Source organism: Rhododendron vialii, chromosome 7a (assembly GCF_030253575.1).
Source record: "Rhododendron vialii isolate Sample 1 chromosome 7a, ASM3025357v1".
Taxonomy (NCBI): Eukaryota; Viridiplantae; Streptophyta; class Magnoliopsida; order Ericales; family Ericaceae; genus Rhododendron; species Rhododendron vialii.
In genome coordinates, this window is record NC_080563.1 from 30,955,497 (window position 1) to 31,215,969 (window position 260,473).

Genomic DNA, 260,473 nt, shown 5'->3' on the forward strand with positions numbered 1-260,473 from the left:
GATCTCGAATAAATCTAGAAAAATATTCATAAATTTTTGAATATTATTTTATGGGGCCCTGTAAAAAATCAGCTCCAGCGGATATCGGTAAGTATTACTTTTGTATTCGTAGGGGCGAACTGATATCCGCTGGAGCTGATTTTTTACAGGGCCCCATAAAATAATATTCAAAAATTTATGGATATTTTTCTAGATTTTTTCGGGATCCAAATGAGACTAAACGCGTTTGTCTCTGCGGATTGTCCCTGCTCATAGCAGGGCCCGAAAGAAAACGGGTGGAGAAATGGATTTTGGAATGTGAGAGGTCATTGTTCAGGGAGTAGATCATACCCCAAAGTCAATCTCAGCCCTGGGTGCCGAGTAAAAAAACAATCACAGTGTAACACCCTTCATATTTGAGGTGCTATAATGTTACACTTTAATAACTTAAAGGGCCAAAGTGTGAATTTCTCAAATGTGCATGTGTGCCGTTTGTGCTTCATACGTTCATATAAAACAAAATAGGATTTAGCGGAGATGTCCACACTGGATAATTCCTAGGTAACTCTTGTACGTTCCACGTTAGTTTCCTGATGTTCATATCATCACTGTACTGTTTGAGAGAGAGAGAAAGAGAGAGAGAGAGAGAAAACGATAGAGATAGAGGAGGAGAGAGAGAGAGAGAGAGAGAGAGAGAGAGCAGCGGCAGGAAGGGAGAGGGGGATTGGAACATTAATCTTGGTAACTCCATATCTCTTTTTACGGTAATCAATTTACAAGTTCATGAATTGATTTATTTTGGGGTTTTGGAATCAGTTGGGTTTTAGCACCCTAATTAGGGCTTTTCTTTGTTGCTTTTTCCTATTGGAACTGAAAGTTGTGATTAGAAGCAATAGAATTTAATAGTAATAGTTGATTTTGGTAACTTAGTCATTATAATTGAGTGTTCAAGTGCTGTTACATGTTGAACCTGAGAACTAAGCACTGAAAAGTGTAGCTTAGGTGCAGGATATATGTGTAGACTGTGATCTCTATGTGCTGGAACTGTATTTAAGTGCAGTATTTTGATGGTTATATGCTGGAAATTGACTTTGATTTGCTGAAACTAAGCTCTAAGTGCTGGAAATTGGCCCTAATTGCTGGAATTGGACCCTGAGATGCTGAAACTGAGTTCCAAGCGCAAAAGAAAACTGGTTTTATTTGCTGCATGTAGGACCATAAGTGTGTATTTTTTTAAAGAAAAGCATTGAGAGGATTGTTTTGATTGATGGATGAAACGCTAACATGAAAACAAATTTCAGGTGCAGATACGGGCACATTGGAGGTGCCGAAACCATAGTTGTACATTCCTTTTTGGAAACCACTGTGAGTGTTGGTTACATAGATGTTCTTTATTTGGAACCGTTGTGTCGTTGAACTGTGGTTTATATGCCGTTCATATTGAATTGTGGCAATTGTGGCCATGTGTGATGTTTAACAGTAAATGGTCGGGCAGTGTGGCCAAAGTCACTAGCAATGATAACGGTGGATGACCGGTAGGTCTGAAGGAGTTTTGTCTCCTGACCGGTAGCTAGTGTTTGTACAGTTTGGTGTATATCGCAGTTGTTCATATTCAGTTTTAACTTGTTCAGACCTCCGCTGTGCTATGTTGTAGTTGGTGTAGATCCTTGAAATATTAAAGGGAAAATGATGTGGTTTAGATCTCAGTTTAGGGTATTTGTTGGACTATAATTGTGGATGTCAGGTTGCTCGTCACGCATCGTACCACGATGGACCACTCAGGTGCTATCCGGGACGGGGCGTGACACACAGCATATGGGAAAGTCAGGGAAACCAAAGTTTACTATAGTATAGATATGGATTTAGAATCTATATGAGGTATGTTGCTGTATTAAAGGTATGTTGTTGTATACCTTTAGATAAAAGTCAGTGGAAGATTTGTACCCTCATTTAGGTTTCCTTTTATGCTTCTCCCAAATATTTATTCTTTCCAAATATATCATTAGCTTATCTACCCGTAGATCTCAGCTGTAGAAAAAATATATGTACCGATCCTAGGGTCCAAAATATACGGATTCAAAAACAGCTCTCCCATATTATGTAGATGGAAAAAAGTTTTGGAGGATCCTCTAAAATTGTTTTTTGAATATACAATGCAAACAATATTAAATTTTGAGTGAGTTGAAAAAATGATGGGAGGAAGAGTGAGAAAGTATTTCAAATAGAGTTTGAATATAGAGATATAGAGGATTTTTTTTTTTGGTCAAGCGGAAAGTGAGATATAGAGGATTGTGATTGGAATTTATATGGATAGTAAAATCCTCTATATTCTCTGTTCTAAATGGCGGCCGCCGAGGCCGCCTAGGCGCCGCCTAGGCGCTTGGAGGTACCCTGCCACCACGCCAATACCCCTTGGCGTTTGATTTGGAGCCCAGGGAGGTTTGGCGGTGTTTGGCGGCCGCCTAGGCGGCCTTGGCGGTCTTGGCGGTCTCGGCGATTTGGCGCCCAGGGAGGTTTGGCGGCCGCCTAGGCGGTCTTGGCGGGCCTTGGCGGGGCTTGGCGGCATCATCAACGTCTTTGGAGGCCTTTGGCGGCCTAAAATGTATAGTATTAAACTAATGTAGATCAAGTTTTGGAAGGGTATGGAGGAGAAGAGTTAAAGAAAGGAGATGAACTTTTAACTTGGTATTAGGGATCTCCGATCTCGTTTATTTCTACTTATTGTCTTATTCAACTTATTTGCTAGTTGCTACTACTTAATTTCATTTGGGTTTGTACATTAAACTTTGCATTATGGTTATGTAGAACTTTGATCTTGTATTATGGATACATAGAATATAGTTTGATTGGATAATGGTTTGTTAAAAAAAAAAAAAAACGCCGAATTGCTTGGCGGCGCCTAGGCGGCTTGGCGCTTGGAGGTGGGTCTCCGCCCTACTAGCGCCAAGCGCCATTTAGAACATTGTCTATATTCACTTTTTAATTATGCAAATATTAATTTGATCATCTAAAATGGAAAAAATAGAGGATGTTTAATTGGAGATGCTCTTATAGAATTGTAGTCAAGGTATTTGTGCAAAAGTGTTACATACACAATAATTCAAACAAAATACCAAATACAACATCTCACGTACATGTGGGATCCTTTTCTAGCATTTTTTATTTGGATGGAAGGATATGCAAAAATCACTCCCCTCTGCTCATTCTCTTGCTGAAGATGGCTTCTCGTTGGGGAGTGCATCATGCAGTCAGCCACTTTCTGGGCACATGTTGGATTCATTTTAAAAATCAAAACTGTTAACCATGCCAAAAATTATAAAAATCGGATGCACATTAATGCTAGTTTCGCATGAATTTACCTGTTGTAAGAAAATGTATGATGTATTTGATTTGGTGTGGCCGAACCCATTTTATAAAACACGTATTCATTCTAAACAGGTGTTGATCGGCATCCGATTTCCATGATTGTTAAAGCGGAAACAATTCTTGACAAGCACTACAAAATAAACAGTTCCAATCATTACAATAAACTCAACCTGTGCCTTGAAAATGGCAACTACGCGGTGCAGTCGCCGACATTAAAGTGAACCCAGCTTGTGCACAGGTAATTATTGAGTACTTCCGGTGTATACTCCCTCCCCTCACATAATATGTGGAGCCTACATATGGATTCTGCGTGGACCTCACATGTTATGTGAGATGAGGAAGTATACACCACGAGTATTGAATAATTTTCCCTTCGCGCACAGAAAGTGGCAATTGCACGGTGCAGTCCAACCATTTTCTTCCTGATTCTTGGTCTCTGTGTGTGTGTGTGAGTGTGCTGCTGCTTGACATCAACTTTTAATTGTTGCCTTTCCCTGTCTTTCTCTCTCTCTCTAGATCTGCTTGCTTTTATTGGGTCTCCGATCCGATGGAACCAGTTACGGAAGGAGGTGATGAGGACCAACGACCACAACTTTCACCATCATTACAATCGGGAGGAGGAGAGAGTACCACAGTGCAAGATGCAGCAGCAGCAGCAATTACCGTTAGGGCTGCTGCTATTCCAAAAGAAACAGCAAGTCCCAGTTTCATGGGGAAACATCGAATGGTAGCTGCAGTTGCCCAACTTCATCAGCAAATCCAAATCATTCAGGAAGAGCTGGAGGAGCTTGAAACATTGGGGGAATCATCTATTGTTTGCAAAGAGTAAGGTTTTTTTTTTGTGTGTGTGGTAATTTATCATCTTATTAGGGCAAAACAAACCAAGATCACTAAGTTATACAGTACTTAATTACTTTGTCTGCTTGTAGGGCCGATAAACAAACCACTCGAGTTCGAGCTCGTTTTCATTCACTAAAAGCTTGTTTGAGATCGGTTTGTAACATGACAAATAAAAGCTTGTACATCTTTTTGAAGCTCGTTAAGCTTAAACCAATATCGATCATATTACCGCTTGGCTCATTCGACTTATGTCCTGTGCTGTTTAAAAAATTCAAACTACATGAGTTCAGTTGGTGATTGGCTCGATTAAAGCTCGTTTAAAATTGGTTCGTCTCATAAGCAAGCCAAACTCGAACATATTTTAAAGCTCGTTAAGTTTTCAAACCAAGCTTGAACAATCAACTCTTTCAGTTCGTTTATCAGCCCTGTCTTGCTTGGCCTTTTTTTTTTTTCAATTTTCATCATCAGTTGTAGTGCTCATTTATAATTAACCCCTCTCTCTCATCACTCCAGACTTGTGTCAGCAGTTGAGTCCGTCCCCGATGCTCTGCTTCCTGTGTAAGAATACTTACTACTCACTCAAGAAAATAATTTGTTTTAGGTTTATATTTTCGTAGAAAACTTATGGTGGTGGTGTTAATTTTTGAAATTGTGAATAACTAAGGTTTTTGTTTTAATTATTTAGGTTTTTGTTTTAATTAGAAATGAAAGAACAACAAAAGCCACAATCCACATCATCGCGCATTGGATCTATATAAAGAAATTCTCTATCAACACCAACTGTTGTACTATTAATTGGTTGTTGCGACAAACTTATTGCTAGAGAGATTGTGTATTTCTCGTGGAATAATCATGTAGATTATGTTGGGCTAAGCTTATCTCGGTGGATTGGACCGTGCAAATGGATATGTTGCTCACCATGAGTCCTATGTTGATCACATGATTTGTTCATTTAGTAAGGTTCCTGTGTAAATTCGTTGTGAACACAATGAAAACCTGATATCATATCTTGGTGGATTGGACCGTGCAAATCGATATGTTGCTCACCATGAGTCCCATGTTGATAATATGATTTGTTCATTTAGTAAGGTTCCTATGTAAATTTGGTGTGAACACAATGAAAACATGATATCATACTCATTACCCCATGATTTTATCTCACTTGGTTTCAAAATTCATGATTAAGTACAACAGTTGTACATATCTATCTTCAGAAACATAAAAACTTCATTGACAACAAAGCACAGTAGAATAAGTAACATATTAACATACCCGGAAGAAATACTAACCACGTAAACTAAAGCAACGAAATTCGAATTAGAACAAATAACAAAACATACAGATACTATGCTGAAAATTACTTGAAAGAGCTTGTCTAAACTCTACACCATGCCGAAATTGAATCAAAATGACAGCAGCGGCTTCAATGCTTGGGTTTGATCTCTACTTCAAGACTTATCCGGTATCAGAAGGAAAAGAGAAGTGAGGTTTGGGATGAGTTTGTGAGAAAGCTGCAGCAAAAGTTTCCGTAGAAATAGCTCTCTTCACAACTCCATCCTGAACTAAAGAAAAATTACAACGGTGATTGGAGTCAGCCAAGAAACGAAAATCAAACTACCAAGGAGAAGCCATAGCCGTAAGATCTTTAGAGCCTTCCATCTATTGGAAAAGTGAAGGATCCCCTCTACATCTCCTAGAAGACAAACGATCTCCTAAGTCCTCAGGAGAAGAAGTTGCTGCACACTTGTCAGAGAGAGAACAAGCAGTTATGAGGTAATTTAAGTTTCCAAAGGTCCACATGGAAGAAGACCGATCATGGCTAATGGAGGGTGAAAGCGAGGGACTATGCATGAGAGAGCAAGGGAACATAAAAGAGTTCGCAATTCCCTGATTAAGAGCTGGTATGCAGAAACTAAAGTGAAATGCTCATTCCAGTATCACTCCAAATGAGTCTATCTGGAAAGCCAAATAGTGATATAAGTAAGGATGGCTTCTAGAAGGGAAGTACTTCTCTCACCAGATTTTCATTCCAAAGATTAAGATTTCAGAGGAAAAGACAATTCACTAGAGCATTTAAGTGCCAAATCCAGAAGATTGAAGATTTATATCATCACTGCTAGATCGGCTAAGATGGACGATGGAAACCAGGTGTCTGACCAGAGGAGATTGTTATAACCGTTGTTCACTTGCCATCTAAGACCCAATTTTAAAGCTTACCCACGGGCCCCACCAAATAGGATGTTTCTCGAATTCCATGAACAATTAGCAGCACTGCAGCAGGGGTAACTTGCGGGAAAGTAGAGTTGGAATCTACCCTGAAAAACTGAGAGAAGAAAAAGAGAATCACTATGAAAAATAATTCTCCAGCCCTGGTTAACCAGAAGAGCTTGTTTTAGAAACTCAGATATCTCATGCCCAGGCCCCAAGTTTTAAAAAGGACATAAGCGATCCCAAGATTACCGAATGGATGGATTTTTTATTACGGTTCCATGGCCAAACGAAAGTGGAGAACATGGAGGAAAGTTTACCTATGATGCACCAACAACTCTAAAGGTCGTTGTATCGCCGTGTCGGACACAGGAACACGCCAGGGGCACTGCTAGAAACGTGTCCGACACGCCACGTGGCGTGTCCAATAATTAAGTTAATTTTTTGTGGGGGACACTTGGGGGACATGAGAGGACACTTCTGGGACACATTAGGGGACACAGTGAGGGTGTAAATGTATTTTTTTATTTTTTTGGGGTAATTATGTTATTACTCAAAAAGAGTGGTTTAAATGTAATTAATCCTTAACAGGAGAAACCCTAACATCATACTGTCAACAATTGACCTCTCTCTCTCTCTCTCTCTCGTGGTAGGTAGGTAGGTATGTATAAACATGTTACATGTATAATTGATGTATCAATTACCACAGCGACAGTTTATATAACTTTATATGCCTATACAAAAAAAAGTATCAGTTTATATGTTATGTATAATATTGATAGTCTTATGGTAGTAATGTATATGTACTGGTAGTTTCTATAGCTTGTATATCTTATATTTTGTGGTATAGCTTGTATGTGTCAATTTAAATATATCACTCATATAGGACATGTCTTCCTTTTGTTTGAATGGTATTGGCATTTGGTCCTATCCATTTCATTTTGTTTACATTTTGCAATTTAAACTTGGAAAAAATAAATAAATGTGTATATATACACACACACACCCACGTGGCATATTCCCGTTGTGTCCGTATCCCCATTTTTTTTATAATTCTCGTGTCCTGTGTCCGTGTCCCCATTTTTTTAGAATTCTCGTGTCCTGTGTCCATGTCCGTGTCTGTGCTACATAGTTTATTACCCACGTGTCTTAGGAATTCGTAAATGGAGATATAGAAAATGAGCGAAGAGGAGAGAATTTAATTGATAAGAGTGAACATACCAGCTTTATTCAAAAAACAAGCCATCCAACCTTGCCACCTTTTTTGGAACTCCCAACTGACTGGTGTCAAAGATCTCTTTTTTGTTGCTCACAATGCCTTGATTCACCCGCAAATATATACCAATCTCATTGGGGACAGGAATGAGGAAGTAAGAGAAGTGACCAAAGAAGAATGCAGTTCAAAAAAAAGTGACGAAAGAAGGCGGATTTTTGGTGCTGATGAAGAGACTTGACTTTTTAAGGTTAAGGAATCAACTTGATCAAAAGAAAGCTATCATTAGGTAATCAAAAGATGCATATGATTGGGAGAGCTTCTCTAGACGTTTTAATGCCTTTAAGAGAACCATGCCTGTGAAAGAGAATCAAATGACTAAGGATAAAGAGGATCACCCTGCCTAATCTAGTTGGGAGGAAACCATAACGCTGAAGCACCTTCTCCAATAAAACCCGATGAATTCTGTCAAAGGTCTTGCTAATATCCAATTGAAAGAGGCATAAAAAGTATTGGAGAAAGTTTTTGATCGAATGAAGTGAGTTGAATCCTGGAAAATTGAAATGTTATCGATGATTAATCTAGCAGGAATGAAACCATTTTTTTTAAGACAAAAACAAGACAATCTATAAGCTATATACAAATTTTAAGGTAAATATTTTGAGAATTTTTGAATAGGTAAGAATTCCACTTGTAATTTACAGAATAGAACTTTCAAATCATCAAAGAAGTGCATGGTGAGCCCATGGTTTAGACTACATTGTTGAGTAAACTTCCTTAATTTGCAAGAAGATTTATTGCTGAACAATACATGATGTATTATTAGGGGCCCCGAGGCATTGTCTTTCTCATTCACAAGAGGGGCTGAGGTGGACAAAAGTGTGCGAGAGGACCAATGTCCCTAGGGCATTCAATAATTATTCGCAACAATGCGGTCCAGTTTTCTAAGAATTAAGTACATGTTATTTCTATAAGTTACAAACATTTCTGTTTTGTTTTGTATTACTAGCTTGCGTTTGTTTACACAGGACAAAAGGTCCAGCAGTGGTTGGTTGGGACCGGTGGTTCCAAGGTGCCCATGGCTCACGTGGTCGCAAACGGTGGATATGAAGCTTCCGAACTTCAAGAAATGCTTCTGTTGGATTTAACAATTTTTTCAGGGTATTATATTGAAAACAATTACTAGCGTAATGTCTATTCCAATTTGATTTTGATTATTTGTGGAACCACTACTAACTAGTATCAAAAGACCTTCGATTGTGTCAACCAAAAGCAGAGCTCGAACAGCTTGGTATGTCATTGGCAAGTGCAAGCCAATGCAAAAATTGTACTGAGAATTTCTAATATATGCTTGGTATAGTAACCAACCGATTTTAGATGAATTTCTTATCTAGATAAACATGAGTTAAATTCAATGGGATTGTTTGTACTACAGTTTACCCGTGAATAAGAATTCTGGAAACTACTTTGCTTCTTGTGTGCCAATGGGCCGAAATTTTATAGAGAAAAGCGAGCCGAAGTGCATTTGTGGTCCAGTTATTCTAAATATTTGACGTGTCTCAAATTGAGTACTGCTGCCAAAGGAATTGCATCGGCAATTTTCATTTTAACTTGACACAGTTATTCTAAATATTTGACATGTCTCAAATTGAATACGAATAAGGTCTGTAGTTGCTCTGATTCATACTTTTCCTTGTTTTAGATTTTTGGTTTGTAAGGCTCGTGGCCCTGGTTTTTATTCATATATAACTACATCTGTTTGTCCTAAAAAACAAAAGGTTTGCAGTCACAAAATGAATCAGATAGCTGAAAAGTAGAAACCGACACAATGTATTTGATATTTGTCAAAGAGGATGGCTAGTTCTTATCTACATTCTCTCTAAAATGATAGATACAGCAATTTGGAAATCAGAGCCAAAGAGCAGTACAACAGCCAGTACCAATGCTATTGTAAGGATTCAAAATGCACCACTGACAGTTCTTTCCCAAGTCAACCGAGCAGTCCATACGAACAAAGTTGCTAGCAAATTTGGTGTTCCATAGATTAAACAGCAATACCATAAAAAGCATCCAATTAATAGCACAACATAGAACTAACCACTACCTAGCGCATTCCAACTGATGGCACATTTTAGCACGCGCTTGAATGACAACATTTCAATTGGTCGGAAGGAATTCTAATTCTTTCATCAAAAATTGACGCTTTAAAGTTGGGTTTCCTAGTGTCGTATGGAAAAGCAGCCCAGAACAAGTTCATAACGGCCATTACCCAATGTTGGTTTGACAACTTGTGCTGTGACGGGCAGCACCCTTGGACAAAGGGATTCACCGATTCAGTGTGCCAAGATAGAACAAGGCTCCATTGAAACATCGAATGCCTCTAGTTGATCAAGTGAAAACAGTAATCATTTCCTTCTTGAGGCCCTTGTAAACATGTCTCTGATATTTCTTGAATCTGTCTCCACTTTTGCCTTTTTAATTTGCCTAGCATTCCTGGTAGTTTTCTTGTCGCTCCCATTCTTTTCCTGGCGAAGAGCGAAAAGCAGAGGAAATTATAAATCTCAAACATGAAAATTAACAACTTTAGAGCAACCCCCTCCCCCAAAAAAACTCAATCAATAAGCAAAACATCATTCTACAAAACCCCGAATTAAAACCTCATCTGAAACTGCATAGCACTTCCAAGGGCACAAAGCAAAGGAATAGGAAAAGATGGAAAACAAATAAGACACTTCACAAGAACAGGTAACTTAGGGTTTTGACATTGCAAGTCGGAGATGAGCTTTTGTTTACATAGCGGAGCAGTTAATACTTATTATTTACACCTGTCCAGGCTCAAAAGACGCAGGACCGTTTTCCATTGCAATTGGGAGCACTTCAATATCTGCTGTCTTAGCTGCTTGTAAATCTAACCTGGACATGACAATTTAAAGATGTCATTGGATCTGCAATGCATTATATTCCAAGCCTGTAAAAATAATATTAATCTTCTGTTTATAACTTCTTTTTTTAAACTAACAAGCAGCCTTCTGTTTATAAATGGAACATAATCCAATATGGAAATTAATTGTAAATAAAACAGTTAATGACAACAAATTACTTTAGATTGCTGCATAGGAGCTCCAACCATGGCTCTTCCTTCAAATACTCGCCCAATACTGAAACTGCATCAGTTACTGCACCATCGAAAGATGTTTGTTACTCATAGTCAAGAGACTCCTCATCTGATGACGATCGTTGCAAAAATTGCGCAAGACAGCAAAAGAGTTCTCTTCACAAGCCATTGCAAGCTCAGCAGAAAAGTGATTTATGATATGTGCAATATTGCCACCATTTGCTGAAAATTCCTTCCACTTCAGTTCAGTACCCTTCGTTCATAAAATATTTATACTTTGGCAGTTCCAGACCAAAGTCAGAAATTTAGCCTTCACATATTTTTCCCTATTTCTCTGTCCCACCAGCCTCACCCTCTCTCACTGTATAACGCTTCTATATGTAGGTCCACGCATGTGTGTGAGGATGAGGAATCATATGCTTTACTAAGTTTCATATATTGAGAGAGGGAATTATAGCAAATTGAAATATGTTGGCCTGTTGGTACAGATCATCACACATTCACACTTTCATAAAAGGGGATACAGTCGCAATGATGTTAGGCCTGGTTGGTAGACTAATGTGTTCATACTTTGGCAGAACTCCCATATAATGGCCACAATTATACACGTTCCTTACTTCACAAGTTTAAACTCAAGCTAGTCAAAAGGGATCAGAGTCAAGCACATGGGGTCTAATAATAGCTTTCGTTTGAGGTTTCAGAGCTCCTGCCTTCTTAATTAGATGGAATCTCTCAACCAGAGTATGATTTCTTGCGCTTTAGTCAACCTTCTCAACATTTTCCAGTATGAGGCCAATGCACCAAACCTTATGCAGCATGTTTAAAAGTACATAGTATTACAAGTAAAGTACAAAGAGTCAAAGATACACGCTGTGTGCACACCGCTGTCCTCAATTCCATCTTCCTAGCCTAACCAAAAGAGTCATATAACCCCCTAACCAAATCTGTTCCAAATTTTCGTAGTCTCATGAATTCACAAACAAAAACTGATAGCTAACATGTGGAAAAGAAAAGGTTCAAGAAATATATTTTCATCTAAAACCATACATGTGTCCTTTTCATCCTGTGCAGCATAGTTTTTATCCAATGTGAGTAGAGTCCGCTTTAGTTGGTCTACCTGCAAAGACAGGTTCCAAAACATGAGAGAGGCCTTTTACTAGAAAATGAGATGTTCCATGATTTTGTTCATAAGAAAATAACTAGATATTCGAAGTGCGAGATAAACAGAAAGAAGAAAAAGAACGAGCAAGCACACATAACATTACACTAGAGATGTTTATGGCCACATTACTAGAAGCTACAAAACGAAAGGAAGTCATCTGGTCAATAGCAAGTAAAAACTACAGAGATACTACAAGGATTTGCAAGCATTATTTTCTCCAATTGCCCACTTGATAACTGAGAGGGGTTCCATCGTCTTTCTCTATTTTCACTCTTACAGTAGGTAGATGCAAATGGATGAGATCTGGGTTGGATCATCTTTCTTCACTCTCACCATGAGGGGTAAGTGAACTACAAGTATATACGAGGATAAGTCCCCTCTCTGCCTAGGACTAAATAAATGGTTTTAGCCATCTTCCACCAGAGTATAATAGGCTCGACATAAAGCTTTAAGGTTGCACCATAATCAAGCCACCTAGTATTAGAAGGAACTTCAGTTAGGTTTGATTTGAAACATACAGAAATAAAATTCGTACTTTTATTTTCAAACCATGCCCTACATTTATGACAGTCCTTCTGATAGTGTCCCGTCTTTTTATGAAAGTGACACCTATCGCTGTATTTTCCCTTCTTGCGAGTCCCAGAACTGCTAGTAGACTCATTAGCCTTAAATGGTCCTCTATGTGTGCCTTTTTTGAGCTTCTTTCCATCCTTTCAGGCTTCATGACTTATGAAATGAAGTGAATGATGTTTCTTTCCACTCTTTCTCTCTAGTATGCTCCTGAACAAGCATACTAGCCAACTTATTCATATTCCACTTGACTTTCATAGTGTTCTAGTTACTAAAAAATGGCTCGAATTCAGTAGACAAGGATAAATAATTCAAGACAATTTTGATGAAAGAACTCATCCACATTCATTTCCAATAGTTGAGCAACCAAATTAGTCATTTCAAGGACATGTTCATGCATCTCACGCATACCATGGTACTTCATGGTAGTAAGCTTTGCCATAAGTCTCCCTCCGAGGGACTAGACTGCAATTTTGAAACGTTCTTCCACATTTTTCAGGAATTCCCTTGCATTTTCAGTTTTAGGAAAGGCTAATTTGATGTTGTTCGCAATGGTCATGCAGATAAACATGACAAAGTATGTTCAACCTTTTTTATGCTTCATGCACAAGGTTTGTTTCTGTACAGTTGAAACCAGTAATAGTAGGGGTTGCACAGCTAGGATTAGTAATAGCAGTGACCTTACTGTTCGAGTCAATCATACCAACAGGTGCCAAATTAAGATCTAACAACACTCCACGGTAAAATTCCATCCATTCTTTCCAATCTGAAAATTTCCATTTCCGTCAAGAGCGAAACAGATGAAGCATGCTAATGTAGCGAAGTAGGAAGTGAAGCTCCAATACATAATTCATGCCCATATAAGTGGTTACTAAATCGGAACAGGATAATTAGTGGGTATTCACAGTTAAGATTGGACTTAATTCCAAAGGTGAGTCTTACTTGATTACGGATATTCATCAGTTATTCCTATTGGCTATAGAGAATCACTATAATGGTTGATAGTATGCCATTAGATTATTCCCAAAGGTAGATCACAGTAGTCCTATTATTTATTGTGTTTCGCATGTTTTTTATAATTCAAAGCACTAATGTACTGAGCATGAATTATGTATTGCAGCTTCAGTTCCCGTTTCGCCACATTCGCATGCTTCATCTGTTCTGCTCTTGACTGGATTGAATTTTCCGGATTGGAAAGAACGTGTGGAATTTCACATTTGAGAGTTAAGCAGTAAGGGTCGACGCTATTACTTATCCAAGCAGTGCGACCCCTACCATTACTGTTTCCAGCGGTACATAAACAAACTATGTTAAGAGCATGGAAAAGTTCGAACAGACTTATTTTTTTGATTGGCAAGTTCAAACAGACATTGCCTTGCATGTATGTGAATGACCATAGCGAACAACATCTAACCAAACCTTTCTCAAACTGAAAATGTGAGGGAATTCCCCAAAAATGTGGAAGAACGTTCAAAACTGCAGACAAGTCCCTTGGACTGACAGCCGCGTGGGATGCATTAGCATGTCCTTGAAATGACTAATTTAATTGCTCAAAGAAAGAATTTGAGAAGGAACGTGGATCAGTTCTCTCCTCTAACTTGTCCTGAATTTTTTATTTGTCTCCTCAATTTGAGCCATTTAATTTTAAGTACTATGACACTATGATGTAGGGGTGAGCACGAGTCAGGGCGGATTGGGTTTGATCTCGGCCCGCCACCCGACCCGGTAACGTCGGGTTGAAGATTAGGAAACCTGATTTCGACCAGATGGTTGGGTAAACTCTTTTTTTCCCCTCCGGCTAAAGTCTTTCACCCTTTGGGGTGCAACCAAACCAAAAATAGGAAATTAAATCACAACAAACCTTCCCAGATAGGGAAAGATTAACTGAAGCAGTAAAAGATGGGGGAGAGAAGAATCGATGAAGGAGAGGAAAGAGGAGTCGACGGACATGCAGCACTCTTTGGAGATTGGAGGGGCTACAGTGGGGTGAGAATGTGAATCGCATAAAATCAGTGGCAGGGATTTGGGTTTGGGCGGGGGGTGGGGGGTGGTGGAGTAAAGTGGGCTTTTTTCTTTTTGCTTACAGACTTACAAGAGCTTTATTACTGTGTAGGGAGGAGAAAATGAGAAATACACTATATTGGGAGTAGATTTGAATGGATACACATTGCAAGAGGATAAAGGGGTTATCCCCAAAACAAATGGAATTGAGACAAGTGTAAAGTTAAAGGGGAAAGACTGAATCAAAGTAACATGTTCTCTGTCAAAACCCAAGGGAATATGGCCACATAGCATAACATGTTGGTCAGATCAGGTTTCCATGGGTAGATGCATAAAAAACCAACTGACAGAAATTAAATCGGGTAGCACTTTTTTTCGCCCGCAGCCGACCGATGCACCTGTCCAACTCGACCGATGGGCTTTGGATAGGTTTGGAGTGGGGGGGGGGGGGGGGGGGGGGGGGGGTGTTCCGTCTGGTCCGTGGGTTTTTTGCTCTCCCTTACTATGAAGTACAAGTGGATTAGGAATGAGATGGCAAGATTGAAGCAAATGAAACATCATATCACGTCATTTCATAAGTCATTAAGTCCAAAAGAATGGAAAGAAGCTCAAAAGGGCACAAAGAGAACACCATTTAAGGCTAATGAGTTGCTAACAATTCTGGGATTCCCAAGAAGGGAAAAGGCAGTGATAGGTGTCACTTCTGTAAAAAGACGGGACACTATCAGAAGAACTGTCATAAACGCAAGGCATGGTTCAAAAAGAAAGGTATGCATCTTACTTCTGCATGTTTCAAATCAAACCTCAATTAAGTTCCTTCTAATACTCGGTGGCTTGATTCTGGTGCAACTGCTCATGTTTCGATACGATTGCACGGATAACTCGTAATCCAGAACATAAATCCAAATGAAAACTTTCTGTTCCGGGATAATGAATGTTTATTTTATTGGTTATCATGAAAAATTCAAATGGTATAGGTTTTACTGGCCCAATAATAGTACAAGAACTGTAGAAACTGGAAATGCCAAATTCATTGAGAATGGTGAAATTAGAGGGAGTAACGAACCACAGGAGGTGATTATCCTAATCCACAAAAGTTAGGGTACAAGTTCTCTCGCCCATAACTTTGAAAGAAATTATTGTTCCTATAGTTGTTGAACAACAAATGAATGATGAGCCACTCCATACTGAGATGGTCACCAACAAAGAAGTTGTAGTGATGTCCTAATCCACAAAAGCTACAGCCTATGAGCCTACCTATAGGGTTTTTTTTTTCAACCTACTTGCTTCTAACATCCTATTGCTTTGGTGCTAGGGTGGCCATACCCATCCTTGGAAGACATTTGAAAGATCAAGAAAAAGTGAACAAAAAAAATAGAATAAAAACCTAGCACCATATATGTAGGAGGGGAGATTAAAAAAGAAAAGAAAAAGTGATTACAAAATATCACAAAGCATCATATGACAAATGTTTGAAAGCTTAAATCGATAAGACAGACCTTGTAGTTCAACCAAGCTAACACTTTAGAATCATTAAGCCGAAAAAACTTTATCGATCCAATTTCTGCACATACAAGGACAAAAAAAGAAAATTAAGAGTCATTTGATTTCCACTTTGTTTAGTTGGGAGTCGAGGGAGAGCAACTGCAACCCAGCATTGAATCGATTCTTTGACATCTACCCAATAAAACACAAAGGTGTGGGGACCATACAAACACAAGTTGAAAGGAGGACTGAGATTCATTTGATCCAATGGCTGATATGTGCTCTCTTAAAAAAACACCCCCACTCTTACAAATATATTACAAAAATGCCATCAGTTCTTTTTACCCAAATCAGATTTTGTCGGAAGCATATAAAAAAAAACCCTGCTTCTATTGGCGTTTGGGTCTCTCTCTCTCTCTCTCTCTCTCTCTCTCTCTCTCTCTCTCTCTCTCAAATCTGTCAAGTTTCGTGGACGGTGGGAGCTAGGCCAAGAAAGCTTCGTGAAAGCAAATGTATTTGGAAATTTTTGGAGTTTATTGGGATTTTTTTTGGATTTTTGGTCTCTGTTTTTTTTAAAGTTTTGGTGGCAGCAAAGGGTGTCTAACAAAGAAACCATATCCATTTGGAAGAAAGCCTATGAGCTGCGTGGACGGTGGGTAAAGAAAGCTCCCTAAAAGCAAAGGTATTTGGAAATTTTTGGAGTTTATAGGGATTGGGATTTTTTTGGATTTTTTGTCTCTGTTCTTTTTTTTTTGGAGTTTTGGTGTCTAAAAGCAAAGGCAATGCTCTATTGGGATCATCGTTGGCAGTTTTTGGTGTTAGAAATGTTCTTTGTAGCTAGCTTAAAAATTTAGTTTGGAGAGTGCCGTAAGCACGGGTAATTCTCTTTCGTGCCACTAAGAAGAATATCACATACTACATACTAATGAATCGATTTAGTGTTTGAGCCACTTGCTAGCAAGTGCCGTAGGCACGGGCAAACACTAGTGTTAGATATTTTTGGAGTTCAAAGGGGTGTATAGGTCCCTTTATAATTTGGCATTTTCTTTTAGTTCCTCTCTTTCTTTTGTACATGGGTGGCATCCCTTGATGCCTTTTCAATAAAAAAAATTTCAATAAAATTGTCACTTATAAAAAAGGAGGGAGTGTTATTCATGAAATTTTACCAAGTCAAAAAGTACGAATTATGAGCTTCCAACTCTATCGTCATCTACTTTCTAGGACAACCATACAGTGATTAAAGATAATTACAGGACATCATAAAAGCAAATGACTTCACTTCTTAGGTTCATATGAGAACTGTAATAAGCAGTCTAAGTATTCTTCAACATGAGAAAAAACCCACATAAGCTGCCTAAGGTAAAAGTCAGAAATGGCTCTAAAGACAATCTTTCGCTTCGGAGAGATCGGATGACTTGTAATTTTGATTTTTCAACCTATAGCAGATAATCTTCCCAGTCCCAGGAGTCAAAGATTTAGTAGGAACCTCAAAATGGCATTCCCATATTGCAAATAGGCAATCCCAAGTCGATCCCTCTTATGGAAACACAATCAGCTTGGCCAATGTTGTACCTGGTTTTACTGAAGCTTCCCCAAGGACAATATCAACAAAAACTTCATATATCCACAGATGAAAATGTCACCAGACACTTAATTTCAGAAACACAATATAGCATATCAGCATCAGAACCTTACAGGCAGTGAAGTACCTTTAACATCACAAACTACTTGCATAGATGTCTCCGCAATGGAAAGTAAATATTGATATCCTGGATAGCCGTTGACAAAAATCATCTCATCTAGTTGCCTGAACTTCCCTGGGTCATCTCCCTTCTGCATTCATATCAAAGGTTACACAAATAATGCACAATCCCGCACGTAAGTAGGATATAAGCTACTAAAAAGCTGGGTATACCTTCATTCGTGCTTCCTCAAAAATGGGCAACAGGATGAACACGGGATCAACTGGAGTTGCAGTATATAGGCGGCCATCTGTCACAAACATAGATAAATAACCAAGTAAAAAAACATATTGTCGATGAGATTCAGAATAGCTGTCAAAGGCTTACACAAGTGACATACAAAGCTCCTCCACTAACGTGATATAGGGACAGCTATTGTAACACGAAGTTCCCATTTTTCTTCTCCAATGATGAGGCAAAACACATTTACCTATAGCAATACCTTCCGCCAAATATGGCATAAGGTCAAGTTATCGCTAAAATCTAGCAAGCCTTTTAATTTCTAACTCACTCATGATGGGACCCGCATGGCAAATCTATTTGGCAGTTTGCGAGAAAAATAGAAGAAAAAACATTTGTACCGTAGGAGCAACATTCCTAACAGTTTGACATTATTCATTACTATAATATAGCAATAGCTAGTCATTTAGATATTGAACCACCGGAGGTGCTCATAACTTACAAATCCAGCGAAAAGTCATGCACTGTTTGGTACCATATCTTCAAAGTACTTAAATGTAAATCCTTGTTTTTCTGATTAAAGCTGATGTAGAAAACCTAGGAAATTATGATAAATTGACTAAACTGGCACATCGTTAAGTATTCATCAAGGCAAAACACCAATGACTTTTTTTGTTTTTTATTCTTATCTTGACGAGACTATACATCGGCATACACCTATGTACATGGAATGAATTACGTTTGTTTTAAAATGATCAAAAAAAAAAATAATGATGCATGCTTACATTCATGTACATAGAAACAGTTAGGTGCATATGCAGTATGCACCTAGAGATGAATACAGACAAGCGTTACTATAATGGAATGGGAACAGCATGCACAAAAGCTAGTTTTTGAAGTGTAGGTTCCGTCACACTTACATATTGCCCATACCTTTTTTACTTGCCAGCCAAGGAACCCTACTATATAGGTTAACGCCCTTTCCTCTCCCTCGCTAGTCTCCTTCACCGTGCTGCCATCCATTCACTCAACTATCCCGCTCGCATACTCGACTAGCCCAGTCCCCTCATCTACTGGTCCATACCATTTGTATATAACATTCGGACACTAGACTAGACATGGGACAAAACTCGCCTGTTCGCCTATGAATGATGATCTACCTCACTCGACTTGCACTGTGCGTCTTGTCCTACACCTCCAAAATCTGCAGACGGAGCAAGAGTATGTCGAAGACCAGATCATTCTGGTTTATCCGTAGCACTCGACCATCATCCATGGCCATACCTACTCTTCTGGCCTTCCACTTAATCTGCCGCTTCCATTTCTTGTATTTCGACTTGCCTCTGTAACTTTGCGTTCTCAAGCCGTAGATTCTCAAGCTCGTCAGACATCTTGGAGAATAACTTCTTGTAGTCCTCTCACTCAGCCTCCTGAGGAGTAGGAGGAGCTTGAGGTCTTTCTACTTACTACGAACGAGGCTGCTGTAAAAATCGAGGCGGGTGTAGTGTTACCAGCTCCGGACCAGGATTTTCCAATGATTGCTTATTATTTAGATGGGTCACCAGTTTCTTAAGACAGGATTTTCCAATGATTGCTTATTATTTAGATGGGTCACCAGTTTCTTAAGAATGATTTATGCCAATGGCTCTTGCTCCTTTCTTCGAGAAATTGCACCACGGGATTGTCCAGGTTTTTAGTTTTCATGGGATGGAAGCGGCATGTGGGACATTGTTCCACACCTGTCCTCTCGCACACCATGCTCACTTGGCAGCACCTACCCAAAGTCACACCCTATCTATCCTTGATACCTTGCTATGATACCGTGTTATACAGTATTCAATAGAACTGAAGCCATCGAACTAGCCCTTCAAGTGAGGGGTCCCTCACGCTTATGCATTGCACATGAATCGTAAGTGGTAAGGTAACTAGACAATGTGGAACTTCGTTTCACACATGCATATTTGGGCAAAAAAAGCTACAAACATATTTTCCATCGGTCAAGTGTTTGAGAAAAACACCAAAGGATGCAATGCCTATAATTGGAGTACAAGAAGTCAAGACTAAATGCAATCAACAAGAGTAACCTTCATTATCAAACCAACAAAGGAGAAGGATAAAGGGCAAAAGCTAAAGACAACCCACAGGGCTGTCATTACTGAGCTGCACGGCCCTTTTTGGCAACCAATTTAGTATAGGATTCAAAGTCATGTGAGCCTGTGTTGACAAGATTCAAATTGTTAAGTGCCTTGTTCCGTTGTGGATTTGAAAAAATTTTGGGTTTGATTTTTAGGTAATGAGTGAGGAGAGAAAATAGGATAATAATTGGAGATAGGGTTAATGAGTGGAGAGAAATAGAGAGAGAAATGAGATTAATGATTGGATATAGGGGTAATGAGTGGAGAGAGAAATGAAAGTAATGATTGGAAATATAGGTAATGAGTGGATTTGGGTTCGGAAAATTTTTTCCAAACCCACAACCAAACAAGGGCTAAACAAACCCCACTATTTTGTTACTTTATTCACTTTGCTGATTCATAGCCTTCACTCTTAGATCATCGTATTACTATCATCGGCCGACTAAATCTCTCTATGTCTATCCTATATCCACCTCCGGCCAGGACACAGAAACCAAAACATGACCTCAGCTTGGTTTTTTTTCCCTAATCGACAGCAACATTGTTACCAGACAAAAGAGGTAAAGAGCACACTTGGAATAAAACGAAACCTATTTCGTTTGGATGTGACTCTAAAATAAAACCTAGCTTTTAAAGGGGCAAATAAGTTCAGTTATAATGTTTGGCAATTTCAGCATGGGGACCCCACCTCAACCACTCCAAATGATGTTAGCTTCACCACAACCATGTCACTAATTAATGCCTTGTTTGGAACATTTTTTGAAAAGTATTTTTCAAAAGATTCCCCCTACTTCCAATCATTTCTCTCTCTATCTCTCCCCGCTTATTACCCCTACTACTTTTTCAAAACAAATTTCAAAAAGTGTTCCAAATGCAGCATAAGACATTGTGTTGCCTATTTAGCGTTGTTTCCCAGATTTCTCCATCGTACCCAGAAATCACAGGGTTCATCCACGTTCAGCATTGCTGCCAAGTGCCTACCTCCGCATGCACTGCATTAAATATAGAGGAGCCAATATCCACACTTCTTCACCCTCTCTCAGCATAGCATAATATCTAAGCTCCTGAAGCACCTCACAATGAAGAGGTGAACCATACAAACTTCCCTGCCTTCAGAACATCACACTCAAGTGCACAAGGAAAGACCCCAAGTTTCCATCAATTAAGTCTAAAGCTGACCTCTCAACAATGAAAGATATTTTGGTGGGAACTCCCAACTTCCAAATAGGCTTCACGGGAATGAGTCATTGTACCTCCCTAAAGAAGCTAGTGCAAAGATCCAATTGAGAATCTACCACTGCCACTTCCCCACTTTATCAAATCATCCCTGCATGTTACAGGCTCCATCCCATTTAATTAGTCGAAAACCTCACACACCGCCTCCACGGATAGGAATAACATGCATTTGCTGAAACTGAGCACAACTTGATCAAGCGGAAAGACATGAACAATGTTTGCTAATTATCCTAGAAAAATAGTGTATTTTGCTTCTTTTCTTACTTATCCTGCAAAAAACCACGCTATCCAACAGTTTATATGCCCTATGAAAGGGAACATGAAAAAGGGAAGGTTCTTCGATCTGCCAAACAGTTTGGACAAGACATGATAGTGAAAAGGTATATAAATTGAGCACCACCATTGTCAATCTTTATTCCATCTTTCAAGGCAACCAAGGAAAAATACCTAAATTGTGTTGTCAAAAAAGTAAAGAAACTTTCTGGTGGCTCGAAGAGATAGTAAGAAAAAGTAGTTAGCAAGGACATTAGATACCTTCTTTCCTTAGTCAATAAAAAATCCCTTTAGATTTGACTGTAAGTCCCACACATTTCAATTAGTTGAGGTTTTCCTAGCTCTCTTTTTCTTTAGTTTGCATGGAGAAGTGAAGAGCCTAATTATTTGGACTATATGCATATACCACGTTCATGCATTATGCATGGGAACTCTCTTATTCCAGGAGACACCAACATACATTGTTTATGTCAATGCAAGGGAGCAATACTTATAACTCATGAGACCACGTAAATGTGAGACCTTCGCAAACGTAATCTCCCACAAACCAAGATCCGTAGGATTGCTTAAACCAGTGAATTTCTTGAAGACCACCATTGATCAAGAGGAAGCATGTACTGTTACCTGTCACATATATCATATATGAAGAATTATCAAAGCTTGCAGAACAAAAAATTAAACAACTGCTTTTTACTGCTGAAAATTTGAAGTATTAAGCAATTATATTTGATAAACATCCGTGTGAAAGTAAATGACAAGTCAAATCTCTCTCTCTCTCTCTCTCTCTCTCTCTCTCTCTCTCTCTCTCTCTCTCTCTCTCTCTCTCTCTCTCTCTCTCTCTCTCTCTCTCTCTCTCTCTCTCTCTCTCTCTCTCTCTCTCTATTTGATAAACATCCGTGTGAAAGTAAAACTATCTTCCACCATGAAAGTATTAGGTGACAAGTCAAATCTCTCTCTCTCTCTCTCTCTCTCTCTCTCTCTCTCTCCACCTTAAAATTTGAAACCCATTTTCAGTCAACTTTAAGATTAAGCGATAGGTGCTAATGCATTATTGCAGCCACCTAATGGTTTGAGCCCCTAATTACATTATTAAACAGGTCCAATTCATTACGAAACAAATCAACAGCAATAACCCAATCTAATCACATTGTACCAAATTTTAACAGACAAAAGACGATGTTTGACATTATTATTGACAACAAAGCATAATGGAATTTGTTGTAAACTGATAGGTATGAACAACAAATGCTCACATTCTTCCAAATAAAAAGTAAAAGATGTTATTTGGAAATTGGTTGATGAATTGACTCAGGGCAATGAATGGAAATGTAAATCATAATTGCAATATAAAAAATATAGAAGGTATGCACAACATTAAAATTTAACTAACTGATAATCGGAGGAATTATGAGATCATAAAAATGGGAACCTAGTTGTTGGACATTACCAGATTTTGGATGCCGAAGCGACAGCAATTGTCCCCCACATTTTCCAGTCGCACTAGGTTCTGCAACATTGAGGTCAGTAGCTTAGATATAATCTAACTGGAAAACCAAAAAATTCAGACAATTAAATTAGATTGAGCAAACAAACCGAAAAACAAAGAAAATTGTGTTCAACGTAGAAAATATATTACCATGTATCATAAAGAACAACTCAAACAAAGGGTAAGCAAAACAAGGAATGAAGGAAATATGAAGCATTCATTTGTTTGTTGCATAAATTACATGAAACTTCTTTTAGCTATTCTATCAGGTGCACATGTTACCCAGGTGTTTGACCTGCTACTTGCCTCTAGAGTTTGAATTTACAACGGCACAGCCAGAACCACATTAAAAGAGTACATATTCACGTTGCAACAAATACAGGAAACATCTTCAATGCTTCCAGTCACCTACAAGTAAATTCCTACCAAACTAGAGTCATGTAACTCACTAAAGTGTCCATGTTGTGAACACTTCAATCGAGGACTTCATACTTAAGTGATTCCCGACAGTAGAAACTCTTCTCGTTGAAAAGATACAGTGCTCATTGACAATTCTCTCCATAACAGAAAAAGAGAAAGCATGTTTTGTCAAATGTAGAATATGTGGGACGCTGGAAATAAGATATGAGCACAACAAAAACCCTCAAAAAGAAGATAAATAACAGGCTGTAAACTTGCTTTTGCAGCTTCCATGCACCACTTATGGAGAGAGGAACTGCAAATTTTGCACAGGAACGACATGGATATTGCTAGATTGACTAAGGTCCAAGAGGATTATGGAGGGAGTAGCCTATGCTCTTCAAAGAATGTTGAGCCATCCATGCATGAGTCATGACAAGCTGATTTGTGACATGTGGGATCCAAGTTCTAACTAAAAGCTTCCTCAAAAGCTGACGCAGTGTTTTCTCTGCTTTGGCAACATTTTGTTTGCCTTGGGGCCTTTTTGGTTAGTTCTTTGCTCTGTTGTGGTGTTTGTGGGATTTCAAGGCCATTCACTTTGATTCCTTATGGTTGCTTAACATAATCTAACTTCCAAAGAAAAAGATAACCCGTAACTAGTAAGACAAGGATGGGGAAGACGAAATTCCAAGCATGACCACTGTGTTAGGGGAGACAATTTTGAAGATGCAATGCAGATACTTGCATAGCATTATTTACAGCATTTCCCAGTCATAATAAACTCATATATTTGTAGTTCAAAAGTTTCCCCAGCAAATGCAACTTAAGGAAAGGAAGACGCTCTTCAATTTTTCATGTCTCATTATGCGGATACGTCATACAAGTAGTCCGTGCAACATATATAGATAAGAGTTTGGTATAGTCTGATGACTCTGATTTCCAATAATATTTCGTTTCCTGCCTCATCAATTTTTTAGAACATTTCTGCTCTCTGATACTGAAAAATACAGAGAATTTCCAACGTCATGAGGTGTACAAAATCCAAGGTCAAAGAATAAACAATACTATCAAAAAGGTTCAGACTTCACACTTACCTGGTGCAACAAGAAGACGAGTTTCATCGACACCTTCCCACCAAGACATGGAATCCTTCAGCAAATAACAAGAATCAATAAGCATTTTAGCTCCAGTATTCAGTGAAAAAATTCACATGACTCAGATAATACATGCCAAACGTGAAGGTTTCTACTTCCGTTGCAACAGAGCAATTGCTAAACCTAGGGTTGCAAACGAACCGAGCTCCTTGAGGCTATGCATGACTCATTGGGTAATTGAGCCGAGCTCGAGTTCGGATTCTAGGCTTGTGTAGTAAACAAACCGAGCTCAACGCTCTAAAGCTCGGCTCGGTAAAACTTGTCTCGTTTTTATAGACACTCGGCTTGTTTATAGAGGCTCGTTTAGTAAATGAGTCAGGTTGGGCTCGTTTTTGTAGAGGCTTGTCCAGTGAATGAATCCGGCCGGGCTCATTTACATACGAGCCGAGCTTGAGCCCAAGTTTTAGGCACGTTTAATAAACGAGCCGAGCTCGAACACTACAAAGCTCGGCTCGGCTCGGCTCGTTTGCAACCCTAGCTAAACCCCGATAGGCCATAACCGTCACACCAGTGTTGGTACTTTAAACCCCATACAACAAGCTAATAGAAGCAAACGGGAGCAGGAGAGATCGTGACTCCCAATGCATTATACGCAGCCAAATACGCTACGATCCCAGTAGCGCCGGCCCCGGGCAGAAGCCTAGGAAGCCACTGCTTCGGGCCACCAAATAACAAAATGCTAAAACAGAAGGGCCCCATAATAAAATATATACTCCGTATATGTATGGAACTCCGGCATCCCTCCTGGCGCGTGTGGATCGGAGAGAGAGAGAGAGAGAGAGAGAAGGACGTACCTGCTCGATTTAAGATTTTGGGCGGGTTCTGAATCTCTGATTCTGGAGTGTAGAAATTAATACTACTACAAAAACCCTAGAATTTGATCCTTGTTAGTACTGTAGTAGTAGTTACTGCCCGTAATTGTATTTTTTTCCAGTTCAAATCCCTTTAAGCATTAATAATAATTTAACATTAATGTCGAGGTCCAGGTACATAAAACGAGGACTCAGAAAATATTTACTACTCCAGTATTTTATTTTTGTGAAACAATAATAACCTTCCCAAATGGAGTAGGAAGACATGTTTTTTACTGTGCACAAAACTTATTATTTCTTTTTCAATCGGTTGGCTTTATTTATTGCATAACTGACGAAACATTCAACGAACCTTCCGACTAAGCTCAGATGGTAAAATCCCCCTCCCAAGTCATTGGAGCGCAAAGAGCCTTATACTTGGCTATTCAATGAGTCATTCACATGTACAAAACTTAAATATACTCTGTGTATTATCTTTCATCTTTCATTCCAAACTGAACATGTTAATATCTAGAAATATTCCAGGAGATGAAGGCTTTATTTATAGAAACTTAAGAAAAAGAAAAGGAAAGAGAGCAAACTTTAAAAAATTTCTCTTCCATGGATTGGTTTGGAGAAAAAGATGAGAGATATAATAGTAATATATTTAAAGTTTTGTGCACAGTAAAAATTTCCACCAATTTTTCTTCTCTCATTTTTCATCAGTTCCAAACACAAAAAAAAGTGCATGAGTAATTGAAAAAAAGGGGGAGAATAATTTTCCACTTTTACACTTTTGTAAGGGTTAAGGTCCACTCCATTTAAATTAGTGGACAAAGGTACCCCTAAAACACACTTATGCACTCTGCACAAAACTAAAAGCCATGGATGCTAGTAACCACTCTGACCACCACCAAACCCTCCCTCTCTCTCTCTCTCTCTCTCTCTCTCTCTCTCTCTCTCTCTGTTTTGAAAGCCATGGATGCCAGTATCCACTCCCCATCCGACCACCACCAAACACCACCCCTCTCTCTCTCTCTCTCTCTCTCTCTCTCTCTAGAACATGGACTGTTGGAGGAGGTTGTCGGCGTAGTCGAGGTAGGTAGCGATGGGCTTGTTGTCGAAGGCAGGAGTCCAGGTTTGGACGAGGGAGAGGAGGTCATCAGCGACGTCGAGGAAGGCAGCGACAACTACAGAGTTAGAGCAAATCGGGCTTTAATGTAAATGCATTCCGTTGAATGATACCATGGATTTAATGTAGGAGGACTATTTTGGAAAGTACTATATGTTGGAAATTTACGGAATTTCGGGTGAATGGAACCGGGATTTTGGAGAGTCTTCCGAGGCAACCGGTCCCGGGTTCGTTGAATCTGGACGCACCACAATCAATAGACGTATTGATGTGTGTAATCGTAACTCCCGTTACCCCTCCACCTTGATGGCAGCATTACTCCTCCCTCTTGATGGCAGAAATCAATTCAGAATTCAATGGGCAGAATTCATTGCAGGAGTTATTCAGCCCTCCTCCACCCTATAAATTGAGGCTCCACGTTTTGGAGGAGCACAAGCAAACTCACAACTTTCCAGCAAATTCTGAAATTCGTTCTTGAGAGAGAGAGGCAGGCGGTAGTCAGTTCGCCAAGGCGGTCGACGTCGGTGTTCCGACGGCTTGCGGTTTAGCCGAGCCAACCCTGGGAAGAAGACGTCGAACACGAACCTACAACACCGACGGTAGGCGGCGAATCTTTCTTAAGGAGACTGTGGTATCACACAGGACTCGGTTTGTTTTCTTGGAAAAATCGTTTCATATCTCGACTGTTCCATTCTGTTTTGTTATTGTATTATGCTTCGATTATGTAATTGTTAAAGTATCAATGAAATTGTTCTCTAGAATTTTCTGTTATTGCCGAAATTTTCCCAACAATATATTTATTGATGACACATAGTTGGAATGGTACCCCATCTTCTAGGAGAATGACAATAGCGAGTCTGAAGGAATAAGGGGATTATAGTCAGATGATCGCGGGTAACGTCACGCCGATTATTCAAAATTAGGGGAATGACTTGTAATTCACTGGTGGCCGTTGCACATTGAATATATAGTTATTGATGGATTCTTATGTAATTGATACTATAAGATTCCTTGAAACAGGCCTAGATGAGCCATTATTTGACAACAGAAAATTTATAACTTCAACATAAATTAATCCTAAAATGCTGGATAGCATTGTTATGTCTTGAGAAGTATTTTTTTAAATTTTTCTGAAATGGAACTGATGGCTCGATATTTCATGAAAATTAGTAGTAAATTTGGCATATTTTGACTCACATTTGCCTACTGCTAATTAGGACATTGTGTAAAGGGAATGATTACGGTGTCCCCGGTCATTTTGAGGACACCGTAACTTTTAGCATAACAAAATCTTATGAGTATAACCAAAACCCATTACAAACATAACAGAACCATAGTAAGGCATAACCAAAACCATAGCAAGGCATAGCTTATTTGTTATGCCTTGATTGGGTTTAGTTACACCTTGGTTGGTTTTTTGGATTTTCCTTGGTTATGCCCCGTTTGGGTTATGTTATGCTTGTAATTGATTTTAGTTATGCTCCTAATAGTAAAGTTATGCCAAAAATTTTGGTGTCCCCGAAATGACCGGATACACCATAGCATCATCCGTGTCTAAATACTATAACATTTCAGGTGAACAAGACTATATATGGGGTATGATCGTACAGTTAGCTAGGGAGTGGCATTGCTATGGATCACTAATTTTGTTGTGATCTAGTAAAATCTTATGTACTACAGTATAATTGTGCGTCGTTAAATTGATTGACAGTTGAGCCAGGTTATGTCAGGTAAAAATCATGCTCTAGTAAGTCTATATTCGTTGGATTGCTGTAATATCTTTAATTATAATGTTACACATAGCTCTGGGGATATCATATTCATGCTTCAGCTATATATATTTAAATGTTAATTTACCCATGAGTAGGCTGTAGTGAGTTAGACTCGTTGACCGGTCACGGCGCACGTGTTTTAAGCTAGCAATCAAGGCATATGGTGCGTGTGGCTCAACTTAGTATAAAACAAAACGGTTTTTGGTTTACACATACAAATATGAGCACTTTTACAGTCGTTGATCGCCTTCAAGCTAAGATCGTACCCGTCTGATGAATGTTTCCTTAAGTTATACTTTGACCTGCTGTTCTAGTAATATATACACTTTCCTTTCTAATTTATTACCTTTTGGTTTTTCCATTTTAAATTGATTTTTTTTTTGTGGCTCAACTTAGTATAAAACAAAACGGTTTTTGGTTTATACATACAAACATGAGCACTTTTACAGTCGTTGATCGCCTTCAAGCTAAGATCGTACCCGTCTGATGAATGTTTCCTTAAGTTATACTTTGACCTGCTGTTCTAGTAATATATACACTTTCCTTTCTAATTTATTACCTTTTGGTTTTTCCATTTTAAATTGATTTTTTTTTTGCTCGGCCATTTTAAATTGATATTATTTCAAGAGGGTTAATAATTAACCTGTAAATTATTATCTTTTTTCATTTATTCTCTCTACCTTGGCATGAGCTTGTTTAAATGAGGCAGAGAGTGAGGAAGTTATATTGGACGGGTAGAGTAGATAACTTATTTAAGTCGAAACTGTATTTCATTTGGACGGGACTTTAGACACGGGAATTCGCTAATTTGAGAGAAGGTGAGATAGATAGAAAATTTAAAAGGGGTCAAATGGCAAATTTTGATAAAAACATAATAGTATAATACGGATAATGAGTAGAAAAAGATAGAAAGAGAAATGTTAGAAGTAGAGAGAATCTTTTGAAAAATTCTTTTTGAAAACTAAAAAGAACACAGCAGCATGTGCCTTCACCTCTGGCTGTAACACCGTACTTTGTGGCCAAATCATTAAAATCTTTTGTTTGCGGAGTTCAAATTCTTGAAGCATTAATGAATTGAAAAACTTATTCGAATGTCAGTTTTTTTATTATCATTGCCAGGGATGACTCAACTTTTTTTTTTGGTATCGAAAGAATAGACCTACAGCCAAACCACTAAATAGACTTGATTGTGCATTCCAAACTTTCGGAAGAGCTAGCGCGACCACACTAGTCACAGTCCCCTACTTACTGCAAAGTACTCACCCTGTAGGAAATCGAACCCAAGACCTTAAGGAGTTTGCTCAAGCTTGGGTATCTGTTTGAACCACTGGGACAACTCCTGGATGTGTGGGATGACTCAACTTTGAAAATACAATGATCAAAATTGTAAAGATAAATGACAACCAAACACCGGGAAAAACAAAGGGAAAAAGATTTCTTCCAACATCGAAGCAAACGATCGCTTATATTATAAGAGCATGCAAGTGCATGTCAGTATGTCACCGTGAGAAGAGGGATCCTGATCAATAATTCTATTCATTTAATAAGAGTAAACCTTTTCTTGATAATAAATAAATAAGAGTAAACCTTTTCGAACTTCCTTTCTTTATTTACTTATCCGAAAATTACCAAGAAGCGATGTTGACTAGCATTATTTATTACTTCAATTGTCCTTTAGTAGCAAAATTACCAATATTATGACATTCCCAAAAAGTATTTACCAGCACATGGTGAGCTCATGTTAGATTACGATTTTGTCCTTTTAATACACCTTAGAAGCCTTAGCTTCCGAACCAAGTCAATTAGTTATAGTGCAAGTCACTTATCATTTTGGACCAAGTCATGTACACTTGTGGACCAAGTGCACTGTAAGTAAAATATTGTATACATCATTTTAGTACTTGGTTGAAATATATACATGATTTGCACTGTGAATTTAATTGACTTGGTTCGAAAAGATACATGACTTGCACTGTTAACTTCATTTGATTTGGTTACTTGGTTCAAAATGATACATCATTTTAGCACTTGGCCTGAAATTATACATGACTTGCATCGTAAACCTTAATTGACTTAGTCTATAATGATAAGTGACTTGGTCCGAAACGCAAAGTGTGTAAGATACAAGGGCAAAATGGTTAGCCCATAGATACTATGTGATGGTCATTATAATAGTTGTTACCATGTTTTGGTGATTCCCAAACTTGGCACTATCTTGTGAATATTGCTAGTCAACACCACTTTTGGTAATTTTTCCCCGAAAAAAGAAACTTCCTTTCTTTCTTTATTAGTTATTACTATGACCAGTTAGTACTGCCAAAATAACGTAAAACGGCAATTGTGCTATTGGTTGCTATGCAAAGACCAATTAAGTTGACTTCCTGCTCTCTCTCTCTCTCTCTCCTCGCTCTGTCTCTCTCCCTCCCGCCCTCCCCCTTCCTCTCTTTCTTTGTTCCTTTCTTCTTTCACTGTTAAATACAAGGGATAACAGAAAAGTAAGATTAGTTGGGAAGTCCGTATGTGAATACATATAGATTTTCATATATACCCAGGAAATCATGGAAGCCGGTGGCGGTGCGCCTGAGCCCGAAGGCCATAAGCCGGACAACGTCCAGAAGAGCAACCAAAATCACCACCACCGCCATTTCTTCGGGCAGGCTACCCGGGTTGCGATGTTTCTGGGGGTTGTTTTGGTGATGCTCGTCGTTCTTTATCGTTCCGCCTATCCTTTCGAAGTTTTCCCACGGTGGTCTTCTTCTTCGTTTTTTAACTTCTCCTCCTCTTCGACGGTAAGTTAACTCGTATCTCTTTTCTCTACATGAATGTCATCGGTTGATACTCCCGTAGAAGGGCGTAACTATCTTGATTTCTCACTATGATCTTTTAAAATTTGCACATAGATTTTGTAATTTTGACCTCACAAAATTTTGGTTCCTCCCCCGTTACCGCTAAAATAAATAAATACTTATTTTCAAATAAGTGTTTATTTTTTGAATTAAAGATGACGAATGATCTGTTTCGTAAAACGAAAAATAAATTTTTCAAAAATTAGAACCTTAACAGAATGGAATCTAATAATCAAAAGATAAGTTGCAAATAGTTCAAGATCGATCTTGATTTCTGACTCCACCAATTGAGCATCCTAGTTCCGTCCCTGCTGTCATATGAGCAAATGTCTAGGCTTACATATAAGCCCTCACTGAATCCCTCGCATTAGATTTTCCAGTATCCGCCAATCCTAACCCAACTCATACACGCCAAATTATTAGTGGATCCAACATGGACATTTTAGTGGACTAGAAGACACTGCCAGTTGGAGACGAGAAGGGATGGCAATTTGGATGAATGGCTTTAGGAAATTACAACGTCGCGTCAAGGCAGGCCCCTTGAAACTTAAAAGCAATGGTGTAATAATAATATGGGTCCTTATGCTTTTTTTTTTCTTTGGGTCCTTATACTTGTCTTATCATCAGATAGAATCCGAACCAAGTAGTACATACTCTCTCCTTTTTTTTTTTAAATAATTCAGGTGTTCGTGTCAGTTTACGCGCATCTCGAATAATTTTGAGAACGTGATTCTGTCAAACTCCGTATGAACTGACTCCGAAGGAATTGATAATGGCTGAGAATTTTCGAACCGCTAGCATGTGCGCTTTCTTCTAGCAGCCTAGTAGTAGTAGTTGTATGCCATGCATTTATTTAGACTTAAATAGAGACGAATATTATTACTAGGCGTCAAAGAAAGTGTGAGGTATCTCTGAAAAGCCAAACAGTCATTCAACCCTTTTGAAATAAACTCCGTCGATTCTGAAGAATTCCTAAGTAGTAATAGAAATACAAGTCATTAATAATAATTAATGTACTAAAAATTCTGATTCTAGAAATATGGTTGGAGACGTGCCTATCCAAAATGGGTTTTTACCCAAAATTTGGCTCACATTTGGAAAAAAAATGGGTGAAAACTAGAGATGCTCTAAGCCTTTGCTTTAAGAACGACACATTGCACCTAATTAAAATTAAGATTTCATACTTAAAATTCACTATACACCCAGCAAATATTAGTATTCTTTCAATAATAAAGAAAATTCTATTAGTTTTGGAAAATACCCACTGAGATTTGTTGTGCATATCATTTTTCCTTGCGACTTGAAAAATACTTATTTTCGTTAACACATCCCATGAATTTTGGGATCGTGAGAATTTCAAAGGACACAATAAAAAAGAATCCTATCAGTTTATTGGAGATTTAAGACAAAAAGGAAAAGAAAAGGAAATCCAAATCAATTTAGGAAACCACCCATAATTTAGGACCCCTTTATCAACTTATTTTGATCATTTTGTTTTTCTTTCTTCGGAAAGATTAATTTTCAGTGACTCAACAACGCGTTCCATAATTTTAACCTAATGTTTCGTGTTTTTGGTATGTATGGGTTGCGGATTCCAACTTTTTTTATATGTTCGAGTTGATGCAGATCAGTGGCGTCTTTGAATTCGAACTCCCAACTTCCTAGGCCAACTAAGCTAGGTCCAACCGGTTTAATTTGCTATTTAAATGGTAGGAGTATTTAAATAGTAGAAGTTTCGTAGTCAATAGCAGTTGATGTGTCAATAAGAAATTTCTTAAAATAATAATGCCTGCACACGTCAGGATATGGAACTTTTCTTTAGAAGTTTTCTAGATAGATGCTTCTGCCCCCATGTGTTTTGACTTTGATGGATCATCCTACATAGTACTACAGTACTACTAGTAATATGACAAATTAACGCATGAGAGATATTTAGCCAGCAGCCAATGTTTAGCTGACTTTTCAAAAAATCTTTGGCTGACGCTTCAGTCGAACATGAAGATCGTCACCGGTTTTGGATCACTAAGTTAAAGTGACTTACGGAGTAATTAATTTGTCTTTATTTACTATATTTTTTTTATTTAACCGTTTTGCATCAAACTTTTTGCTATTATAGATTTGTCTTTATTCAAAATTATGATCGAACCTCATAATTTTTTGAATAAAGAAAAAAATAAGTCAAAAAGTTTATTTAAAAAATTAATATTTGATCATAATTTTTGACTTTAGCGATTCCTCTAGCCGAAAAAATCAATATCCACAAATATTTGACGCAACACTAACAAATGCAAAAAAAAATTTGAATAAAGACAAACCATTGGTCCACAACTACATTTCATTCGGATGATTATTTTCTACTTACCCTCTTTTTATTTTAGGAAGAGGACCGTTTAAAAAAATATTTTATGTGAAAATATTTCTGAAAAATAACTTTGATTTTCTGAAGTATTTCCACTAAATTCTATATATAAATATATATATATACAGGTTAATGTGGTACTTTTTCCTAAAGGGAATGATTTCCTGAGCGATATGCAATTTGATTACTAACACAATATAAAAAAATACTATGCGCACAACCGTTGTGTTTGATACAATATAGATATAATTTTGATAATGTTTTAGGGATTAGGAATGATTCTCATCCATGTATATATCTTCCATCAAAATTTTGATTGAAAAGGAATGGCTTATTAGTTTTTTGGTTCCCAAAGTATTCATAAAATCCCAATTTGACGGTATGCTGTAACAGCGTTCAACTGAGGACTACATTGAAACGCTAGGGAAGAAATCACTCCAACTATTACATTGGGTACTAAATTGGGTTTTTATGAATACTTTGGGGACCAAAAGGCTAATAAGCCGAAAAGGAATTATTTGGGTGATTGCAAGCGATTGCTTACAAAATACAAATCCTAACATGAATGAATTGCTTCCTATCCTCTCCCACTCAAGAACTCTAAAATGTTAAATGCACAATTAATTTGCAAAAAATAGTTAAACCATGTATGATGTATTTTCTGAATAAAAGTAATTCAATGTAGTGGTTTCGAAGAGTTTGGTCAACATATATTTTATCTGGGACATTTTATTTGGGTCCGCTACTACTTGAAAGTGTGGAAAAAAGTGTTATAACTTCTTCAAACAAGTACCACGAGATAAAGAAAAAGAAATAGAGAAAGGTTTAGATAAGCAGTGACGGTTTGTCATCGAGTTCATATCTAACTATGTTAATCATTACGGTAGAATCGAAGGGTTTATGGGTTATGATATTTAATTGTAGTTAATGATCATATCGTTTTAGAAAATTGAGAGTTAAATAGTTGATAGTCAGCACGAAAACCTAGTTAGATTTTTATAAAGATTCATGTAGCCGATCTCAATTAATTAGAACACAAGGCTCAATTTAGTTTAATTTTAGTTAAGTGAAGTTAATCTATTTTTCTAGACTCACGCGAAGTTCTGAATTTTGTTGCGTTTTCAGGACAAGGGAGAACGGTCCAAGTTGAATGGTGTTTTAAAGAAGGCAGCCATGGGAGACAAGACAGTGATACTAACAACTCTGAATGAGGCATGGGCAGCTCCAAATTCAGTATTTGATGTGTTTCTCGAGAGCTTCAAAATAGGGAATGGAACCGAAAGGCTTCTGAATCATTTGGTGGTGGTAGCGTTGGACCAAAAGGCCTACAACCGTTGCTTGGGCCTGCACCCTCATTGCTATTTCCTCAGAACCAGCGGCAAGAACTTCTCTGCTGTGGCAGTCTTCATGTCTGCCGAGTACTTGGATATGATGTGGAGAAGGATTCTCTTCCTCCAATCTGTTCTTGAGTTGGGTTACAACTTTGTTTTCACGGTACTCTCTCTCTCTCTCTCTCTCTCTCTCTCTCTCTCTCTCTCTCTTTTATGATTAGATGTTTCAGTTAGTTTGCGCGCACTTCAACTAATTTCAAATTTTGAAGTTAACGACCGGACAAACCCTCCGGTAATCCTAAGATTCAGAATGTTTGGCCTCACAGATTCAAACATGCGATATCATTGAGGACACTCAGTTACCGGAGGCCAGGAAAAATTGTCCGTTGGAATTACTTTTGTTGTCGCTCTTAGTAAACTCTTTAAAGTTTTTGGTCATAAATTTTTAATATTTTATTCCTGGGACAAATAAACAATTCAAAAAAATAGGAAAGAGAGTACGGAAAAAAATAATGCAAAAAAACTATGCCAAACCACCCCAAAGAGGGATTTGATAAGATAGTCAAAACTAAATTAGACAACAAAAAACCGTCATACAAAAATATGTCTGGTTGACGATGGCATGTCCTACTTGAAGAAGTTAACGAAATGAAAAATAAAGTACCTTGGATAATTGGATTAATTATAATCTTTTAATTTAATTTTTTTGTCATACGGTAGGATGTTAGAAATTAGTTGTTAGTAATTACAACTGGAGTTAAGTACCTCTTCCATGAGGTTTGAACTCAAGACCTCTCTCTTGCGAGAGAGAGAGAGAGAGAGAGAGAGGAACTAACCACATGGTGTAGTAAAAAACCATAATTTCAAAATAGTTAAAAAAATGCTGTTAATTTTGCCACTTTTTTTTTTGTGAATGTCACTCTCCTGCAAGTGTATTTTTTGTGCAAAAATATACTTACAAGAGAGTGGCGTTAACAAAAAATGAGTGACAAATCATTTCAAAAAAATGCAAGATAAGAATGCAGAATACCTGAGCCCACCTTCTACCGACACTGAGCAGACAGCAACTGACACTGAGCAAACGGCACCGACTGGATTAACAGGCACTTTCGGGCATTATTTGTATGGACAATGATATACCCACCACCCACCGCTCCGTCCACTGCACGTTCGCCGGGCCCACTCCGGTCACCGGACGGCCGATCCGAACCGTCCAAAAATTCTAAAAAAAAAAACCGAGTGGGCACTTGCAAGAATAAATGGCATCCGACGTGTGTAAGTGCCCGATCCAAACTTTCAAAAATTAGATGATCCGAGCCATTAAAAAATGAAAGATTGGTTCGAGCACTTACGCACTTTGGATGCCGTTGATTCTTGCATAGACCCACTCGGTTTTTTTTTTAGAATTTTTGAACGGTTTGGATCGGCCGTCCGGTGGCCGGAATAGGCTTAGCGAGCGTACGGTGGACGGAGTGGTGGTTGGTGTGCGGTGGGTGTATCATTTTGGTATTTGTATTTAGAGGGGAGAAATTTGTGACGTCATCTATTTCTGTGAAGTAAGGGGTAATCAAGAGAATATTTTCAAAAGTAAGGGAGCATTTTCAAAAATCAAAAGGGAGGTTTCTACATTTGTCAAAAACCTTAGGAGAAGGTCTGTGAAATTTACCCTTGTAGACATGGTTTGCATATGCGGAAAAGTTATAAGTACATATGAACATGTACAGCCCATCTCGAGTCCCACGAAGATGATTTGAACCGTCTTTTATTTTTAAGAGAAATTCTTGGCCGATCCCATTTTTTGTCTGCTATCTCATCCAAACCATTTTTTGTAGTGTTATTCCATCCATACTCTTTTTAAAGATATTCTTACTATTTTGCCCCTGTAACTATTTATACCCTCAGAATTTGCATTTCTTTTCAGAATTCACACCCCCAAAATTCACATCTCATTGCATAATTCACATCCAATTTAAGAATTCACATCCCTTTGCAGATATTCACACTTATTTACAAGAATTCACACCCCACAAATCGACAATAAATTTTTAGAGATGTGAATTCTTGGTATGAATCACATAAAATTCACACTCCCAAATTAACAATTCATTAATATCTTCGTTCATCCGTTCAATGTCATATTTCTTGATCGGTTAATCTCTCAAAATTCCTAATCAATTGTGGTAATTAAAATAAATAGTATACAATAATAGGCAGCCAAATTGGAGCTAAATTCTTACATACCTAACCATCTTCGTATACAAATCAGTACATTAATCTAACACGTTGTGCGCATCAAGATCAAGACTCTGTCCTTCAACCTCAACCACATAATGAATGGCCCTCTTTACTTCCCCTCAGTCTTGTAATTCCTCAAAAACCTCAATCACATTTTTGCGGCGGAATTGGGGTGGCGTCCCTGGTGACGGAGGACTGGTCGTGTCGACCCCGGCGGATGCCGGGAGAGGAGAACGTCGTGCCGATTGGACTCGAGATCGAGTCGTCCAGAGAGGAAGGCAACACTGTCCCCGCCGAGCAATCTCTCGCTGTTAGCAACCTGTTCGGAACGACAACATAGAAGCGGAAGCTGGTGATGTACTTGTGTCCGCCATCGGCTAATATTGCGGCCTCGCTCAGGCAAACACTCTAGCTGCTGAAATTGGGATCGAGAACTACGATCACTTCGAAGTCTCCTCAGGGCTGAACCACGACGATGACGGGCAGTACTCGCGGTTGCCGGAGATCAATGAGAAGTGCTTTGTTGTTTTGGGGACATCAGCGAGTTCGTTGAGAGGAACTGGGGTGAAGATGAGAGTAGGGGTATTTTGGAAAGATCACTTAAAACAGGGCTTATGTAGGTAGGGTTTGACACAAGGTGGGTCTGAATAGCTGGAGGAAGACAAAATTGGGCCGACTTGGAAGAACCCAAGTAGAAACAAAACTACTTAACTGCTCAATTTCGTCAATACGAATTTGCATGGTATGTACATTACCATTTTTACCCATAGCAATGCTCTTTTTCCAAATACATGTAAACTGTACAAAAACTTCAAAAAACTTCAAAGTACTTAAGTGTCCTATAATTGCTCCAACTCACCGCCACTAATCTCGTCCTGTGCGTGTAACCACAAATTACGTGAGAAGTATACAATACGAAGAACAATGGCTCAAAATAAATAAAAACAAATTAAGGAATTAGCTTAATTAACGACATAACAGATTAATCATATGGGACCTCGTTTTCGAATCATCTCGGTACAATGCCAAACCCCACCCAGGATCTAATCATACAACTAGCCACATAAAAATATACTGTACTAATTAAGTTCAGTTCATAATTATTCAGTGAGCTCGGGTAAGCTTATATATAGAACAATCAAATCCTCGTAATCATATTCAACGATTAATATCAACAATTAACTTTTATAGAGTCAAATAATAGAACATGAATTCAATAAAAAGCAGGATATCAAAAAGAGTACAAGATGACAATAATGAATGAAATGCTCCGGAGATTAGGAAAGCATTGTATACTTATGACCTCACTCGGTGAGCTCAGGTGAACTTGTACATAGACCAATCAAATCCGCGACATTCAGCCTTGTTATCATATTCAACAAGTAATTTCAACGATTAACTTTTATGTAGTCAAGTAATATGACTCAAACCCATAAAAAGCAGGGTATCAAAAAGAGTAGACGAGAATAATAAAGGAAATGCTTCGGAGATTGGAAAATCATTGTATACTTCTCGCATAATTTGTGGTTACAGGCAAATGACGATATTGGTGGCGACCGAGTTGGAGCAATTAGAGAAGATTTATGTAATTTGAAGATATTTAAGACATTAGTACATTTTGCATTTATTATTTTTAGAAATCAAGGCCCACCGTTTGTAATATTGTGATGCATTATTTACTTTGAAGTCAAAGGGTCATCCTTTAGCCCGAAGCCCGTCTGGCTTTTATCCGGCCCGAGCCCGTTCAAGGGCGGGCTAGTCCAGTCCGTAGTTTTCAATGAGCGGGCTTGGACCTAAGTATTTTTGCTTGACTCGCCCTTGAGGCCCGCCCGACAACCCGCCCATTATACTAATTTATTATGCTCCACTAAGCGAATAAAGAAAAGAAGAAGTTCACTTATTGAGAAAAAGAAACAAAAGTCTTCTTAAAAGACTAGAGAGGTGAGGTGCGTGGGGTGCTCTATGCATTTGTGGTTGGCTGTAGAAGCCTTGTGGGCCGAAGGAGTTCTTTTTATGCTCCTAATGCTATAGGGTAGTGATAATGCCAAAACCGTTTTTGTTGGTGCCAAAACTCCAGTGCATAAAAGTCTTATACATTGCAAATAGTACAAACCTTTGTTCACTAGAGTTTTGGAACCAACAAAAACGATTTTGGCATTATCATTTCCCATGCTATAATATATAATATATACATACAATATATAATGTGTATGACTGTATTGAGTCTGGGGTGCTAACATTATATACATTTTTTTATCGTACTAATATAATGTACATTTTTTTGTGAGGCCCAGCCTGTGAGCCCATCCGAACTTTGGCCCGCTAGCCCGACAATTGAGCTAGCCCGTGGGCGAGCTTGGGCTTCAACTTAAGAAACACAGTCTAGCCCGACTGGCCCGCAAAAAGAAAAAAACCTGCTCAACCGATCCTCCAGGCGAGCTTGAGTAGTGACTTGGCAGGCTGGGCCGCCCCAGCCCGGCTCGATGATGACCCTTTAAGGCAATGCAAAAAATTGTGTCGTCACAAGTGCTCCCCATGAGTCCTTTCAAACTACTCCCTTGATCTCACAAAGACTGCCATTTTCACTACTCACACATTTCAAAAAATTAAAAAATTATATATTTATAATATATAATATATTTTACGATTTTATTTGATAAAATTAAAAAAGATCTATCTAACAAGATCCATATTGCACATAAAAGATATTACACATTGATAAATATGGACAAATTTATGAAAGATATAAATAGTGAAAGTGGAAATTCTTTATGGGACGGATGGAGTATAATATTTTACTTTGTACGTCCCACAGAAATTGTCCATCTTCAATACTCACATCTCTTAAAAAATGGCAATATTTTGCAATTCGTAGTCTTTTTATGATTATAAAAACAATTCTAGTAGAGTTAAGTAAAATCTACCAAACAATATTTATATTGGATATGAAATATACTACAAATTAAAAAATCTAGAAAATTTTATGAGAGATGTGAATAATAGAAAAGACTATATTTAATGGGACAAAGGGAGTTATGACATTTGATATGTTTCTAGTTTTATTGGTCTTAACGTAAAAATGATACGCCTTTGAGACGAAAATACATTTTTGTTGCAAAACGTACAAGTGAAAAATGCATGTACATATATATTTTTAGAAAAATTGGATAAAATAAATAATGAAGCACTTTTTTATATATTAGTTGGTACAACATTTTAAAAGAAAGTAATAAAATAATCATCTTTTGAGATTTGAGGGGTGTGGGACATTCACAAAATTTGAAAAGAGAGAGAAAATTTGAGGGGTGTATTCAAATTTGGATCTGACTTATTTCATGCCTGATCCCTTAAATTTTCTGACATTTGAGGGGTTTGAGGAATCCATTGGACATGTTAAGATTGTTTCCCTTTAACTATTTCTTTTTCTTGTTCTTCCAGGATACTGACATAATGTGGTTTCGCGATCCATTTCCACGATTTTATCCAGACGCTGATTTCCAAATCGCATGCGACTATTTTTTTGGAGATCCTTCACATATGATGAATAACCCCAACGGGGGTTTTAACTATGTAAAATCAAACAACCATACAATCAAGTTTTACGAATTTTGGTACAGCTCAAGATTGACCTATCCACAACTTCATGATCAAGATGTGCTTAATAGGATTAAAATGGATCCAATCTTGGGCGAGATTGGAGTCACAATCAAGTTCTTGGATACACAATACTTTGGTGGATTTTGTCAGCCAAGCCATGATTTCAACAAAGTTTGTACAATGCATGCCAATTGTTGTGTTGGTTTGCATAAAAAAATCCATGATCTTAAGGCTATGCTTGAGGATTGGAGGAAATTCTTGGCCTTGCCAGATAATGTAAAGGCATCACAACCAACATCTTGGACAGTTCCAGACAAATGCAGGTATTATTGCATAATTAAATTATACTTTCTCATAATGTTTGCGATTAGTTAATTAAGAAGCATGTATAGACTTCCAAGAATTTATGCTAGACAGTACCAAGAATCAAAATAAAAATAAAAACTCGGGAGAAAAAATAACCTGACGTAGGGTTATATAAGAAGATTTTTTTTTGATCTGCAAAGAAATTTTTATTAAGAAAACCCGATAGGGTACATCGAGGAGGAGAAAACAAGCATCAATGAGATGACATTAGATTTTTTTACCTCTTAATTATCCTTTCCATCTTTTGATTTTTCAGTTTACTGATCAAAATCACATTCGACATATTAAATTTTGATACTAGTTATTGTAAATAATATTTTAAAGCAAAAAGAAAGTAACAGGAGATAACAAACACGAATAATAAACTAACAAGGAGATATGAATAACAGAACCTACAAAATATTGTGATATAATATTTCCTAATATCACGTTAACAATTTTCGTGCAAATACTATATACCTAGTGTTCTAAAACAAGAAATTAATCGGCAATTAATCGCTTGTAAGCCTACCCAATTAGGTCCAACTAACGATTAATCATTGATTACTAATTAATATGCACCGATTAATTCTCAGATTAATCCCTCAAAGATGGCCGACCTCCTGACTAGCGCTTAGCGACTTTTAGAACATTTGCCTGCCATGTCGTATATTTGTATAATTGTATAATTGTTCCATGTTTGCAATCTATACTTCGTAGTCATTGACTATATAACTCATTAGTTCTGTCAATGAGATAAAAGTGAATAATTCTAAGGAAATTGATTTTAGCACTCCAAAAATTGATGGAGGGGTCCAAAACGATGTCGTTTTGTGTATCAACACAATTCAGTTTTGGAGCCCCTCCATCAATTTTTGGAGTGCCAAAATCACAATCACAATCACAATCCTAATTGTAATTTGTTTATTTAATACTATGTGAAAAGTGACTATATTATGACATGTTAGATTACTGTACTTTTGTCCAGCCTTAAAAATGATGATATACCTTAGAAGATTCAACAAGGAAGCAACAATTTTGGAAGTGTCTGCACTTATTGATGGAGTACAAAACACTTACAATGAACTACATGGAGTTAGCTCATTTGGCTAGGACTCTTTTATTTCACAAGAAGATTAAGAGATTGAATCTCTTCACATGTGTGAGAGTGTTATTCCCTTAGAGAAGTTTTTCCTTTCGTTCTTTGTTTCTTTCCTATGCTGAGCTTATTTCTTGCATTGGCTTATTTGTTGGGTTTGATTATCTCGTGAGTTCTCACAAGTGATGTAATGTCTCGGATTTGTACTTTGTAATTCATACATGACCTTGTGCAGATTTTTTCCTTTTTCCTTCTCCACGGTGTACAAAACACTTACAATGAACTTTATGGGGGTTTAGCCCAGTTGATTAGGACTCTTATGTCTCAGATGGAGGTCAAGAGTTCGAATCTCTTCATCTGCGTGAAAGTATTCTTCCTTTAGAGAGGTTTTTCCTTTCATTCTTTGTTTCTTCCCTATGCTGCGCTTATTTCTTGTAATGGCTTAACTGTTGGATTTGATTATCTCATAAACTCTCACAATTGATGTTGTATCTTGAATTTGTACTTTGTAATTCATTCATACAACACCATCCAGTCATCCTTTGATATGGGTCTTTTGGCGTAATAAGCCAAATGGCTTTTCTTTTTCTTTTTTTTGTCCTTGTTTATTATTATTATTATTTTTGCATTTGTTTGTTTTTCATCGATTTTTTGAAAATTATTGCTTCTTTATGATGAGAGGAATCTAAAAAGTAAAAAGTTACGATCGAAATCTAATTTTTTTAAATAAAGACAAAAAAAATGACTAATCTTCCAAACAAAACTGCAGACAATCAAATGGAGCAAAAAAATTTTATGTTAATAAAGAAACTTCTCAACACATACAGATTTCTACCACTATATACATTTACATAGGGTGGTGCTAATGCCACGATGCTTTTTTTTTTAGGGCCACAACAATTTTTATTTCCTGACAATTTGACCCCCGAGTCAAAGCAATTGAGAACTCATCTCTCTCCTTCTCTCACTTGTCCACTTTGCAACCCCTTTGCCTCTCTCCCTCTTTCTCCCATCGGGTGGCTCACCGCTCCAACCATTAATAATTTAATACCGTCCCACAACGACCAGCCGAATGGATTCCTGTCCTCTCTTTCCCTCTCCTCTTCGGCCCCCACAAGAAACCCACCTCTGCTTCTCCTCTGTCCACTCTCACTACAAACCAGGCACAAGCGCCCATACCAAATTCGTATTCAATGCATCCCCCTAACCTACTGCTCTCTCTCTCTCTCTAACCTAGCCTCCAGCGCCGCCAGTTCTAGGGTTTAGGGGGGAGGCCTCCGCCGCCGTTCCCCCTCCCTTCTCCTCCATCTCTCCCGCCCCTCTCTCGCTCTTCTCCTCTAGTCCTCTGCTTTCTGTTTCGCCCCTCAGTCTTGAGTTCTTTGTTGTGTGGCCGGCGGGAGGGACCTTGGCCGGTGGCCTCCGTTTCTCTCTCGACCTTGGGTCCCTCTGGGTTTCCAGATCTGTTGGATTGCGTTCGGCAGTGGAGGTGCTTGGTCTCAGGAAGTGGTGCGGCGGGGGGTGGGTGCAATAACAGTGGTGTAGGTGTGGGGGTGCGGGTTGCGGTTTTTTTTTTCTTTTTTTATGTTTTCTTTTCCTCTGGCGAGTTCCAGTTGTGTTACCGGTCTGGGTTTCCCCCAGATCCGGTGGGTGGCCGGTCTGGGCCTCCCCCAAGATCCGACGAGTGGTGGGTAATAACGGTGGTTCTATTCTGGTTAAATCCAGTTTTTTCGTGGCTGATTTAGTTTGGTTGCTACCTCTGATCAGTGGTCTGCCCACCGTGGCTTCAGAGCTGCGTTGGACTGTCAACCGTTGCCCTTCCGTGGCCAGAACTCCGCGTGCCAGCGGGAGTTTGCTCTTTGGAGTGGCGTCCTCACCGGCAAAGGTAAACTCTGAGTTTTGCTTTGCGGTCTCGCCGGCGATTAGGCTTTTGGATTACTGTATTGGGGAAGACAGATTTCTCTGTGCTGCATTGATCACTTCGATTGGGGTTTTGATTCTCGAAGGGAATTGTTTGTCTAGATGCATACTCCACGTGTCCCGACCCTGCCTTTGAGTATGTGGCGGTGTGAAGAGGTCTTTGCTCTTAGACTTGAATTAGTCCTTCCGGTTATTCCTATTGTACCCTTTTGTGGTTTTGATTGAAATCTGTAGATGCCGTATGGCGTTTTTTATTATGAATGACTTTCGAGCGGATCAAAAAAAAAAAATGCATCCCCCTTGTGGGAAACCCATTCAAGTAAATTAGTACTTCCAACCTTAAATCAATACAGAATTGCAGATAACATATCTTTCTATGAAAAGAAATGGAGAACCTGTTCCTAAAAAATGATGAATAGAATAGAAAATTGAAAATATCAGGAAATCCAATTGTTCCATTATTGATCTTCTCTCTCCACGCTTTGTTCGAAAGTGTAGATTGTCCCTTTTCATTGATAGAAACTGAGGAGTGGATAGAGATGTGAAGGTCAACGGCAATGATCGCCAAGTGAATCCAGAACGGTGACCTCGAATCTTTCACCTCTGTTGTAGTCTCCTCCTCCAGTCATCAATTGTGATTACAAAAATACAGTACTAAGCGTGCAGTTTAGAGGGGGGGGAAGTAAAAGTAAGTCAAACGAAAAGGATTAATGGGCACAATTGTCAGGAAACAAAAACTGTCATGGCCCTAAAGAAAAGCATCGTGGCATTACCGCCACCCTTGATGTTTTTTGGATTAGTTAATTAAGAAGCGTATGAACTTCCAGTATTTGTGGGGTCGAAACCCGAAATGCCAACCCTTTTCGAACGGTCTTCAATACTTGTCGAAGTGATTCATCTAACTACCTGAATGATTATATACCAAACATCCTTTTTTTTTTTTTTTCAATCGACAGCCATATTATTGATAATTGCAAAGAAGGAAAGTCTAACAGAGCATCTCAACAAGTCCAGTTCGGAAAACTATTCTCGATCTCAGGTTGCGGAGAGCTCCACCGATAGGGCCTAGCTATTTGGCAATATCATGCGCCACCCTATTACAATTTCAAGGAATAAAAGCAAAAGAAGTATTTAGAAGAAACAAAATTATATAGTTGATGATGACGGCCAGGTTAGACTTGGCCACAAGAACTCCTGTAGCATCTTCACAATACTCTTGGCCTCGTTTGATTAGCAGTTTAACTGCCTGGGATAGGACTAATTGAACCTAATCCTGAGTTATCCTACTTTTGATTCCCGAAATGACTGTCGGGATTGTTAATCCCAAGATTAATTTTATCCCTAGGATTAACAAAGAAGGGAATGTTATAAAAAAAAATTCGATGACATGGAGATTGATTTCAAAAAGTATTTTCAGAATTATTTTCTTTAATATTAATTTCAGAAAATGTTTTAAAAATTTTTTTAAAATATATTTTTTCAAAACTTTCTTATTTTTCAAATTGTTCTACAAAAAGTTAAAAAAAAAAAACTATTTTCAAAACTTTCTTGTTTTTCAAATATGTTTTCAAAATTTTTTTTTGCTAAAAAAAATACAAAAAAATGTTTTTTAAAACTTTCTTTTCTCAAAAAATGATTTCAAAAACTATTTTGTTTGAAAATTTCAAAAAACCTTTTTCAAACTAGTTTTTTTTATTTCAATAACTATTTTGTTTGAAAAATGATATCAAAAAACTTTCAAACTAGTTTTTTTTTCCTTTCCAAAAAACGATTTTCAAATTTTTTGAGGAAATTGTTTTTTTTTTCAAAAATTAGTTCAAAAAAAAAACTTTTCCCAAATTGTTTTGTAATAAAAATATTTCCCAAAATTATTATTTTTTAAATGTTTCTTTTTCAAAAAATGTTTTTCAATTATTTAAAAAAAATACTATTCCTTATCCCATAATCTCACGCGAATCGAACATGGGATTTGATGAAATTATGGATGAAATTAATCTAGGACAAATAGTCCAGGGACTATTAATCCCAGGACTGTTACTCCCATCATTTTCAGTCCGTGAATCAAACAAGGCCGAGCACATATCTCCCTCAATAACAAAGTTGTCCCCTTCAAATCAAATTCTTCCCTATATTTGATGCATTTATGAACCTAAGGGTCATCATTTAGCCCGAAGACCTGTGACCCGCCCTAAGCCCGCCTCGCCCATCGGGCTTTTGCCCAGTTTGAGCCCGTGAAACGGGCGGGCTAGCCTAGCCCGTAGTTTGTAATGGGCCGGCTTGGGCCTATGAATTTTTACTCAGCCCGCCCATAGGCCCGTGAGCTCGCCCACAAGCTCGCCTGTGGTACCCGCCCACGGGCCCGCCCATTAGCCCGAAATTCCACAAAACCCTTTCTTTTTTCCTTTGGTTTAGTTTATGCCCAACTTTCTAGATATTGTCCAGTAGTAGCCCAAGGAAATTTAAGCCCAACAAAATTTTATTGCTCAGCAGTAGCCCAAGGAAAGTAGTATTCCAGCCCACCCGTTGGCCTGCTAGTCCGTCAATTGGGCTAGCCCGTGGGCTGGGCCTGTGCTTCAATTTATGGTAGGTATTCCGACCTGCAAAAAAGAAAAAGTTCGCTCGACCCAGCCCGTGGACGGACTTGAATAGTGACTTGGTGGACTGAGCCGGGCTGGCCCAGCCCGATGATGACCCTTATCTGAACCACAAGGCTTCAACTTTCTCAGCTGTTGTTACATTTGGAACTGGAATGGCCTCCATCCTTAGAATTCGACCCGCCTGATCCTTTATCACACGGCCCACACCCCCTTTACACCTAGCCACATCTAAAGCCCCCGTCCACGTTGATCTTGAAACATGGATCCCTGACTTTTAGGCTCCTATCGGTGGTGGACTAAGAAATTTGATAAAATGGGGCATCAATTTTCTTTGTAATCGTAATATATGAGTTATAGTTAAGTACATTTATACCAAAATAATTTTAGCATTCATAATAAAGTAACAACTTTAAAGTATATATGTATTTTAATAACCAGCTATTTGGATAAACTTGAACACATCGACTATATGTGTTAAAACAAAATTATCACATGTTTATCATCTATTTTTCTATTATTAACTCTACGAGTACAAGTTTCGAGGACCAAAAGTGTACAAATGCAATGTGCTAGTTCATATTGAGTACTACACAAATGATCGGAGACGTTAGGAGAGTGGGGGAAAACCTTGTTCTGGCTATGGGAGGATAGATTTCAATTTTTTTGTTTTTCCTCCAAGGTGGGCACTTTTCTAGTGCCAGGATTTTGAAAAAAACAAATAAAAAAACTTAAGCGGGTAGGGGGAGAATTGAACACACGCAAAGCGAGCACTTTATCACTGCACCAAACATTGCATTCTTGCACATATTCGACATAGATAATATATATACAAAATCAAAAAAAAAAATTTAAAAGGGCATGGGGGCACGTGACCTCACATGCCCCAAGGTAGGTCCGCCCCCGCTCCAAACTGGTTACACTAGGATCAGGGACCTGTAAGATTGGCTCCATAATTTTAGTTCAGTGATGACAAATCTCTCAAGAAAATTTTTGTATGCATAACTCTATGTAAAATGAATATATTTACATTTGTTTCAAATTAAATTTGGCCAAGTTTATTTTATTTTGTTGGGCTATACTACCTACTTAATCAAAAACTTAAGTGAACTTTCACTTACTTTGACTATGTCTGATCAATCCAATGCTGACAATATTTAAAAAAATTAAAATGTTCTTAAAAAAATTACAAAATTTTAGTACATCTTTTTTGAATCCAACGAATTCGCTTGAACCCCCATAAAAACATAGTAGAGCTGCCCTTGGGGACCTGCCTTGCGCCCCTGCTTTCACTTGCTGTACGTTAACTGACAGAACTCTTTTAACGCGGTAGCCACTATCACAGTTTCGCAAATCCACTCACGTTTGAAAACCAATGCATTCCGAGCTTGTCCTTATGTGCCAACAGATAGTTGCGAAGAGACCCAACAATTTTCAGCAACCCTCGTAGCCATGTTTTCCGGACGAAATCGGAAGGGGGACGGCAGCCGAACTCTAGTCGCCAGGATCTCAATTCAGGATTGTATGGGATGCGGTTTCTGGCTCCAATCCATAAATTGGGCATATATTACTATCCACCGGAACTTTTCGATAGGCCAAGGCACCATATTAACTGGAAGAATGTCCTATAAGCATCTTCTTTTCTTTTTTATCAGAACCCTATAAGCATCTTCCATAAGAAAAATCTGATCTTCATTGGGGTCTTAAATTAGCATGCCAAATCCTTTCCACTTCCCCTCATCAGCAGCACTTCCACTTGACTGTCTTTGCTCCGCATTTGAACCTCCATTACAATGTACCAACCTTTTTCGCAAAAGTGTAAGCAGAGTCAGTCCTGACTTTTCAGGAGCCTAAAGCAAAAATAAAAAATGAGGCCCTTTTATTGGACTATTGTGAGAGGTAAAAAGAAAAGGAGCGGCCCTTCAAATTCAAAATTTTTTGGAGGCCTAAAGCGATCGCAATGCTAGTTTTAGCTCAGCGCTAGCTCTGAGTGTAATTAAGCAGTCTTCACTGAGAATCTACCATTCGGATTGGCCTTTCAAATTCGCTTATCTGATTGTCCCGTTGTACTCAACTGCATCTTAAGAATTTGATCCACATCACGCCCAATAAAAGTTTCTCGAATCAGTGTCGGCCCCGATGTTTGGGTTGCCCAAACCCGACCCCAAGCTTGGGTTGCCCAAACCCGACCCCAAGCTTGGTTGCCCACATACTATTAAGTCATAAAAAATAGAATGACATACAAATCAAAAACTAAAAATCAACATTACATTGTGCTTTTAGCTTGAATTAAAAATCAAAATGTAACTCCGGTTATATTACTTTATGATTTTCACGATCCAATTCAAATAAAACGACTTCTCCTTGCTTTTCTTAAAGTAAAATTTTCAATTAAGTTATCGTACTTTAGCTTATCCATGTACTCATTTTCAATTAAGATCATAGTCAATTCACTTAATCTCTCATGTGATATAGTAATCCGAAGGTAAATTTTTTATGCGACTTCAACTAAGAAAAACTACTCTCCACCGAAGTAACTGTTTTTACTTTTTACAAATTCGTTTTAGCAAAAAAACCTACTATATAACGTTAAAATTAAGTGAGTAATATTTACCACTAGAGACAATTTAACGTCTATCAATTATTGCAATCAAAAGAACTATGAAAGTAAAATAGTTTGACCAAAACAAAAATAAAGATATATTACAACAAAGTATATTTACTAAACAAACTCTTAGGGTGGATTCAACAAAGTACTTATTTTTTGAATTAAAGGTGATGTATTGTAAGAGAATGACATGTCTCATAAAACATAAAATACGTACTTAAAAAATAAGAACCTTAACAAAATGAGGCCTAACTTTTAATAGTAGAGGTCACATAAAAAAATAAAATACGAAAAAGTAATAGTATGAGGCTTAAACGGAAAAAAAAAAGAGAAGATATTCTAGAGAGGAAAAAAAACAAAGCCCGCCCCCCCCCTCTTGGAGGAGATAAAAAGGACAAAGGGGAATCGAGGAATTGTGCCATGAGAAGCACTTGAACCTGCGCAAATGCTACGGAACGAAATAACTTTTCCATTAGGCTAAAGAAACCAACTGTGCGCTAACTTAATATTTATTACTTGCTCGGTGGTTAATTTTTTTTTTGGGTTGCCATGTGGTGCAGGATTGCCTGAGTCCAGGGACTTATTAGGCTTACCTCGAGGCTGGCCCTGTCTTGAATTAAAGACTCTTTCCATGCCCACGTGTTTCCCATCAATTAAAATCACTAACCTTTGTGCAATTGTCAGTCTGTGGGTTAGGGGTTAGGATTTGGACCCTCAAATCACAAATAATCAGATTCGTTAATAAATTTTTAAATATTTTTCTAAGTAACCCCGTAAAAAATCAAAATCAATCTTCTAAATTTTCATTCAGAAGTTAGGTCTACGTTCTAAATGAAAAGTTAGAAGATTGGATCAAGTATTTACATAGACTTAATTGAGCTGATTTTTTAAGGGTCACTTTAAAAAATATTTTAAAATTTATCAACAAATCAGATCATTTGTTTAAGACTCGTAGTGGGCCGCACATGGCGTATGTACATCGTATGTATCAAAATTAGTCGATACCCACATCATTAAGATAGTCAAAATACACAAATTCACACAATAAAAATCTATTTTCTTACATGCGTATAGTGAGCCAATCACAAGCTGCAAACACAATGGTGGTTTGAGGTGGTGGCAGTGAGGGGGTGGCGGTGGTTGAAGCGGCACATATTAGGGTTAGGTTTGGGTTCTTAGGCTGGGCATGGCCCATCTGTGCATGGCCTGAGCCTTTTTAGGTGTTTGGACTTGGCCCATGGGGTGCTGTGGGCTTTGTCCCAACTATTTTTGTTTTTTATTTTCATGGGACTTGGCCCATGGGGTGCTGTGGGCTTTGTCCCAACTATTTTTGTTTTTTATTTTCATTCAAATTTCGGTTGGATTGTCACCCCCTTCTCCCAACTTGGTGTATTCTTTATCAAGTTTCTTAATAAAATGTTACTTTTGCAGATTTTTAAAAAAAACCTTCTTCGTGGAAACTTCTTCGGTGTCCCTAGGCCTCATGTTGGCCTTTTATCTTTTGGTGATAGCATAGGTGTTGTGTATTTTGTGGAAGTACGCTGTGTTTTGCTTCTTAGGCTCTAGTTTTGGTCTTCTCTCGTTGTCGGGGAGTCTTCTTTATTGTAACAGCGACAGTATAGTTGTACTTTTTATCCCTTTTATTATTAGTGCATTTCTTATTCTTCCACCAAAAAACATGAAATGATGAGAAGACGCCACTTTCACTTTTTGCGTATTATAATTACGGATGATGTTATGGTGTCCCCGGTCATTTTGAAAACACCGTAAGTTTTGACATAATTTCACCATTATGAGTATAACTAAAACTCATTATAAGCATAACAGAATCCAAACAAGGCATAACTTAGTTCAAATACTAACTCTGCAATGACCGTATTATCACGTAGTTAATAACTTAAGAAAAAGTTCTCTCTCTCTCTCTCTCAGACTTGTTTCAGCAGCCTAGGGTTTTCTCGGGGGGGGGGGGGGGGGGCACCACCGCCCTCTCCTCTCTTCTCTCTGCTCATGCCTCTTCCCTCTTCGCTTCCTGCTTCAACAATTTGGTCTTTGGCTTTCCACCCTTCGCCGGGCGGCTTGCCTTTCGGATCTGGTTTTGGACTTCGCCCTCCGCCGTGTAGGAGGGTGTGGCGATGGTGACCTGCGTCCCTTTGCCCCCGGCCGGAGGTTTCTTGGTTCCTCCAGTGTGCCTAGCGGCTTCAGGTACTTCAGGCGTTGTGCTAGCAGTTGGCGGTTGTGGTGTGGGGTGCATGATCTGGTGTGAAGTTTGGAGGAGAGTTTTGTTTTTTTGTTGTTTTCTAATTTTTTTGCAGGTCTTTCAAATCTGGTTGGCAAACTGGATTTCGTTGAGGCTCTCCTTCATTTCAAAATCGATCGGTGAAGATGGCAGTTTCGATCTGTGATGTTTCCAGTCCGGTGGTGGTGAGGTGGATGTGGCTCCCGTGGTTGTATTGCTTTGGTCGTCTTTTGTGTGCCAAAGTTCGGTCGACGACCTTTTGAGCTCTCAGTCAGGCGTGGGGCTGGCATTTCGTCGTCCTAGGATGGTGATCTCGCTGATGAAGACTGTTTTTTGCAGGGGATTGTTCGGAGTTTTGGTTGCTGGTGGTGGTGGTGGTGGCCCTCAAGCCTTGACTGCCTCGTCTTTCACTCTCGTAGGCTAGTTCTCGCCGCCGGTCTCTACATCTAGGAGAGACCGGCTTGGCTTAACGGCGAGGCTGGGGTTTGGTGGTTTGTACAACAGTGGCTGCTGGTGTAGTTAGGGTTTTGTGGGATGGTTTGGGTGGGCCAGTTGAGGCTTCGGCCGGATTTAGGTGTTTGGGCTTTCTTTAATTTATTTGGATGCTGGGTTGAGTTTTATTGTATTATTTGACGTGGACCTTGGTAAACCTATGAGTGTTTTGGGCTTTGCTTTGTGGTGTATTACTGTTTGTTATATTCCCTTCCCCTTTCCCCATATTTTTTTTTTAAATAAAATTCATCTATTGCCGGTCAAAAAAAATAAAATAAAACAAGGCATAACTAAGGAATATCTAAAAAACCACCCAAGACATAACCAAATCCAACCGAGGCATAACAAACAAGTTATGCCTTGTTATGGTTCTATTATGCTTGTAATGAGTTTTGGTTATGCTCATAATAGCGAAATTATGTCAAAAGTTATAATGACCGAAAACACCGAAGTCATTCCCTATAATTACCAGTATGATTTGCAAATAAACAATGCGAATCAAATAACTTGAGGCATTCTCCCTAGAAGATGTGTCACAAACTCGAGACTTAGGTGTTTACTTCCTCTTAAGATTTTAGATTCGATTCTTATTAGCAATCATGGGGCCACTTCACCCACGCGCGTAAGCGTGTGAAGCGGTTATGGGAGGGGCTGTAAAGATTATTCTGAAGTGCGCGCAAGCTGACCCGAGACACTTTGCCTTATCAAAAAATAAAAAAATAAAGAAATAAAAAAAATGTGTCACGAGAATTTTGTGTGAGTTATCGGGATGAGGAGTTGTATCCGCTTGGCCTAGGTAGGACTGGATAATTTATGTGGAAGCATTAACATAGCTTTGGCCTTTGCGTCCTCCGTAAAGACATTTTATGAGTTGCGTCGCATCTACAGTTGGGTCGGCCAAGTCTCCCATAAAGGTGGCAATAAATCTGTCCACACATATTATGCACAGATTTTATTGTGGAATCTATCATGGATTTCACACAAATAATTCAAACTGTTCATTAAATGTAAAATATTTTTATAAGGGTTCACGCAAAAATTTAGCTCAATTCGATACCTATAAGTGCTTGATCTAATCATTTAACTTTTCATTATTCAAAAATATAAACAAAAAACTTAATGATTGGATCGAGCACCTTTAGCTATTGGATTGAGCTGATTTTTAGCGAGAAAAAAATATTTATGTTCAGATCGTTTGTATGAGATTCGTGATAAATCCCTAACAAAATTTGTGCACAATCTTTGCGCGATTTGTATGTGTGGATAGCAGCGTTGTAAACATGGAGTGCCACCTCCCATTATTAAATTAATCGATGAAAAGCGAAGTGATGGCATTCAAAGCTTTAGGTGAGGGAAAAGTTGTATTGATTGGTTGGGGACTCATGGTTTTGGGGTGCAATTACAGCCATATAAAAATCTCTGCAATTTATTATTACTTCTATGTGTGAGATGTGGGTCCTTCATTTGACGACGACTATGAGAAAAAAAAATTAAATTAAATTCCTTTCTCGAGCGGTGGAAATTGAGTTTTCTACCACCATCATTTTGTACTCCGATCTGGGGAAAAAAATGAGATTAAATTCCTTCATTTGACGACAACTGTGGGGACCTGCCTTAGAGCATCTCCAGCAAGGTCGCCATTTCCTCCGGCGAGACAGATTCCCGAGCGAAACCATCAAAATCGAGTTCCCAGCAACCTCGCAACGAACTCGCCAGTTGCTCCCCTCGCTCCAGCCCCTCGCTCGTCTGAGCGAGTACGGAGGCTCGCTTGGCCAGACAGATCGGAGACGGTGGCTACTCTCCGTTTTCCGGCAACAGCAGCTTCAATGGAGACTTAATCCTAAAATCGTTTTGAGCCCAGAGGATTGTAGATACCGTCGAGACGATTCCAACGCCACCGATCCCGTCGGCAACTGAGGTCACTGGAGCTCTCACGCGCCGATCAAAGGCCGCGCGTGAGAGAGAGTGAGATCTACTCTCGTGCGTGTCTAACACGCGCCCATCTGAATTATTATTTTTTTTTTCACTTTGTTGAGGTTCTTATTGAGGCTGTTGGGTGGTGGACATGTTTTGTGGCTAGCCAAGAGAGAAATCCTATGGTAAATGGCTAGAATTATGCTTATATTGCTGGAGATGCTCTTATGCCCCTGGTTTCACTTGCTGTACGTTAACTAACAGAACTCTTCTAACGCGGTAGCCAGTAGCCACTATCACAGTTTCGCAAATCCACTCACCTTTGAAAACCAATGCATTCCGAGCTTGTCCTTACGTGCCAACAGATAGTTGCGAAGAGACCCAACAATTTTCAGCAACCCTATATTAGACCACATCTCACCAAACTGAATCGTAGCCATGTTTTCCGGATGAAATCGGAAGGGGGACGGCAGCCGAACTCTAGTCGCCAGGATCGCAATTCAGGATTGTATGGGATGCGGTTTCTGGCTCCAATCCATAAATTGGGGATATATTACTATCCACCGGAACTTTTCCATAGGCCAAGGCACCATATTAACTGGAAGAATGTCCTATAAGCATCTCCATAAGAAAAATCTGATCTTCATTGGGGTCTTAAATTAGCATGCCAAATCCTTTTCCACTTCCCTTCATCATTACGATTTACAAACCCTTTTTCGCAAAAGTGTAAGCAGAGTTGTTCCTGACTTTTTAGGGGCCTAAAACGAAAATTAAAAATGAGGCCCTTTTATTGGACTATTGTGAGGGGTAAAATGAAAAGGAGCGGCCCTTCAAATTCAAAATTTTTGAGAGGTCTAAAGCGGCTGCAACGCTAGTTTTAACTCAACGCTAGCTCTGAGTGTAATTGACTAGTCTTCACCGAGAATCTACCATTCGGATTGGCCTTCCAAATTAGCTTATCTCATTGTCCCGTTGTACTCAACTGCATCTTAAGAATTTGATCCACATCACGCCCAATAAAAGTTTCTCGAATTAAAGACTCTTTCCATGCCTTAAGGTTCCCATCAATTTTTTTTTTATTTTTAAAAAGAGGTTTCCATCAATTCTCCGTTCCGGAAACCAAAATAAGGCCCCGTTTCAGAACACCTTCTTAAAAAATAAGTACTTATTTCATATTTTCAAACTCAAAAATAATATAAATGAAAAATAATTTTTTAATTTTTTTTGCACCGTATTAAAGATATTAATGAGATCTATCAAACAAGATCCATAGTGGTAGGAAAATTATTTATGTAAGCACATAATTTTTTAGCTTGAAATTGCCTTCTTAAAAAATAAGTACTTATTTCTAGTTTTGGAACGGGGCCTAAGTCTTTATTTTTTAAAAAAGCAATTTCAAGCTCAAAACTTATGGTCTTATTGAAATCTAAAAATGTGCAATATGGATCTTATTTGGAAGATCTCGATGAGATCTTTTGTACGATGCAAAAAAAATTTAAAAATTATTTTTCATTTACTTTATTTTTGAATTTGAAAGTATGAAATAAGCTGTTTATTTTTTTAAAAAATTTCTGAAACGGGGCCAAACTACTACTAACCTTTGTGCAATTGTCAGACTGTGGCTGTGGATTAGGGGTTAGGATTTTCAGATATATGTAGGATCCTCAAATCACAAATGATTGGAATCGTGATCAATTTCAAAATAATTTTTTAAATAGTCTCGTAAAAAGTCAATCTTCTAATTTTTCATTCAGAAGTTAGAGCATTTCATTCATAAGTTTGACCTACCTTCTGAATAAAAAGTTAGAAGATTGGATCAAGTACTTATACATATTTATTTAAGTTGATTTTTATGAGGCCACTTAAAAAAGTATTTTAAAAAAGTGCGAATCAAATAACATGTACGTGCCATTCTCCCTAGAAGATGTGTCAACCCGAAAGGATTGGCCTGATAGTCTTGATTTGGGAACTTAGGTATTTGCTCCAACTTAAAGTCCTAGGTTCGATTCTTTTTGCCAGCAACTCTCAGGACTACCTCACCCAAAAGCGTAAGTATGTAAACAGGAAGCGGGCCACCTGAGAGGATAGGCAAGAGAAGCATGGGCTTCGAGCCTCCCAAAAAAGGCTAAAAATGAGGTCTTCCAAAATTCTAAGCCCCCTATAGATATGTATGTATTTGTGGCCCAATTTTTTTTTGCACCAAGTCTCCTTTACACAAAAAGTGCGAGGAGACTAATGTTGGTGAAGCAGCTTAACTATAGAGACTTAACTAGTATGTTTGCAGAAAAAAATGCAATTAAGACTAATGTTCAAATGATGGATTTTGAGGTATTGTAATAGTATTTTTTGGACAACTATATGCTTATATTTGTAATGGTAAATCTTTGGTAATGAATTTTTTTATTATGAAACTTTGTGTAGACCAACTTTTGTATGAAAAATATAGGGATGCTCATTCAAGAGATTCGCTTCCGGCCTCTAAAACTTATAAGCTGGCCTCGTCTGGAAATAGGGATTAGACCGAGGTGCACATAAGCTGGTCACCCACAAGCGTAAGCGTGTGAATAAGGATTAGTCTGAAACAAAAAACGCGCGTCCGGTGTTTCTCGGGGGGGGGGGGGGAGATGGAGAGACCGGTCACCACCAGCGTTGACGACCACCCGCTGCCGACCCCAATCACCACCTCCGACCACCACGTCAGCTACTAAATCTCCAGCGACCATCTTAACCGCCAAGGTCTCTCTTCCTCCTCTCTCTCTCTCTCTGAATTTGCCCAATACAGTATTAAGCCATAATGTGTACTAAAGATCTTCTTGGTTTTGTCATGTTTTTCCTTTTATGTTTCTCCGATTCATATTCTAAGCCACGGCTGAGAAATTTTTCAAAATCAGTTTATCCTAGATTTTTAAAATTCCCAAATTTCATAGTAGGGCTTTAAAACATTAACATTTCTTGTTTGATTAGATTCCTGAGTGATTCTTGTTTGATTAGATTCCTAAGTGAAATCACTATCTCAGTTATTAAGGGTTTAATTTGTTTTAACCAAATTTACACGTATTCCTTTTTGTTGCTACGATTATTCTGCATTCACTGTTTACATTATAGTAGTTGATTTTGTGCTAATTGGTTTTTCTAGTTGATTTTGTTCTTCGAACATAGATTTCAAGATTCCCAATTCACCCAACTAAGAACAACTTTTTAGTATTTAGAGATAGAAGAATTGTGAAGTATTTATTTGTTTATTTTTGGTCGGCTGGAACTATTAATGAACATTCCTTATGTGAGTTCTGATGCCATCTTGAACATGTAGGAGATGTCGTCGGATTTTGTTTTGTCGACACTGCCTCCTCAATCGAGTGGAGACAGTGAACAAGAAGAAGAAGAGGTATCGAGTGGTTCTTCAGAACAAGAGTGTGATGAGATAGGTATTAATGTGGAGGTGCTTCGTAGCTCCACAGTATAATGGAATAGCACCCAAAGCGTAGGGTTTAATACGTTGAGATAAGCATAATAATCCGAAAGACTGAGTATCGTACCGAAGGGAATATTTGTTACGGCTTGAATGGATTTGTAGATGTAAGCAAGGTTTTCGGCCTTTAGACAGCCAACTTTGTTTTACTTTAAGTGGTAGAAAAATAAATGGTTAAATTCAACTTAGATTAAACTATGATAAAACGGATGGCTAGGTCTAGGAGATCCTAACACTCATAACTCACGTCAAATCACTTTTCTCATTCATTTACTCGGGTTAAGATACACAACTAAGGTTCTTAATCTGGAAGATATATGGTTTGATTACCAAGCGAGCTCTATAGTTCATTTGGCAAACACCTCATGCGATAGAGCTCCAAGCATTATGTGTAGCAAGTAGACTCGCTCTTGCCTATACATGATCAAGGAGGCTAACACCTTAGCAATTTGACAAACAAACCCGAACTAAACATTGATTTTCGAACCAAATATTCAAACTTTATGATGAGAAAAATAATGTCAACTCAAGCCATAAGAGCATCCGCAATGGAGATAATCAAAATCAATAACCAAAATGTGTCACGTCAGCATTTGATTATCCATTTAGTTCATAATAAAACTTAACAAACTTTACCTCCACATTGATTATTTTTGCATCCCTATAAAAAAAATTCCCATAATACACAATACACCTATATCTAATTACATACGAGTTCTAATCATGCACCCGACCACACCAAATTGTTCTTCTCGATGAGACGATTCTAATGTGTGGTGTTTTTTAGTTTTTTAGTTTTGAATTTGGTTATTGGGTTTGATTATTGAGTTTTGGTTATTGGTAAAAGTTGTTAAGTTTGGTTATGGAATGGGTGGAATTTGGTTATTTGCTAAAAGACTTGTAACTTTGCTTATTACAATGTGAGGTATTTTTTTAGTATTGTTGTTAAGTTTGCTTATCCATACTAATTTGCTTATTACAATGTGGATGCTCTAAGGTGCTAGTCATCCTATGACAAGCCCTAAAAGACTACTACTCATATCTAGAGAGATAAAAACAAGCAAAAATCTGGCTAACATATTGAAATAGTAAAACTTGAAATAAACTAGAGATTATGATAGATCGAAAGAGTAGCTACAACTTTAATGAAGGCGATAATAGCAAAACTAAATTACTTAAAGCAGAAAATTAAAATTTAAGTGCTGAAAAAATGAAGAGCACCAAGAATAATTCAAAAAGTAATTCAATTCCTATCCTAGATCTAGAAATGCAATAAAATCTACTTGTTTGGATTTGGTGACATCACAGCAATTTATACAAGTCTCATTCTCGTACAGAATATTCTCAAAGATGCCCTAAAAATTCTACTCCGAAGGCCTTCGGTATCGATACCTTCACTGAGTTGGTATCGATACAGAGCTCAACAAGCTGGCTCCTCTAACCCTCTCAGTATTGATACCTCTGTTGACATGATATCGGTACCGAGACCTTTAACTTCAGCTCCCAGCAGCTTTCACAGCATCTTAATTCATTCTTTAAGCTTAAGTAAATATTACATTTTAAACCTTTCTTTTACCTTTTCTTTACTTTAATTTATTTAATGAAAATGAGGAAGTACCTCCCATTTTAGAAACAATGGCATTACCAGAAATTTGAGATTTCAATCCAATTAAAATATTGACCCCCAACTTTTAGTGTAAAACAGAAAACAACACGCTTTTCTATAAATGTAATGTCCCATAATAGGCGGTGATGAAATCAACTTGATCGGAAGTCGATAGATATATCAAAATTTAAATTTTGGTTTTATAAAATGGATGATTTGATTTCTGTCAATAATAATAAAGATAAACTATTCATTTTACAAAACAAATTTCAATTTTTGATACTCTTATCAATGTCCGATCAAGTTTATTTTTTGCATGAATACACTATTATGTGGAATCTACAAAATGAACAGTTCTAATCAATAATAAATACATGATAGGACTAATAAAGATGGTGGTGGTGGTGGAAAAGTGAGATTTTCCACCGCTGGTAGAAAGAATTTATACCTTGGTCACTTTATAACTTTACTCAAAAAATATTTCTCAACTCAATCATTACTCTTATTTCTTTCTTTAATTTTTTAATCATTACTATCATTTCTCACTCTATCTTTCTCCATTTTTCACCTCTCTCTCTCTAATTATTACTCTCATTTTTTTCTCCATTTATTATCTAAAAATACTACTCAAATCACAAACCAAACTAAACGAAACATTAATCTCATAGCGGAGAAGTCGCAGCATCGACAGTCGGTGGGCCAAGTCTCCCATAACGGTGGAGTGCCAGTGCCACCACCCATTATTAAAAATTAAAATTAATGAAAGTCTAGGTGTTGGCATTCAAAGCCTTTTAGGTGAGGGGAAAGTTGTATTGATTGGTTGGGGACTCATGGCTTTGGGGTGCAATTACAACCATATAATTACTTCTATGTATTAGGTATGGATCCTTCATTTGACGGCGGCCGTGAGAAAAAAAGAAATCTACTCCTACTAGAACAACACATACTTTTATTAAATTTTTCGTACTCTTCGATAGTACATTTTAATACGTTTTTATAGAATTTTCACATATTTCAATACACTTTTTGAACCTTAACAATAACTCATTAAGCTCAAACTAGGAAAAGAAGTCTCCCCGATTCGCTGATGGAACTGAAGGGTTATGTCCAAGGTATTCGTAGAACCTTTCCGAGCTTAATTAATTTGATAAAAAGAACTATCTAATTTTTACAACTCGTCAAAAATATCAACCGTGTTAAAAATGTCAATTGATATGTTTTTGAAATACATTTATTCGTCACAATGGGTTCAAATTCATTGTTCCTACCATTTTTTTTCCCTATTTTTTCAACATAAAAATGTACCAATCATATATCGCGCGATAGATATTGTTCATTTTGAGGTCTCAATATCCCTATGCACGGTTTTCATTAATTTTTTTTTTTCTATGTATCTCCCTTGAATTAATTTTTTTTTTAAATTCTTTCAAAATTTAAACCAACCAGGATAGATGTTTGTTATTTTAGGCGTAATTAATATCTTTGAAGAGTTTGAAAAATGAATGATTTGATTTGATCGTTGCAGATTTGCAATGAAGTAAAAAAGAACCACCAATTAATGCCTCGAACAATACCAATTTGGACCACGGGATAAGGGTACCCTTTCGGAAAGGCAAGGGCCTTTTGAACAGATGTCCCAGTTGTTCCCATAATTTCGAAAAGTTGGGTGGTGTCCCCATCCTTTATTGCCTACATTCATCTGTCCTTGCCCATTTATCTCTTGTACTAAAACGAACCTTTCTTTTTTTTTGGACAATCAGATGTGTTCGGATTGGTTTACGCATATATCAACCAATCTCCTCTCCGATTGAGTCAAAGACAATCTATTTACGTTGAGACTACAGAATTCGGCCAGACCTCAAACATCGAGCCCCTTCTTTTATCCACACAAGTGATTTTACAGAGGACCTTGAATTCTCATCAAGTTTTTCTTAGCATGACTCAATATGGACAGTCCAGATTCACTTTATGTATCGTACCAAACCTAAAAAAAGTTGTGGCCTTTGTTTGTTTGCTTATGTCCTAAAAGATAATGGTTGCCTTTTTAGACTTGACATTGGGTGGCCTCTCATCACCAGCTTGTGCCCGACCAAAAGAGATCCGAAAAAAATCTCAACATGTGTCACTTATTATCCTCCCAGTTGACATCATTTCCTAGCCAATAAAGAAACAATTGAAACTAAAGAAAGCTGCTAGATAAAAGTGCATAGATTATGCAATGATTTTTTTCAAGAGTCTCCATGAAAAATTAACTCAATTCGATGCTTATAAGTGCTCGATTCAATCATTTAACTTTTCATTATTCTGAAATCTCAATGAAAAGTTAGTTGATTGGATCGAAAACTTATAGGTATCGGATTGAGCTGATTTTTCACAAGAACCCTTGAAAAAGTGTTTTACATTTAATGAACGACTTGGATTATTCGTGCGGAACCCGTGTTGGGCTCTGGTGGGTCCCGCAAAAAAAAAACCTATGCAAAATCTGTGCATAAAATGTATGTGTGGACAGACTTTCTGTTAACTACACAGACATAATCAACATAAAAAAAGGGGAAAATGACGGCCCAGAACGTGTTTTGATAATTAATACCCGCCAAAGACATGCTGAGAACATTTGTTAATGCAGAAAATGTCATTGACAGGTATTAATTATCAAAACACGTCATTGACCGTCATTTTCCCAAAAATAAAAAAACTACACACTCAGAAAAAGATAAGGGGCCTTCATGCCTCAATCCACCATACTCCACCATGTTCTCTTTTTTATTTTCGGGCCCATTTAGGACCCAAATAAATACTAATCCTAATCGCTAATCTCGAACATTTCCTAGATGAGAGGAATCCCCATTAAAAATCAGTTTGATTGAAGCTCAATAGATACATGAACCACTTGTATAAAATCGACGACCAAAAACAATTTTAATTTATTCTGTTCATTTTATACGAGTTCTTTGCACATCTATCGGTATCAAATCCAACTTATTTTTTACACAAATGTTTTTTCTCTGCAGAATGTTCAAGATCAACGGTTTGGACTCTTAACACGGGTAAGGAAAGGAGGCCCACAGAAAGAGAGTATGGAGCGGTATGGTGGATTGAGGTACGAGGGGAAGCTAACCCCAAGACAACGAAAATGGTAAGGTACACGAAACTCATCCATGAAAGTATACATAAAATTACAATGGACGGTTCAGAATCGAAGCATTGTGAAGATGAGCCATCCATTCTCTTTTTATGTACATCTTTATGGATGAGTTTCATGTACGCTTTCAAACCTCCCAATATAAGATAACGCCACACAACCCTTTCCATTTTTAACAACTCTCCTCCTCTTAAAGGAACTCCTAAAAAGCCTACATCTCTCTCCATTTCCCTCCCAATGGAAGAGATGGCCCAAGCCCCCATTCCAAGCACAGCAATTACAGTTTCTTCCACACCCACGACGAAGCGCCATAAAACAACAGACCGATGTGAGCCTGACCACCAGCCGTTGTTACCGGGCCTTCCCGACCACATAGCCCAACTCATCCTGTCTCTAGTCCACCGCCCCGCCACTCTCTACTCCGTCTGCCGCTCGTGGCGCCGCCTCCTCTACTCCCCTTCTTTCCTTCCCTTCCTCTCTCTCTACGCTCTCGTGTTGCCCGACCAATCCCAATCCCACCGCCCGCTTGAAATATACACCCTCGATCCCGTCTCATCGTCGGATAATTGGCAAGCCCTGCCCCCACCTCCCCACCCGCCTCTCCGCCCGGTGCTTCGCCACCCTTCCTTCTTGTCCCGAAACTTGCCCATCCAATCCGTGTCGGTTTCGGGCAACTTGGTCCTCCTCGCCGCCACCGCCGACAACCTCGTTCCGGCACTCCCCCGCCCGCTCGTGTTCGACCCGGTTTCGCGGAGTTGGGGGTTCGGTCCCCCTATTGATACGCCGCGCCGGTGGTGCGCCGCCGGCACATCGCGCAGCACGGTGTTCGTGGCGAGTGGGATCGGGTCCCACTACGCTCCGGATGTTGCTCGATCCGTTGAGAAGTGGGACCTTGGAAGTAACAATTCCGTCCGCCACAGAAGTAACGGTGCGTATTTCTGCGAAACAGGATCCTCTCGTTTTATTAGTGTTTTTTTTTTTTCCCTTGCCCCAGGGAAGGGCTCTTGCCGGGTATTGGGCAGGGTTCGACTCCTCAACAGGGTTGGAACCACGAATTACCTGGTGGCTCGAGGCGATGATTTGCTTCGGATCGCTCAGAGGTTTACGTTCTATGGATGGTCTAGTTAGTGGGATGATTCCTTCGTCATAAAAGAATAAAGCATCAAACAAATTAATTTTTCAATAAGTTTTGAACCACACCAACTCTTGCACTTATTTACACACCCACAGGAACTGATTGTGTAGTGTGGTTTCAGAATTTTTGTTAATTTATTTCAATAGCATAGGTATGAGCTGTGCTACGTGCACAGCATGCGTAGCTTAGGTATCGTGTCCAGCTTACACGCAGCTCAACCAATCCTGAATCAGTCTCGTTGTCTACCGGTTAAAGCCCAATTAAAACCAAAGCAAATACCCTTGTATGGTATTGCCCAAAATACTAGATAATCTAGGAAGAACAATCCTTAATCTACAATTTTCTTTTTTGTTTCTGAAAAAAAAAAAAAACGTTTTACGGGAATTATTTTTCTAATTTTTATTTTTGATGAAACAGGAAGAAATTGGAAATGGGAGAAACTGGAACCAATGAGGGACGCGAAATTCAGTCGAGAAGCAATCGACGCTGTCGGCTGGAGAGGCAAGCTCTGTATGGTGAACGTGAAAGGCGGTTCGGCCAAACAAGGTGTAATTTACGACGTGGCGGCCGACGACTGGTCCGAGATGCCAGACGGGATGATATCCGGGTGGCGGGGTCCGGCGGCGGCGATGGACGAGGAAACGCTGTACGCGGTGGACGAGACCAAGGGGGTGCTGAGGAAGTACGACGCGGGCGCGGATGGGTGGGAGGAGATACTAGCGGAGGAGAGGCTGGTTGGGGCGGAGCAGATGGCGGCAGGCGGCGGCAGGGTGTGCGTCGTCGAAAGCGGCGGCGGGATTGTGGTGGTGGATGTGGTTGCGTCGCCGGCAAGAGTGTGTGGAGTTTTGGATGTGCCGGTTGGGTTTCAGGCGGTGGCGGTTCATGTCTTGCCGAGGATGAGCCGGCCGGATTGAGATGGAACCGGTTCGAGATTCGAACTTTTCTCCAGTGTTTTATTCTATTCTTTCCGCATCAAATGGGACCTCACCTTTAATGTGATTTTTCTTTGTTGGAGTAGTATTTTTTTGTCTTTTGGGGTGTTGACCAGAACGTTGATTGTAACTCACGGCATTTTTCGTTTCTTTCGTTAACCAAAAATTGTCACATTATTTTTTGTTAACATAATATTAAAAAAAATTATGTTGACATATTTTCTAAGTTTTATTATTATGTTTCGTAGTTAGTCTAAGTTTTCTTATTATGCGTCTTGTAGCCTATATAAAGGCGTGCTGGGTTATGGTTTGAATACAATCAATAAAACATCTATATTGTTTTTTCTTCACATGGTATTAGAGCTATAAGATCTAGGCCTTGTAGAATTTTCGCTTTCAGCGGGCAGGCTATACTTCATTGCAGTCCGCCGGGCACACGTAGTAATATGTAATTGGCTCTTGCACTCGGATTTTACTTCAAATCTCTACTATCATGGCTGTTTTTGGCTCTTCTGGCCGTTTCTCTTCCCTGGCTGCTTCTTATTTCTCTTGGCTTGGCTGCTCCTGGTTTCTTTTGGCTTTGTCAAATTCAAGTTGGTAGATCTACTTGAGTTTGAGGTGGGATGTTAACATAATATTAAAAAATATTATTTTCTAAGCTTTATTATTATGTCTCCTAGTTAGTATAAGTTTCCTTATTATGCGTATTTTCTTTTTATGCGTCTTGTAGTCTATGTAAAGGCGTGCTAGGTTATGATTTGAATACAATAAATAATACATCTTTCGTTTTTCTTCACAACATAATATTGGAAAATATTATGTTAACAATTTTTTTGTTCTTTGTAAGGGATTGCTAAGGTTAAGCAATATAGAGATTTATAGTGACATAATCAAAGTTAAATAATCAAAATTTGCTACATTACCTTTTCAAACTACAAAAAAACTAAAAATTTTGAACATAGAAAATAGTTTTTTTAAACATAGTTTTCAAACTAGTAAAAACGATTTATTTGAAATAGAAAAAGTTTTTGAATTTTTTTTAAAGTTTTAAAAGGAAAACGGTTTCTGAAAAAACAGTTCTTTAAAAAAGAACAGTTTTTTGAAAAAACAATTTTAAAAATAGAATAAAATTTGAAAAAAAAGAAGCTGTTTTTTGTAAAAACATTTAAAAAAACAGTTTTGTGTATATATAGTTTTTTCAAAAAGTGTTTTTGTAAATAGCCTTCTTTTTTCTTCTTAAAACTGTTTTTTCTTTTCAATGAAAACAGTTTTTTAAAATTTTGAAAACCTTGTTGAAAAGAGAGAAGGTTTTTCTGTAATGATGGATGTACTTGATTGAAAATATGTGGGGTTCACTAAATGATTATTGACAAAAAATTGCTAATTTTGGTTATCTAATGGTCAAAAAATGGTTCATTGCTAGGAGCTTGTTAAGTTTAGTTATTCCAATATGAGTATTTATTTGAGCAAACACTCATATCCTTAGCAACTGTTTGATTTTGATTAGGCCATTGATGATGCTCTTAATATTTGTTGATTTTGCCAATTTTCAATTGCTTACATCTTCTCATACGAATCTCCAACATATGTAATATGAATCTCGTTTAATAGTTATTGATTAATTCTACTATGCAAAGTTTTCAACATCCTAAACGCCATTATAGATTGGAATATAATATAATAGACAAACAAATTTGGATGGAGAGAGTTTATATGAAAGGATTCTTCTATTGACTGCTTGTTGAGTTATCTATAAGCTAAGAAAGTGACATTTCTTTACACTTTTAAGTACATTTTTACACAATCCAAATTAGTAACTTTTCATAAACATTTCCACATACTTTTCCAACATTAACAAAAGCCAAGTAGGCTAGTTTTGGCATTTTCCTATCCTATATTAAAAAGAAAATAGTAAGTAAAACTTCTTGTGTAGCATTTTCCTAGGGATGAGCCGCCCGAAATGTAACGACCCGCTCCATCTTTGTACAATATTATCCGGCTTTGGATGTCCAAAGTTCATAGACTTCCCAGTAAGTCACCCATCCCTGAACTACCCCAGGATGAGTACGCTTAACTGTAAAGTTTTTATGCGCTTTGGCTCATCCTCACGATTTTAAAACACCTTCTACAAGTAAGAGGAATCTTTTCTTATAAACCAGGACTTGCCCCCTCCCGTCCGGACGGAGCCTGCCATCTTGCAGTACCGTCGGCCATCGGAAAGCGGAGTGTCACACGGAATAGGAAGAAACCGATGCACTTTTCATAGAGCATGTACACAGAGAATAGCAAAAATACCTACTCAAAAAGTACAAATTTATGTTTTACCTACCTACCTACTTTTTCCTCTCACCCTTCACCAGTCTCTCTATCATCTTCCCTCAATCCACCTAAAACTCGTAAAATATTATACAAGCATACATACATACGTATATACACACACACACACCCTATCGATAGATACATATACTTCTACACACACACCCCTATGGCTATGGATATGCTTCGTTCAGCCTGTCTATACTGCCGTCGTCGCGGTGGAGGTCGCCGGAGCAAGCCAGGTGAGATTGAGGTCGCCGGACCTTGCCGGTGAAGATCGACACCGATCATCACTTCAAACCCAAATCCCAAACTTTTCTTCATCGTCGATCGTTGGCATACTGTGTGGTAGAGAGAAAGAACGAGAGAGTGGTAGGGAGGAGAGAAAAAAAAAATACTTTAGTGGATACCTTGTGAACAGTCTCCGGTAAACCTGGAGAGCTACAGTGCACAAAGGGAAAATACCTCCCTGTTTGCCAAAGCTGCTGTATCCTTGTTCTCGTGTCTGTCTTCGGTAAAATAGCTACAAAAGGTGATTTTGCTAGGCTGGTGTACTTGCTCTTAGTCTTCTTCCATATTTTATTCTAGTCTTTCCAACATCAATGGGACCTCAACTTTAACATGATTTTTCATTGTCTTCTGTTTCTTTAATCGGCCCCTCTATAACTCATTGAGTTGACAATAAAAAATACAAATGTTTATTACTTTATAATATAAAATCCACATGTCACATTCTTATTCCCTTACTAAACTTTTGTGTTTTTACATGTCAGATGTACTTTCTACTTTTCTTAAATGCCTGCGTTGCCCGTCGTTGTTCACCTCTACTTTTTGTTGTTTGCAAGTTCATGGCTACTTCTTATCTTTTTTTAAAAATATTCATGGCTACTTTTTGTCCCTTTTTTTAATAACTCAAGTGTCTATGTTACCTTATGCGCATTTCAATTAATTCTGGGAGCCTAATCTCACCGCCTCAGAAAAATTGATAGCACTTGTGAAGATTCGAACTCGAGACCTTTGGAGGTAACAAACCGTCTTAGACTTTACCCACTATGCCAACCCCTCGGGGTTTACTTTTATCCTTTTCTCTTTGTATTTATCGGCTGCTTTTTGCCCTTAAGAGTGATTCTTTCAAAACTAAATCAAAAAATGCATAAAATATGAACAACCACCAAATCTTATACTAATCAAAGGTTTTAAATCCATACAAAAATCTCATGTTTCCGACATCAGCAGCAAGGCACATACAAATATAAAAAGAAAAATATAATCAAATTCAACTTACAATTGGATATCCAAAACAACCCTCAATATGCATAAACAGTTTACCTTAATTCCTTTATAAAATTACTTCTCAACTACCCATATTATTACTATTTTTGCAAAAATCTACAACTTAATTGAGTTGTGATCTTTGAAAACAAAATAAAGTTAATCCCCAACTAGCCATTCCTGCCATCATTTTGTGCAAAAGTCTTTCAAATTGAACTCAGATCCTTCAAAAACAAAATATAGGGGTGTTTCAAGTAGTAAAAAATTTGTAGTAGATTTTTATTTATAGTTGAGAAGTTGGTAGGTGCTTCCAGTAGTAAATAAATTGTTGATGAGTTTACGAGTAAAGTTACTGTAGCAAAAAAAAAATTGACAATATTTTTTGTTGGTAAAAACGAGATGGTAAAATCCTGAAACTTTTTTGTTAGTAAAAATAAAATGGTAAAATGCTTTAAATTTATACCCTTTTTTTATTAGTGGAAACACCCCTTAGGGCCCGTTTGGATGCAGGTAAAAAATTAAGGGTAAAAAATATGAAGGGGGGATAAAATAGTAGGGAATATTAATTTTGATGGTTTATGAAGGGAGGATAAAATAGTATGTGGTTTGGATGGAGTATTAAATAGGGGGATAAAATTTGACTTTGTTTGGATGGTTTATAGAATGGGGGGGATAAGAAGGGTGGATGGTGGGAAAAGCTATCAAATGACTATTTTGTCCATGTGCAGTGTTAAGTTTGATTACGTATTAAAATAAGTATATAAATTCAATTTTCAATATTAAAAAATGTCTATTCTAAAAATTTTATAATAAAAAACATTTTTACACCATTTATATATTAAAAAATATAGTTAAAAAATTAAGTGTTCCGATTTTCAATCCGTTTGAACCAGTGCGAATATCTTATTTTTCTGATAATTTTATCTTAGATGGTCATTATGAATTTTTGGTTCTAAGCCTTTCAATGAGCACCCTAAGAGAGCTTTGAAACTAAATAAGGAGTTTTTGGGTGCTCGTTGAAAGGCCTTAGAGCCCAAAATCCATTATGACTATTTAAGATAAAATGATTAAAAAATATGATTTTCGCACCTGCTCAAACGGATTGAAAATTGAAACACTTAATTTTTTTAACTATATTTTTTAATATATAAATAGTGTAAAAAAAATAGGTGTTCTAATTTTCAATCCATTTGAACCGGTGCGAAGATCTTATTTTTCTGATCATTTTATCTTAAATGGTCATAATGGATTTTTTGTTCTAAGACCTTTTAATGAGCACCCTAAGAGAGTCCTGAAATTAAATAAGGAGTTTTTCGGGTTGGAGAAAGGGGATAAGCAAGGGTAATTTCGTCCAAATTCCTCCCTCTAAAGCCGGATTAAATTTGGGGAGGTCAAAGGGTGCCCAAAAATTATACCCGAGAATCCCTGAAATGAGTGAAAAAGAAGAAGGGGTGAAAACTAAGACCCCTGCAATTTTCGTTTCCAAACACCGGCTTAACGGTGAGCCCCACCCCATTCACCCCCTCTTATTTTTACCCCCCTGTTTTCACTCCGTCCAAACAGGCCCTTAAATATAAATCCTAGCAACTTCGGAGGAAAATGAGGGAAGGTAAATGACTGAAAGGAGGGTTGTTTCCGTCATTTAAAAAGGAGACCGTTTACCTGCCAAAATGCTTTCAGAAACGTACAAAAGTAGTAAAAAGGTAAGGACCCACTTACAGGGAGGTAGATTTCTCCTTCTTTAATTTGTACGTTTGTGACTCATGAACCAAGGGTTGACATGGTTTTAACTTGAAATTTAGGTGTTTGTTGAATTTTAAAATTTCAGGTTTGATTTTTTTTTTGTCAATGATTACTGAGATCACTTCAATTCATGCAAAAAAACATGTGAAATGACTGTGGAAGAGGGTGTAAAAATTAGTCTGAGATGCGTATAAATTGGCTAGACACACCATGCATTACCAAAAAAAAATGAGCCAGACTACGACCACCGCATGTGTGGTGCGGTGACCGTCCACCGCACAGCTATTGGAGCCCATTCCAGACCTCACAAATATACAGAAAAATATTCATAAATTTTAAAATAATACTATTTTATAGGGCTTTGTAAAAAATCAATTTCAACAGATATCGGTAGATATGTTTTTTAAATTTGTAGGAACGAAACTGTTCAGTTTCGCAGTTTTCACCCTTATAAATTCAAAAAGTATATCTACCGATATCCGTTGAAGTTGATTTTTTACAGGGTCCCATAAAATATTATCTTAAAATTTATAAATATTTTTTTATATTTTTATAGAACCCGAAATGAACCCCAATAGCCGTGCTGTGGACCGGTCACCACATTCCATGCGGTGTACCTAGTCTTTCTGAAAAAAAGAGCATAAATTTTTTTTTTTTTGATCCGCAAAGAGCATAGTTTGTAACACACGGCATTACTCCTAATCCCTCGTTTCTTGTGGTTCTACTCCTACTTTTAGAAAGTTGAACCTGTAATGGATGGCAGAAAAAAAATGAGCCAGACTACGACCACCGCATGTGTGGTGCGGTGACCGTCCACCGCACAGCTATTGGAGCCCATTCCAGACCTCACAAATATACAGAAAAATATTCATAAATTTTAAAATAATACTATTTTATAGGGCTTTGTAAAAAATCAATTTCAACAGATATCGGTAGATATGTTTTTTAAATTTGTAGGAACGAAACTGTTCAGTTTCGCAGTTTTCACCCTTATAAATTCAAAAAGTATATCTACCGATATCCGTTGAAGTTGATTTTTTACAGGGTCCTATAAAATATTATCTTAAAATTTATAAATATTTTTTTATATTTTTATAGAACCCGAAATGAACCCCAATAGCCGTGCTGTGGACCGGTCACCACATTCCATGCGGTGTACCTAGTCTTTCTGAAAAAAAGAGCATAAATTTTTTTTTTTTTATCCGCAAAGAGCATAGTTTGTAACACACGGCATTACTCCTAATCCCTCGTTTCTTGTGGTTCTACTCCTACTTTTAGAAAGTTGAACCTGTAATGGATGGCAGAATGGCGGCCGCATTTAATGCTCCATTGAAATTTATACTTTTCCTATGCAGAGATACTACACCTACTATAGTACTCCTGTCTTAGAAAGTGAATAAAGAGTTTGCATGTGAGTATTTTATGCTTCAAAGGAAAGTAAACCATGGTCCCAAATGTTTTTTTTTTTTTGATCCGAATGGTCCCAAATGTTTGGTTACCAACTTTTTTCCTTTTCATTTTCTGTTTTTCAAATTTCAATTTGATTCCCCATTTCAAAATCCATTCACAGTTAGGAAAGTGATATGTGATCCTCACACTCTCCTCTTCTATATCTGCACTTTTTTTTATTATATTTATTCATATCAATTTACCATGTTACCTTTTTTTTAACAAATATCATCCTTTCCTTAGTTCAAATTTTCACACTCAGAAGGCAATATTGTAAATTCAAATGAATTTAAAAAGGGGAATGATTTTGCCACTCTCATTTTTGTTAATGTCACTCTCCTTTGTGTCTTATTAGATGAATTGTTTTGTGAGAGAAGGGAGTGACATTAACAAAAAGGGAGTGAAAAAATCAATTCCCTTTAAAAAATAGATTACAAAAATCAATTTTATCACTTTTTAAATAAGAGTCCAACAAAAACCACACAGGCCATGCAGCGCTGTTCTGACCAAAGTGTGGCTTTCGCCTTCGCCCGGAAATGATGCAACCATGCTCTATAGTAAAATCATTTCATTTGAAAAAATAAAAAACTAGTAACAATTAAGAAGCTATATAAATACAGACAAGCAACAAAAATATTCTCCAAACCACAATAGCAAAGTTTGGTACATTCAACCAGCTAAGGGTTTTTTTTTTCTTCTTTTCTTTGAAGGTTATGTGTGATTCATAATTTGTGGAGAGATATGGTTAAGGGGCAAAAAAAATGAACAAGGAATATAAAAAGGAATACAATGATAACCAGATAAGGAAAACGATAAGAATCATTCTTCACTTTGCCCGTTATTTTTTCTTTTGCTCTGTAAATTCTTCCAGATATCCATAAATATGATTTACGGCCTGTTTGGAAATTAAGGAAAAGAAGGGAAAAGAAACGAAAGGAATGGAAAAGGAAACTTCGAAGATACTGTGAAGGAAAAATTCACTGTGCCTGATTCTTAAAGTTCTAATTTTATTTTTTATATTTTAATTTTCTCCTTTGTTTCCTCTCAATTTTTTTTCCCTAAGTTCCAAACAAACCTCAAGCACCACTAGGAACCATACAATGACTTGCGCCCCCGCCCCACCCCCCACCCACCCCCCTCATGGCACCTTTAGGCTGTGCCATCCTGGATTTGTAGAGAATCTTCTTATTCATTAACATTTTACTCTTTTTTATCCTCCATAAATCTCTCGTTCAACCCATGATCAAACAGACCCACTGTACAGAATCAATGATCCATCCAGACCCATGAAATTTGACTCTGGATAACACAAGGGAGAACATGTTAATGACATAGCACCATAGCAAAAGTTGACATTTGATTCTGCATCGCAGGGGACAATCCATGCGGAATGCAAACCTTCCTCTTGCGAAATCGACTTAAATTGTGCTTGGATCATGTACTTTTAGAGAGTTTTATGGAGGGAATGGAAAAGGTGAAGGAACCGAGAAGAAGATAATGACGTGAAGGAGCTAAATTTATTTCTTTCGTTTTCATTTAAACTTCCTTCACTTGGTAAATCCTCAAAGAAGTCCGGGATTCAAAAGCAGACAGAATTTGCATGAACAAGTACTCTACGAAGGCCATGCCATCACAATCCCTTGAAAGGAGTCAAAGCAAGAATCTATTCTTCGGGAAGAGATTCTCTGGTGATCTAGGTACAGATATATGACCTTTCATTATACATTATGACACACAGAGAAACACATGGAAGCAGCTTTACCAGTGAACTGAAAGGTCATTGTGAACTGCTAGCAGGAGGATTCTCTCTTGGATGCTTGGAGGCATAGTGATCAACAAGCTGATTTTGATTAGCTAGCTGTGCCTGAAAACCATTACATTTCCAGAGCTTACTCATAGTTTTATGCAACTAACAAGAGCAGCAAATGAAGGCAGGAGCATGCGAAAGCTCTAAAAAATGATAGAACACACGAGAATATAGAATTATTGTGCGGCATCAATGAAGGAAAACTTGCAGCATAACTGGCTGATTACAATAGTGAGCGTGTTTTATAAAAAGCAGAAAAGGAGAAGTAATGGAACAAAAGCGTTGACCAGAAAACATTGCATCTCCAACACTAGCCAAGACCCTTTATAAGGTTTCAACGAAACACACCTGACTTCTTCAATGAGTATTAATCTCCAATAAGTCTATCTAAATAGCACCAAAAAAACAGAGCCCCTTTTTGGGGAACTTTAACTTTATAAGGAGATACAGTAATTGCAATTCCAAAAAACTCAAATTCAAGGGGTGCCCCTCAAAATTACGATATCATCCTTAATTTTTTATTACTTAATTACCATGTTTACTTATGTTTTTTTTGTTTCTTTATTGTCTCTTTTTGCTTTGAATTCAATATGACTTTGATGGTGGCAAGAAGCATCATACAATAATAGTTGCATAGAGTTAACACATTTCAGATATAAAAAAATTAAAAAACGTTACACATTTCACTCCATCTGCACTATACAAAATGCAAACGCTTGTGAGGCTGCAAACAGCCAGGACGAGCCATGTATAGTGCTTTACACACGTAGCTCCACAAGGTTGGATCCTACTTAATTTACTTAATTTGAGCATTGCACGAGCTAACATTAAGCTCAAACATTCATGTCTAACCACTTGACAAGCTAGGTTGGACCAGTGTGCTTATGAAAGGTCCTTCCCAAATAGAACAGTACTTTTTTTGGGACGAGTCTAGAAAGGTACAGTAACGCTTCTAAACCCAATCAGACTCCAATTCTTTAATTCCAAGAGTGTTTTCAACTTGGGTTCTATGAACATACATTCTAACTGGCTATGTCCAATATGTTGTCAATTGAAGACAATTTGCAGTTATTGAAAATTTGGAAGTAAGATCACAGAAGCATTAACCTGAACAGGATGGACCAAGTAGGTCGTCCCTTAAAAACAGATCCAACATGGAGATATTACTGGTCAATCCAGACATCATATCCTTTTAATCTAAGACGCAAGATCTCTCAAAAGAATGTAGGTGTCCGTGTCCAACCTCGACACTCCTCAAACACTCTCGGAAACGTGTTCGATACTATCTTTTGTCCATACCTCGACAATAACAATCTTCATTCGAATTCATTGGTTTCATTGACTGAGAACCATAGTTATCAAATGTGCACCTAGGTGCGTGACTGGTGCTTCAAGAAGGTTGGGCGGGGCAACAATGCATAGGTGCAGCTAAGGCTCAGAGGCTCACGCATCAATTGAAGGCAAAAGGCACAAGAAAGGCGCGCCTCTTTACCAGCTAAGAGAAGTACAATAAAATAGGGGTAAAAACATGAAAACCCTAATCGAGTAACCTCCCTAATCGACATTTCTGGAGTGCACAGAACCAGCTGACTTTGACCTAACCTGAATCGACATCTCTCTCTCTCTCTCTCTCTCTCTAGAATGATATATTGGGGCGAAAATATAACAATTAGCATTACTCACTAGTAGTTAAGAAAGCGGTATGAATTATTTGTATTCCACTTACATATATGGATTCTATATACGAGACGTATTGCCAGATTTGTATTCATGTTTTAATGATTATATATGAATCTCTTATCTTAAAATCTCTCCTATAACATGGTAACATAAAGTTCACCAAACTGCCATATTGTTTTTTATTCAAAGTACTTGTTTTAGTTATTTATACTATTTTCCCTATTCTTTTCTCATCAAGGTGTGTCTCACCTTGCGCCTCACACCTAGACCCCAACAGACTTTTGCACCTAGGTGCGTTCTAGCCTTAAATAATTATTCTAAGAAAAAAATATGTGATCAACACTTCTTGGATACATGCTGACATGTGTTTATTAAAAAATTTAGAATTGACATAAACCCAATGATATACAAAGTTGGAAAAATAATAATTTGTAAGGATTTATTGGGGATTCCAAACCATACTCATGCCCTATTTATTCAGAATTTCTAGAGCGGCTGGGCCACATATCAGTTTAGATTCTTCATATCCTACGGTATCTTATCTACGATATAATATGGGACGTAGACTTGTGGTGGTATACATGTGTAACAATATAAGGATGCATGTAATTGAACGTATGTCCAACATGCGCGTGTCCTGCGTATTCGCGTTTCTGTATCGTGTCATTTTTGTGTCCGTATCCGTAATTGTGCTTCTTAGCTTTTAGGGATGTTGAAACGAATTTTAAAGTACCTTAGGGCTCATAATGAGTATGGAAGATATGGATTTTAGAGCCAAGTACCAGCCACAATTGCAAGGAGATGCGTCCTTGCAGAACTCACGGCACACGAATACGTAATGCACACTGGAAGTCGGGGCATAGGCGATGCGAGGGCAAAATTTATAGCAGTAATGCTTGGTTCTGACAAATGGAAACAACAGTATCCAAATCACATATATAAATAAATCGATATCCTGATGCAAAGATAATTTGCATATGGCATAACATTTACTATCAGATGAGATCAAGTCTTACGGAAGACACTTAGTAGAAGACAATGAATTATGAATGTCCATGATAACCTGCAAAAATGAATACTTCCATCACGGAAGAGTGCAAGCAAATTGTACTTTCTTGTTCTTATAACTCTCCTTCGTAATCTCATTCTTTCTGCATTCAAATGCATATTTTCTTTCTATATCTATTGTTTCTTCAGTATACCTATATGGCTACATTGAGCATGGAGGAAGAGGTGGGAAAGCGGTCATGCATTGGCAGTAAGAATCGAGGGGCACTTGAATTTTGGAAAAAAACTGTGAGATGTTGGGAAGATAGTGTATTGTAGTTAGTTTATATGTGTCCTTATCTACTCAAATAATTTACTAACTGTCTACGAATGCTGGCAGTTGAAACTTGTAGAAATTTTTGAAATCAAAACTGTGAGCCAGCCTCTAAAAAAAGTATACATCTATTTATGCTCTCTTTATATATCAGAATAGATAAATAGAAATGTGCTCACACACTTTCCAAAAGCTACTATATCTGTTACAACCCACTTAAATGTGAATTATGCACCTGGTCTATAACATAATCGTTAGGGAAACTGACAAGGGAGTAATTGTAATTGTATGCATACAAACAACTGTTGAGCTCCATCTTCCACAGTCAACAATACGATATAGAAATTCCAAAATATAAAGCGCTTAAACAACGAAAAAGTAATTGAAGCATATAAGTAGTGTATGTATTTCAGTTCCTAATAAATAAAACAAGATTATTATCAACATTTTTTCCAACAAGAAGCTTCAATTCAACTGGCATGGCCAGCCTGTCTTAGACCTAAATTCGCTCTTGAACCTGTAGAAGAGGTAAAAATCAAGAATGACGATGTTAAAAGCTGTTATTAGATCGTGGTCTAAACTTGAGGGATGGGCCAACCTGGATGGGCCCAAGTCGCATCAAATTGGCTGCTCAACCCGATATGGTCTCGTGAGCCCAACTCTAAAGTCTAAAGCCCGCTTGGAGATGGGCTCAAGTCACATCGAATTGGCTGCTCGACCCAATATGGTCTCAAGAGCTCGTCTGTTAAGCCCTCCTGGAGAAAATCAATTATCAAAGAAACTCTTGTGTCGATCCGGCTCGAACACAGTCCCTTGTCCAAGATGGCAGTGCCACGGGAACCTACTCCAGGACATTGGGACACATGTGGTTTGGTGGCTAAGCACAGGGGATCGTTGGGTTTTGAGGATAGGTCAGTGTGAGCCACTCAACATAACTTGCATTGGCTACATTCTTGGGCTTAACCTGGCAGGACACTAATCTCGAGAAATACAAGGTAAGCTTTAGAATATGTTGGAATTAATATGAAGCTTATCAGATCAGCCTTAGGAGAGTCCTGACCCTATCCCAACAGGTCCCTCTCAGTCCTATAAAGGAAGAGTTGCTATGCTAGTATTGATTCCTTCACTCTTGACACAAAGACCCTAGCGCTTTCACTGCCATCCACTCTAAAACAGCCAACCCCAGCCTCGCTCTTCACCCTACGACGGCCTCTACAACTCCCATTACTACACCATTTGCAATCTCCATCTTCTCAGTTATTATCCTCAAAGAAGTGAAGAACCCTCCACGGAACCTAAATATCGAACCATTAAGAACAATTTTGCCACTTTTATAGGTTTGAAACCCAGGGGCCAGTCCACACGGAGCTCCGGCTTTTAATTGGGCTCCCCGTGAGTGGACGGTGGGATTGGACCCCCAAGATTAGTCAAGGCGTGTGCGTAAGTTGGCCTGGGCGCCTGAGTTATCAAAAAAAGTTTGCCGCTTTAATTAGGAATCCTAGAGAAATCCTGATACGCACACACAAAATAGATTGGCAAATTTCGATGCCCTAGATATCATATAGCCCGATCTGAATAATCATATAGCCAAATCAAATAAAATTCAACGAATACATATATGCTACAGAAGGAAAGCGGGTAGAATCATAGACGCAACCTTACAGATGGGACAACTGACTTTGAGGGCGACCGCACGAGCCTCAAACTGAGACCCTTTCGATTTCTGATTCTTCTCCTCGTTTCTTCTCTGCGCTTCGATTTTCTGCTTTCCCCTCGTCATCTCTCTCTCTCTCTCTCTCTCTCTCTCTCTCTCTCTCTCCGGCTCCGGCGCCCTTTGCTAGGGCTATTTTATTTTGGAGTTTTTTCTTTTATTTTTAGAAATAGCACGAAAAATATAAACTACTCTACTCTAATTTGAGGGATGGGTGGGTTGGTCGGGTGGGTGGGTGGGTGGGTGGGGTTTGAAATTACGGACCGGGCCCTGCATAGCAGTCTACTGTGCTCCCCATTTGCCCTTTGGAGATAAGTAGTGCATCCGCACCGGTCTCTACAAATTTCAAACTAAATTATATTTTAAAATGTCATTTAATTATTTTAGTTAGTTACTTTTAAAATGCATAATGTATCAAACTCTCTATTCTAATTTGTGTCTATTTAATATTATTTCCTTCTTCTACCAAAATAATATTGAGATGTTATTTTTTTTTTTTTCTCAAATGTAATACTCTATAGCGGTCTATTAAAAAAATTAAGAGCTCCAATTTTTTATCTTTTTGAATCGGTGCAAAAATTTTATTTTTCTAATCATATTATTCTAAAGGGTTATAATTAAATTTTGTCTCTAGAGCTCTCATAATTAAGTATCTGCTCTTTATTTGGGACCCTGTAGAACAAAAACTTGATTATAAGAGCCCTAAAACTAAAAATTAATTATGACCCTTTACGATAAAATGATTAAAAAAATACAATCTTTGTACTGGTTCAAAAAAATTAAAAGTGGAGCACTTAATTTTTTAACCATATTGTTTACTATATAAACAGTTTCAAAAAATTAAGTACTCCAATTTGTAATCCGTTTGAACATGTGAAGATCTTATGTTTCTGATTATTTTATCTTAAAATGTCATAATTAATTTTTGTCTTTAAAACTTTCATAATCAAGTTTCTACTCTGCAGATCCTAAATAAATAATACTCCCTCTGTCCGGATTTAATGGTCCTTTTTTGGAGTTCGTGTCATTTTTCAATAGATTATATCTTTCAATTTATAATGTTTTACGTGATTTCGAAAATATTGTATTATAGAACTAATCGAGATCTATCAAACAAAATCCATATTCGATATGAAATTCATTACGGATTCAAAGATATAACCTATTTTTTAGCCGGTTAGAATAGACTTATGGACAATTAAATCCGGACGGAGTAAGTAAAACAATAGATAGTTGGATGAATAGTAAAAAACGAGGCACTGTAACAAAGTTAAGGGAAATTGCAAAGTAGCGATGGAGTGGAAGAGGCTGATGCAAGTGAGATTTTGACGACTTCCTCTTTATTCTAACTTTGAAGGAGAAGTCGCGTTTTTGATGTGGATGCTCTTAGATGCGAGCAACAACTTCCCAAAAATTAGGTCAATTAAATATCGGTAACCAAACAAACAAATCGCCTTTTTCTTTGGTAAAATAACAACAGTTAAAAAATCTAAAATATATAACTTAGGCCCGTTTTGGCTTAATATTCCCATTGGATTTTTTTTTTTATGTTCAAAAAAAAATCGTCTTTGTTGGTTTTACATCAATTATGTGTTGATTATTGAATGTCTCGATGAGAGAAATCTAAAAAGTAAAAAGACAGACTTTTTGATTATTTTTATTATTATCATTTAAAAAAGAATTAGTTTGGTACATATATATTTTTATTATTTTGATTCCTTTTGTCGAGATAATCTAATAATCTTTTTAAAAAAAGTACTCAATGCAAAATTAACAAATGCAAAAACTAATGAGATTTTGTCAAAGGGTTTGAGATTTTGTGATGAATACGTGACACTATAAGTTACTCCCTTCGTCTCTTTTAAAGTGTCACATTTCGTAAATCCAACTTATTAATGAAATATCCTCATTATAATTTTTCATACTAACTACCATAGAGACATTATCATTATAGTTTTACCCACTAATTTTTCAAATAAAATCTACTTTCAGGAATAAAATAAAAAATATATTAATTTTTACCCACTAACTTTGCAAAAGATCGAGGGGCCATGTTGTGCCCTTAAGGGACAACACAGTGCTGTGCTGTCCCGGCCTTGCGGGGCCCGCTTCGGTCTCGCTCTGATGATCAAAAACGTTCACTTCGTAAAGCTTGTCGAGTATAATAACCATGTAAAAAATTAGCTCGATCGAATATCATTAAGTGTTTGATTGAAACATTTTTATTTTGAAAGAATGGATCCGAAACACTGGATCAAATCCACTAGATTCCATTATTGGAAAGTCGTATGTGTTCGAATTAGGCACTTAATGATATCCGATCGAGCTTTTTGTTTGCAAGGTTATTCTACTCGACGAACTCTACAATGTGAACGTTTTTGATCATTGGAACGAGATCTAAACGGGCCTCACAAAGCTGAGACAACATGACCCCTGGTTCCCTTGGAGGGCACAACATGGCCCCTGGTTTCCTTTGCAAAATAGACAACCCAAAATGGAACAGTGAACTCCAAAAAGAGTGGAGTTTTTTTTTTCAAAAAGTTATATCCACTTGCTTTAGAGTGGTTTTGGACCAATAGGAATGTTTTTATTTAATTCAATCTATCTATCTATTTTATTTTATTTATATCCTATAGGAATGTTTTTAGTCCTACAAATCTTCAAATCCTCATTCCCAAGTTCCTAAATTTTTTATTTTTTTAAAACAGTAAAAAAACTACCAACTTACATGTGTTTTCCACCCAAAATAAAAAATCCCCATGTTTAAGACTCTCAACTCACAAGCAAGGCAGTAAATTTCGTTTCATACCGGCTGGTTTCCGGATTAGCCTGAAACCAATAACCTAGCCTCCAAATTCCGTTCCAGCGTCAATACCAGCGCTTACCGGAGTGTACTATGTTTTCCGGTGAATCTCGGCCAAGATGACGATACCGCTGATTTCGTCCGGAAAATTTCACCGCCTAATCTCTGCAATTTTACTTCCCAAACCAAGCCTCAACGACACTTGTATGCACTGGTGTAGCCCAAAATCCTCGAGATCTGCGTATCCAGCGACCTTGTGTACTCTCCGATGACCTCGTCTCGTCTCCATCTTCAGATCGTCGTCACTAGAAAACTTCCAACATCACCTTGTATGGAGGTCATGTTCCACTGTGTATTTTGTGAGAAGTTGTGTATTTTGTGAGAAGTTAATACCAGAGAAGAGGAAAGTAAGGCCCTGTTCGGACAAAAAATTGAGCCGGCTTTCCCGGCATTTCTGTCAAAAAAAGCCACCACTGGTTCAGCTAAAAAAGCCAATCTGAAAAAGCCACACTGTAGACCACGAAAATGACCAAAATACCCTGGCTATTCGTCTTATATGCCTTCCCAACAGAACCCTATCCTTCTCTACTCCTCACCGTAGCCACACATAGTCCAAACCCTTTCGAAGCCTCATCAGTCATCACCGACTCTCCCCAGAACATCCAAGTTGGGGGAACTTTCCAAATCCCGTCAGACGCCTCGTCCAGCATCAACCCCCTCCGATCCCCTCACCAACTCTCCACAAAACCCAGATCTCCTCCGCCCAGCAAATCCTCCGTCCATCTCCAAATCCCTTCAGGCGCAGTAACTCCGGCATCACCCCCCTCCGATCGCGAACCCTACATAGCAGCAAGAATTTCCACCTTCGAGTTTTTCGGAGGCAGATCGTATTCGTCCAACCTACGCCCCTTCTCTTTCACACACGATAGTGAGTTCTCAAACCCTCGTCCGAGTTGATGTCTGTAATGTTTGTGTTTGTTTGTATTTCCGAAAGGATGATTGCGACCTTCGCAGTTTTTTCAGAATACTCTGACGGATATTCATTCAGAATCTAAGCTAATACCAAAATGATTGGAAAATTGTTTTGGGAAAATTGTATGTCCGATCCGAGGCCAGACTCCATTCAACACTTATTTTTTTTCCTTTTTGGAACTCTATTTTTGCCGTCTACACAATTGCAATTTTACATTATTTGCTGGCATTGAAGAGTTTTTGTATGAAAACTAGCAAATTTATGTACTCTCTCTGGAATAGTTTGTTGGATCTGTGTATAAACCATTGGTTCTGCTGTTGATATCACTCGCTATGCGAAACCCTTGTTTGTTACGCATAATTTCTACAAATATTTCATTACTGGAGCATAGTATTTTTTATGTTTTTTAAATTTCCGTTCTTAGGGACCTCATAATTCTTTGAATAGAACAGGAACAATTTCATTCCCATCATGTTTCTAGGTACACAATCTCAAGATTCTTTCTTAGGCTGTCTTCAATTAATTTCCACAAATGGACTCATACGGTTTGACTAGTAGTTTGCTGTTTTGATTCCAGAATAGTGGAAGGGTTGGTTACGCTCTATTGATGTCCTACTTTATTTGTATGATGTTGTTTTTTTTCTGGGTTATGTCCCTTTTGACCATGTGAAAAGAAAATGGTAGACAAATCAGCACTTTATTTTGTTTTTTAATCTTCTTCTTTCCTTTTCTGCCTTGGGTTATAAATCGATTTGAAAACTAATCATGCAAACTGAACCTAAAACTTTGTTCGAGGGTGCATCTTCAATCTTGGCTTAACAAATGGGAATGTCAAATTTTGTCTCTAGGCTTATGTGATAATTTGGCATATGAAAATTACATATTTTCAGATGTAGGCTGCAACCATTATGTGAAACTTAGGTATTTCTTTAATTGTTTAGTAAATTTAGCAAGTTTTGGCAAAGAATGAAGGTGTCACTCCAAAAAATGACCCACAGGGAAATATTTGACATGAGTTGCCAAATTTTTTCCCTTGTCAGAGCGATGCTAAAATGACACTTACAACATTTGATGTGTTAGTAGTTTCATCAAATGCAAAAGGGGTGTGGAGAGAAAAATAAAATTAAGTATCTAAAAATTCTATAAATTTTGTTTCTGTATAAATGTTAGAGCCAACATAAATCAGAATCAATGGCTTCGAACATGTCCTCCTCCAATTCTGGTTGGATGCATCGAGTGTGTGGTCGGTGTGGATCCGGACCTTGCGTTGTCAAAATCTCGCGATCATTGGAGAATCCTGGACGTCGTTACTTTAAGTGTCCGATGAACCCAGTAAGTGTACATATAATATATTCAAATTTGCATTGTTAAATTCAGCATAAATGTAGTAGTTCCCTACAAATACTTTTTATTAAACCTAACATTCTACTACAACAACCAGCCTTGCGACAAATGGAATGGGTGGTGTGACGAGTCTCTTCCAAGCAACGCTTCTGTCCCACGTCCGAATGAGACACATGGTGTTCCTTTTGAACTTTCAACTGTCACCCCTACGTTGATTGTAGACATCGCAAACCTCAGGGCTAAAAATCGGGAGATTCTCAACTCAGTGAGGACACTTCAGACAGTCATGATTGCCATAGGTGTTGACTAAGTGTTGTTGCTCTGTCTTAAGTTCGCCTAGATGAACCTGACTTGTTCACGTAGTTCCATAGATGGAGTTGTTATCCTTTTGTTTTAATATTGGTAATCAACTTTTGCCTTGTAATGTGCCGTATGTTAGTGTGTCTTACGTAAATGTGCCAGATGTAAATTAATGTAATCGACTTGTGACTTAAGGTGTATAGTACGAAAATGTTAATACTTTTTCTGATGTTTTATGTCTCCTATCTTCCTTACCTTTTAATTTTGTAGGCTAAATTGGATTTATAGCACATGTTCAACTCTAATAATGTTATATTATTTGCTTCGTTAATATACGTGAAGACATGGTGTCCCCTCGTAAGAGGATGAACCTAGGGAGAAGGTAGCACCAACTGGCAGTCATCGCCTTGGGGTTGTGCCTTTCGGACCATACAGACCCGGCAGAGCCAATTAGGATTCATAAATGACAAGGCTATTCTTACAGCTAGCCATAAAGGAGATTGAAGCTGAGGGTAGAGGAACGACACAACTTTGAACAATTCGCTGTGCAACATTTCTAATGAGATCAGTGCTAGGACTGGAGAAGTGATCAATCTGAAGCAATGTAAGAATCGATATGGCGTCTTGAAGCGGGATTGGTAGGCATGGATATTACTAGCTGATTCGAGAAGAAGTGCAACAGGCCTAGGTATGAATCCAGTCACGGGTACTTTTACAGCACTTGACCATTTTTGGGCTAACCTAATTGCGGTAAGCACTTTCTCCAATCCAAAAGCTTTTATTCATTTATTTTGCTTGCATAACATATGTGCATGACAAAAGGCGAACAACTCATGTTCTTGTTTTTGTAACTCATTGCATCGATCAGTTCATATTTAGGGCATTTATTGATGAACCACTCGTATTTGTTCACTTTCCATAATTCTTTTTTTCGTGGCTCACGGCGGCTTTGAAAATAATTTGGCGGAGTATATTTTGCACTGCTTAATTGTTTTACAAAATGGCCTTTACATTTTAGATTTTATCCATAGCTGTGTGTTGTCAATTGTCATTTTTTGGGGATACTTATAAGCATTGGTCCATCTTAGTTTTGTCTCCATGTACTTTGAGGACCTGTATGTTCGACAGAACTAGTGATCAAGGAAAATATAATCCCACTAGATTAAATAGCGATCATTGGATAAAAACTCTGATCATCATATTGCATATCCCACACTTTGAGCATGAATAATCTTCACAACTGAGGCATATTTAATATGAGTCGTAAATATCTTATCAAATACTGACTATGTGATCGCCTTTAAAATATTTCAATCCAAGGTTCATATTTGACAAACAAAACTGGCAAAAAAAGTCTTACTACTAATTAGGGCAGCTTATTTTTGCGAAAGTAATTTGCAGTGTTTGTGCATATTTTGGTTCCTTTTGCTTCACTTTCAATGGCGTTCGTTGACAAGAACCCTTTCAAGTTTGCTACTTTTGCCCAGTCTTCACATGGAAACAGTGAACCCTGCCATGCCTTTAGTGTTTTTGACCAATAATGCCATTGAAGGATCAGAACTGACCTGCCAAACAGTGAACCCTGCCATGCCTTTAGTGTTTTTGACCAATAATGCCATTGAAGGATCAGAACTGGCCTGCCAAACAGTGAACCATGCCATGCCTTACATATTTTAGACCAATAATGACATTCAAGGATCAGAAATCACATGCCAATTGGATTACCCTGCCCCCATTTCACCTTTTGCAGCCTTTTTAGGCTTCCAATAGTGTCATTTGGTTTCTCATCTCACATTTACACCAGGGTTATAAAACATGGTAAAATGCATGCAATTTTATTCACCCACAAGTTGAAGTCATTGACCAGGTTAGACTCTATCCTACATATTTCTGTTTCACCGTAGAATTATACTTCTCCTTAGCATTTTTGACTGTAGTTGTGTGAATGTCGTATGTGAACTCTATCATGAAGTTACCTTGCCAGTATGCTGAACTATTTATTGCTTTATGTGCCAATGCATTAAAAAATATTGTCAGTGCATTATTCTTGTTATGGTTTACATGTTTGCCACTGCCTTTTTTGCCACTGCATTACATTGACAACAGTGATGTTTTTCGGGTAACTTGTCTATGTCATGCTATATGTTTGTTTGTTTTTGTGTATCTCCCTAGCAAAATGAATCTGTGGCAAAGTTTCGTGACCGTCCATTGGACCACGAGGACTTGATGCAAAGGGTATTTGAAGAAGTTACAGCCACTGGCTCAATGCAATGCACTCCCGGAGCGGAGGGGGACCTTGGTATGGATGCAGATGGTCGTCGAGCGTTGGCTACCAGCAATGACGACCGGACTAATACGGATGGGCTGGGCAACACAGTTGGACTAGATAACATAGAGGAAATTGGTAGTGAATCTACTAGCACAAGCCCTGGACCTGGTAGGGGGACCCCCTTTTGCAGTCAATAGGGTACTAGCAACCCCCTTTTCCCTCAATATGGTGGTATAACCAATCCCTTTTCCCCTCAACATGGCAACCATAGCATCCCATTTGTCCCTCACCATGGTGGCACAAACACCCCTCATTTCCCTCACCATGCTGCCACAAACACAACCTTTTTCCATCAACATCGTAGAATAAGTCCCCCACCTTTCTCTCAACCTATTAGAATAAGTCCCCCACCTTTTCCCCAACATGAACATGGTACATCTTCTGTACCTTTTTCGAACCGTGGTACAACAACTACCCCCCCTTGCCCTCAACCCGAAATCAGATGCTCCCCCCTTTATCTGAACATGGTACAAACACCCCCCTTTCCCGAGAGCTATGGCCATATATCCGGGTTGTAACTCAAGTGGAACGAAACGGAGAAGCACCTCAAGTTCCGCAACAGATGCTCTGTCGCAGTCCATGGCTAACATTTTGAAGACCATGGTTTCGAGGCAGAATCAGTTCAGATCCGTCATTAAGCATGGATGTAACATGGTTGACATAATGAAGATCCTTGGTGGAATGGAGTATTTCCAACAACAACCCGTTCCCCCGGTCTATTAGTGGCTTGTTGACTACTTGTCCGCTAATCCCATGAAGATGGATGTGTTCTACGGCTTGCCAAATGATGAACAGAGGATTTCTTTCGCTCAACGGGAGCATACAAAGGCAATGTTACAACAGTCACGCAGACAAGGCAACCCAACTAAGACTCTCCCTCCTTGGCACCCGCCCCCTTATATTTAAAAATTCCTTACTGGAAACATGACTAATAATTATCTGTGTTTGTTTTTAATTTGTCCTGAAACTATGTTTGAGAATTTTTTTTATGTTGGTGGTGTTGGACTTCATAAATTAGGATTGTTAACTTGGATTGTTATGATTTATGTTGGCAGTATGTGTTCTATGGTTTGCTACATTCGATGGTTCATTGTAAATTGTGTTTGGTAATATATTTTCAGAGGACATTTGTCCACACATCCACGGATATCGTCAACCGTACAGGTGAAGATCAGAACTGGGCCTTTTAATTGCGTTCGACTTGGTATACATTTTTCTTTTCTTGTTATGGTTAAACTATCACATGCAATTCAAGATTGGAACTACCAATTTTTTTCTTCAATTTCATTTCCACGTTGCTTCACATCACACCTGCACAACAATCTGATGATCGACGCATTACCTTGCAATTCCATCTAATTTAGGGTCTCGTTTTCCAGTATGTTTGTTTCATAATTGCTATAGTCTGACGAAAATGTGGGATACCCAACTTGGAGGAATGTCATATTTTAATTAAAAAATTGGTCTAAGGTCCACTATAGCATGTTTGTAACCCACCAAGTCCACCTCTCAAGTTTGTAATCCACTAAGTCCACTCAGACAAAGGTCTTGTTTGGTTTAGACTAAAAAATATATTTTTATTCTCTTTCATTTTTTGTATTGCCAAACTGGGCCCTTGTCAAGCTAAAAAGGAATTAATACAAGACAAAAATGTCCTTGCCGACGTTTTTTCAATTTTTTTTATTTTTTTGAATTTTGACAGCGCGCGCGCTCTCTCTCTCTCTCTCTCTACATTCTAGATCTCACCTGCTCTGCCGTTGCATAGATAACATTATATGTTCAAATCTGTTAGGCTGTTGCGCGGACCAATTCATATAAGGTTGTCTATGGTTATGGTAACATATATGGTTATATGTTCATGCATATACATGTTCAAGTGTTAACATTATATGTTCAGATTTGTTAGGCCGCTGCGCGGACCAATTCATATAAGATTGTCTATAGTTATATATGGTTATGGTAACATATATGGTTATATGTTCATGTATATACATGTTTGAGTTTTAACAATTAGTAACAATCATTGAAACAATTACATCCGCCAATCAAAACATCCGTGTTCAAAATAAATAAAAAATGGATTCAGGGTCTGCTATTGTTCAACTACATAGTTATAAATTTGATCGATTGATCTACAAAATGGATTCAGAGTTTTCTGAATAGCAATATGAAAATACGATAAAGAAATTACACCAAAAGACTTTAACCAAATTAAAATTCTAAATCTAATGTTCTTGGCTATCTTGTCAGGCTCAACGATCCTAATGTGCCCCTTCAACACAATTAGGTACCTTTGGTAGAAAGATTTGATGTGAAGGGCTCTTCTGAGGTTGGAGTTCATCCTAAACTCCATTATCACGGTGTCATTGTGGTGATACTCCAATTTGCAATAAATTGGATTAGGAACTTCATGAAACCATACTCCTATTTCGTTTGAATTCGTCATTTCTGCACATTTAAGAAAAAAGTTAAACAAATGGAAACATATAGCTTTATATGTTAAAAAAAGGATTCAAGAATTCGTATATTATCATATATGTTTCATGATATCGGCTGTCAAACGAAAATCTAAATGTTATATGTCTCATGATATACTATAACAGAAAAAATCACATATAACCATATATATTAGGAATGATGGCATAATACAGGGTACATAATTGGATATATAATCATATGTGTCTCATATACAGAGAACAAACTATATTTTCTTAAAATATAATTATATGTACAAATAAAACTAATACATTTATACATGAAAACTAGTAAAACTACTAAATTTATCTTCTTGAATTGGTCCGCGCAGCGGTCTAATAGATCTGAATATATAACCATATAATCATATTAAAGTAGTCCACATGTAACCATATGATAACATGATATAGGGTACAACATTGGATATATAACCATATATATTCACAGAATAAAATGACAACCAGAACAAATGATATATATTAACAACCAAAATGAGAATATATAACGTCATATAATATTACGCGATAACATGTAACATTACAATGTTATATGTTATAAACATATAACCATATATGTTACTCAACAGTAGCTTAAAAAAAGTACAAAAAACATTCCAAAGCCAGCAAAAAATCAGTTTCAGTGCAATTGGACTACCATTTTTGAAATAGGAAGTTATTAATAAAGCACCTAACTCCACTTCAAACGACTCTAGTCATTCTATAGATAAATAATCACATATGTTAAACAATCCAAATACTAAACTTTATATGTTCTCTATTTTTGAATTTACAAAGTACAGAGACTCACATATAACCATATGTGTCACTTAAACAATCAAAACCCTACTCCATTGTCCATTACCTATATTGAATTGGTCTGCGCAGCGGCCTCATTGACTAGCTTCTATAACATGTAGAGAACAAGTTTAGATATATAACCATATATGTCAGTTAAACACACAAATTAATCGAGTAAAAATATAAATTACATAGATATGTACATATAACCATATATGATGATTCCACTGTTAAGGGTGCAGACAACCTTCAGCAGTGGTTCAGCCCGGGGGTATGGGGGCGGAGCCCCCACGGCACATAGAACTTGACCTAATTATATTACAATCTGTACGTAATTAGGGTTATATGTTAAAGAATCCGATGTAAACATATAGTATCATATGTTCTTCCACTGCAATGAAATAATTTCAAAAGCTCATATATAACATTATATGATTCCATAAGTTCATCCAAGACCCTAACCGAACCAAATATGCACAAATAGGAACAAATAACCTTATATGTTCAACCCTAAACTAAACTTGACTTACTTGTTTGTGTTGAAAACAACGGTGACGGTGGCAACAAAGTCGACGGTGGGAAAGGGCGGTGGGAATGAAGCCGATGTGAGATTGGGGAGGCAGGACGGGATGCGATGGTGACGGAAGGTGGGTGGTGGTGATGATGACAGCGATGGGTGCGATCGTTGGTATCGTTGGTGAACGAACGCGACTGACGCTGACAACGAAGAAGGCTGACCACGAAGAAGGGCTGACGACGATGAAGAAGGGCGACGACGATCTAGTGAGGTGGAGGAGCAAATCGCCTAGGGTTTCTCCCGAAGAGTCTGGTTCGTTTTGAAAAGGAGGGGGGGTGGGGGAGTGGGGATGGGTTTTGTAATGGGATAAAAATGAATCTTTTTGAAATGGAGGAAAAAACGGGCTTTGAAAGCAGGGGTATATTAGACTAAGCAGGGTTATTATATCCTTACTAATAGATTAGTGGACTTAAGGGGTTTTAGAATTTAGAAGTGGACTTAAAGGGTTTGGAAAGTGCTATAGTGGACCTTTGCAAAAATCTCCCTATTTTAATCCCTGTCATTATCTTCCAATGGGATTACTGATGTATAAGATTCCCTTCACTATTTTAAAACAGCCAAAGAAACGGCCCACTTTGTGTGTTTCATAATTGGCAGTTTAAAAAATATTGGTCACTGTTAACGCAAGTTATTTATGTTTTACGCTTTTTTTCCCCCTTCAATTGGCTAGTGATCAAGCAATTGATGCATTGATCTTGTTTCAGGTCACAGCCGTTGTCCTACTTTTCCTGCAAATCATCTTTTTTCTTAGGTTAACAAAATTGTACCATCATTTCCCAACAACAATTAAATTTAAATTTTGTTCTTCAACAACGGATTGTCTTTGTTCGTAGGGGTTATGGATAATCCAAGTTGAGGAAACTGTGGGAGTGCAGACGACATTGGAAGGGGGACATTCGACCTTGGTAGTTTTATGAGGTTATTGGAAACTGGAGTTTACCAAGAAAATTATCCCAACTTTTACTCCGGGAACGGAGGGAATGAACTTCCCAACCACAATTATCCTATAGCACATCAACAATCGAACGAGGTATACGAAAATTGTGAGGGGTACGAAAACATGTCATGGGTGAACAGGTTTGCCAATACCGGGCAAGGCGACGCAGGACCAAGTGACAATGTTTCACGTGTTCAAGAAGTTGTGGCAGAGTACATTTCTTCGCCTCACTTGTATGCATCTTCTGACTTTCGGCAAAGTCACAACATTGGAGGTCATGGAACCGAGCCGCAGGCCGGATATTACAATTGGGAGTGGATGAACAACAACAATGGAAATGCCGGTTCAAGTACTAATGTGCTTGAAGATGACGCTAACTCTGAGTACTCGATCCTGGCCGACGAGTTTTATGCCGAATTTGGCGAGGACGAATTGTTGGTTGACCTTTTGACCGTAGCATTGTTGCATGCCATATAAATCCTACGTAGGCCGCAGAGGCTACGGTTCCACACGTGCCCCTTGTCGGGTAAAGCTTATTTGCATGAGCTAATTAATGCTCGTGATGAGAGGTTTCAACTTGAGCTTTGCATGCCCAAAGACACTTTTGCAAAAATAGTCATAGAACTTCAACAAACCTATGGTTGGAGTTCTTCTCGAATGAAACAGGATGGAGTTGACTGCTTCGAGAGTTTTGCAATGTTCATGCATCTACTGAGGGGCCACTCAAACCGGAGAACACATGAGAGGTTTCAACACTCGGGCGACACTGTGAGCAGACATGTGCACAAAATATTGGCGTGCATGAGGAGAGGTTTCACTGCTGATAAGTTAAAGCCAACGAGAAACCAACATGAGACTCATGAGTACTTGGATAGACGCGACTTCTATAAACCATTCAAGGTGAGTTATCTTTCGTGTTCCATTTTGTTTGGGTAATGTTATGATACCGTGTCTTTGCACAGAGGGTTCGTGAATCGGTTTACACTTTCTTTTATTGCTGCAGGGAAATTGTATTGGGGCCATAGATGAGACCCATGTTATGATAAGATGCAAGAAGAAGGAAGACGAGAAGAGGTTCTTTTCACGAAAGGGTTATGCAACCCAAAATATAATGACCATCTGCGATTTCGACCTTACTTTCGTGTTTGCATCAGCTGGATGGGAGGGGATCTATCATGATTATAGCATCTTCAAGCGATGTGTCTTGAATCCAAGATATCGTTTCCCTAAACCAGAACCAGGTAATAATGTAGCTCCATTTACGCCGCATAGGAGTTTGGCATGATTTTTTTTATATATTATTACATTGTTCAATTTTCTAAAAATGTTGGTGTACGACTTGTACAGGAAAATACTACCTAGTGTATGCTGGTTATCCCAACAGGCCGAGCTATCTTGCTCCCTACAAAGGGTTTAGGTACCACCAAGCTGAATTTAGACGGGGTCAGCGACAACCTCGCGATGATGGAAAGCACTTTAATAGGGCACACTCATCGCTGAGGAGTATCATTGAAAGGACGTTTGGCGTTTGGAAAAATAGGTTTGGTTTCCTAGCCCTCATGCCGTGGTATGAAATGTCAACACAGGTGGACCCTGTGTCGGCGTCGATGGCAATTCATAATTACATCCGTAGGGATAGAGAACCTGATAACTTCTTCTCTCTTGTAAGCTCGGCCTATGAATATGCGTTCGAGGACTTGCCAGATGAGGACCCGGAGTTGGAAGATAGATTGGACGAAAGGGACGACATTGTTGACGAAGATAATGTTCCAGAAATGAATGACGTGAGGAATAATATTAGGAGAGCACTGCGTAGACTACGAAGACGTGGTAATGGAGTTGGATAACCAAAATTGTCAATAGTGACAAGGCAACAAATGTGAGTGGCAATGAACTTCTGGTTGGCCTTCAGTTCAAATGTTGAAATGTTAATGTGTGTATGGAAATTGGTATGGTGTATGCGCCAAGTGCGGAGTGGGGTCGGTGGGTTTCTTTTCTTTTCTTTTTTCAGCGGGTTGGTGGGTTTCCCTTTGTTTCGAAAATGGAAACATTCATTTTGTTTCCCTTCGATTGTATTGCAGTTGTTGTGTAAGGGCATTATAATCTTGTTGGTATGTGAAGGGGAGTCAAAACAATCAAGAAGCCGATAACATCGGTTCCCATTTTCTCTGATTTCTACATTTTTTACTTTAAAATAATGTTGTTGATATCTTTTTCCTTGTTTATTTTCTTACATTATTTATGTGTTCCGATTTCCAAAAATTCGTTAAGAAATGAAGTATTTCAATTTTCAATCTGTCTACACTGGTGCAAAGAAATACTTTTTCTAATCATTTTATCTTAAATTTTGATTCATAATTAAAGTTTGTAAGGTCTTTCAATGAGCACCCTAAGAGAAATTTGGAACTAAAAAAAGAGCCTTAGGGTGCTCGTTAAAAGGCCTTAGAGCCACAAATTCATTATGACCATTAAAGATAAAATGATAAACAAAACAAGATCTCTCCACTGATTTAACCGGATTGAAACTCGGAACAATAAAATAATATTAAATAAATACAAGAGAAAAATGAAATACAGACATCCAAGTAAAATAAAATAGAAATAAGTTAAAATGTTGCAAGAGGGGTATTTCTGGGCCGGGGGTATTTTCGGGAAGAAGGGGTGGGGTCGGGGGGTGGGGTTGTGTGTTAGGAGGGGTAAGCAAATGGCTTTTTGTTGGATAAGCCAATAAGCCTGGCTCAATTTTTTGGCCGAACAGGGCTTTAGAGCATCAGCAGTGGAATAAACAACTATGAATATAGAAAATTAGAGGCAACTCCTAATTTTTAGGTTCGGTTTCATCACAACCCTAAATAATTTACCCATCCAATATTGGCTCGGTTAAGTTGCGTGTACCTTTTTTGCCCCACCCCACCCCACCCCACCCCTCCCCTATCCAAATATCGATCTCAGTCAAATCTGAGATGAAGAGGAAGAACTCTCTCTTTCCACCTAACCTCCTCTCTCTCTCTCTCTCCCCTCATCCTCTTCTTCCTCCTCCTCTCTCCACCTAACCTCCTTTCTCTCTCTTTCTCTCCACCAGCACCATCCTCGTTCAAAAATGGCAGACTTACCGACGCCGAGGTCCACTACATCAAGCAGCGCCAGCTCCTCTCCTTCACTGAGGACGACACCGGCGACTGTACGACAGCACGAGCGGTGGTGATCTTGAGAATCGTCGACGATGGTGGCCATGGCTAGCACCGGCACACGGAATCGTCGGCCAAGCCCGTGCTGAAATCGCGCTTGAAGAAGTGCTTCAATGGAATTCTAAAGACTTCATCGGCGGCAGCGGCATTCTGAAGACTTCTCCAACCTTGTGGGCCTATGGCCGTGTGGGAGGTGAGATCACAAGTGGTCGTGGGATAGTTACAGTGACAACTTCAAAGCTACATGGCTCGTCACCTTGATCCAACATTTTAGACGTTTCTCAACTTTTTGCTTTCACCGATCCTCTAATACATGGCATTTTCCTGAATTTCAAGGATGGTTTATTTGATTGAGTTTGATCCTCCAATAACTCTTGCATTTTCCTGAATGGCACATGCATTTGTTTTTTGGTGTGGGGTGAGATATGCGAACTGTGTATTTTTGGTCATGTGAATTGGTTATGAGAATTGGTAGTTCTCATAGAACTGATTATGAGAATTGATAGTTCTCATAGAACTGACTATGAAAATTGGCAATTCTCATAACTAATTCACATATCCAGTTCTATGAATAGATAGTTCTCATAGAACTAATTATGAGAATTGACAATTCTCATGGAGAACTGTGTATTTCAGTGTGTGCGGTGGGAATATTTATAACTATATTTGATTTTGATTACTTTTTTGTTTTTGTTCAATTTTTGTTCGTGTGTAAATTTTCTATGAGAACTGTGTGTTTTTTTTATAGAAATTATCTATAAGAACTAAGTATTTTCTATGAGAATTGTGTATTTTCTATGAGAACTGTGTATTTTATATAAGAATTGTGTATTTTCTATGACAACTGTGTATCGTCCATGTAAACTATCTATAAGAATTATGTATTTTCTATGAGAATTGTGTATTTTCTGTGAGAATTAAGTATTTTTTTGTGAAAAGTGTTTATGAGAACTATATTTTGTCTATGAGAACTGTGTATTTTAGTGTATGGTGAGGCTATTTGAACTGTGTATTGTCCATGAGAACAATCAATTAGAATCGTATAATTTCTATGAGAACTATATATGTTGTATGAGAATTGTGCATTTTAGTATATGGTAAAACTATATGAACTGTGTATTTTTCAGTTCATATAGCCAGTTCATATAGTCCAATTCTCATAACCAGTTCACAAAGGTAGTTTTTTATGAGAACATTCTCATAGCCAATTCTCATAGAACTGACTATGAAAATTGACAGTTCTCATAACTCAGTTCACATAGCCAATTCTCTATGAGAACTGAGTAGTTCTCATAGAACTGATTATGAGACTTGGCAGTTCTCATAACCAATGGTATTTTTGTTCGAAATAATATGATTCAGGAATTGATTCTAAAAATATGGCTCTCATAGTCCCAATTCTCATAATCATAATTCAGGGGTATTTTCGTCCAAAATAATATGTTAACTCGGGTTATGTGAACTGACGGGGATATTTTTGTTCGAAATATTAGGTTAGCTAGCTATGAGAATTGACAGTTCTCATAGCCAAGGGTATTTTTGTCTGAAATAATATGGGTCAAGACTCAGGAGTTGATTCTAAAAAATAAATTTTACTAAAAATTGACATGTACACAAAAAGTTGAGAAGAATGGGCAAAATAGTAAAAATGCATGAAAAGTTAAGAAAAATGACTAAAATAAAGAAGGAATATTTTTGTCAAGACTAAATTAAGTCCAAACCTACTTTTTGGGATTGGCCTCCAAATTCCCCATATGAATAATCAAAACATGTCACATTAGATTTTGATTATCCATTTAGAAGTTGCTAAAGTTAGCAATGTCAAATCCCACATTGGTTATTTTTTGCCCATAATCAAAACCAATGGGTCCTCCAAACTTTTTCTCTTTATTTCATGCATATTTTTGAAAACGTGATTTTTGAAGGAAAAAAAATAATTTATGTTAGAAACAGTTAAAAAAAAAGTTTTTCAAAAAACACACTTTGTTCACTTAAAAATTGTAAATACAATTTTGAGAAATTTTGAAAGAATTATATTTACACAAATAGTTTTGAAATTTAAAAAATTATAAATACAATTTTTTAAAAACAGATTTTTTTGTAAAAAACAGTTTTCTATAAAAGAGTTTTGAAATTTCAAAAACAGAATTTTGAAAAACAAACTTTCTTTACCTATAGTTTTTATTATTTTTGAAAAAATTATTTTTTGTAAAAAAAAAATTCTGAAAAAAACAGAAAAAAAAATCTGAAAGTTACAGTTTTTTAAAATTATTTTTTGAAAACATTGTTGAGAGAGAGAGAGAGAGAGAATGAAAGACAAAAGATTTTTGTGTAATATTGGTGTACTTGATTGAAAGATAAAATTTGGTTATTGACAAAATATTGCTAGTTTTGATTATTGAAGAGCCAAAATTTGATGAGTTGTTAAGAGGTTGTTAGGTTTGGTTATTCCAATGTGAGCACTTTTTTAATCCAATATTGCTAACTTTAACAATTTTTTGTTTTGTTTATTCCACTGTGGATGCTCTTAGAGAATGAGAACGACTTCACGTGCTTTAGTCAGAGGGAGCTTGGCAACCGTGCAAAATTTGGACGGCTGTGATCTTCTTGAATAAAGGATGGTCGATTATAATAAGCGTGATATCTCTACATTATTAAGGACGGAGTATTTTATGTTCCCTTTAAATAACATGTTTTTATTGCTAAAAATTGTGAGATTTAAACAATTATTGCACTGTAATTTTCCTTGGGTAGTATAATGTTGGATTATGTAAATGAAATTTTAGTGTAGAAGTATAACTTTTTTGGAAAATATATACATTAGCGATAAATTCGAAACGGTAACCGATAAGACATCGGTATTGGTACGTACTGTACCAATAACAAAATCGGTACTATGTCCGATACGGTATTCATAACCTTGCTCACAAGACAGTTCCTGAATTTTGTATTTAAAACAGTAAAAATAAAAATAAAACCACCCCTTTACACTTGTTCCACCACCCAAAACCAAAAATCCCACCTCCCATGCGCGTTCAAGACTCACAAGACAGTTTCGGAAACAAACGAAAACAAAACAGAGGAAAAATAAAAAAAAATTCATCCACGTGGTGCCGAGTTCTCATGGAGAAATTTTTCAGTGCCGACCGGGTAAGGGCCACGTGGTGCCGAGTACGCATCTCGGTCATCCAAACATGTTCTGGACGGCTCAGATCTGTTTGAACTTGAGAGAGTATTTTGATAATTTTACACTAAAAAGTTACCTAAACAGATTTAAACAGTCCAAAACACGTTTAGACAGCCAAGATGGTGCTCGGCACCACGTGACCCATGCCCACTCGGCACTGAAAAACTTCTCCTTCTCATGCAACCTCTCCCCACTTTTTCCATGAATTCCTCACTTCTCCTTTTCTGTAGTCCTCACAATTTTAATTTGTACCCAACAAAAACTTTTAAAAGTTGCCCCCAATTGGGCGCTATGAAGCCAAAAGGGGAAGTTTACACATCAATCCATACGTGAATGTAAGTCCACCGCTCTATCTTTGTCATGTAACTTCACTTCCCCCCACAGTCCCTTTCCTAATTAACAGTATTGTTTTCGATTTTTTTGTTATCCAGATTTTGAAAGTAAGAGGCTGTGTTCAAGAACTCCACTGAATTAAGCGATTGCTCAATTCACTGCAACGTTGGATTTAAGTTCTCATCAACTGTTCAAAGGTTAAATTAAAAAATTGTATTCATGCACTTTTCTTGCCTCTTTCTTTAATACCACAGTCTCTCTCTCCTAATTAACGGAATTGTTTCGACTTTTTGTTTTCATAATTGGCACAGACATCATTAAAGGAGTGAAGAAAGAATTAGCGCATGCAAGACACTACTTTTGTACTGTTTAGTTTTCTTTAAAAAGGTTTGCAAAGTAAATTCTTTTAGATTTGTTTTGTTTTCGGTGCAATTATTTGTTTTCAATTTTCAGTGGAATTCCTTATTTCAGTGCGGTTATTATGTCGGCAATTGCTTTTTTTTCCCTCCCCAATTTCTATATAAAAATTTAGGGAAAATGACGGCTCAGGACGTGTTTTGATAATTAATACCCTTCAAGGACAAACTAAGAACATTTGTTAATGCTGAAAATGTCATTGACGGGTATTAATTATCAAAATATGTCCTCAACCGTCATTTTCTTACATATGTGGTGGGCTGTTGATTTAGTTCACTCGTACCAATTCAACTATTTTTTAGTTCAATTTAATACTATACTAACAAACTATTAAATTCTCTTATGTCTTGTTTTGCAGGTAGCTATGGTACTGAAGCAAAGATTGAATTTGATGAAATATACTTCTACAGCATTTCGAGTAGCATGCTAATGCTATCTATTTTGTGAATATGTCACTTTGTTTTATTTTAGGTGTTCAGTTTATATGAGCATTAGAGATTATTGAGAGTATTTATTATTGTCATAACAAGAGTTGTTTCTTTAATTGTTATGCATAGTTTGAATACCAAAGAGAAACAAGAAAATGGGGCAAATTATGGCTGCCCAAAAACAGCCACAGTGGTCATTCTAGATCTCTACTTTGACAGGGGGCAGCTTTGATCACTCTCTCTCTCTGCCCTACATTCATTCTATTAATTACACTTTAAACTAGCGTTTGAGCCCGTTTAATGCACGAAATAAAAAAATCACATTGGTTTTTTTTTAGCCCAGTACATCGAACAGACTCAAACGCTAGTGTATACTATAAGCAAATGTATTTTTTCTTCAAAAGCTTCCAAACCTTCAATCTTAATTTTCTACATTTTTTATTTTTTTCGTTTATAAAAAATAAAGAAATAGAGAGAGAAGCGTGGGAAAGTGGTAGAGAGAGAGGAATGTTTGTGAGGGGGAGAGAGAGTGAGATGGAGAGGAGGTGTGAATATGAAAAAAAATTATTCTATACTCCTAGAGCACTGCTAAATGGTGTTCCAAACTCATTACCCACCACACATATGTCTTTCAATGCATATAATAGGAACAAAGCTAGCGTGCATCAAACAGTGTTTTTGTGTGTGAGATATTGAGGGTATTTTTAGTTCGATTCGGGTAGCAAATGAACCATAACCGAACCGATACCCGTTCGGTTATGTAAGGCCTCAACCATACCCATATCCATGGGGAAATTTTGGGTTATGGTTCGGAAAAAATTTCGGTTATCGGTTAGGATACCCATCGGTTCGGTCCAAATTGTCATCCCTATCAAACACGGGGCTGGAAACAAAACAAAACAAACTTTTTTATCGACTAGCGTTCTACCCATTACATACACGAAGCTAAAAGAAAACACCTATGATTTTCTTTGTCCCGTGCGTAGAATATATAGGCACAATGCTTGTTTTTTTTTTGTATTTATTAGTTTTGCGTCAAACTTTTGTGAATTATTGATTCTTTTCGACTAAAAAAACGAAAAACTACAAAAATTTATAGTTTTTTACTTCTCCGATTTCTTTCGTAGGGACGAATCAATAATCCACAAAAATTTAACACAAAAATAACAAATGCAATTTTTTTTAATAAAAATAAAAATGACTTATTGGTCCAAAACTACCCTTAGTTTAACTTTCACAATAAATGTGACGTTTCCTAGTGAAAAAACTAAACAGATTTATGTTCTTGAGGAATAAACCAAGCGTTTCTCTCTCTCTCTCTCTCTCTCTCTCTCTCTCTCTCTCTCTCTCTCATGCAAAACAAGCAACAGACCTTCAAATGCTCCTTCTTTCAACACCCTGTCCATAGAACCAGAACCCTTAATCGAGCGTTGATGGGGATTTTGTTTCTACTCTTTGTATCTCTTTGTATTTGCATTTCTCTCCACTCCCTCCTCAATCTTTTCCGCACCAAACTAAAACTCCCCCCAAGCCCTCCCACCATACCTTTCTTAGGAAACTTGCTGTGGCTCCTCAAGTCCTCCCAAGATTTCTCCAACCTAGAGCCCGTCCTCCGCCGCCTCCGCGCCAAGTACGGCCCCATCGTCACCCTCCACATCGGCTCCCGCCCCGCCATCTTCATAACCAGCCACGGCGCCGCCCACCGCGCCCTTGTCCAGAACGCCGCTGTTTTTGCCAGCCGCCCGCCCGCCCTCGAGGCGACCAAGATATTCTTCAGCAACCAACACACCGTGAGCTCCGCAGCTTACGGCCCCCTCTGGAGGGTGCTTCGCCAAAACCTAGCGTCCTTTTTGCACCCGTCTAGGTTACATTTGTTCGCGAACGGCCGTAAATGGGCATACAGTGTGTTGAGGGAGAAACTCCAGGCGGAAGCCGAATCGGCAAAGGGAAAAGCCATCCTAGTCCAAGATCACTTCCAGCATGCTGTGTTCTGCTTACTTGTTTATATATGTTTCGGAGAAAAGCTTGAAGAAACGGCCGTTAGAGAGATCGAGGCGGCACAACGTCCGATTCTTACGAATTTTATTAGGTTCAACGTGCTAAATTTCATGCCGAGGCTGGGAAAGATTGTGTTTCGAAAGCTTTGGAGAGAGCTTTTCGAGATCCGGCGTAATCAAGAAAATGTCATCCTTCCGCTTATAAGACAACGTCAAGAGAGGATGAACAACAAGAAGATCGAAAACCACCAAGAAGACACCCCTGACCCTCGAACCAAAAAAACCCACCAAGAAGACACCCCCGACCCTCGAACCAAAAAAACCCACCAAGATGACGTTGAGAATATTGTGCCATACGTCGATACCCTTTTTGAAATTCGGCTTCCTGAAGAGCACGGAGGGAGAAAGTTTACGGACGGAGAGATGGTGAGTCTGTGTTCGGAGTTTTTGAACGGCGGTACGGACACATCCATGACCACATTGCAGTGGGCCATGGCTAACCTAGTGAAGCAACAAGAGATACAAGAAAAGCTAGCTAGGGAAATCAGTCTAGTGGTGAAAGGCAATGAAGAGATCAAGACGGGGGATCTAGAGAAGATGCCTTACCTGAAGGCCATAGTGCTGGAGACCCTGAGGCGGCATCCGCCCGGGCACTTCATACTGCCTCGGGCAGTCACCGAGGACACGGTGCTGGACGGGTACCGCATACCCACGAACGCGATGGTGAACTTCACCGTGGCGGAGATGGGGTGGGACCCGAGCGAGTGGGAGGATCCGATGGAGTTCCGACCCGAGAGGTTTTTGAGCGATGAGAGTGGGGAGGTAGAGTTTGATATGAAAGGAGTGAAAGGGATCAAGATGATGCCTTTTGGAGCTGGGAGGAGGGTTTGCCCGGCCATTACCATGGCTCTGTTGCATCAGCAGTATTTTGTGGCAAATCTGGTGAGGGATTTCAAGTGGGAAGTTGAGGATGGGGAGGATGTTGATTTGAGTGAGAAACAAGACTTCACCATGATCATGAAGAATCCACTTAAAGCGCACATCTCCCCAAGGATAATAGACTGATTGGGTGGGTTTGAATTAAAAAAAGAAGTAGCTAGCTGACTTTTTTTTTTTTTTCCTTTCTTTGTTAAATTTTTTATTCCGTATTTGTTAGTTTTGCTTTAAATTTTTGGAATTAAAAAGAGTATCTCATTGAATTGCAATGCTTGGTAAAAACTATAACTAATTTACTTGTTCAACAAACCTTAAGGGTGTTGGCCTAATCATAAAACACTACGTGTTTTACTTACTCGCACAATATCAATTGCTATGCTTGGTTTCGCATTGAACTATATTTTGTTTGTTGATTAAACTGTTATGGATTTATTATTGTTGTACATAGATGCTAGTTTGGACCTAGGTTCTTGGGTTGGTTTCGAATAGCTTTCACTTAATTTGAATCCATTCAGTAACTTATAGTATAAAAATCTAAAGGTGCAATTTTATACATTGGAAACACTATTTACCTAGTTCTCTTTTCCGGACTAGGTAAAATAGTAATTTAGTAGCTTTCATAACTCATTAGATTAAAATGAGGACATTGACTAATTTAGGATATTACTGTCCAAAACATATTATTAACTTTTAGGGCCGAAACATAACCTTAATAAATTTCAGAGGCTAATTTTAATATGTTATCAATGCATGAGGGCCCGAATCCTTCCCTTAAATAGATAAAGGGAAAAGCTGTAATTTAGGTGTCTACTTTTAAAAAACCAACCGGTATGAACAGCACTAAAAACGTGAATAGTAACCATGTCTATGAACAATGAACAATGAACAATGAACAATGAATTTTTGAAAAACCTGGTTTCATTCATTCGATTCCAATTTCAATTCTAATCATAAAAACTAACATATTAGTACATTAATACACTTAGGGAGAGGTAGAAGAGGATTATAATACCTCGGTTTTGGCCAAAAAAGCGGGTAATGGTTCCGGACGATTTTCGGACAATTGGAGAAGACGACGAAGTGCGGGACCTCGGGGATGGCTCGGGTAAGTGGGGTACGATTCTGAGATGCTCAACGACTGGGCTGTAGATGGGTAACCGAAATTGGTGTCCGACTAATGTGGAATCGAATCCCTCCTGGTTTCTCTTTCTAGACTTCCATTAATGGAGCTCAAATTCTCTCTCTATTTCTCTATTGTTTTTTGCCGTAGTGTGGTGTGTTTTGTGTGTCAAATTTGGAGGTGAGGGCGTGGTTTTTATAGGGGAGTGTCGGAGGAGAAAGAGTGGGTGCAAGTTTGGAAGTAAAGAATGGATAAGATCGTATTTAATGTGAGGGAATGTACAGAAGTCCAAAAGTCCAGAAATTTCGGAGTCCAAAAGTCCAGAAATACAGAAATAGGCATAACAACAAAAATACTCAATCGCTGAAGCAGCCTGGACCTGCATAATAGGGTCATAAGCATGTTGTTTTCAAATGTGACTGTTGAAGTATCGCATAAGGGGAATTGGTTGAATTGTCAAGTGTGAAATCCTTCATACCATTCCTTGACAGGAAGAGTATCCAATCATCAATATCTGAGTGGCAACTAAATTGTAGTACTGGAAGGGGCAAAGAACAAATTTTTGAATAGGGCCATTGCGAAGCAAGAGAATTTTGTGTGAATAATAGAGCTTCTATCTATTTCATAAAGAGTGTGTAGCAAGAGCTTAACAGGAAATGATTTTCCAGATCAGTCAACTATATCCTTCTTTTGAAGTACCCAGAACATGCCAAAGAAGTTCTTTGCCATACACATGAACCTCATATCTATTTCATAAAGAGAGTGTGTAGCAAGAGCTTAACAAGAAATGGTTTTTTAGATCAATCAACTATATCATTATTGTGAAGTACCCAGTACCCATTGTCAGAGAGCAATTTCACAACTTTAAACTCACACAAATTGCTACTTATCAAAAAAAAGGAAGGATTTCCAAAAAGGCATACCAGTCAATCAAGTGATTCGGCCACTGATTCGGTATCACTTTCTTCAATAAATGACGGTCTTGATATCTTGAGATCTCTCATTAAATCTGCAAGTTCTCTTTCTTATTCAGCTTGTTACAATCTCCACTCAGCCAATTGCCAATCTTTTAAGCAAATCAATGCTTTCACGGTCTCTGGGCTTAAACTGGCCCTCTTTTTAGAAATTACTCGATCACCTGCGCTAAAAGCAGCTTCGGATGCAACAGTAGAAACCGGAACTGTTAGTATATCACGAGCCATAACAATTAGTATGGGGTTCCTAGACTCTTTTGATTTCCACCAAGATAATAAATCAAATGGTTCATCATCATTAGTTTCCAAAGCTGGTTGGTTAAGATAACGTGTTAATTCGGACTCAACACCACTAACAGTAGAAGTATGAGACATTCTTTTAATTTTAAGCAATGACATTGCCCCCCCTCCAATTGCCGATGTGGCCGGGCTCGTGGTCTGCACTATTGGTGTCCTATCTACAACTCCCACTTGTGTTCTGTAGTGCTCAAATAAATTAGCTAATTTAGTCCTTGCCAAAATCATTGTATCTACAACTTCTGATTCATTGTCATTAAGTCCTCTCAACCATTGTTCCAATGCATCCATTTTCAAACGAGGACCTACAATAATAGCAAAACAAAAAATAAGTGGTAAAGTTTTAAAATACTTATCAAATTTTGATCTCATTACAGTTAATACATCTTTAAATTGATCAAGTGCAGAATTTTTTTGAAAAGTTAGACAAATGTTAACTAATTGAATAATAACACGAGGTACCGTAGGAGTATAAACACAACAAAAAACTCTAGTTGAACTATCAAAAACTTCAAAGAAATCTCTTACAATTTCAGCAACAAGCCAATCTTGTTCAGTAGGTGTTTCAATTTTTGCAGCACCTTGAATTTGCAAAGTATAATAATGTAAAACTTTTTGTATATAACAACAAGTCTTAAAAGTTCATAAGTTGAATTCCACCTAATAGGCATATCCAAATTAATATTCTTTTTTCTAAAACCATAATGTTTTAAGCACGTCAAATAGAGTTCATACCTGTGAACAGAAGAATTAATATTGCACACAATGTTTTTTATTTTTTCAATAGAAAAAGCTAGCAAACTTAAACCATCTTGTACAACCAAATTTAAAATATGAGCACAACAACGCACATGAAATACATCATATAGAACTGAACCAACAGGAACATCAAGCAATCCTTTCAAAGATTTTTCAGCTACATCATTATTTGTGGCGTTATCTAAAGTTATTGAAAATATCTTTTTAGAAATACCCCATGCAATCAATTCTTCATGAATAACATTTGCAATAGTAAGACCAGTGTGTGGTGTCTCAATCATTTTGAAAGATATTATTTTTTTGTTCAATCTCCATTGCTCATCAATAAAGTGTGCAGTTAAGCATAAAAATCCCATATGAGATCTTGAAGTCCACAAATCAGAAGTTAAACAGATTTTTCCATTATAATTTTTAAAATAAGATAACAAATTATCACGATTTTGCTAAAAATGTTTCATAACATCTCTTTTAGTAGTAATATTGGAGATTTAAACCTCTTTGTACCATTCCAGTAAAATCATGGTTTTCAACAAAAGGAAAAGGAAATTCTGCTCTAACCATGTAATCTACGACTTCTTGACGAGCAACTGACTGGTCAAAATTAAAACATGCCAATTTTCCTTCAGTGTCTTTACCTAATTGCATTTGTGTTCTAATGTCTACTTGATTTCCATGTTTTTTAAGACAAGATAGATGGTGCCTTTTCAAATGAGTAGTTCCATCGTTTGCACTACCAGCAAACAATTTACCACATAAAAAATGTTTGGCTTTCTCCAATGTAACACCATCCCCATCAACAACAATTTTTTCTTTTTTAAAAAACTTCCACATTTCAGATTTTTCTTTAGGATTTGCAGAAGATGAACCAGGCAGAGAGCAGAAAAAGTGGGAGATGTTGGCTATCCTATAGATGCAATTTCAAGTATCTCATTTTCTTCCTCTAGGTTCACGAAAATTTGATGACCAACCGTAATAAATAAAAAAGACAAAATAACAAGTAAATATCAACTAATAAGTACGAAAATGCAAACAAAATTGAAAGAAAAAAAATCTGTTACAGATCGGGAGAGAAGAATGGAAATTGGAGAGTTGACTGTTGAGTGCTTGAGAGTTGTGTGCAGAGAGGCGGAGAGAGGAGAGGCGAAGGACTATGGTTGAGATCGGCGGAGAGTGGAGCGGCGGAGGACTGTGGTCGAGATTGGTTGAGAGCGGAGCGACGGAAGATTGTGGTTGAGATCGGCGGAGAGCGGAGAGGCGGAAGACTGTGGAGCGGAGAAATGCGGAGAGATTGAGAGGCGAGAGAGAGCAGATGAGTTTTGCCGTTGTGCTTTGGATCTGAGACTCTGAGAGGCGAAAAAGAGCAGATGAGTTTTTGGATCTGAGAGGCGAGAGAGGGCAAATGAGTTTGCGTCTGATCTCAGCTGCAGAAAAGAGTATTTATACCTAGGGTTGGAAAAAGAATTTTATCCTGTGTGGTTGCTAGCCAAAGTTCATCAATGTGTTGGAGCCGTTGATCTTTACTAACGGGCAGAACCAGATTCCAGAAGGAGCCGTTAGAAATTATAACGGGTAGAACCACTGAACCAGCAAGACAGAACAGAACTACGGGCTATTGGGTGGGTACCACGGGTGGGCTAACGGACCGGGCCTACGGGTGGGCTGCCTAAAAATTCATAGGCCCGAGCCCGCCCATTACAAATTACGGGCTGGGCTAGCCCGCCCGTTTCACGAGCTCGGGCCGGGTAAAAGGCTGATGGGCCGGTCGGGCTAAGGGTGGGGCGTGGGCCTTTGGGCTAAATGATGAGGCTTAGACCTAATAGAGGCTTTCTTTGGCTATCCTATCAAAACATGCGGCGCCCCTCGATTGAGTGGATTTAGATCGCTCATGTAGGCCTTTTGTAACACCTCAACTTTTATAAACAAAAAATGAGTTAGTACTCTATTTTAGAGTAAACTACCTTAATGTTATTGCTCTACAATATCCCTAGATTTTATGAAAGAGTATTCTAGATAATTTAAGAATATTCTAGGTATCAAATGAGTATAATTCTAGGAATATCCTAAGTATCAAAAGTATATACTTGGAATATTAAGATATGAATGGATAAGATAAGATTTTCTCTATATATTATTAGATAATGTTAGAAAGAATTAGAAGAAAATAATAATAGTAATAAGGAGCTAACATTTAGCAAGTCACTTACCGTTAGAATTTAGAGGGTATACTAAGTCGTGACTCAAGATTTATAAAAAATTAGAGTATTTTCAGTATATAGATCTATCAATTTTTATATCGCCCCAACCCTGTTAACAACAACGCGGTATGTACTCTCGCAAGGTGTAAGGAATAACCCGGAAAGAATTGGATAAGATACTTAATAGATATAGTTGGATTTTTTTTTAGATTTAGTCTAGATATTATTGGATATTCCTAGATAATAAAAGATTTGTTTAGATTTTATTAGATATCATTAGATATTACTAGATATTGAAAGATTTATTTGGATAAGATTAGAACATGCTAGAACTCTTTACCTACCTAGTATAAATAGGCATACTCCCTTCACATTCATTTCACACCATAAGCGCACACACACATGACACTAGCAAGAAAGAAACAAAAGAGAGAAGGAAAGAAAGAAAAGAAAGAGAGGGAGGAGGAAAAGAAATTGGTGCCGTTAACTAATCAATGATTGTTTGTACGATAATTTGTGCTTCGGGGGCAAGGTGAGTTACGAATATACTCTGGCTTCATAATTCTTTTGGATTGTTTGTTTGTTTTTATAAAATATTATGTTCGAATATATTAAAAATAGACATTTTATAGATAGTGCATATTAAGCACGACTTTTTGCAAAAAGGAATTTTAAACGGAACATGGAATTAATTTTGAAAAGGAAATAAAAAGTTCTATGGTAACATCTGGGCAGCGAGTTATTTGTGGGTAGTGAGTTATTATGGGCAGTGAGTTGCTGTTGGCGCCTATCGATGGATACAGCTAGGTATCCCTTTGGAATTGATATCATTTCCCTTGTTTTGCTGGGGTCACTACCCATGCTACCACTGGTATTACGCCCATTACGGATTCGAGCCTAGAAGTTGTTAAAAAATATTGTTGATTTTATGCCTATGGGATGTATTATTTTGATTATGCCAGGATTTGTGTTGATGCCATGTTTTATGGTGATTGAGATTATGCTCTGCATGCTTTATTCAAATTATCCTATGTTTTCTTATGCAACCCCAATATATTGTAACTTACTGAATTTGTTTTGTGTTTTCATAAAACCTTTTCAGGTATTCAAGGTTAAGGAAGGTTGTCATTATATGTGGAAGATTCTAGTAGTTATGACTAAATAATAAAAGGATGTGATGATAGGTGGCACGTGTGTGTTGACCATAATGATGTATTTTACTTATTGAAGTTCAAAGTTTGTACTAAGTTCGGACATTAACAAGCTCTGTTGTAATATATTTTAAATTATAGACCTGAGAGTTTTTAGAATAAAATTTTATGGTTGTTGATATCAAGGCCTGTGGTGATTTTTAAATCACTGGCCATGTCACGGATTTTACCCTTTAAATTTGGATCGTGACAGAGTTGGTATCAGAGCCAGGTCGTAAAATATTTTTTTTTCTAAAACTCAGAGCTATAGGTTGCATACACCTTGGGCATGCTATAGACAAATTCGATACGTGCTTATTCACTGTCATATAGTAACACTTAAGGGTACCCAATCTACTAGTCTCAGGGACGACCTTATATGGACGTGTATAAATTTGCATAAGAATTTGATAAAATTAACGTGTGCGATGCAATAAAATAGGTATAACATATGCTTTTTTGATAAAGTGTTATGCTTGTTTTTGTTGTTTAGTTATCAGAATGGCCAACAATGACGACTCGGGGTCAACAACCTTACCAAACCGAGGACAACAACGGCTAATAAGGTTGGAGGGAATGATGGCCAACTTGGCTGGCGTCATTCAGAATTTACAGCAGTGAATGCTACAGCCGCCTCCCCCACCTCCAGCGGGAATAGAAATTCCTCCACCACCTCCACCAGTGATTCCAAGACAACCTCAAACTGAAGCCCTCAACTTTTACTTGAGGGATGGATGCTAGAATTGTCAAATCCTGGATTTCAGCCCTTAAAAAGATCTTCAAGGTAATGCGCTGCAATGATCAACAAAAGATGGCATTAGCAGCCTATCAGTTGCAAGGCGAAGCAGAACGATGGTGGGAAATAATTGAGCCTCAGAATCAAGGAATCAACTGGAGGCAGTTTCTCGAGTTGTTCAAAGGAAAGTCTCCTTCAATCGGTCCAAGATGCGAAGTCTACAGAGTTTCAACAATTGAAGCAAGGTGGATTTATGTCGGTAGCCGCATATGAAGCCAAATTTACTAATCTCGCCGAGTATGCGCCGCACATAGTCGCTGATGAAAATAAGAAGGCTCGGAAGTTTAAGGATGGATTGAAGTACGAAATTAGGAAAGTTGTGCGACCAATGAGGCTACCAACGTATGTTGATGTGGCAGATCGAGCTCTATTGGTGGAACAAGAGATTGAAGAATCAAGGAGATCCACTGAGAATTGCAAAAGACAAAATTTTGGCATTGGAAACAACAATGGAGGAGGAGCAAACAAGAAACAAAACACCGAACCAATGAAAAATAATAGACAAGGTGGAAATCAGATAGCACCAAAGTGTCGAACCTGTGGAAGAGAATATTTTGGAGCCTGTCGTGTAAACATTACTTGTTATGCTTGTGGCCGCCAGGGGCACCACAAAAGCGAATGTCCTAGTATTCCAACCGGAGCAAATGTAGTACCAGTCAACAAGACTATAAGAGTCGGGAAGCCCAATACTCGAGTCCAGGGTAGAGCTTTTGCCTTGGTACCAAGGGACCCACGTAACAATGAGAATGTGGTGCTGATATATTCTTTACCAGCTTATGTATTGATAGACTCTGGGTCTTCGCATTCCTTTGTGTCATCAAAATTTTCCATGAAACTCCCCACTCAACCCGAGCCCCTTGGGTTTGAACTCTTAGTCTCGCAACCTATGAGTAGCAGTACGATTTGCACAACAGTGCATAGGGACTGTGACTTACGTTTTGGCGATATTTGTCTCTCTGTGGATCTCATACCCCTAAAGATGAATCACTTTGACATCATCCTCGGTATGGACTGGCTATCCACTAATCATGTCTCCATTGATTGCGCCAACAAAAGCGTTATCATCAAAAGCCATGATTATGAATTCTACTTCAAAGGTATGAGAGTAACTTCACCCCCGTATTTAGTATCTGTTGCTCGAGCCCGACGACTACTTAACAAGGGTTGTCAGGGATTCCTTTGTAGTGTTTTATCAACTCCAGTAGAGGAGTTAAAACCTTCTGATATTCCCATAGTTTGAGAATTTCTAGACGTCTTTCCTGAGGATCTACCTGGGACACTGGTGGATCGAGAGATTGAATTCACAATAGAGGTAGCCCCAGGGACTCAACCAGTTTCAAAGGCTCTATATCATATGGCTCAAATTGAGTTAAAGGAACTAAAGATTCAGTTGTATGAGTTACTTGACAAAGGATTTATAAGGCCAAGTACCTCACCATGGGGTGCCTCTGTCCTTTTCGTCAAGAAGAAGGATGGAACAATGAGACTATGCATCGACTACAGAGAGCTAAATAATTGACAATCAAGAATAAGTATTCGTTACCAAGAATTGATGACCTTTTCGACCAGTTACAAGGAGCTCGAGTATTCTCCAAAATTGACTTATGATCGGGATAACATCAACTGAAAGTGAAGGCTGAAGATGTGGAGAAGACGGCATTTTGGACTCGCTACTGTCATTATGAGTACCTTGTAATGCCATTTGGCGTTACAAATGCCCCTACAACTGATAAGCACCCGATAATGCCATTAAGGGTGCGCTAGTTTTTTAGTTTAAGTTCAATTTAATCGTTAAATAGTGTTTTAACTGCTTTTGCTCGTAGAGTTTGCTATTTCTGTTTTGTAGGAAATCGTCCAAATAAAGGAGTTTTAAAGTCCGAAGCCTAGGCAGGAATGGCTTGATGGTGACCTGACGGCTCGCCAAGGCAAGGCAAAGCTCAGCGGCTGGAGCTATTGAGCTCAGCATCGATGGGATAAAGGAAGTTACATCGATGCCGAGGGGCTTACCTAGGGAGGCAGCTAATGAGCTCGGCATCGATGGAGAGGAATAAGTTACATCGATGCCGAAGCTCTTATCACGGCAGCATAAGCCTGTTGCCATCGATGCCGAGGGCTCTAGGAAGGGAATTTTGAAGCATCTCCTGAAGAATCTGGGGCGTACGAAGTAGATTTAGATTTTTGCTTACATCATTGTAGATCTAGATCTAGATTTATTTTTGTTCTTGAATGTTCTTCATTTCCAGTCTTGAATCTTTATTTTCTGTTTTCATTAATTAGTTTTTGGTATTGTCTTCTTTATTAAAGTTGTAGTGAATCTTCCGATCTATCTTTCAATCCAATTTTCTTCTAGTGTTGTTAATTCAATTATGTTAAGTAAATTTTCGCTTGCCCCTATCTTAATAGATATGTGCGAGTAGTTTACCAAGGTTAGGTCATGGGGTGATTAATACCTCATGGCTCAAGTAGAATTGCGTTTTTCACCATAAAGTCTAAACCTTTGGTTCGAGAATCGATATGGGGTTCGGGTTTATTTGTCAAATCGCTAAGGTGTTAATCTCCTCGATCATGTATAGGTAGGAGCATCGCCTACCTACCACACATGATACTTGGAGCTCTGACGCACGAGGCATTTGCTAAATAAATTCTAGAGCTAGCTTAGTAATCGAGCCATTTTATTTTCCAATTCGGGAACCTTGATGGTGTATCCTGAACTGCGTATTTAGGTGAGAAATGCAGTTTAATTTGAGTCATGAGTGTTAGTAATTCCTAGACCTAACCTGCCTTTTATCTTAGCTTATTTGCTTTTCAATTTAGCCCTTTTCATTTCCACTACGCACGTAAAACCAAGTTGGCTGTCTAAAAGCCGAAAGCCCTTGCTTGCATCTACAAATCCAGCAAAGCCGTATTAATTATTCCCTTGGGTACGATCCCAGATTTTCGGATTATCATGCTTCAACTGACATATTAGGCCCTACGCTTGGGGCGTTATCTCTTATATCAGAGCGAACGAAGCATTTTTAGCGCCGTTGCCGGGGATCTCTTATTATGGCTTTCTTGGAGGTTCAACAAACCACTGTAAGTATCCCGCTTTCGTCTAGTAGTAGTTTAGTAGTTTATGTGTTAGTAGTTCGTATTTAGTTTGGTGGATACCTCTAACTTAGTTATACTAAACTTGAGGTGTAACGAAGCCAGGCTAAATATCGAGTTTGTTCTTAGTTAGTGTCGTAGTTAATTTAGTTAGTTAGCTTAAATTTGATTGCATTGCTTAGCTGAGGTGGTGGCATAACCCCTCGCATATTCTGTTTGTTGAGTTGAGGTGGCGGCATAGCCCCTCCTGTCTAGTAGTTTGTTGGTAGTTAGTTAGTATTTGTGCTAGTTTATGCTTGTTTATCGAAGCCCAATTTCCAATCGGCTTCATCGTTCTTCTTCGCCGCCAAGAATCAGTAGCATTGCCAGGGCGTATCCTGCCCACTCTCCGCCTCGCAAATTAAATCGCAATCGCAAAGGCCCAATGGCCGAAGAAGTTTCAGTTCGTACTCTACGTGATTATCTGAATCCAGAACGGGCTCCTTAAGTATCTCCTATAGTTATTCCGACTCCGACCACTGGGAATGCATTTGAATTTAAGGCTGAGTATCTTCGTATAATTCCAGAATTTCAAGGGCGAGAATTGGAGGATCCTTATTTGCATATTCGGGAGTTCGAGAAAATTCTGCATTCGTTCATTACAGTTCCGGGGCAACTTGATCAAGCCCGCCTGAAGTTGTTCCCATTTACTTTCAAAGACAAGGCGAAACAATGGTTCAATTCTTTGAAGCCACAATCTTTGCGTAACTGGGGAGATGTTCAGGATGCTTTCACCACTAAATTCTTTCCAGCAAGCAGGACGAAGTTACTTATCGATCAGATTCAATGTTTCAAGCAAAGGGATGGAGAGACTTACCACAAGTATTGGGAGCGATACAAGGACTTACTTATGTCGGTTCCTCATCATAATCTTCCATTGTATCTCAGAGTCAACTATTTCTACACAGGATGTTCTCAAGAGAGTAAATAGCTTTTGGATACTATGGGTGGAGGCGATTTTATGGGAAAGACACCGGAGGATGCTTGGGATTACTATGAGTCACTAGCTGAGAAGATCCAGTCTTGGCAATTTACAGACCCAAGAGATAGAGTGATGTTCAATCAAAGTCCTATAGGTTCAGGAAAATTCTCTATTGCGGAGCATACAGCTTTTGAAACTCGATTGGAGGAGATTGCTCGAAAACATGACAAGTTAGAATTAAAGAGTGCTCAATCCCAAGAAGTGAAAGCAGTGCGCCAAGTGGAGGAAGTTTGTGTTATTTGTGAGATTGTGGGCCATTCTACCAAAGCGTGCCCCAATATTCCTGCTCTTAAGAACGTGATTAATGGGATTGCTCCAGAAGAAGTACATGTCGTGAAACGTTTTGACCCTTATTCTCAATCGTATAATCTAGGGACAAGGCAACACCTAGCTTTCCGTTGGAATCAATCTAATGAAGGGAGTTCTTCTCAAGTTCCACCCCCCGCTCCTCAATTACCTTGGAAATAACCTCAGAATGCTTTCCGTTTCCCTCAAGCTCAAGGTCCCCCTGGTTTTGCTCCTTCTGCTCCGTTCCCACATGCAAATCAATTTCAACAACCACTTGCGCAGTTCCAACAACCACCAAAGCATTCTTGGGAAGATCAATTCAATGCTCTTTTGCAAGGTCAAACTGCCATTAATGAGCAACAAACTCAGACGATGAATGATATGAGAAATCAGTTGGGCACGTTGACAACTACAGTGGGTTTGTTACAACAAGAGAAAGGGAAGTTTCCTATTCAACCTCAACCTAATCCGCAACAGAATTCTAATCCGTCTTCTCAAGGTCTTCACTTTGCTAGCTCTTCGGTGACTTTCCCCGAGCAAGCAAAGGCTATTATTTCTCTTCGAAGTGGCAAGACGGTGGATAACCAAGTGGTGATGCCTCCGGAACCTACCTTATTACCCTTACCTATCGAACGTTTAGTTCCAATCCTTGGGGAATCTCCCAAGGAAATAAGCAAGGAGACTCTTGTAGAAGAAGAAGAAAAAGATAAAGGCAAGAACAATGGAAGTGTACCGGAACCTCAAGTTATTACAACACCGGCTCCGTATCCTAATCGTTTGAAGGCTTTGGCGAAACCAAATTACAATGCGGAGTTGCATGAATTATTCAATCAAGTGAAGATCAACATTCCTCTCATGGATGCAGTCAAGCAACTTCCTTCATATGCCAAGTTTTTTAAGGATTTGTGTACTCGGAAGCACAAGCTTAATGTTCAAAAGAAGATATTCCATACTGAGCAAGTGAGTTCTATCATTCAAACGAATATCGCGCCTAAGTAAAAAGATCCGGGGAGCCCTACTATCGCTGTCACAATTGGAGGAAAGTGTATCGAACAAGCCTTACTTGATCTTGGTGCAAGCGTTAATCTACTTCCATACTCTGTTTATCAAGAGCTTGGGTTGGGGGAGATGAAGCCTACTCGTGTCACACTCCAATTAGCAGATCGAAGTGTTCATGTACCAAGAGGAGTAGTGGAAAATGTTCTAGTCCAAGTTGATCAGTTTTTCTATCCGATGGATTTTGTAATTCTTGACACAAATCCGACTGATTCTTCTGCTGCTTCTACTCCAGTGATTCTTGGAAGACCCTTCTTAGCCACGGCGGATGCAGTTATCAACTGTCGAAATGGACTTCTCAATATGACCTTCGGTAACATGAAGATGGAGGTCAATGTTTTTAATGTGGGTAGTCAAATGGGAGATGACGAGAACGTGAATGAAGTGAGCTTTATTGATACTCTTGTAGAAGAACACGTGGATGAGCTACTTTATAGTGATCCTTTGGAAGTTGCTCTTACAGCCGAAGAGGTCGACTTCCTCGAGTCTTCTGAAGTGAGTTATTTGAGTTCATTGCTTGATGAGGAAGATGAAGCTTGTGCTATAGATTCTTGGACTCCAAAGTTTGAGGAGCTACCACTAATCGAGAAGAAGGTTCTCCCATCTAGTGTTGAGCCACCAAAATTGGAGTTAAAACCTTTACCCGATACTTTGAAGTATGCATTCCTTGGAGACAACGACACTTATCCTGTGGTTATTTCTTCCTCTCTTGGGAATCTCCAAGAGATGAAGTTAATCAATTCATTAAGGAGGCATATGAAGGCTATTGGGTGGACAATTGCTGATATTAAAGGGATTGATGCTACTCTTTACTCTCACCATATTGCTTTGGAGGATAATGTCAAGCCATCTCGCCAACCTCAACATCGCTTGAACCCTATTATGAAGGATGTAGTTCGTGCTAAAGTTTTGAAGCTTTTGAATGTGGGAATCATTTATCCTATCGTCGATAGTAAATGGGTGAGCCCGATTCAAGTTGTACCAAAGAAATCCGGAGTGATAGTTGTGTGAAATGAGGAAAATGAGCTTGTGCCTACTCGTATTCAGACAAGATGGAGAGTTTGTATCGATTATCGGAAGCTCAACGCAAGTACTAGAAAGGATCATTTTCCCTTACCATTTATTGATCAGATCTTGGAAAGGATAGCCGGCCATGCATTCTATTGTTTCTTAGATGGTTATTCCAGTTACAATCAAATTGAAGTTGCTCTAGAGGATCAAGAGAAAACGACATTCACTTGCCCCTTCAGAACGTTCGCTTATCGTCGTATGCCTTTCGGGTTGTGCAATGCTCCGGGGACTTTTTCACGATGCATGAGGGGGATTTTTAGTGATATGGTTGAGAAGATAGTAGAGGTTTTCATGGGTGATTTCTCTGTTTTTGGAGATTCATTCGATTCATGCTTGGCCAATTTGGAGAAGGTTTTAACAAAGTGTGAAGAGAAAATTTTGGTTCTGAATTGGGAAAAGTGTCACTTCATGGTCACTCAAGGGATTGTCTTGGGGCATATTATATCGTCGGATGGTATCGCGGTAGATAAGGCCAAGATCGATCTTATTTCCAATCTCCCGACTCCAAAATGCGTGAAGGATATTCGTTCATTTCTCGGGCATGCCGGATTCTATCGTTGGTTCATCAAAGATTTTAGTGCTATCTCTCGACCCTTGTGCCATCTTCTTGCCAAGGATGTACCGTTTGAATGGACCCCCGCGTGTGAGCAAGCATTTGTAAAGTTAAAGGCTAGTCTCACCACTCCTCCTATTGTGCAACCACCGGATTGGAGCCTCCCGTTCGAGCTTATGTGTGATGCAAGTGATTATGCTGTAGGTGCTGTCTTGGGACAACGGAAGGACAAGCATCCTTATGTGATCCATTATGCAAGCAAGACATTGAATGATGCGCAGACAAATTACACTACCACGGAGAAAGAGTTACTTGCGGTAGTGTTTGCTCTTGATAAATTCCGGTCTTATCTCATTGGTGGCACCCCTATTGTTGTGTACACGGACCACTCTGCTCTCAAATACGTACTTACCAAGCAAGACGCCAAAGCTCGTTTGATACGATGGATTCTACTTCTCCAAGAGTTCAATTTGACTATCAAGGACAAAAAGGGTGTCGAGAATGTGGTAGCCGATCATTTATCAAGGTTACAGTTCGAGGATCCTACTCCGAGTTTACCTATTGTGGACACGTTCCCGGACAAACAATTGTTTGCTGTTTCGAGTACCCCATGGTTTGCGGATATAGTGAATTATTTGGCTACGGGACTCTTACCGCCACATTGGACTCCTCAAGAACGTCATCGGTTCCTTGAAGTACGAATGTTCTCGTATGATGACCCTTACATTTTTAAGTATTGTCAGGATCAAATAGTGCGCCATTGTGTTCCAGATTCAGATCAACGAAGAATTCTTGAGTTTTGTCACTCAGAAGCTTGTGGAGGCCATTTCTCTTCTAAGAAGACTTCTGCTAAGGTGCTACAATGTGGATTTTATTGGCCAACCTTGCACAGGGATGCTCATCACTTCTGTGTCGCTTGTGAACGTTGTCAAAAGCTTGGGAGTGTGTCTCAGAGGGACGAAATGCCATTGACTAACATTATGGTGGTTGAGATCTTTGACTGCTAGGACATAGACTTCATGGGACCGTTCCCCGTTTCTTTTGGCAACTTGTACATCTTATTGGCAATTGATTATGTTTCAAAATGGGTAGAAGCCATCGCAACACGTACCAATGATGCCAAGGTAGTGGTAGAGTTTCTCAAGGACAACATTCTTTCACGTTTTGGGATGCCGAGAGCAATCATAAACGATCAAGGAACTCATTTTTGCATTCGCATTTTTGGGGCTTTGATGAAGAAGTACGGTATCACCCACAAGTCTCTACTGCTTATCATCCTCAGATGAATGGGCAAGCGGAGTTGGCGAATAGGGAAATCAAGCACATTTTGGAGAAGACGGTGAATCTGAACTGGAAAGATTGGAGTCTTTGTTTGACCGATGCACTTTGGGCTTATCGCACAGCATACAAGATCATCTTGGGAGCTTCGCCGTATCGTTTGGTTTTTGGAAAAGCATGCCATCTTCCGGTAGAGCTCGAGCACAAAGCATATTCGGCAATCAAGACCCTAAATTATCGTTTACCGGCCGCCGGAGCACACAGAAAGCTCCAAATCAACGAGCTTGAAGAAATTTCGGAGAGATGCTTATGACAACACTTCCATTTACGAAGCAAAAGTCAAGGCCTTCCACAATAAGCGAATTCACCGGAAAGAGTTTGAGGTTGGACAAAAGGTACTCCTATACAATTCTAAGCTTCATTTGTTTCCTGGTAAATTACGTTCTCGTTGGGCGGGCCCTTATGTTGTTGAACATGTTTATCCTCATGGTGCTGTTGATGTTGTGAATCCGTTAAATGGTAAATCTTTTAAAGTTAATGGCCAAAAGCTTAAACCGTTTCTTGGTACTTTTGAGGTTGGAGAGCCGGATGAGGAGTTAATCGATCTAGTTTACACGTTTGATTAGTTTGGTACTTAAAATTGCACGGGGAGCGAAAGCGTAACCTTTGAACTTAACTGTTTGTCAGACCCGGCCCTCGGGTAGGGGGTACCCTCCATTGACTTGGGTATATGTAACTTCGCACGCCGCTACTAAAAGAAGGATCGTGTGCCCAGCTCCGGTTCGAAGGGCAAATCATTTGATATCAGTGACATAGGGCTTTAATTAGCTTTTCTGATAGGAGTAATTCACAGTAAAACACTCATGTCTTCCAGATTAGCCCCAACGGGGGCGGTATAGATCCATAGGTTAGGCCTTGATATTCCCGTGCTAACGCACTTGGCTCTATCTTGTTTGCTTGCCTGGTTACGATCTTAGGGGACGCTGGACTTCATTGTTTGGCGGAGTCTAGCTGTGACTTTGACGCTCCGAGTTCTGATATTAAATTGTATATATTGTACATATTTGTTTTTCTTCTTGTTTTGCCATATTTAGTTTCATATGCATATTTTGTTTGGTTATGTTATGTTTTTCTTGTTTTGAATAAAGTCTTGGAGACACCTCACATGCAAAAGATTTCACCAAAGTGTTAGTGTAAAAAGGGCTTTCATTAGTTCTTCTTGGTAATAGTTTATCGTTAATGATCCATGCTCTCCGCGATTGCCCCTAATCGGAGGCAACTTAGGTCTGTGAGTGAGGTTTGATATTGCCTGGAGTGCACGCTAGGTTGTATTGCATCTTGCTTTGTTTTTATCCTAGGGGACGCTGAACTTAGTTGTTTGGCGAGATCAAGCGATAAATTTTATTACGGGCGCTAGCATAACAAATTTTCGATGGTCTAGTATAGCCACCCATTTCTTACCCCAACGATAAGGGATGGGAAGAAAAGTATGACTCGTGTGATCGCATGATGATCGGGTGGTGCATTGCATTTCACTTTGTTTTGCACGTGTTCAATTGTTTTGTGTGTTTTTCTTCGTGTTTTCTTTACCTTTTGTCTTTTCACTTTTTATTTTGTTTGGAAGCCGGATAACACGGGTCGGTGGTTCTAATGTCAATTGTTTTGTGGAAAGTCGTCCTCTTAAGTCTTCTGCAGGGTTTATTTGCTACCACACCAGCCTTGGTAGTTTGGGTTTAAAGCCGGAGTGAGTGAGGCGTTCAGGAGCCCTAAGCATGGGTGCGGCTACGAGCAGCGGTTGTTAGTCCAATAAAGCTTTGGATATGGCCCTGTGTGACTAGCTGTGGTTCCGAGTTGGCAGAACCGAAGGAGTAAACCCTAGAAGCATCTAATCTGGCTGGAGCAAAGCATTGACATGAAAACCTCCAACTTGGTCGAGGTATTTAGGGGTTGACATTCCCCTTGGATGGTACATTCGCACACTCTTCCTCTCTTCGTTCTTGTTCTTCATGTTATGAGGGCATAGCATCGCTTTAAGTTGGGGGGAGGGGTTAGCTTATGTGCTATTTGTTTGCATTTTTGTGGAAAATTGGAAAATTTAAAAACAATTGGAAATTAAAAATCCAAAAAAATGAGAAAATTGAAAATTTTCAAAAATAAGTAAAGCTTTTTACTTGCAATTCTTTCCTTTTGTCATAGTTTTTAGTTTTGTTCATGACTTGTTACACGCTCAATAATTGTTAGTTGGCAAGAGTTCATAGCATTCCTAAGAATTTTGTGCTTCTTGATTTGCATGCTTAGCTAAAAATTGAACGGTTTAAGTTTTGAGCAAGTTTTTGAGCAAGCTTTGGCCCATATCCCCACCTTTCCAATAAATTGCTTGTAGTTAGGTGTAATCGCATGTCCATTTCTAATCGTGTTTAAATGTCAATTTTCAATCATTTTGGATTCCAAAGCGCACTTAGGAAAGGAAACAAGGCATTCTTTGCATGATCATACCACATATGTGTCCCCTTGTCCTACGTTGCATCCTGTTATTCTTCCATTCACTTGCTTAACCTAGGCAACCGATTGATTGGAGGGTTGTTGGGATGTGTGTTCATTGCTTAAAAGGTGTTTTGGGGGATTATTGAATGATTTATTTGAAGATCTGGAGACCAAATTGAAGCAAAGCAAAACGTTTGGAATTAAAGGCTTCGGCATCGATGGGATTCAACGCTTTACATCGATGCCGAAGGGGTTATCTCGAATTGCACAGTAAAGGCATCGGCATCGATGGGATGCAGAAATTTACATCGATGCTGATTGGGTTTTCAGTAACAGATCAGTTCCAGTCTTGTTAGAAACCAAAACAAATTCACTCCATCTTCTGAAGCCGACTGCCCCCTCTCATTCCTCCATTAAACCTAAAAAAACCCTAACCTCAACCTTCAATCCCTCCACCAAATCTCCCATATTTTTCCAGGAAATCCCCAATTCCTTCATTCCCTTCAACAATATTCAAGTATCCTCCATCAATTTCAAGGATTTTCACCAAAAATGAGATAAACCCACTTTCCCTCTCTCAAATCCGAAATTTTCATCTTTTACCCCAAAAATTTGAATTTCTTCCTTATTTTCCACTTATATAACCATTTCCCACCATAAAACCTACCTTACATTCCATTGTTCCACCAAAAATCAAACCCTAGAAAAAATCCCCTCAAAAATCCGAAAATCCCAAAAATAAAACCAAAAAAATCCCTTTTTACCCCCCAATGCCAAGAATTAAACAGACCGCGCACTGTGCTCCTCCTTCTCAATCAGAAATCGAGGAGGATGATTTTATAGCCGAAAGTGAGGAGGAAAATCAGCCCGCGGAGGCTTCGGGGTCTAGGAGTAAGAGAAGGAGACGGACTCCGGCCGAGATTGCAGCAGACAAAAGGAGGAATTGGGAGGATAGTTTTGTAGGCAGGAAGTTCAAAAACGAGCGGCAAGTGGATGCTGAGGCATTGCCCGATGGTCATACGGGGCTTCGATACATCTTGCGTAAAGGTTTGAATTTCTGGACTGAGCAATTACTTGGGTATAATAAGAATGCTGTGATTGAATTTTATAAGTTTATGATAATTCCGGAAGGTGATTGGTTGAGTGATCCGACTGTGAAAATTGTTTCAAGGGTAGGAGGCATTAATATTGAGATTACTTCGGATGATAATGCCAAGTATTTGAAAATTTAGCGCCCCCCTCCTGAGTCTGTGAATTACCCTAGGAAGGATGAATTGATTGATTTGCAGGTTGTGAATGAGACACTTTATAATGATCCCACATTGGCTTCGTTACCCCATGTGGCCGAAAATTTTAAAGCAAGCTTTAGGTTCCTGAACAAAGTGATTCATTTTAATCTTTACCCCCGAGGCTCAGAGAGCAGACCAACAAGGAAAAGTGGAGAAATTATGTTTGCATTCATTGCTAATGATTTGGTAGTAGATTGGGCGTTGTTTATTTTTACTCAGCTGCGAGATTTCAGGGCTAACACTTTGCCTACTGCCAGCATGCCTTTTCCTTGTATGATCACCAGTTTGTGTAAAGAGAAAGGAGTTAGGGCGGCGGCTTACGAGAAATTGGAGGAACTTTCCCCGGGACCATTGGATGATACGTTTGATGTGAAGAGCTCATCTCAGATTCACATTGCTAAGGGTAAACAGGCAAAAAAGGGGGATTATTTGACTACGATGCCATCAAAGAAGGAAAAAACAGGGGTCATGGATTAAGAAGCTTTTCTGCCAAGGGGTTTCAATCATTAACTCTCAAAGGAAGGAGAAGGCTGAAAGAAGAAAGATGATGAGGGAACAAGAGAGGCAGAGGAGAGAGATAACCTGGCAAACATCGATCCTAAAGTACCAGCACGGGGTGAAGTATGTCCCCGAGCCGGTTGATGAGAGGGAAGTGAGTGATGACTTTGCAGGGCACGAAAGTGAGGAGTTGGCTGACTGATAGGGTAATTTGGTGACTATGCAATGTGGTGCGATGATGTGATGAGTTAGAGAGTCGGTGGCTCTAGAAAATCCCTTTACTTGGTCGGGGTCTAGGTTGGTTGACATGCCAACTATCCTATCCTTTATTTTGTGTTGTTGCTTTTCATTTCGTAGTTTAGTATTGCACATTATTAGTAGTTGGTTTATTGGTTTGGCCGGTTTGGCCATTGACTTGGTTTATTCTGTGTTGGCGACGGTCATTCGGATAGTTAACCAAGCTAGAAATAGACAGTCACCCATTTTGGCTAACCTGTTCTTTGTAACCAAGGCCGTTAAAAGCTAAAAAAGTCCTTAGTTGATCCTTTGCGTGCATGGATTCCTTTATGATTGATTTTCTGATATTTGCATAGTTAGTAGTATGGCATGCTTTCCTTTCGATTATCCAATTATCATCTGCTAGTTTGTCAAATCTGTTGAATAAAGTGCTTTAGTTGTTTGAGGCATAGTAATTCTTGTTCGCTGTTGCTTGTTAGTCTAGCACTTCGTCGGTGGATATGGTTTAGTTTGAATTCGCAAGTTTTGTGTCCCGTATCCTCCCATTGTTTGAGGACACAAACCTTTTTATGCTTGCTCTTATGCTTGCTTGACGCTTGACCTGTTTAGTTGGATGCTGAAATTGTAAATTGGAGAAATGAAATAAAAAGCCGAATTGATTGAACTCTTGCTAATTTACAATGTTGAGCATGTTCTAAATTATGATAGTGGATAGGATTGCAAGGATGTTAGTTTTCCAATTTTTCGTACTTTATTTGCTAGGGACTAGCAAACCTCAAGTTGGGGGGTGTGATAAGCACCCGATAATGCCATTAAGGGTGCGCTAGTTTTCTAGTTTAAGTTTAATTTAATCGTTAAATAGTGTTTTAACTGCTTTTGCTCGTAGAGTTTGCTATTTCTGTTTTGTAGGAAATCATCCAAATAAAGGAGTTTTAAAGTCCGAAGCCTAGGCAAGAATGGCTTGATGGTGACCCGACGGCTCGCCAAGGCAAGGCAAAGAAGCAAGGCAAAGCTCAGCGGCTGGAGCTATCGAGCTCGGCATCGATGGGATAAATGAAGTTACATCGATGCCGAGGGGCTTACCTAGGGAGGCAGCTAATGAGCTCGGCATCGATGGAGAGAAATAAGTTACATCGATGCCGAAGCTCTTATCACAGCAGCTTAAGCCTGTTGCCATCGATGCCGAGGGCTCTAGGAAGGGAATTTTGAAGCATCTCCTGAAGAATCTGGGGCGTACGAAGTAGATTTAGATTTTTGCTTACATCATTTAGATCTAGATCTAGATTTGTTTTTGTTCTTGAATGTTCTTCATTTCCAGTCTTGAATCTTTATTTTTTGTTTTCATTAATTAGTTTTTGGTATTGTCTTATTTATTAAAGTTGTAGTGAATCTTCCGATCTATCTTTCAATCCAATTTTCTTCTAGTATTGTTAATTCAATTATGTTAAGTAAATTTTCGCTTGCCCCTATCTCAATAGATATGTGCGAGTAGTTTACCAAGGTTAGGTCATGGGGTGATTAACACCTCATGGCTCAAGTAGAATTGCGTTTTTCACCATAAAGTCTAAACCTTTGGTTCGATAATCGATGTGGGGTTCGGGTTTATTTGTCAAATAGCTAAGGTGTTAATCTCCTTGATCATGTGTAGGTAGGAGCATCGCCTACCTACCACACATGATACTTGGAGCTCTGACGCATGAGGCAATTGCTAAATAAATTCTAGAGCTAGCTTGGTAATCGAGCCATTTTATTTTCCGACTCGGGAACCTTGATTGTGTATCCTGAACCGCATATTTAAGTGAGAAATGCAGTTTAATTTGAGTCGTGAGTGTTAATAATTTCTAGACCTAACCTACCTTTTATCTTAATTTATTTGCTTTTCAATTTAGCCCTTTTCATTTCCACTACGCACATAAAACCAAGTTGGCTGTCTAAAAGCCGAAAGCCCTTGCTTGCATCTATAAATCCAGCAAAGCCATATTAATTATTCCATTGGGTACGATCCTGAATTTCTGGATTATCATACTTCAATTGACATATTAGGCCCTACGCTTGGGGCGTTATCTCTTATATCGGAGCGAACGAAGCAACAGCATTCATGGACCTGATGAATCGCGTCTTCAAGAATTACATGGACGAGTTTGTGATTGTCTTCATCAACGACATCCTTGTATAATCTAAAGATGAGGCTCAACATGCGGTACACTTGCGGAAGGTTTTGCAGACATTACAGGAGCAGAAGCTATACGCTAAATTCAAAAAGTGTGAATTCTGGCTGAACAAGGTGGTGTTTTTGGGACATGTTATCGGTGGCGAAGGTATCTCGGTGGACCCTCAGAAGGTTGAGGCTATCGTGAACTGGCTGAGACCTACTACCGTGACAGAAGTAAGGAGTTTCTTAGGTCTCGCAGGCTATTATCGAAGATTCGTTCAGAACTTCTCCAAGATTGCAGTGCCATTGATTGAGTTGACTCGAAAGGGGGAACCATTTGTCTGAACCGAAAAATGCAAGCAAAGTTTTCAGGAGTTGAAACGGAGACTTACCTGATCCTTACACTTCCCAATGGACTTGAAGGTTTTTCCATTTATAGTGATGCGTCACGAGAGGGTTTGGGTTGCGTACTAATGTTGCACGGCAAAGTTATTGCTTACACCTCGCAACAATTGAAGTCACATGAAAAAAATTATCCTGTTCACGATCTCGAGCTAGCGGCTGTGATCTTTGCACTAAAGATTTGGCGACACTATTTGTATGGAGTCTCTTGTGATGTCTATACCGATCACAAAAGTTTGAAATACATCTTCACGCAAAAGGAGCTAAACATGAGGCAACGACGGTGGTTAGAGCTGATCAAGGACTACGATGTCAATATTTAGTATCATCCTAAGAAGGCGAATATCGTAGCAGATGCCCTCAGTAGGAAGGCAACGAGTAACTTGAATTGCTTACTCACGGAGCAACGATATCTACTTAACAAGATAGACCAGATGGAGTTGGAAGTGAAAATCCATGGGCCAAACAGTGTACTTGCAACTATTGTGGCTCTACCAGCAATCATAGAAGAGATTAAGCAGAAACAAATGGAGGATCCTAAGTTGCAGGAAATTCGCAAAGAGGTCGAAAGCGCACCACACCCAGACTTTAAGATTGTTGATGGCCTAATGAAGTTCTGAGGATAAATTTGCGTTCCCAACGTATCAAACATTCAGCAACGAATTTTGGAGGAGTGTTACAAATCCAAGCTTGTAGTTCATCCAAGACAGATGAAAATGTATAAGGATTTGAGGAAAGTTTATTGGTGGATGGGATTAAAAAAGAGCGTCGTTGATTATGTTAATTGATGCCTACAATGTCAGTAAGTCAAGGCAGAACGACAAAAGCTAGCGGGATTGTTACAACCATTAGCGATAGCCGAATGGAAGTGGGAGCCCCTCACTACGGATTTCATCATTGGTTTGCCACGTACCTCTAAAGGAAATAACTCGATTTGGGTGATTGTTGACCAGTTGACCAAGACAGCACATTTCTTGCCAATAAAAACGTCGCACACCATGGACCAATTGGTAGCTCTCTACGTTCAAAAAATTGTTCGACTTCATGGGGTGCCAGTATCAATCACATCAGATCAGGATACAAGATTTACTTCACGAGTTTCCAGAAGGCACTAGGAACTCAGTTAAATTTTAAAAACACCTACCTCTTGCAGAATTCGCTTATAATAATAGTTATCAAGCAAGTATCGGAATGTCCCCGTTTGAAGCCTTGTACGGGAGGCAATATAGATCCCCATCGTGTTGGATAGAGGTTGGCATTGGTCAACTATCAGGTCCAGATATGATCTTTCAAACTACGGAGAAAAATCAAGTTGATTCAAGAAAAGCTGAATACCGCACAAGATCGTCAAAAGAGTTATGCAAATGCTGAAAGGAGAGAATTAGAATTCCAAGTAGGCGATTGGGTTTTTCTGAAGATATCGCCAATGAAAGGAGTTATATGTTTCGGGAAAAATGGTAAATTGAATCCTCGATATGTGGGACCCTTTGAAATTATCGAAAGGGTCGGGCCTATTGTTTATCGTCTTGCGTTGACGTCTGAACTCACTAATGTTCATGATGTTTTCCATGTTTCTATGCTCAAACCCTACGTAGCAGACGCTTCGCATGTACTCACTCGGCCTCCGATTGAGCTACAAGAGAATCTAACTTATGAAGAGCATCCCATTCGTATTATGGATCGATGAGTCAAACAATTATGGAGTAAAGCCATTCCTCTAGTTAAAGTTTGGTGGGAAATCCACTCAGGTGGCAAGGCAACTTGGGAAAAAGAGGATTACATGTGTCAACGTTATCCTGAATTATTTGACGAATGTACTACCATAATTTAACTTTTAAGTTTTACCAAGTTTTGGGAACCAAACTTTTTAAGGTGGAGAGGATGTAACACCCCAACTCTTATAAACAAAAAATGAGTCAGTACTCTATTTTAGAGTAAACTATCTTAATGTTATTGCTCTACAATATCCCTAGATTTTATGAAAGAGCATTCTAGATAATTTAAGAATATTCTAAGTATCAAATGAGTATAATTCTAGGAATATCCTAAGTATCAAAGGTATATACTAGGAATATTAATATATGAATGGATAAGATTTTCTCTTGATATTATTAGATAATGTTAGAAAGAATTAGAAGAAAATAATAATAGTAATAAGGAGCTAACATTTAACAAGACACTTATCGTTAGAATTTAGAGAGTATACTAAGTCGTGACTCAAGATTTATAAAAAATTAGAGTATTTTCAGTATATAGATCTATCAATTTTTATATCGCTCCAACCCTGTTAATAATAACGCGGTACGTACTCTCGCAACGCGTAAGGAATAATCCGGAAAGAATTGGATAAGATACTCAATAGATATAGTTGGATTTTTTTTAGATTTAGTCTAGATATTATTGGATATTCCTAGATAATAAAAGATTTATTTAGATTTTATTAGATATTACTAGATATTGAAAGATTTAGGAAATTTTTCAAAATGGCACCTGAACTTTGCACCAAATGTCACAGAGACACCTGAATTTAAGTTTATTTCAATTAAACACTTGTACTAACAAAATCCCCAAATTTAGACACCTGAACTTACGTTTATTTCAATTAAACACATGTACTAACAAAATCCTCAAATTTAGACCCCCGCCGTTATATTTCGTCCCAAAAATTGCTGACATGGCATCTCCAACCCGTTTAAGTTGCCCCATTGCACATGTTTCTAACAAGGAACGATGCATCCAATCGAAACCCATAGGCAAACTTCATCGTCCCCTGTTGAAAACAGTGCAATTGGGCAACTTAAACAGGTTGGAGATGCCGTGTCAGCAATTTTTGGGACGAAATATAACGGCGGAGGTCTAAATTTGGGGATTTTATTAGTACAGGTGTTTAATTGAAATAAACTTAAGTTCATGTGTCTAAATTTGGGGATTTTGTTAGTACAAGTGTCTAATTGAAATAAACTTAAGTTCAGATGTCTTTGTGACATTTGGTGCAAAGTTCAGGTGTCATTTTGAATTTTCCCAAAGATTTATTTGGATAAGATTAGAACATGCTAGAACTCTTTACCTATCTAGTATAAATAGGCATACTCTCATTGAGAAAAATCAATAATCCAAAAAATTTTAATATAAAATTAACAAATGCGAAAAAGATTCAAATAAATACAAAATAAGAATTTAGGAATATCAAGAAGCTTAGAGCCTGAGGGGAGGTGCAAGTTTTGGACTTCGGATACATCAATGGTGTGTCGGATTTGGAAAGTGTGAACTCTTTGTTTTCGGGTTAATAACCACATATACATATTAGGGAGAGGTAGAGTGAATCCTTTAAACACACACACACAAACCCAACTCCCTAATCAGCAATTGCCTAGGTGAGTTTGATAGGTGAAATTACCATCTTGCCCTCTCTAAAAAAAAACAACATATACATATTGTACTCCGCTAGAGTGAACTCTCTCGCTCCTCCCCCCCCCCCCCCCCCCCCCCCTCCTCTCTCTCTCTCTCTCTCTCTGTGAAGCGTCGGTCGCAGTGTTCCCCCGTGCGTAAGGTCGCGGTTGGCACGTGCGAACCCACTCCTCTCTCATTGGCTGGTGCGTTGCCCCTTTAATTCGAGCATCTATTCCTCTCTCTCTCATCTCTCCTCCGTCTCTCACTCATCACACACATCTCTCTCTCTCTCTCTCTCCAAGCTACTAGCAAATCTAACCCACAAACATTTTTTTAGGCGTGTTTATAGTTATCACTTTACAGCTCAACTTCACTCCATTCACTCTGAGCTGTAACCACAGAATTGGATCAAGGTTTGTAATACTATTCCTTCCCTGATTCTCACCAGTTTCTTTCCTCTTCTTTCTTTAACTAAATTACTAATCAAAATTTAGCTGAAGATTGAACAAATAACCACGGAGTCCGATGGATTTTCGTAATTTTCTAGTTTTGATTTTGTCACTGATTCATTTTGAAATGCTGCATTCTGTTGTTCCTGAAAAAATTATGATTAAATCCGTGTAACAATGTGTACATGCGTGCATCGATTTGGGCCTACAATTGTTTTAAACCTTTGGAGGGTATTGGGGCAGTGAGTTGGATGTTCAATTGTAATTGAGTTGAGGGAAGTGCTGCTGCTGCTTCTTCTTCTTCTTGTTTTTTTTGAACGAGAGGCAATTTCATTTCAAAAGCCTGACCTCGTTGTTGGTCTGCTTCTGCAGTATGTGTTATTGAGCTTGCTAGTGTATGTGCTCGCGTCTAGATTTTGGTCGTTTTGAATATTCCTGTATTTTGTGATCAAATCTTTGAGGGAAGCTGAAAGACTGGATTTGGTTACCAATTGACTTGGAATAAGGGTCGTGTGGGGTCAGTTCATACGGGGCTTTGGATGATGGGATTGGTCCCAGTGACTCACTATCAAGGTGTGCGGAAGCTGGTTCTGAGGTTTTGATTGGAGCTAGTTCACACAATTGGGTACTTGTATTTTTTTTTTGTTCAGTGAAATGATCGGCAAATCTGCGATTGGTGATTATGGCTGTCATTTTGTGAGGGTGAAGTGGAAAATGGGAAATTGAAGCCTAAACAGGCATTCTTCAGTCAAAATCACTTGAAAAGTTCCTCATTGTTGCGTGAGGTTCTTGGTTGGGTTTAGAAGTGCAGGAACTGCCCAGGGATAGGTCATGGACCCCTTTAGAGACCCAAGGCCCCAGTTGTAAATTTTAGTCATATTAACAAAGAAGCTTTCTGGTTTGTCAGAGCTCTAGTTTTTAGGCAATAGGAATAACACTTTACCATATGCCATGAATAACACTGCCTTATGGAATCATTATACACCACATTTGGAGTAGAAACCCAGTATCTTTTAATGTCTTTAATCATGTGCTGTCCCCTGCAGTTGTCACGCACGGCATCAGTGTGTCACAAGTCATGAATATCACAATCTTAACAAATTGAAGATTGGAGATACAGTTTGTAGCATTTTCTTCCCCTTAATATCTTTTGTTCTCTGTTATGTGAGTATTTAACCGAACATAGGACGGAAAATGGAATTCAAGAAGGCAAAACTTGGATAAGGTTTCTGTTCTTTTGGCAAGCCTGACCATCCTCTCCATTCTTGTTAACTGAAAGTGAGATAGTCTTTACTTGAGTTTCCCAAGTTACAGTGGTTTGGATTTCTCTAGTCTACATGTTTACACATCTTTGTATATGCCTCCCCTTATACACTGTGTAGGGAACTATAAAGTTGCACATCCTTGCATTAACTACTCTTGAGACCGGAAATAGCTACTACTTGAGTCACTATGCTAGTTAAATAGTTTGGTGGAAGGATATTATTTAGTTTACTAAAAGGTGCATTTCTGTTTGATGAAAACCTCTTTGGGCCATTTTTGTGCTGCTCTTGAATTAGGTTGGCTTCTTATTAACTTCAACTGGAGATATTTTCTTAAGTAGTTTGGAATTGTTGGAGCATCAGATAGCCCATCTGTTGTTTTCCGCCCCTAAAATCCAAATGCCTTTTGTGTTATAGGTAGCATATTGCAGTTTTATCCTTATTGTTAGAGCTTGTCCCACATTGGTTAACTATAACCTCCAAAACTAGTATATGAGCCTTGATGGTCTCTTCACTCATTGTCAATTGGTTTTGAGTTGTGGTATCAGAGCTAGGCTTTAGGAGGCTTTTGGACAAGACTTTGTTGATTGATTGCCCATTTGTCTATGCCATAAGTGCACCTTGTTTCATTATGATCCCAATGTTAGGGATCCTTTTGTTTACCTCTCCACGTGCGGGAGAGTGTTTGAGCTTGTCCCACATTGGTTTATTATAACCTTCAAAACAAGTATATGAGCCTGGGCAGCCTCTCCACTGATTGCCAATTGGTTTTGAGTTGGATGCTTTAACACTTGTGACCCAGCGAAGACAGAACCTATCTCAAAATAGATGAGTTAACATTTTGTATGTTGCTTCCTTGTAAAGTTCGTTGTTCTTTTTAGATTTGTCATTACGTGGCTATCAATTTTGGACTGCTTGAAATCAAGTAGCAACTGACTTATTTGTTAAGATGTGCTTTTGGCACGAGTTATTGTTCTAGTTTCATGTTGTGTCAAGTTTACACTGATAAATTAAGTGTTTAATCACTAGTAGGTTCATCCAGACACATGGTGGTAGACTTGTTTTCCTTCTTCACGTCCTGTATTTTTTTTGCTGTTTTTATAGAAACTCTTGGTTGCTGATACAAAAAGAACTATTGGATCTTCTGATAAATGGTGGGTAATATGGTATTTCTATCACGATTCATGAGAAACTTGGGGTGTGTAACGAGTGCTAGGTCAAGTTTTGCTGAAAAGGATCAACTCGTATATTTCTTTGTTACAAATCCTTTGTATAAAGTGTTGCTAGAATGTGTTTATAATACGGGTAACGTAATGATGGAGCAGGTGGGCCTTGAAGAAACCCCTTGCTATTCTAATTGTTTTGTTCCACTATTGCTGGAATCACTGTGATTTGAGTTTAATTCTTTTTTATCTTCCAGGAATTTGTCCGTTTTTGTTTGTTCTTCGGCTGCTGGATGGCATCATCCACTGGATAACTTATGTTCAAGGGAGAAGCTAGATGATTTTTAGTGGCTTCGTAATTGACCAGTGCCACGATTGGAAGCTTTCCAATGAATTGTCAAAGGCCTTTGATTCTTTGTGTGCTTGTGCTTTCAGTTGTTATGGACAATACTAGAGCTCTCAGTCTTGATGGTACAGTGATATACTATGTGTGTCTGTTTTTGTGTGTGTGTTTTTCTTTCCTTTTATCCTCACTTTATTCTCCTGCATTGTTGGTGGTAGTTAGTGGGGAAGTCAGTCCTGAATATTTTGCTTTCGTACCCACATATTTATGCTGGAGATGATTCCTAAGTTTGCTAACTTTGCTGCTGGCACTTGTATGTGCCACGATCAAAACTTCAGACCTACAAAGTCGATGTCATATTTCAGAGCTTGATTCGTTATATTTGTACGGAGTATTATGTTAGAATCACTCTGAATCTCAGTGAGTGGTGGTTGCAAGCATTGGACTGGGTTAGGCTAAATAAGTTTTCTCGGTCCAACTTCATTACTCCATGCCATGTGGCTTCAGATACGAATTCATCTCTCTCTGTGGTATTACTGTGGTGGTATTTGAAAACCTTTATCTTGATTTGTAGGTGACGCTCTCATAAGCTTTAGAACAGCCATTCTCAGTTCTGATGGTGTTCTACTTCAGTGGAGACCTGAGGATCCTGATCCCTGTGGATGGAAAGGAGTACAATGCGATCCAAAAACACAGAGAGTTATATCTTTGTGAGTTTGAAGCCACAATGTTTTAGACCTTTTGGATGAGAATATTTGATTGCATGCTATTGTATATGCATTTATCACCTTCAAAATAAAAAGTTGATTTACTTTTCAGTTATATAGCACATTATGATTTTGGGGTTGCCATTACCTTGTCACCGAACGTATACTATTATGTTTTTGAGGAAGAAGTGACAATAATTAGGGTCTTTTCTTTTTCATTTGATGACTATGAGATTTATTAACTCTTATAGGAGTGTCCTCAATTCTTTGCAAATGTATAGTTTTGCAAAGCAAGCAATGGTGTCCTTTTATATATATATACATATATATATATATATATACACACACACACACACACATACATATATATATATATACATATATATATATATATATGTATGTTGTGTGTGTGTGTGTGTGTGTTTGTGTGTTTTGTGTGTAAATCGTATCGAGAATGAATTTCTAGGATTTCACTTGTTTGACTTAACCTGAAATCCCCCCTGAATCCTCTCGCAAATCCAATTAATGAACACTTGTTAGTGAACATCTGTTGTTTAGCATCAATGACAGTGGATTACACACTGCTTCTCTTTGACGGGTTTTAAATGGTCTCTTGGCCGTGATTTGTAGCAAAGTTATAAAAGTCGCGAGGCGCTAGTCGAGCAGTCGGCCGCCTTCGAGCGATTAATTGGATTAATCGGTGCATATTAATTAATAATCGGCGATTAATCATTAGTCGGACCTAATCGGATAGGCCGCACCGACAATTAATCGCTGATTAATTCCTTGTTTTAGAACATTGTTGTAGCCTTAACAGCTCACCTTGTGATTTAACTAGAGATGCTGGTTGTTCGTCTACACAAGTCCTGGGAGAAAGGAAATTCTTCGGTTCTAAAGAATATGGAGACCAATGAGTCTGAACCATAAGTCTACTCTTTTGACACGTGGATCTCTAGGGGGTTTTCATCCAAGATCTGTTCCAGTTGCTTTCCTAGTAAATTGAACTTTTCCAAGTTGTATCACTGGTAAGCCTTATCATACATAATCTATATGACTTCCAACTGGGTCTATTGAGTGTCTTGAGGAGTAGACAAACCAGAAGCTACGGTGTTTTATCACAAACATATGTGTGCAGTTCACCCAAACAGTATCAGCCTTATAACTCTACAGCTTCAGGTCTCTGAGCATGGAAGCTCTCTTTCTTATGTGTGCAGACATTTACCCAACTGTTTACAGCCCCACCTGACTTCAACTCAGGTCCATTTCATAAGAAGGCCCCCATAATCCTTTCAATTTCTTGTAACATCTTATGAGTTATGACCAAGGATGAAGACAGAAATCCAATAGACTTGAATGCTAAACAAGACTGATTTGATCAGAGTGCTTTTTGTTAGACCAAGAATGTATTGTAGAGAGGACCAATCATCATATTTGAACCTGATAGATATTAGGGGGACAGCCAAGGACTTGACAGGTAAGAAGGCTTCATGGATATCCAGGATCAGGTTGTCCTCTTCTTTAACTGAAGAGAAAAGAGAAGACGCAGCACTCTTTGCAAGGTTAGGTTGCAACCCTGAAAAACTATAGAGTTGTTCCAAAGCTTCTTTTATTATGCTGAAGGAACCATAGTCAGCACCACATAAGATCATCTGCAAAAACCAAATGGGGCAGATTGGTTTCTGCACACTTGTGATGACAAAGTTATCCCTATTATCTTTACTTTAAGCACAACAGAAAAGCCTTCCATCCCTAATAAGAAGAGATATGGGTAGATGGGTCCCCTTGTCACTTCCACTTGAGTATCTAGGGGAAGTGAGTCAAGTGACGCACTGCTTGACCCACTGGATGTATAATTCTGAAAAATCTATCACTTTCATGATGTCAAAAAGAAAAGCCAAGTCAACTGAATCATACGCTTTTTTTAGATTTAACATCAAAGCACATCTAGTTCAGCCTTCCCTTCCCCCTTGTGATATCCTTTGACCAATCCAGTCATTAACAAAATATTGTCCATGATAGATCTCCCTTTGATATATGCAGATTGATTTGGCCCTATCAAATTAGGGTGTATACTCTGGACCCTAGTGAGTAGAATATTGGTGATACACTTTTAGGGGACATTGCAACAGGCAATAGGCCTATCAGTCCGTAATGGTAGAAGGATCATTTGACTTTGACACAATAGACATAGCATTATACCACTCCCAACGAAATATTTCATACGTTGAGTGGAGTATGCTCCCACCATTTCTCAGTTCTTGAGTTGAAAGATGAGTTATACCCTGGGGCCTTTTATCCCCATTTATATGTTTCAAGGCGGCCATATTTTCCCAATTCTGTTACTGGATTAATTAGGGAATTCCAACAATTCAAAGGTACTTTCCTTGTAATAACCCATGATAGAGTTAAAGAAGCATCCCTCTCTTGCCTAAACTCAGACCACAACAAACCATGATAACACCCCCGAGTTTCATTGTTGCTGATTGTTGAGTGAAAAATATTGCAAAGGTAGGGCCCCATTTATAGGCGTTTGGATTTCATGAAAACAATTACTCAAAAGTAATTTTCCGAACAATGATTAAGCTTATATTTGTTCGAAAAACAAAAAGCCGTTTAAGTGATAAAAGGATCGATCTTGAGGTTTTCCGAATGAACTACAACACATGGAAGGCTCACAAAAGGAAATCCACTTTGAAAGGCGTGGCCATGCGAATGAATGAACGGCCACAAAATCTGCAAAAGTAGAAGTTGTGGCTGCAACTTTGAAGTCTTAGCCGCCACTTTGTTTCTTGCAGAGCAGGCGCTACTTCAAGATTGCACAGCAGGACAAACTTCACTTGTTTGCCCCGGCCACTCTTGAGCTCCTGTTTAGGCATGGTTTGAACCGTTGGAAAGCTGGTTGAGTCTACTTTCGAAACCTAGTGGTTTGGATCCAACATAACTTATACATTTAAAGATATTACTATTTTACCCCCAATAGGTCTAAAAACAAGTTGTTTTAGTGAAATGCTCACGGCTACCACATTATAAATTGTATCAAGACCCCTTTTGTATTGCTGAAAAACATATGCAAAGTACGGAAAGATGGTGGTAGCCAACCTTAAAAAAATTACGATGTTTGTTCAACGAAAAGTGGATTGAAAGAAATCCATTCCAGAGGTCGTACACTAAGGCTGAAACACTTTTTAAGGCCCTAAAGTTCATTCTATGATTCATTTTAGAAACCTTTACATTTTGCTCCTTCTTTTGGGTATCCCTTGAGATCCTTAGGCCATTCAAGATCCTGTAGCTCGGTTTTAGTAACATTTTTTGTCCTTAATTTGTTGTATGACTGTCGAACTTCTGCAAATAATGATTGAAAAACAATTGTGATGCTGAACGAGTTATCTATATTTAATCATGCAGGAGCCTTCCGTTTCACAAACTCATTGGACCGATATCACCAGATATTGGGAGGCTAGAGCATTTGCAGTTCCTGTATGTAGTTGTGTGGAGATTTTTGTTTTTGAAGTTAGTTGATGCACATCCCTTTGAAAGAAAGTATGCTGCTGTTACTGATGCTGTGCTTTATATGTGGCATATTGTAGGGCTCTCCATAATAACAACTTCTTCGGGACAATTCCTCCAGAATTGGGAAATTGTACGGAGTTACGCGCATTGTAAGTACTTGATCTCTAACGAGGAACATATGATTGCTTTCATCACTACTGCACACAGTTGAAGAAAATATTTTGGCAATTTGATTAGATACGAACTTCATGATTTGCATGGAGAGAGAGAGAGAGAGAGAGAGAGAGAGAGAGAGAGAGAGAGAGAGAGAGAGAGAGAGAGAGAGAGAGTTTATATCACTACTAAACACAAGGAAGCACTCTTGGTTGAACCTTTATAGTGTCATCACATAGCTTGTACATAGAGAAGAAAAATAGCAGCTTACCAAGCAGCTTAAGGTGATTACACAATTGAGAATCGTCAAGACCCAACTTTTCATTGACTGAAGAATACTGTCAATTATGCTGGAAAGCTACTCATTTTAGCTACTTCAACTTGGCATTAGCTAAAGCTGCTAAACGAGTAAGATTTGTAAAATTTCTGTGAAGTTATCTTTAGTAATTACACGTATTAATTGTTTAGTCATTTTAATTGGAAGGGAAGAGGAAAAACTTGAAAAAACGCGGGCGTCAAGTTTTGTATATGAATAAGTCTTATGAATATGAACGGACGAGAGGAGAAAAAGAGCAACGGAAGTTTTCACATCATCTCAGAATTAATAATGATATAATGTAACTCAAATAGCAAATAGCTGAATTTGGAATATACATTGACTTTTCTCCAGGTTCTTCTTTGTGAAAGTTTGAAGTATTGTATTTATCCCAAACAATTTTAAGTTTTGAGCTTCTGACATATGCTGAATCTGAATTCTGATGTACTACACAAATTTTCACTACGTGCATGTGTATTGAGCATGAGTGTTTTGGTGTATTGGAAAGCATCTTGTTGTAGATGTTGGAGAAGGTATTAGTGATTATATAAGTTTCCAAAGTAAACCATCTCTAATAGCTTGAGATTATAATGAATATGGTGCTTGTTTGGTGTTCAAATGTCACCATTTTTGAACCGAAAACCAATTGCAGTAGGTGGATGAATCTAGACTACGTGACCCAAGCTAATGTACGCCGCATATGCGTCTGGTTGCACATGCAGGTGTTAATGAGATTAATATGAGGATAGAAATAGAATCCAGGGCTAAGACTTTGGCCTGAGAGGTGAACAAGACGATGTTACCATGTTACACGTTTTTAGGCATCCAACCCAAAACCAACTGAAAGTCGGTTTGGAGTGTGAATCTGACCTAGGTAGCTCTGAAATTTGATGTGAAACATGCATCGTATGAGATATATAATAGAGGAAGAATGTGGAGATGAAAGCCCAGTAATGCTCCAAAGTGAAGTGAAATGGAGTGACCTAGGTATCTCTGAAATTTGATGTGAAACATGCATTGTATGAGAAATATAATAGAGGAAGAATGTGGAGATGAAAGCCCAGTAATGCTCCAAAGAGAAGTGAAACGGAGTTTACTGTGAAAATGTGCTAATTGTTTTGTTATGCAAGATGAAGCAAAAATTAAGCTACTTCCAGTTTGCTGGGGTTTGGTTCTGTGCCAATGTTTTGACAGTGGCACTTGCACATTGGGAATCTGTGAAGTAGTGAGAGTTAAGATTTTAAACCCAGACCCTCGAGTTCCCATAATTACTTGTAGAATATCTTTTCCCACACGTAATAGATTTGATTAAAAATTTAACTTCAACTCGTGGATCATGCTTTCAAGATATCTTGATCAAGAATACAAGGGTTATGGATTTTTTGTTGCCTCGGTTGAACTTACCAGGGGCGTTGAAGTTACCAGAACCTTTGCGCCATACTGGCTTATTCATCTGCGAGGAAATGGAGTCACTGAAACTTTTAGAGTTTTTTTGTGACTGCCCAACTTCATGTATAGAATCTGAAATCCAATACCCTTAGCTATTAACGGTCGCTGAACGACACGGTAGGAGTCAATGTAACCACATGATTATGGAAACTGATAGGTTGCGCCTCATGGTTTGAGGTGTTTTGGCTGAACCAAGGTGGTATATGATTTGATCTGTCCTCAAGTTGCTTTAAAAAAAACTGTCTTTGAGTAAATCTTTTCTTGTAAGTGAACAGTATTGACAAGGGTAGGTAGATGAACCAAAAAAAATTATCTTATCAAGTTTTCCTTTAATTCTCGATGACCTTTCTGAGGTTCCCTTTTTGAATCAACATTCTAACCCATCTTAGTTCACAGATCTATGCAGGGTAACTACTTGAGTGGACCAATTCCTAGTGCGCTTGGCAACCTTTCGGTGCTTGAAAATCTGTAAGTGTTTTCTTTTAGTTACTAGTGTTACTATTTTCCATGTTAATGATTTTTGTAATTGTTTGACAAATATTCAACAGGTAAGGTTGTGCATATTCTTTTCTTTTCCTGTTTTTATCCCAGCGGTAGGAGGTTTTGCATAATCTCAGGTCCTCTCTTTTCCAATTTAAATCTAAATATATTGCAAAATCTATATGGCTCGGAGGAATGTTTATGTATGTCGGTGTTTAATATCTTGTGGAGCTATGATATAGCAAAGACTCTCTACGCTGTTACAAATTTACAATGAATGACATGAAAGTGTAATTTTGGGCTGATGATTCTATCGCTTGTCATGATTTTTATGTCCCTTAAGTGCATTATGGATTCTGATTGTCACTTACTTCATATCATAGACAGGTATATGTTAAAGCATCCAACTCAAAGCCAATTGGCAATGAGTGGAGAGGCAGTCAAGGCTCATATACTAGTTTTGGAGGAGATAATTAATAGATGTTAATAGATGTGGGATAACACACGGATCCCAACCAAACAAAGTGCAACTATAGCACAAACAAAGGGGAAAAGCCTCCGAAAACCTAGCTCTGATACCATGTTAAAGCATCCAACTTAAAACCAATTGGCAATGAGTGGAGAGGCCTCCCAGGCTCATATACTAGTTTTGAAGGTTATAAATAACCAATGTGAGACAAATTCCAACATTCCCTTGCACGTTCAACTCCCGACTCGCACATGGAGAGGTTAACAAAGGATGCAATACATATGGATTACAATTAAATAAGGTGCAACTACGGCACAAATAAAGGGAAAAAGCCTCCAAAAACTTAGTTCTGATACCATGTTAAAACATCCAACTCAAAACCAATTGGCAATGGTGTATCGACACATAAAAGAAAATCGGTGATTCAAGGCAAACACCAATCTTCAAGAACGAAATTGATACATAAGATTCTAAATTACTCCTACTCCTAAAACTGGTAATTGAAAGACAGAAATTTAAAGGGTAATAAATGTAAATGACATGAAAAGTAAATGACTTGGAAAATAAACTCCTAACCCAAAAGTTGGGTTAGGAAGGACAAAAATTTAAAGACAGAGAACGATTAGTTCTTTGATTTGTTGGAGAGACTTTACAATGAAGCCTAAAGATGCTATTTTTAGTAAGCAAAAAAGTGTAGGAAATAACTTCCATTAACTACTTTTCATCTTCTTCAAATCTTTTGCTTCCAAACATTCTCTTTAACTTCCAAATGTGTAGGAGCACACCACGTGTCTTTATAACTTTCAAGTGCATAGGGTTAAGCCAAGTGTCCTGCACATGTAATAAAAATACAAACAACTATAGAAATACTAATAATAATCATTATCCAGTTAGAAAGCATCACATGATTTGACGTTGCATGCCAACATGGACCTAACAACTAATGTACTTTCATGTCTGATTTCGCAGGGATATCTCTAGCAACTCTCTCAGTGGTTCAATTCCAGAATCCCTTGGGAAATTGTACAAGCTAATAAATCTGTGAGTTTGACATCGAACTTCATGTTGATGATGTGAGTTTTTTGGCTCAACATTGATGGCCACAATATTTAATGTATGTAGGAATGTGTCAAACAATTTTCTGCGTGGGCCTATCCCATCCGATGGTGTGCTTGAGAACTTCACAGAGAGCTCGTAAGTACTAAGTGTTAAGTACTAAGTGTTGATTTATACTTTAGTTCCTTGTAATGCTAGCTTACATGTTGATGAAAACATCTTTTCAGCGGCACATGTCGATTTGTTTAATATCTATTCCATGGACTCCATAATTTGAGGACATTGTTAATTTGTTTGTTTGTTTTTATTTTTTTAATATTCAAGAATTGATACTTGTGTTATGCTTTGTGGTTGTGATTTTTAACATCATCAATCTTGATGCTTAAAAAGCTGAAAGATATTGTCGGCCTATGGAATTTTGATTTGAAGCACTAATTTGCAGCTTTTTGGGAAATCTTGGTTTATGTGGGAAACAAGTCAACAAGAGATGCGATGATGCCGGAGGTCCTTCAACAGACCCCCAGACTCCTAGTTCAGGTAAACATACATAAATTAATAATAGTTTGTGTTACGTTCCATACACTATAAGATGTTGAAGTTTTATGTGTTCAATCAATGACTATAGAAACCTCGGTTTTATGATTAAGGGAATTGAAGTTTTTCTTTATATGATTGCATTGTGACTCCTGTCCTACTGACTCATAGAAGAGGCGTTCTATGTTAGTATGATGGTCTTCCAAACACACCTTGAAATGTTTTGAACGTTCCTCAGAGGCTCAGACATATCCACCTTAGTATATATACTACAGAAATACATGTTCACATGTTCAGCACGAATATTTGGAGGAAGAAATAGTGACAATACAAAGGGTAGTAGTGCCGGTAATAGCACAAGTATAGTAGGCGATTACTAGCGGTTCGGCCTGCAATGCACCTAATCTTCTTCTATATTTTCCTCCCTTCTCCATAGGATTTGCCGACTTCCTGCAAGCACAAAGAGGGTGGACAATCATATCTAGTAAACAGGGGGTTTTTGAACTAGCAGCAAACTTTAGATCTATTTTGTCTGAAATAATTTTTAATCCAACTAAACATGTGTGACACTTATGTATATTGAGAGATTGACAACTATGAAAGACTAAACTACCCTCTATCAATAATAAAACTCAAGCTCATAACAATGGTGATTAGTGTAATTAATCACACTACACTCACGTGGTCGTAACTACTTGTGCAATCCTTTATTGTGGTCAACATTATCTTAGGACATTTAAGCACCTTGATTAAGATAACTGAATTATTGCAAACAACTGATACACATCAGAGCCCTCTCTGTAGCTAATAGATGGAAAATCAAGACAACAAACTTGTGCTTTGCAAACTGATGGCAAGCACATACGGAAATGAAGAGATAACTCTAAATGAACAAGTATTTTTGTTAGCATCAACCCATATAAAATGCATGCGAGAACTTCTATTTGGGCAGTTACACCATACACGTGCTGTTTTAACAAAGTCACGAAACCCGCAATACCCCCTTGATTTACTCTCTTGTCGTTCTCGTTGACTTTAGTTATTTATGAAGACATTGGTCATCAGTTGGGAACTGGCAGTGTTTCCTCTCCCCTTTTCTCTCCAGTTAATGTAATGTCCAGATTTATGATACTATTAATTCCTTTATGGAGCAGAAAACCAAGGTGGAAAGAAGAAGTACTCGGGGCGGCTACTTGTAAGTACGTCTGCTACTGTTGGTGCACTACTTTTAGTGGCACTGATGTGTTTTTGGGGCTGTTTTCTTTATAAGAGACTTGGTAAAAAGGATGGCAGAGGTCTTGCAATGGATGCTGGTGGAGGTGATTTCTCTTATTACTACTGCTTGAATTATGATTTGAAAGAACACTCTAGCTGCTTTTAGTTCCATCTTTGTGCTTGTTTTTATGATATCCTGTTGCTTCAGGGGCATCAATTGTAATGTTTCATGGAGACTTGCCATATTCTTCAAAGGATATCATTAAGAAATTGGAGACTTTGAATGAGGAGCACATAATTGGTTCAGGGGGCTTTGGGACAGTATACAGGCTTGCAATGGAGGATGGCAACGTATTCGCTTTGAAAAAAATTATAAAGATGAACGATGGCTTTGATCGTTTCTTTGAGAGGGAGCTTGAGATTCTTGGAAGCATAAAACACCGGTACCTAGTGAACTTGCGAGGATATTGCAATTCTTCGACATCAAAACTTTTAATCTATGATTTCTTATCTAATGGTAGCCTAGATGAAGCTCTCCATGGTAAGATTTGTTTTCTCATTGTTTGATCTTAGTGATATTGTTATTTAATGGAATGAGGATGCGCTTTTATGTGTGCATGCACATTGTTGTGCATATAAATAAATGTCTCAGTTGTTTAGAATTTTGTGGAATATGGAACTTAAGGGTCATAGGCATGTGAGTCACTTGTGATATAAAGTAATTGGAACATGGAAATAGCCGGTCCCAGGATTACCAGTTGCCCATTCTATCAGTAAGGGCAGACCATGAGAGTTTTGCAATGATTGTTTGGAATAAAGCTTTGAGCACCAAGTACCTGGCTTTTTCTATTTCTGTGAAAATCTTGAAAATTGAAATTTCTGTCTCTTAGATAATTTTTGCTCATCTGGATTCATTATAAGATTCGCTTGGGATTGTCATCCTTTAGACCCATGAATCGATTTCCCGGAGGATGATTACTGGCTTACTACTTTGTTTCTAATTCTAGCAAGAGGTCAAGTGCTACGATCAATTTTGAGAACACTAATGTCTTTGCAAAACCCCTTTAAAGAGATCAATTTCACCTTTGGTGTCTCATCTTTAAAAGATTTCAGGGAAAGTGGAATTTTTAAGGTCTGTCAAAATTATGAAAAACTCTTAGCAAGCATTTAGGTGGGTAGTTTGGAAATGAAGTCATCTGTTGTTGTGAAGAACATAAATGGGTACTGGTACGACATGGGAATGTCAATATGATTGAATAATTAATGGGTATTTCAAATAGGGTACCGATAATGCCGTGACTGGTTCTTTTAGTGCCACGATGTTTTAATCTGATTGACTACTCTACCCTTCAACAACAAAGCAAGTCAAGCTACCTACTTCTTTTCTTCCCTGACTTTTTAGTTATTAGATCCAGAGCAATCCAAATGTCCTTTGTCTCTTGCTTCTTCCCTTTGCTTTCAATTATCATCACCATTAACAGGGAAAAAACCCCGGCATCTCATATATCCATCTCATCTCCTTCTCTCCCTCTTCCAATGCCACTGAATCTCCTTCGATTCTTCTCTTGAAACTCACAATTACACATGCAAACAGAGCAAAATAACTCAAAGCACTAATACATTTTGTGACCTGAAGAAACTGAAAACACACACGACCCTCTCTCTCTCTCTCTCTCTCTCTCTGTGAGTGTGTGTGTGTGTGTCCATTTGACGTTGACAAGTTGCAAATCTTCCCCTTCATTTGTTTAGATCAGGATAGAAATTACATGATGGATATGATGCATCAGTTAATTCAAAGATGAACGACAATTACGTCATCAACAACAGAAAAAGGGTGTCGACCTGGTTGTGTGCAACCGACGGTATGAGTCATATGACTGGGTGTCTATCTGAGAACTGTAGTAGCGTTCTCCTTGATGGTTGGTCCACGAATGGGGCAAATTTAAGTGAGAATAAAAAGAGGAGCAAATGTGAAGAGAGAGGAAGGGGTGTGGATTGAGAGAAAATATGCAGACAAGTCGAGTTGGGGGAAGAGATTGAAGTGGGGCAGAGAGAGAGAGAGTGGGGAGTTAAGGGTATAATTGGGAGACTACAGAAAAGGTTCATGGCACTAAACTAATTAGTCATGGCATTATCAGGCGCCTTTCAAATAAAAAAGGTTTGAGTACAGCTGAGATATGTACAGAAACAGATAGTTTTGTGTGATTCGGAGGATGCAGTAGGAAAACAAAATTAAACAATGAGTTATATGGCTTTGTTGATTATGGATCCAATGTGCAAATTACAGGGTAATATCAAAAGTAAGGTCCAAACCATGCTTATTGGATTGCATAAAAGATTTTACAAACCAAAGCTTGTGTATACTTCCAAATACTGTTCCAAAGCTAACTGAATTTCTGGATGGAAAATATATTCTGGCTGAGGTGCAGCTTGCGTATATACTGGGTAGTACCAGGTTTTACCTGGTCTTGGGTAGAAATCAACCCGCAAAAGTAGCTACTAGGTGAGGGTGCCCTTGCGCTTATGTATTGCATACGATACCTGAACCTAGGCGAGTGGGACTTCACTTCATACTTCACTTCATACCCTCTCTTTTGCTCAACGGCCCCACTCAGTTGCACTTGTCACATGAGGTGCATTCTAGTTCAAGATTTGCCAAAAAATATAGGTCGTTATTCACTTTCTGTTTGATTTGACTGTCACCCTAGCAGAATCATGACACTTATTTTTGTGTTTGTGTTTTTGAGATGTGCAATTTTCAGTACGATTGGCTGTCTCTTTACAATTGCACAGCTCCAGTTTGCTGCATGAATATATGAGAAACAATGTTCTATTCCGATGGTATGTGCAGAAAGAACTGAGCAACTGGATTGGGATACACGGCTAAATATCATTATGGGAGCCGCTAAAGGGCTGGCCTACTTGCACCATGACTGTTCTCCGCGAATTATACATCGTGACATAAAGTCAAGCAACATTTTGCTTGATGGCAATTTGGAGGCTCGAGTTGCTGATTTTGGACTAGCCAAGTTGTTGGAGGATGAGGAATCTCACATTACGACTATTGTAGCTGGAACTTTTGGTTATCTAGCTCCAGGTATGCAATGTAATTACAGCCAGGACTCGGTTTGTATTGAGACATTTGAATGGAGAATATAGCGCTTGATGCCCTTGAGCAACAGAAATAGTTCTTTTATTTTCTTTTGTCTAAAGTTCTTATATGAAGTGTGCGAGGGGAGGTCTCCTGCAATGTTGATATCATCATTCCAGAACGGAAGTTGGGGACGTGTTTGTAGTCTGCGGAGCAAGGGGTAAACAGTTGGGTTTCTTTTTTTTTTTTTGGGTATGGTTTTAAGTGGTAACAGGTGGCCAGGGTTGTGAAATAGTGTCCAGGCCTAAATAACCGATTTGCAAAGCAGGAGGGAGCATGAGATCATCTTTTGTAAATTCTTAGTGTGACTTAAGGTTCTAGACATGAGCCATTGTGTGTTGTATAGGCCTTTACATAATGGGATTTGGAAGATTTTGGACCTTCAGTACCAATATTTACCCATGAATGGCTCTATACTTTTTGATAGAAAACAATATATGGCACTATCACGTATTCCGGTACGTATCCTGATAGCACGATTTAGAACCTTTAGTTGTATTAGCTGTAGGCATTAATTATTTCTAGTTCCACATCGGAGAATAGTTAGAGCACTGGCGGTGGTTTGTCATGCATCTAATTTATCTTGCATCTGATCCCACATCGGTTGCAAAACATGGCCTGAAGGTCTTCTCTGTTTCTATAACAGCCTATCTTCGGAACTACCGCTGTGCATGAATTTAAGCTCATGTCTTTCCAAGTCTGCCAGTGCCACATTGCCCTGAACACTATTTCTGCTATGAAGAGTAGTGCACATTTCAAAAAATATTGAGAGTGATAGAATTCGTTAGAGATCAGCGAATTTGCATAATAAAAAGTTGGCACTTTTTTTGCGCTAAATTATGAATTCTCGTTCCAAAGCGCGATTCATCCACCCTTTTGTGTGGATTAGGTGACTGACATTCATGTTGATGAACAATGTGAAGGGGCTGTTCTGGTCCTTCTTGAGGCTGGTGACGAAGGCCCAAGAACAGTGATTTCGATGACTTTTTCTTCTGTCCTGACATCCAATGCATCACACCTTGGGGCGAGGGTTGCAACTTACATGACACAGAAGAGAGTGCAGACGATAAACTCAGACTCTGCACTAAGTTTTGACTTTGAAATCTATTTGACTTCAACCAAAAAGCGTCACAAGGGAAAAAGAAGTTCTAATCGTGATTACAAAAGAAGTCCATGTCCAGGAAATTTTGGGATTAGGACCTACTTTTCATGGGCAGGCAAGACATTTGATCGTCGGGTAAGGGAATTAGACCTGAGTTCGTCATTTACTTGGACATTTACCTCGGATAAGGCGTTATATTATTATGTTATGCGTCAAATACTCTATGACACCTTGTAAACATTATTTACATAGATAATAGGAAACATACTGATAAATTGAAGTATTTTGTTGCGTCCCAGTATCGGTTACATGGGCATTAGATGAAGTAGACACATACCACACCCCATACTCTTTCTTGGGTACAGGTAAAATAGATGATGACAAGTCCCTACCTCATTAGAGATTATGGTTTGAATGCAGAATGGATATCCTATATTCAATAGGACTCCAGTTAAACTAAAATTCAACTAACTGGTGAGATCGGGATGTGTTTGTTTGGTATGTAGTCACAAAAAGTTCTCTCATACGTGCCGACTTATCTATAGAATGAGTCTAGTTAGGTGATCTCTAAGGTAATGGCATAGAATACTCAAGAAAATGTTCGCTTATCTTAACTTTGTTTTTAGAGAATTAGGAAGAATTTATTGTTTATTTCGAGAAGTAAAGGAATACTAGAGAGAGAGAACCTGATGCAGACCCTATCTTGTAAAGTGGGTCCTCTTAATTTTTTTTATAAATTTGAAATTCAGTCTGACTTTTAGATAGTGATTTATGAACTTTACGTAAATAGCCGTGCGGCGCCCCCGAAACATTAAGTGCTGTCGTAACAATTATGGTATGTCAGTTCTTTTACTGTCGATCAAACTGGAAAAGCGTGGGCACGTACAGGGGAAGTGCTGTTTTAGAATTGGTTCCATTGCTACTGTGATTTTGGTGTAAGCATCCAACATCATGTTTCCTGAATTGCTTTTGTATACACTTCATTTACAGAATATATGCAAAGTGGTAGAGCAACAGAAAAGACTGATGTTTATAGTTTTGGGGTTTTGATGCTCGAAGTAGTCTGCGGGAAGCGGCCAACTGATGCATCATTCATTGAGAAGGGTTTTAATATTGTTGGCTGGGTATGTCTCTTCCCCCTGCACTTGTTTCCACTACTTTTATTTATTACTTCCTTTATCTTTTGGTGGATCATTTGAGCCTTTTTGTTATTGATACATTGCTGAAATTTGGGAAATTGACGTGATCTCATTTCAAAATTACTAAGAGGAGGATCTTATACAAGATTGTTAAGAATTTGACTCCACAAAATGTCCATCACCGTGTGCTGCTGTTTCGAATTTGCTTTAGCTACAATCATGTAAGCAGTTAAGGTTATATTCATGTATCCTGCGAATTTGTACACGTTGGATGTTTAATCTAAACTGGATACCATAGAATATGAGAGCACTTGTAGATGCAGCGATCTTGGAGCATAGTAAGGTTACAAGTTGGACAAGGCGAGTGTTACATCATGAGGAAATGCATGCTAACCCTCAAAACTTCCAGAAGTGGTTATTCTCTGATTGATTACTAGTACATACTGCTGTATATGGTATATGTTGTTGTCTATGAACTTTGGATTTTGTTTATTTTGAGCAGTTACGTTATGGTTGTAACCCCCCTCCCCCAGTCCTTTTTCTTCTTTGACAATACGGGAAAGCTCTTGTAGAAATGAAACAGTTCCATTGCTCATCCAGTAGATGCCAAACCCTTTCCAGTAACTACCTGAAATCAAGGTTGAGTACAATCTGAGCTTGGATTTCGCCACTCTAAAACAAAAATAGATCATTGGACAAATACTTCGAAAACTGTCCAACTTCAGTTATAAAGCTAGATCTCGAATTTGTGTATCTGTTTTAGTTCCATGCATTACATATTTTTTCTGTATGACTGCTGATATGTCTATTTTGGGTTTGGTGAGTACGTAATGCTATGGTGTTTGATGATAAGTCTGAGGATATTGACTCAATATGGGATAGTGCTTGTCTTGGGTTTCTCCTCTCTCTAAAGCAATGATGCATGAATGCTACAACGGGATATAATACAGTACATACAAATAATACGATATTAAAAAATCTACAAAAATAGGATACAGGTATAGATAGGTCACCAGCCTTTCACATAAGAGTGCCCTTAACTTGTTAAAATGCGGACTTCCTCTTTCCTGATCAAATTTTGATGATCCGAGTCATTCAATGTGTCCAGAACGTGATTTTAAGGGTCCCCGCGAGAAATCGGCAAAAAATATCACCGGGAAGGGCTTGATTTGAGCAGTTTTTTATTGAATCGTTCAATAAAAACTGCTCGGATGAAACACTTCCCGGTCATATTTTTTGCTGATTTCTCGCGAGAACCCTTAAAATCACGTTCTGATCATATTGAATGGCTTGGATCATCGAAATTTGATCGGGAAAGTGGAGGCCCGCATTTTGCTGAATAAGGTCGCCCTTGTAGGAAGGGGACTGATAGATAGGATACGTTAGATAAATCTATGTTTAACAATAAGAGAGAAGCATCCTACTACGTATAACCATAAGAATGGTTAGAATCATTTTATTTTCTCATACACAATACTGGTCTTTTCAGAAAGTCATTTATTATTTAAGATTCTTACTTTTTAATTTTAAGTAGATGCTGAGAATATTTTATATTGCTGTCAGCTATGATCTGTTTATACCAAAACAAAAACGTAGTCTATTTTCCCCCACGTGCTTTTACTTTTTGCACTCAAGTTGTATAATGTATATGTGAAATTGTTGTACATATGTTACTTATTTGCTTATTTAATTGTTCAAATGAAATTTTATGAAACACACATATACTACAATAAGTATGTCAGTTTCGAAAATTATGAAAATGGAGATAGCTATTTTCATCTCACTATTATTCTCATCTATGAAGAGTAACCAAAAGATACTGGAAATACAGTCTTTGTTCCTAACTATTTCAACTCAAAATATATGCAATTGCCACAATCTTAATTTCATAAAAGTTTGGATACATGTATTATAGTATCCAAAAAGTATTTGATACTTCGAAAATAATGATATTAAAATTTATATTCTGGATACTTTTGGGATACCTATTCCCGAGTGTCGGGATCCCGATATGGACCCACCTATGGCACCATGGGATTACAAGGAACTTTTTTTTGGGCGATTCAGTTTTGCACCGTCTTCGGCAGACTAATTTTTCTCCCCTTGTTTGCACCCTACTAACGTATTTTTGAATTAATATATTTATTTTGTTGATCAATAAACAAAATGCTGATATGCCTTTTATCCCTTGCAGTTGAATTTTCTTGTTTCAGAAAATAGACAACGGGAGATTGTGGATCCAAACTGTGAAGGAGTTCAGGAAGAAAGCCTGGATGCTCTTCTATCGGTAGCAATCCAATGTGTATCTTCAACGCCAGAGGATAGGCCTACGATGAACAGGGTATTCCAAATACTTGAATCTGAGGTCATGACCCCTTGCCCAAGTGACTTTTATGATTCCAACTCGGATTGAAGCCTTAAGGAGGCAATGAAGAATCATCCTTCTTGTCAGTTGCCGCTGCTGATTCTCCCTAGAGACAGGGAACTGAGCAGTAAAAGGGGCCCACAATCTGCAAAGTTTCGGTCTTTCCCCTTGGATGTATTGAATTTTTTTCTGGAGTTCAATGATAGAAATGCCTCCATTCATCTGCGCCCGATATCCTCGTAGTCAATAGAGTTGGTCGGTCATCAAGGGAACTTGGTTTGGGTTGGTGCATCCAGGGTTTTCTTCCTAGCCTTGAATGAAATTCCACGCGAGTGATCTGTTCCCCTTCTTTTTTTCTCCCTATTCTTGTATAATAGTTTCACACTGCCCTTTCCAAAAGATCCTTTGTTGTTCATGGTCATTTTTCTATTAATCTATCGCAATCACAATAATAGACACGCAGAAAAGATCCGAGATTTATTGTCTGAACATATGCAATTTGAGATGGTTATATACAGTTTCTGTCAATATATGTACACATTTGTAGAAGTACATAGATGCAATCTGCTGTTTCATTTCCTTCTGGGACACTCGATGACAAGCATTGGATACCAATCAAAACCGTGCTGATGTTTAGCTTAATCTCCCAAGGGGATGGATTTCATGAAACCCTTAGAGTTCAAACTGATTTCTTTTGAATCTAGCATGAGAAGGTCAGTGGATTTTTTTCCCCAAGCTTGATTTTGATTATTGGTTAATAGTTATTCTAGGTTGCTGGAGTAGGTGGTTAACATCGGTTTCTTGTTTGTTGGATTGTTATTTTTCCTCCTGTAAAAGTTTGAAGGATCAACAAATTTAACGGCCCGCTGATGGAAAAAAAAATTAAAAAAAAATTAACATCCCTGAACATGGGTGTGTTATATTTTGAAATGTGTGTTCTAAAACGTATTTCTCTGGTCCCTTGTTGATCGAGTCATTTCCGTATCAAAATAATTAATAAAACAGAATAATTACTACTACCTGTAGACACCCTATTTTGGACTTTCCAAATTAGTTTACTTATGGTATTTGATTCCCCGATGATGAAATGGATCAAGAACATTCCTGAAATGTTATTATGTTTGAGCTTTGGCATTCCAAAATCCTTTCAGATCCCTTTCAAACTCTCTAAACCAGAACCAAAAGGCCTTAGCAAAAACCAACTTGCATACGCTGGTACTCAACTTGCGTGCGCTAGTCCTCTGCCACGTGTCAGTCATCGGTTAACTTTGACCGTTGACCAAGTCCGAACTGGAGTACGCCAGTCAAACCTCTGGTCAAATTTGTGTTTTTCAGCATGCAGAAGCCATGGCTAGGGGTCTACAACACATGGAAACCTTTTAATCCGTCGAAAAAGCTGTCTTCGCCAGGGGACATTTCTTACACCCATCCCATCACATTTTCTTCTCATCCAATGAGAAGAAAGTCTTAAGGGCTAAGGCACCGGTCCCTTTGATTGGCCTTAACCCCCCGCTCTCTCTCTCTTTTCCCCTATATATATACCCCCTCTCTTCATCCTTGTAAAGGGTTCACAAAAAAAAAGGTTACACTCATAAGGAGCTTTCAAGTTCTTTCTTTCTTCTTCCTTGGTTTTTTCTCCTTATTCTTTCATTCATTGAAAGAATAAGCAAAAGACACTCTCCCACACACTATCTATACCCTTTTTGTTCATCATCCATCCTTCAAACTCTAAGTTCAAAGCTCAAACATTCCATCAAGCTCTAAATCAAAGGTATACCAATCTTTGTAAACTTTCTGTTCTGATCCCTGAGGAAGGGGGCTAGCAGGGTCAAGGCTGGAATCAATACCAGTCCTGACCCTAAAGCTAGCAAGTTTTCAAAAAAATCGTTTCTGACTATAATCGGCGTGCACTAGGGGTGTCAAACAGGTCGGGCCGACACGGCACGACACGGTTAAATGTGGCATGGCACGACACGGCACGGTTTTAGTGGGCACGCGGACTGGCACGGGGCACGGAAGTGGGCAGGCACGACACGGGCATGGCACGGAAGTTGGCCTGGCACGGCACAGCACAGCACGGTAGTTGAATGGGCATGGCACGACACGGTTCTAGCCGAGCACGGGCCCGACACGGTAGTTGAATGGGCATGGCACGACATGGTTTTGGCTGGGCACGACATGACACGGTTCTAGCCGGGCACAACACAAGGCACTGGAAAAAAGTTATTAATTTGACTTGTGACTCATGAATATAATGTGATTAAATGACAATAATTTTAATTACAAAACAAGGCATTTTAGTTTCATAATTTATAAAAAATAAGCTTTTAAATTGGAACAACTAAAAATAAATAAGGAAAAAACTAATTTTAAAGAAAAAAAAACCTCCATGTGATTCAAACCCAAGTCCTATGGACCTTGGGTTTGAAGCACGGCCTATTTGACACCTCTAAATGGGCACGACACGATTAAAAACGGCAATCAAGTAAAATGGGCACGTCACGATTAAAAAATGGGCCAATATGGCACGACACGATTTAAGTAAATGGGCCCAGCCGGCACGATTGAAAATGGCACTACAAGATTAAAAAACGGGCCAGCACGGCACGACACGATTTAAGTAAACGGGCTCAGCCCGGCACGACATGATTGAAAAACGGCACGACAAGACACGATTAAAAAACGGGTCGGCACAGCACGACACGATTTAAGTAAATGGCCCCGGCCCGGCACGACACGATTGAAAAACAGCATGGCACGACACGACACGATTTAAGTAAATGGGCACGGCACGACACGATTGAAAATACCATGGCACGGCACGACACAATTTAAGTAAACGGGCACGGCACGACACGGCACGACACGAAGCACGGTTGGCACAGAAGTTGAATGGCACGACACGGCACGACACGCACGTTTGACACCTCTAGCGTGCGCCAGTCATAAGCACGCGTATGCCGATCCGTGGCATTACGTACAGTTTTTTAACTTGGTCTGTCAGGGATCTGTCTGGAACTGGCGTACTCCAGTTAGTAACTAGCGTACTCCAGTTCGGAGCCCTTCACAACTGGCGTACTCCAGTTGTGAACTGGGGTCTGAATCTTTGTTTTATGCTTTATTTCTTGTCTATTCATCACTGTAAGCATGCCTAATAACCAGTTTACAGCTTTCTATATTTTAGGACTGTTAGTTGTTATTTGTTTCTTCTGCTTTGGGAAGGCCTCTGGGATCCTTCTGGTCATGTTCCAGAGCCCAGATGATGCAAAGCCAAGCATTGGACAAATGAAGTAACTAGTGTACGGTCTCTTAAGACGGGCGTACGGCAGTTATGTCATGATCCACTGGGTGGCCTTTGCATGGTAGTTCAATCTTGGCCTCTATTTACTTCTCCACACTGTTTATGGGGTGTACTGTCCATTTTGTTTCTTTAAAGTTGTTTCCACGGTCTGTAACTGTATTTATTATGTCCTATTATCTGCGTAGTTTGTCCTGGGTGTGCACTGGTCCATTCCAGAGCCCAGAGGGTTGAGAATGGAAGCTGTGAGTTTAGGCTTACTAGCGCACGCCAGTATTAGACTGACGTACGCAGGTCATCTCTGCATGCAGTGGCATCGCCAGCGCATGCAGATTTCTTCTTGCGTGCATCATTTCAGATCAGTGTGTTCCAGTTTGTCTAAAACGCTCACAGATGCTTGTTCTCAATCTATGTTACTTGTTTCAATAAAGCAAATCACCCATGCCATTTTGCCACATCAATGCAACTTGTTACAATTTTAATCCCCTTTAACTGTTCTCCCGCCCTAATTGGCTAAAAATGATTAATGAGATAAAAATGCAAATATTGTTACAAAAATGCCTGAGTAGAGACCGATCTCCGGATTGGGCGAGATGAGTGCCATAAAACCCTTCCCCTCTCGTAACCTGGCTCCCGAACCTCAGATATCGAAGGTGACGACGGACCAGTCTACGCCTTTCAAAATCAAACAACGTAGCAAACGTTTCAAGTTCGGTTCCTTGGGTGTTTCACCACTAAAACCCGAGTGGCAACTCTGAACTGTAAGCGTTTCGCCGCGCTTTCCAAAAAGGGGTGCACCCGATTTTTAGGCAAAAATGAAAATTTTCGGGCGCGTGCCCACAGTGGCGACTCTGCTGGGGAACTCATTGCATTAATCAAAATTTGGCGATTAATACATAAATGGACGATTTTTCAAAAGTCTGTCATAACAGTATGCTCCGCGCTGCTAAAGAACAGAGTGGTAATGTAACAGGATCTCCGCATCCAACCAATCCGAACTGGGGCTTTTTACTATCGTTCGCTTGTGTAGTTTTCTCCAAGTGTTGGTTAATAAAAGTGAGCCAAGCTTTAAAAGGCATTTTTCAACACATTGCGTTTCTCTCTCCTTCGATCATCCTTTGGCATTCTTCCATTTGCATCGATGTTGGTCAGCCCCGTTGAGGTATATTGGGTAACCGACACAGTTTACTGGAGCTCGGGGTTCTCGAATGCCCAACAACTTTGGACGATGATGAGTCGTACTACCGTTCGACCGTTGCCTTGCTATACGCGTTGCAACGGGAGGTATATCGCGACTCTAGTCAGAGGAACCCCTTTAAGCCAAAACCGGCCTCTACATGTGTACAAAGCACTAGAACCTTTCAACCTAGGACAGGAACCTGCAGGGTAGGAGTACTTGCATCTAACCCCATATACTGTCTATGTGTTATTGCTTTCCCTATCGCATGCCTGTACATACATTCATACCATTTTGCGTAGGAGCATGCTAGGGCGGCTTTTAGGTAGTCTCTTTCGAATCTGTCTTATGCCAATTAGGACGATGCTATGGCCCGATGACGAGTCATGCATCTTGATGGTGCATGTTTTCAATTTTCAAAATCCTTGGATCAGCGAGACTTTGGGAAATCAATACTTTCTAAATCCTTGTCCAAAGTCCGATCGAAGTTTCAAATAGAAAACTAGGAACAACGGAGCGAATGCCGTGATACTTACATCGCTCAGGCTTTGGCACAGTGCTGCTTACTCCGCCTCGGCTCTGGTATCACGTCATCTATACCGAGTTGTTTTGATTCCAAAAGTTGAAACTTTGAGAGCGGAATTGTCAAAGGCTTAGTCTATTTTGACATCTCTTAGCACGAGTCGATTCAAATAAGGATACATTGTCAAAAAAGAATATCCGAGGATTCTTGGCAACATCCAAATGTCATAAGATAGACTCTCTTTAGTCAAAGAGTCTAGGAGGACACCGACGACGATGACATGCGCATTGTATTCCTTCAAATTCTTTCAAAAGCTTGTTGCAGGAACGCCACTGAGTTCTCATTTACTTTATTGTCAAAAGCTCTAGGCCATTTCACTGAAGGAAAGAGCCAAACCTACTTGGGAGCGTCTGCCAGGGTTATTTCACCATCACTTCCAAAGCCATATCACCCTCCTCAATCATCAATCCAAAATGGCAGCACAAACAGAGCTGGCTGAGCTGAAGAGGACTTTACAAGAAATGAACCAGAAAATGGACAAACAAATGGTTATGGTTCAGGGGCTGGTTGACCTTTTTACCTCTGTCATGTCAAAGTCAGATTCGGGACTAGTCAAAGAACCTCCTCAGGCCCACCACACTCCTACTGTCGGAACCAAGCTATGCTCGAAAGATATGTTCAAAGACCTGGCTGAGTTTCATGAAGCCAGGACTCACCCGAAGGAGAATGTTGAATCCTTGTTCAAAGCCAACGCCCAAAGGGAAGATATGCACGACAAAGGAATCAATCCCAAAGGCAAAAGAGTGCACCCTGTCGATGGTGCAATGTTGTGCAGCTACAAGCAAGCAAGGGCTCCACCTTGAACCCCCAATCCAATCGCCGGAACCCACCAAGGACCTTCTCCCGTTTCTCCACGCCTTTGTCCTCGGTTTATGAGAAGCTTCTCGAAGCTGGCTTCCTCAAGCCACTCCTTCCAACTCCTTCACCGCGAACATTCCCGGCATCCTACAGTCCAAACGCCTATTGTACTTTCCATCAAATGCCTGGCCATCCCACCGATGCCTGCTTCCGCCTTCGACATGAAATTCAAAATCTCATCGATAATGGCACCATTCAAGCTCCACTCCCATCAAAGCCTAATGTCATATCCAACTTCATGACTCAACACGGTTCCAACCCATGTGTTAGCTAGCTATCCGTCAACTCCTCTCAAATCAACTCAACTCAAGCTCCTCTCAAATCAAACCTAGCTCCATCATATTCAACCCAACCTTTTTCATTATCCCAGAAAATCAAACCAAGCCAATTTTGTCTCTCCCATCCGAACCCGAGGTTAACCTGATGGCCATAGGTGTAGTCGAGGTCCTCACTGCCGACACCTGGTTTGACAGTGATGAACAATCTACAAAGGAAGAACTCAAGAGGAAGCTTAATCAATCAAATGAGAAAATGGGCTGGTAGAGATCCTTCAATCATGAGAGTTTGGGGCTGTTGTTCAAGGAGTTCTCTCAAGTGGGTCTGGTCGAAAAAGCTGAGGAAGCCAAAGTGCTATTACTTGAGCCTGTTGTCATCTAGCTCCCACCTCTCTGCGAGGAAGTCAAGGGTAACTATAAAAGTTGTATTTTCAAATTGCGTCTATTTTGCATTAACACTTTCGAGTCTGAGTCTGACCCAGTGTCTGTCAAGTTGTCTAAGTCTAGCTCTGATTCGAGTATGAGTCTGACCCAGTGTCTGTCAAGTTGTCTAAGTCTAGCTCTGAGTCGGAGTTTGTGCCTCTTGGCCCTCCATGTCGTAGCTTCTATTCTCAATTCGAGTCTTTTTGCTGTACGTGGCAACCCCGAGGGTTCTTATGATATGCATTATCTTACTTTTAAGTACTTTGCTGGCTTTTGAATAAACTGTGTCGACCTTGACGACGAAGGGATAGATTTCGATGGGAATATCCCCAAGGAAATGTATTCCCTCGCCGAAAGGGAAGACGAAAGACATGCTCAGCCTCTAAAAGAAGAAGTAATTTTAAATAAATTTGAAAGATGGAGTAGACCCCCGGATGGTTCAAATTGGTTCAGCGGTGTCCCCATAAGAGCATTGCGCCCATTCAGACTTGTTCAAAGAATTCAATAATATCTTGGCATGGTCTCACAAAGACATGCCTGGCATTGATCATGGGATAAAGAAGTATCAATTCCCCTACTACCGGATGCCAAGTCAGAAAGCAGAAACTCAGAAGGCTCCAGGCCTCGTACCATGCTCAAAACAGTAACAGCAGCGTTCCATCAAGCGCACATTAAAGAGGTACAAAAGTGGCCTGGAGCGGGGCATTTCCAACCGAAGCAGTCAGAACCCTTCACTAGGGATGTCCAGAGACCCGACCCGACCCGACCCGAAAATGACTAACGAGCGGATCTGATTTCTCTTTTCGGTCGGGTTCGGGTTCACTCGGTCAGATTTTGAACACCTTCGGTCGGGTTTTGGGTACCCATATAAATTGTCGGGTTGACCCGAACCCGACCGAAACTTACACGTATAAAATGAAAAAAAACCCTACGATCTTTATTCATTTCGCGCAGCCCTCAGTTCACTCCTCAGCCCTCTGCCCCTCTCGGCCTCTTCACTCTCCAGTCCAGAGTCCAGTCTCCTCTTCCTCACCCCTTACTCCCTTAGATATGCTATTTCTCTCCTCAGCCCTCACCAGTACCACCACCACCAACGTCCATGCCCACCGCCACCGGCCACCACCATCAACGCCGAACCCCACGTTTTTCGACGCAACTATTCCCCCCTTTCTCTCTTAATCGATCAGTCCCCGTTCTCTCTCAATCGATCCCCGAAGAAGTGAAGAAGGCAAGAAGCCAAGAACCCTAAATCAGCAATCGAGCCCCTCTACAGTGGTACGTCAGTACGCCTCTCTCTCTGATTTTCTCTACGACTGTACTGCGGCTCTTTTAGTTTTATTGAGCCCCCAATTTTGAAATTAACCTCAACCGGTCATGGACTCATAGTATTGTTTTTAAGTCACATGGTTAGAATATGGTTTTCGACGTCTGGTGGCTGTAGTTTTCCACGTTCCAGATGGGTCTTCTGGTGGTGGTATGGTTTTCGCTTGGGGTGGTGGCCGCCCGGCGGTCAACTGATGTCGGTGGCGGCGGGTTTTCTAATTGGGCTTCTGGCTGGGTTTGACCCATTATCTAATTGGGTTTTGCTTTTCTGTTTTTCTTTGAGCTTAGACAGTTGATCTGGGTGGATTGATAGGGCTTTACAAAAATATTTTTTCTGTGATTTTGATTTGATGAATGGATAGAGTATTGGATTGGGATAGATAGGGCTTGAATTGATCAAACCCCCTTGTTTAATTTTTTCCCCCTTTTTGGTTGTTTATCAGTGAGGTTTTGCCTAGTTTTTTCGATACAAATGGATAGAGTATTGGATTGGAATGGATAGGGCTTGATCGATCAAACTCCCTTGTTTAATTCCCCCTCTTCCCTTTTATGGCCGTAAATCAGTAAGCTCTTGGCTGGTTTTTTCGACTGTTGTAGCTAATTTTTAGACTGGTAAAGGCTTTACAGCAAAAGAAAACAGCTTATGATTCTATTTCGACCGGTGTAGCACTAAAGCTAATTTTATGATTGTATTTCGAGTCTTCGACTGGTAAAACAAAAGAAAATAGTAAAGCTACTTTTTTCTCTTATTTTGACTGGTGTAGCACTATATCTATATGCATTGCAGTTTATTGATCTTGATTACACTTATTTGTAGTAGGTGATGGATCTAGACAATTTTGATTTCACGCTTGATCGGGAACTTGAGGATGATGTTGTAGATGTTGAAGAAGTTGAACTTGGAGGTAATTCTAATCCTCTTGTGTCTACGAATGCCAATGTTATTGATATTCAAGATGATACAGTAGCTGAAGTTGGTCAAAATAGATTGAAAAGAAAGGTTCCACCACAAGCGCCTAAACCTAAAAAAGAGCCTGGAAAAAGATATAGATCTCTTGCCTGGGATCACTTCAACGATATTAAAGAGGGTGGGGAAACCAAATGGGCTGAGTGTAAGTATTGCCAGAAACGATATGCAGCTGAAAGTAAAAAACATGGCGTTAGTAATTTAAAAGCTCACATCCCTGTTTGCCCATTATATCCTAATAGAGACCAACATGGACAACAAAACCTTTCATTTCGACCCACAGACGGGGGTGGTGTCAACGTTGTGACTCATGTCTTTTCTTTTGACGATTGTAAGAGAGCTCTTGCCGAAATGGTCATCATTGATGAACTACCCTTTAGGTTCGTTGAGGGGATTGGGTTCAGAAAGTTTTGTAAGGCCATGCAACCGAAGTTCTCACCGGTTTCTCGCCAAACGATAACTAGAGAGGTTGGTGCAATTTATAAAAATGAGAGGGGAAAACTGAAAAAATTCTTGAAGGGTCGTAGGATTTGCCTCACGACGATACATGGACATCAATTCAAAATCTTAACTACATGTGTCTCACTGCACACTTCATTGATGATGATTGGAAGTTGCAAAAGAGAATCTTAAACTTTTGTCAAATTGAAGATCATAAGGGAGTTACCATAGGCAAGAAAATTGAGTCATTGTTGCTTGAGTGGAATATTGATGGTATTTTTACTTTGAACGGTAGATAATGCAAGTTCGAACGCCACCGCTATTGAGTACTTGAAAAGGAAAACAATGGATTGGAAAAGGACTATCTTGGAGCATGAGTACATACATATGCGATGTTGTGCACACATTTTGAATCTTATTGTTGTTGAGGGGTTGAAAGATACGAGTGAGTCTATTCTCCGTGTTCGTGATGTTGTGAGGTATGTGAGATCTTCTCCACAAAGAATGGAGACTTTCAACAAGTGTGTGGAGAAGGAGAAAATTAAATCGAAACAAACTGTGTGTCTTGATGTGTGTACTCGATGGAATTCCACTTACTTGATGTTAAAAGTAGCCATCAAGTTTGAGAAGGCATTCCAAAGAATGGGGGAGGAAGATAGTAGTTTCATAAAAATTTTTGGCATAAAGGAAGGCGAGGAGGATTTTTCATTAGAGTTGGAGGGTGGCCAAAGTGGGAGCCATAGGATTAGTGTCCCAACTCCAAGACAACCAATTGTCCCAAACAAGCTTGATTGGAAGAAGTGTGGGTTGTTTGTTACATTTTTGAAACTTTTCTATGATGCAACCAAGAAATTTTCGGCTTCCCTTTTTGTCACATCCAATGTGTTCTTTCATGAGTTGTATGAGGTTCAAACCCGTATAGATGAATTAATTGCCAACCGAGATCCTTTTATGTCTTCAATGGCAATTGAAATGAAATGAAAATTTGAGAGATATTGGGGGGATGGAGAGAAATTCAATCCCCTATTTTATGTGGCAGTGGCAATGGATCCCCGATTTAAGTTACGGTTGGTGAAGTTTTGTTATACAAAATCAAAAGGAAAGGCGGAGGGTGAGAAAATGGAGAAACAAGTGAAGGATGTTTTGAACCGGTTGTATGATTCTTATGCGAAAGAGGGTGAAGGTAGACAAAATATGCCTAGTGCAAGTCCAATTCCGAGAGTAATGGAGGAGAATGAGGATTGTGATCATCGCTTGAATTTAGCTCTTGAATTTGACACTTACTTGGAGGGGGAGTATTCTAGTGTTTGTTCCTCGGAGGTAGACAAGTACTTGGGGGATTTGTGTGAACGTAGGGACAATCCGGATTTTGATATCTTGGTATGGTGGAAGAACAATTCCAACAAGTATCCAATCTTGTCAAAAATGGCGCGTGATGTATTAGCTATGTCCGTGTTTACCATTGCTTCCGAGTCGGCCTTTAGTACGGGTGGTCGCGTACTTGATCCATTTCGGAGTTCACTCTCACCGTCAATGGTTGAGACTCTTGTATGCACTCAAAATTGGCTTCTAAGCACTGTTCCAATCTCTCTTCGACAGGCTATAGATAAAGTTGAAGATCTTGAACGAGGTAATTTAATTTAATTGATCTAGTCTATTCAGTCAAAATATTTTTTAGTATTGTATTGATAAGTGTTTTTTTTTCCAGAACTCTTACAAACTGAAACTGATGATGCAAGTTCCTAGGGATTGATGGGGCTTTGGACCTTGGTAAAACATAACAGCAGATGTTATTTGATGATCTTTGAAGTTTTTACTTATCAAAAAAACAAAATCTTTGAAGTTTTTAATTGTTTTCTAGTTTTCTTTCTATGTAACAGGTTTGAACGGACATGGGAAATATGGAGATTGGGAGTAGCAGGCAACAATACTATGGAGTAGGGACTATGGAGTATTGATTACTTTATTTTTATTATGGACTTGTGTGTTTGACTAATTTAAATTATTATGGACTTGTATTGGTGGTCGTCTAAACTTGTAATATAGTGGTGGAAAACTGAAACTGTTTTGACTTGTGGTTGATTGGTTGTGTATGACTGCTGAAAAAATAGAGGAGTAGCCGAGTAGAGACTAGAGAGTTGGCTGCTCTCTCCCTAATTTTTTTTAATTTTTTGCTATGTGGTGGTGGTGGAAAATGGAAATGTGTATGAGTCGTATGACTGCTCGGTGCTCATTGAGTCACTACTGAAAAAACAGGGAAGGAGAGAGCTAAGAGCTAGCTGCTCTCCGGAAAACATTTCCAGTCACTGTTTTTTTTTTGGTTATGTGGGTGTGCTTTCATTCGTATTTTAGTCTTGCACAGTTGCACAAGGGTTTTTTTTTTCCTGATCGCTTACTACTTAATCTTGCTTGATTGTAATATGGAAATGTGGTTTTCTAGCCTGCAATCAGTGGCTCAGTGCAATGGAAACTGTGTTTGAAATTTGGATTGGGAAATGTAGAAACTAGAAACTGGAAAACAGGGCTTGGAGCCTTGGATTGAGCTATGGGGCTTGGCCCAAAATTTTTTGCCTTAATCCTTGGACCATTTGGCCTGCTGAAATGATGGAAAACTAGTCTAAAATAACTAAAGAAGAAAAAAAATAACGGCCTAGAAAAATAAAACTAGCCCAAAAACTGGTCCAACAAAACTGACCCAAAAACTGGCCCAATCCGATTACCCGACCGAACCCGACCAACTCAACCCGAAAACGTTTCGGTCCAAGCCCGACAAATTGTTCGGTCAGGTTCGGGTGGACACTACATCAATCCGAAAACTGTCGGGTCGGGTCCAACCCGACCCGAACCCGAAAAAATCCGCCCGTGGCCAGCCCTACCCTTCACTGTCAAAGTCATTTCATCTAGGGTTGCAGTAAAAAATCACCGACCTCGGCGGCAGCAAATTAATACCTCGGTCAACATGGATCAACACAAGTGTTGCGAGAAGCTCGTTGGGCTGAAAATCCCAAGGGTGGGCAGTTCCAAGCAAAGTTGTCAAATCCGTTCCGTACTGGCCGGTACCGGCCGGTACGTACCGTACCGGTGCGTAAACGGAACGCAAAAAGTCATGTTCCGTTCCGGTTGAAATACCGGCCTGTTCCGGCCAATACCGGGTGTACCGGACAATACCGGCCTGTTCCGGACATATTCCGGCCGGTACAAAATTACCCTCTTTTTTTTTTTTTTTTTTTTTTACATTTTATTTATGTTTATACTTAAAATATGGTAGATATATATTAAATATATATATAAAATATTAATTGCGGTAAATCCGGAACGGTACCGGGATACAGCCCGGTACCGGTACGTACCATTCCAGTAGTGAAAACGGTACGCTGGCCGGTACGGTATTGACAACTTTGGTTCCAAGCAAAAGTTAGAGCAGCCTGCTAGACCGAAAACCAATGAAGACGGTCTAGGAAAAAATGAATTGGCAAAAAGTCGAAAGCTCGCTAGACCAAAAACCTGAAAAGGCGGTACTAGGTAAAAGTTAAAGCATAAAAGGAGAGGTAGAACACACGAGTGAACCTTTGCCTGAACTACGTTTTGACCTGATTCTCAGGAAGGGATACGTAGGCAGTCTCTATTCGAGGCTCGGTCATACTCTATCAATTGGATCCATGGTTGACATTTTGGTGCACATCAAGGGTCAAGAAAAGTCGAGAACAAGACAAGCTTCATTGGAGAAACAGACGGGGGAAACCATTCGTCTTTCAAGTTTAATGCAAGCTGCTATTTCGATTTCAAAGCTGAGCAAAAGTCTTAAAATATTTTGAAGCATAAAAAATAGAACGAAATGCTTATGAGGCGTAACGGCTCATAGCTTATTCTAAGTTCAGCAACATCTAGTTTAAGCGGCTGCAGTAGCTTTGCAATCTCACGCGCTAGTTTGAGGCTCACACGCACTTGTACAAAAGTGATGCGCGTTGATCTCAAGCCTGCGCGCGCTTTTTCATTTCCTGCATTAGACAGCAGCAGGCAGCCATCACGCCTAACAAAGATTTTTGGACACTCGGGGGCACATTTCAAATTCAAAGCACCTCGAGTCTCGTTCAAGGGGCTTTTGCCAAGTTTTGTCATGCTGTGCAGGTCATATGGTCCTAATATGACTGCACGGGGGTGTCGGTTCCAGTTCGAGCCTATATGAGTCATCATTTGCGTCTTTTGTCCATCTTTGCAACACTTTTCAAGTTTTTCAATCCATTGTCATATCGGGATGTTTTTCCTGACTTTACCAATTTGTACAGGTCATTGTACATTTATTGAACCTTATGCAAGTGTCAGTTTCACCTGTCTAAGGGATGTTGTGAATTTTGGAACATTAATGCCCAAAATTTCATTATTTTCCATATGTCTAGGAGTCCGTGACATATCCGGGGCTCTTCTTCCTTTCTCATTTGAGCCAGGCGAGTCTGTACATATATGTGTCTGTTTGTCAATTCAGTTCACTTATCAATGCAAATTAGATATTAGTGATTGGTTTATGCATTCTTTTAGACATTCTCAAAAGAGAGTCAAATAAATTGGAAAATGAAGATTAAATTGCTACCCTACCATCTGTGGTCCGCAAGTAGTGGAATCTTGTGAGCAGCGACGGCATGTCAGCTCAAGGTCAAGCAAAGCTTATCTATGTGTCTCATCCACCCAAGTGTCGAAGAAACGGGGCATGTCGACCCAATGCCACTCCTAAATGTCAACTGGGGCATGTCGGCCCGCTCAACGTTTATTTATCTGGGAGCGCATCTCAGAAGCAAAGGACAGTAAAGTAAAGAGGCTCAGTGGTAGTCCTCAGTGGTAGAGCTCGGCCTCGTTCTCGTCGTTGTCGTCACTCTTGATCTCCTTGAAGTATCTGGGGCTCCTATCCCATCCGCCTCTTCTGAGGAGGCTTTCACTGATGGGCTCTTTCTCTCTCACTCTCTCTCAATCTCTCAGACTATCTCTCACTCTCTCTTAATCTCTCAGACTACTCTCTTTGAACCTCTGAAAACTCTTTGGCGCGAGCCACCCTTTCTATGGGCCTTTCTTTCAACTGCACACCTTTAGCCGCTGGTTATCTATTGCTCTCGTATCTCTGAGCTGTGGCTAAGGTGACAGTATCGCTTTGTGTAACTCTTGTTTATGTGGCCATCCTAGGCAATCATCCTCTAGAAGCCGCCCTAGTCTGCCCTTACATTTTCAATTTATGTATTCAATTTAGTGCATATCATTGCATACTCTATATCAACTGTTGAAAACAGGATAAGCCTATCAAGTGCCAAAACATGCTTATCCAATATCGAAAATGGCAAGTAGTTTGGATTTTGGGGGTTCATACCTAGGATCTAGTCACTACTGGAACTGGAGCCGGAGCCGCTGCTCTGGGAAAGTGCAATTGTAAGGGGGGTGCCACATGTTGTTCTCCCTATCCATTTCTCCATGGCAAATGTCAAGCACACAACCTCACTGTCCCACTCCACTAGCACCTGGAGCACACTTTGGCAATCAGAATATAATTCAAAGCAGCAATGGCTTGTGCTACCCATCTCAATCAAATCAACAACGATCAGCCATATCGTCCTTCTCAATCAAATCAACGACGATCAGCCATGTCATTTTTCTCAATCAAATCAACGACGATCAGCCATGTCGTCTGTCTCAATCAAATCAACGACGATCAGCCATGTCGTCCGTCTCAATCAAATCAACGATGATCAACCATGTCGTCTATCATCCTTCTCAATCAAATTAACGACGATCAGCCATGTCGTCCCTTCTCAATCAAATCAACGACGATCAGCCATGTCGTCCTTCTTAACCAAATCAACGACGATCAGCCATATCGTCCTTCTCAATCAAATCAATGACGATCAGCCATGTCGTCTATCGTCCTTCTCAATCAAATCAACGACGATCAGCCATGTCGTCCTTCTCAATCAAATTAATGACAATCAGCCATGTCGTCCCTTCTCAATCAAATCAACGACAATCAACCATGTCGTACTTCTCAATCAAATTAACGACGATTAGCCATGTCGTCCCTTCTCAATCAAATCAACGACGATCAGCCATGTCGTCCTTTTCAATCAATCAACGATGATCAGCCATGTCGTCCGTTTCAATTCAATCAACGACAATCAGCCATGTCATCTTTTTCAATCTTTCAACGACAATCAGTCATGTTATCCGTTTCAATCTTTCAACGACGATCAGCCATGTCGTCCGTTTCAATTTAATCAACGACGATCAGCCATGTCATCCCTTTCAATCAATCAATGGCGATCAGTCATGTGGTCCATTTCAATCATTCAACGACGATCAGGATATTGTCTGCTTCAATCAATAAGCGACGATCAATCATGTCGTCCTTTTCAATCAATCAACGACGATCAGCCATGTCGTCCGTTTCAATCCATCAACGGTGATCCGAATATTGTCCCACAGTCTATCTGTCTGCAACTAATTGTTCCCCATGAGAGTCCACCTCGGCCTGCCCCGAACGAATACCTCTACTTCAGTCTAGCTTCAAACACATCTTCCAGCAGCCTTATTGCTCTGTCTCGGATGGGCTTTGATAAGGAGATTGGCTCTGATTCCCAACATTTGGAATTTAACCTACCTGACATGACCTACCCGTGTTTGTTGGAAATTATGTGTGCCAAAGATAGCTTGATCCCCTCAACGATGGTTCGCCCGTCCAATTTCAAATCAACGACGATTTGCCCGTCCAACTTCAAATCAATGGCGGTTCACCCGTCCAATTTCAAATCAACAATGGTTTGCCCGTCCATTATCAAATCAACGATGGTTTGCCTGTCCAACTTCAAATCAACGACGGTTTGCCGTCCAACTTCAAATCAACGACGGTTCCCCCGTCCATTTTCAAATCAACGACGGTTCGCCCGTCCAATTTCAAATCAACGATCGTTTGCCCATCCACTTTCAAATCAATGACGGTTCGCCCGTCTAATTTCCAAGCAACGACGGTTCGCCCGTCCAATTTCTAAGCAACGACGGTTTGCCTGTCCAAGTTCCAATTCAATGACAGCCAGTCCTATCCAAAGTCAATGACAGCCTGTCCTGTCCAATCCATTTGCAGCATCACTCTGTCCTGGTCTACAGTGATCCAACCATTAACACATCTTCCAATAGTCTTATTGCTCTGTCTCGGATGGTCTTTGATAAGGAGATTGGCTCTGATTCCCAATAGATGGAATTTAACCTCCCTGACGTGACCTACCCGTGATTGTTGGGGTTCTTTGTGTGCCGAAAAGGTTTGGTCCCCATGCAGTGATAATTCCATCTGCAGCTAGTTATTCCCCAAATGGCGGCCAGTCCATTCAATCAACAACGCCGCAGTTTGTCCCGTCCACCAGTTCAAATCAAACGACGGTTCGCCCGTCCAATTTCAAATCAACGTTGGTTCGCCCGTCCAATTTTAACTCAACGACGGTTCGCCCGTCCGTTTTCAAAATCAACAAGCGACGGTCTTCCTGTCCATTCAATCAACAACGCGGCGGTCTGTCCTACCACCAATTCAATCGGCGACAGCCTGCCTGTTCAGTTTAATCCTTCAATCAGGTTCTTCAAGTATTCGTGTCTGCTTTACTAGCCTGTTCTGTTCTGGATAGCCTTGAGAGGGTGTTTAGAAAACTTTTGACGTTACTTGTACCAAGTCAATGGTGCTCCAAGTGCCGTCAAAGGGGGGCTACTGTAGACACGCTATTTTGGACTTTCCAAATTAGTTTACTTATGGTATTTGATTCTCCGATGATGAAATGGATCAAGAACACCCCGGAAATGTTATTATGTTTGAGCTTTGGCCTTCCAAAACCCTTTCAGATCCCTTTCAAACTCTCTAAACTAGAACCAAAAGGCCTTAGCAAAAACCAACTTGCATACGCTGGTCCTCTGCCACGTGTCAGTCATCGATCAATTTTGACCGTTGACCAAGCTCGAACTGGAGTACGCCAGTTACTAACCAGAGTACGCCAGTCAAACCTCTGGTCAAACTTGTGTTTTTCAGCATGCAGAAGCCATGGCTAGGGGTCTACAGCACATGGGAACCTTTTAATCCATCGAAAAAGCTGTCTTTGCTAGAGGACATTTCTTACACCCATCCCATCACCTTTTCTTCACATCCAATGAGAAAAAAGTCTTAAGGGCTAAGGCACCAGTCCCTTTGACTGGCCCTAACCTCCCCCCCCCTCTTTTCCCCTATATATACCCCGTCTCTTTATCCTTATAAAGGGTTCACAAAAAAAAAGGTTACACTCATAAAGAGCTTTCAAGTTCTTTCTTTCTTCTTCCTTGGTCTTTTCTCCTTCTTCTTTCATTTATTGAAAGAATAAGCAAAAGACACTCTCCCACACACTATCTATACCCTTTTTTGTTCATCATCCATCCCTCAAACTCCAAGTTCAAAGCTCAAACATTCCATCAAGCTCTAAATCAAAGGTATACCAATCTTTGTAAACTTTCTGTTCTGATCCCTGAGGGGGGGGGGGGGGGGTTTCTAGCAGGGTCAAGGCTGGTAATCAATACCAGTCCTGACCCTAAAGCTAGCAAGTTTTCAAAAAAATCGTTTCTGACTATAATCGGCGTGCGCCAGTCATAAGCACGCATAAGCCGATCCGTGACATTACGTACAGTTTTATAACTTGGTCTGTCGGGGATCTGTCTAGAACTGGCGTACTCTAGTTCGGAGCCCTTCACAACTGGCGTACTCCAGTTGTGAACTGGGGTCTGAATCTTTGTTTTATGCTTTATTTCTTGTCTATTCATCACTGTAAGCATGCCTAATAACCAGTTTACAGCTTTTTATATTTTAGGACTGTTAGTTGTTATTTGTTTCTTCTGCTTTGGGAAGGCCTCTGAGATTCTTCTGGTCATGTTCCAGAGCCCAGATGATGCAAAGCCAAGCACTGGACAAATGAAGTAACTAGCGTACAGTCTCTTAAGACAGGCTTACGACAGTTATGTCACGATCCACTGGGTGGCCCTTGCATGGTAGTTCAATCTTGGCCTCTATTTACTTCTCCACACTGTTTATGGGGTGTACTGTCCATTTTGTTTCTTTAAAGTTGTTTCCATGGTCTGTAACTGTATTTATTATGTCCTATTATCTGCGTGGTTTGTCCTGGGTGTGCACTGGTCCATTCCAGAGCCCAGAGGGTTGAGAATGGAAGCTATGAGTTTAGGCTTACCGACGCATGCCAGTATTGGACTGACGTACGCAGGTCATCTCTGCATGCAGTGGCATCGCCAGCGCATGCAGATTTCTTCTTGCGTGCATCATTTCAGATCAATGTGTTCCAGTTTGTCTATAACGCTCACAGATGCTTGTTCTCAATCTATGTTATTTGTTTCATTAAAGCAAATCACCCATGCCATTTTGCCACATCAATGCAACTTGTTACAATTTTAATCCCCTTTAACTGTTCCCCCACCCTAATTGGCTAAAAATGATTAATGAGATAAAAATGCAAATATTTTTACAAAAATGCCCGAGTAGAGACCGATCTCCGGATTGGGCGAGAGGGGTGCCATAAAACCCTTCCCCCTCTCGTAACCTGGCTCCCGAACCTCAGATATCGAAGGTGACGATGGACCAGTTTACGCCTTTCAAAATCAAACAATGTAGCAAACGTTTCAAGTTCGGTTCTTTGGGTGTTTCACCACTAAAACCTGAGTGGCGACTTTGAACTGCAAGCTTTTCGCCACGCTTTCCAATAAGGGGCGCACCCGATTTTTAGGCAAAAATGAAAATTTTCAGGCGCGTGCCCACACTACCTAAAAGATAGCGGTAAGTACTCCGAGTATCATCCTCATGGATTACGAAGGCTAAATTGCAATTGCTTCAATTGATTTCTAACTTAATTCGAAAAGAGATTTGATTGTTGATTTCTAAAATATTTAAAGTTGAATAAAAATAAGCAATAAAAAGTGAGAGTTTATGAGAGAAAAGATCTAGGGTTTCGAATCCACTCGACCCGTTGTAACAATTTCTATTCGATGATAAAGGTCTATTATTCGAATCAATCCAGATACCGTGAGGGCCCGCGAACCCGAACGATATCTGGATTGATTCGAATAATAGACCTTTATCATTGTATAGAAAAATGCAGAGGTGGAATATTAAACGGTATTCGAAGTTTAGCACGGGCCACAGCATGAGTACTAAGGAAAAGGAGTGGGTCCAATGGTAGGTAATTATCTTGGACTAAATGGTGGGCCATGGAGGTGAAGTCGGCTTGAAATAATAAGAAAAGAAAATAGGGTTTTTATGGATGGCTACAGAGGCCTATAAAAACAGTGAGCACGGCTTGGATTAAAAAAAAGGGGTTTTAGACTTTTGACACATTACAGAGAAAGGAGGAGTTGCGCAGACATTGAGAGATTTCGGAAATAAACAGAGCGCTGGATGTCACGGACAGAACAACAATAGCGCAATGATTTCTCTTCCGCTGTCCGGCTAAACTCGTTTCTAGGGTATAGATGAAACTCGAACTTTGAGTAGCGATTTTTATGTTTTGATTTAGTGTTTTTATTATTCGAATCGTGGTTGTATGACTTGAGGATTTATTTGCGGTTTTAATTTTCTCTATCAAATCTTGTGTATGATTTTCTAGATTTTCATGCACGTTCATACAGCAGCTCTTTATTGTTTTGTGATAGCTGAGTAAGATGGGTTATACTCCGTAAGACGCGCCGTGCTATTAGACGATCTGTGCCATAGAGACGGATCGTACTAGTAAGACAGTTCATGCTAGGCGGCGATACCCCATGCTATTCGGCGATTCATAGAAATCTTTTGGCGATACCGTGAGGGCCTGCGAACCCTAACGATATCTGGATTGTTCGAATAATAGACCTTTATCATCGTATATAAATTGTTACAACGGGTCGAGTGGATTCGAAACCCTAGATTTTTTCTCTCATAAACTCTCACTTTTTATTGCTTATTTTTATTCAGCTTTAAATATTTTAGAAATCAACAATCAAATCTCTTTTCGAATTAAGTTAGAAATCAATTAAAGCAATCGCAATTTAGCCTTCGTAATCCCTGAGGATGATACTCGGAGTACTTACCGCTATCTTTTAGGTAGTAGTAATTATTCTGTTTTATTAATTATTTTTGATACGGAAACGACTCGATCAAATTTTGGCGCCGTTGCCGGGGATTACAAGCACGGTTGCGTTGTTTTAGTTGATTTTTATTTTAATTCCTAGTTTAGGTATTTTTTTTACTTTATTATTATTCCTCATAGTTGTTTAATTGCATTCTCTCTTTGTTAGCATTTTATTATGTCAAGCACAGGAATCGAGAAACTGTAGCGCACATGAGCAAGACGTAAGTGGCAACATTGCAGCTTAATAGTGCAATACAATTGGCATTTCTTGGCGCTGTGAGTTTTCTTATTTTTCTGAGTTTTAGTGTTTTGTTTGTTTGTTTTTATTTGAGTTGGAGACATTTTGCTTTGTATGTTTGGTCGTCGATCACTTGACCCTTTATTTGATAATTTTGACCCAGAGATCAAACAGACCTTTAGAGATAATCGAGCAGTCTCTCGTAACCCTCGGCCTCCACCCACTTCAATTGTTACAATGACTGAAAAAATAGAGGCTGAGGTTCCACCTGCGATCGGAGAGTACTTTCTCCCATCCGCATACACCTCACCATCGTGCATAGCATTGCCAACCACTACCTCAACACAATTTGAAATCAAGTCCAGTTTGTTACAAACACTCCCATCATTCTATGGACTTGATAATGAGGACCCATATCGGCATTTAGGGGACTTTGAAGAGATTTGCTCCACTGTTAAAATTCAGCACTTCACTGATAATGCCCTTAGGTTGAAGTTATTCCCGTTCTCATTTAAAGATAAAGCCAAATACTGGCTTAATACTTTGACACCGAATTGCATCAATTCTTGGGATCAAATGAAGAATGAGTTTTTGAAAAAGTACTTTTCCATAGGCAAAACAAAAGAAATTCGCCAAGAACTCACTAGTTTATATCAAAAAGAAGGCGAACAATTTCACCAAGCATGGGAGAGGCTTAATGATATCATTAGAAGTTGTCCACACCACCAAGTTCCTAAATGGCAGTTAGTCCAATGTTTCTAAGATGGACTATGCGAACAACACCGATATATGGTGGATGCCTCATGTGGAGGCACATTTATGCTTAAAAATGAGAATCAGGGTGGGACTTGTTTGGGCAGTTAGCGGAGAATTCACGACACCGAGCCGCATCATCTCACAAAAATAGGACAACTTCTACCTCTTCAAAACATAGTGGCCTTTATGAGGTGGGCCGCTCTGATGATCTTTCCTATAAGGTAGATGCATTGACCTGCAAGTTTGACACTTTCTTATCTTTGGGTCATAGTCCTTCACATTCTTCACCTCTTGCTGCTGTTGCGGAGGTCTGTCAGTTGTGCTCCAGTCCGTGCCATCAAATAAATGAGTGCCACATGGCATCTCAATTTCCAGAATTTCTTTAAGAGCATGTGAACGCTGCCCAAGGGTTTGGTAGGCCAGCAAATGATCCCTATTCTCATACTTACAACCTCGGCTGGAAGAAGCATCCCAACTTTGGATGGCGACAGCCAGACCAAAGGCAACCATTTGCCCAACCTATGAGGCCTTCATTTCCTAATACTTCCAACACACAGGCCTATTGTCCACCACCTGCACCACCCTAGTACCAACAACCTCATGCTCTTCCTACGTCCTCCCAAAGGACACCAGCTTTTGAGGAGCAAATGTTGAAGGCCATGGCTGAAACGAGAGCCGATTGCCAATAAATGAAAGCTGACTCTCAATTGCTTTACTTCCACTCTCAATCCATTGCCAAGATGGAAACCCAAGTGGGTCAGCTAGCTAATGCTCTTAACCATCGGGATGAGGGTAGATTACCAAGTCAGCCAGTGGCCAACCCACGAGGGATGCACCAATATTGACAATTCGCAAGGGCATGAACAAGCGAAATTAGTTGTCACCCTCAGAAATGGGAGAGATGTAGAGACCCGACCGGAGGAGGTCAAAGCGAATGAGAAAGTGTCTCCACCTGTCGCTGAGAGGTCTAGGGTTGATAAGAGGTCTAAGGAGAAGGAGACCGATCTAGTGTCTACAGTTGTTCCGGGGTCATCTGAGACCCCATCTTATATTCTTAAGGCACCTTTCCCGATTTGCCTGAATGCATCTTCACCCTTTCGCAAGAAGGGAGTATCCACTGATAATATCATGGAGGTGTTCAAGCAAGTTAAGATGAACATCCCATTGCTCGATGCCATTGAGCAAATCCCATCTTATGCCAAGTTCTTCAAGGACTTGTGCACTCACAAGCGGAAGGCTCGAGCCAAGTTTTTAGAGCCCATCCCCATTCCTCACCAAGTTAGCTCTGTTCTTCAATCTAACACTGACCCCAAGCTTGCTGATCCTGGTGTGCCCACAATCTCTTTTGTCATAGGCAATCACTTTATTAGTAGGGCACTCTTAGATTTAGGGGCAAGTGTCAATCTTTTACCATACTCTGTGTACGAGGAGTTGGGGCTTGGTGAGTTAAAGCCCACATCGGTTACTCTGCAGTTAGCCGATCGTTCTGTGAAAGCCCCATGGGGCATGTTAGAGGATGTCCTCGTCAAGGTGAATAATTTCTACTTTCCTGTTGATTTCATTGTCCTTGACACAGAGCCAGTCCACCCCACAGCCCTTAAATCTCAAACGCTTGTCATATTGGGTCGTCCCTTTCTAGCCACGGCCAATGCACAGATTTCTGTGAGGAGTGGAGTGATGGAGGTATCATTCGGCAATATGAAACTGAGTTTGAATATGTATTCGGCCGCTCGACAGCCTCACGAGGAGGAAGATTGCTTTGCAGTCGATGTCGTTCATGAGTTAGTAGAAGAGGCGTTTGTAGGGGGATGAAAACAATTGATGCCTCGGATCAACTGGATTGCAACGGCTTATTCGTGCCTCTTCACCGGATAAGTCCAGTCGTATTTACCACGTGTTTCCCAAACATCACGTGTTCGGTAACTAAATGTATCTGCTCGGGAATACCTCCCTACAATTGCTCCCCAGCTTCATGTATTTACCACTGTTCGGGGGCAATATATGATGCTTAGAAACATAATTTTATCTAGACCAAACCCTTTTGATCCCGTGCAGTCATAATTTCAATATCTCTTTGATGCCTTTTGGCGCCTTTGTCATTATACCATCTCGAGGTAATGACTCTACGTGGCACGTTTCGTATGCCTAGCATTAATTTCGAACTGACGTTCTATGAAACGGCGTCAGAACGGTTTCTTCTTTCCGTTACTTTTTCCTGTAACGGTGTGAGAGGAGACGTTTCGTCTCCGTCTCTCACCTTTAAACCGCTAGAAGGTCTCTTTTTGGTTGTTTATCCAAAACATTCGAACTTTCAGTCCTAAGCTTTCCGCCATCGCCGCCTTCTGCAAACTTGATTGCAAACCGGGAAATCGTCGCAGTACTCTTGTAAGATTTCTCGTTCTCACTTCATTTCACCTGCTCAGTTTTCCATCTGAGATCTTATTTCTCAGATTCGTGGGTCGTTTCTAGGGTTTCGATTCGTATCCATTTCCATTATTTCTCCGTTTCTGAATATACTCATGGCGGATGACAACCCTCCTAGACCCAGTAAGTTTAGGAAGCTTTGTGATACCCCTGCTGCCATGGCGGCATTTAGAGAAAAATACAATATTCCTGAAAACGTAGGGCTTGAACTTGCCCCTTTAGGAGTGGATAGGGATGCTGGATCATGGGATAGAATGTGTATCCCAATCGTATCCATTGTCGAAGGAGGGGTCCGTTTCCCCCTTCATCCATTACTTCGCCAGATTTTGAGCTGGTACCGTCTTACACCCATGCAAGTTTCTACGAACGTTTTTAGACTGATAATGGGGACTATAGCCCTAAATGGGATTCTAGAGACCAATTTAGGAATCTGGGACATCCAGTGGTGGTATAGTATAGTACTAAACCCTGAGTACAATACTTATTACTTCAAAGTTAGGAGAGCAGAGAAGCGCTTCGTGCTCAATCTGCCAGACTCTGCTCGTGACCATGAGATCGACTTCCTCTATGTGACTGGAGCATTCGAGCCTTTAGGGGAAGATGGCCAAGTGCTGGGGCTCCATTGTCCCCACATATGGGGCTACCCACGTATGCTCTTGATTTTCCTCTTTTACAATTCTTCATTTACTGCTTTCTCGTAGCTTTCTCATGAACTAAATTTGGTTTTTCAATTTGAAACTTGCAGCTGAAAACGTTAATCATCGTCCCAGACGTACACCAAGCAACATCCGAACAGAGGATATTAACAAAGTCCTAAAATATAAAGGCGTGCCTGGTACCCGAACAGCTGGTCGGGGTCGTGACGCTGACGTGCTTCTGGGATACGATCCTTCGTACAGAGGCGTTATCGACAGGAGGCTTGCTCACCCCAGCACCAGTGCTGCCTCCACATCAACTGCTCCTCAGCCTAGGAGCACAAGAGCCAACGCAGGAGTAACTGTAGCTGGTCAACCGGGTGAAGTCCCAATTTCCGAAGGAATTCCGTTACCACGAATAAGAGTTCGAAGATCCTCACGGAGTCAGGCCTCCTCTCAACCATTACCCGAACAGCCAGCTCCCATCTGTGTAACCAGCCAATCCTCATCCTCAGGTTATTCTCTATCTCCTCCAATCTCGAGCACTATGACACGTCAGCCTTTAGACCTCAGCTCTCTCCTCACCGTCTCTTCTCGGGGACGGGGATCTGGTCGGGTAGCTTCCACAGGGAACGCCCCTCCTGCACCCCGTCGTAACAGAGGAGGTTCGAACCGCTCCACTTCATCTCGTGAAGTGAAGACTACCATAGAGGCCAGTGATGCTCACAGAGACAAACGGCCTAGATCAGAAGACCCTACTGGTACTGCTTCTCAAGCAGACACCGAAACACATCACCCCGTTTCACCAACTACCCAAGTACTTCCTCAAACATGGACTCCTCTATTCACTAGAGGAGACCGTCCCGTTCACGTCGGGGATAGTGCTAGTTCGTCGGAGACAGCACTTGCTCTGGCCCAAGGGTTGCTACTCCCTGTTGACTTACAGAAAGAGTCTTTGTCTCCCCCTGATCGGCTTGTGTCCACTGGTCTCGTCAGTGGAATCAAGGTAATAAAACCTTCTCTTCTTTAAAGCTTCATCTTTATAAGTTTTAAGAAAAAAGTTACTCACGTTTTGGTATTTGCTATAGTTTATCCAAAAAATGGTCGTACTGGGCCAAAAATTCCAGGAAGCTGAAGCCGAGAGGATCAGGCTTTTAAATGACAACACCAGGTTGATCCGAACAGTCACGAGATTAGAGAGAGAGAGATAAAGCTAAAGCTGACTTGTCTGAGACAAAGGGCAAGCTTGTGACCACGGAGGAGAGTCTGCATCAAGTTCTGGCCGAGATGGACAGCACCAAAAAGGCATCCTTTGAAGATGGTTATCAGAAGGGTTTTGACGCCACAACATCAAGTTATGTCGAGCAGATGCCTGATATTCAAGACCAAATCTGGGTTGCTTGCTGGGAGGCGTGCCTTACAAAGGCAGGAGTTGCTGAGGATTCTCCCCTATGGGTTGAGAATGATCTACCAAGTCGCCAAGTTGCAGCTCCAGCAGACGATGTTGATCAACAGATTGATGATTTTACAGATGTTGATGAAGAAATACAAGTTGAAGCACAAAATGACGTTGTGCAATCATCTGTTCTGGAAGTGACCACTGAGATCGTTATCCCAGAGGTACAAACTGCTACTGCTGTTGATGAGGCTGATGTCCCTTCTGAGGTTCAGAACCTGGATTAAGATAGTAAACAGGTAGTTTTTTAAAAATCATCCGGCTGGTCTTGCATGACCATAGCCTTTTTTACCCTGCGTGGTACCAGTACTATCAATACTTTACTGTTAAAACAGGTATTCGGCCCTTCGTGGCATAACTTTTATGTTTTGCTCGGCTTCCATGTTTGCTGCATCTGTTCGTATGCAATTTTCAATCTAAGTAGTTCGTACTGTTTAAGCATCATTTGTTTGCATAAGTATGTCGTACTTTTAGCAAATCTTTCACACAAGATTTTCTGTTCTGAATTCTAAGTTTCACGTACTTAAAAGCGTTCCACCTTAAATGGTTTTTAAGGCATATAAGTGTGCTCATACTTAATCACACAAGTGTTTCATACTTGTGTTTAAGTGTCACGTACTCAACCGTTTGGAAATCACACAAGTGTTTCATACTTGTGTTTAAGTATCACGTACTTAATGTTTTTAAGTTTCTCGTACTTGAACAAATGTGGCTAACATATACTCGTTATGTTTTAAAAGTCTTTCAAGTGTTGTCATACAAACACTTGATCATAAAGGTTTTCCTCAAGTTTCACATACTTAGGAACATCAGTTTCACGTACTTAAACTAAATGTGGCTTACATATAAGTCAAGCCAATATAGTTTCTCAAGTATCACGTACTTAAAATACCATATAAGTATCTCGTACTTTGAACGTCCATACAAGTATTTCGTACTTGTACTTTTTAAAAGAAAACACACAAGTGTTTTCATACTTGCTAAGTATCACATATTTTAAGAAAATACATACAAGTGTTTTCATACTTGCGTTCAAATGTATACCCAAGTTTCACATACTTGAAATTCTATACAAGTGTTTCGTACTTGTATTCGTTAAGTGTCACGTACTTAAAAATGTATAATACTTTTAAGTTTTACATACTCAAAAGGTATACCCTGCTCCCCAATACGAATAAGGAGAACCAAACTCGTAGTTCGTATTTAAATACCACAACAGTTATGCGAAAGAAGTGATTGTATTCATAATCTGTAAAACGCAAGAGGGCGTTACTCGTACCCTTTGCAAAAATAATCAAAACTAGAACAAAGGAATTATATTCGTAATTCCCACACAATCACGTAGTGTAAATCCAAAACAGATTTTAATACTTCTAAACAAAGAACTTTCGTAAATTATGAACATTCCAAGGCCTGGGAATTGGATCACCATCCAGATCTGCCAATCTATAGGCTCCTATGCCCACAATCTCAGTTACTCTATACGGGCCCTCCCAGTTGGCCCCCAGCTTGCCTTCGTTGGCCACCTTGGTGTTGCCGAGCACTTTCCGTAGCACGAGGTCCCCAACACCAAATTCTCGAGGATGAACATGTTTGTTGTAGCTTTTCATCAGCTGTTCTTGGTAAGAAGCAAGATGAACCAAGGCTTTTTCTCTCCTCTCCTCGGCGAGGTCAAGCTCGATTTCAAGAGCCCTATCATTGCCTCCACTTTCAACCAAAACTGTCCTGTTGGTCGGCAGGCCTACCTCCAGAGGTATGACAGCCTCTGTTCCATAAGCCAATGAATAGGGGGTCTCTCCCGTAGACCTCCTAGGCGTTGTTCGATGAGCCCACAAGACTAATGACAACTCATCTGGCCATTTTCCTTTAGCTTTGTCAAGTCTTTTCTTTATCCCATCTAGGATAGTTTTATTAGATGCCTCTGCTTGCCCATTACTCTGAGGGTAGGCTGGGGTGGAATAAAAATTTCTTATTCCATATTGGGCACAAAAAGCCTTGAATTTCTTCTGAAATTGGGATCCATTGTCTGTGATCAATGAATAAGGGACCCCGAAACGAGTGATGATGCTTTTCCACACGAACCTTTCTATCATAGGCTCAGTGATTTTGGCCAGTGGTTCTGCCTCAATCCACTTTGTAAAATAGTCAGTTGCAACAAGCAGGAATTTTCGATTCCCAGTTGCTTTATGCAATGGACCCACGATATCCATCCCCCATTGAGCAAAAGGCCAGGGACTTGTCAAAGGCACCAGATCTTCGGCGGGTGTTCGAATCATTGGTGAGAATTTTTGACACTTCTCACAAATCTTTACATACACTTTTGCATCTTCTTGCATGTGTGGCCACCAATAGCCTTGAGTAATTGCTCGGTGGGCAATGGATCTCCCTCCAGCATGGCTCCCACAGGTTCCCTCGTAGATCTCATGAAGGAACTTCTGTACCATCTCAGGATGTACACATAGCAAATAGGGACCCGTGAAGGATTTCCTATATAACTTTCCCTCTGGGGACAGCCAAAACCTAGCAGATTTGACCCTTATCTTGTGGGCCTCCTTTTTGTCGGAAGGGAGTATCTCGTCTCGTAAGTACTCCATGATCGGGTCCATCCAACTTGGTCCTTGGTTCACGTCCAAGACCAAATCTATACTCCTCCCAATGCTCGGCTCATTTAGATATTCTACTGCCACCCTTCTTTTGAACTCTGTTGGTACAGCTGCAGCCAACCAAGCTAAGGAATCCGCATGAGCATTCTGTCCCGAACTTATTTGCTCAATATATACCCTCTCGAAGGTATCAAGCAAGTCCTTGGCTGCCTGCACGTAGGCCACCATCTTTTCATTTCGAGTCTCGTACTCGCCGGACAGCTGATTCACAACAAGCTGGGAATCACAATACACCCTGACCCGTTTTGCCTTAAGGGTCTTTGCACTTCTCAATCCTGCCAAGAGTGCTTCATATTCAGCCACATTATTCGATGCACTGAATCCAAGCCGAATAGAGAGTTCAATCAGAACTCCTTGAGGAGGAAAGAGGACAACTCCAATTCCAGAACCAGTATTACACGCTGATCCATCAACGAATAACTTCCATTCTTTGGGATCCTGTTCGGCTATGGGTTGATCCTTCAAGGATGATGTCTTAGCTGCCTGTTCCTTTCTCGTAGGAGGCAAGGGAGCAACAGTGGGGGAAAACTCTGCCACAAAATCAGCCAACACCTGGCCTTTAATTGCTATGCGTGGCTGATACTCGAGATCATACTGACTTAACTCCACGGACCACGTCGAGATCCTTCCCGAAAAATCTGCCTTTCGAAGCAGTGACTTTAATGGATACTCAGTATAAACCACAACCTTATGGCTTTGGAAGTAGTGTGGCAATTTCCTGGTTGCTGTCCTAAGTGCTAGGACAAGTTTTTCTAAAGGCAGATATCTCGTCTCTGCGTCCAACAATGTCTTGCTAACATAATAAATGGGGATTTGCTCAATCCCCAAATCCCCAAATCCCTCAATAAGACTGCACTTACTGCGTGCTCGGAAACAGCTAAGTACAGAATTAAAGACTCACCTGGCTGTGGAGTTGATAACAGTGGGGGTTCGGCCAGGTATTTCTTCAGATCCTGGAAAGCTTGCTCACATCCTGCTCCCCATTCAAATCCCTCCCTTTTTTTCAATAACTGAAAAAAGGGTCTGCATTTGTCGCTTGACCTGCTGATGAATCTGTTAAGTGCTGCTGCCATCCCATTCAGCCTCTGGACTTCCTTGGTAGTTTTGGGACTCTGTAGTCTTTGTAAGGCATCAATCTGATCGGGATTTGCCTCTATCCCTCTCAAAGTTACCAAATGGCCCAGGAATTTTCCTGAGCCAACTCCAAACGCACACTTCGAGGCGTTGAGTTTTAATTTATACTTCCTCAGGATTTCGAACACTTCCTTCAGATCAGAAATATGCCCTCCCTTTTCTCGACTCTTTACCACCATATCATCTATGTAAACTTCCAAAGTCTTCCCGATGAGCTTTTTGAACATAATGGTTGCAAGTCTTTGGTATGTAGCCCCAGCATTCCTCAGTCCAAAGGGTATAACACTGTAACAGTATAACCCTCGTGGTGTGATGAACGAAGTCTTCTCTTGATCAGGTTCAAACATAGCAATCTGATGATATCCTCGATATGCATCGAGAAAACTCATTCGCTCGTAACCAGAGGTTGCATCAACCAATTGGTCGATCCTAGGCAAAGGAAAACTGTCCTTAGAACATGCTTTGTTCAGGTCTGTGAAGTCCACACGGACACGCCACTTTCCATTCTTCTTCTTTACCACAACAGTGTTGGATAACCACTCTGGGTAATAGACTTCACGTATTGCCTTGGCCTCCAATAAACGATCGACCTCTTCGATCACAGCATCTACATGCTGTACGGCTGCCCTTCGTTTCTTCTGAATGATCGGCTTATGCAGAGGATCAATGTTTAAATGGTGACAGATCACATCTGCATCCACCCCAGGCATTTCCTTAGGTACCCATGCAAAAACATCTATATATTCTTTCAGAAATCTTATCGACTCAGCCTTTTCATTTGCTGGTAATGATTCCCCAATCAAAAAATATCTTTCAGGATCAATCTCGTTGATCTGAATCTTCTCCAGGCCCTCAACCACTTTTTCAGCCGGGCTTCTTCCAACATCCTCGATGGTTGGTTGGTCTGGTACTTCTAATGTGTGAACATGGTGGACCTTCGGGGCTGTTTTAATGATGGAAATCAAGCATTGCTGTGCCACCTTCTGGTTTCCTTTAAGGATTTCAATCCCATTTGAACCTGGGAATTTTACCATCTGGTGATAAGTCGAGGAGACTGCTCTCATTTTGTGCAACCACGTCCTCCCTATAATCGTGTTGTAGGAAGATGGGACATCGACCACCAAAAAGTCCGTTCTCAACACTACTGATCCGGCCCGAACAGGTAACGTCACCTTTCCAAGGGGCCAGACTGCTCCTGCACCGAACCCAATAAGAGGCGTTGTGGACTGTTCTAAGTCTGATTGGGCCAGCCCCATCTTTTTGAATGCATCATAGTACAATACCTCTGTACAACTGCCCGAGTCCACTAGAATTCTTTCGATGTCGTATTCCCCAACTCGTAGGGTTACGACCAATGCATCATTGTGGGGTATTTGGACCTCCCCCAAATCATCATCACTGAATGCCATGCTCTCTTTGCATACATCAGTCTCTCTCCCTCTCTTGTTTCCCAATCGCATCACGTGCTGATCGTGTTTGACCTGTCTTTGCAACAGCCTCACCTCACTCCTCGTATAAGGTGCAGCCAACCCATGTATCATATGGATCACGCCTTTAGGGTGTTGCTCGTAACCCAGCTCCATAGCCTTCCCTTTCTTTTTAGGGTCCTCCTGGATAAACTCCTTCAGATAGCCCCGAGAGACCAAATCATCAAAGTGCCTCTTGTATACCTCACAATCCTCGGTCATATGGCCCCAATCTTTGTGATAACTGCAGTGCTGATTCGTAGCACGTTTTGCATCTTTGTCTCCGCCTAGACTTGGGGGCCATTTAAAATATGGCTGATTCTTTATTCGATAAAGAATCCTGTATATTGGCTCCTTCCAAACCGTAGTGATAGAAAAGAAGGACTTGGGGTCAGGAGCTTGCTTGTCCTTGTATGGCTCTTTCTTAGCCTGCCCGTACTCCCTTCTGTCTTTGTAAGACTTGGGTTCTGGCTTATCCACTTTTTGGCAGGTGCCTTCGGCTGTTCGGCAACCGTCCTGCCATCCTCACGGAGTATGTCATCCTCCATTCTGGCATGTTGCTTTATCCGTTCCATCAATTTAGCCAAGGTGGCTACTGGATGTTTATTCAATGAACGGCGCAGCTCTCCCCGAACAGGCAAACCAGTTTTGAACGTAGCAATTGCGTACTCCTCACTGCAACTTTCAATCTCGTTGAAAGTTTCCCAGTACTTCTTTGCATAATCTCTAATCTGCTCGTTCTCCTCCTGCTTCATGGTGGAAAGACTCTCAAAAGTCTTTGGGGCCTTTCTGCTCGTTAAGAACCGAGCAGTAAATTCCTCTGCTAGCTGCCTCCATCCTCGTATGGATCGTGGGGCCAATTTATGAAACCAGGATAATGCTACCTTGCCAAGACTGGAGGGAAACATCTTGCACAAGATGGAATCATCCCCCTCATGCATAAACATGGCCTATTGATAATGTTGTATGTGAGCTACGGGATCCGTATTTGTCTCGTAAAGTACGAATGCACCGTGCTTCACTCTGCTCGGCAACCTTGCTTCTTGTAGCCTCTTTGTAAAGGGGGAGGCTGCAATATTACTCAGGGCCTTGCGTGCTGCTTCTCGTGCAGTCACTGTCCCATCCTCTTGCTCCTTTGACTTGTGGGCCGAAGCCTTGACCCAATCAGCATCAGGCCTCTCGTACCTGTCTCGATGATGCTTTCTCGTATCCTCTTCCTCGGGGGTAGAACTTCGGTCTCTGCTCCTCCTTTTTCGTGAAGAAGTCCTTCTCTCTGGTGTTCGGCTTCTACTTTTTCTTCCCCTTTTTCGTAGAGAAGCCTCATGATGCCCTATAACAGGACTTCTGCTCTTGCTTCTGCTCCTTCTTCCTCGTGAAGGAGCTTTTCTGTATTGTACCATAGCATACCTACTGCCTCTAGAATTTCTTCGAGACAGTCCAGAATCCTCCGGATGCTCCCTAATTCTTTCCAATTCTCTGATCTCATGCTCTCGTTTTTTAATCAGACGAGCATACTCTTCGACTTCTTGCCTCTTCCTATCAAGAACGTCGTCACTATGGTGCACACTCCTGGAGTGTGCGATCGATTCATCCCTGTGATGGGATTTACTCCTTCTCGTGGATCTCGAAGCCGTCTCTCCATCCCCTCTATTTTTGGAGTTATGATGCACGGTAAGGGGGCGGTCCTTACTCGTGTTCCTCCTGTGCCCACCCTGGGGCTTTCTCGGAGCCCCAGGTGGAGATTTGTCCCTCCCCTCATCTAACACATCTTTTGGTTCATGCGGTGTTGCTGGAGTTACTTCCACCATGGTCGTATTTCAAAAGGGAATTCTTTCGTTTCCCACAGACGGCGCCAATTGTAGGGGGATGAAAACAATTGATGCCTCGGATCAACTGGATTGCAACGGCTTATTCGTGCCTCTTCACCGGAACCCTAGCTCGACGTCTGAACCCTAATCTGCAAAATAGACAGGGGGTGAGTGCACCTTTGCCTCTCGTGGCAAAGGCCCTCCGATGCCTTTGTTAGTATCACGTACTAGCAATTAAACCCTAATTATCAGTAGGAAAGCAATAATAATGCAATGTATTGCGTACCTTTCACCTCTAGGTTTTCCTCATATTTATAGATTTATGAATGCTTGCTGTCCAAGCATCATTGTTGCCATAGGATTCCTAACTCGTATAGGAAACCCAGGATATCAAGGAGTCTCGTTTCCTTTATCAGTTTATGGAAAAGAGTCTTTTTAGGATTCTTTTCCTTTAAGAGCCGAACATCCCATACTCGTTGGGTATCTTTCTCAGATCCTATATTCTTGGGATCTTTATCCCTTTATGGGACATGACTACTCTGGAATCTTCTAGAGTATTCCCTTTGCTCCTGCTCTTGATTGGAGCTCCTTCTTTGTTCGACTGTCTCATAGCCGAACAGACTACCTGGACCAGGGACTTCACATGTAACTTTGTCCAAACGTAATCAAAATGCCTCCTATCTGCCGAACAGATAGTTTACACCATTGACTTGTCATGTCATTGGCCTTTATTCAGCCGAACAGATTACATGGACCAAGGACTTCACATGTCATTGTTCCATATCGCTGTTCTTTATACTGCCCGGCGATAAGTCCAGTCGTATTTACCACGTGTTTCCCAAACATCACGTGTTTGGTAACTAAATGTATCTGCTCGGGAATACCTCCCTACAGCATTGCCGTACATTTTGGTTCAGGATCCTCTTGAGGCATGTCTTGCCCATTTTGGCTATGAGGAGTTTGATATTGACCAATCCATTGTTGAGGTCAATTCTTTGTTAGACCTTGCACCTTGTATGACCAAACCTACCTGGCGAACTCCTTTCGAGCCTTTACCTGTTTTGTCTAGCACTCCAGCTCTTCCCTCCATAGAAGCCCCAGCGAAGCTTGAGTTGAAGTCTCTCCCGGCTTCTCTGAAGTATGTTTTTCTTGGCTCTGATGACACCTTGCCCGTGATCATTGCCTCTGACCTTTCTTCTGAGTAAGACGGTCAATTACTTAAAGTGCTTAAAAAGCACAAGAGTGCGATAGGGTGGTCAGTGGCCGACCTCAAGGGTATTGATCCTTCCATTTGCATGCATCGCATTCATTGTGAGGAAAATGCAAAACCATCAAGAGAGATGCAAAGGAGGTTGAACCCTAACATGAAGGAGGCCGTTATGAAGGAGGTGGTCAAACTGCTGGATGCGGGTATCATATACCCCATCTTTGATAGCAAGTGGGTGAGTCCCACTCAAGTAGTGCCCAAGAAGTCAGGCATTACTGTCGTTGAGAATGATAAGGGAGAGCTTATGCCCACATGCATGACGATTGGTTGGCGTGTGTGTATTGATTATAGGAAGCTCAATTCCATGACTAGGAAAGATCATTTTCCACTTCCATTTATTGATCAAATCCTAGAGAGGTTGGCGGGCCAGAGCTATTATTGTTTTCTGGATGGCTATTCCGGATATAACCAAGTGGCCGTTGACCCAGTGGATCAAGAGAAGACTACCTTCACCTGTCCCTACGGTACTTATGCTTATCGGCGCATGCCTTTTGGCTTGTGCAATGCACCTGCGACCTTTCAAAGGTGTATGATGGCTATCTTCTATGACATGGTGGAGGAATTTCTAGAAGTATTCATGGATGACTTCTCAGTCTTTGGGGCCTCCTTTGATTCATGTCTCCAAAATTTTGCAAAGGTGCTTAAACGGTGCGAGGAGACTAACCTGGTTCTAAGTTGGGAAAAGAGCCACTTCATGGTTCAGGAGGGGATTGTTTTAGGCCACATAGTGTCCAAGAGGGGTATTGAAGTTGACAAGGCAAAAGTTGACTTAATTTCTCGACTTCCTCCCCCCTCATCAGTTAAGCAAATTCGCTTTTTCTTGGGACATGCTGGGTTCTATAGGCGTTTTATCAAGGATTTTTCTAAAATCGCCAAGCCTTTGTGTGATCTTTTGGCTAAGGACGCCCCCTTCATTTTTTATGAGGCTTGTATGAGAGCTTTTGCGAAGCTCCGTGAGACGTTGTCCACAGCACCTATCATGCAGTCCCTCAACTAGTCTCTACCCTTTGAAATTATGTGTGATGCATCCGACTACGCAGTCAGTACTGTTTTGGGCCAGCGGGTTGACAAGGTCCCTCGCACCATTTCTTATGCGAGTAAGACCCTCTCTGATGCGCAATTGAACTATACCACGACAGAGAAGGAATTACTTGATGTGGTCTTTTCCCTTGACAAGTTCCGGTCCTACCTTTTAGGGTCAAAGGTCGTAGTATACACTGATCATGCCACTTTGCGGCATTTGCTTTCTAAGAAGGAGACCAAACCTAGGTTGATTAGGTGGATTCTGCGCCTCCAAGAGTTTGATGTGGAGATTCGAGACAAGAAAGGATCTGAAAATTCTGTAGCAGACCACTTATCAAGGATCCTAGTGGATGCCTCTGGTGACACCTTGCCCCTTAAGGACTCATTCCCCGATGAGCAACTCTTTGAGGTGTCACAAGTGCGACCCCCATGGTATGCACACATAGTCAACTACCTAGCCACAGGCGCGCTTCCCCCTCATTGGTCCAAGCATGAGAAGGACCATTTTTTTGCGCAGGTTAGGCACTATTTTTAGGAGGATCCAGAACTCTTTAAGTTGTGTTCGGACCAGGTGATTATGAGGTGCGTTCTTGAGACTGAGTACCATAGCATTCTCACCTTCTGTCATTCACTTGAGTGCGGAAGGCATTTTAGTGGGAAGAAGACGGCGGCGAAGGTCTTACAAAGCGGTTTTTATTGGCCTACTCTGTTTAAGGATGCATATGTGTTTTGCAAGGCATGCCTTAAGTACCAGAAAATCGGCAATATTTTGTACCGTGATATGATGCCATTGTCCTCCATCCTTGTTGTGGAGATGTTTAATGTTTGGGGGATAGACTTCATGGGTCCGTTTCCATGTTCGCATGGGAACGCGTATATTTTTGTGGCAGTGGACTACGTGTCCAAGTGGGTGGAAACGGTAGCCACCAAGACCAATGACCACAAAGTTGTGGTCAAGTTTCTTCAAAGTAATATTTTTTACTCATTTTGGCTATCCGCGGGCGATTATTAGTGATGAGGGCACCCATTTTCTCAATAAATACTTTGCCGCCCTTGTGTGAAAGTATTCTATCACTCATAAGGTGGCAACACCTTATCTCCCTTAGACTAGTGGGCAGGTTGAAGCGTCAAATAGGGAGATTAAACGCATACTTGAAAAGACGGTTAGGCCCGATCGAAAAGATTGGTCTTTAAGGCTCAATGATGCTTTATGGGCCTACCGTACAGCTTATAAGACCTCTATTGGCATGTCTCCTTACCGGTTAGTTTTTGGTAAGGTATGTCATTTGCCCATTGAGTTGGAGCATAGAGCTATGTGGGCCATTAAGAAGTTTAACTTCGATATGGCCGCTGCCTGGTTAAATCGTAAGCTCCAGCTTGTTGAACTGGAAGAGTTGCGCAATGAAGCATATGAGAGTGCACGAATTTATAAGGACAGGACTAAGGCATTTCATGATAAAGACATTGTTAGAAAGTCCTTTGAAGTTGGTCAAAAAGTGTGGCTTTTTAATTCTAGACTTAAACTTTTTCCGGGTAAGTTGAGGTCACGGTGGGACGGTCCATATGTTGTCATTCGTGTTTTCCCCCACGGAGCTGTAGAGATTAAGGATCCACGTGTTGGTAATGTTTTCAAGATCAATGGCCAATTGCTTAAACCTTACGTGGAAGGAATTGGTGATGGCGTGGTGGATTGTGCCACAGTGGAGTCCATTACTTTGATGGACCCAATTTATATAGATTAGAGCTTTCATTGGAAGTCTAGGAGACTTAAAATCCATGGAGTTTATGATACCTCCAGTGTTTGCCATGCTCGAACGGTTTCCAACGGTCTGGTATAGCCACCTTGTCAAAGCTACGTATGTAGTACTTAGGAGGATGGGTTTGGCGGCAGGCGCGTAGTTAGCAGTGAGAAATCTATTTGAACCATCCGACTTTAGTGTCAAACTTGGCGGAGATTGCTTTATAAGCCGAGTGGTGGGTAAGGAATCTGGCAGCCCCAGAGGGAGTGACAGCCTATTAGATGATGGCACCACTTCTCAAGATATCGTTGAATCCTACACATATTGCTCTGCCAACAAGTAAGGAACCACAGTTTTTGGCAAGGGAGAAAAGTAGTACCCGTGTCTTTCGCGTGAAGAAAGTGGATGGATTTTTATTTTATTTTATTTTATTTGTACTTCTTTTTTTTTCTTTTTTTTTACATTCTTTAGTTGTTTTCCTTGTATATATTTTGTTATTTTGGAGGCTTACATTTTGCAGGTTGTTCGATCCAAGTTGGGAGTCCCCCTCTTGCTATAATAGTCTATTATGTTCCTCCTTTTCGAGGTGATACCTTTCCTCTCTTTTACGTTTCTGTCCTATCTTTTTATTTTTATGCTTTCAATGAGGGCATCGAATGGTTTAAGTTGGGGGAGATGGACTACTTTGTAGTTTGCTCTTAAAAATCCAAAAAAAATAAAAATTTGAAAAATTAAAAATAGTGGGACCCATTTGCATGCGGTTTGAACCAGTTGTGATTATTTGTTGGAAAACTAAGTTGAGGTGTATTGTCTACCGTAATGATATCTGTTTTTGGCATGGTAGTTCTACTTGCTAGCTTGTCTTAAGAAGTTGATTATGACACTTTGGTTTAGCACTCTTGCACTTCACGTATAGTTGGGCTTTGATCACTAGTGAGTTGTGAATTGATTGTTCTTGATGGCTAGATTAGTGGAGACTTATGCCCTAGTGAGCTTTCGTGCCTTATCTTTTTGTTGGAGCGGTGTCAAGTAAACTCTTAGTTTGTCCTGGAAAGAGTCAACTTATTGAGGTCTTATTATTCTTGATTGCTGAGTGTTGGAATTTGAACGCATAATACTATCTCTCGATTTTGGTTAGTCATGTGGATGTTACACCCCTGGGAGAGGATTATAGGCATTTTCTTGATGCTTGAGCCAGTTCGTTCCTTTGTGTTCACATTTATCCCTTGCGAGCCACTTTGAGCCTTGTATACTTAGCCTTTTCTTGGTTAGCTCCACCTTCCATATTGTGTTTGGAGAAAGGCAAAAGGTGTAATTTTTGGATAGATTGAGAAATTTGTGCTTGAATTGATGATACCCCTTTAAAAAAAAAAAGAAACACACAACACACAAAAAAAAGGGAAAAAAGAAAGAAAGGGGCACCAATATGTTTGAAAAGGAGGAATCATGCTTTATGGTTGAAAAATGTTGAAAGGTTAGAAGGAAAGATAAGGTGGAGTTGAAAAAGTAAAAAAAATTGGGCTCATATTGTTAAATTAGCCCTAAGTTGTTTGCCTATTCTCGGACACGTGATGTTTTACCCTAACCTTGAAATATTTCTCCTTACCCCGCATTACAACCTCGAATAAAGTCCTATTTGATCCTAGGGGTGATGGAAAGTGGATTGATGGATGTGAAAGTGACTTCCAATGCTTGGTGTTCCGTTCATGAGATCGAGTGTCCACCATAAAAAGCGTTCTTTTCGTGTCATAGTGTGCGAGTGCTTTGCTTTCATTTATATTACTTCTAACCGCACATTTGAGAGTTCATACTATGCACCTTGTTTCGAGTGTTTTTCTTTGTGAGTGCATGACATGATGAGAATTGAAGTCGAAACTCGGTCCGGAGAGAGCGGTTAGTCATTGCATACTTGTGGTTGTTGCCCATATCACACACGCTAAGCCTAGGTGCCATGGTTTATTTCTTGACTTGATAGCGTTTGGAACTATTTCGCCTTCTTATATCATTTTGGCAGTTGCATATTCTTTGCTTGATGAACCAATAAGTTGTATGACAGATTTTGGATTCCATGTGGAAGGTTCACTGTGTTTTGTGGGTAATCACTGCTGAAAACCCTCACGAGACTTCACTCGTCCTACCGAGGCTGCCTGGGGGTTTAAAAGAACTATCGTTTTTAATTAGTTTTCTTTAGTTGCATTTTATTTTCTTTGCTCGGGACTAGCAAAGTGTAAGTTGAGGGGTGTGATAGACGCGTAAATGTTCACATACGCGCCTCCTAATTTATCATTGTTAAGTCCAATTATATTGTTACACGGAATTTAATACTTTATTTTTGTGTTCTAGGTTTTTGGATGGTTTGATGCAAAAAATGCAGAGGTGGAATATTAAACGGTATTCGAAGTTTAGCACGGGCCACAGCATGAGTACTAAGGAAAAGGAGTGGGTCCAATGGTAGGTAATTATCTTGGACTAAATGGTGGGCCATGGAGGTGAAGTTGGCTGGGAATAATAAGAAAAGAAAATAGGGTTTTTATGGATGGCTACAGAGGCCTATAAAAACCCTATTTTCTTTTCTTATTATTCCTAGCCGACTTCACCTCCATGGCCCATCATTTAGTCCAAGATAATTACCTACCATTGGATCCACTCCTTTTCCTTAGTACTCATGCCGTGGCCCGTGCTAAACTTCGAATACCGTTTAATATTCCACCTCTGCGTTTTTTGCATCAAACCATCCAAAAACCTAGAACACAAAAATAAAGTATTAAATTCTGTGTAACAATATAATTGGACTTAACAATGATAAATTAGGAGGTGCATATGTGAACATTTACGCGTCTATCATTTGTCATGTCGCAATGATGTGATGCTTTGGATCAACATCAATGAAGCAAAAGCTAGCCCAATTTGTAAACCCACATTCTTCCAGTGAAATGCGTCATGACGCACCATAACATTGGACCGTACTTCTGTCTTTTTCTTCTCTTTTTTGATATGTTTTTTTTAGAAACATTGTTAGCGTTGCACTCTGAAGTAAATAAAATATAATCAAGAAAAACTAATAGAAATTGTTTTGAAGTGCAGTTAAAGTAGGCAAAGTCTATTAAAGGAAATTCCATTGAGAGCAATGTCCCTTGTGAGAGTCTTCAGAAGGCTTGTAATCTTTCCATGTGATTCTTCAACTGTCATTTTTGTTCACCATGTCGAATCTGCAGAGTAAGTTACACGACCAATCCATCGCAAAATGCCTTTGTCCCATGAACTATGTAAGATTGGCACGACATAACAGTGGGCTCCAACAGAATAATTCCTCAATCACCTGGGCAAGTAGGAGGAGTAACTCGAATTTTCATGCAGTGAATACGATGAGTATCCCCCCGGAAAGAACGTGGCCCTGCGAAGTATTGGAGGTTGTGGCACCATCCATGAATCTAGAACAAGCATAACATGTTGCCGCCTAGATGAGCCAAGGATGGAGGAGCATCAACCTGCCTCTCCTCAGTCACCCAGTAGTTCGAAAGGTCATGCATGGGGACGTAGCCCACGAACCACGTTACATCATATCCAACGAAGCACTGCTTACCCACCGCATACCAATACAACAAGTTGCCGCCAACAGTCATGGCTTTTCCCCTCAGGTCTTCCGGGGAAAAGATGTCGCAAATAAACTCTTCCTGCCGCCAAGTCTTGGTATCCACATCGTAGAATTGGATGACACCAACCACGGGTAAACCCACCACAATACATGGGCTGCTTGGGGTGGGGAAGCCTACGGAGAAAATATCATTGACCCGACCGCCTTCAGGAAGATGTGGAGGGTTAGGTAGAGACTCTCAGACGTCCAGGCTCGGGTCGTAAGCCATGGCCCAGGGTGAGCGCAGCTTCTCCCCCTTCCGCCGCCTCTTCTTGGTCGAACCACCCAGGCAATAAACCTTGCCACTGAGAACGAGGATGTGTGTTGCTGCTTCTTCAACGTCATCAATTGCTAGCTTATTAGGCACTGGATGAAGGCCCTCCCATTCTATCATGGGAGGCGGCAGAGGAGGCGAGGGGAGGATAACAGAGGCCCTCGCTGCCATGAGCAAGGAGGAAGACAGAAAAGGTAGGTCTCTGAGAGCCCTCATTGCTGCGAAAGCTTGAAACCTGCATCCATGAGAACCGTCGTGGATCTGTGAACAAGCAGATCCCAAAAACGATCGGAATGAGAAAACGAGGCTAAGCTCCGACGAAGACCACCGGGAACCACAGCCCGCCATGGTTTGCATCTGTAAAAGAAAGTGAAAACAGAATAAAAGTAGCGAAGGAGAGAAAAAAGGGCGAAAGGAGGGAGGAAGAGAAGAGATGAGAGGATAGGAGGGGGAAGGAGGTGGCCCGGGGGAGGAGGGAGAGAGGCAGTGCCTCCCCCCGTGGTGGCTATATATTTTGAATCGTCCTGGTATTCCTAAGAAGGGTGTAGGTAATACCGAGCTACATTTGCACGTACTGAGATGAACATTGCGAAGCCGATGCATGAATTGCATCACCTAGGCAGCAGATGTATTATCATCACCATTATGGAATTTATTACACAGTAAATTCGTAGCAAGGAGTTTATGGCATTTAGTGTTAGATAACCCCCCATCACTCCCTAAAATCAGAAACAAAAATAGTCGTCATTAAAAACCTTTGAGAATTTCACGGGAGAAAGGATAGTTTCACCCTTGGTAAACAATGATCCATGAAGCACACTTCACAAAAAGATGAAATCAAGCCATGGAGACCTCACCATTGTATTCTTCACGCCGAAATGAGAAGATTGACGCCCCTCGGGAATCCGTAGAACACCATTGGCAATTTTTGCAGTGGAAAAGTCGGCCCGGAACATTGCAGTGAGGCAGGAACCAAGCTCAGAACCCTAGAAAATTGGTGCCTTGAGCTATGTACCATGACACATGGTTTTTCGAATCTATAGATCCGACGGGGACACGTGTTGGCTTCAGAAGTCTGCATATAAAAAGGCCAAGGACCCCTTAGCATTCAAGACATCGAAAACCTTTGGGAGAAAAACTTCCAAAGGAAAATCGAAAGAGGAACAAAGGGTAGGAAACTTTGCGCAAGATCAAACCCCCAACTCCGAAACTCTACCAACAACCCCCATAGAAAAGATCTTAGCATATGAAAAGTTCTGTATGGAAAGCATTCAATTTGTTTGGAATAGTGTATGTAGCACTGTTAACACTAATACAATTGATATTGCCATTGTAATCCCAGCAAATGGTGAGAAATGTTACATTTATCCACAGAGATTCTTCCTGCAATTCAATAAAATTAATCAGTTTCATTGTTGTTCATCTTTATATTTTTGCAAAAAAAAAAAAAAAAACGAATATGCACATTCCCAAAGCTCAGGATAAAGTTTCAAAAGGTAGGCAATGCCAACTAGCATCTGAGGCCCAAAAGTGCATATTAAAACTATTGCTCATAAACATAATAATATACAATTCAGAAGCCGGAAATAGGGTTGCCAAATAGAAGGCATTGCCAACTTTGCATACATATTATTGGGGTTTACTGTTGTGTACTATTGTAAAAAGTATTAATCGGTATAAGTATAATGGTCTTTCAGAAGGGGTGAAAGTCTTGTGAATAGTGTGGTAGGATTGACTAATCAATTATGATTGAACAATAATGTCCAATTATATGTATCACTTTGTAGGTGTAAAGAAAGTCCATGGTAGGTGTACGAAAGATCCAATTATGCATGGATACTATTTGTGTAGGTAATCTATGATGTAAGCACCAGAGTGTCTGTAGTCCCTCCTTACGCCTATAAAAGGAGGGTTCTCCCCGTTGTAAAAACCAAGCAAGTGAGAATCAGTACTTTCCTATTATATCTTGTGTACTTCACATAGTCTTTGTCTTGTGTTCTCTTTTGATCCTAACCTACTTTGTGTTTGTACCCATTTCGTGTCTGCAAACTTGGTATCAAAGCCATGTTTTCCATTCTAGCTTAAACCCCCTTTTTGGAAACTTCTTTTCCAAAACTACTTCAAATCTTTTCTAAAAGAAAAAATTGAAGCGTATACTTTGTGGTTGGCTTTGAAGGATCCTCCACATCAGAAACTTTATTAACTATTTTGATTAAAGAATTTTATATTAGTGGGTTAAAAGTACCTTGAGACTTTTGGCTTTTGAGCGGTGTGTCTCGGTTTATCTACCATAGTATACAGAATTTTATTAATCAAAATTGGTTGAAGATCTTATGTTGAAAAAGAATAGACATGTTGTACGAGGAAAAAAAAGAACCCAGATTTTTACTTCATGAAATGAATCATCTTTTTTCTACCTATTCCTCTGCCACCTCATCTCTTGTTCCTTCACGCTCTTCCACCAGTAGAAATTCCTCCACCTCTTCTTCTAACCTTGAGTACTTGTATGAGTTTGAATATCTTCCTGATGATAGTAAGGTTCCCCTTACTGATCTTTCTTTCTTAAATCCCTATAATGCTTTTGTCAGACCACAAACCTCTATAAAAAAGACCGTCACCCAACTCTTCTCTACAAAATGCCTAACTTCCGTAAAATAGTATGTTTAAGCCTTTAAGTTTGATCAATGTTTCATAGCAGCTACAGAAGCTGAACAACTTTTACCCCTAGAAATCCCGGTTGATTTGCCTCGCCTTTGGCAACAACAAGGATTTACTCATCTTCAATTTGGAGCAATCAGACTGGCTGTCACTTTCCATGGCAGCAAAGGTTTACCTGTTACTTCCAGACTTGCTCTGGTAGACACTAGGTTTCTACAGTACTAGCACGCATGTATTGTTACTGTCCAAACCACGTTAAATGCTGGAACTGTGATATTTACCTTTTACCCTAATTTCAACATGCCACTAGCAGATCCTCATTTGCTATCAGCCTTGAAGGTCCAAGTTCAAATTGGTGGTGCCTCCTAAATCTCTACCATATATGCAGCAACCCATCACTACCAAATGGCCTATCGTCTTCAAAATCATGCTTTCGACATGTCCTTACCGTCCTCCACAGATGAAGCCCTTTTCCTAACACTTAACGCACCTCACCAAGCTTCCTGTGTTCATGTTCTACGACAGATTTCTCGTCCTGAGTTTCTTAATCTTCTCCCAGAGTCTTGGGTTACAACTTATGAGAAAAATCAAAACAAGCCCATACCTGTCCAATCCTCAAATCCAACTTTTATCTCAAAACCTGATGGTACAGTAGAGATTTCTTTTCCAAAAGAAACTTCTGCATCATCTTCCACCCATCGTGTTATTTTCCCCTCAAGAATTGACATGTTTGTGGATGGTTCTAGGCCTAGCCCTCCAATTAAATATTTTGATCCCAATGGCCTTCCAGTCTTTTATTTCAAAAATTCAGAAACAGGTCATTGTTATTTTGATGCTTGTGATTGTGATGAGTGTCTAGAAGACAGTCTCCTAGAAGATGACGAGGACTTTGAAGATTCATGTCCATGTTCTATATGTCCTTCGTTACCTCCCACACCTTGTAAATCTCCACCTTCTCCTACACCTCCATCTGATGATGGTTCATCGAGTCAACCGAGTGGATGTTTTATGTTCACCTCATCTTCTTCTTAGACTGAAGTAGATTTTCCTCCTTTGGAGTTTCATAATTCTCAAGAAAGGACAACCCACCGGCACAAAATTCCAGACTCAACTACCATTCTCCCTGATGGAAGTACCAAAGCAGTGTCAGCAGCAGAAGCAGCAATAAATTGGCAGTCAGCAAATTCTCTAGCTCAAAACAAAATTCTCCAGAGAATTGCTAACTCCGAGCAAAATTTGAAGAATGTTGTTCATAAGAAGTTATCCTCTTTTGAACTTCTTATTAGAGATTTGCAGCAAAAAATTCAAAGTGTTCACCAGGAACTTCTCCAGATGGCATATGTCAACCAAACATTTTCAGCAGCTTTTACCCAAAAGGATGCGGAAATGAAGCATCTAAAAAACCAGCTTCACTCACTTCAAGCTTACCAGTATTCTCAGCAAAAAAGCCCTTTTGACATGTTCACATCTTCTTCTCAACAAAATTTGTTTGGGTATCCTAAAATGTCTTAACCTTTACCTATAAACCCTACCTCAGAATTTGGTGAGTCAAGCTCCATCTTTGGAAGCTTATCAACTTACCTTCCTCCACCAAAAAGACCATCTCCACCAAAACTTCCTTTCCCAAAGCCCTAGATAAAGCCTATCCAACCACCAACAACTCCGTCTCCACCATCTACCTCTACTTCAACTACCTCCACTCCTTCTAAACCAGTTGATCCAAATTCAAAATCACCCCAGTTAATGGTTTAGCCAACTTCTAACCCTTCCAAAAATACAATCTCCACTCTCTTATATACCTTATCTACTATACCAGAAACCCCATCTCCTGAACCAACCATTGAGTTTGATTCGGATTCTGAATCTACTCATTCTATTCCAATTCCTCATGTTTTCATGATGAACCCAGATCTTCCTGAAGAACATGTTGAAGATCCTATTATTGAAGAAGGTCCTGAGTTTGATACACCTCCAGAAATTCCAACCTTTGATTCCTTTTCACATTCCAACATCTACACCTAAGGTTTCTCCTTTGATAACATTCCCCCATCAAAATGGTTGGATAAACTTTATGAAATTCATGCTTGGTGCACTGCTGCTATGCTCTCTCCCAACGCTACACTAAGTATCGTCATTACTAAGTGTACAGCAAAATTCCTTGGCCGTCTTCATCAATGGTACTTGGCTCTTGGTGAATACCGACAGTTGTAGCTTAAACATTTGCCAACCCTTGATCAATTCATCTCAGTCCTGCATACTGAGTTTCTTGGAGACCATAACAACACAAAAGAGTTCGTTCGAGAGGAATATCTCAGCATGAAGTGCTGTTCATTCAAAAGAAAAGATCTGGAGACTGATTATGATCATATGTCTCAGAGATTTTATCTTCTCAACAGCATGGATGATGTCAATCTCAAACAAGCCTTTCTCAATTCCCTTCCTGAACCATTGGGAAATGAGACAACATGGTTACTTCAGACAAATGGATTAACGCTGAATGTAACATCTCTTGGTAGTATTTACCAGCACTCTTTGATTGCCTTGGAAAAATTATGCAATCACCAAAAATTCCTCAGAACTCTTGAAGAACAGGGAAAACTTCTTGGCAAAGCATGTGATCGACCAGATTTATCCATAAAGTGCAAAGACAAGAAGTGCACTTGCCACCCTTCATATCAAAGTCCAAACACTTTCAGAAATGAAAGTTTCAATCTCCTGGCAAGTTTTCAAGGTTTTCTAAATTTGGCAAGTTCTCACGCAGGAAAAAATGGAAATTTTTCAAAAAGAAGAAGTTCAGAGGGCAGCGAAAATCTGATCGTTGCTACATATGCAGAAAGAAAGGGCACTATGCAAAACAGTGTCCAAATAAAGCAGCAAAGGACAAAATGGTGAGCTCTTTGGCTCTCATTGACGATGATATTGAAGATGCTGATGTTGAATCACTGTTTTCTATCGACGATGAAGCAACAGATGAAGCAGTCCTTGCATTTACTTTTGATGATTCAGATGATTTATTAGAATCAGATGACTCTTCTGATGATCCTGACTTATTCCCCTATGAAGTCCAAACATTTGGGTTCTCCAACATCATGCTAGCTCAACCTTTAGCCAATGTCAAAATCTTGCTTGGAAAATATAAGAAGCCTATACCAGTTATCGCTTTCTTTGATACTGGTGCAGCAGCCTCCATTCTCAACTCAACAATCCTCCCCAGGTCCTACTAGCAGTCATGTTTCAGACCCTTTACAGCAGCCAATGGAGAAACTTTTGTCATCGCTCTAATCAGTAAGCCTATAATCATCCAACTTTTCCCAGGATACACCGTAAAACACCAAGTCTATGGTTCTGATCTCCCAGGAAAAGATTCATTGTTAGGCTTTGATATTCTCCAAAATCTCAGCAAAGTCTCTTGGCACAAAAAAGGTTTGAAATACAAAAACTACCTGTTACCTCGGACCACCCAACCAAATCTCTTTTCCCTAGAAAATTTTTCCTCCATTAAAGAAGCCATAATCCAAACTTCCTGTGCTGAATCCCATTCCCAATTCCTCATCAAATGCTCCAACCCATTTTGGAAAAATCTAGATTTCTTCATTTCTCTTCCCTTTAAGAAAAATGAAGATATCAACCCCACAAAAGCCGCCCATCATGGAATGAACCCAGAACACTACCAACTTGCTCTTCAAGAGCTCCAACAACTCCAGTCAGAAGGTTTGATTGAGCCCATAACCTCTCAATGGGCATGTGAAGCATTTTATGTAAACAAAAGGACCGAGCAGATAAGAGGAAAGCTTCGCTTAGTTATCAATTACCAGCCTTTAAATCATTTTTTTGTAGGATAACCAGTTCCCCCTTCATCAGAGAAGTGTTTGTAGGGGGATGAAAACAATTGATGCTTCGGATCACCTTGGATTGCAACGGCTTATTCGTGCCTTTTCACTGGAACCCTAAATCGTCGTCGGAACCCTAATCTGCAAAATAGACAGGGGGTGAGTGCACCTCTGCCTCTCATGGCAAAGGCCCTCCGATGGCAAAGTTAGTATCACGTACTAGTCAATAAACTCTAATTATCAGTAGGAGAATATAAGAATGCAACATACTGCGTACCTTTTTCCTCTGGGTTTACCTCGTATTTATAGATTTGCGTATGCTTGCTGCCCAAGCATCCCTGTTGCCCTAGGATTCCTATCTCGTATAGGAAACCCTGCATATCAAGGATTCTCGTTTTCCTTATCAATTCATTATAAAAGAGTCCTTTTAGGATTCTTTTCCTTTAAAAGCCGAACATCCCATTCTCGTTGGGTATCTTTCTTAGATCCTATATTCTTGGGATCTCATCCATGACTATTCTGGAATCTTCCAGAGTACTCCCTTTGCTCTTGCTCTTGATTGGAGCTCTTTCCTTGTTTGGCTGTATCGTAGCCGAACAGTCTGCTTGGACCAGCTACTTCACATGTGACTTGGTCCAATGTAATCGGAATGTCTCTATCTGCCAAACAGTTAGTTTACACCAATGACTTCTCATGTTATTGGCCCTTATCGTCGTTCAACGCACTGCTCGGCGATAAGTCCTGTCCAATCTTTCACGTGCTCTTATACATCACGTGTTCGGCAACTAGATGTATCTGTTTCGGGAATACCTCCCTACAGTGTTCTTTTTGCAAACTTGCCTAAAGCTCAAATTTTCTCAAAGTTTGACTTGAAAGCAGGTTTCTGGCAGCTGGGCATCCATCCAGATGATCGTCCCAAAACTGGTTTTTGCATTCCAGACCACCACTTCTAGTGGTCAATCATGCCTTTTAGATTGAAAACAGCTCCATCTTTATTTCAAAAGGCCATGATTCGGGTATTTGCTCCTATTCTATCCTCAGCCCTCGTCTACATTGATGATATCCTACTCTTTTCCCCAGATATAGAGTCCCATGCTGTATTACTACAAGCCTTCCATTCCTTGGTCCAAACCCATGGTATCATGCTCTCGGAGAAAAAGATGCTCTTTGCTCGACCGGAAATTGATTTTTAAGGATGCATATCTCTAAAGGTCAATATACCCTTCAACCTCATATAGCCTCCCAACTTGACCATTTTTCAGATGAAAATCTCATAGTCAAACAAGTTCAACAATTCCTTGGAATTGTTAATTATATGGCTGATTTCATTTCCAACCTTGCCCAATATCGTACTCCTCTTTCAGCTCTACTAAAGAAAAACCCCCCTCCTTGGTCAACCCATTGTACCAAAGCTGTCACAAACCTCAAAGCCATATCCAAAACCCTTCCTCCATTAACCATACCTTCAGATGGGAAAAGAGTTCTTCAGATAGATGCCTCTGATCTATATTGGGGAGCAGTTCTTTTGGAAGAAAATTCAGATTAAAAGCACAGAATTTGTGGATACAAGAGTGGTGCTTTTTCTCCAGCAGAACTTCATTACCACTCTACTTACAAAGAAATTCTGACAATCAAAAGGAGCATTGAGAAGTTTGAATTTCATCTAATCGGTCATCATTTCTTAATTGAGACTGATATGATGAGCTTTTCTAGCATGCTCAAGTTCAAACAGAAGCACCTTCCAAAGGCACAGTTACTCAGATGGGCAAATTGGTTTTTCAATTGGAGTTTTGATGTTGTTCACATAAAAGGAAAAACAAATGTCCTCCCTGATTTTCTGTCAAGGCTCAAAAAAGAAATCATCCAGTTTTCAAAACCAAAACCACATTCATTTGTTCCTGGTTGTTTTCCAATGATTTCTTGTTTCCACCCCGTCAATTTTCCTGTCCACCTTCAGTGTCACATTTTAGTGTTAACCCTTCTTTCCAGGTGTGTCCAAATGTGTCAAAACCTTCAACATCGCTGTATTTTCAAATATGGTCTTGATGAAGGTCCCATAAAAAGTCTACCTTTCCATCCTGTCTATCTTTTTCTCACCCAGTTTGAAGTATATTACCATAATGTCTTTTATTTCAAAAAAGAAGCCTATCTCCTCTTATGGTATTTAGTTGATATGTATACTATAAGTGTCTATTTTAATAAATCAGCAGTATTGGTCTATCTGGCTCATGCGGCGTTCAATCAAGTTCAACCTCTAGAAGATTTCTTTTTGAAATTTCTCTTGCCTTTTGGAAGCATACCTTACTGGCAACAGAAGATTAGACAAATCCCCAACAGTGCAGGCGGAGATCTCCAATTTGCTTTTTGGACAAGTCGCAACAACATGAGTCATCCCAATCCAGATGGTTCTATCACATGGAGAAAGGAGTATCACACTATATTCCTCTCAACATATCAGGAGTCTCAGAGCATCCAGGACCATAATGGAAATTATCTGGTCATGACTCAAACACTGTGTTCACTCAATGGATTGACACCTGCAGAAGTACCCTCATCTCTCCTCCATTAAGAAACTGCAAATTGAAAATTCAATGATACTTATCTGGAAGAATGGCGCCAAAATATTCGCTATCTTTTGGAACAGTATTACTTGACCGACAGAACTGAAGACTATTCTGGAAGTAATGGTTCAGATAATCCTAAATAATATTCCAGTGTTCAGGACAGCTGTCTCTTTCCCTTTCCAGGAGAGGGTAATATTATTGGGGTTTACTGTTGTGTACTATTGTAAAAAGTATTAATCGGTATAAGTGTAATAGTTTTTTCAGAAGGGGTGAAAGTCTTATGAATAGTGTGGTAGGATTGACTAATCAATTATGATTGAACAGTAATGTCCAATTATATGTATCACTTTGTAGGTGTAAAGAAAGTCCATGGTAGGTGTACGAAAGATCCAATTATGCATGGATACTATTTGTGTAGGTAATCTATGATGTAAGCACCAGCGTCTGTAGTCCCTCCTTACGCCTATAAAAGGAGGGTTCTCCCCGTTGTAAAAACTAAGCAAGTGAGAATCAGTACTTTGCTATTATATCCTGTGTACTTCACATAGTCTGTGTCTTGTGTTCTCTTTTGATCCTAACCTACTTTGTGTTTGTACCCACTTCGTGTCTGACAGCTGTCCTGAACACTGGAATATTATTTAGGATTATCTGAACCACTGCTTCCAAAATAGTCTTCAGTTCTGTCGATCAAGTAATATTGTTCCAAAAGATAGCGAATATTTTGGCGCCATTCTTCCGAATAAGTATCATTGAATTTCCAATTTGCAGTTTCTTAATGGAGGAGAGATGTGGGTACTTCTGCAGGTGTCAATCCATTGAGTGAACACAGTGTTTGAGTCATGACCAGATAATTTCCATTATGGTCCTGGATGCTCTGAGACTCCTGATATGCCGAAAGGAATATAGTGTGATACTCCTTTCTCCATGTGATAGAACCATCTAGATTGGGATGACTCCTGTTGTTGCGACTTGTCCAAAAAGCAAATTAGAGATCTCCGCTTGCACTGTTGGAGATTTGTCTGATCTTCTGTTGCCAGTAAGGTATGCTTCCAAAGAGCAAAAGAAATTTTAAAAAGAAATCTTCTGGAGGTTGCACTTGATTGAACGCCACATGAGCCAGATAGACCAATACTACTGATTTATTAAAACAGACACTTATAGTATACACATCAACTAAATACCATAAGAGGAGATAGGCTTCTTTTTTGAAATAAAAGACATTATCGTAAGATACTTCAAACTAGGTGAGAAAAGGATAGACATGATGGAAAGGTAGACCTTTTATGGGACCTTCATCAAGACCATATTTGAAAATACAAAGATGTTGAAGGTTTTGACACATTTGGACACACCTGGAAAGAAGGGTTAACTCTAAAATGTGACACTGAAGGTGGACAGGAAAATTGACTGGGTGGAAACAAGAAATCATTGGAAAACAACCAGGAACAAATGAATATGGTTTTGATTTTGAAAACTGGATGATTTCTTTTTTGAGCCTTGACAGAAAATCAGGAAGGACATTTGTTTTTCCTTTTATGTGAACAACATCAAAACTGCAATTGGAAAACCAATTTGCCCATCTGAGTAACTGTGCCTTTGGGAGGTGCTTCTGTTTGAACTTGAGCATGCTGGGAAAACTCATCATATCAGTCTCAATTAAGAAATGATGACCAATTAGATGAAATTCAAACTTCTCAATACTCCTTTTGATTGCCAGAATTTCTTTGTAAGTAGAGTGGTAATAAAGTTCTACTAGAGAGAAAGCACCACTCTTGTATCCACAAATTTTGCACTTTTGATTTTAATTTTCTTCCAAAAGAATTGCTCCCAAATATAGATCAGAGGCATCTATCTGAAGAACTCTTTTCCCATCTGAAGGTATGGTTAGTGGAGGAAGGGTTTTGGATATGGCTTTGAGGTCTATGACAGCTTTGGTACAATGGGTTGACCAAGGAGGAGGGTTTTTCTTTAGTAGAGCTGAAAATGGAGTACGGTATTGGGCAAGGTTGGGAATGAAATCAGCCATATAATTAACAATTCCAAGGAACTGTTGAAGTTGTTTGACTGTGAGATTTTCATCTGAAAAATGGTCAAGTTGGGAGGCTATATGAGGTTGAAGGGTATATTGACCTTTAGAGATATGCATCCCTAAAAAATCAATTTCCGGTTGAGCAAGGAGCATCTTTTTCTCCGAGAGCATGATACCATGGGTTTGGACCAAGGAATGGAAGGCTTGTAGTAATACAGCATGGGACTCTATATCTGGGGAAAAGAGTAGGATATCATCAATGTAGACGAGGGCTGAGGACAGAATGAGAGCAAATACCCGAATCATGGCCTTTTGAAATAAAGATGGAGCTGTTTTCAATCCAAAAGGCATGATTGACCACTGGAAGTGGTGATCTGGAATGCAAAAATCAGTTTTGGGACGATCATCTAGATGGATGTCCAGCTGCTAAAAACCTGCTTTCAAGTCAAACTTTGAGAAAATTTTAGCTTTAGGCAAGTTTGCAAAAAGAACACTTCTCCGAGGAAGGATGAACTTGTTATCCTACAAAAAATGATTAAGAGGCTGGTAATTGATAACTAGGCGAAGCTTTCCTCTTATCTGCTCGATCCTTTTGTTTACATAAAATGCTTCACATGCCCACTGAGAGGTTGTGGGCTCAATCAAACCTTCTGACTGGAGTTGTTGGAGCTCTTGAAGAACAAGCTGGTAGTGTTCTGGGTTCATTCCATGATGGCTAGCTTTTGTGGGGTTGATATCTTCATTTTTCTTAAAGGGAAGAGAAATAAAGAAATCTAAATTTTTCCAAAATGGGTTGGAGCATTTGGTGAGGAATTGGGAATGGGATTCAGCACAGGAAGTTTGGATTATGGCTTCTTTGATGGAGAAGAAATTTTCTATGGAAAAGAGATTTGGTTGGGTGGTCCGAGGTAACAGGTAGTTTTTGTATTTCAAACCTTTTTTGAGCCAGGAGACTTTGCTGAGATTTTGGAGAATATCAAAGCCTAACAATAAATCTTTTCCTGGGAGATCAGAACCATAGACTTGGTGTTTTACGGTGTATCCTGGGAAAAGTTGGATGATTATAGGCTTACTGATTAGAGTGATGACAAAAGTTTCTCCATTGGCTGTTTTAAAGGGTCTGAAACATGACTGCTAGTAGGACCTGAGGAGGATTGCTGGGTTGAGAATGGAGGCTGCTGCACCAGTATCAAAGAAAGCGATAACTGGTATAGGCTTCTCATATTTTCCAAGCAAGATTTTGACATTGGCTAAAGGTTGAGCCAGCATGATGTTGGAGAACCCAAATGTTTGGACTTCATAGGGGAATAAATCAGGATCATCAGAAGAGTCATCTGATTCTGATGAATCATCTGAATCATCAAAAGTAAATGCAAGGACTGCTTCATCTGTTGCTTCATCATCGATAGAAAATAGTGATTCAACATCAGCATCTTCAATATCATCGTCAATGAGAGCCAAAGAGCTCACCATTTTGTCTATTGCTGCTTTATTTGGACACTGTTTTGCATAGTGCCCTTTCTTTCTGCATATGTAGCAACGATCAGATTTTCGCTGTCCTCTGAACTTTTTCTTTTTGAAAAATTTCCATTTTTTCCGGCGTGAGAACTTGCCAGATTTAGAAAACCTTGAACACTTGCCAGGAGATTGAAACTTCCATTTCTGAAAGTGTTTGGACTTTCGATATGAAATGCGGCAAGTGCACTTCTTGTCTTTGCACTTTATGGATAAATCTGGTCGATCACATGCTTTGCCAAGAAGTTTTCCCTGTTCTTCAAGAGTTCTGAGGAATTTTTGGTGATTGCACAATTTTTCTAAGGCAATCAAAGAGTGCTGGTAAATACTACCAAGAGATGTTGCATTCAGCGTTAATCCTTTTGTCTGAAGTAACCTTGTTGTCTCATTTTCCAATGGTTCAGGAAGGGAATTGAGAAAGGCTTGCTTGAAATTGACATCATCATGCCATTGAGAAGATAAAATCTCTGAGACATACGATCATAATGAGTCTCCAGATCTTTTCTTTTGAATGAACAACACTTCATGCTGAGATATTCCTCTCGAACGAACTCTTTTGTGTTGTTATGGTCTCCAAGAAACTCAGTATGCAGGACTGAGATGAATTGATCAAGGGTTGACAATTGTTTAAGCTGTAACTGTCGGTATTCACCAAGAGCCAAGTACCATTGACGAAGACGGCCAAGGAATTTTGCTGTACACTTAGTAATGACGATACTTAGTGTAGCATTGGGAGAGAGCATAGCAGCAGTGCACCAAGCATGAATTTCATAAAGTATATCCAACCATTTTGATGGAGGAATGTTATCAAAGGAGAAACCTTGGGTGTAGATGTTGGAATGTGAGAAGGAATCAAAGGTTGAAATTTCTGGAGGTGTATCAAACTCAGGACCTTCTTCAATAATAGGATCTTCAACATGTTCTTCAGGAAGATCTAGGTTCATCATGAAAACATGAGGAATTGGAATAGAATGAGTAGATTCAGAATCCGAATCAAACTCAATGGTTGGTTCAGAAGATGGGGTTTCTGGTATAGTGGATAAGATATGTAGGAGAGTGGAGATTGTATTTTTGGAAGGGTTAGAAGTTGGCTGAACCATTAACTGGGGTGATTTTGAATTTGAATCAGCTGGTTTAGAAGGAGTGGAGGTAGTTGAAATAGAGGTAGATGGTGGAGATGGAATTGTTGGTGGTTGGATAGGTTTTATCTGGGGCTTTGGGAAAGAAAGTTTTGGTGGAGATGGTCTTTTTGGTGGAGGAAGGAAAGTTGATGAGCTTCCAAAGATGGAGCTTGACTCACCAAATTCTGAGGTAGGGTTTATAGGTAAAGGTTGAGACATTTGAGGTACCCAACAAATTTTGTTGAGAGGAAGATGCGAACATGTCAAAAAGGCATTTTTGCTGAGAATACTGGTGAGCTTGAAGTGAGTGAAGCTGGTTTTTTAGATGCTTCATTTTCGCATCCTTTTGGGTAAAAGCTGCTGAAAATGCTTGGTTGGCATATACTATCTGGAGAAGTTCCTGGTGAACATTTTAAATTTTCTGCTGCAAATCTCTGATAAGAGTTCCAAAGAGGATAACTTCTTATGAACAACATTCTCCAAATTTTGCTGGGAGTTAGCAATTCTCTGGAGAATTTTGTTTTGAGCTAGAGAATTTGCTGACTGCCAATTTATTGCTGCTTCTGCTGCTGACACTGCTTTGGTACTACCATCTGGGAGAATGGTAGCTGAGTCTGGAATTTTGTGCCGGTGGGTCGTCATTTCTTGAGAATTATGAAACTCCAAAGGAGGAAAATCTGCTTCAGTCCAGGAAGAAAATGAGGTGAACATAAAACATCCACTCGGTTGACTCAACGAACCATCATCAGATGGAGGTTGAGGAGAAGGTGGAGATTTACAAGGTGTGGGAGGTAACGAAGGACATATAGAACATGGACATGAATCTTCAAAGTCCTCATCATCTTCTTGGAGACTGTCTTCTAGACACTCATCATAGTCATAGACATCAAAATAACAATGACCTGTTTCTGAATTTTTGAAATAGAAGACTGGAAGGCCACTGGGATCAAAATATTTAATTGGAGGGCCAGGCCTAGAACCATCCACAAACATGTCAATTCTTGAGAGGAAAATAACATGATGGGTGGAAGATGATGCAGAAGTTTCTTTTAAAAAAGAAATCTCTACTGTACCATCAGATTTTGAGATGAAAGTTGGATTTGAAGATTGGACAGGTATGGGCTTGTTTTGATTTTTCTCATAAGCTGTAACCCAAGACTCTGGGAGAAGCTTAAGAAGCTCAGGACGAGAAATCTGTCGTGGAACATGGACACAGGAAGCTTGGTGAGGTGCGTTAAGTGTTAGGAAAAGGGCTTCATCTGTGGAGGACGGTAAGGACATGTCGAAAGCATGGTTTTGAAGACGATAGGCCATTTGGTAGTGATGGGTTGCTGCATATTTGGTAGAGATTTGGGAGGCACCACCAATTTGAACTTGGACTTTCAAGGCTGATAGCAAATGAGGATCTGCTAGTGGCATGTTGAAATTAGGGTAAAAGGTAAATATCACAGTTCCAGCATTTAACGTGGTTTGGACAGTAACAATACATGCGTGCTAGTACTGTAGAAACCTGGTGTCTACCAGAGCAAGTCTGGAAGTAACAGGTAAACCTTTTCTGCCATGGAAAGTGACAGCCAGTCTGATTGCTCCAAATTGAAGATGAGTAAATCCTTATTGTTGCCAAAGGCGAGGCAAATCAACCGGGATTTCCAGGGGTAAAAGTTGTTCAGCTTCTGTAGCTGCTATGAAACATTGATCAAACTTAAAGGCTTAAACATACTATTTTACGAAAGTTAGGCGTTTTGTAGAGAAGAGTTGGGTGACGGTCTTTTTTACAGAGGTTTGTGGTTTGACAAAAGCATTATAGGGATTTAAGAAAGGAAGATCAGTAAGGGGAACCTTACTATCATCAGGAAGATATTCAAACTCATACAAGTACTCAAGGTTAAAAGAAGAGGTGGAGGAATTTCTACTGGTGGAAGAGCGTGAAGGAACAAGAGATGAGGTGGCAGAGGAATAGGTAGAAAAAAGATGATTCATTTCATGAAGTAAAAATCTGGGTTCTTTTTTTTCCTCGTACAACAAGTCTATTCTTTTTCAACATAAGATCTTCAACCAATTTTGATTAATAAAATTCTGTATACTATGGTAGATAAACCGAGACACACCGCTCAAAAGCCAAAAGTCTCAAGGTACTTTTAACCCACTAATATAAAATTCTTTAATCAAAATAGTTAATAAAGTTTCTGATGTGGAGGATCCTTAAAAGCCAACCACAAAGCATACGCTTCAATTTTTTCTTTTAGAAAAGATTTGAAGTAGTTTTGGAAAAGAAGTTCCCAGATATGGGGTTTAAGCTAGAATGGAAAACATGGCTTTGATACCAAGTTTGCAAACACGAAGTGAGTACAAACACAAAGTAGGTTAGGATCAAAAGAGAACACAAGACAAAGACTATGTGAAGTACACAAGATATAATAGGAAAGTACTGATTCTCACTTGCTTGGTTTTTACAACGGGGAGAGCCCTCCTTTTATAGGCGTAAGGAGGGACTACAGACACTCTGGTGCTTACATCATAGATTACCTACACAAATAGTATCCATGCATAATTGGATCTTTCGTACACCTACCATAGACTTTCTTTACACCTACAAAGTGATACATATAATTAGACATTACTGTTCAATCATAATTGATTAGTCAATCCTATCACACTATTCACAAGTCTTTCACACCTTCTGAAAAGACCATTACACTTATACCGATTAATACTTTTTACAATAGTACACAACAGTACACTATTTTCGTGCCCGAAATGTTCACTTCTCCGCACCATCTCTCTATGTGCATGGTTTCTCCTCAACTTGCAACAGAGGTGAGATTGACCAGAAAGTGTTCCAGCAACAGTGAGATTGACAGCTCCGGTAACAAGTACTCTCTCTCCCACAGACACACTGATTTGCCTTTCCTAGGAACAAAGAGGGAGGGCATAAAACATATCATACCATGTTTCTTATGGAAGATTTTTTTCCGAGCAAACCCCAACTATGTCATGGTATTATTGGATTTCATATTCATGATCCTATAGGATTTCGCACAATGGGAAATGAATGATAGAGACAGAGACAACCCAACCTATGGAGTTTTCTTATGGAAGATTTTTTCCCGAGCAAACCCCAACTATGTCATGGTACTATAGGATTTCATATTCATGATCCTATAGGATTTCGCACAATGGGAAACGGATGATAGAGACAGAGACCACCTAACCTACCGAGTTTTGTTTCAACAGTATGACTCGGATGATTCCCAGAGTAATTAGATGATTGAGTTTGGTGATGTGGCTTTTGCCATGCTGCCATTTTTTTCTGGGAGAAAATGGTAACAGAAATGACTGGAGCCAAAAAAAGGCGCACCAGTTTTTGGCAATGGCTCAGCTATTTTCCAGACCAGACTTGCTCTGACTAGGTACATTAGACATTTTACATTTTGACTATGGCTATTATTGCTAGTACATGCTTTTAAGTTTTAAATAGCTAATTAGGCTGCGTTCTTATAAACTTAACTTAAATTTGGGAGTTTTTTCCTTATTTGAATTTTTTTCGCATTTGTTAGTTTTGTGTCAAACTTTTGTGAGTTATTTATTCGTCTCGACGAGCGGAATTAAAAAAGTATATTTTTTAACTTTTACCCAAGTATTTTGAGAAATAACCAATTTTTAACATGTACTAGCAATAATAGCCATAGTCAAAAAGTAAAATTTCTGATGTAGACTCTACGCACTTTGTCTTCTTGGTTGTCTTTAGCTAGTAATTATTCAGTTTTTTTTGGCACCACGTGGCTTTACCCCAAATTCTTCCATATTATACATTTATATGGACTCTACGCATTTTGTAGTGAAGAAAGAGCTTAAAGATATCACGTGACAGTATCTCATGGGCATTGAATAATTTTTCAAATTTATCTAACATAATTTGTTTCCACTAAACTAAGAGTTATAGTACTTGATTTTTTTTGTTTTGTCTTTATTTAAAAAAATTCATGTTTGTTAACTTTAATGAATTATTGGTTCGTCTAGAAAAATCAATAAATTAAAAAATTACCATAGTTTTTCTTGAATATTTTTATCTTAATATTACTCTTTCAAGAAAGCTTACCTCAAAATTAACAAACTCGAAATTTATTTGAATGGCCGCGGCCCCCCATCCACAATAATTTAGCCACCGCACACTAGCTCGGAAAACTCGATAGAAAGGACGGCCTGGCATTTCTAAGCTACATGGTGGTCTAAAAAAATTTCGGTATGGCGTTGCTCTCACCACCGTATCTGTCCAGCGCAATCAACCGTTTCCTAAACCCCAATTCTAACCCTAACTTTCCTTTGAGCCACTGCCCAAACCCCCTATTCTTCCGTTATCGTCGCAATCTCAAATTATCAGCATCGGCATCTTCCAAATCCCACCACCAGAACCCGAACCCACCCTTGCCCGCCTCCGGCCAGCCCGAACCGCTCCGGCAGCTCGCGGCGGCCTCTGCCGTCCTCTTTCTCGGCCTTGGCATTAGTATCTGCTCGGCGGCAGCTGCCTCCGCCCGGATTCCGCCCGTCCCTGCGGCCAATCGGCCAACAGTGGTTGAAGAGCAGAGAATCCCAGGTACTTTTGACCTAAGTCACATAATGCGTGTGCGCATGCATAAGCAGGAGTGCGAGCATTGAAGCGTTGGTACCATTAAAATTCGCGATAGTGAGAATTGAGATCGCCAGTGAAGGGTTTTGACTAAGCTTGTGACTTTTCTTGTGAATTAAAGTTGATAGCTTGAAAACTCGAGTACGGACCTATTTACTGGATTTCAGTTAATGTGGTAAATGATGATATGGAAAGGCGAAACCATTGGACATACATAGTAAATCCATTTCAGCGGAAAATAATTTGAATTTCTTGGATGTGGGCTCATAGTGTTGAAAATTTGATGTAACCTGTGCACCTTGATTATATACGTCGAGCAAACCAATGTTCTAAAAGACGCTAGGTGCTATTCGGGCGGTCGGCCACCTTCGAGCAATTAATTGGATTAATTGGTGCATATTGATTTGTAATCGGCAATTAATCGTTCGTAGGACCTATTCGGATAGATCCTAGCGATTAATTCCTTGTTTTAGAACACTAGAGCAAACACAACCCACAATGCTTGACTCGTTTGTTTCCTTTCACATAAAAATCTTTTTCTTCCTATTTCGCCCATAAATTGTTTCTCTTTGTACCAAATTCTATCATGCCAAGCCAACATATATGGAACATGGTATAAGAGCCAGTGAACTTGCTCTATCTCTGCGGGACAACACCCTTTTTGCCCTGGCCATCTGGACTCCGCCTTGTGATTTCAATGTTTGGCCATGACAGCAGAAAATTGACTCTCTCTTCATCCATAACCTTGAACTCATTTGCTTTGTGGTTTAGCACTGCCACTACTTGATTTCAACTAGCCCTATGCACTCACGAGGCGAAATCATTCGTGTTCACCATGAGGCATTGTTTTCTCTTGCAAAAATCAAGTTGGTTTTCAGTTTGTTGGTCCCCTTCGGGGGAATACCTGCTTCCTTTCAACCTACTAGAGTTTGAGTGAAGGACGTTGCAAATGCTATGAGGATGTTGTAGTCTCAAGACTCTCAGCCATATTTTGGCTCGCCTCTAACTCTGCACTCTGCTTCTCCAACCACTTTATTGCCTCAGTCACTAGCACAAGGAAACTTTGCCTTGGAGTCAACTCCACCCTGGAATCACCGTCATTGTTACTGCCTCTGTTAGTGGCTCTACAAGTAAAGGATACTGTTATCAAGATTCAAAGCCAATGCGAAACAATCTACTCTTCCATGTAATTTCTTGCCAACTAGGGATGGCAACGGGGCTGAATGGGGGTGGTTATGCCGTACCCTGACCCGAAAAGTACAACATGACCCTGCCCCTGCCCCGAACCCTAACCCTAACCGGGTAATTCGTGGGTGCTCCAGTTCCCGCTCCGCTCCGTAAAAAATGAGAAAAAAATTGGTTAACCTAAAAGCAAAATAGAAGGGAATAGTTATATATAAGGTGGTATTTTAGTATAATGGCGAAAATATAAGGGTAAAAATATTAATTGTGGTATAATGATAAAAATATCAGGGTACAACTATAACTTTTTTAAGTACAATGATAAAATATTAGGGTAAAACTATAATGTTACATTGTAAAAATATTTTGGGGCGGGTAACGGGGGTGGGGTATTTTCAACCCAAACCCTACACGACCCAATCAGGTTTTTCTAATTTCCCCCAAATCTGCCCCTGCACCCAAAAAATTGGCGGGAACCCGACCTGGTCGGGGTAGGTTCGGGGTGCGGCAAATTGCCATCCCTAAAATGCCAACCATGTCCTGTTGGGTACGTAGGGAAGAACGTTGTTGGCTTGATGGAATCTAATACAAAGAGAAGCCATTTAGAAGCTTAAGCTATATAGCGGGTTTTGTGTGCTCAAGGTTGATAATCATGGTGTGTATGCTGCATGGCTGAATCATTCAACATATTGTATCTTATCATATCCTTACAAGACAGTTCATAGAAAAGGCTCAATTTTATAGGAGATAAACAATCCTTGTTGATCTGTTATGTTGATATTATGGTGTTGGATGGAGAGATTGCGGATGATCAAGTGGCAGAGTGGTTTGAAAGTTGTGTGTCTACAGAATACCTGCAAAACTGAAATGAAAATTCTATCCTAATGCTATGAGCCGTCATGTTACATGGCGCACTGAATGTTTGTACTACTAAGAAAAAAACTGCAAGTAAGATAAGTGTAGCTGAAACGGAGAATGTTGCGATGGATCTGTGGACTGTGGTAAGATTTTGCGAGATAATTAGAAATGAAAACCTTTCCAAAATGGTAGGGGAAGCACCGATAGAAGATAGAATGAGAGAAAAAAAGATTAAGGTGGTATGGACTATTGTAGATTGGCCGATGCGGTAGTTTTTTTTATTTTTGATCATGGTGATGTGGTAGTTAGGAGATGTGATAGTTAGAAGGAGTGATAAAGTACATTGGAGGATAACACTAAGAGAGTGGATAGACCACAATTGAATTTAGAGGTGGTAGTTGGAAAGGATCTAAGTTTTTTTAATATCTCGGAACACAATGCCCTCGAAAGAGGTCAATGGAGAATAGATTTATCCAGCTGACCCAATTGTTTGGGATTTAAGGTTCGGTTTGGTTTGGTATGGTTATGCACTTATGCTATTTCTAGGATTTTATATACTAGTTCTATTCTACTAGTGGTTCAGATCATGCGGAAAATGTGCAAAACCGTGGTAAGAGCATCTACAGTTGAGTATTTGGAATCGTCTGGGACCCAATTTTGAGTATATACCTGCTCCTATTTTGGTGTTCTATAAAATGAAGGGGAGTTAATTTCCATTTGCCTCTGCCTACATGATGGATTGACTAATTCGAGTTCTTCGACATACGTACATTGTGTATTAGGGTATGAATAGTTTCGGCATATGTATCTGCCACTCAGAAAATTAGGGTACTATACTAGTACTCAGTAACCCATACGATGATTACTATATGCAAAATCTGAATGTCAAAAACTATCTAATAAAATTGGGGAATTATCCTGAGGCGATTCCATTGTGGTTTGTGTCTGTGTCTGTATAAAATATATATTCTATTATCTGTTGTTGAGTTTTTCAATTGCTTAATTCAAGATAAAAATCTGGTACAGTGAGTTTCACTTTAACAACTTGGACCCTCTCGTAATAGATTTTCCATGCATTAAGGACTTGCCAATATGTTTTGCAGTCAGTAGAAAAAGCTCCATACGCGACTCTGTAATTAATCGCCCCTGGTTTTAAAAAGGGCCGCAAATGTTACACAACACCCTTACTAGCTGTATGGGTTACGGCCAACTGTTACACTACAATCATTACACCCCACAACAGTGCTGAGAAGAAGAAAATTCACACCTGCGGTTGCTGCCACAATTACGCTATGGCTGTTATCCTTGCAACCGCATCATTGCCACCAATGCAGTATGACCGCAACCACTATTTAGGAAGTTCACGTATACAACTTTGCAATATCATTTGGATGTCCATTAGTATTAAAAATGGGTAGTTTTTGAATCCTTGTGTCAAGATCTACGAAATTTGATATATTGATTTCAAAGCTTTGTGATAATAAATACAGTGAATTTTCAGCAGGACATAACTTCCAGTAATGCTACACGCACAGCAAATGTGCACAGATTTTTTATGGGGCCCACTACGGGTCCCACACAAATAATCCGAGCCGTTCATTAAATGTAAAACATTTTTTCAAGGGTCCCCGCAAAAAATCAGCTCAATCCGATATCTATAAGTGCTTGATTCAATCATTTAACTTTTCATTATCCTGAGATTCGAATGAAAAGTTAAATGATTGAATCAAGCATCTATGAGTATCGGATTGAGCTGATATTTTGCGAGGGCCCTTGAAAAAATGTTTTACATTTAATGAACGGCTCGGATTATTTGTGTGGGACCCGTAGTGGGCCCCACAAAAAATCTGTGCACAAAATCTGTGCACATTTGCTGTGCGTGTAGCATTACTGCATAACTTCTCTTTGAAGTTCTATCAAAATTATAGAAATAACATTCAATTAGATCTGCAAGTACAATTTGGTATTTTGGAATCTTCTCGTGGATGCGAGTGCCAAAGGACATGTTTTTTCTAGCCCAAACGCATTGGACAAAATGCCACATGTTTTATGTACTGCTTTGTGGTTTAGGGCGATTCCATGATATGCTTTAAAATTTACAAGCAGAACAAACTGTTTATTTTCGATTTTATTTGCATTTTTGTTTCTTTGATTTATAGTTTTATGAAATAGCTGTCATGGATTAATCATTCAGCTATTTTCTGAACACAGACAATGATGATATGAAAGGATCGAGAACCATGGAAAACCTGGAAGATAAGGATCTAAAAGCAACATTTGAAAAGAGGAAGTCTAGAACATATGCCTTGACAGTTCCCTTAAGAATTGTTGCTATACGCGGCTCCATACCTCCTTCTTGGGTCCAGGTCATCTTTATAACTTGTTCTGCATTTCCGTTTGTGTGATATTGATACCTCTGAGTATACTTCTCAAATTTTGTTCATACAAATAAATACAAATACACATGCAAAGCATGACCCTTAGCTTCTGTTAGCTTGTATGTCTTGTCAAATTTTGAAAAAGTTGGACTTGAGAATACTAAAATATGCAACTCGGGAGGGAAAAGTGTGATACAAAGTTAAGGTAAACTAATGTGACGTTGAGCGCTTATTTTATTTCACATTAGTGTTATTTTCTCATCATCTAAATGATTCAGTAGGGAACTGATATTCTTCCTGTTTAAAGACTCTAGGGGGAAAAAAGTTCAAAGAAAAGCTTATAACTACAACCTTTACACAAAAATTCACCGCCGCAGCAGCAGCACCAACAATAGTTGTCATAGGCCACGTATATTATTCATCTTTGCATGGTTCGACTCTCACAATGATAACCTTCGTTATGTGTATGCAGTTACGGGTATCAAGTTCGGGCAATGTTTCTAGTTGTCAGATCCATCTAATCATGTATACAACATGACACTATATAAACTATATATAAAGGACTAATTTATTTTAAGGTATAGAGTGGTGTTTACGAGGTAGAATAGACTTTCCATGCATGATTTAAATTCTGAGAGTTCTATATATTTTGTATGGTAAACTGGAAACACTTAAGATCCTTGTTAGGTCGATATCAACCACCAGTAGCAGTCACATATCCGATACCTATACCCAAACGTCAAGTGTCCCCCACGTGTTGTTACATGTAGAAGTGTCCGTGCAAGAAGTTCTCAGTGTTTGCGTATTCATTCCTAGTTTTTGTTATCCTCATAATGCACTTTTTTGCGAACAGGATTTCATTCAATCTCAAGGAAGGAGAGCAAAGTTACGTTTAGAGCTCCGCGGAAGTCTCGACAACATCTTTTCTGATCTTTCTAAATCTTTTACCGAAGGAAACATTGGCCCTAAATCTGCCGTGGCGGCTGATATTGTTAGTGTTGGTGATTCCTGGCTTAGTTTGGCTATTAGAAAGGGTTTAATCGTGGCCCTTCAAGGGGTGGAGGACTATGATTGGTTTAGAGGCTTAGATGACAAATGGAAGGTAAGGATACAATCTGATTTATATGGTCCTTTTTATACTCCAATCCTTGCTATGTACACAAACATTCCATTGCTACGGTTTTCCAGATTGGCCTATATGTTCTAACATCGAAGGGCTATGAGTAAATTGTGCAGGAAAGAAAACTTAAATGAATAAATCATTGTCTGATGAATTGCTATTTCAAATGACGCTTCTAAATTTAGTGAGAGATCTCAGAATTGACCCTTGCGTTCATTTTTCGTGCATCAGGGTATTGTGACAACCGGATCCTCAAGCACCACAATGTAGAAATAATGGATTTTTAATCATCTTATTCTGAAAAGAATAACATTTACAGCTGTGTTCTAAAATAAATAAAACAACTAGCTGGCCTAAACTCCATATGCCTGTCCTGTGCTTTCGCTCTCGCATCAGCAGCTAACCTGCAGTTGTGGACTCTCCTATTGTGCCATAATGAATTTCTTCATAAACCCCCAGGAAATATACAATATGACGAGAGTAGTTATGCTCACAATAAATGAGACCAACCAATTTGCGACACGGAGTCAACGACAATTCACATAATATGACCTCATATCAGGTCCTCCTCAGTATATGACCGGTTACTGCTCGCCTGCCATATGAGACTTCTCAGGCCGTTAACACAGTAGGCAAATTCACTCGGTCACATACTAAACAGTTCCATGGCACCAAGCCCCCATTTATATAACGTAACTCGACTTCACCAAAGAATTCATGGATTTCAATAAATAGCATAACAATCGAGCCGAATACAAAAACATGCCAAAGGAATACTCCGGAGATTAATTTAGAGCATATTGTATACTTCCTGGCTTCGGTACCTTAATCTACCTCAGACCTTTAGCCCCTGTGCACCGAGATTGCATGCAACACCCTAAAACCTTCAATTCCGATTCCTACGTACTCACCTTCTAGCTCTTTGTAAAACACCGAAAACTTATTTGTCCTTAAAGAAATCCTTTGTTCATGTTTTTATAGCTCCTGTTAAGTAAGCTCACGAGGTGTCTAAATAAGGCACTTGTCCATCCACCATTTATTTGTTTCAATTGTCATTTTCACACAATAGATTATAGATATTAAGTTTGCACCTCACATGCACACACCCATGTACAGAATCTCCCACCAATTACCTTTTTCCTCTTCCAATTCTTATCTTTATCTTTTAACTTCCAGTCATGCAAGACAAAACCATATAAAATACGTATAAGCAACATATATACAGTAAAACTTGCATCTCCATGTGCAAGACGGGGTTGCACGTCAGGGAGAGTGTTAGATAGCTTGATGTACAATGTTTGGCCCATTTCCTAACGACTTAAGCTTTTGGGATTACAAGTAACTTAACAACTATGCCATGTAAAATCAATCTAGTGGGGCACCGTTCTAATGTTTGGTGCTCCCTTTGAGAATCTGGAAATGGTCGAATTCTTATGCATTCAATTAGAGGTTTGCTGGCATTTTCTTTGTGGTACATATCCACTATCCTAGGCTATAAGGTTTTGGGAGATCTAACACCACATTGACACACTTCAGCACTGGATGCTCATACCTGAGTTGACATAATATGGGTTCCAACCCGAGGCTGGACCATGACTTCTTTTCTCAAATGTCACATAATGGTTGACTTTATTGAGGTCCAACAGTTGAAGATTTGGGACTCTTCCAGGAAAACCGGTGACGACTAATATAGGAAAAATACTGATATAGTGTAATCACTTAACTGTGAGTCAACGTGATAATTGGTAGAACCAGAACCTTCCTTGTATAAATTGAATTCGAGTATGCACACGGCCAACCATGAAGCCCATAAACAAATAAGCACTTTATAGGTTTAAAATTTATTTGAAACCAGTCAATTGAAGTCCTTCCTAGTTTCCAGGCATCGAAAACTAGGATCCGGATCACTAGTTATACAAGTTTTGACTTTTGACTGCTATTTCTCCAATGTCTCTACTAATCTGAGAGAATTAATTAGTTTTGAAAACCTTCACAATGTTTGATACTTTGATCTGTGATGTGGAAAAGCTTCAGAAGTTTATCAGTTGTATAGCTTAACCTGTTTATCATGCTTCTTTGATTTTTTATGAATCATGCATAACAGACAATCTTCAGAATCAGTTAAATCTGGATATTTCAAATGAATCTATATTTTCATGTCTTAATATTCACTTTTAAGAGTTAAATTGCTTATGCATAGACTATAAACCCATATTATGTAACTATTGTAAGAAAGAAAACAGGAACCAGTATTATGTAACTATGGTAATGAAATTCAAAACAGAAAAACTTCTATACCCTGGTAGTGCTGAGAATGATAGTCCCGGATCAATGTTTATTGAATCTAAATGACAGTGGCCGGTGTTGGTTATTGATATTTAAATGAAGTACGTTTTATGTTTTCCAAAATGAACCTGTATCACTGTATCATTGTGCTGCTTCTTAAATACTCTCAGGTATATTTACGCAGGAACAGTGAGGGAAGGTTAGATCCTAAGGGGACAATATGGGCTGCTCCATATAGATGGGGAAGTGTAGTAGTCGCTTACAAGAAAAACAAGTTTCAAAAGCATAATTTGGCTCCAATAAAGGTAATTTGTTTTCCAGGCTGTAAATGGTTACAATATAGTATATCTTGAGGCCAAACGATGATTTCCTACTCCTTAGTTAGTTATGGATTGTTTTGGATGTGGTTCATTACTTTTGTTCTAAAAAGGACGTCTGATAATTGACTCCATTCAGCTAGAATTAATGATCATAATTGAGCTGTCAGTTGGTTTGTCTTGACATGTTCTACTCTCATCATCACTTCTTTTGATGTCTATCTCTTTCGCGATTCTGCTAATATTTGTTTCCAGTGTGGCCAAATGAAAAATAAAATAGTGGCATAACACTCTTAGAGACTTGTTTGGATTAATCCCAAGGATTCAGGGTTCTTCTGGTATGAGAACATAATCAAGAATGGGCAAGTGGTACAAGAATGTTGTGGTATCATAAGGGCACTTGTGTGTATTACACAATTCGGGTTTACTAGAGTACTTCTGTGAATATTTTGTATTCATCCAAAGGATAAATGTTTCTTCTGGTACGCTGAGCACAATCGAGAATGGGATCATTGTACGAGAGTGTTGCGGTACCATAAGGGCTTACATAATTTCCCTATCCAGATTTAATATGCTACTTACATATTTGAGGAAAATATTTTATGTTATTCCTACAAGTTCATATATCCTGCATGTACAAGTCATTGCGCATGAACGCTCTGGGTTGGGGCTCGCTCTTTGAGTTCTTAGTCAGAAAGTGAACAAGCTTGCGGTGTCTGATCCCTACTCTCTTTCGTTGTATGAGCTACAGTCACTGAAATACTCTTCCTTGCATATATGTCTTAGTTTAAGTTAGTCTTGCTTTGGGTGTCTCACCCTTCTCTGTATGGCGCAACTTAAATAAATCAACACTCATGCAACTTAAACCTGAACTTGTGATTACACCAACCCAAGAGATGAAGTCACAAGTGTCAACAAGATGGTCTAGTATCATCTCTAAGACCAAGGAAGTGGACTACGGCGAAGAATAGTGCCACTGAGTCGCGTCTGTATGTTATCTGTATTGGAGACTGATACTCCTCTGAAACTTGTGGATACGTATCCCAGAAGGATCAAAAATATAATTTCGTATGGTTTACTTTTAAAATTTCAGATACTTTTTAATACTATAGGTCACATATCAGATCCTTTATGAAATTAAGATTGTGTAACATTTTTAATAGTAGTATAGCAAAATTGGTAGGAATACAGTGAAGTAGAAATTTCTAGTACTTATTTATTACTGAGAGAATGAGTTGAAAATAGTTTCATCCTTTATTTTAAAAGTTTTTCAATGTCCTTATTGTGTCATAGATGTGTTCCATGAAATTGAATTTCAACAAGTAACCAAGGAAAATTTGGTACACCACTTTTGCATACGAAAGAATACAATGATTTTGGACCATTCTTGTAGTTATACATAAAATACTGGTGAAAAGGCTTGATGTATCCTAGCTGTGCCCGTCTCCTATTTTTTAGACTCTCTTGTATCTAATTGTCTGCATCAGTTGCCATGCTTCATACTCCAAGACCCATTAGAAATTGTACAAGTCTTTGCTCTTCTCTGTAAGCAATAAACCATATTGTCACTCAGTTCTTTAAGCTCTTTGAAAGCCAACTGATCCCCAAAGTAGTCATAGCAGAGTAGAACTCTTGTATTGGCCTATTTCCTTGGAAGGTTGCTTGAATTTCATGTTTTAACTGATATCTCTTTGCAAAGTTCGATTGGAACTTTGGAAGTACAATCTGGAAAGGTAGTCCCAAATTTCCTTTGCTGATAGTTGATAGAGGATAGACTGATCCACAGAACTATTTATCCAAGTTATAATTTTGGAAGTGTTGGTGCACCAAGCGGAACATGATTCCTTGTAATTTGCAGCATTGGCATCAGTAGACTTTGTTACATCCCCAGAAACATGAACTTTTCTGTCACTTATCCCATTATTGTATATCTCATGTACCAACTTTACACCGATAGCTTGAAACGAATCTGAACTTCTACTAGCCAAACTTCCAAGAACAAGATCACAGAAAAGTCAAGTTTAATATCTTCAATATCGGTCAAATCTGCAAAGTGCACTGTGCTGAAGTAATTACGAGGATAATTTTGTATCTACCTACTTGTGGTTTGAACACTAGCAAACCAAGTCAAAGAATCAGCAGCAAGCGTGAAAAAACCATAATTGAACCGAGGTTAAAGATAATATTGGAGGCGTTCAGTTAGATTTCAGCAACCACTGGATAGGGTGTCTGAAACTTTCAGGTTGAAATTTCTGATGAAGCGAGGGTTTGGATCGAAGGAGGAGATCAAAGAGAAAAATGAATGTGAAGATGACCTGATGAGTGCATGTCTTGGTGGGTCGTGATTTGAGCTCTCCATAAAATTAATGTTGGTCAGCCTATTAGCAAGCCTTTTTTCAAGAGAAAAGACACTTAATACGTTCTTTAGTGGCAATAAGAACTTGCTTGTTGGAATTGCTATTTCAGCTCTCATGTCACTTTTTCTTTGTTCTTTTTTTTTTTTCCTTTTTTATATATTGTAGTTTCTCCGTTTTGATGAAAAAACGGTTGTTGGCTTAAATTCAGTTATTTGGCTTTTCGTTACTTATTTAGCGTGGAGCTTTTGTTTTGGCTTGAGAAGGTTGCAATCATATAAAAGCCCTTATTCAATGAGTGAGCCTCATGCCAGTTTCCGTAAACCCCCTAACTCCAAGTGGACGAGAGGGTGAGTTTGCAACTCGATTCTAGGATTGGAAGTGAAATTCTGTGAAGCTTTAGGGCCACAAAGTGTAAATAACCAAAAGATTCAACTAGAAAAGCAGTTCCACTTAATATTGTTAGGATTCTAAACCCCAGAACTTCTTCTTTGCTTATGAAAAAAATATCTGATTGTCGAATTTGCGAATATTATATTTCGGGAGTACTTATTACTATTTTTTCCCATTCACAGGACTGGGCTGACATATGGCGACCTGAACTTGCGGGGAAAATTTCCATGGTTGATGACCCTAGAGAGGTTGTCGGTGCTGTATTGAAGTCTATGGGGGCATCATACAATACAAGCAACGTTGACTCTGAGGTTGCTGGAGGGAGAAATGCTGTGCGGGCGAAGCTTGCACAGCTCCAAAAACAGGTATATAAATGCATGGTGAAGCCATCCTAGGATAATAGTAGACACGTGCAAGCTGGGGTCTTTGGCCTGTGAGTGAATTTGTTGTGCTAACCGTGGAAAAACCGACTGGTATATTTGAATGTTATACACGATGTCGAGCTATTAATATTTATAAAGTATGCGGTTGATAGATGTTCCTCTAACTGGTTGTAAGATGGATGGATAGGGGATACAAAACCAACCAGAAATAAGGAAGTGGGATGAATTTGTTGCAGTAGGCAAGACAATAGTTCACTTGGTAGTGGTGACATGGTAAGAAAATGCTGCAAATAAGCTGGCACCACTCAAAACTTGACCAAGGTCTTGCTGATGCTGCTTTAATAAATGTTATCCAGTTGTTGAGTGGACGTAGATTAGTCGATCCTTTCTATTTAAGCAGCCTTTGAAATTCTGACTTCCATAAACTACTACTACACGCTTGATCTTTCCTAGATTTGGACTGGTGAAAAGCAAGAGTCCTGACTGATGCTAGCATGGACAAGTTGTTGCTGACTGTGTCGTGCATTTTATAATACCATTATAGTTATATAATTTTCATTATAGCAATGTTTGGTGTGTCCTTATACGTGTTAGATGGCTTTTTGTAGGTTCGACTATTCGACAGTGTGCAGTATCTGAAAGCATTTGGAGTGGGAGATGTATGGGTGACAGTTGGGTGGAGTAGTGATGTTCTTCCTGCTGCCAAACGTATGACAAATGTTGCAGTTGTTGTTCCCAAATCTGGAGCTAGTTTGTGGGCTGATCTATGGGTATGTCTACAATTTCTTTCAGTTAATTGATTTCCTAAGAATTTGAAGTTGTTTCTCTAATTGAAAATCTAGTTGTGGCATTTTGACACTCATGACGATGCTTCCCTGCATGTATGGGATGAAGTTCTTAAAACATTTCAACCTTGAAGACTTTCTTTAAAGATATTTACCTAATTGCATGACACAATTAGGTATCTCCTGACCGAAAAAGTTCAAGCTATCGGTAAATCTGCAAGGGTATACAAAAGATCCTATACTGTAATCATCAGAAGCGATGATCTTTGGGTAGACCCAAAATCTAATGCGTTTCTGTGTCAGTTGAACTGAAACCTGACTTTTAGATCTTTTTGGAGTAGAAAGACAATGCAGACAAGATGTACACATAATTAGTGGGCCAATATTGGATCTGTTTGTAATGGTCAGAACTTAGACCTAGACCTCTCACAAGGCTTATTTACCTATTCTTCTCTTTTGTTATCTTAGATTACAAGAGCATCTAAAATGGGCTCTTCAAAAATGTGTGAAACAGTGTGTGTAAAAAATGTTAAAAGCAGGACCCATTTATGTGGGCTATGAATGTGTTAGTTTAGGGACTGAGTATGTATTCCAATGGTGTGGTTAAGTGTGAGTTAGGATAGGTTAGGTGTATTAAAATTGTTAGGAGTTATACGCTAATATTAGTGAGTGGCGTACTTTAATCTTTGTTAGTTTGCACTCACTCGCGCGCGCGCACGCACACACGTCTTATGTTTGTGTGTTAGCCTGTTAGGGTGAAGGGACAGTCTAAACACTTTTCCTTCTCTCCAACATTGGGATATCAAAGCATTGTTAACCCTGCCTCTAACTCTAATCTTCATCGTTCACAACCCAGGTTTCGCCACTTTTTGTGGCACCCTACCACCCTCGCTGAGGCAGCGTCACCTATTACCTTTCCATCTTTGCATGATCTTTGGGTGACAACCCTCGCCGCTGATCTCTGAAACTCGTCGTTGACCTATACAGATCTCTGACCCTGCTCCTGACCTTTGGAGAACTCTGGCCATCACTGTCCTTCGTTGATTGTCAGTTGTTGACACTCATTGCTTGTTGGTCCTGCATGTCATATTGGAACGTCTGCCTTTGATTTTTCTTAATTAGGGTAAGTTACCAATTGTCCCAAAAGCTTAAGCTGTTAGGAAATGGGCTCGACAATGTATATAAAGCTATTCAACATGGTTCTCAGTTCTCACTCTTGTTGTGCTATGTTGAGTTTGCTTGTTTGGGTGTTCATTTTGTTCTCATTAGTTGACTTTTTTATGCCAATATTGCTTGGTGGTTGGTTGGTAGTTACTTTCTCAGTTGTTGGTTGTTGATTTGTTTCTAGTTGTTTGGTTTTTGCTCCTCATTGTGCATTGACTTGTTTGTAATGGCTTCTAGTTCTATACTTCTATGTCTACTGTTGCTGCTAGTACTTTTCGTTCTCTTTTGTATCCTGATAAATCATCCATTACATGGTGATCTCTATGAAGAGGTCTACATGGAGCAACCACTAGGGTTTGTTGCTTAGGGGGAGAGTATTCTGGTGTGTTGCTTTCGGAAAGCTCTTTATAGTCTTAAGCAATCTCCTAGAGCTTGGTTTGCCAAGTCTGATGTGGTCTTGGGTAAAATATTGTTGTCTATGTGGATGATATATTGTTACGGTGATAAGTTGAAGGAATTGCTACAACGTCAGTTTTGTCCCAAAGAATTGAGCAGGTTGCGTTATTTCTTGGGTATTGTATTGAGGTGGCAAGGTAAAATGATGGAATCAGATTGTCTCAAAGGAAGCATCTGTTGGATATTTTAGAGAAGATTGGTTTGCTGGGATTTAGGCCGGTGGATACACCCATGTGTCCCCAATGTCAAACTTTGTATTGACTATGGGGAGTTGCTTCCTAATCCAAACCCATATGGTCGCTTTGTAGAGGAGTTGCATTGCCTTACCATTAGGAGTCCTAATATCTTGTTTGCCGTTAGTACGTGAGGCAATTTATTTCAGCAAGTCAACTTCTGCATTGGAAAGCAATTCTTAGGGTTGTGAACTATCCAGGACGTGGTCTATTATACAATGCAAGTGGTCATTTGCTTGTTGAGGCCTTTAGTAATCTAGATGGGGCAGGAGGACCATATAATAGGAGATCGACCACTGGAGGTTTATTCCTCAGTGGAAATCTTGTTACTTGGAAGAGCAAGAAGTAGACAGTTGCTGCAAGGTCTAGTGTAGAAGCAGAATGCAGAGCTATGGCTCATGTGAGATTGTTTGGGTACGGTCCTTCCTTCAAGAGGGAGTTTTGGTGTGTCATTACCCATGCGCGCACACGCACACACACACACACACACACACACACAGACATATATATATATATACACTGTAGTAATTGGGTGTGGTAGCTATTCTATTTGTGTCCACTGGTTCTCAATAAGCTGATATTTTCCCCAAAACGCTGTGCAAGCCATGCTTAGAGTTACTATGTAACAAGCTAGGTCTTATGGGATATCTACTACCCAGCTTGAGAGTGAGTGTTAAGAGTTATATGTACACGCGCGTTTGTGTGTATTTGTGTTAGGGTACATATAACACAACATACATATGTATATAGACATATTATGTTAATGATGGTCCCCACCACTCTTCCCCCTTTCTCCCTCTTCTCTCCCTTACTCTTTATGTGTGCCAAGTGGTTACCCTAACTTCTCACACGTAGCATACAACTAAATTAGCACATACATGCATTTGCTAGTTCTGAGCATACAACACAACACTAATCCAATAGATAACACACCCAAAAGATGCTCTAACTACCCTTTATTGCATAGAAAGTAGAGGGTATACGATCAGGTCATGCTATTGTTGTCTGGAGTTTAGAAGTCAATTGCCCTGCATTTCTTGGTGCTGAAGGAAATACGATTAAGAACCACTGTAGAAGTAGAACCTTTACTGGCAGCTTCTACACCTTAATGTCGGAAACCATGGAAAAAAAGAAGAAAAGAAGAAACAAACCTTGGGAGGAGAACTAAGGGGAGTAATTCCTATTGATCTGTACTTTATGACATATTCACTGATTCTATACCGATACCAAAGAACATATTCCATCGCATTCTTTATTGCAGACTGTAGCTGTAGAGTCCCTTAAATAGATTCCTCTATACAAGATAAGGATAAGATTACCCAACTATGTTACCACCAAATTTACTCAATGATAGGCTCATATGTTTGACAAGTTCACAAATAGAACATCCTTGTCAAATAGAAATAGCCGGTGGGGTGATCGTTCCTGTTTGTGCTTATCAAAAGAAAAACAAAATCTTTCCTGTTCCCTACCAGGTTTCCTCTTAGAAATCATGTTCGCATTCTTATTTGCAGGCAATACCAGCCACCTCAAGATTTGCTACAAATAGAATTGGTGGATGGAATAGGGGACGGTCTCCTCTGGTCCATCAATGGATCGAGTTCTGTTTACAGGCTGCAAGGGCAATGCCTTTCCAGCAGGAGGTCATACCAGGTGCCTCTCCCTCTTCCCTGGAGAAGGGCGCTGTTGAAGAGCCTAAAGAACTTACCAAGGGAAAGCCCAATCTGGACACAAATCTCATTGCTGGAGTGCCCCCCACAGAGATTCTGGCTCGTTGTGAGTTTCTGGAGCCATTATCAGATGCTGCTGTGGACGATTACCAGTGGTTAATCTCAAGTATGCATAAACCTCGTCATGGTTTGGTACATAGAATGGGGCATTCTATTGTCTCCATGATTCAAACAATGTGGTCAAATGCAGCCAAAGGTAACTTGATGTTACCTGTTTTTAGATAAAAACTGTGGTGGCCGTTTAAGTCCTTTTGGTATCTTAATGAGGCTTTGAGAGGCTTTATATTGAAGTCTAATTACTCAGCATGTTCTGGGTGAAGTGTCTCTTATGGCCAGATATCTGTGCTGTTGCTAAAATAGCATTTGCTAAGGTTGGAGAGGTTATTATAGCTTCATCATTTCTTTTCAAGTTCCCTGTACGACTTCTATGTGTAACACTTGTTTCAAAGCAACATTTATCCATTTATACCTTTTCCATTCTCTGTTATAAAGCTTGTAACCAAGGTAGAATGAGGTTGAGTGTGCTGCTAGCTAAATATTCTTTTGGCTCTTGTTAATAACAGTGGCCTGTGCGATGCACTGGTGAATGATTCTGATCTAGAGTCGCGGCAGTGACTTGAGAGGGGCAATGTTAATGTTTAGAGATATGGTTGTGCATTGAGTTAATTCTGAGTAGGGCTTTCATCATGTGGATCCAGATGTGCGGCCTATTGCTGTTGTTAAACATTTGTTGTTCATGAATTGGGTTCAATCACCAGCTTACTTTCATAGCCGGAATTGTTTTTCCTGTATTGGGTTAACTTATGTTGGAAAATATTACAGGATATAATATTTTATTTTTAAGTGAATGAAAATTGAGTTATTTTGGAATTGCATCTTTTCATTGGCACATGTTCGCCGTGAACGGATGCGTCCTTCACGAACAGATGTCTCCTTCCTTGGTGACTTTTCGTAGAGTTACAAGTTGACCTATAAATATTATTTCCCTAATTCATTTTTAGAGGTTGATTTTTCCTTCATTCAAGTCCATTCATATAAGAGAGTTACAAACACAAGATGGTTCGTCAAACCCTTCAATTGAAGTGTTGCTTTGGGGGGATTTCGATCAAGTAGTGCTGGACAATCGTCCAATGCAAACCGTGAGCATCGTAGCGGGGGCTATCTTAAGTATAGAGTGTCACACACAAACACTCGCCTTGATCACCAATTTGTTTCCATTGATTTTCAAGTTTTGGGTTCCGATTTTGTTGCACTCATATTGGTTTCCTCACAAATAGTAAACACATTTTTCCAACAACTTATGCACAAGTCAAAGGCTGTCGGCATCAAGTAAGCATCATGGTAATCAATTGAAAAATCGATTGATTGCAACCATTTGAAGAGCATTTTTAGAGATCCCGTTGACCATAATTTAGCAAAACCGACGGCTTGTGCTTCGATTTCCTCCTGCAATGTTTGCATTAGAAATCGATTTATCATTGTAGAAAAAAGAATCAATGGTAGAGGTTGGGAAGGTTTTGAGAATTGTATTTTAAGGAGGAGATGATGACACAAGTAACAACTTTGTTGATCTAGAAGTCTCAAATTCTGACCAGTTGCAGAATAGGAAAATCTTGGACGGTGCATGATCGTCTTTGGACGCTATCGTCTTATTAGGTCATGGGTTTGGGCAAGGCTGAAATGAAGAACCAGAGGTTCAGTGGCTGTGGAAAATCCAGCATGGAGATGAATATCATTCTAAAGTGGACTCCTTTGTTTTGAGAGATTATTCAGTGCCCTTGGGCTAGTGGCGGCGCCTCTCCTCATTGTTGTGGTGTCCTTATACTTAGTCTCGGACTCCACAGAAATGAGTGGTTGAAGAGAGGCCTAAGGCACCACATGGCGGTACCCAGGGACATTGAATAATTTTTCCCTTTGTTGATAGCTATTGGAAAGTAGTCTTCCAACCGAGTACAAGTTGTTGATGGCTTCAAGTGGACTCTTTCTTGTCAAGGGATTTAAAAGTACAAGGGTGATCAAGAGAAAATATTTGGTTTCTTGTACTTGGGTTTTGATTGCACGGCACTTTCGCTGTTGGTTTCTTACCAAATACTCTTTGGATTGATTTTAGGTTGGAGTTTATTTATATTAGTATATAGAATCATTTGATCAAACTAAACCCTATGGATTGGCCTAGGAGTCTTGGCCTAGACTTAGGAGATTGCTTTCTCCTAATGTCTCAGGTTCGATTCTTCTTACTCGATAATTCTTGGGGCCACATCACTTCACGCATAAGCGTGTAAAAGTCTGTGGAAAACTGTAGGGATTACTACGAGGTGCACGTAAGTTGGCTCAAAATACCCTATTTTTTCTGGCCATTCGACCAATTTATTGAGTGATAGGTTTATGGACCAATTTATCTAGTCCATTGGAGTTGATTTTTACACATTTAGTTGCTAAATTTTTAGCCATATTTACACTATTGAGTATTTTGTAGGGTTCATTGGAGATGCTCTTAGTATTGATTTTAGAGTGGAGCTGTGTGGGGGGGGGGGGGGGGGTGGCGCGGGGTTGGAGATGCTCTCAGTATTGATTTTAGAGTGGAGCTGGGGGGGGGGGGGGGGGGGGGGGGGGGGGTGGGGGTTTGCGGCTCCGGCTACCTGAGCATCCGAGTTTTAAAATTTTTATTTTGTATATACCTGATTTTGAATATTATTGATAATTATTCGTGTATAGCTACTTATGATCTTAATAATTTTGGTTCAATTTGATAAAAAATCAGTTATTTGACATTCACATTTTTCAATTTTTTTCATAAATAAAAAATAACCACGTGATAGTTGATGTAGCTTATAGAATTATTTCAATAATATAATGAATTGGAAATCAAAAACTTTATGATATACTTAAGTATACGTTCTGATATAAAAAATATATGTCTACTAAATCGACCCCTAAAGTTAAAGTCCCGGCTCCGCCGGTAGTTAATATATATCTTTCTTACTAGTAACAATGTCTGTTTTAGCTCTAATCTCCTGAAAGAGACATTTGGCCTGCCCCCAATCCACAATTCCCCTCATCCTTTTTGCATGAAGACATGACGTATGAGACAAATCAAGAAACTACAACAATGTCCATGAAAAAGGATTAGCACAAAGTACCCCTATTTAGTTGAGTGGTTGGAGCAGTTATAGAAACAATGTCCTGATCTCTCTCTCTCTCTCTCTCTCTCTCTCTCTCTCTCTCTCTCTCTCTCTCTCTCTCTCTCTCTCTCTCTTTTGGATAAGAAATTTGGTTCTTAAGTAATCCCCATGGGTTATTCCATTAATCATCATCCCCCACTCCACTCCTCTTCTCAATTCTCTCATCCTGTTTCCTGCAAAAATGAAGGACTCGAACTCGAACTCGAAGCCATGGAGACCCTTCACAACAAATTGCTGTTCGGCCGAAGACCAAACGATCTTCGGCAATATCAGCCGTTGCAGGCCATCCAAGTCCGAATTCTCCAAAAACATAGCCCCGCTCCCTTCTTTCAGACGCGTGTCCTTTTCGGACCTCAGTCACTCTTCGTCTATTCGTATCAACGAGGACTTGGCCCAGTCTTTTGGCTCGGACTTGTACGACTTTCAACTCAGCGAGTTGCGTGCGATAACGCAGAATTTCTCGAGCAGTTTCTTGCTGGGGGAAGGCGGGTTCGGGACGGTGCACAAAGGCTATGCGGATGATAACCTGAGGCCTGGTTTGAAGGCTCAGGCTGTTGCTGTTAAGCTTCTTGATATTGAAGGCTTGCAAGGACACCGCGAATGGCTTGTAAGAAACAAACATGTTTTAAAATTGCTTGCTCCAATTTTTGCGCACCTCGAATTTTGATATTACTGCTATTTCCTAATTACCATTATTTTTCAGAAAAAGCTAAAGAAACCGACAGATACTGACGGCCACGCTGGACCCACTAAGGGTCCTGCATGGAAAATCCGGTCAGCACCCCATCGATACGGTATCCGTCGGCACCTGTAGCAGCGTTGATTATTTTCAGCGTTGATTATTTTTAGAATGGAGGGATGTCCACCTTTGTTTCACAACGAGGAATACAACTTTTTTGGCGTAGGTAGTGTTGGTGATTACTAAAAAATCTAAATTACAACTGAGCCTTCAAAGCTCCTCTACCATGAGCTCGAACTTCAAACCTCCCCCGTGAAACAAAGAGGTACAAACCAAGTATAATTTTCTTAAGAGACTCCTAGAAAGAGATGGAGAGGCTACTTATTAAGTTCTTGACAGTTAAGGATGTAAACAAGTCGAGTCGAGTCAAGTTTTGTTGAGTTCGAGCTCGAGAACAAGTCAAAAATTCGAGTTCGAGCCTTAATGAGCCGATTAGCCCTTAACGAATTGAGCTTATTCTTTTACTAAACGAGTATCTTTAATCGAGCCGAGCCACTCTTAACGAGCCGACTTTTTGTTGAACGAGCCGAGCTCCACTCAGCTCATTTAGTAAACGAGCTGAGTTCGCGAGTTGCTCGGTTCATTTACAGCTCTATCGACACTTAAAGGAAGTTATCAAATAGGAGTACAACTTAGGTGGAATGGACGTGGCTAATGGTTGATTAATGCTTGAATCGCCTCACACTAACTTCGTGAGCCAAAAATGTCTCCCTCCACGTGATGTATAGTTGATAGTTCCACAATTTTATAAAATATACTAGATTGTAGACTAATAGGATGGGTACAATAAGGCTTTAAACTTTTCTTTTTTTTTGTGTTTTGTTCGTCTTTTCAGAATTTTTGTTAGATTGGTGTTTTTTATTATTAATTATTCATCTCGATAAGAGGAGTCTAAAAAGTAAAAAATTATGATCAAAAGCAAAAAACAAAAATTTACTAAAGACAAACAAAATATTAACCAGCTGTCTTTTTTGTCTAAAGTGTCGTCTCATATAAAAAAAAACATTAGTTCACGATTTTATACTTTTCTGATTTCTCTTATCGAGACGAATGATTAACCCCCAAACTTACGACGAAAGCCTCAACAAAAAAAAATTGCGAAAAGTAAAAATAAAAAGCCGAAAAAGATTATAACACCAACAGGGTCCACACAGCACCCATCAACATGTGGCCCCAAACCTAAATGAAAATGACCAACGTTATAAAAAATTGTTTTTCTTTTTTTTATCTATTTTCGTCAGACAATTACAAAAAAAACCGTACCCTACCAAAGGCTTGGACTAACCACAAATGTTTACCAAATCCCCTAGACCACTGACGTCTGCTTGTGGTGCTCCAACTAGATGATGATCAAAATTCCCTAAATCAAATAGCAAGTGGACTAGTTTATAGTTGGTGAAGTCTTAAATATTTAGCATCTTGCTTGGCCACACTGCAGTTTAGTTGTCCTACACCTCAAACTTGTGCTTAATACTTTTCTTTCCACATGTATGGAGTCGGGACGGAGCCAGGAATTTGGGACAGTCGAGTGTATATAGAAACGCACTTGTTCCTATTCGTATTTGCTGATCTATGGCTTAATATTAGTTGCTGCTTGCACAAGAGTTTACAAATGTGTGTCGCAAATTTTAATTTCTTTAGCATTCATAGAGTATTTATCCTTATGCTTTATTACTAAGAGTTAGCCAAATTCTAGTGTTAAAAGGAGGGCAAATTGATTATTTTAGTAGGATTCCTTCATACTTGAGGAAATTCAATTAAGATTATGGGGTCAAATTTATAAAAATTAATAGATTAATGTAGAAGTCAGTGGGGTCAAATGACTTCACTTGACCATATGTAGCTCCGCCCCTGTTAATGGAGTTATATAGTCCTGCAGATTAATTGTCAGATTGAAAACTCACAAACAATCAGACAAATAAACAAAAATAAAAAACAACATTAGCAATACTACATACCTTGCAAAATACTTTTAAAACTATATGGTGGGAGCCACCACTAGAACGTGGTATTAGCCTGGTGTGATTGTGAGACCCCAACTCTTGTCCCACAAGGTTTGTTCTGCCCAAGATCATCTATGTAGACTTTCGATGTGTCTGTAAGAACACAAACAGGTAATTCAGTAATTTGCCTGTAAGAACACAAACAGGTAATTCAGTTGAGCTGCTCATACTCCTTCTAATCATATGTAATCATATGTGTCTCCATGAAGGCGGAGGTAATATTTCTGGGCCAACTTCGGCACCAAAACTTGGTAAAATTGATTGGCTATTGCTGCGAAGAAGAAGAGCGGCTTCTGGTGTATGAGTTCATGCCGAGAGGCAGCCTGGAAAATCATCTTTTCAAGAGTAAGCTCTCATTTACAGTTAGAAACACATGGAAATTTCACAATCAAACAACTCGAATGTCTCGCTTATTTGGTCACCTAATCGATTGCAGGGAAGTCAGTTTCGCTGCCGTGGGGCACGAGATTGAAGATTGCCATCGGTTCAGCCAAAGGCCTCGCGTTCCTGCACGGTGCTGAGAGCCCAGTCATATACCGGGACTTCAAAACTTCCAACATCTTGCTGGATTCTGTATGCGTTCTTTCTGCCAGTGTCGTTTGCTTTTATATATTTGTTCTTCAGAATGGAAACTGTTAAATTTCTGAAAACTACCCGGTTTAATTTGCATAAAGAACCAGATAGCTTTCGTTTGTTTTTGTTTTGCGAATACAAAACATAGAACAGCGGAAAACATAACACAGCAAGACCATAACGAAATCAAGTTACCGTGCATTTTGGTTACAAGTTTGATCAAGTTCTCTTGTTCTTTCTAGGAGTTCAACGCTAAACTGTCGGACTTTGGACTTGCAAAGATGGGCCCTGAAGGATCAAACACCCATGTCACTACAAGGGTTATGGGTACCTATGGATACGCTGCTCCTGAATATGTCAATACAGGTAAACATATCTAAGCTTCAAAATTAGGATTTTTATCGCATAACAAACTTACGAAATCACATATTATAAGGTAGTAGCTAGCCACAATTTTTGTATCCTTGCTCGAACATATTTACAATTCCCAGCACAAAATCTACAAAATGAGGCCAGAGTTAAACAGTTATTCAGTGGTCATTCACCGACTAAAATGAAGCTACCTTGAAGAACACTTGAATTCTCGACTTCGTGTGATAGATAATCGCACATGTCCCAACCATTTTAGTACGTTTTCGTGTCCATGAATCAGCCTCTATAGATACGATGTAGTCAAAGTTTTAATAAAAATTGAAAGAACACCTGACTAGTCCATCTGTTATTAGAGTTTTAAAGTGCTTGGCAAATCATGCATTTTGATTATTGTACATTTATATATGTGTTGCAGGGCATTTGACCACAAGGAGTGATATTTACAGCTTTGGGGTGGTGCTTCTAGAACTACTCACTGGAAGGAGAGCATTGGACAAAACAAGGCCAAAGAGTGAGCAAAACCTCGTTGATTGGTCGAAGCCTTACTTGACAAGTAGCCGGAGGTTGCGCTGCATAATGGACCCGAGACTTTCTGGCCAGTATTCCGTCAAAGGGGCAAAGGAAATGGCTCTTCTTGCGCTTCAATGCGTGAGTCTCATCCCCAAAGACAGGCCGAAAATGCCAGTTATTATTGAAACTCTTGAAAGCTTGCAAAAACTCACAGACATGGCTGTTACGTGCGGTCAATGGCCGGCATCGCCAAATCCGGGGAAGAATGCTGTGGCTTCTGAGAAAGGGGGGAGGAGAGAGAATAAAGGCGCGATTTTCTGGAAAAAATCTCCAGTTGCTGCAACCCCAAAGAAATAATATCTCTATTGCTGAAAGTAAAGACTCTAGAGACGCATATTTATGTGTATAACATAAAGAACTGGATGTGTATTCAATACACATTGAATTTTAAGGCATGTTTTAGATGCTTATGTAAATATTGTGATATCTGTAATATAGAGTGTACTGTCTTGCCAATATGTCGCCACGTCCGTCAAACTTTGGATCTAAGTTACTAGAAAACGCTAATACCCTAGCAAATGGCATACTCCTGTCTCAAGCCAAATATGCCCTCTACCTTCTCCACAAAGCTGGAATGGTTGATTGTAGACCCTGCAGTTCCTTCCCCCTCTTCTCTCAAACCTGCTCCTATGGAACATAATACTCCCATGCCTAATCCTGAACTTTATAGATCCTTAGTTGGATCCCTTCAATGCCTCACCCCTACTAGACCAGAGTTATCCTTCGCTGTGAATTCTGTTTGCCAGTATATGCATTGTCCTTTAGACAAGCATTTTACTGCAGTTAAGAGAACTTTGCACCATGGTTTGTTGTTTTTCTAAAGGATCTCTGACGTCCTTGTCAGCCTTCTTGGATGCTGATTGGGTAGGGGATGCCTTAGATTGTCGCTCCACTGGAGGCTATTGTATGTATCTTGGTCCTAATCTCAATTCTTGGTCTGCCAAGAAATGAGTCACAGTTGCACGCTCATCCATTGAGGCCGAGTATAAAGCTTTGGCTAATGCTGCTGCTGAGGTTGTGTGGTTACTTCAGTTATTCAAGGACTTGGGTATTGCTTCTCATCTTTCTCCTCCAATCCTTTAGTGCGATAACATTTCTGCAATTTCTTTGGCCACTAATCCTGTGTTCCATGCTTGCACAAAGCATGTTGAAGTGGATTTTCATTTTGAACGGGAAAAGATTGGTCTTAACTCTTAAGCAGTAACAGGTTCGGTATGTCCCTCTGCTGAGGTTGTGGTTACAACAGATTCACAATTAGTAAAGATGATTAGTTTCTTTTCTTGTAAAGTTCTCAGAGTAAACTCTAATATAGCGGTCAATTTATACTTTGTTCTGGCTTTAACTATGCCGCCGGCTAGTAGTAGATGATGGAATTGATCCCCAGAAATTAGCCGATCGAGGTGCATGTATGTTGGCCCGTAAAACCTGAGTTATCAACAAACATATACGCCCACCATCGGGAACTTCAATAGCCGAAGTGGGACGTGTGATTTTTCTCCTTCCTCATATACCACCACATTTGGTTAGTTGATTTCTCAGTCACCTCTCTGTGCTTTTTTGTTAATCTTTGCATGGGATTACCTCTTATCTAAGACAATCCATTTCCATTTTGACTCATCTCGAATGCTATTTGGGTTCAGCTAATATTTGAGCTCTAAATTGCCAAAAACTCATGATTTAACAACCACTTTGAACAAAAGCATACTGAAAACTGAGGGGGTGGCCGCGGCTGCTGTCTGTAGATTAGGGTTTTTTTTCTTCTAGGTTTTTGGGCTTGGTCCAATAGGTGTTCTGGACTTGGCCCTATGAGTGTGGGCTTGACTCAATAGGTGTTTTCTCGATTGACCTCTTGTCAATCTAGGGGTTGGGTCTTGGATTCTTGGACGCAAGATTATTTTTAAATTTAGGGATATGATGCCATCAAATCCTTGTTCTTTTAGTTTTTGTAACAATTTCAAAGATTATTAAAAAAAAATTCCGTTAAAAAGACAGAAAAAAGAAAATTGCTGATCAGAAAATGTAAACATTTTCACTCAAATCGTTGGTTGGAAGAGCTTCCATCTCGCGTCATAAGTTTTTAAACAGAATCTCGTGTTATAAGAAAAGCAATGTTTAAGTACGTAGGAAAAATCTTTACCTTGAGGTTTGGCCCTAGTGTTCGTGTACCCTTTGGAGCATGAGGTCTAAGATTCAACTCATATGGACAGGCCCTTGTAGTAATCTAACAAATGCTAACATATTAACATTCTATCGTTTGGTTAAAAAAATAGTAGGAAAAATCTTCGAAACCAGCTGTATCCAGAAACATCCCGCTCAGCCCAATGTATTTGGAGCATCATAGTCAATTAAATGGTAGCTTCCATACATGAAAACTAAACTAGGAATTGAACACACACACACACATATATATATATACACACACAGTTCGGATCCAATGAGGGATCCCGCACGGTGCTACCGTGCGGGACTCCCCTTTCCCGATCAAATTGCGACGATCCAAGCCACTCAAAGTGATCAGAACGTGATTTTAAGAGTACTCGCAAGACATCAGCAAAAAAAAAATCAGGAAGGGCTTGATCCGAACAGTTTTTTATTGAAACTAGACGGACAAAATTGAGACAACCGTAAAACTAGAGGGACGACTACGAAAATTTACCCTAAAAAAATAGTAGGAAAAATCTTCGAAACCAGCCAAAGGCGAAACCAGGAATTAAATTTACCCTGGGCTAATCCAGATTACATATATATAAATCAAAAAGAGGCAAACTTATACATAAATACGTAAATGTTCAAAAATAAATAAAAGAGAAGTACAAAAAAATGTACACTATCGAGTTGTACCCTACGATGTTTCAAAGAATAGAAATCATCTATTATTGAATCTGCATCGATGTCTTGGACAAGATCTCTTTCGATGTACATAATTATAGAATCCGCTAGAAAATCATCATTCATTTTGTTGCGCAGATCAGTTTTCACATGCTTCATAGCTGAAAATGCTCTTTCCGCTGTTGCCGTGGTAACTGGAAGAGTTTCAACAAGGCGAATCAACTTTTCGATCAAATGATAGCTCTCCGACTTTTTTGTCTCAACTAACCCTCGACAGAATTCAGAAATGGTGGTCATATTCTGAAATTTCTATTGATGAGGTACATCAAGTTTATAATGTTCCAACTGTAATCTCAAATAATGTCTCTCCTGATTTGTGAAATCATCAGGATAAAATTTCTCGGCAAGAGTGCAAATATGATCAACGTTGAATGATTTAAAGTCATCCTTAGGTTCTAAAGCCGAGCTAAGGACAAGGAGTTCCACTACCCCCTCGTTGAATCTGTCATTCAACTCCGCCAACTGAAAATCTATTGCGGCGTTGAATATATCAATGAGATAATGATGCTCAATTGTGAGGACATCTTTTTGCTGACAAGTACGACCCGTAGCTGTTTTGTAACGAGTACTCATGTCGGGCATATCAATGTTGTACTCTGTGCAAATTCATTTCACATGCATCATAAGAGGGTCAAAACCTTCTTCTCTCAAGGTGCGAAGGAGTGCTTTTGTAGTAGAGACCAAGTCCATGGCATTTATGATGTCCAGAGATTTGTGTTGCAAGGCTCGACAAAGCAAATCAATGATTCCCATAATTCTATACATCAAATGCAAAATATATATGAACTCAAATGATTTCATTGCAAGCAAAGCACCTTTAGCTTCCCCACGTATAGAGTTAGAGGATCCCTTCTCAAACATCATTTCAAGAACTTTAGTAGTTGCAGTAAACATGTCAACCAAGCTGCCAAAATTAGACCTCCAACGAGTTTTTCCAGGTCGATGCAAAGTACCAATTTGATTAGCCCCTCTACCCGTCTCACGTTCACCAGTATCTAACATATGTTCAATTTCAATGGCTTGGGCAGATTGTAACTCGGTATGTCGTTTTGGAGAAGCATCAATAAGAGTGACAATGGAAGTCAACTTTGAAAAGAACAACCAGATAGAGCTCTCAATTTCAGCAGCTGCAACTAATGCTAGTTGTAGTCGGTGGGCAAAACAATGTATATAATAAGCATACAGACAATTATTAAGAAATAAGGCTTGTAATACATTCCATGCACCACGCATATTGCTAGCACCATCACATCCTTGATCACGCATATTATTGTAACGAGTGAGGACATCGGATATCTCTTTCTTTAGAGTTAATGCAGTAGTATCCTTAACATGCACAATATGAAAAAAGCGCTCTCGTAAAAACCCTTGAACATCAACAAATCTCAAAACAATTACCATTTGCTCAATCTCTATTAGATGCATCCTTTGCTTCATCTACCAAAATACAAAATTTGGCATCTCCAACTTCCTCGCGAATCTTGTTTCTCACTTTGTTACCGAAAATATACAAAATCTCCTTTTGAATAAATGGTGAGGTATACTTTGCATTTTTTGGAGCTTTTTCTAAGACAACATATCAATATTACTATCCAATTTTCCCTCAAACTTTATCAATTCAATGAAATTACCACGGTTTTTTGAATCAAGAGATTCATCATGACCTCTAAGAGCACATCCTTGCAAAGTAAGCCATCGAATACTTTCAATCGTTGCCATAAGCCGCAACCTATTTTTCTGAATGTCTTCTCTAGATTGTGCATTCATTACTTTGTCAATATGCCGACCAACATTCATTAAATCATCACAATAATTCACAGCATTGGAATGTGGTGAATTAGGACCTCCTACATGCATCGTAAAGGCATCGAAAACCACCTTCCAATTTGTAAATCCCTCACCAGTTAATGTAGAACGGTTTGCTGTCTACTTTTCAAAAATGAAGCATGGAAAACAAAATGTTGCATCTTTTTGAGGGGAATACTCTAACCAAGGAAATTTGCTAAACCAAGAGGATTGAAATCGACGATATTGAATTCCAAACTTGGACCATGGAAACTCCGGATAATTAGGTTGATATAGCCCTGCTTTGATATAAGCTCGTCTAATCTCATCATGTTGATTAACAGGATGTTCCCATATCGGAAAACGTAACCCCGGCTCCCGTACAAGAGAAGTATCATCAAATTCAACTCTTTGAATTTTAGGATGTGGTTGCTCATCGTTAATTGAAGTATCAACATTGAACTGAGAAGGAGCATCATCTTCTGATATATTCACTCTTCGTTTGAAGAACGATAAAAGAGTTTTTCCTCCCTTTTTTGTTGTTGTTCCATTATAATTTAAACCTAAAAGAGTAATATTGTAAGAACCAACAATTTAAACCAATATAAGCACACCAGCCAGTGCTCTGAATCAACTAAATCAGTAAAAATCTAAACACACCAGCCAGCGCTCTGCATTTAACAACATAAGAACAAATTTAAGCATACCCGCCAGTGCTCTACATAATAAGTGAATACTTACAAATATTAAACCTCGCAAGCGAATGGGAGACAACACTGTGTAGTATATACTGGTCATGGGGTCCTGCATTTCAATTTTCAATAAGATTAAACACAAATTAAAAAACCCTAAACTTAGTATCAAAAAGCCCTAATTACAAAGCACTAATAAATATTTTCAAATCAAGACTATCAAGTGGATTGCCAACCGGAGAATAAACAACAATAATAAGGGCAAGAGAATAAATTATTGTCTTGGACTCTTATGCATTCTCCAAATTCCAAAAGAATACTCAAAACGGTGGAAAAGATGCCCTGGGCTTTTGACAGCAAGAATTGGGGTTTTTTACACGAGTCCTCGGGTAAGGGCGGTGGTTTTTGAACCCGAGTTGTTAATAGGAGTTTACTATTAGCCATTACTCACCGATTTTGGAGTATCAGATCACCCCTTTTGCCCAATCAATTTCCTTCTTCTGGCCAAAGAGACTTTTGGAGAAAGGTCTGGCTAAAGACCTCAATAGATCAAAGGAAGCCTCTTACTCACCCGTTGAAATCATCGCTCCAGGTTCAAGGCGTTTGTGCGAGGGAGGGAAACGAACGTACAAGGGAGGAAAACGATGTAAGGGGCTGAGGCGTTGTGTTTTTTTTTTTTTCTCTCGGCAATTGGGCTGGGCTAAAAACAAATGGATTGGGCTAAACATAAATGGACTGAAATTTTAAATATACATATTTTTTTTTTGTGTTTTTCAAAGCCCACCTGGGCTTCAGCCCATACACACTTCCGCCATTAACCAGCTGTATCCAGAAACATCCCGCTCAACTCAATGTATTTGGAGCATCATAGTCAATTAAATGGTAACTTCCATACATGAAAGCTAAACTAGGAATTGAACACACACACACACACACACACACACACACACATATATATATATATATATATATATATATATATATATATATATATATATATATATATATATATATATATATATCTTCCGTCTCTCATTACTGCTTCATTTTTTACATTTGTTAGCCAACAAAAACATCCACCTTGAAGGGCCATAGAGCAAAATTTTGTGACATTACACTTTTGTTCTTCATTAACTGACGTGAGTACGACTCCATTGATAACGAACGCCTTCTTAGAGTATCCACAATGCTATAATCAAAAGTAAAATATTTTTAAAGTTAACAATCTCCTTAGAAATAATCAAATTTTGGGCTTTGAATAATCAAAAGTAACAACCTTTTGATAATAACCAAATTTAATAAACCCTAAATATTCTCAATCAAATACACCAATCATTATACAAAAATATTTTATCTCTCTTCCTTTTTCCTCTCTCTTTCTTTTCAAACAATAATTTCGAAAAAAAAATGTTTTACTAAAAAAATGTTTTTTTAGAAAACAGTTTTAAAATATAATTTTTTTCCAAAAAAAAAGTTTCAAAAACTATTTTCTATTTCTAGTCAATAGTTTTTATTAGTTTCAAAACTATTTTTAGAAAAACTATTTTCTACTGTTCATAGTTTTTAGTTTTTTGTGATTTGAAATATGATATGATAAGTTTTGGTTATCTAATTTTGATTATGTCACTGTAGACATCTATATTGCTAACCTTAACAACCTCTTAAATGAATAATCAAAAGCTGATGTGATAACTTTTGGTTATCAATTTTTGATTATAGCATTGTGAATACCCTTAATGTCAACTTGAGAAGCACTTTTAGAAAGTTTATAAGATTTAAAATTCAATATTTTTTTATCCCTCAAAAAAATTAAAATTTCCTAAATGAACACATGAAGAGGGAGAGGAAGTAACATTGTAAGAAGACGTCAAGTTAATGTGTAACCAACCTCTTAAGTGCTATCAATTCTTTTTGGATCAGTCTATATAAAGCTTTGTAATGACTTGTGGACTTTAATTGGGACCTCTGCAAGTGGGCGGTCGGATTGATCTTCCAGGATAAGTCAAGGTGTGGGATTACCTTTTTGGTTTCAAACTTTGCAAGACCTAATGAGATTGTTTTGAACCGCTGCTCATGTTTGAGCTTTCTTTCCTTCTGTTTTGATTTCGGTTGGTATCTTGCCAACTTGTAATCACCTCTTGCCTCTTGGGTCTCGAGTGGCAATTGATCGTCTTGGGTTGGGGTGCCATCCTTTTGACGTGATGCTTACCTCTTGTCCCGTTTAATTATTGTATTCTTATACTTAATTAATAAAATCTTTTTCGCTGGTCAGACAGAAAAAAATAGTTGACCCATACACTTGAGTTATAAAAAAAAAAAAAAAAAAAAGAAGCCTTACTGGGACAGAAGAAGGCGGTGGTTAGAAAAGTTGAACATTTGATGGTTGAATGATGGGAAGAAAGAGGTTAATTATAAAGAACTAGGCGGTTCTGGGGACACCTAAAAAAAATCTAAAAAAATACCCCAAAGTTCCCGATCGAATTTCGATGATCCGAGCCGCTCAATATAATTAGAACGTGATTTTAAGGGTATCCTTTCCGATAATTTTTTTTGCCGATTTCTCTTAAGTACTATTAAAATCACATTCTGAACACATTGAGCGACTCAGATCATCAAAATTTGATCAGAAACTATAAGATTGAGATTTGAAGTGTTTTTTTAAATATTTTTTTAAATATCCCCGGAAACGTTCCGTATAAAGAAAGGATAATGAGTAACTAGAATCTCTTGCTTAATAGTGATTCTAAAATGATATATAGGGAGGCAAAAGTGAAAGTTCCCTTTAAGGAAAGTTGGGCAATTGTTTAATGTGGTTTGAAGTTTTAACTTCCCCCTTTAGGAGTGGGGATCGATCAAAGCGCACCTACATGCAAATACGGATCTATTGGCGGGCTTACGGGGCCCCGGCCTCCCCCATCTGGAAAACTCCCTAATTATTTTATTTTTAGCCGCCACCCCCCACCCTCCCCCCCAACCACGCCGCACAGCTCGTAAAACCTCACCCAGACCCATAAAACCTCACCCAGACCCAGTGCCTCATGGTTTCACAAGTTTTTGGTTAATTTTTATTAGTTGGAGGCCGGGAAAAAAAAAACTCTAGCTTGCCTAGATTTGCTATGTTCCGAAAATTTTCAATAATTAACCCACAATTGATACATCAACCCAATCACACAACGGAAAGCAAAAAAACAAAAGAATACCAAAAGACATGCGTGAAAAACCTTAATTGGGGACAGGGCCGGCCCTTGGGCAAGGCCCAAGAGGCCTGGGCCTCGGGCCTCCAAAAAAAGGTCGAAAATGGGGGCCCCTTTTAGGATTAAGTTTGTATATATAAATATAGTTAGTGGGATTTGTACAGCACAATCTGAATGGTCTAGAGGCAATTAATTCTTTCATCATTAAGTATTTGTGGTCCATGGTTCAAACCTCTGTACGTGCATTTTTAAACTTGGCCCAAACCTTTTTTTCTTGTGAATGTGAATTGGTTTCTCTTGCGTCATATTAAATTTTTTTTATTTCAAACCTTAATTATTTTTCCTTCTAACTCTACAAAAGTTTCCCTTAGTCCTACTGTTAACTTGAATTACATCAAGAAAATTAACTTTTTGAGCTTTCAAAAAAAAAAATTCGTTGGCAAGAACAATTATATATTTTTTAAACCTTTTTTTCTTGTGAATGTGAATTGGTTTCTCTCGCGTCATATTAAATTTTTTTATTTCAAACCTTAATTATTTTTCCTTCTAACTCTACAAAAGTTTCCCTTAGTCCTACTGTTAACTTGAATTACATCAAGAAAATTAATTTTTTGAGCTTTCAAAAAATTCTTTTCGTCGGCAAGAACAATTATATTTTTTTTGGAGCTTTCAAACAATACTTTTTGTTGGTAAGTATGTTATTTATTTGAGAGTACAATAGATATTTGATTAGTTTGATTACCCATTTAATCAGTAATTTTCAGTTAAATAACAGAGATGACAACCTCTTTGTCAGATATATTTCATGTGATGGGTTTACATTTTTCCACCATTATAAATTAAATCAAAAAACACGGCAAGCTATCATTGTTTAAAATTGTCCCCTTTCATAAATCAGAAAAAAGATTGTACAATTATTTTCAAAATTTCTGTACGTAATACCTCTTAAAAAAATTACAACAAAATTATAAAGGGCCCCAAAATTTGAGCCGGCCTAGGGCCCCGAAAAGTGTATGGCCGGCCCTGATTGGGGAAAAAATCACGTGAAAGAATCATGTACTAAATGTTGGGAAACTTTCTAACAGTAAAACCATGCATGCATGGTACGATTCCAAGTAGTTCTCACTCATTGTTCACGTATCCTCACCTCGAATCCTAAGACCTACTTACCAAATCTACGTTCATTGTACCTCTACATGATCGCCGAATCTTGAATCCTCAAGCCTCCAAACGAACTGTCTTTTGAACTCCACGAAAGGGCTTTACATAGAGATTGAATGTGTTGAAGTAAAAAAAAAACCCTTGAAGATGATTCTTTAATTCGCACAAGGTATTGAAAAACCTTCACTAATCTTCGAGGTGCACAAATTCTAGCCGCTAAAAGTGTTAGGAGATGAAAAATATAAGCTCTAGACTTCATTTTGGCAAAGCGCTGCCCATTAATGACCTAATGAGAGTAGTATTTATAGAGCAAATTTTTGTGTACAAAACCGCCCATTTTGCTTGAGCCGGCCAAATCCTCTTCTTCCAAAATGTCAAGAACGCACCCTTGAGGAAAACAGTTTTGCTTGAGCCAAATCCTCTTCTTAGAAAGTGTAAAAAATACACCCGTTTCACAAAAGAGCAAATGAGATTCATTTCCACACAACTACTGCACGCACAACTACCGCACTCAAAAAAAAAAAAATTATACACCCAAATGAGATTCATTTCCACAACTTAGTATAGAACGCTCTAGAAATTAATTAAATAAACGTACAACTCGATAATAAAGAATACATGCAAATGTGAGTTTCGGGCATGAAAGTTTCAACCAAAAAAGAGCTCGATCGGCCTATGGATCTTACAGAGGCATTTAATAACTCAATTCAAAATTGGCTCTCTCATACTTCCTCCGTCCCCATTTGTTTATTCATTTTTTATATTCGTTCCATTTTTCAATTTTCAATGTATATTATTTTTCTTAATTTTGAAAACTTTATATAATCGAATTCATTGAGAACTTTAAACAAAATCCATATTGCATATCTAATGAGATTTATATTGAAAGATTTAAATAAATTGGGACGGCCTATCAAAAATAAATAAATTGGGACAGAGGAAGTATGTGATATCTTTGTTTCGTCTCTGCTACATGCCTAACCCAACAACAATAATGTTATGGTGAATATATTTACACAATGTTTTATGTATTATTTGAGACGACTGTCATTTTGTATGTAAATCTCGAGAAATGCTACAATACACACTTTTATTTAGACTTATACAGTGCATTCTCCTCCTTAAGGATGGGAAGAAATTTTTAAGTGTTTATAGTGAAACCTAATTATAACAAGTATATCTTGCTTAATAATTCAAGATGTGAGGCAAAAGTAAATGAAATTCCCTTGGGAAGTGGGTAATTGTTTAATGTGGTTTGAACTTTCTTCCCCTTTAGGAGTGGGGATCGATTAGGGGGAGCTTACGTACATGTTGATTCCCCATGTCCTTCATTAGAAAACTAATTTGTTCAATGGCATCTACCTACATGCCTCACTTACTTACCAAAAAAAAAGCTACATGCCTCACCCAACGACAATAGTGCTATGTGAAGATATTTACGCAACGGATTACGTAGTATTCTTTCAATCTTTTTTGCCAATATTGTATATGTCGACCGTAGTTCTGAACGCCAAATGCCTTTGAAGAGGCTCGAACTCTGGCTTCCCTTGTGGAAAGACCAGGAGATAACCATTGGGCTACAAGTCCGTTGGTACGTATTATTCGAGGTGACATCATTTTGTATGTAAATCTCGAAATATTCATAACATTGTTAAAAAAATTCTAACACTAGGACCAAAACTCATAACACAAAATTAATGTAATGAATTCAAGGTTGATATTATGAAAGGTGTTTGCATGAGAATTTATTGGCCCAATCAAAGAATGGCAAGTGGCCATTCATGTTGGACAAAACAGAGTATGCATAGATTGAAATGCATGGAATCACACAATTTAAAGAATGATGACATTTTGATTAACTTAATGTCTTTTTATAGGTAATGACAATCGTTGCCAGATGTCACTTAAATAGTAGCTCAGAATATGAGCAATTCAAAGCTCAAAGTTGCGAATCGTATATTCAAACAAGAAGGGGTTACACCAAGTTGACACAGTCAAAGGAGTTGAGATCTAAGCATGTAATTGCCCATTTCCAACACAATGCAGTTAAGGGCAAGTGGGGTGATGAATTAATTGAATCACCACGGATAACTATAAGCAGGAATCATGAAAGGAAAGTTTGAATTTAAAGTTGAGGTGTCTTCGAAGGCAGCTAAGCGGGAAAATGAAAGCCGGGAAGAAAACTCAAGAGTTTGCCTATAAATAAAAGAAATGAAAGAAGGAAAAACCCCAGACAAATCATCAAACAAACCCCACAATCGCCTGATTAAGTTTGGCTTTTATAAGTTAAATTTGAAAAGGATGCTTACAAGCATTTCCTGGCACGCTCGCACACAATCATATTTCTGAAGTAAGCCAAAAATCCCAACCAAACAGAAGGTCTCCGTAAATTATATGTATTTTTATTCAAAGTATTATGAATTTAATTCTTGATTCATATTATGTACTTTTGGTGTAGTTACGGATAGTTCTGTACCGCAAAATAAAAGATTTATATTAGTGATCATTCGTACGAATTTAATAGTTGGTTACTAATTTTATGACTCCGGTCTTGTATATGCATATAGTATGGTTGGACATGCATGTCACCAAGTGTTTGGCTCATTTTTTACGGTTTCTTATGGTATTCATTGCGTATTATATGGTTCTTCGCGGATAAGTGTGTACCAATAATTCATGATATTTTAATGCGTACGAAGTGGTACACATCAAAATATCATGAATTACTTTCACTCGTTACGAAAATATATATTTCGTTGCATGTATTCATGAATTATATTAGTTAAATTACATAAAGTATAATCAAAGTATTACAAGTTAGAGGCTTCTGCATCAAATGTAACCACAATAACAGTGCACAATACGCGGTCGATATCGATAAGCATCACCAATGAGGCACTCATTACGAGGGGTTGGTTCAGTACTTGAAAACTTAGACTTGGTTGGACAAAAGCCAACGTTGAAGTCTCCATAGCACATAAGCACCTTATTGAGACTTATCATGCTACTAACACCACCCATATGCACGCGGTGAGACTTTAGCTTTGATCCTCACATAAGAGCATTCCCAGTGGAATAAGCAAAATAAAAATTTGTTAAAGTTAACAGCGTTAGAACAAAAAAATGCTCACATTGGAATAATCAAACCTATCAACCTCTTAACAACTCATTAAATTTTGGCTTTTCAATAATCAAAGCTAGTAATATTTTGTCAATAACCAAATTTTATCTCTCAATTAAGTACACCAACATTATACAAAAACCTTCTCTCTTCCATTCTCTCTCTCTCAACAATGTTTTCAAAAAATAATTTTAAAAAACTATAACTTTCAGATTTTTTTTTAAAAACTTTATTTTTTACAAAAAATATTTTTTTCAAAAATTTTAAAAACTATAAGTAAATAAAGTGTGTTTTTCAAAAATCTGTTTTTGAAATTTCAAAACTCTTTTATAGAAAATTGTTTTTTACACAAAATATGTTTTTAAAAAACTGTATTTATAGTTTTTAAAATTTTAAAACTATTTGTGTAAATATAATTCTTCAAAATTTCTCAAAATTGTATTTACAGTTTTTAAGTGAACAAAGTGTGTATTTTGAAAAACTGTTTTTTATTTCGAAAAACTAATTTTTTTTAACTGTTTCTAACATATAAAGAGTTTTTTTTTCTTTCAAAAATCGCTTTTTCAAAAAATATGCGTGAAATGAAGGAAAAAAGTTTGGAGGGCACATTAATTTTGATTATGGGCAAAAAATAACCAATGTGTGATTTGACATTGCTAACTTTAACAACATCTAAATCGATAATCAAAAGTTGATGTGGCATATTTTGATTATTCATATTTGCTTATTTCACTGCTGATGCTCTAAGTGCAATAGCATCCCAACAAACTACAAATAGTTGTGTGGTGTGACGAAGTGGTACTCCGTCACGGGTATATACCTCACTTCCATAAGCATCTTCAAGCTAGTCCGGAGCGCCTTTGGTCTTTCTCTTCTGGTTGCCATAATGGTAGCATGTTCTCATACTACTTTCGGCAATTTTGACTCAAGATGGGCAACATGATGTTAAGCTCCCAAAGAACCACGTTGCATTCCCCAAGAATACCCCAACCACATAAATATCTTTAATATTCTTCTGCCTTTTCTTTCTAAATTTTGTATTAAAACTTCTAAACAATAAAATACAATGGTTTGTTGGCAATACCCCAACCACATAATATCTTTAATCTTCTTCTGCCTTTTTCTTTCTAAATTTTGTATTGAAACTTCTAAACAATACTCCCTCCGTCCCGATTTGTTTGTCCATATTTGGGACCTCTTACAAAATTGTCTATATTTTTCAATTTATAATATTTTTGATATGTAATATAGATTTTGTTTAATAGATCTCATTAGATCTAAAATATATATGACGTTTTTGAAATATGTAAAACATTTTAAATTGTGAGATATAAATAATTTTTTAAGAGGCACGTATGTCGAAATTGAACAAACAAACTGGGACGGAAGGAGTAAAATACAAAGGGGTTTTCATAAACATAATTTGTTAGCAACAGTAGTGTCTGTAGTAAGTGGCGAACCCATAAATTCTATACAGAGGGGCACCTTTTTATCAAGAGTTCTAAAGGGAGAGGAGAGGGAAGTCGTTGACGTTTGATCTGGGCTTCTTTTTCCAATCTCCAGCGATCGGAATGGCGTGCGGTGGGGATGCTGATGGTAGCATCTGTGGGGAAGAAAACAATCGTTCTCTAGAGAGAGAAATAGAAATAGTTGGGATGGGCTTTGGACTTAAGCTGATTCATATGGATGACATTCTTTTAATTAACCAAAAGGGCCCAGCCCCAAACCAAACCCAAACCACCCCCCCCAACGAAAAAACAATAAATAAAATTTTTGAGTAGCCTTCTTAAAAATAAAATAAAATAACACGACTGTAGCTGATAAAATTCCAGAGAACACGTGACCCGCTAGGCCTTCCTTCCCTTCGCCCTTGCGTGTAGTTGTTCTTACTTCTTACACTATTAAGTTTATGATCATGTGACTAGACAAGATTTAAAAAATATATATATATATCGAAAAAGGATTAATTACTTAAATGGTTCATGTAGTTTGATTTTTGTATCACTTTAGTCCTTGCTCTTTCAATTGACTTGATTTTAACCATGTAGTTGCGATTTTCTGCCAATTAAGAATAATAGATACAGTAACTTCCGTTAGCTCCCACTAAGAGAATCCATTGAACAAATTACATTTGACACCCTATATAGTTTTGGTTTGGTGCAAATTGACCTATTGTCATTTAGAAATTACTAGCACACGAGCCCATGTAATTTATGAACTAAAGTGTTTGCTTACATGCGTTAATGATAAATGTAAAAAGACCATATTACCCTTCTTATGTTATTCTTTTTATCTTTCCTCTCTTGTACAAATGTAAACACATGCGGTTAATGTATAATTTTATAACATATAGTTGAAGATACTAATTGAATCTCTAATCAACATAACTAGATCACAAATTACCATAATTCTTTTTTGTTCTTGTTTATTTTTTATTTTTACTTGTGGTAGTCTTGACTCAATTTTTTAGATTATTTATTCATCTCGACAAGAGGAATGAAAAAAGTAAAAAATTATGTCCAAAATCATTAAAAAAAAGTTCGCTACAGCAAAAAATAATTCAAAATAGAGAGTTTTTTTTTCTTTTTTTTGAAAAATTTTCAGGTTTGGTTCATATTTTTCTTTCTTTTTTCATTCCTCTAATTGAGAAAAATATTTCAAGTATTACGAAAAGTCTGTCCACACAAACTTTCTGTGCACATATCGCAATGTGGAGCCCACTATGGGTCCCACACAAATTATCGGAGCCGTCTAAACTCTGAATGAGAAGTTAAAAGATTGGATCGAGCACTTACAGTTATCGGATTCAGCTGATTTTTCATAGGGAAACTCAAAAAAATATTTCAAGAATGTCTCGGATCATTGCGATATGTGCATAATCTGTGCGGTAAAAATCTGTGTCAATAACACCTCTGTAAAGATTTGACCTCTTTGCAAGTTTTTTTTTTTTTAGCAAAAATAAATAAATATTAAACTCGATAACGATACATGCATCGAGGAAAAGATGAAACAAGGTAAAATATTACCACCATGTTCATGAAGCTGAATGTTAAGCCCACAAAAGACTCCCCCCATCCAACGAAAAGTTATTTAAAATTTAGTATTATTTCTCTGTTACTTCACATTCAGAATAATACATGTCGCAATACCACCAAATAATTTTTTCTTGGAAGAATTATGGAAAAAGGATGACTGCAGCATGATGTAGTTGAAACGTATTTGTTTCAACGAATCAGCAACATAAGCTTGCTTAATCTTCCTTTTGGTTACTTTACACTGGGTATCAAATCTCTCCAAATTTGCATTTTGCACTACCCAATACAGAATGTAGAAAAGGCGTGACATAACCCAAACCTATTGGTTCTATTCTAACATTGTCAATGATTCGCTACATATTTTATGATTAATAATCAGCATAAAAGTAAAGCATATATCCTTAATCCCAAGGGATTCGGTCGAGTTGGCGTAAAAAAACAACTAAATGGCTTACCCTTAAGAAGTTGCAAGTTTAAATTCCATGGAAGCCGATCATTCAATATCTTGGGGCTATTGAACGTTTGTCCGGTCGTTAACTTTAGGACTTCGGAATTTGTCAAGATGCGCGCAAACTAGCTCAGACATCTGATTTTTGACATTAACAAAAGCATATACTTCAAGTTGCTTTAGTTATAGCCGCCATAGCTAGCCCCAAGTTCTTCGCTCGACTCATATCAAAAGTTCTGTTGAGCTTCCACTGGCTGATCATTGTCCAATAGTATAGATTTCTTCAAAGTCTTTAATTTGGAAGGAGGGGGCCACCTTCAAGTTCAATTATTTGCTTTTATTACGTTGCAAAACATTCAATGAAGGTTTTCTTTCTCGATCTCAAATATAAGAGTTTCTTCGTATTATCCTCGATCTTTTTTTCTTTCTTGGTGCCGGTTTAGATTCCCACAGTAGTGGTGATGGTGGATTTCTGACAAAGGAAGGCGGTGGTGGTAGCAGTCAAATGAATCAAATTGATTTGGCTTGCCAACCTCGCTGCTACGGATATTTGGGTTTTTAATCGGTGTGAGTTTTCTTTTGAGCGTAACAGTACGAACTAGTTGGCCCATTCTTTGGCTAGGTAGAAGAGGTCTTAGGCTAGGAGAGCTAGTAGTGGTCTAGGTACTTGTACATGGGAAGGCTACCATCTTTCATGACTTTTTAGTCATTTAATTACGGACGGATATTACTACGTACTTCATTGTGTACTTTTGTTTCTTATCAATATTGAAGCTATGGAACGAAAGGGAGATCTAGTGGCGGCGACCACCACGACAAGAATTTTAGAAAATGCAATTTTTATATGTAAAAAAAAAATTATCCCCAACTTATATAGTCTTGCCACTGCTAGGGGTAAGCATGGTCCGGATTGGTTCGATTTTATAGTAAACTGTAGGGGTTCAATTTGACGGGACCTTGACCTGGACTAGGTTTCTCCCTCTGCTGATCCGTTCTCCTGCCTCTTGACCTGCAAGAAGTCACTAGGGCTGGGAAAGCCCAGTGATCCTCCGACGATCAAGTTAGATCTCAGGGCAAAGTGTAGATCTAGGGTTTTGGGATGAATGGCATACCTCTCAAAAATGAGTATCCCTTTGTATTTATAGACCTAGATTTGCTTGGCCTCCAAGCTAGCGCGTGAAGGGTACGCTCGGGTAACCGCCTCAGGTGACATCATAGATGACGCACCGGATAAAGCGGTTACAGAGCACATGGCCAGGTCAGCCCTTTGTGAGGATTATTCTCAATGCTGTGTCTCATCAGGGCTTGCTCGGGAGCCCTTGGTGCTGCATTTCGGGGGTCGGTACGGAGCCCTCGGTGGTATGTCTCCGGGGTTGATATGGAGCCCTTGGGTGCCGTTGGTAATATGTCTCCGGGGTCGGTACGGAGCTCTCGGTAATATGCTTCCGAGGTCGGTACGGAGCCCTCGGTGGTATGTCTCCGGGGTTGGTACGGAGCCCTCAGGTGCCGTCGGTAATATGTCTCCGTGGTCGGTACAGAGCCCTCGGTAATATGTCTCCGGGGTCGGTATGAAGCTCGGTGGTATGTCTTCGGAGTCAATACGGAGCCCCATTTATTCGGGTCACTACATAAACCAAGAACCAAATCAATATCAACGGATTATGAATTTGGAGAACCAAACCAACCCACAAAAGCCATTAAACCAAATCAATCCAAACCATTTAAGTACGGTTTGGTTTTGGTTTTAAACCACATACGATTTGGAGAAGATAGAGGACTTATTGTTGGATGGGCAAGATATGAATGCCCTTTAGGTTTACCACGTTAACTTTATATAGAATAGGAATAGGTTTTCCTATATCCTATATAAAAAGTAAGCGTAATTAGTCTTGGTAGTGAAAGAATTATAGGAATAAGAATGAAATTGATTTTCATGTATGGAAATTTAAGAATTAGATAGTGGAAGTTAACTAATCTGGTGATCCCGTGTGCTTTTCGTGTATAATAAATTAATAATTATAAAAAATTAGGAATAAGTTGTGATATATAGAAACTTAGTCTAAATTATCTTGGCAGAGAAGGAAAACTAAATATTGTGGTGGATTTAATATGATCAATAAATTAGAAAAGTAATTGACTAAGGCTCCCATATTTATTTGGTGAATAAAAATTAAATTACATATACATATATAACTATAACTGAGTCCCCTTCAAGTAAGGGCGTCCTCATTTTAAATAAAATGAGGATGTCCCCTTTTCTCCCATTTTCGATCAAATTTCGATAATCCGAGCCGATTAATGTGTTCAGAACGTGATTTTAAGGGTACTTGCGAGAAATCGGCAAAAAAATGGCCAGGAAGGACTTGATTTGAGTAATTTTTATTTGAACCTTTCGATAAAACACAAACAAAAACTGCTCGAATCTAGCCCTTTTTGATCTTTTTTTTTGCTGATATCTCTCGGGTATCTCTAAAATCACGTTCTGAACATATTGAGCGGTTCAGATCATCGCAAATTGATCGGGAAAGGGATGTCCTTAACTTAATAAGGTAATAGTGCCCTTACTTGAAATTTTGTATAACTATAAATAAATAAATAAATATATATATATATATATGTGTGTGTGTGTGTGTGTGTGTGTGTGTGCGCGCACGCGCGCGCGCATTATACGGTTTGGATCAGTTTGGAACCATAACCGTGAACATTAATCCATAAACCAAACCATATAACGCAGTTTTTAATTTTTTTAAACTATGACCAAACCATATTACTAAAAAATCGAACCAAACCTTTGCGGTTTGACGGACTTTTTGCTCACCATGGGCCGCTGCTAGGTTTTTTTCTTTATTTTTTATTATATACTAGTCATATATCTTCTACTTTTTTTTCAAAAAATGAAACCCAAAAAGGTATTCTAAAACTAAATTTACTGGGCCAAAGTGAAATAATTGATGATGTGTGATTAAGAAAAAAAAACTCCACATTCTAATTGTAAAACAAGTTAACCTAAAAAATTAAGGAAATTTAATTATAATGTCAATCCCCAAATTTATAATGTCATTCCTGTAGGAGTTCGATTTAACGGGACCTTGACCGTGGGTCGGGTCTGGTTCCTTCTTTCACCGCTTCGGTAACAGCCTCGAGCGACGCCATATGTGACGTAGGGAATAAGGCAGTTATGGAGCATATGACTAGGTCAGACCCCAATGATTACTCTTGTGGCGTAACTTCATGGGACCCTCCTGGAGTAATTGTTTCCCTTTAGGCGGCTTCGGGAAGTCGGGGTCAGGTAAACCCCGCGTCTCTTGGCAGACTAAGCCCCGACCGAACCCCCTTACTAAGCGACATTCCAAGGGTGGCGCTGTAATTTTCCAGACTTTCATACTGAATGGGGGACGGGCACCCCATACTCGTTCAGTGCAGCTTGGCTTGGTGGGATGCTCGAGTCCCAGTTCCGGAGCCACTACAACTCCCAAAAGGGAGTGCGGTTATCAATTTTTGAAATCCATATAGGAATTTGGAGAGTGGCATTATCGATACCCAAAATTAAAGTTCGTCTTTTTTCATACTCCGTGTGCAAATGAGAAACATTATTTACTATAGTTTTTATTATGTTATTTTAATTTTTTCTAGAGCCGATGACTATTAATAGTGTAATGCATCTTTTTTATGTTTTTAGTATACATTTCACCACTGCTAGTGTAACGCCCCTAATTTTGGAAACATTAAATAAATATTTTTATTGAAAACGTAAATAAAGTCTGACGCATTATTACATCATAACTCTCACAATAGTACATTTATTCAACATAGGGGGAATAACTAGGGTTTCTAACTCCTGCTCTGCCTGCTCCTCCATCCTAACCAGCTCCTCGGCTCAGAAAGCCTCCAAGGTGTAGAGTTCACATTGTTCATTTACAAAATCTGACACATTATACCAGCTTCGCCACCGATATAATATGTCAAGGTCACCAAAGATAACATCATAAGCTACAGGAGTTCAATAGAAAAATCCGTACCCACTAACCCTTAACATATAACCATTAGATCATAATATTAACGATTTTCACATAGTACATGCATATCTAACTGCTTTGTTTGCTTCGATATATCCGATAACGCCCCAAGCGTAGGGCCTAATACATCAATTGAAGCATGATAATTCGAAAATCCGGGATCGTACCCAAGGGAATAATTAATACGGTTTTGCTGGATTTGTAGATGCAAGTAAGGGCTTTCGGCTTTTAGACAGCCAACTTGGTTTTATATGTGTATTGGAAATTAAAAGGGGCTAAACTGAAAAGCGAATAAACTAATATAAAAGGCAGGTTAGATCTAGAAATTACTAACACTCACGACTCAAGTTAAATTGCATTTCTCACCCGATTACACGGTTCAAGGTACACAGTTAAGGCTCCCGAATCGAAAAATAGAATGGTTCGATTATCAAGCTAGCTCTAGAATTTATTTAGCAAATGCCTTGTGCGTCAGAGCTCCAAGTATCATGTGTGGTAGGTAGACGATGCTCCTACCTACACATGATCAAGGAGATTAACACCTTAGCGATTTGACAAATAAACCCGAACCCCACATCGATGATCGAAACCAAAGGTTTAAACTTTATGGTGAAAAACGCAATTTTACTTGAGCCATGAGGTGCTAATCACCCCATGACCTAACCTTGGAACACTACTCACCCATATCTATTGAGATAGGAGCAAGCAAAAATCTACTTAACATAATTGAATTAACAACACTAGAAGAAAATTGGATTAAAAGATAGATCGAAAGATTTACTACAACTTTAATGAAGATGACAATATCAAAAACTAATTAATGAAAACAGAAAATAAAGATTCAAAGTTGGAAATTGAAGAATATTCAAGAACAATTCAAAATCTAGATCTAGATCTAAAATTATGCAAGCAAATCTATTCTACTTGGTTGTACAATGACATCACGGGCTTTTATACTCCAAGGTACGCGCATGGAATATTCTTCAGAAAATCCAAAAATCCATCTTGGAGGCCTTCGGTATCGATAGCAATCAGCTTAAGCTACTGTCGCTAAGCCATTCGGTACCGATCGCGAAAGCCTTAAGTTGCTGTGATAAGGGCTCGGTACCGATAGGATAAAATAAATGGTATTAATACCGAACCAGTTAAGGAGTTGCCTCTAAGCCAATCGGTACCGATAGACTAAATTGCTTGGTATCAATACCGAAGGCGTTAGGGCTGTCGCTTTGAAAGGTGCTCGGTACCGATACCAAGTAATACATGATACCGATACCGAAGAGCTTAAATCCAGCACTTGACTTTTGGTTCATGTCTTGGCCTTTCGTGCTGTCGGGTCCTCTTCGGGTCTTTCCGACTTTAGCATTTGGGGCTCGACTACCCTTAAGGGTTATCTATAGCATTGACAACAGCTTATTTGCACGAGTTTTTCCTGAAATATCTTAAAAACACCTTATGTGCAAATATAAAAGAAAACAACTAATTTAACGACATAATTAAACTAAACTAAGGACTTAGCGCACCCTTAATGGCATTGTCGGGTGCTTATCACTAACAAAACGGTTAACAATGACACATTCACATTCACTATTCAAATTAACGTTGGTGTCCATGATTTTCTGAGTTTCTCCTTCGCGACTCGTCGTGGACCATGTATCCATTTATCACTTATTAAATCAACATTTTCAAAATCGTTTTAACACACCTAACCTCGGTTCCGCCGTTTCAGTTTCCCGAGTATCCTCACAATGGTTCCGCCGCACCGGATTCCCATTGGCACACAAAACTTTGCATTAGCTCCTCTCCGCGGATAACCAAACCATATTACCAAATATGCTACCACGTCCGGTCCCATTGGCAATCTTCACAATGAACTACTAAGTCCGGCCACATTGTGGTTTTCACAATCCACTCAATGGGCTACCAAGTCCGGCCACATTGCGAGTTTTCATTCACACAACGGCCTACCAAGTCCGGCCACGTTGCGGTTTTCGCAAATCTACACAATGAGCTACCAAGTCCGGCCACATTACAGATTTTCTTACATACAATGGGTTACCACGTCCGGCCACGTTGCGGTTTCAAAACATACCTTGCCATTAACACACCCTAGGTGTCATGTCTCTAACTTTCTCAATTTTTGTGTTTCATTTTCATGCATAGACTCCGCAGTAGAACTTTTTACAAAAGTGAACATAAATCATTCATTGTAATCTTGAAACTAAACTAGCAAGATCAACCAACTCTATATCACAAGTTATGCTCAAATTTCCACTTAAAGCATAACGCCACATGTACGAACGCCTTTAGAGTGGAAAATCACATATGCTTTGTCACACATTAAAATAAGTAATTCAAGTAATTATGTATACATGTTCATAACCATCTTAAAGATCAAAATACGAATACCTTCAATCAAGTTTATGTTTTAAAAATTCGTTCTTTCTTCCTTTTAAGAAAGTTTAAAACAACATGTGTTTTTCTGAAAAATAAATCAAGTTATTCAACATAGTCACATACATTTCACACAATACAAGCATCAAACAATTTTACTTTTATACTTTGAGTTAAGGAATAAGATCATTCTACTTATACTTAGGATTAGAAAGTATGGTCATTCTACGTATACTTAGGATTAGAGAGTAAGGACATTCTACCGTTCTTCTTGGCGGTAGGTATGGCTACGGAAAAAGTAAGTACGTCGGACGGAGTAACTTCCTACGGTGAACTTCAGATAGCTTCGAAAGAGAAAGGTTTATTTCGAAACTAGTTCTTGACCAAACTACTTAAACTTTTTGGATCGAAAGGGTGGTCGAGTGGTGGTTTAGTGGCCGTTTTGGATAAGTTTCAAGAAGAACTTTAAGAAAAACTCAAGAACACCAAGAACAAGAAAGAATAAAGTAAGAACTCAAAAATTTCTAGAGAGAGAAGTTGAAAGATTGGAAGGTGTGTGTTAAATGGCAAGGATGGTGTGCTATTTATAGCAAAAGTCTTAGCTATTACCCAAGGAATAAAAAAATTTCTAGCAATTATTGTTCAATGGGTAAAGGGACAATTATGATAAGTATGGCCTTGTCTTGTCCTAAGAAAGGTTGCTTGCAAGAAAGAACAAAATAATATGCTAGGATCATACTTAAAGTAGTCTAGTCATGGGTTGTTATGAAGTACTAGGCTTGAGTGTGGAAAGGGCTAAAGAAATAGCTTGTGTAAGTACTCAAAACACTAGCACACACTTCACTCCTCCCTCTCTCTCCCATTCGGCTCTCTCTCTCTCTCTCTCTCTCTCTCTCTCTCTCTCTCTCTCTCTCTCTCTCTCTCTCTCTCTCTCTCTCTCTCTCTCTCTCTCTCTCTCTACTATGTACTACTTATAATTATATATATAGATAACCATATATATATATATGCACACTTAGGTACCAAGTAGTCTAGGATGGGAGGTGATGAGTGACAAGACTTAGGTTGCTTCTTTGAGAAGCAAAATAATGACTTCTTTTAATATGACTGGTCTTGTCAAATATATATACACACTGGTAAGCCTAGTCTCCATTATCCATGGGGTAAAATTCTCCCCAATAATTATTGTCCAATGGTCAAAGGTGTAATAATGACAAGTAAGGGTGACAAGACTAGGCTTACTTCTTTTGGAAGTAAAGTAATGGGATGGTCCAAGATTCTTACATAACTTGTCAAATCAATGCTTCATTGGCAAACCAAATTTTTATTATCCAAGAGTCACAAATTTCTCTAACAATTATAAACCAAAGGATAAAAGGGAAAATAAGCTAGGTATGGTCTTGAAAAGACTAGTCATGAAGTAAAATGATTACCTCTAATGGCCTAAAGGTTCAATTAGGGTTGGGAGGTATTCATAAGGTTCAAAGATAGTCAAAAAGGTCCATCTAGGATTAGGGAATTGTAACTAGGTGAATTGGTATTTCGATTCCTCCAACTAGTCGGTTGAAAACTAATTCTAGTTGCCATGTAAAATTTCTAACCAAGAAATATAATTTTAGGATTTTATTTAACTTACTAAGAAAATATACAAGTGCTTCTACAAGTATACTTGTCTTTAGAAAATGACTAAATTGTCCAGGACGAAAAGATATAATTTTATATATCTCAAATCTAATTATGATGGATTATTAGAAATTAAAACGAATTTTTTTAAAAGAAATCTAAGTAATTAAAATAAAATTTAAATTTTTAACGAAATTTTTATTAATCGAAAATCAGGATCGTTACAGCTAGGGTAAAATCCTGGTTCCGTCCCTGCTATTGGAGTACCATTTTGAAAGGGAAAAAAATTCATTCAACTTTTATTGCGTAAGAAGTATATGAAAACCATGAAGTAATTTCATCAATTAATCCAAAACGGAAGTTGCGAGATTGGAGTCATTTCAGTCAGTCATGCACTAACCGAGTTATTACGGCCATTTCGTTTTAGAATAATAGATCACGCTTATTGCCGAGAAAGAAAAAAAAATAGATCACGCTTATATTTATGGTATTTTTCGTCTTGGTATTTTTGTCGTCTTTTTTAAATTTTGTTGAATTTACGTTTTATTATTTTTGATTAATCATCCGTCTCGACGAGAGGAGTCTAAAAAGTAAAAAATTATGAAGAAGCAAAAGTAATCCAAAAAAAAAAAAAGGCGAAAAATTCCAAACATCAGGTTTTTTTTGTCTACAGTGTTGTCTTGTATGAACTTTTTTCAATTGCAGTCCACATTTGAATATTTTTTTCTATTTCTCTCGTTGAGAGGAACGATTAATACCCAAAATTACGAAGTGAAGCTAAACAAAATTATGAAAACTAATTTCTAGTAAAAAAATATATAGGGTGAACTCACCCAAAATAATCCTAGTTTCTATGGTAAACGTAAAGATTTCTTTTGCTCAACTAAACTACATAACGAAGTGAATATATGCAAGATTATCCTAACAACAATATTGGCTTAGTTTTGCTTACCATATACTACTATAGGAAGGAAAAGCCATTGAGCTTTTGCTTACCATATACGGAGTGCTACTATACAAAGGAAAACCCTTCAGGGACATTCTTTGTGCCTCCTTCTCTTTACCTTTTTTTCTCTTTTTTTTCCTTCGGATCTCGCTGCAATATATATTTATAAAATATATATCTTTTATCATCAATATGAAAATACAGGCGATTCGGGAGGACACCTGCTAGATACAAATTCTTACAAAAAGTTATATGTTTTGTTTGTTTATACACGATCGAGAATATACATTAGGAATCCCATTCTAGCCGGAAGATGGATATGGGGAATTGGACTGCAATAAAATAGAAGGAGCTAGAGAACATAAGAATCAGATTTATTCCGCATGCGCGCAGCTAGCTAGATGGTGGAACCGGCTTTTTCACATCTTCCTCCCACTATATAAAGCACAGCACACCTTCACTTCTTCTTCATACAATACAATACAATACAAAGCAAAGCAACTAGCTAGCTAGAACTACAAGTCTAGATCGATCGAACTAGAGAGCTAGCTAGTACTTTTCCGGCCAATCTAATGGAACAGTACTAGCTAGCTAGCTAGCTATAGCGATGTTAATTACTTCTTGTTGTGTTATAGTACTCCTCCAATTACAGCTCCATGCATGCAATGGACTATGGAGATCCGATCAAGGTTCGATCGATGATCTGTTTGAGCTAAGCTAGCCTGCGACTGCGAGGGCTGTCTTTGAATTAAGGGTAAGGGAGGATGACAGAAGAGAGTGAGCACATATGGTCTCTTTTCTTGCATTATCATGTTCCTCTCTATGCTGGAAGCTATGCGTGCTCACTGCTCTATCTGTCATCCCCATATCTCTCTCTCTCTCTCTAGAAGATAATTTTAGAATTCTACTCTAATGGGTCTGAATTCTTTTTTCTCTCTTCATTGACGTAATTTTTTTTTCCCATATACATATGTAGTCACAGAACATAAGAGAAACAAGTTCGGTAAATAACAAAATATAGCATACATGATTTTTCTGATAAAACATATATAGATATATAGTATGATTTTGAAGGAACTTAATTTATCTAGAGACTCTAGATATCCCAATGAAAATGCTTATTATATTGATGACAATAATATCATGGTTGTTAACTTGTGAGAACGAGAGACGTGGTAAGAGTTCTGTCTTAAGGTGGTTTTTCTCTCATCGTGAAGGTTCAACCTGAATCAACTAGTCCCAAAATCCAACCCATGCGTTGACAAGTTTTCGTCTGGATCACTACCATTAGGAGAATTTAAACAAGTCCTCTGGCATGTAAATCTCTTACCTAAAACATGCAAGTATGTATGTGTGTGTATATATATCTTCTCCTCTTTTTCCACTCTTTTCACCCTAGTCCAATTAAAACCCCAATATACAGAAATCATTCGATTAAAGTCGATCTCATTCATTATTTATACGTAATGGTAGTAATAAATCTCTTTAATCTATTTTTGTAATGGACAATAATTTAGTATTCACCAATTAGTAACGATAGGATAATTGTAACGGCAGATAATGATAGGATCGATAAATAGTGGAACAATAAGGCTCTGTTCAGAAAAAAAAAATTCAATTTTTTTTTTTGAAACAGGCACACATAAACATCCTTGTGTTACTGTTTTTGTTTACAAAATACATAATTAATTCCACTAGTTTACGAAAATTCTAGAAACACAAAAATTACATTTTTATTTGTTTTGAAAACACTTTCTGTAGCCCAAAAAATAAATAAACAAAAACTATTATGTTCACCACCAAACATGTTTTTTTTTTATTTTTTAATAAATAAATAAAACTCATTTCTTATTTCTCATAAACGAGAAACAAAAAACTGGCAGCTTTACCAAACTGGCAACTCATTTCTTGTTTCTCATTTTATCGTTTTTATTAAAATATCTCCCAAAAAAAACCCCCCACTTTTAATAAAAATTAAGTACGTTCCTACTTGACTTCAAAAAGTACAAGGTATTGAAACAACATAGGATAAATTAGGGCAACTATATAGTGCACAATCGGAGTGGGAGTGTTTCGAAATTGGACCATACTTAGTGTTAACAAACTTTTTTTTTTTTTTTTTTTTGAAGAATCATAGGAGAGGTCTACAACTTGAACTAGATCTTTTTTTTTTTTTTTCTCGGCAAACGAAATTTATTAAAAACTCGAAGGGGTACATCGAGGGGAGAAAACAAAGACAAACAAACAACGCAAGACCATCCAACAAAAAGTTGGACAGTTACAATGCCTAAAGAAAAGAACTACAATTTGAGCTTTCGGATACCATCCAAAAACAGCCTAAAGTCCTCCACCGAGTAAAACTTAATCTCTAACTTGGGCTTCATTCACATTGCTACTCTGGTTTTAACAATCTCCCCCACCTCCTCGACACTAGTTGTAGCGTTGTTGACATTCCGAACTAACCACAAGAACCTGAGTGTAGCATAAAAAGAAGCTTCCCATAACTTTTTCTCCACATTTCCAGACCTGGCCAAAGTTTAACATGTCACACACAAAGTATTGGTATTGGACATGAGTTTGCAGGTTTGTGCCATTGATGGTCAAGCAAACAGTGCTAGCTCGCTATCTTGAACACCCAAGCTGCAGGTCATTGGAATAGCCTTAATTAGAACTCCTCCACGAGGACATGAACCCCATCAAATATTAGGGTTATCTTATATATCATAAGAAGTTTGAGAACCAAGAAAAGAAGTTTGAGGCCTTCATGCATCAATTCAATTTCGGAGGTAGTACCGGCCGGGGATTGCTCTCTCTGGGTAAGTACAGTTTTTTTAAGTTTGCAGAATTAGTAAAAATAATGCTTACAAATCAGAAATGCTGCTGAAAATCACCCTAACGACCCGAAAAAAGTACGAACATTTTCTTGTTGGTTTAACAAACTTGTTGTGTGTACACATTGTGCATCGATCAGAGTTTTAAGCTACATGTTGAATCAAAACGTATACTTCATTATGTATGTCTTTTTTCTTTTTCTTTTTTAAGAACTACTTTCTAATAACATTATGAATTGTTGCTGTTTTTTTTATGTTTTTCTTACAGGTGAGTGACGAGATGGACGTGCGCAGACTTTTTTTGGTCATGTGGGCATTGGAAGCTTTGATCTACACAGCTACTTGCTTTATTTTGGGAATTTGACATCATTACATACACTTTATATGAGCTTTGCTTAGTATGTAAAATTCTATGGATGTTGATCAGTTTTATGTTTTGAATGGTGGTCAATGGATGTTGAATGTTTTGAGACATTGATATGAATCGATATTTGATTAGCTTTTAAATTTCTATGGATGTTGATTAGTCTTTTGAATGTTTTGAGACATTGGTATGAATCGCTACAGGGCAGCTCTTTTGGTATATTAGATAGAATACATCAATTATTTGTAGAAGTATTGGCGACAATCATAACGACAAGTTGTTTTCGCAGAAATTCTCTCTTTGCCAACATGTAGTTATCGGTGATTAATTAGTACTTCTGGCGATAAGTTGTTGTCGTAGAAAATCTCTCTTCGGCGGCACACTGACTAGTAACATGACTTGGCTAACATTAATTCGGCGACACTACATTGGTGTCGCTGTTAAGCAACATTCCGCAACAACTTATACTAGTTTGTCACCGTTGGCTTTTCTGTGACACCAATACCGCAACAACATGGTATCTTGTCGTGGAATCATATAGGCAACGAAATCCTTGCTTTCGGTGACAAAACCCGAGGAATGGGACCATCAGTATAGAAAATTGGTCATTCAAATAGTAGAAATCTAATAGTACTAGTAGTCTGACGTTTAGGGTGCATTATCTTACCCCTTCGCAGAGACTGCTACAAAAGATTTTGGGCTTCCACGTAATGGTATCAACCCCGTTATTTTCAATTTGAAAACAACGCAAGGTATCTTTCTTATGAGCAACTTAAAAGGGTGACTTGGATCACCTAAACTCTGAACATTTTTTTCACTACGAGGTGTGAGTGATCCATGGAACTTTAGATCTCCGTTATAGGCTCTAGCTTGATCTCTTCATCGATCCTCTCTTTCCCCGTTGCTTGACAATGGCACATGGATCGGTGGATGGATGTTTGAGAATCAAACGAAAAGACCCCATGCATCTCTCTCTCTCTCTCTCTCTCCCGATCTCGATAATTTAGGGGTCTCTCTCCCAATTGATGAATCAATTGACGTGAAAAGTTTGGTGCTCTCATCGACATTGTTTGTTCATATACTGAAGAAGTTTGAAGACAATCACGATAATGAAGGACCTAGGGCTTTGCTGATATGTATATTAAAATATGAATAACCGATTAAAAATTAGGGATTTTAAGGTAGCGTTGGTATGGAAAATCGATTAAAAAAAATGGGGCTTTTATTTTATTTTTGTTTATTTTATTCAAAAAAAAAGTATGGAAATCCACACAAGGGCAACTGGACCGTAAAGATAGTGTAGAACATCTTTGGGGTTGCATTTGATGGGCTTCTTGATATTTGAGGAGATGCCATCTTTTTTTTTTTTTTTTTTGCCACGGCGATATACATCAGCCGGAGTTAATGGGGGTGTTAGAGTTAGCACGGGAAAACCAGAAGCTATCCATAGCCTTGGTTCCCTAAGAGCCTGCCCTCTATGGGGCTCGAACCCAAGACCTTCCACAAAGGGGAGACAATGACTGACCAACTGCACTAAGCAGTGGTTGTCAGGGAGGAGATGCCATCTTGAAAGGGAAGAAAGAGGGAGATTGGGTTGAGGGTAAACAAACATTGCCTGTTTTTTGGCAAAGGGAAGTTCATAAGCCTTATAAATGGCTTGCAAGGTTATTTTAGGCATTACAAAAGTGGTTTTGGGGGGAAAACTCCTGCCACTCACTTTTCCGTCAATATTAACAGGTTTGTTAACAGTTGCACTTTACATGAACGTACAGCAGGTGTAATAAGTGACTAAAAATGAAGTAATGGGATGTCTCTGCAAATAAAAAACGTACAGAGTGTGTAGGTGCAAATTCCCTTAGTTAAATTTTTGAAGGGGCAATTACAGAAATTACTTTTATATCAGGGCTTCAAAAATTGGTTGCACTGAAATCACTTGACAATAGCTTCCCATTTATTGTTTGATCGAATTTTTTCAAATTTTGACAAAAACTTCCCGTTTATTGTTTGACTGAATGTCAAAAATCGACTTGCATATGCATCATCTATACCCGGCCCCTAGTCTTTGTTTATCCCTTGCAATAGCAAAGGATGGAAAATGCATTGGTCCCACAGATACATATGTATTGATTT

General features: G+C 39.1%; 15 protein-coding genes, 1 long non-coding RNA gene and 1 other non-coding gene across 25 annotated transcripts; 13 read left to right on the forward strand and 4 right to left on the reverse strand.

Annotated features, from left to right (window-relative positions):
- Positions 1–574: 574 nt before the first annotated feature.
- On the forward strand, positions 575–8,988 carry LOC131332357 (guanine nucleotide-binding protein subunit gamma 1-like). Of its 2 annotated transcripts, XM_058366541.1 has the most exons (5): positions 575–720; positions 1,281–1,344; positions 3,862–4,170; positions 4,699–4,743; positions 8,635–8,988. In XM_058366541.1, the coding sequence occupies exons 3-5, from the start codon at positions 3,893–3,895 to the stop codon at positions 8,714–8,716; spliced, it is 405 nt and encodes a 134-aa protein (XP_058222524.1). In that variant the 5' UTR covers positions 575–720; positions 1,281–1,344; positions 3,862–3,892; the 3' UTR covers positions 8,717–8,988. The 2 variants fall into 2 exon arrangements, with proteins under 2 accessions (XP_058222524.1, XP_058222523.1); XM_058366540.1 differs by lacking the exons at positions 575–720; positions 1,281–1,344 and adding an exon at positions 1,465–1,514.
- Positions 8,989–9,623: 635 nt separating this feature from the next.
- Positions 9,624–25,555, reverse strand: LOC131332356 (uncharacterized). Of its 4 annotated transcripts, XM_058366535.1 has the most exons (11): positions 25,339–25,555; positions 24,485–24,539; positions 22,953–23,012; positions 22,028–22,129; positions 17,855–17,931; positions 17,649–17,772; positions 15,954–16,018; positions 11,769–11,838; positions 10,707–10,782; positions 10,432–10,519; positions 9,624–10,131 (listed from the first exon to the last, which is right to left on the reverse strand). In XM_058366535.1, the coding sequence occupies exons 2-11, from the start codon at positions 24,531–24,533 to the stop codon at positions 10,012–10,014; spliced, it is 831 nt and encodes a 276-aa protein (XP_058222518.1). In that variant the 5' UTR covers positions 24,534–24,539; positions 25,339–25,555; the 3' UTR covers positions 9,624–10,011. The 4 variants fall into 4 exon arrangements, with proteins under 4 accessions (XP_058222518.1, XP_058222521.1, XP_058222519.1 ...); XM_058366538.1 differs by lacking the exon at positions 22,028–22,129; XM_058366536.1 differs by lacking the exon at positions 10,432–10,519.
- A 5,026-nt stretch (positions 25,556–30,581) lies between these two features.
- Positions 30,582–42,305, forward strand: LOC131332358 (uncharacterized protein At4g15970-like). 2 transcript variants are annotated; one of them, XM_058366542.1, is made up of 4 exons: positions 30,582–31,028; positions 34,570–34,938; positions 40,449–40,930; positions 41,941–42,305. In XM_058366542.1, exons 1-4 carry the CDS (start codon positions 30,798–30,800, stop codon positions 41,963–41,965), a joined length of 1,107 nt encoding a protein of 368 aa, XP_058222525.1. In that variant the 5' UTR covers positions 30,582–30,797; the 3' UTR covers positions 41,966–42,305. The 2 variants fall into 2 exon arrangements, with proteins under 2 accessions (XP_058222525.1, XP_058222526.1); XM_058366543.1 differs by having other exon boundaries at positions 30,620–31,028; positions 34,576–34,938.
- Positions 42,306–62,004: 19,699 nt separating this feature from the next.
- LOC131332359 (F-box/kelch-repeat protein SKIP25-like) lies at positions 62,005–64,439 on the forward strand. Its single transcript, XM_058366544.1, has 2 exons — positions 62,005–62,957; positions 63,582–64,439. Exons 1-2 carry the CDS (start codon positions 62,267–62,269, stop codon positions 64,076–64,078), a joined length of 1,188 nt encoding a protein of 395 aa, XP_058222527.1. The 5' UTR covers positions 62,005–62,266; the 3' UTR covers positions 64,079–64,439.
- A 7,935-nt stretch (positions 64,440–72,374) lies between these two features.
- LOC131332360 (uncharacterized) lies at positions 72,375–77,590 on the reverse strand. Its single transcript, XR_009201658.1, has 2 exons — positions 77,342–77,590; positions 72,375–72,740 (listed from the first exon to the last, which is right to left on the reverse strand). It is a non-coding gene; the product is annotated as an uncharacterized LOC131332360 (long non-coding RNA).
- A 3,221-nt stretch (positions 77,591–80,811) lies between these two features.
- On the forward strand, positions 80,812–91,777 carry LOC131332361 (uncharacterized). The gene is made up of 4 exons (XM_058366545.1): positions 80,812–81,126; positions 83,158–83,565; positions 90,934–91,171; positions 91,278–91,777. Exons 2-4 carry the CDS (start codon positions 83,506–83,508, stop codon positions 91,775–91,777), a joined length of 798 nt encoding a protein of 265 aa, XP_058222528.1. The 5' UTR covers positions 80,812–81,126; positions 83,158–83,505.
- LOC131332362 (uncharacterized) lies at positions 82,286–83,032 on the forward strand. Its single transcript, XM_058366546.1, has 2 exons — positions 82,286–82,503; positions 82,613–83,032. The coding sequence occupies exons 1-2, from the start codon at positions 82,363–82,365 to the stop codon at positions 82,823–82,825; spliced, it is 354 nt and encodes a 117-aa protein (XP_058222529.1). The 5' UTR covers positions 82,286–82,362; the 3' UTR covers positions 82,826–83,032.
- Positions 91,778–98,818: 7,041 nt separating the features above from the next.
- LOC131332889 (cytochrome P450 89A2-like) lies at positions 98,819–100,545 on the forward strand. The gene has a single exon (XM_058367200.1). It carries the CDS (start codon positions 98,836–98,838, stop codon positions 100,543–100,545), a length of 1,710 nt encoding a protein of 569 aa, XP_058223183.1. The 5' UTR covers positions 98,819–98,835.
- Positions 100,546–107,681: 7,136 nt separating this feature from the next.
- LOC131332890 (uncharacterized) lies at positions 107,682–109,266 on the forward strand. Its single transcript, XM_058367201.1, has 3 exons — positions 107,682–107,806; positions 107,853–108,844; positions 108,998–109,266. Exons 1-3 carry the CDS (start codon positions 107,682–107,684, stop codon positions 109,264–109,266), a joined length of 1,386 nt encoding a protein of 461 aa, XP_058223184.1.
- An 11,152-nt stretch (positions 109,267–120,418) lies between these two features.
- Positions 120,419–123,106, forward strand: LOC131332891 (uncharacterized mitochondrial protein AtMg00860-like). Its single transcript, XM_058367202.1, has 2 exons — positions 120,419–120,554; positions 122,793–123,106. Exons 1-2 carry the CDS (start codon positions 120,419–120,421, stop codon positions 123,104–123,106), a joined length of 450 nt encoding a protein of 149 aa, XP_058223185.1.
- A 3,680-nt stretch (positions 123,107–126,786) lies between these two features.
- On the forward strand, positions 126,787–147,965 carry LOC131332363 (LRR receptor-like serine/threonine-protein kinase FEI 1). Its single transcript, XM_058366547.1, has 14 exons — positions 126,787–126,966; positions 129,685–129,898; positions 130,345–130,480; positions 133,883–133,954; positions 134,065–134,136; positions 136,302–136,373; positions 137,824–137,895; positions 137,977–138,048; positions 138,353–138,447; positions 139,599–139,763; positions 139,868–140,200; positions 142,511–142,756; positions 144,903–145,036; positions 147,246–147,965. The coding sequence occupies exons 2-14, from the start codon at positions 129,817–129,819 to the stop codon at positions 147,462–147,464; spliced, it is 1,770 nt and encodes a 589-aa protein (XP_058222530.1). The 5' UTR covers positions 126,787–126,966; positions 129,685–129,816; the 3' UTR covers positions 147,465–147,965.
- Positions 147,966–168,772: 20,807 nt separating this feature from the next.
- On the reverse strand, positions 168,773–168,877 carry LOC131334999 (small nucleolar RNA R71). The gene has a single exon (XR_009202393.1). It is a non-coding gene; the product is annotated as a small nucleolar RNA R71 (small nucleolar RNA).
- An 811-nt stretch (positions 168,878–169,688) lies between these two features.
- Positions 169,689–181,693, forward strand: LOC131332892 (uncharacterized). The gene is made up of 2 exons (XM_058367204.1): positions 169,689–170,702; positions 181,406–181,693. Exons 1-2 carry the CDS (start codon positions 169,689–169,691, stop codon positions 181,691–181,693), a joined length of 1,302 nt encoding a protein of 433 aa, XP_058223187.1.
- A 1,077-nt stretch (positions 181,694–182,770) lies between these two features.
- Positions 182,771–184,520, forward strand: LOC131332893 (uncharacterized). Its single transcript, XM_058367205.1, has 3 exons — positions 182,771–183,295; positions 183,350–183,697; positions 183,885–184,520. The coding sequence occupies exons 1-3, from the start codon at positions 182,771–182,773 to the stop codon at positions 184,518–184,520; spliced, it is 1,509 nt and encodes a 502-aa protein (XP_058223188.1).
- A 21,779-nt stretch (positions 184,521–206,299) lies between these two features.
- LOC131332364 (uncharacterized) lies at positions 206,300–223,174 on the forward strand. 4 transcript variants are annotated; one of them, XM_058366548.1, is made up of 8 exons: positions 206,301–206,736; positions 211,021–211,175; positions 212,041–212,289; positions 214,764–214,898; positions 217,840–218,022; positions 218,649–218,810; positions 222,193–222,604; positions 222,729–223,074. In XM_058366548.1, exons 1-8 carry the CDS (start codon positions 206,388–206,390, stop codon positions 222,761–222,763), a joined length of 1,680 nt encoding a protein of 559 aa, XP_058222531.1. In that variant the 5' UTR covers positions 206,301–206,387; the 3' UTR covers positions 222,764–223,074. The 4 variants fall into 4 exon arrangements, with proteins under 4 accessions (XP_058222534.1, XP_058222531.1, XP_058222533.1 ...); XM_058366550.1 differs by having other exon boundaries at positions 206,302–206,736; positions 222,972–223,174; XM_058366551.1 differs by lacking the exon at positions 214,764–214,898 and having other exon boundaries at positions 206,300–206,736.
- A 2,410-nt stretch (positions 223,175–225,584) lies between these two features.
- On the forward strand, positions 225,585–230,305 carry LOC131332365 (probable serine/threonine-protein kinase PBL15). Its single transcript, XM_058366552.1, has 5 exons — positions 225,585–226,197; positions 228,542–228,677; positions 228,769–228,905; positions 229,148–229,271; positions 229,693–230,305. Exons 1-5 carry the CDS (start codon positions 225,772–225,774, stop codon positions 230,142–230,144), a joined length of 1,275 nt encoding a protein of 424 aa, XP_058222535.1. The 5' UTR covers positions 225,585–225,771; the 3' UTR covers positions 230,145–230,305.
- Positions 230,306–232,985: 2,680 nt separating this feature from the next.
- Positions 232,986–234,137, reverse strand: LOC131332894 (uncharacterized). Its single transcript, XM_058367206.1, has 2 exons — positions 233,375–234,137; positions 232,986–233,332 (listed from the first exon to the last, which is right to left on the reverse strand). Exons 1-2 carry the CDS (start codon positions 234,135–234,137, stop codon positions 232,986–232,988), a joined length of 1,110 nt encoding a protein of 369 aa, XP_058223189.1.
- Positions 234,138–260,473: the final 26,336 nt, after the last annotated feature.

Coding starts and splice junctions, on each gene's coding strand:
- LOC131332357 (XM_058366540.1), top strand. CDS start 1,495: ATGATAACGGTGGATGACCG. Junction 1,515..3,861: donor ATGATAACGGTGGATGACCG/GTAGGTCTGAAG, acceptor CTCTCTCTCTAG/ATCTGCTTGCTTTTATTGGG. Junction 4,744..8,634: donor CCCGATGCTCTGCTTCCTGT/GTAAGAATACTT, acceptor TTGTTTACACAG/GACAAAAGGTCCAGCAGTGG.
- LOC131332356 (XM_058366535.1), bottom strand. CDS start 24,533: ATGTCTTGGTGGGAAGGTGTCGATGAAACTCGTCTTCTTGTTGCACCA. Junction 11,839..15,953: donor TAGCTTGGTTGAACTACAAG/GTCTGTCTTATC, acceptor CTGTCTTTGCAG/GTAGACCAACTAAAGCGGAC. Junction 10,520..10,706: donor CTCCTATGCAGCAATCTAAA/GTAATTTGTTGT, acceptor TGTCATGTCCAG/GTTAGATTTACAAGCAGCTA.
- LOC131332358 (XM_058366542.1), top strand. CDS start 30,798: ATGGAAGCCGGTGGCGGTGCGCCTGAGCCCGAAGGCCATAAGCCGGAC. Junction 31,029..34,569: donor ACTTCTCCTCCTCTTCGACG/GTAAGTTAACTC, acceptor TTGCGTTTTCAG/GACAAGGGAGAACGGTCCAA. Junction 40,931..41,940: donor ACAGTTCCAGACAAATGCAG/GTATTATTGCAT, acceptor ACTTTTGTCCAG/CCTTAAAAATGATGATATAC.
- LOC131332359 (XM_058366544.1), top strand. CDS start 62,267: ATGGAAGAGATGGCCCAAGCCCCCATTCCAAGCACAGCAATTACAGTT. Junction 62,958..63,581: donor CGTCCGCCACAGAAGTAACG/GTGCGTATTTCT, acceptor TTGATGAAACAG/GAAGAAATTGGAAATGGGAG.
- LOC131332362 (XM_058366546.1), top strand. CDS start 82,363: ATGGCTTCGAACATGTCCTCCTCCAATTCTGGTTGGATGCATCGAGTG. Junction 82,504..82,612: donor TTAAGTGTCCGATGAACCCA/GTAAGTGTACAT, acceptor TACAACAACCAG/CCTTGCGACAAATGGAATGG.
- LOC131332361 (XM_058366545.1), top strand. CDS start 83,506: ATGAATCCAGTCACGGGTACTTTTACAGCACTTGACCATTTTTGGGCT. Junction 83,566..90,933: donor TTTGGGCTAACCTAATTGCG/GTAAGCACTTTC, acceptor TTATTGCTGCAG/GGAAATTGTATTGGGGCCAT. Junction 91,172..91,277: donor TTTCCCTAAACCAGAACCAG/GTAATAATGTAG, acceptor CGACTTGTACAG/GAAAATACTACCTAGTGTAT.
- LOC131332889 (XM_058367200.1), top strand. CDS start 98,836: ATGCAAAACAAGCAACAGACCTTCAAATGCTCCTTCTTTCAACACCCT.
- LOC131332890 (XM_058367201.1), top strand. CDS start 107,682: ATGGATGCTAGAATTGTCAAATCCTGGATTTCAGCCCTTAAAAAGATC. Junction 107,807..107,852: donor CAAGGCGAAGCAGAACGATG/GTGGGAAATAAT, acceptor AACTGGAGGCAG/TTTCTCGAGTTGTTCAAAGG. Junction 108,845..108,997: donor TTATGAATTCTACTTCAAAG/GTATGAGAGTAA, acceptor GAGAATTTCTAG/ACGTCTTTCCTGAGGATCTA.
- LOC131332891 (XM_058367202.1), top strand. CDS start 120,419: ATGATGAGGGAACAAGAGAGGCAGAGGAGAGAGATAACCTGGCAAACA. Junction 120,555..122,792: donor TGACTTTGCAGGGCACGAAA/GTGAGGAGTTGG, acceptor TATAATCTAAAG/ATGAGGCTCAACATGCGGTA.
- LOC131332363 (XM_058366547.1), top strand. CDS start 129,817: ATGAATTGTCAAAGGCCTTTGATTCTTTGTGTGCTTGTGCTTTCAGTT. Junction 129,899..130,344: donor TAGAGCTCTCAGTCTTGATG/GTACAGTGATAT, acceptor CTTGATTTGTAG/GTGACGCTCTCATAAGCTTT. Junction 139,764..139,867: donor TGCAATGGATGCTGGTGGAG/GTGATTTCTCTT, acceptor CTGTTGCTTCAG/GGGCATCAATTGTAATGTTT.
- LOC131332892 (XM_058367204.1), top strand. CDS start 169,689: ATGAGGGTAGATTACCAAGTCAGCCAGTGGCCAACCCACGAGGGATGC. Junction 170,703..181,405: donor AGTTAGTAGAAGAGGCGTTT/GTAGGGGGATGA, acceptor ATTTTGGTTCAG/GATCCTCTTGAGGCATGTCT.
- LOC131332893 (XM_058367205.1), top strand. CDS start 182,771: ATGTGTGATGCATCCGACTACGCAGTCAGTACTGTTTTGGGCCAGCGG. Junction 183,296..183,349: donor AGGACCATTTTTTTGCGCAG/GTTAGGCACTAT, acceptor TGTTCGGACCAG/GTGATTATGAGGTGCGTTCT. Junction 183,698..183,884: donor TGTCCAAGTGGGTGGAAACG/GTAGCCACCAAG, acceptor TATCTCCCTTAG/ACTAGTGGGCAGGTTGAAGC.
- LOC131332364 (XM_058366548.1), top strand. CDS start 206,388: ATGGCGTTGCTCTCACCACCGTATCTGTCCAGCGCAATCAACCGTTTC. Junction 218,023..218,648: donor TTGCACAGCTCCAAAAACAG/GTATATAAATGC, acceptor GGCTTTTTGTAG/GTTCGACTATTCGACAGTGT. Junction 218,811..222,192: donor GTTTGTGGGCTGATCTATGG/GTATGTCTACAA, acceptor TCTTATTTGCAG/GCAATACCAGCCACCTCAAG.
- LOC131332365 (XM_058366552.1), top strand. CDS start 225,772: ATGAAGGACTCGAACTCGAACTCGAAGCCATGGAGACCCTTCACAACA. Junction 226,198..228,541: donor AAGGACACCGCGAATGGCTT/GTAAGAAACAAA, acceptor GTCTCCATGAAG/GCGGAGGTAATATTTCTGGG. Junction 228,906..229,147: donor CCAACATCTTGCTGGATTCT/GTATGCGTTCTT, acceptor TGTTCTTTCTAG/GAGTTCAACGCTAAACTGTC.
- LOC131332894 (XM_058367206.1), bottom strand. CDS start 234,137: ATGGTAATTGTTTTGAGATTTGTTGATGTTCAAGGGTTTTTACGAGAG. Junction 233,333..233,374: donor TCGCACCTTGAGAGAAGAAG/GTTTTGACCCTC, acceptor GAATTTGCACAG/AGTACAACATTGATATGCCC.